A 287,373-nucleotide genomic window follows, 5' to 3' on the forward strand; every position below is an offset into this window, starting at 1 on the left:
TAAAAATCACTGCTGAAAACGAATAATAAAACTGGATACAATGTTAAAAGGTGGGCTAAAGCTGTTGGTTAAAAAGGCACATTGCAATTGGTCCCTACAATTTATAGTACTGTTTAAACAAATGTGTTTTAAGTTCACGCTTAAAAAGATCGATGTCAGTGGTTAACTTTAGTTGTCTGGGAATTGAGTTCCATAGTTTTGGCCCACAAATAGTGAGCGCTCTATTGTTGAGTGTATTAAATGAACGAGGTACAAGAAGATTGTGAATACTATCGTTACGTAAATTGTAACGTGTATTGCTGGTAGGTGTGAACAAATCCTGAATATACATGGGTGCTTTGCCATTCAAGGCCTTAAAACTAGCAAAATTACTTTAAAATCGACTCTCGCCTTTACAGGCATTTAGTGAAGCTCAATGAGAGATTGTGATATTCTGCCATTTTTTCTCAGACCTTTTACTAGTCGTGCAGCATTATTCTGTACTCGCTGCAATCGATCGAACAAGTACTGCGGCATTCCATACATATTGCATAATCAAGATGAGAACTGACGAGAGAATGGACCAAAGTTTCACAAGCTTTCTGATTCAAGTATTTACGAATACGACGTAGATTATATAAGTTATGGTTGACTTTCTTGGAAACTTGGTTAACGTGAAAAGACATCGATAGATTTGAGTCAAGCCAGCCTCCAAGATTGCGGACGTGGTCAACTAATTTGATCTGATTACCTCCGATATCAATATGCTTGCTTCTTATTTTAGCTAATTGTTGTTTTGTCCCTAAGAGCATAACTTCAGTTTTGTTCTCGTTTAACTTCAGTCTATATGTTGTATATCACGAACACACTTCTCTATACACTTTACAGCATCAGATTCATCTTCCATTCGAGGTTTAAACACTTTCAAAAGCTGCGTGTCATCAGCATAGCCATATGAAGTAATCATGTGGTTACTTATGACGCTAAACAGTGTACTCGAATAGGCGGTGAAAAGGACCGGGCCCAGGCATGACCCTTGTGGAACGCCAACTTAAGAGTAACACTATCAGATAAACTGTCAGATATGAGAACTTTCTGTGATCTATTGGTAAGGTAAGAGGCTAACCATGAGAGAGCTGCATTCTGTATGCCAAATTTATGTTCCATTGTTTTCAATAAGATTTTGTGGTCAACTGTATCAAAGGCTGCACTGAGATCAAGAAGAACCAGAAGAGCGACTTGTTTCTGACCCATACATTCAAAGATGTCCGTCATTACGTTACTGAGAACATTCTCTGTACTGCGATGTTGTCTGTATGCTGATTGATAAACTGGTAGCGGGGCGTTGATTTGCATGTGACTGGTCAGTTGATCGACAACAACCCGTTCAACTAGTTTGGAGATGAATGAAAGGTTACTAACTGGTCTGTAATTGGACAGGTCGGTACCGCCAGCTGCTTTTTTGACCAATGGTATGACGGTTGCCTCCTTCCAGACATCTGGAAATATGCCATCTTGAAGGGAACGATTGATCATGCAGGTGATGACAGGCAGTAAGATGTCAACGCATTGCTTCAGTAACCATGTTGGAAAAGGGTCACTTGCGCACTTTTTCGATGGTGCTTTCATTTTGCGCTTCTTAATTTCATCAGATGTTACGAGTTTGAAGTTATCGAATTTGTTGTCAATAATCCTGGTGTTGAATAAGTCTGTCTTACTATTCCCAGCTTGGGCATCCAATTTCTGTCGTATATTGGTGACTTTATCGTCAAAAAAAATCGTTGAATCTGTTTGTCAGTTCAGCTTTAGAGGCATGGTCTGGCAATGTTGATGATGATGTATTTGGTGGTTTCATGAGCGAGTTCACTATCCCATATAGCTTCCTCTGATCACCATTGCATTCAGCAACCTTGTTTGAGTAGTATTCAGTACAGGCCTGATTGAGTCTATTTGTCATTTTGTTTCGAAACTGTTTGAAAGTCAATCTACTGTTATAGTTTTGATGTTTTCTCCATTTCCGTTCCGCGCGTCTTCTAAGCCGTCTTGTGAGTCTTATTTGATCGTTGATCCAAGGGAGAGAAGGTCTTGTTGCTAGCCGCTTGGTAGTCAAAGGGGCGTGTTTATTTAGAAGTTGACTTAGCACAGAGTTATAGATCATGACCAATTTGTCTACATTACTGCTCGATAAAACGGCCTGATCACAAAGTGGTGAAAGATATATGTCATTTCTGAAGGCTGCTTTTTCAATCTTCTTGTATTTTCGAAAGGTTATAACCTTTTCTTCGATGTGACGCGAAATGCTCATAAGGTTTGCAAACACGAAGCAGTGATCTCAGATGTATTGATCAGCAACTGGTGATGCCTAACCTGTTATCGTCGCGTGTTATAATGAGATCAAGTGTGTTACCAGACTCGTGAGTCGGAACAGATACATGTTGTACTAAATCTCTCGACTGGCAAATGTCATTGAATTTACTTACTGACTGGTCGTCAATATTGTTCACATGAATATTGAAATCCCCACAGATCAGTACAGGTAGATTGCAATCTAATGTCTCATCGAGGTAGTTTTCAAAATCTTCCAAGAATGCATTGACGTGGACTGGGTGTAATCTTGAATAAGGAGGTCTATATATCGTCACAACTTAATCGTGGTATTGTTGTGATTGACTGTCCACTCTGCATATTCGAACGAGTTTTCCTCTCCTGCTCGTACCTTTCTCACTTCAAACAAGTCCTCGCGATAAACTATACCAACTCCTCCTCCAGTTCTGTTTTCTCTTGGATGATCACTGATGTTGTATGCAGATGGAAGACAAGCTGATCTTACTGCTGAATCACGTTCTTTCAAGCAGGTTTCTGTGATGACGCAAATGTCAAGAACGTTGTTTTCAACTAGGTGATCACGGAAAACTTGATATTTGTTTCTTATCGATCGTACATTCACCAATGCAAGTTTCAAGGCGGCTACGGTATTTCTCTGTTGATTTTTTATAACATCGGGATAAAGTAAATTTGCGACATGCACACCATTGTTTACATCCCAGGGTCGAATTTGGCGTTTTTTACCAGCTCGTTTACCCCTATTTCGTTTCAAAATACCAGTGTCTTTCAGTATGCATCGTAAAGGTCTTGATATTTCTGCAGATGTTCGAAGTGCATGAAGTGCCTCATTTGAATAACAAATTCTATCGGTCAAGTTCGCTCTATTGTCTTTGCTAGCAGTGATGTCCACCATGTTCATTTCCACAGATTGAAATACACAGTAATTCAGATATGGATTACTCACTGAGTATGCCACTACCGAGACGAAAACAACTTTCACCACATTCCTGGTACTTTCACTGACAACTACCATCGTACTTATTGGTCATCGTTCCATTAAATAACGCGTTAAAGTCAATAAAATCCAGAGCACACAGAAAGGCTGCCAACACACGGCGCACTACAGTAGCATTTGGGATGGGCGTAGATATTCCTGATATCAGAAGAGTCATTCATTGGGGAGCTAGTGATAGTCTGTTACAATATTGGCAAGAGGTTTGGAGGGCGGGTGGAGATGGATGTAGGTCAGAAGCTTACCTATATGCTCTTCCTCGTTCACTCAGATATTGTAGTGACGACATAAAGATGGTTTGTGAGAAGTCGCAGAAATCCGACGCCCATTGCTGTCGTGTAGAAATACTCAAGGCATTATTTGTCGAAGGCATGGAACAAACGTATTTTGAAAAACTCAACCAAAAGCAAATATGCCATTCAATTTGCGAAAGCTGTAAATGCGATTTGTGTTTATGCTGTTCCCTATGCAGGTCACGTTGCAAATGTAAAAATGTGAAAACAGACCATAAAAAAGCATGAATATGAAGCATCATCTTTGGAAAACATAATTTTGCAATGGCTACCTTGATTTATCGGCTGCTAGTATATCATAAATAAAAACAATGAAAAATAATCATTATAGATGGTGAACTCATTAGAAAAATTACAATTTACTCATTGTATGAAGGAAATAATGTGAACATGTTTATTTTTTCTTCAACCATTGATCTACATTTCTAGTTGTAAATTTTGATAATTTCAGCTACCTTTATTAATTTCAAAAATCGACATGCTATTGTTGGTATTACTCCGCATCGCAAGTTAAACAGCATACATTCAACTTGTCTATACTACATTCAGTCGATCGGCAAGACGTCTCTGAATCTGTCTAAAGTTCTGCTATATTTTTGAAATGGCTCTTTTAACTTTAGTTTATTTTTTACAACGATTTCGTTTCTGAAGCCGGGAAAGCCGGCATGGGCCCTACCCTGACATCTATCAAAGAGTGAATATACTTTATATTCTTTGACAAATTTATTTAAGTCGGTTTTATAATCTACCTTGTTGTAATTTGATTTTGGAAGGTATTTATCTATCACATTCACAGAGTACACAGATTCTACGGATTTTCGCAGTGTTCCGATGATCTGGCTGCACCTCGCAACTTGAAGATCAGTGTATTGCCCTCGACTGTGTTTTAGATTCTCTGAAAGAAAATAAACATAGTGTCTTTGTTACTGTTGAGTGATATTTTTGAGTGAATTTTTTGATATGTTGAATATGCTCTAAAATAAACTTAAAATGACACAACGTACTCAAAAAGAAAGCCATACATCCTCGGTAGAAAGTTAGCCAAAGAAAAATACGTGTGTTCGATAACCTACAATTGCTAGAGAAAACAGACGTACTCTAGATGTTTTCACAATTTCGAAAATTCCAAGTAAATTTTACTATATTTCATGGATATCGGGAACAAAAGAGTGCCTGGATAAAGAAGAGTTCAAACCAGTAAGTGTAGAAAATATCAGCCTTGCACTAAATAGTGGATATTTTTCGTTAATATGATGGGTTACGTGCTGATTCATAAATGCGCTCCTTTAAGGTTCTGTGTTAATACCGTTTGTTATATTGCAAAAAATTGGAAAGTTAAAGGGACAAAGTCGGCCATTTTTCATGAATTTTGTTTGATGCAAGATACTACTTACATTGTTTGACATTTTGAAAATTACTGAATGATTGGGTGACCATGCGTATATTTGACCCGGTTTCAGACACGATACATGAAACTATCGCGAAAATGAATTACTGGTCATGACCATTAATTCATTTTTGCCATGGTTTCATGCATCGTGTCTGAAACCGGAGTCGAATATATGTATGCTCACCCATTTATTCAGTATCTTTCAACATGTCAAACAATATAAGTAGTATCTTTCATCAAACAAAATTCATGAAAAATGGGCGACTTTAATATCTCTTTATTTTGTTTACTTTATTATTATTATTATTATTATTATTATCATTATTATTATTATTATTATTATTATTACAAGTTTAGGGGCTATAAGTATTATATAGAAATCTAATAACAGTTCATTGAAGCTGTGGGAATTCTGAAAAAGAGGTGTTCGAATGCAGGCCCATCGTGGCAGTCGTGGGCGCGCACAAAACAAGGCACAGCGACTGTGGAGAGTCTATGCCAATTGTCTTGTGACAGTGTATTTGCTGCAAATATACCTTCACGCATGCGCGCTACTTTGCCAGTGTAGTCTGCCAATATGAGCATGCGCAATTAAGTTTACCTGCTCGTGAATGTGTAGTCTGTACACTAAGTCTCGTGCTATAATCTTGTCGTTGAGCTTTGCATGTCACAAACTGGAATTACTGCTGAGAATACTTTTCAGGACGTCACAAGTGAGTCCCTAAGGTAACAAGTAGGACGTTTAGGAAATCCTTTCAGAAAGTTCACGCCGCCTGTGGCCATTTTGTGGAGTGTAAGCTTATACGTACCTGGAGCGACGGTATACAGTATTTCTACTGTACATATTGCCAGATAATATGCGATGGAATTTTGCCTTTTTACGTCGTTCAATCATTCAGATGGAAATGCCGGCCTTCTCCTAACTTTGAAAAAATTAGGGTGACAGACTTTGGAATGCTAACTCTTGTATAACAATGACGTAATTTAATGAGAAGACATTTGTATTCGAGCTCGGCAACATTTCTTGATTTGAGAACTCTCATCATGGCGGATTCACAGACACAGTGAGTATCCAACAACTTTTTCCTATGTCCATGTAGCACTTGTGCAAAAATAAGCGAGTCCACAGGCCTTTGGCGAATCAATAAATGCGTTTTTCACCTAGCTGAAAGGTTGAAAGATGCGTCCGTAACTTTGGAACGAGCTAGATAAATGCAGTCAAACCCAGCTTGGCATAGAAATTTGCCATAGTATGACTTTGTTCTGGAGACGACCGGCCGTGCGGTGGAACTTTGCAACAAAGTTTCCATATCTGAACTGACGTACTTGAATGACAGGCACAGGAAACGATGGCCAATAAAAACGCATTCTCGTTGCATTTTGATAATAATGTATCAATTACAATGACGAGGAAGTTATGCCTCCTCCCAACAGAAGGGCCATGGTCTATTTTTAGCCCTGCTACAGTATGTCTCAGTGCTGAAAAGGCCATATTGTTGTCATGTTGTCATGGCGACTTTAAAATTTGCATACAACTGTGAGAATGAAACGGGTTGTTTATAGGTCACAAAACGTTTGAGTCCCACTGTCGTCCATTACACCTGTTTCGTTGGGCATTATAGGTGTGCAAGTATACACATCAAAAGACTAGAAAATTCACTTCATGGGCAGAACCTTGTAAAATAGCCCTTTCTTGTCTGGTTAACGAAAAAAGATACCCCTGATCTAAGATATGCATGGGCTACCAGCCAGTGTCACCGGGCTACCAACTTCAGAATATGGTTGCCCAAGTGGACTACCAGGGGAAAAAAGTTAATTTCGAGCCCTGGGCAATATTAAACATGAAACATTTAACTTGTAACATTTCCCCTTGTCTTGGCCTGCGGGGTTTTAAAAAAATGTTTAAAGGTACACAGGGACCATGTTCAAATTTAGCCATTGCTACCATGGAAAGGGGAGATCTAGCTAATCATCAGAATCATAGAGTTTATGGGGTCACGCCAGGTCACACAAAAAATAATGCACCACTGCATGGCCATAATTTTACTTTAGTTAAACAATCAGAAATAATTTGTCTTCATTATTCTTCCTGGAATGAGGCAAAGAAATCAAAATAAATTATTATAAAATGAACATTATTATACGTCGTTAATTATAAATCCATAAAATAAATAAGTACCAGTGAATTATGTTTTCAATAAAACAAAAAAACTGTGCGCTACTGTTACTGCTTCTGATAAATAATGGTACATTGGGTAATAAGGAGAATTGGGTTCATAAAATTAATTTGAGATACAAGTAGAATTAATTTTAGCACATAAAATTAATTTGAAGGCATAATAAGTTGGTACTATACTCTATAACACTTATTTGGGATGACTGCATGAAACAAAATTAAAAATGCTTGAAAAATTATTTCTGGTCTATGTAAAATTAATTCAAACACACTAAAATAAACGGAAAATAATTTTGACAAGAATGGCCGCAATGTACATTATCTTGCCTAGAATGAAGGCAAAGAAATTACAATTATTATTATTATTTACTGTCTGTTCTGTGCTGTTTTGTGTCTATGTTTACAACTATTGCCTTGCATATTCTGACCTAGTGTTATTGGATTATGGATTGGTATTCTTGCGATTATTATAGAACAAACGTTAAAAGTTGTTACTTAGAAATCCATAAAATAAATAAAAAACAGTGAATTATACTTTAACGTAGACCCTCTCAAGGGTCTATTGTTTTAAATAAAATAAGCTGTGGTTCCCAAATAGGTTACCATGGCAACATAAAACAAAAATGAACATGGAGTTCATGCTGTGATAAATACACTTAGGAGAGCATTTGCATAGTTACTGGGATTACTTTTCATGTAATTTTGAAAAAAAAATGAAATTTTAAAACACAAATAGGTTGCTCTGGAAACACACGGCAGTAAAATAGATATCATATTTTGTCTTTCTAACCTAAAAAACCCTTTGGTATAATATTTCTGTTGATTAATGGATTTTTACACTGGATATTTGGTCTTTCTAACCCAAAATATCCCTTTGATATAACACATTCTGTTGATTACTGGATTTTAGGTGGAATCTTTGAAAAACTGGTAATTTTTACTCCTGAATGGTTGTCATGGAAATATCTCACATTAAACTGAGTGTGATTTTTTTTGCTGTGCTAACCAAAAAAACTTATTATCAATTTTTTACATCAATCAATAGTTCTTTAATAGGAAAAGTAACATTTTCAATCCCAAACTGGTTACCATGGCAACTCGAAACATTAAAATAAGTCTGGTTTTTTGTGTTGTCTGACCCGAACTCCCCCACTTGATAATTTTCATAACGATCAAAGTAACTTTTCATGGGATATTAGAAAAACTGGAATTTTCAACCCCTAAAATGGTTACCATGGAAACATGGGGCAGTGAAATCGATATCATTTTTGGTCTTTTTGACCCAAAATACCCTTAAGGTGAAATTTTCATGGAAATTGAACCTATTATTATTCGCGTTATTATTTCTATATAATACTTATATTAATTATTATTATTATTATTAGTAGTAGTAGTAGTAGTAGTAGTATAGTAGTAGTAGTAGTAGTATATATACAAGTTTAGGGCTATAAGTATTATATAGAAATCTAATAACTGTTCATTGAAACTGGGGGAATTCTGAAAAAGAGTTGTTGTTTATTTTAATTTTGTCAATAGGGGTGACTTCTAATTGCCGCTACGTATAGGACCCTTTTCATAAAGAGGGCCGTCCTTTAATTATGACGTCATTTACCGAACGAAAGCGTAATGAAAGCGAGGTCAGTAGGTCCTGTCAGCTGGAGAGGGTAAACAAAGCGCGCAGTTACGAACGATAGACGGTGTTACAGCAGAACTACCTGAGAAATTTTTCTAGAAAGGTAAGGTATTCAACATTTCTCTACCTTAACATTCCAAGATAGGGCTGTTATGCTGGTTTAACCGCACTTTTGCCACTGTGTGCAGAAAATGTTTGTCATCTCTCTCGCGACCGGTCGCGAGACGTTGTCGTCTGCAAAAAGTGCGCTGAACAGTCGCTCTTGATTTGTGCTGATACCCACGAAGGGACCGTGTGATACCCTACATCTATAAATGTGTCGTAGAGTTCAATAGACGTATGCATCGATGTGAAGTTGTTGGGTCGGCAAATTTCTTTAAACACCCCTGCATTGACGTTGTAGGTGTGTGTATACACATAACATCGGAGATACTCCGCAGGTGACACTTCCGACTTCCGTGCTTCGAACTATTGATTGCCAACCATGTCATCATAATCGTAGAGCATTGTGAAGCTTGTAACTTGAGATGAAACTTAGCTTGCAATATCAAATAGTTGCTTAAATGAACTTGGATTTCATGGCATACGACAAATGATGCCATAGTTTTAACCGGAATAGCATTCAAGTAGTGCATCTAATTGTATTTGTATTAGCTCTGCGCATCTTCGCTTGCTAAGGCCTGCTGTTCGAGCAGCTGGATGCTTCCCGTGTCTGGCTGACGAGCAGTGCGAGCGGACGATGTCTGGCAAACGAGCCGTGCGAGCGGACGATGGCTCTGCGTGGCAGCCTATGGCTGTGTGTTACCGGCAGTATATGGTCTCCCACCAGGCTATATATAACGCCGGTAACACACAGCTCTGCCACGCTGAGCTATATTTCTCTGTGACTCGTGATTGAGTCTGAGTTGATTTTATTATTTATTTAGTTCAATATGTTGATGTGTACATTGTAGATCTAATAATGGCGGTAGACACGAACTCTGTGAGTGAAACCAGTATATCCCTGACAGAAGATGACATACCAGGGGCAGCATTGAATGGAAGGGAGCAGCAAGGTTAAGCAATGACGAGCTGAGATTCTGGTTGAAGTGTAGAGGAGACAAACCCAGGCAGAGTATGACTAAAGCAGAACTTGTGGCAAGGTATTCCAGCAATGCAGTTTCTTGTTCAGTTTTCAATGAAATACAAACTCTGTATGTTGATACACTACTTGTTATTCACATGATGAAGTACAAGTAACTGTTAATTGTCTGCATGTATGTTATCTTGTTATTAAGTTGTATGCAATATTACTGAATTTCAACAAACATCAATCTGGTAATCTTCAAGGGAAGGGATCTTGTTTTATTCTTGTTTTCAAAGCCATGATTGAATAGGACTTGATTTAAGATGATGTCTACCAAACACACGTACATTTTTTTATAAAATGGAAACCCATTGTCATGGTGACTAAATCTCAATTTTCTTAAGACAAAACAATTCACTAGGTCCCATGTTCAAAGGTATACTAAATGGATTATACTATATTTATATTTTTCAGAGTGCATCACTTTATTGCCAACAAAATAGATACCATTGTTGATCCAGATCCAAACAACATATATACAGAGCTGAAAAGGAGAAGCCTGGGGTTAACAAGAAATAATAAATTAGCAACTACTCAACCATCTACATCTATTCAAAGCTGTTTCCCAGTGACAGGATGGGGCACATCTCTTGAGAAACTGCCATTGTTTTCCCGAGCCCAGATGGACCACTATGCAACACAGGGTGGTAAGGCCTTGCACAGACATAAAAGAGGAGAAGCAACTTCATTTCAGCGTGGTTCTGTATTTCATCATGAGAACTATATTTTTAGCCTACAGACAGCAGTTTCAGAATCCTTGTTTTTTTTTAAATCAAAATGTTTTCACAGCTACAGTAAAACCAAAGATCCTCATTCTCTAAAATTAGCTCTGCATTTAGTAAGTGGTGAGGTGTTGTATGGCCAGTGTACATGTGTTGCAGGTAAATCTGGTTTTTGTAACCACATGATTGGGCTTATGTTCCGAATTTGTGAATTTTCGCTATATGGATACAAAGATGTTAATGATGAAAATCTACAGAAAGATTTGAATGGTAATATTCCTGTGACATCAAAATTACAAAAGTGGAATCAAAGACGGACTGATGGAATTGAACCCACAGCAGCTATGGATGTAGCTGTTAAAAAGCTTAAAGTGGGCCAGAAAAATCAGGGGGATGCAGTGTGCTGTACTTTGTATCAAGCTGTAAGAGGTGATGTGATTAATGTTGACAATGAAGTAACATTAAAAAAGAATTGTGTTGACAGAAACCCCAAAAGTTGTGCAATGTTGATCACTCCTTTGAATGATACTACAAATATGATTGATACTAAAGCTGGTGAAATGCCAAGAGGTTCAGTGTTAAGTTATCAGTTAGCACCAAGTGAATCCAACTTTGCTGTTTATATTTCAACTAACCCTTCAGCAAGAGTTCCAGTAAATACTATGCCACTGATTAGTTACCCTAGATTTCCACTCTCTTCATTGCCAACTGAATCTACAGATAAGCAACTACCTGATTGTCTCAAAGCTTTATAAGTCAACTAACAATTGATGAAAACACTGCTTCAAGCATTGAGGTTGATACCAGGGGCCAGGCAGCTTGTGACAAATGGTGGGAATATCGCAAACCAAGGATAACTGCGTCAACATTTTTTGATGTTTGCACTAGAAAGCGTAATTTTGATACTCTTGCTGAGCGATTATTTAATCCAAAGCCATTTAGGTCAGTGAGCACAGAACACGGAAGGATGTTTGAAAAGAAAGCTTTGGAGGCTTACATCAAATTTATGCAAAATGGTGGTTACAGTATAACAGTATATAAATGTGGTTTAGTTATTGACACAACACAAGGTTTCCTTGCATGTTCCCCTGATGGTAAGGTTATAGACATGAGTGCTGATTCCCACTTTGGTATCTGTGAAGTAAAATGCCCTGAATCCAAAAAAACATTACACCATTAGATGCATGTTTTGACCCAAATTTCTGCAGTGAAAATATTGATAATAAACCAGTTTTGAAACAAACTCAAAGATATTATTATCAAGTACAAGGCCAGATGGCCATCACAGGTGCACAGTGGTGTGATTTCATCATCTACACCCACAGGGGTTTAAGTGTTGAAAGAATAGATTTTAACTATGCATTTTGGAGAATGATGTTTCTAAAATTGAATGATTTCTTTGTAAATTTTTATGGACCATGTGTTATTGCATCTCACAATGCAACACCACAGTGAATTATCAATTTCATATTGTCAGACTTTGAAATATTCTTAGATCCTGTATGTCTAATCTTTGTGAGACAAAAACGTTAAGCCAAGTTTTTACACTAGAGTGAAGTTTGCTTTAAAATACACTCAAAAAGACAGAAAATACATCATCCAATATAGATTTATTCAACATTTATTAAAATATTTATATCTGAACCATTGCTTTTATTTATATTTATATTGACTGATCAAATTTAATTATAGAGCACTGAAAATTCTACATTCTAAAAGTATTTTTATTGCTGAAATAAATAATTGATAAAACATGTAAATATTATTGTAAACTAAAGTCTCAGTTATTCTTTTGTAAATAATTTACTGAGAATATATGATCTCTTGGTGTAAATAATCCACAGGTTGTATAAATATTTAAAATACCAGTTTTATGATTACAGTATCAGAATATACATTTTGTCTTTTAAACACTTTTAACTATTTATATGTGTAATTTCACAGAATATATAATTGAAAGGCTTTGCCACTTTTAAAAATCAATGTTGACATACATATATTTATGATGACTTGTGACTATAAGATAACATTTACATAGGCCAACTCTGTTTAAAATTAATGTATTATTTACAGAGTTCACTATGTTCTCAAATGTTAAATATTTTGAAAGAAATACTGTTATGAAACGCACTTGACTTAACATTTAATAAAACTTTTTTGCAATGAACTAGAAAAGTGAGTAGACTGCTTGTGTACATTTCTCTTTCTACATACTTATAATTGGATCGTGAAAATTGCAAAGAAGTGCACATACCGTCCACATTTGGTTGATGCTGCCAAACATAGACAAAGGGAATACTTTGTCCCAAATATGAAATTTTTTTATTTTATTGATGGCTCTCTCAACATGTATTCGTTCTGCAGCTATTTCTTGAGTTTTAACAACTTCACCTGCATCAAATTGATTTCTCTTCTCAAGAAATGGGGGAGTGTTTAAAGAAACACTTTAGGCTTTAGAAGGTCTGATATGGTGAATCCCTTGTCTGCCATCACAGAGTCTCCAACATCAAAATACATATCCAGAAAACCGCTTCTTTTCACCATTTCACGGTCGCTTATTGAACCCGTATATAACTGGCTCACAAATGTGATACCACCCGATGGAGAAATTCCTATTAATCCTTTCATGGTCACGTGATTTTTGTAATGTGAAAACAATTCATTATGTAAAATAAGAGATGATGGAACCTCACATTTATTTCAGTGCAATCAATTATAACCCTGGTTGATGGATATTTTCTTTCATTGAGAGTGGCATTGATGCTGAGATAACATCTCTTGAAGGCCATATGTCAAGACTGCCTAGTTTCAAATACATATAGTTTACCCAAGTTACAACGATTCTGCTTACTGTTGACGATGAAATATTAAACAGGTTGGCCAAATGATGTTCAGGAAAACCTTGCCGTAATCTGCAAAGTATTAAAAAAAATTCATCAAGAGGTTCCAGAGACCTTGGTCGACCTAACTTATTTCTGTGGAAATTATTCCTGGTACCTGAATTATCCATGTTACATTTCTCATTTCCAGTATTCCAGTATCTGACATTCTCTCCATTTTCTCCTGTATCTAAAAATTCAAAAACATCTAGGAAAGTCTTGGTATCAGGAAAACCAGTATAGAAAGCTATATCATTGTCGGAATCTAAAAATCTGTGTACACTAAAAGCAATCTGACAGTGCTTTTCATCCACAGCTATTATTTCATTTTTTAGTTCAGTTATTTCATTTCTGACCTTCATTAATTCCTTTTCATAACTGTCTTTGAGAATTTCAATTTCACTCTTCAATTTTTCTATGTCTATGTCTTTCTGTAGATTATCTTGTTTCAACTTCTCTATGTTCAGTTTATGTTGCATGATCAGTTCCTCAGCATTTACTGTGTCACAGGTATTTTGACACTCCCCTAGGACTGTTTTTGTTGTCACTGTGTCTTTAACAGTTGAGTTTGTGGATTTAGCTCTCCATTCTACAGGCGTTTTCCTATTCTGAATCAGATTGGTCCACGCAAATTGTGATGGCACCGCACTGTTACACAGAGTCTCTTTCTTGTTGGTGTGTATCGGAAGTCATCTTCCTTGAAATGCAGGGAACAGACCTTGGTACTTGAAACAGCTGCATTGGGATCTCGCCTTATTGCATGACGCCATTTCTTCACGAGGTCTGTATCGCGTGGGAAATTAAAGAAAGATACCTTGTGACCAGACACTCTCCGGTAACCCTTACCAGTACAACCAGGAACACAGCAATTAAGGGGCATGTTTCAAACCTCCCTGTGGAAAAAAATTCCGAGTTAGCATGTTTTCACAGCGATTACATACCACCACAGTCCCTCTATCCACTGTCGCTTGATGGACATCAAGAAACAACGTCAAAATGATCTGAGCATAAATGAACATAAACGTGACAGTGTGGCTTAATCCCGGCTGTTTCTAACAGCATATTCATGTCATTGTTAGGCCTGAGTCTGTATTTACCTGATTTACGTAGTATAAACAAATCCATCTCTTCAAATGTATCAAGAACTGCAGTCGAGAAAGTCAGCAACTTATTGTACAATTTAATTCCGTACTTTCGTGTCCTCAACCATTGATGATTGACTGTGAGGATGATCGAGGCACCACCATCAACGATGCCTCAACGATGTTCAGATTTATCCGATTTAAGTTTACAAAACCGGGTATACAGGGGATGTAATTACACTAGAGAATATTTATGGTGTTTCACTTTCTATAAGCGTGCTCACATGTTGTTGTCAACCATATATGTCGTGATCCAACGCATGCATTCACGAGCTCCGACAGTGGTACAACGTCAACCATTTCAGCTGCAGACGACAACGTCTCGCGACCGGTCGCGAGAGAGATGACAAACATTTTCTGCACACAGTGGCAAAAGTGCGGTTAAACCAGCATGACAGCCCTATCTTGGAATGTTAAGGTAGAGAAATGTTGAATACCTTACCTTTCTACACAAATTTCTCAGGTAGTTCTGCTGTAACACCGTCTATCGTTCGTAACTGCGCGCTTTGTTTACCCTCTCCAGCTGACAGGACCTACGTACTGACCTCGCTTTCATTACGCTTTCGTTGGGTAAATGACGTCATAATTAAAGGACGCCCTCTTTATGAAAAGGGTCTATATTCTCCCCGCCCAGTGAGGTGTTCCTTTTGACATCACTACCCTTATGAATATTCATATACTTGCAAAAACTGACAGTTGCTGTGTCTGGCAGCGAATGCTCACAGCTGCTGAGCTGCACAGCGTAGCCTTCGAATGCAGGCCCATCGTGGCAGTCGTGGGCATGCACAAAACAAGGCACAGCGACTGTGGAGAGTCTATGCCAGTGTAATTGGCCTTGTAAGCGTATCTTCAGCATGGAATTTGTAGTTGTGGCGAAAACCATAAACCCTCTCCCTATGCTGAAGTTGTTGGTTTTATTTTGTTCATGTGCATTACTAGTAAATGTAAGCAATCAAGGAAGTTTTGGGATGGAAATAGAGCAAAGGCATGAGTTTCCGCGAGATCTGTGCTAAAAATATAACTTTACGCATGCGCACTCTTTTGCCAGTGTAGTCTGCCAATATGAGCATGCGCAATTGAGTGAACGTGCGAGTGAATGTGTAGTCTGTACACTACGTCTCGTGCTATAATCATGTCGTTCAGCTTTGCATGTTGACAGAAACTGGAATTACAGCAGAGAATACTTTTCAGGACATCACATGTGAGTCTCTAAGGTAACAAGTAGGACGTTTAGGAAATCCTTTCAGAAAGTTCACGCCGCCTGTGGCCATTTTGTGGAGTAGGCCCTATTTAGCTTATAGTTATACGTACCTGGAGCGTATATAGTATTTCTACTGTACAGTGTACATATTACCGGATAAGGGACGGACCATTAGATCTTGGGAGGGGGGTGGTCAAAAACAGAAAAAAAAAAATTTCAGAGCAGAAAGTTAGGAAAAAAAATCTTCAAACTAGTTTGCAAAATAAAAAAAAATAAGAAGACAAAGGCGTAAAAAAAAATCTGCAAAAGTCTTTAAAATTTTGAATTTTTTTAGATTTTACCGACAGTAAGCAACTTTCTGTATTTTTAATACATCCTCCCGGCACATTTTTAATTTTAATTTATACATTTAGAGTGACTGTATCCCTTATACTGGAAGTTGTGATTATCTTATCTTTTCAGGACTTTTGTATTCTGATCACTTGAAAATTATGAAATTATAATGCCTGTTTTCTACTTGTTTCCTGCGTACAAACCAAGCAGGTACACTAGGTAAAACATTGAAACTATGGTATGGTTGTCAAGACAGAAAGTTGTATTTGCCTTTTAAGATCAAGGTAAACAGATGCAGGCCACATCAGTTTCATTTTTTTCACAGCATTTATTACAATGATGAATGCAAGAATGGGTGAACAAGTAGAAACACGTCAATAATGATAAAACAACATATCAAGTCATTATGTATTATTTTGCTTTTAAAAGGCATTTTCAATTCTTTTTTCTCAAAAAACAGCCTCAAATAACAACAGCAACACATGTTTTAACATTCAACAATACACTACGTAGAATGCCATCTATCCAACAAATCCCAACACAAAAACACATAAAAGGGTTGAACTTTGAAAGTTTCTCGATAGCAAATACTGAATAAATCTGCATGGTTAATCGTTTTTGTGTAGCAAATTTCAAAGAAATTGGACAAGCCCTTTCAGAGAATACAGATTTTTTGACCATGAATGGCATAAATTGCCCAAAAAGACAAATATTGAAATTTCAACACATCTATACATATCCAATCAATTTGGACATGCTGCTACAGAGAAATAGATGTTTTGATCAAAAAGGGCAACAATTGCTCTAAAAAACACAAATATGCCAACAATTGCTCTAAAAACACAAATATGCAAATTTCACTATATTATTTAGCTTAATTTAGCTTCTAAGCTTGTCAAAATCAATTGTAAATCAAGAGATATGCATGATGTTTGGTGGGGTGAATGTTGACATTTCACCACGCAGTAGAAAGGGAAGCCAGGAAACCAAAATAGTCAATTTTCAAAACTATATAAAGCTACTGAGGTGCAAGAAGACCATGTTTCAGAGGAAGATGTGTAATCCGAAAAAAATGCTCCCAAAGTGCCACCAAATAACACCATTTTTATCTCTATTTTTCAAAAGCTCCAACAGCAGGAGGGGGACACCCCCTCCTGACCACCCCCCGCAAAAATACTCCCCAAGTGCCACCAAATAACACCATTTTAATCTCTATTTTTCAAAAGCTCCAACAGCAGCAGGGGGACACCCCTCTCCTGACCTCTTCCCAGTGACCGCTTGCGTGGCCGCTTGTGGTGCTTGGCACCACATGTTTGCCCTCTTTATCTTCAGACAGCGACGAACGAAAAAAAAATTATAAATCTGAAAATTTACTCTGAAAAAAAAAATTTGCACAGCTAATCTCAATTGGAGAAAAAAAATTTCAGAAATTTACAATAGTAAAAAAAATTTTTCACAATTTCATTATGACCACCCCCCTCCCAAGGTCTAATGGTCCATCCCTAATATGCGATGGAATCATTCAGATGGAAATGCCGCCCTTCTTCAAACTTTAAAAAAACTGGGTGACAGATTTGGAATGCTAACTATTGTATATCAAGAATGACGTAATTTAATGAGAAGACATTTGTATTTGAGCACGGCTTCAGTTTTTTATTCGAGAACTCTCATCATGGACCGTGGTGGTATTCAACAATCGAGAGGGCTAGGGTGAGTCGAAATTTTTTCCTATGTCCATGTAGCACTTGTGCAAAAATAAGCGAATCCGCCTTTGGCGAATCAATAAATGCGTTTTTCACCAAGCTGAAAGGTTGAAAGATCCGTCCGTCACTTTGGGACGAGGTAGATAAATGCAGTCAAACCCAGCTGGGCACATTATGTGACTTTGTTCTGGAAATTACGAAGATGACCGGCCGTGCGGTGGAACTTTGCAACAAAGTTTCAATATCTGAACTGACGCACTTGAATGACAGGCACAGGAAACGATGGCCAAGAAAAACGCATTCTCGTTGCATTTTGATGATAATGTATCAATCACAATGACACAGAAATTATGCCATCTCCCGGCAGGAGGGCCATGGCCAATTTTTAGCCCTGCTGCAGTATGTCTCAGTGCTGAAAAGGCCATGTTGTTGTCAGGTTGTCATAGCGACTTTTAAAATTTGCATACAACTCTGTGAGTGAAACGGGTTGTTTAATAGGTCACAAAACTTTTGAGTCCCACAGTCGTCCATTATACCTGTTACCTTGGGTATTAAAGGTGTGCTAGTATACACATCAAAAGACTAGAAAATTCACTTCATGGGCAGAATCTCGTAAAATAGCCTTTTCTTGTCTGGTTAACGAAAAAAGATACCCCTGATCTAAAATATGCATGGTTTTAAATAACAAAAACCTGTGGTTACCTAAATGGTTACCATGGCAACATGAAATTAAAATGAACATGGAGTTCATGCTGTGATAAATACACTTAGGAGAGCATTTGCATAGTAACTGGGATTACTTTTAATGGAATTTGGAAAAACTTTGAGATTTTAAAACGCAAATAGGTTACTGGAAACACAGGGTAGTAAAAATGCATATCATGTTTTTTCTTTCTAACCCAATATAACCCTTGGGTATAATATTTCTGTTGATTACTGGATTTTTACACTGGATATTTGGTCTTTCTAACCAAAAATATCCCTTTGATATAATATATTCTGTTGGTTACTGGATTCTAGGTAGAATCTTTGAAAAACTGGTAATTTTTACTCCTGAATGGTTACCATGGAAACATATCACATTAAAATGAGTGATTTTTTTTGGTGTGCTAACAAGAAAAACCCTTATTAGCATTTTCTTACATCAATCAATAGTTCTTTAATAGCAATTAGGGAAAAAGTAACATTTTCAATCCCAAAATAGTTACCATGGCAACTCAAAACATTAAGATAAGTTTGGTTTTTATGTTCTCTGACCCGAACTCCCCCACTGGGTAATTTTCATATCAATCAAAGTTACTTTTCATGGGATATTAGAAAAACTTTTAACCCCTAAAATGGTTACCATGGAAACATGGGGCAGTGAAATCGATATCATATTTGGTCTTTTCGACCCAAAATTTCTTTATGGTGAAATTTTCACGGAAATTGAACCTATTATTATTAGCGTTATTATTTCTATATAATACTTATATTAATTATTATTGTACTTGGGCCTCAGCCCAAGTACATTTGTTTTCATTCCGTGGGAAAAAACTCTGTAAGGTATAACCATTTCTGGCTGAGACCAGGGAGGGCAAAATGTACTTGGCTTCATCTTTCTGGCATAATAAATGGCGTAATGATGTTAACTGAATGGAAGTGCTGCTCTCAGCCAGTCTTGAATAAGTGAGATGTGAATATTAATGCTTCTCTATCTGAGTTTTTGCCACAAAATCTTCTGAATATAATCAAAATGTGCATCGAAATGCAACAATTAATGCACCCTCCGTTTCCTAGGCGATGGCACGACCCTTGCTACACCCACTGGACGAGCCAAAGTGGGAGGGGTAATTTCAGTTTGGTTGAACAGGAGGGCTCGAGACCAGAATTTAACATTTAAACTTGAAACATGTTTAATCGCTGACAAGATGTGGACTAGTCTTAATCAAAGTGAAAGAGTGAAAAGGAAAGGTTTTGTATCCCGGACACAATGAAAAACATTACGACTGGAAACTGTACCCCCAGTTGAGAATAGTAATGCCCACAGCGATGGAGAACACTTATCCTTGAGCTGAGAAAACCAGACCATCATTTCGAAATAGAGCTGCAGATTCGAGAAGCTCGTTCAAAATAGCTAGGTACACCCCATAAAGGGGTGGTTTCGAGTTTTGAGGGCAAATTTCGCCTCCTTCATATAGAAATCGTACGTTTTTTTTTTCCAGGAGAACACACCATTTGACACAAAATTTGCATGTAAAGGGGTCGCCAGTAAGCACGTGGTCAAATCTGGCATAAGAAACAATATGAAATGTTGGGTAAAGCCAGTCCAAAATAAACTGATTTGAACTTTTGTGTTTTGTAATTTATACCACTGCAGTAACATTACCTTTTTTTGACAACATCACACAATGTAATACGTTTTGAAACTGAATACTCCGACGTATTCTGTGTCTCCTTTGCTAAAAAATACGGTATGCCGATTACCATGTAAGGAGATGATGACGTCAAGACAGATTTGCAGTGCGTTTGGTCCTGGATGGTGCACGAAGTTTTGTCAAGGTGGCTTGTGTATTTATTTCCTAAATGGGAGAGATTAGGGTTGATCTAAACGAAGGCCGAAGAATGTTATGATACTCTAAGCGAGCTGAACTCTAACGCGAATGGTTGGATAATTTGGAGGATGTCTAGAATGATCTCGTCTCATTAAGATTATTTGGCGGTCAGTATTGAATTTCAACTGCGTCACAAGTTTGCGAAATGAGTATTCCGTCGAACGGTCAACGAACGATATTTAGAAATCTGGAGACATGGCACATCGCATTTTTATAATAGTATTTATATTTTACAAAAGATTTAAGAAGCAATGATTTTGTCGAAAATTCTGAAAAAAATATATGAAATTTGATCGCGAACACATTTTCACGTTGGGGTCAACTAGCCCTGCGTACGATGCTGTGTGTTCCGCTACAGCTAATCGCCCGCTCACCACAGCCCTGCAAAGACCCGTACGTAGGGTCGGTGACTTCAAATCCATTTTGGGACTTGACGTAAAAAAGCCAAATTACTGCCGAAATTCAGCGTTCTTTGGCCCAAGTCGTATCCCAGCCTACCTCAGCTACTCGATCGCTTCCAAAAATGACAGTCTTTTATTCACTTCTCGTAAATAACCGTCGATGTCGGCAACTCTCTCGCTAGCCCTGCGTACGATGCTGTGTGTTAGCTGTAGCACATAGCATCGTGCGCAGGGCTAGGGGTCGCAGCCATGTTGCCTCAAAACTTATTTCTGTCTGCACTCAAAACTCAAAAATGTCGGATATGAACCTGAAAAATCGATGCAGTTTTGTCAAACTTCGGCGAATTTCAGCCTATGGACAAAATTTCATCCAGGTAAGGTAAATTTACTGAAATTTGATCGACAAATAATCCTGAGCTTGAACGTGACAGCTCGCCTTCTCCGGGAAGTCAAGCATCCAGCTAGCTGCACATACACAGTTGCCATATGGCCAGGTTTATGAGATTGTTTTCAAGCGACGGCGGCAGACCGTACGGGGCTCTGGATATGAACCTACCGCCGGTGTAGCTGTAATAACTGTTGCGTTGTTTTTAGTGCCCATGGACGAAGTCCTGGGGGAGTTGTAGGTTTGGTCATGTCAGTCCGTCGGCCGTCCGTCCGTCCGTTCACGCAGATATCTCAGACATCCCTGGTCAATGTCTTTCAAACTTTGCACAAGAATAGTACCCAACCCCATACAGATGCACGTCGATTTGTTTCACAATGCGATCGAATTTGGCCGTGTTAGAGGACTTTTTAGTTTACACCTCCATAGACTCCCATGTATAAGGCCAAGAAAAATAAAAATTTAGTTTCTCATCGTATTCATATTGCCTAAAGGATGCAGTGACACAGTTTTTTGTCCCCACGGATAAAGTCCAGGGGGCTTATAGATTGGGTCATATCCGTCCGTGAGTCCATCAGTGAGTCCATCGGTTCACGCAGATATCTCAGACATTTTGACAAAATATCATGTGACCTTGGTGACCTTTGACCTCAAATATACATTATTGTCCATAACTCAGTAACCACAAGTGCTAAACCTTTCATATTTGGTATGATGGGACACCTTATGACGCCACATATTGTACCATTAATTATGCACATATCTTATTTTGAGCGAGCCAATAGAGCTAGAGGTCTGATTTTTGGTATATAGGGATAACTTAGCAATATAATTTGTTTGACAAAACGTCACGTGACCTCAATGACCTTTGACCTCAAATATACATATTTGTCCACAACTCAGTAACCACAAGTGCTACACCCTTCGTATTTGTTATGATGGGACACCTTATGACACCATATATTGTACCTCAGTAATTATGCGCATATCTAATTTTGAGCGAGCCAATAGAGCTAGAGGTCTGATTTTTGGTATATAGGAATAACTTAGCAATACAATTATTTTGACAAATGTGACGTGACCTCAATGACCTTTGACCTCAAATATATATTTGTCCACAACTCAGTAACCACAAGTGCTACACCCTTCATATTTGGTATGATGGGACACCTTATGACACCACATATTGTACCTCATTAATTATGCACATATCTAATTCTGAGCAAGCCAATAGAGCTGGATGTCCGATTTTTGGTATATAGGGATAACTATAGGGTAGAAATCTAAATATGCCCATCTAAATATTAGACATCTACCATCGAGAACAAAAGAAATTTGCTGTAATTTGAATATTTAAGGAGTTTAAGCAATTTCCACTATAAATAAAGAACCCCTGCCTCAAACTCCACAAAAGTTGCTAGACATATTTTGCCGTTGTCATGCCATTGCTTCGTTTAATAACCAGTTAATCAAATGCCTAATTGACAGGAGGAAATTCAAGACCATATTTGAATAGTAGTATATATTGTCCTCAAAATTACTCCATCATGGCCCAAGTACTCATTGCCTTCAGCAATACTGCCTTGTTATTATTATTATTATTATTATTATTATTATTATTATCTACTGAGATATAGATAGTTATATGTGTCATAATCTTGACATACTAACCTTTGAAATCGTTGTTCACAAACTCATTGACGAGGTCTAGGGCAATGTTATGACCCTCACTGCCCTGCATATTTGCAGTTGCATTCCAAACCATCTCGTGTGCTAGTCTTCCTGGTAAGTATCCGTCGACACCTTATAAAAATGAACATGAAGACACGGTAAACTTTCTGACGAATGAAAGAGTAAGAAAATCGGAAAGGAGAAAAATACTAACACTTACTGGCCAGTAATCTATGACCTAAGGTCAGGTACTTGTAGTGGTTGTTGGCCCAAAAGTCCAGCATGTCAATTTTCCAATGGTAAATCGTCGCCAAGCCGTCATTTTCTCTCTCCGCGTCCTTCTCCGCCATATGCAGCAATCCTCTCTATATTACTGCGCAGGAGTAATTACAAAGGTAGTCTTCCTCTTAGTCATTCTAATATGCATAGTGGGATGTCGATTTACATTAGCTGCAATACCATTTTCCCTCTGAAATTGATCATTATACGCTTTCGTTTGTATTGCTCTTAAAAACTGAAACAGTTAATGCTATCTTTTAATGACTTTCACACAAATGTTGTTTCGTTTAATAATCGCAACTTCTTGTTCTAATCCTTCAAGCCTGTTGAAACACCTAATATCCAGGGTTTTCAACACAACGTGCGATGTGCACGCTTTCAAAATTAATACTTGAAAAATCGTTAACCCATGCGCGCACATTTTCATTTGGATCCTTCCGTATTACTCGGTGTGCTGATCCAATAATCCCCTTTACAGTTCCGCGGACCAGCGTTCTATACCCGTGATGCTTTGCGAAAGCAGCGGCTTCGAGGTACCACTTTGAGCGTTTTGCCTATTCTCTAACACAGGCATACTATATTCATATTCACTTTTTGCATGTTTTTGACCCATTCTGCGAGGAAATGTGAGCTACGCAGTAATATTTTTTATTTCGATATATTTGTAACTGCCTGATGCAACAGTTTGCCAATTGCGTATCAATTTTATGGAAATCATGAAAATATTTGTGGGATTCGCAATCGTTTACATCTGTGTTCAGTGCGGATGTAGCAAGCATTCCTGATTTTGCAAAATTAGGTTTGTGACACCTTCAGGAAATGTCTCCTTCAACTAACGACGGACTAGTGGTTTTCTCTTCTCCGGTCCTATGATTGCCGCCGTGTCGTATCAACTGAGTTTTACGTGTTTGTTTACATGAGCGGGGGTTCCATTTGTCTCCCAGCTAAAAATTTTACTCAATAAATTTCGCCTGTAGTTAGATATTAAAAATCACCCGTACTTTCTGTATGTAAATATTTACATGTAGTGCAGTCTCTAAATTCAATTTCACGGCAGTAATGTTATTGTATACTTTTGAGTGAAATCCATTGTTAAAAGCAACGGTCAATTATTTTGATCAACATCTGCATGTGTAAATAAATTAGAGCGACACAAATTTCCTCCAGATTTCCATAAAACAGTAAATAATTGGCAAACTGTTATATTCAACAGCTTTCAAATAGATTGACATATACAAAATGACTAATGAGCTTACCTTTTTTCGACAGAATAATTCGGATAACAAGCCAAGCTATAGCAGACCTGTGTTAAAGAATAGGCGATATGCTCAAAATGGTCCCCTCGAAGCCTCTAGTTTCGCAAAGCATCATGGGTATAAAACGCTTGTCCGCGAAACTGTAAAGGGGCTTATTATGTCCTCATTAAATTCCTTTTAATTAGAACAAGTCATCGCTGATGACACAGTCCCCCCTTGTTGATGGGTACTTTGATTACAAGTCCTCATAGAGGATAGAGTCCTCTTCATTAATCAGGTCTGTGATAAAAATACTGCGATACAGATTGCGCTCAATGGACAAGAATGAGTTCCATGGTGGTGAAAACATAAAACAAATGTAGGCCACCATCCTAATTACAAAAGGTCATTAAATGAGTCAATTAGTAATTAATCGGCAGGATGTTGCCAAACATTTTTACATCCTATTCTAGCACTGACAGATTATCACCGGTACCATATTTCATGAAGTTTGATGCAGTATTTACAACACTATGAGATCAACATCTGTACCAAGTTTCATCAAATTTGACGCAGTATTTGTGGATATATCACTCTAATTAGGAAAGTTCAGTACATAAGCAATTACAAATTAATTAACATGATAATGTCTTTTTCATTGTTAAAGCAATGTGAATTTAACATCTGTATTAACAAGGACATTGAAATGTTTATTTTTAAGTTAATTCGATTCAGGGAGAAGGTAACAAATAAAACGACAAAACCAAAGATTGCAGATGTATGTATCAAGCAAAATACTACGCCTGGTGTAGTTGTTTGGCTGTGTGTTCAACCGGTATCTTGTCATTAAACATAAACATTTTTTTCCTTTGTCTTATTATGCAATTTACAGTTACATAATATAAATGCGACTGTCCAAAATTCACATACTAGGGATCTCCTCAAGACCGACGCAGTCTATGTGGTACCACTCTCCACTTTTACAGTGTGTGCGATTGTCACATCCGATGAGTTGCACGCTCCTGGCAACTTCCTACTACATGTCTGGCTACAATACCACTCATCATCAGGTTCATCACCTGGCTGGATATTAATGCACTCTATGTGAAACCAAATGCTACTAACACATTCAATCCCGGCCGAACATTCTATCATAATTCCGGATATCATCTCCTCTGAAAGTATAAATGTACAATTAGTCAGATACTGTATTTATTTACTCTTGTTAAACAGCTACACTGAGGATAACGATATCAAATTTCAAGCGCCAAATCACATGAAAGGAACGTCTAGAAATATCTATAAGATAAACAGTATTTTATGGTTATATATATATATATATATATATATATATATATATATATATATATATATATATATATATATATATATATATATATATATATATATATATATATATATATATATATTATCAGTGTTTTCTCTGCATGCTCACTGAAGGGGCAATTTCTGCCCCATTCATCAAAATTAGGGGGCAGACTTGACATTTTAGGGGGCAGCATTTTTAAAGCTTACTAATGATATTAAACAACATATCCTATTAAAACATGAACATACAATGGCACTGTAGTATCCATGGAGACTGAACTACAACTATGTCCTTGGCTGTTCTTTTTCGATGCGTACACTCCACGTTATGCACGTCACCAAAGTTGACTGACAGGCGATATATTGTCTTTTCCGAGGCAGTATTCTGGCCAAAAATAACAGGAAATTTACAGTTCACTACACTATTATATGCGCTTGGGTCACCATCATATGGGCGTATTTGCTTTCTGTGTTTTGTGCGCGATTTTCGCGCAGTCAGTAACTTTTAAAGGGCAGAAAATGACTCGAAATGCGCAATTTGCGCAATCGCGCAGTCGAGAGAAAACCCTGTATATATATATATATATATATATATATATATATATATATATATATATATATATATATATATATATATATATATATATATATATATATATATATATATATATAGAGAGAGAGAGAGAGAGAGAGAGAGAGAGAGATGAAAGTCCGGAGCTGGATCATTAGATTAAGGTGGAGGTCTACTCAAAATTAAAAGTATTGTCAATTTCCTGATTTTTGCATATGTTGTGGCCTGATCAATTATATTAACAAAAATAAACAGAAAGAGGGGGTTCCCGTGCTACTTTTTGAGTTAGGGGGTCCTAAAGTACCCCTAACCCATGCTATTTTAAGTGTTAAGGGACCTTTTCTCACATTTTGATACTTTGAGCAAAGAACATGCGCAAATCTTGTCAGGGAATATTGTCATTTTTCTGATTTTTTCATATATTGTGCTCTGATCAGTTATATCAACAAATATCAACAGAAAAAGGGGGTTCCCATGCTACTTTTTGAGTTAGGGGCTCGTAAGGCACCCTAACCCCATGCTTTTTTAAACTACTGACAGGCCTTTTGTTCGTATGTTTTGCTGGTTTCACTAAAGATCTGGCTAAAAACCTATCAGGGAATATTGTCATTTTTCTGATTTTTGAATATATTGTACTCTGAACAATTATGTCAACAAAATAAACAGAAAAAGGGGGGGGTCCCCGTGCTACTTTTTGAGTTAGGGGGTCCTATATTACCCCTTACCCATGCTTTTTCAACTACAAAGGGGGCCTTTTTCTCCCATTATGATAATTTCAGCAAGGATCATGCTCAAAACCTGTCAGGGAATATTGTCATTTTTCTGATTTTGAATATATTGTGCTCTGAACAATTATGTCAACAAAAATAAACAGAAAAAGGGGGGTCCCCGTGCTACTTTTTGAGTTAGGGGGTCCTATATTACCCCTTACCCATGCTTTTTCAACTACAAAGGGGCCTTTTCCTCCAAATTGGATACTTTCAGCAAAGAACATGCTCAAAACCTGACAGGGAATATTGTCATTTTTCTGATTTTTGAATATATTGTGCTCTGAACAATTATGTCAACAAAAATAAACAGAAAAAGGGGGGTCCCCGTGCTACTTTTTGAGTTAGGGGTCCCATATTACCGCTAACCATGCTTTTTCAACTACAAAGGGCCTTTTCCTCCAAATTGGATACTTTCAGGAAAGAACATGCTCAAAACCTGTCAGGGAATATTGTCATTTTTTTCTGATTTTTGAATATATTGTGCTCTGAACAATTATGTCAACAAAAATAAACAGAAAAAGGGGGGTTCCCATGCTACTTTTGAAGTTTGAGGGCCCCTAAAATACCCCTACCCCATGTTTTTTCCCATAGCTGAATGGTTATATGTCAACAAATATTGAGGAAGTTTCAAGTGTTATTTTTTAAGTTACAGGGTGTCCTTTACACAAGTGTAGAAAAAAAGAGCATAAGCAGGGTTTGACTGATTGATAATGTTGCTTTATTGCATACTTCATATATACTTACATCATAGTATGATATCTTCTTATATAATCAATATGATAAATATTTTATATCAATATTTTATAAATATTATGCTGTATTTACTTATTTGCTCTGGAGTGATTAAAAGATGAAGAATGAATCACCAAGCCAACTGTGCATACACACTAAGTATTTCAAGATACAATAGATTGTTTAGTAAGGCATAGTTAGATGCCATAATACCAAGCGTAGTATGTACACTAAATATTCTACAAAATCTTTCAGTATTGTCTCAACAGCTCTGCATGACCTGTAAATGACCTCCAAATGACTAGTTTATATTTAAAAAGATATTTCAATGTGTAAAATGATTTGAAGTTATAAGAAAAATTTGTAATTGGAATACCGGTATGACTACGTTAGTGAACAGAGTGTTGACATGAGTGACATTTCCAAACCAGCTGAGGAAAACATAGGGCCAAAGTCCCTGAATCTACTATAGACATGGATACAAAATTAAGTATTTCCTGACTGTATGAAATTATCTCACTAAGGTCATCCTAGGGACCTGTTAACCGAATATTTATACCAGCGGTTTTGAAAAAACAAGCGACCCAACAGTCGATACAGCTCTGCTGTGTTCTGTAGAGAATAACTATTTGTGACACATGTATTGATGGAGAAGGTTGATATCTTTGATAGCTCATTTCAGGATGGCCTGACAATAAATGGTAAAATTAGCTGCAAAAATACAAAATTGAAGATTTCATCATAATGTCAATATATTACATTAAGATAAATATCAAATCAGTAAGTACTGCGGTTCTCAAGATATTTGAGTGGACGGACGCATCACAAACGGACATACATACATACATACATACAGACTGACGCCTGACGGATACCCATCCCAATAGCTTCTATAGACTATAGTCTATAGTAGTTAAAAATGGGACAGCAATAACTTCTAAGTAAATATCACAGATTGACAGCAAATGACACCCTATAAGCCTGCAAGAGAAAGTAGCACATTAGACGAGCAAAATTTCATTTGAGGCTGCTTGCTCAGCCATTCTCGTGTATGGGTGATTTTTAGTGTTTTTCATTTTGCGAAGTTTTGCAAAAATATTCAACATGTTTTGTGTTTTGCCCCGCAAGGCAAATTCCTAACCATGAGAATGGCAGAAAGTATTTGAATCTTAGTACTATAGCTTTCACTGTTTCAGATCTGGTGCAGATTTGGAAGCAGCAGCCTCGAATGTATGATCACTGCATGCACAACACAAGTTGCGGGTACTGGATAGGTGTCCAGTTCTGCTTCAGGCACTGCATTTGCAAGCCAGATTTCAAATAATCCTGGGTCTTTGAAAACTGAAGTAATGAAACACAATCACTTGGAAACATTGAGCACTCTACTGCGATACATATACAGCAATTTGGCATGTCAGAACTTTTTGTACATGATAATCTTCCAAATTCTAGGGACGTCTACAGTCTTGGCTAGGCTCAGCGGTACTGTGTTTGTATTTGCGTCACTTCCGTATTTGTAAGATCACCAAAAGAGCACTTCAGGTCTTTTGGTGGGTTCTTTCAAATCGCTGTGATTGGGTGAAAAAGTGTTTATTCTAGGGTCAACAACACAGTTTTCAACAGTAATGAATTTATTTCACCTATTATTTATACTTAAGTTTGCTAATGCAATTGAGATGGGTTTGTCATGTCAGGAGAACTTTAACAGTTAAGGTTATCAAATATCTAACACAAGTCAGCATGGAGTTTTCCATAAATTTCAAATTATGATGCTAGACATACAGTATTGATTCTGTGAGAGAAAAATTTACAAATATTATTGATAACTTGTTTTGATTTTGTCACCCTTTCTTTTCTATTTTGATTTTTCACTTTCAACAACAATTCAATGCCTTCTTCACCTTTCCTGTGGAATGCAAGCTCTAAATGGCCCATAGCAAGGCCACTGCTTGCAATTTTCTTACACATACATTTACTTATACACCCTTTGAGTACAAGAGTATGCAAGGTTTGCATGTTTAGGCTTGTTGCCTTTGCATGCTCTACAGACTCCCTCACAAACTCCCATGTAAAATGTAAACTCATGAAAAGTTGGCTGTACCTTTTCAATAAGTTTTTTAAAGCTTTCACATCTGCTAAAGCATCATGTGCACTGTAACTTTCTCCTACAAATTTTGAAACAAGCTAAACTTGTGAGTACTTTTCACAATCAGGATATGAGGTCTTAAAGACTTTATACGAATCAACAAAGCCAGCAATGTGTGAAGACAATTGATCAACCATATCTGTTGCTACAGCAGCATTATATAAAACTCTACAATCAAATGACTTGATGTTATGTCCAACCAGAATACAAGGTTCTGGTCCAAGAAAGTCACACAATGTCAACAATGCTTGTTTTACAGGTACTGCACTGACAGGTTTTCCATTCTGTGTTAGGATTCCATTTTTCATTGCCAGACCGGTCACTCTTGATGCTGGTTCACTTATTGGAATCCTAGGTATCACATACACATTCAGACACCCTTTTGGTCCAACAGCTGTGTTATGTGTGATGTTCTTGCTGAAAGAGAAAAAAAATTCATGACAAATGGCAAGATAATTTGTTTATGTTATTTTAGATTACAGTAAATTTCAATGAAAATTTCATTTGCTGAGTCAGACTTTGCCCTGGGAGATAAGTAATAAACTGAAACTGACACTTGAGGCATTGATTGGCTTATTGTTGGTATGAAAATAATGTCATCTGCCTATTGTCTGTAAACCATTGCTGATTTTGATAAGCAAGTCATGATCATTAAAATAATGCTGTCAGAAATTTGAATCATGGATGAACTTGTTCTGTTTCCAGTAAAAATTTGCTTCAGTTTAATGATTGATCTGTGTGTGTACAGTTCAATAGCCTTTGTAGCCTCTAAAGGTATTAAGATGAAATAGTGAAATAATTGCAATATCAGATTAGTTTAAACAACACGTATTATCACATTGATAACAACAACACCTACCTAATCCAGTAGTCTCCAGGTCAAAATACACTACAGGTTGATCAGTCAATTCTATTGGTTGTGGAACAGGTTCTGTAGAGAGGGAAGGTATCTCCTGTATATCTTGGGTTTCTGAATAAAAAAAATAGAAGCAGATACAGATAAAATATATGGGAATGAATGATTCAGTTTTTACTTCTAATGAAACAGAATATTCACAAAATAGTACAACCTATGGTCCATGGCTCAATGTTTTAGGTATTTTGCAAATCACAGACTTTAAGCAGACATGAACTGAGTAACTAGTTCTACAATTATGCAAATAACAAAATTGCCATCCAGTAAATGATAGAGTACATCAGGTCACTCAATGACTATGTGCACACTTGCAGATGAACTGGTACATGTCATACTGTAAGCATTACGTTTTTGTGTGTTCATTTACAATATTACCACATCAATAAATGTCAAACTTACTACAGACCTTCATGCACATGTTTCATCAGTTTTATGCCAGTGAGTTGAAAGGTAAGTCAGTATATGCAGGGAGCCATATCAATACAAGCATTCAACTATTAGCAAATTAAGAGTCATTTTACATTGATTCTAAAATCATTCATCTACATCTATCTGAATCCAAACTTTCATTCGAATCAATTATAAACAAGATTAAACAAGTAATTACTTTGAACAAGTTCAATTCCTGTTGTGTATGTGTCACCTTCACAGAGTTCTTGGACACTCTGTTGTAAACACTTGTTTGCCTTCAGCTTGATACGACGTTTTTTGGCACACCGGGTCTGGCTCTTCATCCGTCTCTTTCTTTCTTGATTATCCAGATAGGACGCACGTGACACACAATACTTCCCTGGAGACATGACAATCCGTTCATTTACCTATGGCAAAACAATGACAAGTTTACAAAGACATCAGTATAAATTTTTGAAATATTTTTGTTGTGTTGTTGACTGAGGTGGGCTGTCTCAACTCCAGTTTGAAATTATTTATGGTCATAAGATACAATTTCTTGTATTTACCAAAAACTCACAGAATAGAAGTAATTATACTTCATGTCCAGGGAAAGTGTGAGAATACAACTCTAAAAGCCAACACTTCAGGGTATATTTGTGATAAGCAGAACCACATAAATAGCTTCCTGAACAGATCCAAATGATACTATGAAAGGAAGTAACGGTAGTCTCATTGTCCCTGAAAAATTCTATAAATATGTGCCATGACCATAAGCAATGTGTAGATTGATGCTAACTCGATCCACATCACATGATCACTGGGCTGGTTTGAAACAATGCTTGTAATTCTGGCATAAATATAACACTTGAGTCGCATTATGACCAGTCCAGTGTTACTGTCAGCTTATGGAAAACTAGCGTTTCTGTGCACTGAATATATCAAGCCATCCGTTCGCTTTGAGGTAAACGCGAGACTTGGCACTCGCGCGCGTGCATGAAACAAAAAAAAATGTAAAAAATTCGTACTTACCAATTGCAAGTTTGGTATTTACATCCCAAATCATTTTATTTGGTCCATGTCTCAGACCAAGGGGGATAACGTTGACAAAATTACAAATGGGGTTGCAACATCTGACAAGCAGCCAGCCACCCAGTTTTTACATCCATGCCCAGACCATGTCGAGTCTCGAGTGTCGGTTATCCGTAACTGCATGCTGCATTGCTTTCAGCCAGATAAACCATCTGCAAGGATACCAAGATCAACAATTCGCCTACCATCTCTCCTCGTGGCACTGTAGGTTGTTGGCCGCCAAGGATCGTAGACTTCATCATATTCACATATGACTACTTCATATGGGTTCCGGAACCGAGTTGCACGAGCCAACATAGCAATGGTCGTCAGCCGTTGTGGCTGCAGTAGACTCGACAAGAGAATCAGATTTTAAATTTTCATGACTAGAGGATTGCCATTTATCCTTGAGGGCCTCAGAAACTCTTCTGGCTCTGTTTTGTGTTGCTTTGGTAGTGAATCTACCTGTGACTTTCAGTCGACTGGCACGACCAAACGACATAGTTTCACCATGGAGGTACTCTCTACTACTCCATGGTTTCACTGATAGCGATAGCGCGACGTAGTTTGACGGCTAATGGCGGTATGATACGCAGGGTCCAGTCCATTTACGGTGCCTTCTTAAATCGATCACATCGATGTCAATATCATGAAAATTTACAATATTTTATCTTCAAATAATTAATTTGATCATTCATAACAAACCATCATCAAGTTAATTCGTTTACCTTCATTTATGCGTAACACAGCCTAAATTTAAGATGTCGCAAATAATCTCGTTTTGCGATATTTAGCTCACTCTGTTACGACATAAATATTGCGCAACACCTGCGCAGACGTCGATTTTCGTACATAGTCCCCGTCCTTAAACATTTATTCGCTACTCAGAGTTTCGTGCATCTTGCGATGCAGTCATCAGGCAACTGCCAAATACATTCTAGAGTAATGAGAAAATAGAACAAAGGCATTCTGAATGGAACATATCGTGATGCGCGTATTTACGCGCGCGTATACGTGTTTAATTTATGTGGGATAGCAGAAATCTTTTAGAGTGCCTGCAGCACGAAATTAGCTCATTTCTTTTGTTGAGCGTTGCCATGGTTGGTCTACATATGATAAAAAACTTTTCCCACAAACACAAGTTGCACTTCTTGTTGGTATTGGAGTATGGCTTAGCTTGTTTTACCTTTCTCCATTTGATTTCATACTCAATGTTCTGGTCTTTTAACTTCCAAATATATTTACTTAACTCAGTTGCATTTTATAGCGTTGGTTTTTGAACGAGCAAATATGGTTTCTATATCTAAATTTAAATGTTGTATCACATAGTCCGATGTAAGTTTGTTTTGTGTCCGATGTAATGACTTCCGCTTGGTATACTATGTGTTCATCATTGCAACTACCATTCATCGGGCATTTATTATTGCAGTTGCAGTTTGTCTTATTCTCTTCACTGGGGTTTAAGTTGTTTAATTTAGCCTTGTTGTTGTTTGTTATTATTGTACCAATATTACTCATGCAACTATAACTAATTTTTTAGTGTATTTTCTCGAAAAGATTTTGTGCAAAGGATTTGATTTGGTGAAATGCTTATCGATCAGACTAAGGAAGCATTTTCCGATATTAGTATCCACGCTTTTGCTGTAAGGGGACAAAGAATCTTTCGACAACACCAAATCTGCATACCAGGATGCCTTGGATAAGAGTGGATACCATTACAATCTCACATACAAAGAAGAACCACCTAAAATGAAAAGAAATAGACAAAGAAACATTACGTGGTACAACCCCCCTTACAGCAAAAGCGTGGATACTAATATCGAAAATGCTTCCTTAGTCTGATCGATAAGCATTTCACCAAATCAAATCCTTTGCACAAAATCTTTTCGAGAATACACTAAAAATTAGTTATAGTTGCATGAGTAATATTGGTACAATAATAACAAACAACAACAAGGCTAAATTAAACAACTTAAACCCCAGTGAAGAGAATAAGACAAACTGCAACTGCAATAATAAATGCCCGATGAATGGTAGTTGCAATGATGAACACATAGTATACCAAGCGGAAGTCATTACATCGGACACAAAACAAACTTACATCGGACTATGTGATACAACATTTAAATTTAGATATAGAAACCATATTTGCTCGTTCAAAACCAACACTATAAAAATGCAACTGAGTTAAGTAAATATATTTGGAACTTAAAAGACCAGAACATTGAGTATGAAATCAAATGGAGAAAGGTAAAACAAGCTAAGCCATACTCTAATACCAACAAGAAGTGCAACTTGTGTTTGTGGGAAAAGTTTTTTATCATATGTAGACCAACCATGGCAACGCTCAATAAAAGAAATGAGCTACTTTCGTGCTGCAGGCACTCTAAAAGATTTCTGCTATCCCACATAAATTAAACACGTATACGCGCGCGTAAATACGCGCATCACGATATGTTCCATTCAGAATGCCTTTGTTCTATTTTCTCATTACTCTAGAATGTATTGGTTTGTATTTGGCAGTTGCCTGATGACTGCATCGCAAGATGCACGAAACTCTGAGTAGCGAATAAATGTTTTAATCTAATAATCCAGCTCCGGACTTTCATCTACCTATAGCTCTAGTTCAACTATTGAGCACTCTGCCAGTCCGATGAAGACATCAATCTACGTCCTGCTCTTATATATATATATATATATATATATATATATATATATATATATATATATATATATATATATATATATATATATATATATATATATATATATATATATATATATATTAACTATATAGTTTTCTGAACGTTAAAGTGATGTACACAGATAACCAACAAAGAAACACGATGATACAGCAAAGTAACATCAAATTTTAAGTTAAACGAAATGAAAAACATGATGTTACCTTCTCCTTTGTAAAAGCAATAGTCAGACTCCATGGCATTATTGTCTGAAAGTGAATCCTCTGGCAGCTCTAAGTCATAGATATCGTCCATGTTGGGCCAAATATAACTGACGATACGTCTGGCCGTGTCTTCCAGCAGATCGGCGGGCTGTATTGTGTCGTCTCCTGGTAGCGGATCACTCAAACTCTGCAACCCGCAAAACTTTATGGGAAGGAGGCAAACCATTCCCTCCGTGCTGAAATTCAAGAAGTCTACGACGTGATTCACGTCAACAATTACTTTCTTCTTCACCGAACGGTGACCAAATTGTACCTTGATGTGAAAAAGAGTTCCTGGATCTGCGACGCTTTTCCCACAGAATAAGCTGTTCATGGTGTTCTGCATATCAAAGGTAAGTATAATTAATGTCAATTTTTTTGTTAAACCTGCTTTAAGTAATTAATATACAGCTGCTATATGATGATGTTTCCTATAATAAATATTTTTTATTGTTTCATTATAGGAAACATCATCAGGTAGCAGCTGCATTAATTAATTAAGAAAAAAAATAGAAAGTTGCCGGACCACTATTGTGCTACTTTGTCTTATTTGCAAGGAAAATGACTGGAGCGCTATATTGCAATCAATGGCAGAGTGTCATGATAGTGTCCTCTTTGTGTCAATTTTCATTCTCACAAGATTTCATTCTCACAAGATTATTGATAGTTGAAATCAATTGTCTATTTCCCATTACAAATCCGTAAAAATACATGAGTTTTTGAACAACCATTTTATTACCTGCAGTATCACACATTGCTCGTGAAACTCTTGTGGTCGTGGTATGAGGCAAAGTAATCTGTCAATTGAACTCTCACTGGCCGCCATTGATGTCTGGCAATCTAACATCCTTTCTACGGATAACTGATCCCCGTGGCATAATATCGACCATGGTTCACGTCAGAAGTATATATAATGTGTATAACTGTGATAAATTTTGTTTTATTTAACTACAGGAATTCCCCCTTACGCGTTTGCCTATTGTGCATGCGTGGAAGAGGGAATTCCCCACTGAATCAGATATAGTACAGAAGGGTAATCCCCAAAGGGTAATCCCCGAAGGGTAATCCCCGAAGGGGCGTTTGCCGATTGTGGGAATTCCCCCACTGACATGTCTATACACGCAGCCACGCTATTTATAAACACACAACATGTATAGACACGTATGTGAGGGAAATTCCATGTGCAAACTAGCCTATATAAAGGGGCTGTAGGAACCCCCTTTGGAACTAGTGTTGTCAGTCAGTCGATGGAAGCAAAACTGGAGTCCAGCTGATGTCACTAGTACAGAAATTCGCAAGAAATTTGCGAGAAATGGACACTTTCTCGCTGTATTGCGAGAAGTAAACGAGAAAACATACTTTCTTTGCAATCAACACTGCATGAAAACGCAATAATACAGATAAATTCACATTAATGAGTTGCCTGTATTATAGAATAATACACGTGAATTCACATGAATCCACATGAATACAGGCTTTCTGAATACAAGCAATGGATTATTAACTGTATTCACCTGTATATGCACTATTCAGCTAAAATACAGGCAATAATTCATGCTAATACAGTAAGTATTATAGCGTTTTTATGCAGTGCAAGCTGCGAGAACTGTGCTTTCTCGCGTGCATCTGCGAGAAACTGAATTCTCGATCGCAATCAATCAGCGAGAACTATGTTTTCTCGCTCTGCACCTGCGAGAAATTGTGAAATATGTGTGAAATGCTTACACAGAAGAATACAATTTCTCGCAGATGCAAAGCGAGAAAACAAATTTCTCGCTGACTGATTGCGAGAATTCAGTTTCTCGCAGATGCTGAGCGAGAAAACACAGTTCTCGCCAGCTGTTTGCGAGAAAATTAAATTCTCGCTAAGTTATTGCGAGAAAGTTATGTATTCTCGCTTACTTCTCGCAAAAAGCGAGAAAGTGTCCATTTCTCGTAAATTTCTCGCAAATTTCTGTACTAGTGTGTGAGTATGTGAATTTTTTTCCTACTGCATGACTGAGGTATATGTCGAGGGGCTTCCCGTTTCGATAGGCTTCGAGTGTTGCTTAGCAGCCTGTGATGTCATGACACAGGTCTGTCATTCTACAGTTTTTCGGAACCGTTTTCATGAAAATACTAGCAGAACGTTTCTACAGAATTTTTCTGAATTCAGAGTTCCTTCGGATTTCCATTAAAATAGTAAAGACTTTAATCTACAATTTTCAACAGAGACCTGGGCATCGCTAATAACATAAACATGAGCAAATATATTATCATCTCGAACGTCGTCGCCAGCCCTAACTGAAGTATCTTTTTTCAGAATTTCAAGTTGTATTCCATCCTTTGTATTCATTACTCTAAGACCATTTCCATGAAATTCAATATCTTTAAAACTACGCAGATCGATAAACAGACAGAATTTATTCTTCAAATAATCAACTTCATCTATATCAATTTCACATCAATCTTTATCTTCAGCAAAATACTGTCGTGTTTCTTTCCAAAATTGTCTTGGTAACATCTTCTGAGCATATATTTTATTTGCAATGCCTTCGATTGATACAGACACAGATTCAATGGATGGATTAAAGAAAAGTTCGCTATTAAGTTCTGACTGATTCTGATTTTTAGTGAAGAGTATCACGATACCTCTCATGCTACGTCGTGGTACATTTATATTTTCATTGATAACTGTGGTTGATTCTTTGAATGGGATTGTTCTAAAATAATGTAAATGCTCGTAAAGGTAACTTTTACCGTTGTTGTAATAACCAGCAGTTTGTCTCGCGAGGTCGGGATCAGAAATTGTTTCGTATTCCATTTGAATGTTTTTTAATTTATAATTGGGTGTAACAACATTATTACTGACAAGTAATTGGGAGGCAGGTGCAAGCGTAATTTCCCATTCAATATGACTCCCTAATGCTGATGGATATGCAACCCCATGACCTGTTATGAGGGGATGAGTCAAACGAATAGCATATTTTGTTTTATACGTGTCGAAAAGTAAAAGATCGTCCCATTTTGAAAGCCTGTCGGCATTTGCATCGGCCGCGCCACTTCTCAATTTTCTTAGATTTTCATTCTGAATTTCGTACAGTGTCATGTTTGTTCTCTCCTTTTTATGTTTGAAGAGATCGCGATAACATTCAATAAGATTATATTTATTCAAATTAAAAAGTGCCTGACCCTCAAATGTGAGAACCATACGCTCCACCAAATTTTTTGCAACATTTTGTACTACTCGGTTATCTTCATGTCCCGTTACTTCGAGATCAAAAACCAGGTCGAAAGTATCTGGAACTAGTACTACTCCGCTTTCTAACTTTGGACATCGTATGATAAGTGTCTGACCTGGATCTGCCTCACTTGGATTATGTGCAATCACATGATGAGTTCTTTCTGACTTCGTTCCCTGCGGTATTCGGTTGCTGAAAGTCGGTAATAATGATCTATTGTATCCCATTTTCGTGTAATGTATATAGTAACTAAGAAGAAAAACTTACTGTTAAAAAGAAAATTAATCACATCTTAAGTTTCACTTCGTGTATATAATAACTCAGAAGAAAAAAATTCAAAATTAAATCACATCTTAAGTTTCACTTCGTGTATATAATAACTCAGAAGAAAAAATTCACATCTTTACATAAATATTTCCGTCTGATTGAAAGATAAATCGATTACCTGTGTCGCGAATCAATCGAAGAACCCAATATTCTTGTAGATATATGACCTCCTGGTCATCATTATCTATCTCTTGGAATACGTTTATGAATTCTAGTCGCTTAAAGAAGTTAGTCTTTTGACATTCCTTCACGAAAGCTAATATGTTATGATATAGATTATCATCTTTGAGTCGAACAGTTGGATTTGCTCGAAGTATATGTTGATTTACTCGTCGGAGTTTGCACCAATTCGACAGAGAAACCAAACAGGTCTTTATTTTTAGAAAGAAACACTGCATGAAAACCCAATAATTCAGATAAATTCACATTAATGAGTTGCCTGTATTATAGTATAATACACGTGAATTCACATGAATCCACACGAATACAGGCTTGCTGAATACAAGAATGGATTCTTGACTGTATTCATCTGTATATGCACTATTCAGCAAAAATACAGGCAATAATCCATGCTAATACAGTAGGTATTATAGGATTTTTATGCAGTGAAACTTTGTAATATTCTTTTCACCAAACATGCTTGGTCATATATTAATATATAATTTTATTTATTATGACTAATGTTAAACCAGTTAAAAATATCCATAGCTGTTCTCCAACAAATCCGACAACTGATCCTGCTGTTTTTAATAGAAAACTAACAAGTGAACCGATTAAACCTGGTATTGCAGCAGCACTTTTTGCAGCCAATGTTTTTAACCATTCGCCAAATTGCTTTACAATTTCTTTCGCTTTTGTGTATACTTTGGGCGGACCTGAACCCCCTGTGTTTGCGCCAGTTCCTGCTGCTCCTCCTCCTCCTTTAGTCACAGCCAGGGCAATTGTTGACGCCAGTCTTTCACGTGCCCCACTGATCATATCATGTTGTACTTCAATTCGATTATTAATTTTAGCTAGTCTTGTTCTGAGTTCGGGTGTAAGTTCTGTCTGCTCTGACATAATTTTATCTCTTTCACTGTAAAGCTCATCAAGACGCATATTTGCCATCTTTAATTCATCAACAAAAGCTCTATATTCGGGGTTTAGATTGTTCCATTCATCGATTTTATTTTCAAAAGCTTGTATTTTATCTGCATTACCAGAAGCATCTTGTCGTAAGAATGTAAGTTCATCTTTGTATATACCCATGTCTTCTGGTGTCATCTTCTCAGCCGGTATTTTATCGTTTTTCACATCTTCAGAATACAATGTAGAACTTACAAATTCGGGCTCTGCGCTAGAGCGATATTCGACTCCACTCCATGAGCAAACTTTATTTACAAATTCAGCTCCTCCTGTCCTCTTTTTTAATGTGGATTTCTCTAAAAATCTACTTCCTTTATCTGTTGTAACTCTGGTGTTTTTATAATACAGATCATTACCCATAATCTTAGCATTTATAATCAATTCGTTTCGTGCATTCGGATTAGTAATATTATATTTGTCTAAGAGACGTTCAGCCATTTGCTTTGTAATTTCTACTCTCTGTTTAGTCAAACGACCCACCTGTGGGCTCCGCGCGCGTGAGCTAGCCTGGAAAGGATCGGCTTCTGCAAGGGCATTATCATCGTCTATAAAGAATGTTTCAGCAGTAGCATCATCATCATTCAAATTTGCATCATCGAAATCCTGGAGTGGTATATCTTCTCCTCCTTCTGCCATATTGTTTCTCTATATTACTACAATTATTTTTTATCATCCCTTACATATACAGTAAAAAGAAATGCACGTCTCAGTTGTTGAAAGTGTTGAACAATTGGCTGACTATATCGAAAGAACCAGCGCTGCATATCGCCGCAGTTATAAATTAATGGGTCGAATTGATATGGCTCTTAATGTGACTAAGGGAATTCTTGTAAGTTCAGCTGTCATAGCAGCAATTCCGACAGTTCCAGTTCTTTTAGCTTTAACTCCTATACCAGGTGTTATTATTGATGTAATAAAGGAAAAACAGGAGTATCAAGAAGGCGAGAGAAATATAAACATTATTACGTTCACATAGGCGTAGGAACCGGGGGGGCGGGGGCGGCGGCCCCCCCCCCAAATGCTGAAGTTGGGGGGGGGGGGGGGGGGCAAAGGTATACTTTTGCCCCCCCCCCAACTTTTACAAATACACATTGACTACGGCTAGCTGTCCCAACTATTGCTGAGTGCTATGTAGGGAGTTAAACAAACAACTGGAGTTAAGGCGCGGTAAAATAAATTCTTTGTTTGCCGTCCGCGTGCGGGTAGGTTTTTGGACGAAATCTGAAAAACAAACACAGATTGTATGATCGAAAATATGCCCTTCCTTTGTTCGAGATGTCGAAGTAATTTACTTTAATGTCGTAAAAACGCAAATGTCGTTCGATCGTTTCCATACAAATCAGATTACCTATCGTAAAGGGGTACATCGACCGCTGTACGTAAAGTGTACATGTGCACCTCCTGTTGTAGCGGACTGCAGTGTACCGTAAGTGAAGATCAATCGACCGTTTCACAAGTTGATTTCTCCCTCAAAGTTTTCAAATCGACGGAAGTGCGAAAAATCTTTTTGGTCTCCATACAAGACGGATCGAAAACAATTCTTGACTGGTTTAGCTTCGAATAAGGAACGGAACTGAATTTCCATCAACTTTTCCACGATCCGCGATTGATCACGATGTTTGATCTGCACCGTGGCAAGCAGGTACGCCGGTGAAATGTTCGTTGTTGAATGCTCCAAATATTCGTACGTGGGGGAAGTTGCCCTTACTTTGAACATTTTTTTCTGCTAAAAACGATTTGGACATTTTATAAGTCCGTATTAAAATTCAGTTTTCAAAATAGCAATGGCCATTCGGCATTGCTGTCTTGACAAGCAGAATATTTAGCATTTTAGTATGCAATAGCATCAGTTTTCTGTCATTAATATGCAAAAATAACTATTAGTCCGCATTTTCGGCAAGAACGATGATATCAAAACCTGCTAGTGTTATAATGAATACAAAAAGTCACACTAATTCCTATGAATTTATGGCTCAGACTACAACTGAGCTGCAACAACGACCGCGCATGAAAAAAAATTGTCCGAATTTCAGGCAGCGGTGTCTGAAGTCGCGCGTGCAGCTATATTTAGTAACAAACCTGACATCGCGATCAGCGCTATTGGAATTCGGCTAAAAAATAGTTGATACACAAAATTCAGAATAAATAGCCTTTAAAGTTACAGCTAATGGAGCATTTAACTCAACAGAAACAGTGATCAGGACTAGTATTTATTTGACACTTAAAAAGGAGGATTTGTACTCAAGGCTGTTATGATTTGTTCAGCTACCCACTCTTCTTACTGCAAAAATTCTAATTGTATGGAAGAGATAGTAGTTTCACCTTTTACCAAGATGTTTAGCATTTGTATTCTGAGTGACAACTACATACTTTGTTATACTCAGTAACTTTTTGCAGTTTTATATTTGGAATTTTCAGGTTTTGCAAGAACACTTTTTTGTTCTAAGCTTACCCCAACATGTTGAAATACATAGTGTACAGTTGTCAAAACAACTGTTACTACTCGTTTTTCACCTATTATCTCATTACCTCATCTTGGCCTGCTTTTACTCATGGACTCGTCTTAGCTTGCTGAGAGGTGCTGGTAATCTTCAATTGACTACACGAGATGTTCAGAGTTCGTTGGTACTACATAGACTTTATTTCTCGGTAGACAAGCTTGACAGCTGCCATCGCCCTAGATACGCTTCTCCAATTGTCTGTCCTCCTGCCCTGTCTGTTGTATTTTTCTCTCTTGTCCTTTGTATTCCCTTTCCCGTATTATTTTAGAATGGGATTTTAAACGTTATGTTTAAGGCTTGGTTTAGATCATATGATAGATATGAATTAAAGATGGAAATATACGTCCAATCGTAAACATCAATACAAATCTCGATCTTAAATGTACATGTCATAACTAATATACAAATGTCACTTAGACACGTTGCAAAATTGAAGCCATTGCGTAAATGGTGAAGTTCTTATGTTCCTTCATTAGGTGTTGATTCAAATATATTTTGTTTTCTTCAAAACTTCGTAAACATCGTCGTAATACGTAATTTGCGTCTTTTACATTTGTCGCAAATATGCTCTTTATTCATAATTGAGATCTTGTTATTTTAATAGTTTTACTCTTGCCTATGACTACCTAGTGCATAAACCTCCGTCAGAGACAAACTATAGATCTGCGTAACACAACCAGTTGATTACTATCACACTGTACATGTGGTACACTAGGGAATATGTACTGGTACAGTGTTTATTGCCATTGTTTATTATGGAATTTTTGTTCAGACTCACAGTCACCTAACTCTAAGTATGCTTGTTGTACTTATACAAATATAACCTTTGTTTCCAAGCATTGCTTTCAACGTGCTTAATCAAGAGCATAAGAAACACTGCATTGTAAATGTAACAGATGATTTTTCATACTTGTGGCCCATAAACCGATGGGAAAGTTAAAGTTTATGCGATTGATCTATGTTGTGTGTTTGTTTTTGTTGTTTTTTTTGCTGGCTGGCTTGTAGGTTTTTCAAAAATCCAAGGACAGCAAACAAAAGAATTTTCTTTACACGGCCTAATACATAAAAACACAAATATTGAGACATTGCCGTATGTGAAAGTAGTGGTGCTTTCATTACATTTTTTACTATTTAGATTGATTTTGGCCTGTTTTAATTATTTTAATTTATTCGTGTATGATTTAATATTTTAATTTATTCATATATGCAAATTTTAGATCGTAATTCATTCATCACCAGAATATTGGTTACCTTTGCCCCCCCAACTGTGAAGTGCTTCCTACGCCCCTGGTTCAATATAAACAGCTGCTTACACAAATACAAGAAAAAGGCGCAACAACAGAAACTGTGGCCTCAGAACTTATTCAAAACATATTTCATCAGGCACTAGAAATACAAAAACAAGAAGGATTTAGTCCACCTCTAGAAAGATACATACGTCATTATGGATTAAATGGATATATAATATAAAAGTTAACTCCGTTTCTATTCCGAAGGGCGTTTCTATTCCGAAGGGGAACCGTAACCGTAGGTCCGTCCTATCGGCCATGTTTCTGCCAACCATTCGCCCGTGTCTGGATTGTATAACTGCACACGTTTGATATCATTTGGCGCCATCATGATTTTACTGCGCTTTTCACTACGGATTTCTCCAGGTTTTTTCCGTACAAACTGCACAAAATGTGCCTGCTCAGGCTCCTTCCCAGTTTCAAACATATCCTTATAGTCTTCAAAGTTCAAATGTTTTCTAACACAAACATCTTTTATCCCTTTATTTTTTTTTCGTCTCGGAAGTTGGAGTTCGAAAAGCATACACTTTCGAGCGTATGCCGACAAAATCAAGAATAGGTTCTCCATTCAACTCATCTTTAAATTTACCTATCACCTTTTTATTAATCTTTGGAAATCCCGTCCCGTCTTTTATACCACTAGTATCATATATCGTTTCCTTACCATTCTTTTCCACATCTTCTCGGACTATATCATTGAAAGTTGTATCTGCAGAATGAAGAGGCACACTGTAAACAAAACTGTCAGTATCTATGTAGGCTAATCGTATTCCAGGGAACTGCTTTCGAAAGTAATTGTAATGCGTCTCATACATAAGCAGCTTAGAAAGTTCGAGTACTGCCGCGCCAATGAAAACTGGCTTTTTATATTCATATTGATCCCTTTTCAGTTCCAGTAGGACACTGTCGCAGGAATCACCATCCTCTTCGGAAGTTATAAGAGTTATATGTTTCATCTTTGGATTATACTTCTGAATCTTTTTACGGCCACTATCGGTACCGTTCCGACCCGAAACAAATTTAAAGTCTCTGTACTTTCGAACGTCTTCTATTGTCTTACCGAACATCGCGTTATTCATCAGCTTATAGAAATTCTTTTCAAAATCTGTCTTTCCCTTTGCCCTCATTTTAGTGTTAAAGTCAATATATTTCGCAAGACATGGCGCCTCTTCGAAGGCAAGCGCCCGATGAATCTTTTTCAGTCGCATTCCCATCCGAAGATAGAATTCAAGCAACTTATAATGTAAGACGTATCTCTCTCTGTCCATAAGACTTGTAATCAGTCGACTGCCCTGCCTCGGAAATTCATGGTGATGCGGCGCGAGTGGTAGATCGGAATGTTCTTCATGTAATTCAGTCGGATATTCTAAGTCTACTTCTAGAAAACTTGGAGGAAATCTAGCGCCGGGTCCCCAATCCAAGCCTGCTCCGTCTTCATATTCTAACAATTCTTCCATCGTCATCCAATGAAGTCCGCCCACCGGCATCGGTTGACTCATTGCCCAGCCATAAAGATTATTAGCATCGAGATATTTTATTTCGGACAGCGGCTTCTCCGGATCATAATTCCCGCCAGCTCCGCCAGGCTCGTCTGTTGCATAAGCCGGATGATTTGTCTGTAAATAATGAATATTACACTGGCTGATACCACCTCTAATTCCCCTCTGAATGAAATTCATCTGCTCAGCATCTTGAATGAGTTTAAATTTATTACCTGTATAAAGTAACATAGCATCCCATGTCAATCCGGGTGCTGACATATACCCTTACGGAAAACCTATGTCCACAGTAAATGAGAGTAGATCTACGGACCGTCTGCAGTAGACTTTATGTAGATCTACATCAGGGTTTTGTAGATGAACGGCCACAGCAGTTTGTCTACATGAAGCTTTGTCTACAGATATTGTCCACACCAGACATGACTATGTCTACATTTCGCACTAACTTCGTCTACGCTTGATCTACACTGATCTGCCATCCAATCTAAGGGAGTTTCATCTACAAAATTCACTTAGGCAAACAAAGACTCATCTACTTCTACTTCAAAAATCACCATCTTGTCTACATTTAATCTAATGTACTGTTTCTTGCTGTATACTATGTCCAACAATCCAATCCCTTCAAATTCTATGATTGGCAAACTGCAGGCTCCATGCGAGAAGGCATCAGTAAAAGACAAGACATTTTACCTTACATTTGAATATATACTGTACAACAATTGAGAGAAGAAATTAGTGAATTAATTTTCTTTTCATCTTAAGGCACTCCTGTTTAACTCGAGGAACACAAATGCAAAATATCACAGGGATCAAACTACAATTTTGTGGTAAAGTTAAAAATGTAAAGATTATCCAGTAATTAATTTTTGAAAAAGTGACTTTAAAGTGAATCACAATAAAAAGAATAAAAAAATCAATGTTTTCATTGATACTTTCTTCAGATGGGTCAATACAGTAGCATCTAACCACGGGCCGGACCCTGATCTAATTCGTAAGTTGTTTTTTTTGAGTTATGTGACTAATTACAAAACTTCATAAATATGCAAGTGAGCTATTTGTTAACTGATAACTTTATTTCCTCGGCTTCATATCCAACAAACAAGACCTGTTTGATATCCCAGCTGCTTTTAATTGTAAAAAATAAAATCAAAACTATCCTCGTATAAAACTTTCTGAGTATCATTAAGTCACTTCTGAATCATGTGAAAATCAGCAGCCATGGCCCTATCTCAGTCAACTTACAAATAATTGTATTGACATTGTTATCATTGCCACGTAACAGATAAGACTACAGTACAGTGTTATTATGGCAATGGCATGTCAGTACACATGCATAACACGAGTCAGCTTTAAAAATTACCAGTACTGCTTTAAGTAATTTCTTCACCTGAGCGACGTATTTTCTTGCATTTCGCGCATGGACTGATCTCCCCACCACCTTTCAGCCTCCACCTCTTGCTCTTTTAGAGCAAATGACCTTGTAACTGGCTTCGATTTCCGGGTCAACTGTGAGAGTTGACCTTATGCGCATGCGCAATCAGAAGGCGCCATGTTTTCAACGGTTCAGCATATCAATGCATATCGGGGAGAGAAGCCAGCCTGCTCACCATTCGTACTTCAACAAATCGTATTTTTCAAGCACATTTTCGTCATCTGTACACCTTGGAAACAATGTGACATCAATTCTGATGTGCATAGAAAGTGTTCCGATCGAGAATTACATCGGGTTGAGACATAGGTTGGCATCGATAACTTTACGATGGCAGTGCCTCTACACTGCCAGTATACAGCTGTACTGGTACTGTGGTAATTGTAATGCAACTTGTAAGGTAGGCCCGTGAGGTAGGCAAGGTTTGTTGATCGCCTGTTTTAATACCACGACTATATGAATTTTGATTGTGTAACATGTAGAATATTTCAGTTCAAAATTTAAAATATAGCGTCGTTGAATGTACTGAAATGCTTTGTATGCAGTTTGTTCTGTTAATCATGTATGTTCTGTTAATCATGTAATGATGTATGTACAGTTGAGAAAGATTTTGAAAAATTTGAGTAGGCCTAAGCATGCACAATGTTCTACTCTCTATTTCGACCTGAATACCACTCATGATCGGTCATTGAATGATTGATTTTCCAGCGTGAGATATCTCATGGTATGCAAAGGTCCATTGATACCACGGTGCTCAGTGAAGTTGCCACCAAATTACATCAAGAGGATGTCGTTGTGATATGCAATATTGTGATACTCATCATGAACTGCAGCCCTAGCCTGTGCTACACCATGGCCATCGGTCAATTTTAAAAGTCTAAAAATTGATTGACATGTTAACATACTTACATTTTCATTTTCAACACTTTTGCAAGATCTCCATGCCTCACTAATTTCTTGTTCTTTGTCTAAGCTACATCTTATACGTAATTTATTCCATCTACATCTTGTCTGCCTTTCATCTACATTTTATCTACTCTCTAAACTATGACCTGATGATTAATATGCACAAAAGTAGACGAAGCAATAGATCTACATCTTGTCTACATTTCATCTACCTGAGATCTAAATTTCGTCTAATTTTTCATCCACATTTTGTCTACATTTCATCTACTCTCTGAACTATGACCTCATTAGTATGCACAAAAGTAGATGAAGCAGTTCATCTACTGCCCAATTAAAATAAAGTCTACTGTAGATCTAATGTGGACTAGATGTAGATCTCAATTTTCCGTAAGGGTAGTGAACTGGATCTAACTTATATGCTTCTAAACATGTGTCACGGAATTTTCGAATATATTAGCAAGAAGGAGAACGTCCGTCTCACGATAGAATTCCATATAATCTTTAATCGTCCGACATCCAACTTCGTCCCACACCTTGAATGCATGTTCGTAATCAGACTCAGAAATCCCCTCTTCCGTTAATTCGCTATAAAATTTGTGTCGTGATGGGAGCTGGTCCTCTTCCAATCGCTCTGGAGAATCTAAATATTCATACGGAAAGAAACCTTTCGCCCGCTGAATGTCCGGGTACGAAAGTGGTACTGCCGTCCATCCATTCTCTGGCACAGTCTTTGCCAACTTCGCGAGCGCTGTGCCAGACATCAACTGAGCACTGTCCATAAACTTTATAGAAAAGAAACGTTTCTTTGTCTCCCTCCCCCCATCGACAACAATTGAGGCGTGAAAAATAAATGTTTTCATAAGACACATAATTCCACCATTGCCCGTCTTAGCTATGATATTTGGCTCTGGTTCGTCAACATCCCTGATTTCATGTATTTTTTGTAAAATAAAGAACCATTGTATCCCTTGAGGTTGTGAAAGTATATAGGAATCGTTCTTGATGGGCGGCACTTTTCACAATAAAAAGTCGTTCCGATAGGATCCTTCACTATTCGGTATCCGGCTTGATCTCCACATGCAATACAGTCTGGATCGTTGTAATTAGAAGTATCTTTCATCGGTTTTATTTTCCAATAATATGATTTCGAATAATTCTCAGCCCTTTTCTTCATATCCTTTAGAAATTCTGTAACACAATCTGTACCTGTGAATGTTCTTTTACTAAAAACTTTCGGCCCGCGGCCTGGCCATCGTTCAAGCATAACATACGAAATACAAATTGGAATGTGTCGGCCGGTATCCTTCTCAATAATTGCCTCAGTATCTGCGTAGATAACGTAGGGACAAGGAACCTTCTTCTTATGTCCTTCGAATTGACACACTTCCTTAGGAAAAACTGGCTGAGCAGTGTCTGTTCCACAGTACACCTGATGTATTTCTAATTCTTCTGTTGATGCAAAACCTTGCTTACAAACCATACAAATACACTTCTGCCTGCGCTCATTCTTTCGATTACTGTTAGAATTAAGAAGGCGATTTAACGCAGTAATTGGTACATAGTGACCCGCCTCTTCGCCGACTATCAGTAAAATATTTGCTATTTGATCCCTATCCGTTCCGATAGGGCCTTTCGGCTTCGCTCCGATAGGGGGCTCCGCTACAGCTACTATATAGCACAGTTATGTCGGACGGGGCGGGATCATTCTCGTAGATCTGAAATACTTGGAGTTTGATGCCTGGATTTTGCTGCTCGAAGCGCTTGAATACAGTCTCATCGGCGGGCGTAGGAAATGGTATTCCATCAAAACAGTAATCGGTCATAAATGGAGTGTACGTATTCCATTTTTTTCTAGTCTGTCCACATTTCTTTTCACGAAAGTGGGGGTCACCTAACTTTATACTTGCTACAACTGCGTATTGAAAACAATTCTCGCTGCCGAAAGGAAGAATAAGATCGCTCACACAATGCTTATTTTTTAACCATCCGGAAGTTGAATCCGTTCCGAAAGGGGCGGCCGGCCCCGAGTAAAACTTCTACTAGAATTACTTCAAAATTAAGTATCTCCTCGAGAACGAGACCAGAACCCTCAACATTTTCAATTGTATCAAGCATATGGTCGTAGCGATCTATTAATTGTTTTTTCACATCCGATCCAGCTGTGCCTCTTACATCTTTTGTGTATGTATCTTTTAATTTAACAGGCAATGTACGATTTTGTGTATTACCGTTTTTCGGATCCACTAATTTGACTTCCATTTCTGTATAAACAGAGTACATCTTTCTTATTTTGGTCATACCTTCGATATCCACCAGCGTTTTGATATCCTCGACTCGCTTGACTTCAGGAAATTCTTTTCGTAAAACTGCCCCGTCGAATACTTCGGTTACGGCTTTTCGTAAGCGGTGCCTAACATCAATATTCTCATCCATAATAATCTTTATAATATATACTATCCTAAAAATTTTTAAAAAGAAAAAATAATTATTCTATGATAGGTCATCAAAATCTACTATAATATTTTTGACAGCATTTATTTGTTTATATATCTCGCCTAATCTTTCTAAGTCGACTAGTTCTTCCGCATCTTGAATTTCTGGTTTATTAGCCGTGGCACAAAATAACCTCTCTATAGTGAAAGAAAGGGTACGCTTATTTAAGCGCGGTTTAAATGCTAAGAATTCTATCTTACTACCCCTTCGGATATTACGAGGTACAATAGCAGGATTTTCTCGGGCTGGCAATGGGCTCACTGCTTTAAAATCACAGTCGATTTCTTGAACTATATCAATACATGTAGTGAAATCGTGAATCCCTCTTTTAAACCGAAATTTAAAATACTTTGTCTGTGTGTCGCTCCCTTGCTTCTGACACACTTTAGATGGATTGTAAAAACCGATAGGATTCTTGGAGTGAGCAGCCAGGCTTGCAGCATAACTTTTAGCAGTGCTTGCATCGAAACTTTCACCTAAGGTACGGAATACTATCAGATCGGTAAACTTTTGAACACTCGGTAGCCTATGGACACACATTTCATCGCATGTAGCTGGATCTTTTGAACCATATTTAGGCCCGATTGGGAAAACCACTTCCTAGCTCACTGTCTACATATATAATAGGATCTACATATTCACCAAATATGAGTTTGCCGTCACAGATTTGAATATTGTTTTCTCCACTTTCAAGTATTTTTATTGCATCTGAAATAGAAAGGATTGCAATTGTCTTATCGTAATATATCTTTACGAAAAATATTTTTTTAAAAATTTCTATGATATAGATAGAACAAAAATGTCATACATATTTATAAATGGACCAACTGGAAGTGGTAAGAGTTACGATGCAGTAAATTTGGCGGGCGCCACCGACCACATTATTTGTGACTCTTCCATAATTCAACATCTGACTTTTTCTCGAATCCGTTCCCACGTTTCCGTGGCAGCGGAAGAAAAAAAGATTGTTTCTAGAGCATTTGACCATTTACATAGTTTCATTATCATATTCAAAGATATGCCTTTTGATTATTGCAGGCGGAATATTCTGACTCGAGCCAGACAATATGAAATAGCTACCTTAAAAGAACTAGAAGAGATTCATAAGCAGTTCAAACAGACTTTCTTAGAAATTTGCAACGACTACAGACTTCCATGTTTGATCATTAGTTATCCTCTTACGCCTGAAGTTCTCAAGAATATACTTAATCCAACAATTGATACCGAGACAGTCGGGCCAGTAGATTTTCCACGAGCTTTTGACTTTGGAATTGCATGGGGCGGCCCTTCGGCACGCGATAGCGGCAGCCAGGGATTTTTAATAGAGGGTTTCGACGAGGAGGAACTTGAAAAAGCTTATTATCCACCTAATCAAGAACAACTAGAACAACCTCGAGTCTCACTCAAGAACCTACACAAACTTCTTAATGCTTGTGAATCTGTGCACGCTTATAATGCTTCTTTTGACTTACAGGCACTTGACATGATGCCGAAGGAACCCTACGGTTACGGGCAAGACTTTGAAGTTACTTGTCTATGGCTCATGTCAGTTGTGTACATTATACTTCAACCAGAACTTATCGATAAAGCTGAACAAGGGGGACTCGAAAGAACGGACCATGGCAACATGAGAAGTCGCTTTGAAGATCTTGCAAACTTAATATGTGAAGGATCTGGGGTACCACCTCATCCACATACTGCCAAAAAGATGCAATAAGTGAACATTACTTACGACAATACATGATAAATACTTGGCCAGGTGGTTGGAAGCGGGCTGGTGGTAAACTGACACTTTTGGCTTTCAAGAAATTAAGGCTTGCTCCATGGTACTTATTGAATAACTTTCGTAATTACTTGCGTTAGTACCAGCACAGGAACTTGGTCGAGTACTTACGAAGTTCTAATAACATTTTCCTCTGGCTCCCAACTATTGAAACTTTCTGGATAACCTTTCCATTTTATCAGATAATATTTCTTTCCTCTAATTTTTTTCGTCTTCAAAATTCGTTCTACTCTGTACAGCTCGTCGGCACCAGCAGCACTCTGCAGTTCATCGGAATAGAAAGTGCCAAGTATTTCCTCTCCATTCAGATCTTTTATTTTGTAAACTGGCGGAGTACCCAGTCCAGCTGCGTACACCACTTTTGAAACTATGAAAATCTCCTCGGTCCAATTTGGTAAATATCCTTTCCTGAAAGTGGTCTTGGTATTTTGTAATTCGAACCTGTTCTCCCGGCTTGAACTCAGGGTTATATTCAAATTCCTTAAGTACGGGACGGTGAGGAGCATCCATCACATATTCTGTTTTGCCAGAATTTGTCGGCCCAGTTACAATCATGTTGAATGGCACGGTTGCATACATCGGATCTATATACTGTACATAAATGAATCTCTTCTAGTTCTTTCAGAATATTCCACCTACAATAGTAATGAATATGGCTAAAGATAACAAACCAATTTTGCCGTATTCGTGAATAGGATCTGCGCCGGCGAGTGGCACGGCTGCTGCCTTCCGTTCCGAAGTCGATAAGGGAATCTGACTTGTGTCAACAGCGTCTGCCGTATTAGGTGGCCCTCCGGAAGGCTCATCCTGCCATTTCACAGCATCCTCTTCCCCTTCCATCTCATGTTTAGCACTTTCTTTAATTTCTGTGTTTATATCTCCATTCACCCCGAAGACCATAGATTCTGTTGCGTATTGCAATTATTATAACCTGTGATTGCCGGGCCCGAAAGAATGACCATTTTAGACGGTAAGAGAAGTAAATTGGGCGAAACGGCCATATCAAGTTTGACACCAGTATTCATTATTGTGTCTTGATATCGCCTATAACTGATTACCTTATCATTATTACGAATTTCATCTTCGAGGAGAACGCTGAATTCTTTTCGGACTTGCTCTGCACTGCCAGTATCGCCCACAATGGTACTGCGAATATTAGCTTGTGCGCCAAGTATGCAATATACATAGGCTTCAAGGCTTTCATTGAGGCGGGCGAGACCGGCCTTTGTTAGTCCGGAGTCTCCCTTCAGAGGAATGAAACTATTATATTGCCCCTCTGTTCCATCATTTCGGAAGAAATAATAATGTGGTCTGTCTTTGTCAAAATGGTATGTGTATAGAAAACGCCTCCGTCGGCGAAGAGGAAAAAGTCATGACCATTGTATATTGCTTTTGGCTGTCGAACGGGGCCACGATTAGTGTAATATTCATAACCATAACCAAGACCTGAGTTTTGGCCTTTGCGATATCGAAAGTCGGACTTCGTTGGGCTTATATTTCCAAATTCTGTACATAGAAGTTCATATTGGACGAGATTGTATGGATTGTCGTTGGCTTTGAAGACAGAGGTATCGTCTGGAAGTGCAACGCCCATTTCATGAAGGATACGACGTATTGTAAAATATACATGAAAATGGCAGAATGATCGTATTTGTGGCGGATATTTCTTATCGAAGAGATGGGCGAATGATATACCACAACCAGTAGTGCTGCACCATATGGCGAAATTTAATTGCTGGTCCCAGTATTTCATGTGTGGGCCGCCCAGCCATATATTACTTTCTTTAGCTGATCGATGAGTGATTACGTTATCTTTGAACACATCCCGCAGATGAAAAGTAAATTTATCTGTTGGCATTACATATATTTCTAAGTCAATGAGAATAGGTTTTACTCCCCCGTTTGGTTTGGAAGGAATATCAGCATGCTGTACTGTCGGTATGTTCATCTTATTCAATTGAAAAGCAACTGGGAATGCGTCTGTACTCATTATTCGTGTTTCTATATACAGATAGATTTTAATGGAGGAGAATTTTCCATACTTCGGAATCGTACTGACATTCCAGACTATGTTAATACTATATTTTGGATTCAGGTTCCGAAGGATTTTTTATTTTTTTCTAAGAATAGATAACATACTGCAAACAATGGATAATTTAATAAAGTCATCGGCAGCAGCAAATACGACAGCGGCACTACCTTTGGTGCCTTCGGACGCTCGATCCATAATAGAGACAAAGCGTGAAAAAATACTCTGTGTCATCGCAAGTGGTCAAAGTAAGTTATTTTTTGGCAGGGAGATTTCAGTTGCGGACGTAGAAACTTGGAAAGATGAAACGGTAATTAAAGCCTTCAAAATGTATGAAGCGAAATACAGTTCTCTTATAAGTGATACCATCACTCAAAGTTTCATAGATCTAGGAGCCCGCGCAATAAGTCAGGTAGTTCCGATCGATGACCGAGATAACTATGCCACTGATCTTAAAAAGGATTTTATTCTAAACAGTGAAATAAAACGATTATCAGGACGGATAGCCTACACATGGGGGCCCATACTTGCTCTAGTTTCCACCGGTTTAATTACGGGTAAACATGTAGATTTTAAAAAAATCGGGTTAAATGTAAAACCCGAAATAAATGGATTCAACTTCGCAAGCACCGACTCAGCAAACGGTTCCAACACCGACTCAGCAAACGGCTCCGCCGACTCCGTCACCTCCAACAACTACCATTCGGAACCCTACCGCCTTCGGAACGGGAACGGAGCGCAACATAGAGAAAATTACATTACTGACGAAACATCAAGGGAGAGTTGCTGCGGGCAAGGGACTAGCGGAATGGAACAGGCAAAACAAGGAGAAGAAGCGTCAATCGATAGCAATGACTGAGGCAGACTGTGACAGCTTACCCAGCTTATCTTGTTTTAGGAATTATAGGAGTTTCATTGACTGCATTGGGGCTTATTGGGGGCGTGTTCGGCATATTTGTCCCGTTAAGCGACCGAGTCCAGATCGGAAAGATGAGCAAAATCAGAAAGCGAAAAAAACAGAGCCCGTAGCGGAAAGTAAGTTTTCTCCCTCCAGAACGGAACCAAGTCCCAGCTCCTCTACATTGTATGAGATGGATTAACTCGTAATTATTTTATTTTTCTATTTTATATACGTGTCAGCAATCATGGATACTAAAACAGTTGTAAACACAATGTACGATGGTATTGTAATCTCTGGACTTACGATGGGATATCTAATGATCTCCAGCAAATTTCTGAAAATGGATATTGGCGATCCAAGTCGCCCAAATTTGACTAGGTGGGTAAAATTAGGTGGTGCGACTGCTGCTGCGGTTGCAACCAAAGATCTCCTTGAACAGAAAAATATTATTCCTGCAGAACCTTATACTTTGTAATGTATATACAGTAAGTATGATCATTTGGATTGAAAGCAAAACAGGCAAACCGGTTACTGTTAATTTTGACCCTTGCATTGACATATCACAGTTTACGAAGATAAGACTTTTACAGTGTTCACTCTTTAATTCATGGTATAATATAACGAGGACAAATACTATAATAAAATATCAAGAAATGGGCAACCGAAGAAGACTAAATCAATACGTCCAGGTAACTACAATATTGATACACTCAATAAAGAAATCGGGTTGCAGCCGAAAATCAAATTTGAAAAACATCTTCCGACAAACCGCGTTCTTCTAACTTTGGCTAAAGATGTTAAAGTATTTTTTAATGCTACAGGTAACTTCGCTAACCTCGTCGGCTTTTCAGATAAAAATGAGGACAACCCCGTGGAAAAAAGTACTATGAGTCCGAAGACAGCAGATTTCTTAACAGTCACTAAATACATAGTTCATTCAGATGTCGTTGATGTTACTGGAAATTATGTTTCATTTGGCTCTGGCGAATACATACAGGGGAAAGTATTGGACTGTTTACAAATACTTCCCATCCGGGATACAAAACAAATAAGTGAAAAGGTCACCTATGACTTAAAAAACGAGGGCTCAATTTCCATGCCACTGAGAAAGGGTTCAGACTATATGAGTTCAATGCGTATTTGGATAACAGATCAGGATGGAAACATGATCAATTTCAATAACTGGCCAACTAGCTTTTGTATTGAATTATTGTAGCTAACGCAGCATAAACCATCCAACGACCAATCCTCCAGCAATATAAATCATTTCATATTTCTTTTGCTCAGGACTGGGCTGATAATAATCTGAGAATTGAACTGCTTGCGCTGGCTCTGACGTAGAGTTGGCTTGTGCTGCTGCTTCTTCCAGGATTTCTGCATCTGTATCTCTTAACTCAGCCGCAGCATGCGCGTCCTTTGCTTGATTTTCTCTTTCCCAATCAGCTTGGAGTAATCTTTTTTCTGACCAGACGGCACGATCATGTTCAAATTTTTCTAATGCTTTATCATGTCTAATTTTCTCTTCAATAAGAGCCTCACCATTCCCGGAAAGCTTTTGTCCGATAATATTTCCTCCTGTGAATGCCGTTGCATTTAATACAGCACCAAGAACTGTCATTCCTATAGCTGAAGCCATGATTGTATATTTATATTGTACGTAATAATGTTTATATTTCCTTGTTATTACAAGGTATTATTTATTTTCACTGTATATAGGATAATCATGTCTGGTCCAAGTAACTTCGGTCTAGGTACAATTCACGTACAAAATCTCGAGCTCGAAGATCTGAGTGATGTTAAAGTTAACAATAATACTAAGATAGCAGGTAATCATAATAAGGATTACGTCCTTCGTTATAAGGACCGTGAGAAACAATTCGTGTTATCGCCAGCAACAGCCCAGAAACACGAACATGCTGTAGAATTTTCCGAACTTAAAGACATTGATGAGTCCATAATAGACGCTACAAAGGCTTCAAATGATCCTACTCCTTTTGCTCTGACGTGGGATGGGGATAGTCAGAAATTCATGCCTTATAATGTACCGCGTAACATCTTAGATATATTGGATAGTGAAATTGCAGGAGGTGTTGCTGAACTGCCAGGAACTCCAAATGTGATTTATTTTGATAGCAATGTAAACAAATATAAATTGTCCGATTTTCGCCTTTATCTTAAGCCTAATAACCCATACATTACACTACTCGGTATACCGGTTCACCTTAAAATTAGTACTCTTAATACAATAATGAAGGCAGATAATACACTGCGAAGGTGGATAAATAATGGGGAGAATTATTGTTCATATACAGCTAGCAGGGTTCCAGTAAGATTATTTTGGGACACAATTTTAAAGAAACTGGGTCTGAAAAGTGTGGGGGAGGAGACAGCTGAATTAACTTTACAGACAGCCAATCAACAGATGACTGATAATATGAAAATAATTGAGCATGGTACAGTTGTTATCAAATGTATAAAATTAGGTACAGGAGACGAGTTTGATGATTTAGTTGGAAATATTGCTTTAAAAACAGATTCAAGAACACCTTGCACTATTTTCATAACTATTGATAAAGATCACAAAGATTTAGATATTTTTACTCATACTCAGGAAGAAAAAGTAGTTCCCAACAACATTTCATTTCACCTACGGCCCAAAAGTATGCCTCAGTGTACGGTATTTCCGCGAAGCATAATTTCTATCGAACAGCGCTCTTCAGCCGGTCGCTATTGACAACGGCGAACATTGTATCAATTTATTTTCAATAGATTATCGATCGAAAATCTGTTTGGGCGCCGCTTGTGCCGGGCGCTCGTGTGTTGAGGTCAGTCATAAAAATTTCCGCAATAACCCATATATTGACTTATACACTTTAACATCAAGTTATCCCTTGGTTTCCTGTACTGACAGTAAATATACAACACTTTTTTCAGTTTTGGTGATACTTTTATGTACGTTTCAGCACATTTTGGCGCACCTCTGCGTAGTTTGGCGCTATTGTGAAAGGGGGGGACTACTCGCGAGTGAGCGAGACAACAATGTATCAATTTCGGACAAAAGGATATCGATCGATAACGTTCACTGCACGATTACAGTGGAGACTCTACGCCCGTTCGCCTCTTTCTGTGTTATTTTTGCAGTTTACATGAATTTTCATAGTTTATATTCGCCAAAATTTGGTATAAATTACAACATCCTGACTGGTATTAGGTCTGTACAATTTAAGAGACGCTAACCAATTAAAATGGGTCAATATTAGACCCTGATTCTGCATATGCAAACGCCGTAAGATAGCCATTTTATTGAGGGCAAGAGCAAAAATTCAGCTATCGGAAAAATAAAATGCAACTAAAACAAGTTTCGTCGAGAAATTCAAAAAACTAAAACAATAGCCATTTTGCATATATATCAAGGAAACACCGTGCCACTTTTCACTATAATTGCTTCAGAATTGAGAAATTTGAACGAGCGAGAGTTGTACGGTCTGTTCAGTACATTAAACGCCATTGTTTTCTATGGGAAACGAGCAGATTAGACACATCGTAAAATGAAAAATACATTTGAAAAAAACGTTGGTTTAACTTTTTCATTTCGCTGTTATTTTTTATAATATTTGGTATGACACACATCATAAGGTAACTAAAACTCTATGGTTTTATTTTTTTGAGTTTCCCTCTTATTTTTATGAAATGACGAGTTGAAGATCGTTTTGCTGTTGACTGTGTTTTTACTTGATTTTGCATATGTCTGTTATCGCTTACGTATTTTTGGAATTCCCTCGTGAAATTCTTCCCAAAATATTATAATTGTAAGGGCAGCATATACGGGAAATAGGACCTGTTGCTCTTTCATTAATATTTAGATGTGCAGCAAGGAAATACGGCGAAATTTTCAACATGACGCGGGAGGTGAAATTGACTCTCTGAACGCGTACGCCACCTATGTGTGGCGTAAAATCGGGACGCTGTTACCGTACCAAATGGGGCGCCTTTGGGCCGTAGTGTTTGTTAAAAAAGATACAACTACTTACACTTTAGATATCAGTACCATTTATCTAAAACGTCTCATATTGTTTGAAGTAATGGTCTTCCGACATATTTTAAGTTCAGAGGAAAATTCTAAAATTTTATCTATCGTGTGAGAAAGTTCGTACCGATAGGATCTTCGAGTTCAGAAAAAAATTCTGTAGAAACGTTCCGATAGGATTTTCATGAAAACAGTAGAATGACAGACCTCTGTCATGACATCACAGGCTGCTAAGCAACACTTGAAGCCTATTGAAATGGGAATCTCCCTACTGGAAAGCCCCTGCTGGAAACCCTACGGTTACGGTTCCGATAGGGGTATTGCGCAATATTGTTCCCGTTCCGGTAAGTAGGGAAAAATCTAACATAAGTCGTTCCGATAGGGATGCTCCCATTCCGGTAGGGTAGGAAAAAATGAGAAACATTGTGAATAGGGACACAACACAGCCAGAAGATATTGATAAAATTCTATATACTTACATCCAGAAGACGAGAATCACCTCTGGAACGGGCACTGGAACCCTTATGGAACGGTACAGAGCTGCAGCACAGTCAGAATCTATCTAGCAAATGATCTCCCTTCCATCCGGTAATAGAATACTGTTCTGTTAGGGGGATTACCCAGTGAGTCATAGCTAGCGCTGAATGACATATATCTGACTCAGTGGGGAATTCCCTCTTCCACGCATGCGCAAACGCGTAAGGGGGATTACCCCTTCGGCGATTACCCTTCTGTACTATATCTGACTCAGTGGGGAATTCCCTCTTCCACGCATGCACAATAGGCAAACGCGTAAGGGGGAATTCCTGTAGTTAAATAAAACAAAATTTATCACAGTTATACACATTATATATACTACTCACGTCCATCTTTCAGTGACACATATGAGCTGAGTCGCCTCATGATTTCGATTACACCCTTTCCAGAGGATGGGTTTTCCTTAATTACTGCCAAATTCACCTGAAATCGTTGTACCGGAATTAAATGATTCATTACAGGTCTCAATGTAAACACTATGGCGATACTCAGATCTTACACCTGACAACGTCAGCAGGAAATTGTGTCTGGACTAAAAACAGACTCTGAGTTTGAGTCCGCACAATACGAAAATATGACTAATCTCTCGAATTTTTAAACACCGACTTGGGAACGTTACAAGTATTAGCATGATCCTCGAGGTTTTTCGTTTAATTGATTTCTTGAATCGCTCTATCGGTTATGACTTGGGTTGGAAAAATAGTTGTGAATGGTTACTCACCACTTGACTTTTCTGTTTAGACTCCTTAGCATACTTATGGGGAATGTGCCATGTAACAGCTTTCTTGGTATCTGAGAAGCAGTCAAATCTCTTCACCATAATGCGCTTGACAATAATTGTCATTCTGTTCCTTAGGGCATCCCAGTCCTTCGTTGTCGGAAGAAAAGTAGACAAGGGAAGGTGGGTCGCTTTGATCGTACCGCTCTGTTCTTCCAGATGTCTAGCAGAAACCCTGTTCCTGACTCCGTATGAGAGAGCCCAAAGCATCATTTTGTTCTTCATATTTTTCGATTGGTGCCTCGCTGTTGCCATTTTCTGAACATTGTCCCAGCAAAGGGTGAAGCCAGGTTCTGAAAAAGCAATTAATTAACACACATTCAATTTTTGTCCAGTCAATCAAGTCCACAAGACCTAGTTGAATTTGCTCAAGATTTATTCTTGATTTTACTAGTTTGTCTGAATAATTAAATCTGCGAACGCATTGTCGTATCATAGAAAGAAGTTGGAACTGACGACGGGTGATGATATATAACTTTAACTTGTTTATTGAATACGGACCTGTGCCTAGGCCTCACGGCCCAGCCATCGATACATCTGTCCGTGGTTCTGCCTGTGAGTGTGTGGGTGCGTGAGTGTGGCTGTTCGAGTCAGTGTCCGAGTTAGTGTGGGTCCATTTGGCTATGTCGCACGCCAACGCAATAAAGAATATAATATGATGACATACAATACTTTGCCTTCTTCCAATATCACAAAGGATACAAAAGTACAAATTTTGACTTGCCACGTGTGTGGCATACTACAATTCTTTTGTTTCAAACCCACGTCATGATTAAACTAAAACGATAAAAGCATCTCAATACTACAAGTGGTTGAAATACAATAGAACATGGGGCAGTACATGAGGAATAAGTTACTGGTTAATGTATAAACCAGTTTGACCATGTTGTTGATACCGTGCTGATATTTCTTGACATCAATATTGTTATAATCCAAATCGGGTGGAATTACAACTTTATTTATGGCGTCCAAAGATGCTGATGTCTTGAGAGTGTGATATATCATTTTTTCTTTGCGCCAATTTGGAAGAGTATGAGTGTTCCGCCCGTTTAAACTTGTTTCGTAAGGTTACTCTAACCATGGTTCTGAAAATGTACTATTGCTGAAGTAAAATACGGTTGCCACGCTGTGTCACGCCTTGTACACTTTGTATTGGAATCAATTCACGAAGAACAACAGTTCTGTGAGCAAATACCAGTCAAGTGTATAAATATCTTGAATGTAAAACAAAATTTCTGTTGTCGATCTCATTGAAAGAAATCTATATCCCTTTCTTTGACAAAACAGGTGCCAAAAGCCTTCTTACTCGCCATTAAATTATTCTTTATGACTGGCCACAATTAGTTTGACAATTCCACAAAATTGCTATCTCCTCTCTCAATCAAGTGTGATTTTTTCAAATTATTCAAACTGGACACTGAGAACAGCCATGCGCTCTAAAGTACATTTTCCAAATTAATATTACTAGTTTACATGGGAGACTTGTCACGCATCAGTGAGGAATCTCTGAGAATACACATCATAATGAATCATGGGATATTGCATCTCGGTGTGAATAGACAATGACAACAAACAGCGGACCAATCACTGCAAAAGAAGTGTTATTATTTCAACTATCTAATGATGCAGATTAAGAAGGGAGTCGCACATTAACAAGTGACGACCGTCCTGCAAATCTTTCCCGTCATCTTGTTACAATAATTCTGCCATAAAATTCGTCATTCAAACAGTGTTAGAAACGGCAGTCCGGTAGTCTAAGACTGTTTTTCCACCGAATTGCGACAATTAAAATAAGTTACCAGTCCGTCGGACAACTTGAATTTAGCATGGGGTCGACATTTTGGGCGATCATAGACGTGACACTGGCCATCCATATGCAATTAAAATACCATGTACAGTAAAACATTATTTTACAGTATGTAGGCCTAAATTAAAGCTGATTCCATCCCATCTTCGTTTGTTCACAAATACGGTGATAGCCTATTAGTGTATGCAACTCTTATATCAGGACTGGTAAGTTATTGGCAGGCCTGCCAACCTTTTTATAGTTACCAGTCCTGGTGACTGGTTGATATTTTCCATGAATTTCGAACACTGATTCAAAATTTGCAATTAAAAACTATATAACCTTGAAGACAACGGATACAAATGGAAAATAGAAATGGCACATCTGTTGATTTAAAAAAAAGGTGACTGTATGCGTTATGTTATCGGCAACACACGAGGGAATGGGGATAAAATCAAATTTATTTGTATGTATGTATGTATGTATGTATGTATGTATGTATGTATGTATGTATGTATGTATGTATGTATGTAAGTATGTATGTATGTATGTATGTATGTATATGTATGTACGTATATGGGGCTCGAAATTAACGGTTGTCTCATGGAACGGGACCACCAAACATTGCGTTGGGACATGGTTGTCCGACGGGACAACCACCAGCTCAAACATGTCATGGTGAGGCCTGCGTATGGCTGAACGGACTAATATGACGAAGATATCGGATCCCTTAGATTTCAAGCAAAATTGAGTAACTTTCAACCAATAATCTCTACCCCGGCAAAATTGTCAGAGAACTCTGTAAGGTTGATAGAAACCGACATTTTAAGTTTTTAATAAAATCAGTGCGCCTGGACATACAGGATATGTATCTCAAGAAGTACCGGACATCAGCGTTCGTTTCATGCTTAAAATAACAGTTACATTAAGCATCGCTATTTAACAAAGTATAAAATAAAGACTTTTAAAAAATGAATTGCAGTACAAGTGAAACAGTTTCTCATTGTTTCTCTATTTCAGTACTGAGCATCTACAGGTACAAAATACATTTCAAAGGTATCATGGATCTCTATTTCAATACTGCGCTTCTACAGGTACAAAATACATATCTTAAGAAGCACACAGTAATAGTATCAAGAAGGGATAATTTCTGCTTTAAAAAGGTGATCTTTCGCATCCTTGACTAAACAAGAGACAACCTAAAAGGTATTCGACAAAGCTGTAGTGAAATGATCAATTTTTCAAGCACTTTGTCATATCTTTCTATACTGTATTCTAGAGGTACAAAAAATGTATCTTAAGAAGCACACAGTGTCCTTACATCGCTTAGAATTAATTTCTTCAGGACTTTGACTGATATTTAACATCCGAGATGTAAAAGTAAGAAAATAAAATGTTTTCGACAAAGCTGTAGCGAAATGATCAACTTTTCAAGCATTTTGTCATCTTTTCCTATACTGTGCTTCTAGAGGTACAAAAATGTATCTTAAGAAGCACTGTGTCTTTAAATCAATAAGGAATAATTTCTTTCCGAACGTGGCCGATATTTAACATCCTTGTTTAAATGTTATAAAATAAACGTATTAGACAAAGCTGTAGTGAAATGATCAATTTTTCAAGCACTTTGTCATATCTTTCTATAGTGTGCTTCTAGAGGTACAAAAATGTATCTTAAGAAGCACAGTGTCCTTGCATCGATTAGGGTTAATTTTCTTCCAGACTTTGGCTGATATTTTACATCCTTGATTTAAAAAAGTAACAAAATAACATGTTTTCGACGAAGCTGTAGCGAAATGATCAACTTTGTCATCTCTCTCTATTCTGTGCTTCTAGAGGTACAAAAATGGTTCTTAAAAACATCCTTACATCAAGTAGGATTAATATCCTTCCAAAACTTAGACCGATATTTAACATCTTTAATTTAAAAAGAATTAAAAAGTTCTCATAAGAACTGTTGTAAAATGTCTAAATTTACCTAAACTTAAGCAGTTATTTAGCAGCATAAATATGAGAAATCTCATAACAGCACTCTCTTTCAAAACATTAGCCTATGTTTAGTTTTTTATGATACTTTATATTACAGTGACTGCAAATACAGACAGGATAATCGAAGTTCATTAATGGACAAATCAAAAAGAAATTAAACAAGACTCTTTTAAGGTTTCTTTATTAACATCATCATCATCTGCAATGGCCAAACTCTATTGTGTCTGTTAATTGCCCGAAATATGGTTCGTTTTTTGGGTGTAAGAAATTGATGTACACTGTACCAGCACACGAGTAAAATAGTCAACAACATTGCCTGGCTAATATGTTCTAAACGGTTGATGTAACATCCGTGGGAAATGAGTTCGGTAATTTTTCGTGTAACAAGTTAATCATTTATTTCAATTATATCCATGGCCTCAACACTCCATTTGATCTTGGTGCCATCATTGGATATTGACCTTAGAAATAACATAGACCAATATGACAAAAGAATGACAGATAAAACAGGAGAATGACAGCACAGTTTTCTTTTTATTTGCGAGTTTTTGCATTATAAAAACAGTTTCTCGAGGTGCCAGAGCCTTGAACATTAACAGCAGACCGTGTAAAAAATATATCTCTTTGTATTGATCCAATTTACACATGTTTTTTAAAAGTGTACAAACAGTGTTTCTATACTTTCAGGGTTTTTTTAAGTAGTAATAAGGAGATAAATTATTTACTTTCATGAAATGTTTTCCATGTCAACTATACAAGGCATGCACCATTTGAAAAATACAGCAATGAAAAATATCTAAAAATAGTGACAAGGACACAGTCAATGCCATGCTGTGTACAACATGCATTTAACAATTAGCTATTATAGCAGAAATTGTGAAATTAAAATCTGGTCATCCACTGAGTAGAATTCTTATCAACACATGCAAGAAATTATTTTTCAACAAATGATACACTGGTACTGGAACGTTCTAAAAAGTTAGTGTTGTTCACACTTCCTTTAAGTGTACAACACATATTTAAATATAAACTTATAACAATTTTAGCAAATTTAATCTAAAACTTTAAAGCTGCTGTTCCATACAAGAACATCCATTTTGGCAAAGGTCAGGTTTAAAATGGCACTAAATATAAAATTATGGCTTAGATAAGCTGCAAAATACTCTGTCAGTAGAACAAATCCTACACAAGTATGAAACAAGTCAATGTCAATGACATAGTCCCCACTCATAATTACGATATATCAGACTTGAAAGGGCAAGACTTGCGTTATTAAAAATTTTATAACAAATCGCTGACTAAGGGCCGTATTGGATTGTATTACAAAAAATCGACATGCATATGTATGACATAGGTCCTTGTCCTTGTACCAATTTTGAAAGAAATCAGTTGATACGTGTCCGGGTTATGGCTCACGACATGAAAAAATCATAATAACAAAGTGGCCGCCTGGTGGCCATATTGGATTGTATCACGACGAAAACCGACATGCATATGTATGACATAGGTCTATGTCCTTGCACCAATTTTAAAAGACATAAGTCGAGTCATGTCCAAGTTATGGCACAAGCCATGAAAAAATCGTAACAAAATGGCCGCCTGGCGGCCATTTTAGATCGTATCGCAAAAAGAACTGACGTGGATATGTACCCTCTAGGGTACTATCCTTGTGCAAAGTTTGAAAGTAATTGGCTCAGGCATGTCTGAGATATCTGCATGAACGCATGGACGCATGGACATGACAAAACCTATAAGGACTTCGTCTAAAGGACAGTACATCATATACTGCTAATGTCACCTACTGGCCCTAAAAAAATATTCAGCAGGGTTGTTCAGATTTCGCTTGTTGGTTTCTGTATGATAAGTAAAAGACACAGTGCTGCATAAAATGAGAGTGATTCATGAATGACACAGATGACTTTATTCGTTTCAGTGCAGAGTTTGATTGCTCGACATTCTGGCTGTTAATTGTCGTCCACTGTGGATAGAGATTCAGGCAATAACCTTCACTGCAACCTAAAGTAAACATCAGAGATGAAATGTACAGTCATCAGATTGTAATTAGATGTCACACTAAAATAACAATGAAAATATGATTAATATATACAATGTGTTTATAAGGATCCTTGATAGGAAATAGCCCCTTGCAAACTAACAATTCTCTGAAAAATACCAAGATAGAAATACCAATAAACATGTACTATTGGAAAGATGATATATTTAGCAAGCCAACAATGCTTACATGGCATCCATTGTTTACACAAGGATCATGTGACAGGAAATGCAAATAAACTTTCAAAAATCGGTTTTTCTCGCTTTCTATGACAACACTGTAGTAATTCTGGTCCAAATGTTCACCAAGGGTAGCTGTGACATTGTTCTCACAAAGTGCGTCTGCAATTTATTCTTTTTTGTTGTTGTTTTAAAGTTATGGGCGGGCGGTTAAAGATGTTCGACTACTATTTTGGTTGCTCGAAAACAGATATTCTGTAATAAAATGTGATTGAAGGCATGCAAAAAATCATCTCTGATTTACTATTCAAGCCCATGGCAAAATCTTTCCACCACATAAATTTCACGCCAAAATCTTACATTGTTAACACTGGAAGGAGGAAAGTCAGTGTTTGCAAGTGTTTTTTTACTTACGGTCACATGATCCTTGAGTGAAAGGGGTTAAACTTTTGTATTTCCTATTAAGGATCCTTAAATTATATTGATCAATAATGATAACAACCACCAAATTACACCCTGATTACTGTGTTTTTGGGAGTGGAGATTTAGCCGAGTGGTTCTGTCTCAGGCCTCTCAGCTAGGCGACTGATGCCGTATGTTGTGGGTTCGAATCCGATTGAAAACTATCCGTATACTCATTATCTGTGATTCTAACAATATTAAAGATCCATAAAGGGTCCCGGCTGGGGAACAGCCTCTTTCAAAGTTAGGTATGAATGGATACTTTAGTATATAGTGCTCTTAAAGAGAGCTTGTGATTTCTTTTATCTGTGTTAACTTTCAAGTTATAGGGTAACTACCATTTTATTTGCCATAGATATTCTGTCTTCAAAATTGATTGAAGGCCTGCCAAAAAGTGTTTGACAAACTTTCCAAGTATAATTAAGGCATCTTGCCACCACCTAAATGTCATTAAGACATTAAAAGGGTTTTAAAAGTCCTGTCACATCATTGTTTTGTAAACAATGACGACAAAATCATTCAAGATAGGTTGCAAAATATCTATAGGCTTTTCACTTGTAAATACATGTAATTTGTTTTGATTCTTATCAGAGCATTTGTCAGGGAATTCTTTGCTGTCAAGGTGTTATTTTCTCTCAAGGACCATTACAAGATGGAAGTAAACTGTTACTTGTGGGTCACTGTCATGTTGTAAATGAAACATTCACCAGTCACATCACAGTGCCTCAAATCGTTAAAGAAATGACATAAAATAGCAATAAAAAGTAAAAGTGCTTATGCTCACTTTACTTTTGAAACCTAATATTTGCGATTTGCATTCAGCTGGAACACGCGCGCGTCCTCCAGAGACGGGACACGAATCTCAGGGTATGGCCGTTCTTGCAAGCTACCAGTGGGATTTCTGCCTTATCCAGGAACTTTATAGAACTCTCATCGGTCAATCAAAAACGAATGATGTCACTTTAAACCAGTCACAGCAAAGAACGGTAATTCATTCATCATGTTCGTTTGTTCATCGTGCATACCAGACGTCTTCGTTATGCAAATCGTACGAATATTTATGAATCTGTTAACGTCACTATGACCTTGCAAGAATGAACAGTCGCTGTGTCAAACAGTGCGTGTTTGAATGCAGCGTGAAGGCCAAGCGCGCCGGTACGGTGTACACAACAAGGCACAGCGACTGTAGAGAGTCTAACATTTTAACACTTCCTACAGATACGCTTTTTTGTAAAACTACATTCTAATGTGGTAAATTTTACAGGTGTACTACCTGTATGATTAGACCAGTGGAACCTGTCAATGAGGAACCAAGTAGATCTGAAGAATGTTGCATCCCGTCTCATACAATATCGATGCAAGTTGCAGGCATTATCATGGGTGATAAGTGACGGTGCTATAAAAGTTAGATATTAAATTAGTTGTCAGAGTAAGTCATTGTACACATACACAAACATAGATATAATTTATTTGCAAGTCACATACCATAGCTTTGCAATATGGTTTACTCAATCTGAATTACAAATATGAATTAAAAATCTGAAATACAGTTATCATGTAGTGAACATTTGTGGTGCAATGTAGAAATAAAGTCAAATACCAAATCAAAATGTATACGAGTTATCATTGATAACATAGTCTGAATTAGTGGCCTGCCAAAGGGATGGTGATTCTCGCCTGTGGCTATATGAAGCTTCTGGCTTCATCATCAATATTTCTGTCAGAAGCACCAGCCCGAGGGAAAGCCACTTATCATGTATTGCCCGATCTTCATGTGTTATTAATTACATCTTATTACACTTAACATTCGAAATCACACATAACGGCCTATAATATGGCCAAATTGCATATGATGTATAGTGTTGCAGTTCAGGGTGAAATGTCATGTACTTGTCTGAATGACACAGTATAGGAAGAAAACCAGTTCCTAATAGCACCAACTAGTAACTGACAAATATAATAATGTATTTTTAAATCAAAATCTGTTACCTTGCTTAAATCGCGTCTTTAGAATGGTGAAGGGCAGATCTGGAGACTCAGGATTTTTCATAACCTGGAATCCATTGCATACTCCTGAAATGGTAAATAAATTACAAATAAGATAAAAAATGTGATTATGTCAACTAAATATACAAAAAACATTTCTCTCTTCCAACGTTATAATTAGAACCGTAACAAATGATTATGTCACAGTTCCATGCATGAAAGATTGATTGTGACGCCTTATTAACAACTAATTCTGGATCAAACAATGTATTATATCCAAGTCCTATATACCATCAAAAAGCTCTTTCAATGAATTTATTTTAATGTCGTTATATTTCCTCATACCTGAAATACTTGCTTTTTAGAGGTCTGTAAACACTGAGTGTAAGATATTTTGATGTTAAACAACTGACTTTGTATAATAATCCGTCTAACAGTGTGTTTGTGGCCTTACTTTGGTTTTTGAACCTCATTATCAACAGTTTGTCTTTAAATATCTACAGTGAGCAGTGAAAATCTGTCTAAAAACAATCAAGATACTAGCACATGCCATCTTTGCTAAAAGATTATATATGCGTCTGTATTGTCCGTAGGCTCAAGTTCTCCTTCACCTGAAGAAAGATCATGACTCTTAAATGGAAGGAGCACGATTCTGATTAATTCGCAAAAGACTGTTACCAGGGGTCTTGGGACAATGCCAAGGTTTCTCATTAAATCAAAGATGACTGGCACTTCTTCTCGCAACATTTTCAATGTTTCAAAGTCGCTGAAGATGTCTGATGATGGCTCCATGCTGCAGAGCTTTTCTGCAACTTTTTCACTGGGATGGATGAATCCACAAGCAGAGGTGCTTGCTGCCAAGTGTTTTTATGAACCGTCTCCACTCCCAAGAATTACCCATCTCCTAGAGTTTGTTCGAATATGCTCCACCATTAATATGTTCTCAAGCAATGGGGTCATTGCAGGTTGATGCTTTGCAATTTTCTTCTGTAATTCAGCCAGGTCGTTTTCAGTTAGTCCTATCTTCTCATTGGAGTATGCCTTTAACAGTTCCCTTGTCTGTTTATTACCAATGAAGACAAAGTCACTGTAATTGCTGGTATGTCTGCATTGTAAATTAGAAAAAATATGAAATATGACACTATGCTCTATTTAATTTTTATATACATAATTTCTTAAGTGACATTGTAATGATAAATCACTTTCATGCAACATGCAACTTGCACATTACTATGGGACTGGTTTAAACTGTGGCAAAACATTTGTATTCAATTAATACAATGGTAAAAACAAAAAGCAATCTTCCCAGTGCCCTCCAAGATAACAAAAAGATAGACATATAGACAGACATTTGGTACTTGTATGTTCAGCTTCTATTTTCATTTGCTTATGAAAAATTGAAGCAAAAGAAATCAACATCTCTTATAAGAAATCACTTGTTTGGTGTAAAACAAGAAAGTGATTTAATAATAGTGGTTGATAAAAAAGTGTGATGATAACAATATAAGAAGGAGATAAAATAGGTATAATCATTTGGGAAAGCTGGAAGACATGAAGAGCTTAATATACTGACACCATGGAGAATATAACAGACCTTTGGGAAAGCAGGTCTATGGAGAAAATTCACTCTTTTTCTTTTTACGCTAGAAACATCATTTGCAAAATAATGGTCAAACATTAAAGTAACTTACTTGACATGACATGTATGTCGATATCTTGCAAGAATTGTTTAAAAGAATTACAAAACATATATGAATCATATTGAATACATTTAGCACTAATATGAATCTCAAACTAAGAGTTTCATAGTCACACAGTATACATGCCTGTCGTGTTTTTCTTTGTTAGTCATTTTGTCAACACCACCAACTGAAAGATATTCGTTCCATGAGGACAAATTTCTTCGGAAAGCCAAGCTTGTTGCATCCATAATAACTTTATCTGGATACGGACCACAATGCTGACAAAAGAACTCCTTCATGTGGTTGACGTCTAACAATGACAGAAAACTGTACCACGCTGACTTGAAGTTCTAATTGGAGATTTTAGTGCCAAATATGAGTTCATTACTACAGTTCTTCAGTACACAATATTCTGTGTAGATGGTAGATCTGAAAGATAAATAGATAACATAAAGCATGGTTTTGTGTAATGTACTTGCAACATAATTTTTATGACATTTTAATGTATGTATGCGAAGAAAAACCAGCACACATTTTGCAACATAAAACTTCCCTGTGACTTAATTTATACATTAAGTGGTTAGTGGTCGTAGGGAGGGCATCAGCAATAATTGTTTTGATGCAATCACTGACAGGTAATTCCACTCAACTCATGTGAACAGTAACAGCTAGGCCATGATACATAATTTGGTGAGCCTGATATTTAATACATCCTTTGTTTAGACTAAAAATTAACCAAAATTGAAGAGCATAACCATGCAGTCAATGTTGGATGACACCAAGTCCCAACCACAATATTTGGAGTACCTTAGTTTAAGACATTCATACACTCTTGTGTATCTCTTGAAACAGTGTGGTAGGACACCTTCATTTTCAAGCTCCTTAGATGACGGGATTTGAATTATTATCTCATGGACATTGGGCATAAAATGTATCCAAGTTGTAAAAACAAGAGAAAAGTAACTCTCAGAAATTCCACAATTTTTTGCCACTTCTTTGTTTAACATACCCAGTCAAAGCTGTACTAGTACTGCACAAAATGACTTTCCAAGCACAGTCTTCTTTCCCCTTGAATATCATTTTTCGAGTACCATCGGTAGTAGTGTACTTCCCTCTCCATATTAAATTTTTTGTTGCATCGGGCGCGAAATATTCAAATTAACCTTTAAAATAGCATAATTTGGAAAAGATGTATGAAAATGAACTAATTTGTCACCTTCTTTGATGTTCTCAAGGGATAATATTTTTTCCCTATCTCTTTAAGTTTTTCTTTCACTGTATCAAGTTAAAGTTCTTTAATTTTCTAGATTGCTTCCTCCAAGGTTGAATTTGCTGTAAGACTTGTTGCTCCAATGCAGTAATCATCTAGGAGAGAAGCACTGATACTTGAGGTAGCTGGACACTCACTCCCAGTATAATCATTGAACATGAGGGCATTGAAGTTTTTTATGTTCTGTTGCTGGCTTTTTGTAGATTCTTCCATCATTTTCTCGATTCCTTCGTCTTTTCTCTCTACGAAATATATAGAAAAGTCTCTACATTTTACCTGCCTATGGTTAAAATATTTACAGCAACCTTAAAAAATATTGAAATATCTCTCAATATATTTCATTTCTGTTGAATGCTAAAGAATTAATAATTTTATGATTGATTTGAGATTGCGTCTACCTGCTCAAATATGGCTCAGAATTTTCCATTAAAAATTGCAGATGTTTACAAACTTAATACATTTTACATTTTGCAGATATCAGTGTGGGTTTTGACTATTGTCAGTATTACTTATTTTTACCTGGAGGTCAGAGTATTTGGACGAGTTATGCCTGCTCTAATATTATTTGATGCAAAAGAGACCATGTCATCCGATTTACAATGCTTCAAGTTTTGTCTGTAAGAGACGCATTTTAATTAATAACTATGTCAAACACACCGTGCACCGTTTTTCCACCACCAACATACCCCATTCTGTCCTGTACATTCATTTAAAGCCCCTTTAGCTGTATCTTTTCTACACTTTGCTTGCCAAAATAAATTGTCCAATTTATTACAAATACATTGCATATAAAAATGGTTTATGTAAACACTGTGTAATCTTTATCAAACATGGTAATTTCTGCTAGGGTATTGCGATACAAACTTTTCCTTGCATACCGTACGTCTGTAAAGATCGTTGACCAAGTCGATTTTATTGTTGATCTAATCAGGGCTTTCGTGCCACAAAAGTGAAAAAGGTATTAATTATCCACAGCCACTAAGATTGGTGATGTCTCAAAATGGAGGTCCCGCGGGTTTAGTTCCTGGGCTGACCACAAGAAATTCTCTCAGCGTAGTTAGAGTGAGGAATTGGTCTGTAACGATTCTCAGAGTACCACAAACACCAGCCTAGAGTTTGGAATTTTTTTATATGCAATGTATTTGTAAAATGTAACAAAATAATCACAACTGTGGTTACGTTCTACACTTCTATCGTAAAGTATAAAGGGCCGATTCTGCATAGACATTTTTCTAGAAACTTGCATTTTTTTCAGAAAATATAACAACATAAAGAAGAACGTGACGATGATATGACATTTCATTGTATAACTATGTTCACGCGACACAGTGATATGTTATGTAATGTTATGAAACAATGAAATATAAGGTTTTTAAAGCCCCAGTGATCAGCTATGTTTGGTGGTGTTTTCACTATTTTCATTTTGTGTGTCAATGCAAATTCTTATTCTACTCCTGAAAGTATTTTGAAACATTCAATGTTTAAGTTGTCAACATAGTGTCTATACGTGTAAACTGCAATGTCATTGTTGACATTTTAATTCCAGTCTGGAGTATAATTCACTTTTCGACAATAACAATGCAGTTTACACATTTACAGACCAAGTTTATAAGCCGAGTAAAGTGTGTTTCAACATGTTTTCAGGAGTAGAACAAGAAAATGCAGTTGACTCACAAAAAAAGTATACAGGGGCTTTAAAGAACGCCATGTAAATTTTATTTCATACTTAATTGCAAGAAACAAAATACATGAATAAAGTGTCTGTTATCACATCGATTCTGTAAATTTGTTTATAAGATTTTGTTTTTCTCTATACTTTTCATCATTATGAGTTCGTTAATCAAATATTTGTCTGTGTTACTTGTTAGTCTTAGAACATTGGGTTTATTTGACTGCATGGATGTGTAAAGTAAGAACTTTGATGTATGGTATGAGATCCAGTACTTAAGAACCTTGACAATGTAGGGAGCAAAACATAATATTAATTAATAATTAATGACGAGTAAATATGATAATATTGGATGGTTGTATAACATAGTCACTTAGAACATTGGGTTTATTTGACTGCGTGGATGTGAAAAGTAAGAACTTTGATGTATGGTATGTGATTCAGTACTTAAGTACCTTGACAATGTGAGGATAGAATATAATGACAATTAAAGGTGTACAGTCAACTGTCAACTTTGACTTTGAAGATCTGTAAAGTAAGAACCTTGATGTTTGGTATGAGAACCTTGATGTTTGGTATGAGAACCTTGATGTTTGGTATGAGAATCAGTAGAACCTTGCAATGAAGGGGTAAATAAGTGTAAGTATAGAGGGAGCGTGCCGTTTTGTGATCTGTAAAGACCAATCAACAGTAGAGTATCTTAGGAAAAATATAACGTGTCTCAGAACTTTTTAATTCATTTTAGTTTTTGTATAATGGGGAGTGAAAGTGATAACTCTTTGTTTTTTGCATAAATAATGATACTCTACTGTTGATTGCTGTTTACCGATCACTAATCGGAACACTCCCTCTATACTTACACTTTTTAAGCGAAAAAACTCAAAATGCGTACTTTTGACCAAAACAAACAACAGATAGATATTTTGAAAAATAAACACATTATCCATAATTTTCAGATATAATGCTTTCAGAAAAATATATTTTATTAGGCCAAAAACATCATCTTCACTGAGAAATACTGGTTTCAAAATACAAATTGTAAGTATCGTTAAACGTGTATCTCATCCTTAAAGTATTCACAGATACAGCTAGAATCAACTCCTCCAATGCAATTAATGCAGTTTGTGTTTGTGTATCCCCATACACGTGACATGTTCTAAAGGGGATACACCAAAGGTATATTATTATCATATCACATCTATAACCAGCATATGAGCAGGTGGTTATCTACTAAGTGCCACTCACCAGTTAGCCATGATTCATAACGCATAACTATGTGAATTACTTCCTTATATAGCGACACGGGTCACTGTAGTATCTTAAACTGATCAACATGACTTTAAAAGAATTGAAACGAGTGATTTGGGTCAAGTTTTAAAAATATTATGCATGACTTAGTACCATTTTGCCTTATCCTGCCTCAATTTTGAAAGTCTTGCTTTTGTCTGCAAAAACAACTAAGAACGATCAATATACACATTCTGTAGTATTAACACATCATGCATGCCTCTCGAGGCATTTCTGGATTATTTTTACCGAATTTATTTAAATCATCCTGTTCATATCACGCATCTGTGAAACATGGAAGTCTGTGTGTCATATTGTACGAGAGTTTGTCATGTTGTTGTCAAGCTGATAAACTATAATATTTAACAATTCTACGTCATAGGAGCAGAATTTGTTTGGATCCTTCACTCAGAAAACTTGAAACATTTCTCCCTTTTCAGTATCAGGCCTATTTAAGCTGACAACTTTAATTTTTACGAACTAATTTAATCGTGAGGACAACTGCAAAAAATGTATGCCACATATCAGTGCAAAAATTGTGAAATGTACAAGCTTTTTCCAGTAGATTAGCCATGTAAATCATATGGGGGAACTCGTACTTGTATGTAATATACACTCTAGGCCACATTGCATATAAAACAAGCGTGTTTAAAGGAACAAAGTAACTATTTCTTGACATTACCGGTAAAAATTTCAGGTAGGAAAGTTATGTTTTTCCAAACTGTTACTTACCAAGTCATTAGTCAGAGAGGAAAGCGCATAGTCTACAAATGGGTATATGTGTACATAACATGATGGTATAATTTATGGCAAATAGAATTGGTTATGAAGTAGATGCCACACACGTTTGTAATCAATGTTTCACGTGCTACCATTGAATTGGCAGGTTTGATATCTCTTTGAAATATACCATTGCAGTGCATATAAGACCTTGCTTGGCAAAGTTGGGTATTGGTCTCATGTTAACGTCACGAAATCTGTGCAAGACTCCGGGGAAATGTAGCACAAATTACATATTATTCTAGCGCCGTCTCCCGGGAGAGTTGCCTTGCTACATACAGTTTGTCATGTATTTTGAAATCTGCTCCAGTAAAGATGGCTTCTTCAAGATTGGCACCATCTACGTACTCTGAAATGATAAATAGTTGGTTCTTTCCTGTAGCAACAGGCATCAACTGAACAATATTGAGATGATGTATTCAGCTGAACAATATTGAGATGATGTATTCTGCTATCATATATATTTCTTTCTTTATACGATCTTTGAAAAGTTTTACATTTCTTACATTTATTTGCTTTACTGCTCCATTGGTTCCTGCCCAGCTACCCTTGTACACAACTCCAAATGTTCCCCTGCTGACCTCGTCTTTCTTACTGTATTTCACATTACTTATATGTAAAGTGGCTATGCCAGTACCACTCATGCCGCCTTGTTTCTCATCACTATCATGTGAACTATTAGCACCATCACTTGAGTATGTTGCTATTTGTCTGCACTCCCCGACCTTCCAGAGTATCTACTGACAACTCTGCAAGGTGAATTTTCCCCAAACCAGGAGCTTCTTCCTTTTGCGAGTCTTCAAAACCATGCATACTATTTAAGTCAACAGCAGATGCACTCATAACTTAGTTGCTTCTCTGTTGCTGTCTTTCCTCCACGGGGAAGTACTGCTTTGATTAACTGCACATGACTAGAGGAGCAGTTTTTCTTGTCGGGTAGTTTTTGAAAAGATCTAGGTTAACATTAACAACAATAACAGGCTCAGAATTTTCTACAAGGTCATCAAATGCCACTTAAACACTATACACACCAGGATCATTAACAGCAATACAGCACTGATCGATACTCTGCACAAACATTTTGTCATCCTTTTTCCAGGTGTAGTACGTTCCCTCTTGGCCATGACATGCTGCTACAACAGCAACCATGAGCTGATTACCGCCATACCCCCATCTTTCCCTTGGACCATGCAGGATTATTTTGTTGTTTTCCTGACCATTTGCAAGTGGGAATGTAAATTTCATTTCATCATGTTCATATTTGAAATCTAAATAAGGTATACCCCTTTTTGTGCTTTTTTGGTAATTATTGCTTTGATGTCTTCTTTTAATTGAAATGGTCTTGACATCATTTTGGCAGGTTTTTCACGTATTCAACAAGCTTGGTATTTGCATAGGTTTGACTAGGACAAATCTTTTGGCTGACGGACTTATTGAAGGATTTGTTAATGCAAGTTAATATTTTTCGCATATGATGAACGTGGGTAATTGCAATTTAATTTAATTGATAAATGTAGTAAAAGTTAATTAACACATGATGCATGATGGTAAATCCTTACCAGATTTAGTCTCCTCACTCATCTCTGATTCTTTCGTGACCCCAAGCAATTTTGACTCCTTTGGCCTGCAATGTAGCTGACTGCTCCTGCATAATACTCCTCAGAGGGCTGACAATGATGGAAATGTGAGGAGCTCCTTCAGCACCCAAAAGGTCCAACACCAATGATGGTAATAAATAGAGCTGTGACTTCCCAAAACCAGTTGGTAGAACAGCAATGATGTTGATCCCACTCACAATGCATTTGATGACAGCGACCTGTTCCTTTTTTAAATCGTACGTAATCCATAGTTGTGCTTTGACCTTCTCACAGGCTAAAAGGATGTCACTCTCACTGAACAATCTCACCGCCATTGTTAAAGTTAGGGTTTTTTGATTAATGGGGTAAATTAATATAAAAATATTTTACAATTTTACGAAGACGATTGGAAAATGACGGTTTTGACTTTTTTCTTCGGGAAAAACAGGCCCTTACGATAAAAATTAAAAATCTAAAAAAATATTCTTTCTAAATATTTCCCATCATGCCAATGAACTTAACCACTCGTGCAACATAAGCCTAAAAACCTGCAACACACCCTCTTGTTTTATATTTTACTGTTTCTGAAAACTGGATCATCCACAAATTAATAGCCGTAAAGATTCTAACACCAAATAAGATACATCTCACTCTAGTTCAATTTTACGATCTTTTTTACCTTTTCATTCTTTTGTGTTTTAATTTTTATTAATGTGAATGTAATTGCATTCAAAAAATAGTAATAAAACTTTCAATTGAATTTTCTGCCATTTTAATAATTTGATAATTATTATATATGACAGCATTTGTTCTTTTCCTGCGTAAACTCGCCAAAAAGTTTATGAAAAGTTTTTTTTCCGCGTCGCGAGGCCATTCGCTGGAGTCAGGTGACTTCGAGTTTGTCAAGTAGGTGTTTTGTTGCGAGATTTCGTCGAGTGAAGATGGCGGTGGAGTTTGAATTGACTTCGCCGCCGAGTCGTTTTACTGTTCTTTTTTCATCTGCAAGGTGTACAATTGACCATCGATATGGGGTTACAACGATAAACACGATTGGAACTAATTTAGGATAATTGGATTTTCATATTTCGCAAATTTCTCAAAAGTGTAAGGTTCCATATAGCTGAATGTTGTAATATTGCAAATTACTCATAAAAACAAGTGTGTAATGTAAAAACAAAAGCAGATGAGATAACATTTGTAGATTAAATCGACATTACTTCACCATCCAATTATTCCAAATTAGTTCCAATCGTATTGATTCTAAAATTATCGGGAGTAGGATTGAGCGTGCACTGAAGATCAGCAGTGCTGCTTTTACGTGGTCAGGTATTCGACTAAATTCTAGCCTTGGTTGGGGCAAGGCACGAGCAACACGACAGAAGCCCAAACCCCACGGCCAGCCAAGGCTACAATTATTGCAGCTGGAGTGTAATTCTAAACCTCAATTTTGTGCTCGGCAATATAACTCTAACGCTGAAAACATTGACAAAAGCCTTCACCTAAATCCATACCATCAGAAGGCGAGATTTTGCCAGCGACATCGATGGGACACAGACTGTACAGTGCACTGTACGTTCCATATATGGGATATTTAGCTTTTATAGCTTGTAACACGACCACTACCGTGCTTGAAGGTAGTAGCTGGTCTTTGCTTATACCAAACATTAAATGCATTGATATTTAGTTGTCTGTTTCTACAATGAAAAATTCTAGTCTGTCGAACGTTTCAGGTACAAATTTGCAGTAATAAAGTCTGCGAACGTCCTAGTTGCTTGTTTACGTGTACAGACGTACATTTCGTTCGAAACTGCATGCATTTTGGTTTCACTCGCAGAAAATACAGGGCAAGACAGACAAGTCTCTGTACTCCCTGGTAATGAAATAGTGAGCATTATGTTTCTATCAGCTGTGTTGATGCATATTTGCAGCAATAACCTTGTTTGCCGCAAACTTGCAGCAAATTAGTCGTTTATTGCAAATTTGCTGTCAACTGATTTAAGAGTTTGCGGGAGGGTCACAGCCAGCTGCAAACTTCTGCAACTCTTTCCTGCAAGCTTTATGCTTGCTGCGTATTTTCAGTAAACTTGCTGCAAATTTGCAGCAGAAATAATCGTCGGTAAGACTTTCTTGGAATCACTTGTTTTAAGACAACAACAAGGCAGCACATGAGCAGTTGTTTTTGATATATTGCAAGAACAGTTTTCAAGTAGTTTTACTGAAAATGCTTTTTTGTAGCATCTCTTGATAACATTGACATGTCAACCATATTTAGCTGTCATTCCAAACTTTGTTAATAGAGGCATCCATGCAACTTCAATTCTTATCAAGCTGTTAAGCCATAGCTACTGACAGTCAAAAATGCAGGTGATGATTTCATTCGTTGGAGTTCACGGTGCCGTATATTTTCAGAGTTGAAAGTGGTTTCTGTTTGTCAGGATGCAAGTTCTCTTTTTTCGAAGCATCAGTAGCTGTTGCTCTTGTAAACTTAGAAAGTGTAGTAGAGTAAATAATGGTTTGCCCACTGATAAGTCAGTGTTTTTTAAAGTGTTAGCTATCGACAACAATTGTTAAATTACTCAGCATTTTCGATGAACGGCTGGCATTACCACGAATTTTGTTATTTATAAACTTGTATAGGTGACACCCATCATCGTATGCCCAAAACATAGGAAAGTTACTAGCATTAGCTAATAGCCACAGGAGGAAGCAATACACTTGTGTCAACGATTCTGATCCGAATAGTTCGCATAGTCCAAAAATAATCCCACAATTATAAACAGCCGCACAGATTCCAGCTGTTCGGTGTTTTCTCCCTCTATGCTTCGATTTTTCCGTTGCACAAGACGGCGAGTTAAGTTCACGACATTCGTTTTCGGTCATAACGAAGAGAGGAGTACTTTCTTCCTGCTTTGTCCGTTTGACTGCGTCTCGTGGCGTTGTTGTTGGTGGTACTTTGAATTAAGGTAGTATGCACCTCGAAAGTGAAAGACTTAAAATTTTGCTCTAACTTTCCTCAAGGAATCCTTCAATCATTCTCTTTCAAAATCAGGAATAAAAATAGAGGGTCACCGTTTAAATTTTGGTACTAGAGAAAGAACTTTCCCAAGATTTACCGATATTTGAAATTCAAAATGGCCGCCATCCCTGTGTTAACTCTAAGCTGGTGAAAAGTTTTTCTGTCACCAAGAGCTGTAAAATGAACTCCCACCTGTGGTATATCAGAAGGGAATTGTAAAAGTTTGGGAGTCCGAATGTCTGTCCTCGAGGTGTGTTCTACCTTAAGAAAACAGTGGATATAGACAGTTTGAGTCTGAGTCAATATTATTTTATGGAATGTATTTCCAAGATGAATTCTAGTTCTGTCCACGAGATCAGTATATTTAAGTATGTTTCTGTTTTTTGTTATGTATACGGACATATTTGATGTCCAAAATAAAGGAATATAGATAAATAGATATCTAAGTTTTCCAATTGTATATGGTTTATAGGTTTTCTGATTAAATTATGTGCCAGAGAATTCTAAGCTTGAAAGGGGCTGTTTTCTATCAAGGACCCTTTCAAAGTTGGCTGACACAGAGAACAAAAGTTAACACTATTCTAGTCTGGATGGAACAAATCCAGTAAATTGACTGTAGGGGTCAGGATATCTGTCCTGAATAGCCCAGACACAACAACTGGGAATAACTACATGGTTCACTGTTCCAAGACGGTCATGTTGCCACATGACATATTGTCTGTAAACAGCATGTCTGTTGGCATTATTGTTGTCATCACTGTCTTCTTTGGCAAATATCTCTCTCCTGTAAATCCTCATCATGGCTAGTACTGCTTCGTTTAATATCACACACATATCAATTGCCACGTATGCGATCTTTAAAGCATGGTGTCTAAATAAGTAAAATGTACACAATTTAATTCAAATAGACCTCAAGGTTTGTATTCTTTGTGAAAGTTATATAAATGAGACAAAAGCTAAAGAAAAGTGGAAAAAAACTGTGTATGGATTACAAAAAAATGTTAAAAAGCAAGAAAATGATTTATTTACATAAAACTTTTGGTATCTCTAAAATGTGATTTTCGTCAGTAGCTGACATTTCATACTTAAGACTTTTACATGTTGTATTGATACCTACTTTAATAACTGTTAAATAAAGGGAAAAAACTCTATGGAGAGAAATAAAAATTTCGAATATCGAAAAGCGAAGCCATCAAAAGTTGTCTTTCACCAAGAGCTTTAAAATGAACCCCCACATGTGGTATATCAGAAGAGAATTGTAAAAGTTTGAAAGTCCAAATGTCTGTCCCCGAGGTGCGTTCTACCTTAAGGCAGGATTATTGTTGTCTCGCCGCAGCCAATCAGCGTTTTCATCTGTCGAGTTTTACCATACCACTTTGTATTCATACCTATCAGGCGTCACTCGTTCGCCGATTATTCTTTTAAGGGCATGGTTCAGGCGTCAGATTGTCTTGCCGGGAAATTTACTTATTATGGAAAACAAAAGGCTATGACACCTTCATAATCCTCTTACAGACTAGAACAAACTCGATCCCTGGGATCGATTCCCCTACCTTTAACAAGGTACTCGTCACTGTTTTCAACCTATGTGGTCTTATTCTTTGTTGGGTGGCTAATCTGTGAAAGAAGACAAAAAACAATTTGAAATTTAGCAACCCAATAGCAAGGCAAAGTCAACAATGTGTGCCTGATAATTTGTGAATCATTCTATTACATCTGAGTCTACTGTGATTTTTATCAGGGAATCTGGTTTGGAGTAGGTCGCCCAAATCTGAACACACATCATGTTTAATCAGCAATAACACTATCAAAATAACCATGAGTCGTGGGAAGCGTACATAAGACACCTTGCCTCATGAATTCGCTTTGCTGTCAAGTTAGCATGTTCATCACAGTAAAAGCTTCCAACTTGAGGTGTGTAGCCGCATCCGATTTGAACTTGACCTAATTCTTCAGTAAATATATATCCTTCCCGAGCATCACAGCAATTTCTCCTTGCTTTCATATGCCCCTCCAATACATCAAGTTTCATACAATCTATATTATGGATCACAGTCAAAAAATAAAATTCAATAAAGTTCTCTACCATCATTTCACATTCAATTAACTCTGATTTTTGAATGTTAACTTAAAATTTACGGTCAATTACAATTTTGTTTTATATTCGAACATGGAAGGAACGAGCGAGCAATGCTTATTGTTTAATCGTAGTGATACAAATGATACTGTCGTAATACAATAAATTATTGGTGGTGTGACTGTACCTTTATGTTAGCATACATTGCCATGGTGAGTACCGGACCACTTGGCCGTAAAGTAGCTCCTAATAGCGGATAGGTGTTTAATAAGGGACTGGTCAGTTTCTTCGGCCCGGGGCGGGGGGGGCGAGGGATGGATTTTTTGCCGACGTCAAAAAGTGGCTGACCCCCCTATTCGAAATTCGAAAACAGGTTGACCCCCTATTCGAAATTTCGAAAACAGGGTGACCCCCCTATTCGAAATTTCGAAAACAGGGTGACCCCCCCCCCTGCATGCGACAACTGTAAATCAAAAGGTGGACATAAATTATATATATATATATTATATATATATATATATATATATATATATATATATATATATATATATATATATTATATTATATATATATATATATTTATTTATTTATTTATTTATTTTTTATTTACACTTTTACTGAGCGGCCGAGTTACTGAAATAGTAATTTTCATCGGGGCTCATACAATTTCGAAAAAAGAAAAAAAAATACATCTGTCAATACAAAAAGCAAAAGTATACTAAAGGGGAACATTTCTTTTAACATATTCTTTCAGTTTACATTTGAATGTGTACAGACTAGTCAAATTTTTCACTTCACTCGGTAATGAATTCCAAACTTTCGTGGCACGGAAATGAAAACTACGTTGTCCAGTGCCTAAAACACATCTTGGATCTTGGATGTATATATATATATATATATATATATATATATATATATACATATATATATATTATTATATATATATATATATATATAATATATATATATATATACATATATATCTTGGATCTTGGATGTGTATATATTATATTATATACATAATATATATATATATATATATATATATATATATATATATATATATATATATATATATTTTAAATACATTTATATTTTAATAGCCATTCTGTGTTTTAATGAAATTGTTGACATGTCAGTTGTAAGATAGGAATTTCAAAGTGTCAATCTTAAAGTTTGAATACAGTACATTTTGAATGAGCTGTGAATTTATTTCACACTTTCTATGCTTAACCAGATGTCCTGAACTGTTGTACAGAAATGGATGTCAATCATTAATATCAAACAGGAAAAAGCAGTAAATCAAAAACTTTGATGGGTGTTAAGACTTGCCAGCCATCCGATTAAATCTCCTGAGGAGCCATAGAGAGGCATTTTAGCCAAATCTGATGTGTGCAGTGTCTGAGATGACCTTTTCTTGTAACAATGAAACCATCAAAGCACAGCTAATAATGACAAAAACTGCCCTTTTTACTGTTATTCTGGTCATAAAAAGCATCATTCTACAGAAAACCTGCGACACAAAGGAAAACAGTTGCATCAATGAGAACGAAAGATATCTTGTCATTTTTCTATCTCTAAAATAAGTCACTGTATCAAATATATATTGTGAAATACTCTTGCATGTTGCTTTCTCATACTGAATTCACATAGAGAAAAGAGAAAAGTATCAGAAATTTGTCATGATTTCATATGAACTGCAGATTTCATAATGTTACACTTTGCAAAACACAGACTTTCACTTTGCAAACATCAAGATATCTCTGCATATGTCTCTGATTTATTGAAGTATGGCGCCCAAAGGGCGCGGAGAAAAATATGAATCATCCTGATATCTCTGATATATATTTCTTGTATATTAAAGTCGTGCACAGGAAGGGCGTGCTGAAAAATGTCTGATATATTAAAGTAATGCGCTCGAAGAGCACGCTGAAAAATATTGAACATACAGATATCCCTGATATATGTATGCCCGATATGTTAAAGTTGGGCGTGCTGAAAAATATGTCTGATTATTAAAGTTACGCGCCCGGCCGAAAAATGCAACTGGATGAAATTTATGGCTGACACGATTCATTTTAGGCAATGATCATCGTCCGCTCGCACGGCTCGTTAGCCAGACAGGAGTCTTCCACTAACCACGCCGTGCGGGATACCCCCACTATTTTGCGTTAAGGAGTTTGATGGAATTAGAAAATCAGGCGGACCAATCAGAGCACGCGTTACACTCAAAGAGAAAACCACGCCTACCTTCCAAACGCCGACCACCGCACTGTTTGTGCACAGCTTTTCTCTCGATTTACTTACTGGTTTACTAGACTTGGTTCAAGTGCGTGTGTGAGCATGTGAGTTGTGTGAACGTCTGGAATGCAATGATCTGTGTTCTGTTTTCATGTGAAATGTGTGAGTAGGATTATGTGAAGGCGTTGAGCGGGGTGAACGCCATACAGGGGAGTTTACCCGGCACAAACTAACTCACTACTGCTGCTGCACAGACCAAATAAAAACGCGTTCGATCGCTACCAAATTTTACACGAGGAACTTTTACAAATCATTTTATTTTTGAAAATTCACCGACTTTAACCAAGTCTCTGGTTTACCTTCGTCCTGTGACACCCTAATGGCTCAAACGGAGATTTAGGAGTGGGAAGGCAATCTTGCCCGAGTTTAATACAGGATTTGATTGTCATGCATGGGGAAATCTTACTGCGTGGTGGGGATAAAGTTACGGGCGATTTCTCGTCATTCAGAGAGGTGGCGAAAAGTTCCGTTTCAGTGATCGTGGGTTACGAAATGTATGGCAACGCTTTGTATCGTGTAAAGCGTTAGATATCTCCCAAAGAAAAAAAATCGACGAATAAATATGGCGATAGTGCAGAAGATGACTTTGAAAAAACTGACGCTTGAAGTCTATGAAAAATTCACCGATGAGTAAGCTTATATTGCTTGCTGACGCTTGTAGTCAATGAAATATTCACCGATGAGTATATTGCTTGCTGTGATGAATAGGTCAATTTTTTTTTTGAACAACATCCAAACAAAATCCGGTTCTTTGATTTCCAGTCCAAGCATATTTCACAAAGTCCTAGTCCATGTTTTCGAGCCATGCTTCTAGTTGTTTCTCCCGCGGCGTGTCGATGTTCTGTTCTGGTAAATCCTGTTCATCGTCTCACAATGTTTACAATTTTCCAAAGATATGAACAACAGAATAGCTGCCGGCCGCGCCAGTTGACAGGACTACGGTTTATCGTGAAATTTTGAGGTCAAAATTGGAGGAGTGGTTTAACAGATTTACTTGGGCGGGTAGAACTTTTCTATTTCGCGCCGCGATCTTTTGAGTTTGGCGGGTTGATGTTTTCACCTTACAAGTTGAGCGACAGCTGGGAATATCTTGCGGTACCCTTTGTTTTGACGTTTTGAACACATCAGTTATTTCAGCAGTAGATTTCAGTAGCATGAAATGTAAACAGTGACCACGAATACTTGTAAATGTAACACCGAGAAAAAAGTGGGAAAAGACCTATACTACTACATTCGTAGTAACCGATTATCTGATTGGCTACTTACTGGTCACATACAGTCGTGTGGTGGCGCTTTAAAAAACACGATTTAGGGGGTCTATCAGCCAAGGTCTGATTTCGGGAAGCATCCAGCTGCCCGGAGCGGAGACCTTGGCAAGCGAAGATGGGCAATGATGAGCCTGTGTCGAAATTCAAAAACACACTGACCCCCTATTGGGCATTTCAAAATCATGGTGACCCCTATCACCAAAGTCAAAAACAGGGTGACACCCCCCTCATGAATTCACCGGCCTCCCGGCCAAAGAAACTGACCAGAAACTGACTAATTCGCCACCCATTTCAAATTCAGTTTCGTTGAGCGTTCCCATCTTATTAAACCACTTTATGGTACTCCACCTGTACCATATTTCGGCCAGTCGCTTTCTGTTCAGTGAACGCTCCTGGTAATCTGTGGAGTGCAAGTCATTAAAAGCCTCGGCAAAGCTTTCAAATGAGACACACTTACATTTTCTAAGAAAAGAAAATGCGCAAAATGTAAACGACGTTATTTAACTATGAAGTATATTTATTCACCCTGCGGCGCCCAATGTCAGTGGTATCATGGTCCCAGCAGAGGGACTGTGGTCACATTGATTTCTACTGTCTGCGGTGACATCTGAAAAGTGACGATCACTAAAAATAAATGAAGTATTTTCTTCATAACATGATTATTACTTACATGTCGACATCAAAGGCTCTCATCAACTTTGTTTCAAGGGCGGTAGAGCTTGTCGATTCGAAGTATTTATCAGAATCGCATACATTTTGGTAGTAGAATGTATCCGCGCCTGTATTGTTGTAACTGTTTAATACAAAACGAGTTTGAAAAGATTATTGAAGTACAACATATTTTCTCAAAATCACACTTTGTCTCTGGTTTTGAAGGCGTGAAAAATAAATAATGCTAAATTCTTAATCAAAGACTCATCATTTGTTTTCATTAATATGTTGAATTAATAATGTGGTGATCTACAAAGTTTCTTTGAGAGGTACTTTTCTCTTAAGTTATCCCATGCCGACCAAATGAAAAGAAAGTGATATTCATCTTCTATTTCTTTACAACATAATTTACAAAGCCTATATTCTTTTTCGATTCCTCTCTATGTCGTCCAGTTTCTGTTTCCAATGGATGACCAGAGCATCTGAATCTAGACAGTGCTCAACGATATTTATATAAATCAATACATTAAAGATACATTTCTAAATTAAGCTCCGTTTTAAAATTCCTGTAGTAACTGGTTTTCTCATTTACGCTAACTTCAGACCACCATTCTTGCCTTTTACATCTCTCACCCTTATAAGAAATTCTGACAAAAAACATTTATATTACTAACTCCTTGGTTTAGCCAGGCATGACCAAAACAACATAAGTATAAAAAAATTTTCGTAGCAGTGGCCCATGTGTATTTCCCTTGTTCATCCATATTACGTAACATACGGTTTGCTTTAGATGGTAAACGTGATTCAGGCATTTCTAAAAGGCGAAGCCAATACTTGACAAATCTCTTGACATAATAGCAAAACAATGGTAATCTGCCACATTCGCCCAAAACAGTACAACTAGAAGTACCCTTTGACATCCCAGGTATTGTCGGCAGTATAATAACTGCACTCTTTCCAGATGTTCATAAGCTTGAAAACCCCACACTTTTTATTTATTTATTTCGAACTCCAACACAGATATGATACAGTTAAAAACCATATACATCCGCACTTACAGGAGGATTTTAGTAAAAAGTACAAATAACATGATGTTACAGGACAAGAAAGCAAGTTAAAACAAATGACATGCACAACAAGGACAAAGTAAAAATTAAAAAACAAACGCTTTTAGCTTTTCTTTAAAACTCGAAACAGAAATGTTAAAAATTGGTAGACATTGATAAAAACTATTATATAGCTTTGGAATGCGATTAAAAAGTGAATTGCTAGTAAATTTAACTCTACCACCAGGTTCATGAAATGTCCGTTTCTGTCTAGTTGATCGCCCAGGAATGTGTAAATTAAAAATTGGTTGGCAATCAAGAAGGGCATTAATTGATTTGTGAAGAAAAACAAGATCAAAATAAGTGCGCCTTTTAGACAGCATTGGCAAATTAAACATAACACACAGATCATCATATGAATAATCATCAAACCTTACTTTTACTAGATAACACAAATATTTAACAAAGTTACGCTGTACAGCTTCTAGTTTGTCTGAGTACACTTTGTCAATGCTGTTCCAAACAACTGATGCAAACTCGAGTTAAGTTCTAATGACTGTTTTGTTACGTTTACCCGTAACTAAGTACGGGTAAAATAAGTACATCAAATAATTAAAATAAGTCTTTGGATGTAAACTTTTGACATTTTTAACACACTTTCCAAGTATGGCTATTTTCTTCCTCGCCTTCACAGACATATTTCTTGTAGTTAATGAAAATGATCCTTTACACGACAAAATTAGACCAGACACTCATAAGCACTTTCAACCTTTAACTCATTCTCCCATAAATACCATCGCCAATATTTACTAAGATATCCTCCTTTTCTGTAAACCACTATTCTAGTTTTAAACAAATTTACTTTCATTTTTCATTTCAATGTAAAATCGTATAAAATATCGATAAGCCTTTTTAATCCAATCACTGAACCACACGCTCATGTTGTATTATGTTATAGTTTTAAATGTGTTTTGATATATTGCACCGCATTTATCTATTGTGACAAGTTTACCTGGCGACATTTCTACAGCGGTGGTACATGGTACTACTTTCTTCAAAAAAATCCAAGCGACATCCTTAGTTGCACTTGAAACTTTTTCGTAGATGAGCTGCTCAAGTTCCTGCGCTGTTGGAATCGAAAATGTATCTGTTTTAGAGAGGCTCGTCGCTCATCCAGGGCCCACATCACGTTCTAGTCACCACAGGCGGACCAGACGTTATTAATATTATTAAGTTTTCTCACTGTTTTCTCTATCACTTTCTCTCCTGTTTGAAAATTACATCACCCCTTGCAATTTTCAAATTTAAGGCGACGCCAATCCCCCTGGAGTTTGCCGGCCCAACCCCGGCCGTTCACTGAAGAAAGAACAGCTACAATTCTCTTGATCATTCCAGGTTCAGTAATAGTTCATAGAAATTTTTTACCTAACGATGATTATTAAAACAAGAACGTAAGAAAACAATTTATAATTATTTTTCAAATTTCTCAAAAGTGTTAGGTGCCACCTAACTGAATGTTTGATGAGTTTACATTTGTAGGTTAAAACAAATTTACTTCACCATCCAATTATCCCAAATTTGTTCCAATCGTGTTAATGTTAATTGACATGACACAAAGATCGACAACAAAATGTTTCATCTAGGCGTTATAGTGTGCCTTCGCGGGGAATAGTAGAGTATAGGGCCATGTGTACATCTTTTTGAAGATTTGTTATCAATTTTTTGTCATAGAAACAAACAGGTGAGTTCTAACCTTGAGGTCATTTCTTTCAACATTTCTTTCAAGTTTCAAAACTAGATAACGACTGGTTGAAAATATCTAGGCATTGGTATTTGTATACCGTGTGGCCAAAATTACAATTGGATGTGAAGGCCAGGACGCATTCAATTTTAGATAGACGTCCTTAATTAAGGTAAAGTGCGACGAATTCGGACGCGGACACGCTTTAGAACGTTTCTGCGCAGATTTAACTCCAGCCTGCCGCAAATGGGTTATTTTGTTGCGCATGTATTTAATATCACCTGTCATTGTTGATATTGCGCCTTTACCTAATATTTTTACCCAGTCTCTTAGAAAAACATGTAACATATAACCTTGTCATATTTTGACCCCCTAGGAAGCTGGTTTTTATTCAAAATGAGCGACAAAATTAACATTTCTCTTCCGTTTACATGGCGCATGTTACCCGTTCACCTGGAGATATTGTAAAAAGTAGCGTGGTGACACCCTTTTATTACAAGTGTAAACAAAATGGTATTATGTTAGGATTTTGTTCGCCAAGTGTGGTCAAAATGACACCATTCAGAGCGACAGGAAAAAAGTTCGAAAATTATGTAGTGATATAATTTTGATATCGTCATTTTGTAATCGATACTTATGTTAAAATTTCTTTGCAAACATCATGAAAACTATACATTCGATAGATATGGAACTGAAGTCTTGGTATTTATTAAAATTAACTCATTTGCTAAGAGTTAAATCATTGCTTTCTTTAGTGTAAGTGAATTATATCATTTTTATTTATTTCTAACGACGCCATTTTAACGTCCGTTTCCATGGAAACGAGCGTGGTGACCCCCATTTTTTATTTCATTTTTGCACTTGCATAACTTCCAAGAATATTTGTGAAAAGTTTCAAGAAAATGACACCACAATTTAATTTTGATGTAATTCGCAGTACTCCACCTAGAGTCAACTAATTTGCAGAGTCTTAAAATCAGAATTGCCAGAAGGGAAGTCATCGAACCGTGCTTTAATGAGACTTTTGAGAAATCCGACTGTGACTGTTTTGACGTGACGTGGTAATTGTGTTTGACTATCGTATCAGTGGGAAACGAATGTGAATGTCTTGTACATGCACTATAGCTGCTAGCCAGTCAATACGTGATCACCAATGTGATCAGACATTAGACATGTCGCTTCTCTTTTAGACATCAGAATAAGTTCACCCGATGTTACTATTGTGTAATATCGTATTCCGTCAAAAAGAGGTAACAGAATGACTGAGAAGGGTGTTTAACTAAAATTTAGATCCCCTTGAATTCATTAAATTATATATTATCCGAAGTTTTCAGTTCATATTGGTCTCAAAGGAATAAATTTGGTGCATTATACAATGCCTGACTCTAATATCTAGTTAGTCACAAGCGAAAGAGTAACTAAAAAGGTCGATTTTTTGCTGTAGTTCCAGACATAGAGAAACATAGAGGAGTGGCAACACTTGCATGCCTTCTGTTCCATGGTCGTCTCGGTAGACTATTGGCTTTTCATATTAAAATGAGCTTCAAAGGTGTTAAACTTTTTGGAGGCTTTGTTTGTGGTTGATAATTACACGAGATTATGCGAAAAATACGACGAGATGGCATCGTACTGCCAGTCGCGTAGCAACCATAGTTACTTTGTGAGCTCTCAGGCCAGAAACACTGCTTCACGCCAATCAAAACATAACACGCCAGCAGTTTCACAAACGTGTCCTTCCTTGACGCACGTGTAAAAGACGGTATGGCTGACCGTAAACCATTGAGTAAAACCAGACAGTATCGATAAAAGACTTTCAAATTTGGTTCAAACACACTCATTATATATTCATAAAAATATGAGAGGAATTTTTAAAACGGTAAAACTCATTTTCCTGAAGCTCAAAACACTCCCGTTTTCGCCAGCACGTCAATTCTGCTCAGCACTACACGACAACAACAACACAAACTTTGCCGAACATACTTTCGCTTAACAATTAGCGAAAATCCGAAAATTACCGAAGGATTCATGGTCGGCACTCTCCGGAAAAGAGAGGCGAGAGCAACCTGAGGCGAGGCGAACATGGATGGGTTACGTAACCGCTTCACGCCTTAAACAATACCCGTTGCCACTCTATCTATGTTTCTCTATGTTCCAGATCAAAGTTTGCAACTCAACCTACAGCTGTTTATCCATACATCTTGCAGCTTAACAGCGTTCCATGCAAATGTCCTTCTCACACTATGTCCTAGAATCATGATAAAAGACGGCTATTGTTTAACACCACGGCTAATACACGTACCATATTTGACAATACAAGTTTCGTGACGAAGTAAATGACTATCTACAATCTACTGCCTTGAAAACATCCATATATGGAATAATCTTAACATAATTATATCTCACAGGTTATCATGACTTCTTATTTATTTCCTATACTTCCCATAAACAGTGTAACCACTTGGAAACGCCTAATCATTAATAGTGTTCCCTCCTCCGGGATCTGGACCAGTTTCTGCTGAAATTCAACAACTCCACCTTCACTTGCCCCATTGCCACCTATGCCTCAGATGGAGACACCCGAGCTACCAGCGCTAGCAACTCCCAGCACAACAGTTACAAACGGTGTTCCAGTGCAAGAAGGAAGAAGAGAACAGAGTGGATGCATTGCGACTGAAACAAACATAAAAACCTACATCTATATGAGAGATACAAAACGATTTACCTAAACACTAAACACAGAGAAAGATAGAGAGGCTATGAAAACACTACAACACTCTTTGCATCTAGAACCAACAAGGTTGCGCCCTCACATCTACAGCTAGGCCCGACTCCTCAGATGCAACAAACTTTCCGATTTCGCCACAACCACTGCTTCTTAAGCGACAACAAGAAGTTCTGGTCCCGCAAAATAATCCGCAACAAGGTTAACAAGCACTTCAAAACCAGCCTGCAATAGAGAACTGCCCCTATATCCTTCTATCACCACGCACCATCGACGGTCGGAAGAGAGGTGCGACCAAAAATAAAACTTTGCTACAAGACTTTTTTCAAGGTATGTTCAAAAGAAGAACTTCTAGGTTAAAAATGTGTATGGCAGGGCAGGAAGTGGTGCTGACCCGAAAAGAGTCATCTGTGAAGACAAAGTACAACAAAATTTAGACCATCGTGTTCAACTAATATCCACAGGATTCCGGGGACAAATAATTCAAAAGGAATGTGTAGAGGAGGTGAACAAAGCCCTAGAATTTTAACTGAAGCGTTCGTTGGGACAGAGACTCTTTTAAAATTATCAGCCTGTGAACTTTGACCCCCTGAAATAAACGTCATTACATTTTCAATATTTTCTGTCTGTGGAACGGTGGCAATTTAAGTTGCATTCACTAACGCTTCTGGAGGAGAGGGGGATTCAAAAAAGTTCTCAACCTTTCAAACACCCCGGCCCCCTAACAAACTCACAATGCCTTCAAGTCTCCGCTTCTGCTTTACTATAATTTTGAAGTCTTTGCACGCAAAGGGCGCCCCCGAAAATGACAATGACAGAAATGAAAGTGCCAGAAGAAAAATAAATTTGATATTCAATACATTTTCAAGTTACCCCTGGCATGTTTTCAAATCCCAACCTGAAATCTGCCACCCCCATTCAGAGGTGTTTGTGAATGCAACCTTATTGTAAGTAAAAAGAAATTCTTCTGTGTATGAGCAGTGAAATTGGTTAAAAAAAACAGGATTTTTTCATTAAATTTATCATGTTTGGTCGAGTCATTTTATGTTGAATTGCATTTTCTAATGATGTTTTAACTTACTTTTGTTCAACCAAATCACCAAATCCTAAGACAAACACGATAACTTATAAAAGTCTACGGAAAATCACCCTGTGATGATATTTTATTGTGCAAAATTGAGTCACTTTTAAACTTTCGCGTTAACGCTTGTGTTCATCGGAGATCTAGTGCATTGCATATTGTGCAACGTCTATTTTTCTCCGAGTTCTTGGCCTGACGTAATGCTGTATACAAATCCACTGTACTTATTCATTCATTCACTCAATAAAATACAATGACAATACAGCATTTAAAATGGACACAAAATGTGTTTATTAAGAAATATTTCTAACAAAAGATGTTTTTCGACACCAGAACTGCAATTGATGAATCAAATGTCCTTGAGATATCGAACGAACACTACGGAGACGAACGTTGGCATATTAATGACATGAACTTGGCCAAGCACTATGGAGACAAATACTTTACGTCAAAGAGAAACCTGAATCCGATAGCTAATGCAACTACAGCAATTTTCTACCGTCACGTATGTTTTAAAGGCACAGTAGCTGTAACTTTTGAAAACATTTCCAGTATTTTTCTTCTGTGTGTTACCTACAGTGTCTTCTACTCCCTACATGATGTTAATGTGCCAAGGATTCAGCTTGTCACCACAGTCAATATATGCATTACAAGCAATGTTATTGTTGACAACTAACTTTTAGTCCGTACTAAAAGTCAAATATCAACAATAACATGGCACTCTACAAGCATACATACTTTGTTGAGAACCTCTATACTTGGCACTTGGTCATGTTTTAGTGAATAAACCAAGAAATAGAAGTTGTTGAACAGGACAAAAAATAGTGAAATAATCATCAAAAGTTACAGTTACTGTGCCTTTAACCTCGTAAAAGCTAAGCAATAATGTCTTGTTCTAATGAAAATTTCACACCTTCCTCGAAAACCTTAAACGATCCTTGTGAATGGATGCGTGATAGATAATTTATTCCTGTTGCCTTTCAAGTTCACCTGACTTAAAGGTTATGACCTTGAAGTCCCCCCCCCCTCATAATTTGAGCTCGCGCCAAATGACACTTTCGATGTATCTTTTCAAAATGTTCTCGAACTAATCTGGGGTGCTGTAAAGTTACGATACTTTGAGTTGTAAATCTTATTATTCATATTCACGGGCATGTAAACAAACCATTACTGTGTAGTTGTGGTCAGTCACATGGTTCAGCTCGATCAAAGTGCGACGGGCAGGGCATGGTAATATAATAGAGCTTTATTTTGAAGTGACAGGACTGGTGTTCAGCATGTGGGTAAATCGGGCCGGTCACGGTCTTCCAAAAATCGAAAATTTTTTGCGACACAAATTGGCCAAAAAGGACAAATTCAAAGACAAATCTCGATGGACTCCACATACAACTAAAAACACAAATCGACAGGTTTGAATTCCTACATAAAACATCAGGCCACCTGATATCCACGCTTTAAAAGCCTGATCAAAGGCGAAACACTAAGATACATCAGAACTTGCAACACAAAAATGACTTTGTTTCAAAGGTCAATCAGCATGCGAAATTCACGCTAACCCGATGGCCCGAGACCAACAGTTTTCATGCCGGACCAGTAATTCTTGAAAGATGTCCTGCTGTTCTTAAAGACGCGGGCCAGTAACGTTCCCTATATGTACAGAAGTTCACCAGAATGCTTTGCTAAGCTAAATACCTGACAAAATTATTCAAAGATACGAAATTTATTCTGTCAAGAGATTTGCAAAACGTGAAATTCGCAAATGAAAAGTGAACAGACTGATAGGTACTGCATCAAAGCGAAAGACTTCACCTCAGGTTTCCTCGCGAGAGTAGTGGCACTATATATTCAATATGCTCCCCATTTGTTATTAAACATGTGTTAGGATAGAGATCTCGTCGTGGTCATAAAGGAGTAATAGTTTAGCGTATCGATCATGTTGCATGTGTCGAGGTAAAGTATATTTATATGATACCGGATATTTACAGCTACTGGAAAACACGGTATCGAAATTAGCTTGGCATTTTCCCTCATGTTAAGTAGCTCAATGTCTGCGTGAACAAACTTTGGACAAATATAACAAGTTCGGCAATTAATTGTTACATTGTAGCAAACCTAAGTAATTAAATGTGCGTACAGTTCATGTACTTTGGATAAAACACGCATACTTTAACACTGAAAGAGAAAAAAATATTTGAAAATGAAAACACAAAAACACCACATTTTCATGTTTTCTTTTCCTAGGCATAGACACTCGAACATTTTTGTTTGGAGTGTCTAGTGCTTTAAGTACATAACAGGCAGTCACGATGAAACGAAGGGACGCAATTAGACCCCCATTTGGTGAGAGGGGTACCCTAATTATGTTATAATTTTTTCCGGAATGAGTAACAACCTAATGAAAACGGGCTTAAGACCAATTATCTTTTGATGACCTTTTAATAAAAAACATAAAAAAGTGTCTTTATTCCTTTTTACATTTGAAAACGAGATCAAAGGAAAACCGTTGGACGCGTTTTGCCACGGATTAAGAACGTTGTCCTGAGACAAGACACCCCTACGCCTGCGGGCGGACTTTGGTGCAGTTCCCTATGCTAAGGAATGGATAAAGGGAGTACGCGCGTTTGGGAGTCCTGTCATCTGGTTGTAAATATGTCATGTGGTTGTTGGCTATGACACACCCATATTTGGTTATGTTTCGATGTCAAAGATCAGAGTTGAAAGTCAAAGCATGGGTAATTCCTTGCATTCTTGATACCTTGTGCTAGCTCTGGTTGTCAAAGCACGTTTTCATTTGTGCCATTTCGAAGCAAGTGAGTACAAGTATAGTAGTCTCTGGTGTTAGCATGCAGGCGGTTTTAAAATTCAAGGGTCTTTAAAATTCAGAGGTCAGACGAAACCAGGTCTACATGACAGTTCGCCTCTGACTGTGTCTACATACATCAGTCATCATGATCGACCTCGACAGATTCAGCACTTTAGTGTTTGATCGTTATAGTCCAAAGCCGTACAAAGCTACTGTGCTTGCTTTTGTATTCATGGCACTGCTTCAGTAACAACGGTCGAAAATGCTCAAAGCATTATAAACCTGGTTGCATGGACACTCCGGCGCATCTCTCTTAGTGTGCTATGGCTGTGACTTCTAAGTTTTCCCAGTGGTTTATCATCTTTCTATGCTATCGCCAACTAATTTAAGTTGTCTAATCAATATTTTTGCAGAATCTGCATTTGGAGTATGCTAGTCACCATGTGTCACCTGGTTGCACGGACACTCTGGTGCATCTCTCTTACTGTGCTAAGGCTGTGACTTCTATGTTTTCTCATTGGTTTTCATCTTTCTATGCTATCACTAATTGATTTAAGTTGTCTAATTAAATTATTTGCAGGAACTGCATTTTGAGTATGCTGAGTCACAATGTGTAACCCATCGTCGTACACCACGCCCTCTTCGGCGAGTCTTATCACCCAACGCCGAAAAGGCCGTGGTATCACTGGCCACGTTTAGCGTTCACGCATTGCTGCAAGGCTCTATGATAGTCGAGGAAAAACCTACGAGCCAATCAGATTGCCCGTTACAGAGCTGATCTTGGTGCTTACCACCACACAGCGTTCACTGTCGACGAAGAGCGCGCAATGTGTAAATGTTTAATGTTTTTGGACTCAACCGCTCTATTCACACCAAAAAGACGCCATTGATAATTATTTTACAAGGAAAAGATGGATTTCTTTGCACAAGGACCAGCGGTGGCAAGTCTGTATGCTACCAGGCATGGCAGGCCGTCCGGCCCATCGTGTTTCACGGGCGTTATATCGAAGGGTATCGCATAACTGGAGCAGCTGGCCCCACGCCTCGCTATGCACAGTGTCCGACCCAGACGTAGAACAACACCGCTGTGTAAAACCCGTTGGTCAAAACTATTGATCATAAATTTACTGTACCACAAGTTATGTATAAACGTTTATGTATCGATCTCTTCATTAAGGTTCACACTGAAAGCTTTCTTATCGTGCTGTGGGTATACATGGAGCTAGAAACGTTGAATGGTATATTGGCCCTTTCATTCGAGCTGGTGCTCCGCGATACAAATCACAAATGTACGCTAGGCTCCCGATCGTCTCAACACTGCCGAAATCACAGATCTCGGGAAATTGCGTAGTTGTTCAAGTCCGATTATGTTTCATTAATTCATCACAAAAGTTACGCTTACAACGGAATCAAACCAAGAGAGGTTTAGTCTGTTCCATGGGTTTGCAGTTCAGCGGGGTACGAACACGTATAAGCTTATGCGTACACTCGCTCAGTGTGACCTAGATGGTGACAATTTTCGGACAGGGTATAGTGAATTTCGCCCAAAGCCGTTTCACAAATAACGAGCAGTACGAAATCTTATTACCATACCCTTCGAAACTTTATTGTGTTTATCCTAAAACTGTTAACAGGACGGAAGTGGTATTTGGGGGGTCAAAGTTGCCAAATTGTTGACTCCATAGTGAGTGCGTAGTAATCGGACGTCGTATTTGGAATGTGATTATAGGGGCTAAATATTGATATTTTGAAACTTCAAACCCTCGATTTTCAATTTCGATGTGTTGAGAAAACTGTTTGTAAAAATTTTGTGATAAATTAGTTACGTTCAACCCATGGACGACGCAACTATATTTCGACGTGTATGGTGCTTACATCGGATATGGGCTGTCTCTGTGTGTTGCTTTAGATCGTACGGTGTGTTAACTTCGCGAAGTTTTATAGCGCCCGAAATACCTTCTACCGAAAAAAACTAATTATTCAAAACGGGATAGCAGCGTCACTTGACTTAATATGCGGTATCATGAATTGTAAAACGCTATCAATACGGAGCAAAGTGCAGCGTGTTCATTTTTAGCCGGATACCGGCCAAATTGACCGGCTACTTTCGTATTTTGGCCGGCTACTTTTCAGCACTGTTTCGCTCTCTGGCCCGGAAATTCTGGTTTTGATAACAATAATTAGATTTTTTGGTGGTCTTGCAAGCCGCAGATAATATTTCAGAAGTGCCGATGTGGCTATATGTAGTCTAGCAATTTACGCGGTGAACTTGTTGCTATCACTGTGGTACCGCGATCAGCGAACGTGTTGTACTGTACACCGTGACTGGGAATCGCTCTCGAGGTGAACCTCGCTCGCCCGATCACAGCCCGAATTATTCCGACGTTCACATCGGGTATAGCCGAAAATTGGACTAACATACAATTACGTTATGCCCGCGAATAGCCGACCATTTCCGAATGAAGCTGACTTTTGTTTCGCTCAACGCGGAAGAGAAAGTCGACGCTTGAGAGCTTTGGTTTTCTGCGTAAGAGTAGGGCCTAGCCTGATGGGTTTGGTAGGTTTTTGATCAAATCTAAAGCGACCACAAGTTACTGAGTCTCATTTTTCATACTTTCGAAACGCCACGTCAATCTATCCATGGTCGATCACGATGTCAACTCAAGTCGATCGACATCGCGTTTTGTGGAGGGGCCGTGTGGTTGTGTGCATCGCGGAAGAGAAAGTAGACGCTTGAAAACTTTGATTTTCTGACTTTGTCTGTTGGTTTTGGGAGGTTTAGATCAAATCTTAATAAACAAAATATTACTTGGTCACAGTGTCAAATTTCAGGTCGACCGATATCGCGTTGTGTGTACTGTGTTACAATTGACTACCGGTGCTTTGTACACACACGGTGTAGTACAGGCTGGCGTTCAGTGTCGTTAGTTTGAGGTTTTATCAAACATGAACACTGAAATTTAGCTCTCTTTTTCAATTATATTCAACATCAACAAAAAAATCAATAATCAGCTCGCGGATTCGTTTTATTGTGAAATTAGTACAGTGAATTAAAATCACTGAAAATTGTGTTCCTATAATTCATTGAATTGAATAAACTCTTTGATTTTACTGTATCTTCAATCAAGTTTATTTAAATCAGTAAAACACTCTGTACAGCCAGGCTGGTCAGGATTCTAGCGGATCGTTATCTGGGTTATGAAAACCCTAGGCCCCATTCTATGATGTATTTCAAAATGTTTGTTCAAGTCATGAGCTAAACATAATTCTACACAACAGTCTGGTGAAATTTTGCTATTATCCTTGTTAACTGAATGCAGTTGACAGGCCCGAGTGATATCAAATTAATTTTTCTGACTTTTTAAAACTTTATCCCTTGAAAACATGTTGTAATTGGCAATGATAATGATTATTCTGTATTCTGAAATGGTCTTTAATACTGTACAAGAATGCATAAAAACTACTCCAAAATGTCTTCAAAATTTAAAAATTTCTTGCCATTGCTCAGAAATGTCTTCAAATTTAAAAATAATCCTTAACACTCTCATGCTGAAATGGTTTTTCATACAGTACAATAATGCATGAAATTATTCCAAAATGTCTTCAAATTTTAAAATTTCTTGCACACAGGGAGGGGACCCCTCCCTTACACCCTCCCCCCTGTGTGTATGTTGGAATAGCCTTCATACACTGTATAAGAATGCATGAAATTGCTCAGAACTGTCTTTCCCCCCCCCCCCCCCCCGCCCAGGGAACCTGGTTGCACACAGAAGCTAACCGCCTACTTTTCTGAATTTTCCGCCTACTTCAAAAATTTTTGAGAACCCTGAAGTGAGTACAACGTACAGCATGTCTTTGAATGTCCGAACCGAGATCGTCCGAAAATAGTCACACTGAGTGTACGGGGACGACCTTGCAGTGGGACCGGGCCCGGGTAGGGTTCGTTGATGGCCGTAGTCTGTGTACCTATCGAAGCCATAGTATTCACATTGTGTCGCCGTTGCTCTCGATCATGACAGAAAAACAGTCAAAATTTTGAAAGCTGTCGGATTTAATGCAACATATATCGGAAGAGGTGCAACAGAACCAGAGGATCTCAGGCCATGAAAGCTCGATTGTGTACACACAGACGATGAGGAGCTTACGACCCGACATGACTTTGTAAAACGTATTCGTGATTGGCTAATTCTGATGATATGTTCTCATGAATAATTAATTAACCCCATTCATACTTCCGCAGTTTCCCGGCGTAATCTGCCAGAGCTTGATTTTTGCGGAGGTCAACGGAGCGGAAATAATTGCTCTGGCCTGCGAGAATGTGTGTAACCTGGTTGCATGGACACTCTGGCGCATCTCTCTTAGTGTGCTAAGGCTGTGGATGCTAATTTTTCTCATTGGTTTTCATCTTTCTATGCTATCGCCAACTGATTTACGTTGTCTAATCAATTTTTTTGCAGAATCTGCATTTGGAGTATGCTGAGTCACCATGTGTCACCTGGTTGCACGGACGCTCTGGTGCATCTCTCTTACTGTGCTAAGGCTGTGACCTCTAAGTTTTCTCATTGGTTTTCATCTTTCTATGCTATCGCTAACTGATGTAAGTTGTCTAATCTAAATATTTTGCAGGAACTGCATTTTAGTATGCTGAGTCACCATGTGTCACCTGGTTGCACGGACACTCTGGTGCATCTCTCTTACTGTGCTAAGGCTGTGACTTCTAAGTTTTCTCATTGGTTTCATCTTTCTATGCTATCGCCAACTGATTTAAGTTGTCTAATCTAAATATTTTGCAGGAACTGCATTTTTAGTATGCTGAGTCACCATGTGTCACCTGGTTGCACGGAACTCTGGTGCATCTCTCTTACTGTGCTAAGGCTGTGAATGCTAATTTTTCTCATTGGTTTTGCTCTTTTATACTATTACAAAGTGATTCAAAATCAAAATTTTATGCAGTCATCTGCTTTAGGAGTATGCTGAGTCACAATGTGTCACCTGGTTGCACGGAGTCATGTGGCACATCTCTCTTTCCCTTATAAGGCTTTGTCATCTAAGTTTCTCCTATGTTTTGCTCTTTTCATGCTATTAAAAAGTGATTCAAGTTTTCAAATCAAAATTTTATGCAGGAATCTGCTGTTAGATCATGCTTAGTCAGAATGTGTCACCTGGTTGCACAGAGACTTTGCAGTGGTATAAAACTTGCTAATTAAGGGGCGCTGCACCCAACACAGGGTATTTTGCACCAAAATCACTTTTTTGTAGACATTCATTTTATTTAATGAAATTGTTAACCCAAGATTAAAATATTATTATTTGGGTTCATCTTCAAGGCTGTCAAGCAGTCGTAGGTTGCTTGATAAAGAAGTGTTAATTTTGCAAATGTTTGCAAATCACCCAATTTCCTGGCTTCACTATTTTTCCAATTTCAAGATTTCCAAACAATTTAACTCCATACTGACCACTGCATGAAAACCCAATAATTCAGAAATTCACATTAATGAGTTGCCTGTATTATAGTATAATACACGTGAATTCACATGAATCCACGTGAATACAGGCTTGCTGAATACAAAAAATGGATTCTTGACTGTATTCATCTGTATATGCACTCTTCAGCTAAAATACAGGCAATAATCCATGTTAATACAGTAAGTATTATAGGGTTTTCATGCAGTGGACTTGGTCAAACTTTCTTAAATTTTCACATTATTTTCTTTAAATGTTGTTAAACAAAACGTTTTTTGATTGGCAATAAAGTTCTTACATTTTGAATAAGAGGCATTTTAATTTGTATGAGGATCATGTACTGTAAAATATGTTCAGATGTAACCTGCCAAAAGAAGGAAATGACGACCATGTTAAAAGTGATATTTTTAGCTCCGCTGTCAGCGACGCGGAGCTTATCAAATAGGTTGATTTTCCGTCGTCGTCCGTCGTCCGTCGTCGTCCGTCGTCCGTCAACAATTGCCTTCTCCTCTGAAACCGCAAGTCCAATTGCTTTGAAATTTCATATGCAGCTCACTTGGGATGACCTCACTTAAGTTTGTTCAAATTGTGGTGAAATTTGCATATTTGTATTTTTGGGGCATTTTTTGGTGTTTTTGGTAAAAAAATCTTCTTTGAAACCGCTTGTCTGATTGCTTTGAAATTTAATATGCAGTTTACTTAGGGTGACTTCAGTCAGATTTGTTCAAATCGTGGTGAAATTACCATATTTGTATTTTTAAGGCAATTTTTGTCATTTTTGGTAAAAAAATCTTTAAAAATCTTCTTCTTCAAAACTACCAGTCAGATAGCTTTGAAATTTGGTACATATGTCCCTAGGGATGATCTATTTCAGATTTATTCAAATTGTGAAGAAATATGCAAATTTGCATTTTTAAGGCAAGTTTTGCCATTTTTGGTCAAAAAATGTATTTCTCAAAAGGTACTGGTCTGATAGTTTTAAAATTTGGTATACAGGTTTCTATAGATGCACTAAGTAATATATATTGAATTTCTGATGAAATCTGTAATTTTGTATTTTTGGGGCAATTTTTGCCATTTTTGGTCAAAAAATGTGTATTTCCAAAACTACTCATTTGATAGCTTTGAAATTGGTATAGAGGTTCTACACATGAACTAAATGATATGTATTGAAATTATGATGAAATCTGCAATTTTGTATTTTTGGGGCAATTTTTGCCATTGTTGGTCAAAAAATGTGTATTTCCAAAAGTACTCATCTGATAGCTTTGCAATTTAGTATACAGGTTTCTACAGATCACCTTAATGATATTTATAGAAATTATGATGAAATCTGCAATTTTGTAATTTTGGGGCAATTTTTGCCATTGTTGGTCAAAAAACATGTTTCTCAAAAAGTACTGGTCTGATAGCTTTGAAATTTGGTATACAGGTTCCTACAGATGAGCTAAGTAATATATATTTAATTTCTCCTGAAATCTGTTGTTTTGTATTTTGGGGCAATTTTTGCAATTTTAGGTCAAAAAATGTGTATTTCAAAAACTGCTCATCTGATAGCTTTGAAATTTGGTATACAGGTTTCCATAGGTGAACTAAATGATATTTATTGAAATAATGATGAAATCTGCAATTTTGAATTTTGGGGCAATTTTTCCCATTTTTGGTCAAAATATGTTTCTCAAAAAGTACTGGTCTAACAGCTTTGAAATTTGGTATACAGGTTTCTATAGATAAACTAAATTTGATCTTTTGAAATTATGATGAAATCTGCAATTTTTATTTTGGGGGGCAATTGTTGCCATTTTTGGTCAGAAAATTTTATTCTCAAAACACTACTCATCAGATAGCTTTGGTTGACATGTTCCTAGGGATGATCCGATGTGATATATTCAAAGTATGATGAAATCTTCGATTGTGTATTTTTGCAGCTTATTTTAGCCACTTTTTTCTGGCCACTGCATTGAGCTATCAAAGATTTCCTCCTTCTTCATCAACATGTGTCAAAAATAGTTATTCTCTTCATAAACACAGCGGAGCTATATCGGCCGCTAGGTCGCTTGTATTCAAATCATATGTGTCACTGCCCATTTGGGGCAACTGTTGTCAGCTCCACTTATACATAACCATTGCAAGACTAATATCATTTTTATATGCAAAGTAAAACATAAACTTTGTCTTTTGAAGGTTTATGGCATGTCTGTTGAAAACAGAGAGTATTAAAACAAGAATACTTTTTAATATGAAACGTCTGTTAACAGTGTTTATTCATTCTGATGTAATAATGGATTTCTGTTTGTTTTGACAGTATCTTTGAATGATATGACACTGCCTTAACAACAGATGGAAGAGGAATGTGAAAGAAACGTCAATGTAAGTAGGGTATTATGTTCATATGTTGCTACTCACATTGGTGTACCATTTTGTTGTTACAACTTGAGCTGTATCCTGTGAATGGTTTTGGGATAATTGTGTAAGTTATTATATTACAACTCTCAAAAATTTAGAGGGCCTGTAATGCTTACTTTTGATATTATTTTCATTATTTATATTTGTCCACTGTAAGTTGTTATTTTACTACAAAAAGATTGCTAAAAAATCAATATTTAGCTTGTCAGCATAGCATTTGAAATATACAAAAATGTATTAATAGTATATCTATATTTCTATTTTTCTCACTCAGGTTTGTTGTAGACTACATCACAATTGTGTTGTTGGAGGAGGCTGAAGTTTACCTTATGTCAAGGAAAAGAATGGTTATGCTTGAAGAAGCAAATAAACTCTAATATTGCCACAGAAAGATACTGTTCTGCAGGGATAACCTTATTGACATTTGTTCATATTGTTATGAAATATTTAAAACTTAAATTTTAAGGCAATTATTGTCATATTTAACCAAAAATATCATTCAAAAGTTCTGGTCAGACACATTAATATTGATTATACATGTCCCTTAGGATGGCAGCAATAAGATTTTGTAAAATCGTGCCAAGATATGCAACTTTGTATTTTTGAGATTATTTTTGTAATTGTAGATCTATTTTTTTCTTCAAAACTCCTTGTCAGACTTTTTGATATTCAGTATACAGGTCCTTAGGATGACTTAAGTCAGATATTTTTATACAGTGAGAAAATGCAAAATTTGTATTTTGGAGCAATTTTGTCAATTTCGGTCAAAAAGTGCTTTTGCTCATTGGTGTTTATCTGATAGCTTTGCATTTTCTTATAAAAATCCCTGGAGACTACCTAAGCCAAATCATTTTTCAAACTGGGGGAACCAGTAAAATCAATTTTGAAGACACTGAAAATAATGTAGTTTTATTTGATGCCAATTTGTAGTGAAATATGATCTAGAAAAAAGTTGTGAGCTTATGTTTTATGTAGTGGATCAACTTTAGCAAATATTTCAATCCACAAGAAGGCATATGGCAAGATGCACCATACCAATAAAACAGACTCCAGTTTATTTGTATCAGTTCCAATCATTATGTTACATAAACAAAAAAACCTGTCATGGTATCACTTAATTAAGTAAATCTTCACAAAGATGCAAGGCAGCCGAGTGAAATCATGTGTAGATTGAATAAGATGAGTGATGAATGATAATATCAGGTAACTTCACCACACAAACTTACTTACACAAACAAACTTGTGTATAACTTGACTCTGAGTAAATCTTAACATTTCAAGCAAGGACCATCAAATTTTTATTGTTGATCTACAAAATTGAAAAGTGGCTGTTAAAACAGAATTCTGCCCATGAAAATTGAAAGTTTAAACTATTTGCAAACACAATAGTATTTTGAGTGAATAAGTGGAATAGGAATAACTCTTTTTGTTTGTCAGATAGGAGCAATACTGTGCCCTTGGTGGTATATTTTTAAATCACTTGCAGAAATTGATATTTATTACTGTTGTTATTATTGCTAACTGTTGTTTTGCCTGATTGAGGCACACACCTAGCTATCCTATGGATTCTCTTGAACATTATCACAGTACAGCTACATGAGATACCAGGCCGCTGCTAGTTGAAACGCCTATTTGTAGGGGTTTTAATGACTGCTAAGCTAGTACGAATTAGTAATGTAGATATTGTGAGTTCAAGCCTCATAAAATGCATCAGCAAGACTGCATCAAAGTTGACCACTTTTACTGTACATGTTGTTCACAAATTAAAGGCCATCAAGAATATTTTTATGGGTCTTTTAGAGTAATTAACATAAGGGCCTGGGGGGGTCAGAGGAATGTGAGGGTAGTCACTCAAAAAATTGAAAGCTACAAGGAGGTTGTTCAAAATTAGAAAGAAAGAAGGGGGTTGCTCAATTTTTGGTACAAAATGAATTGAAATACCTCTCAGATTGCACCATTTCATCAATTTCTCAAAATTCTTAATGCGACCCCCTGTCACTTCCTCTCCCCTGGGGTGTTCTGACAGTTTTACTTAGTAAAAAAACAATAGAAAACACCTAATATTGCACCAGACTGCATCATTGAACTCATTAATTTCTCAAAATTTCCGACGTGGCAGAGGGGACACGCCTCTCACACTTTTCCCTGTTGGGTGTTCTAACAGTTTTACACAAATTGATAACATCTCTTATATTGCACCAGACTGCATTATTGCACACATCAATCTCTCAAATTTTCAACACGAGAGGGTACAACTCCTCTGACACTGCCCCACCCCCCAGCCTCCTGACTGTTCTCCTGTACTTTCAAATTCTGCCCTGTCAGATATCTTAGTGGAAACCTTGTCATGATACCCATCCAAAATAAACAATACTGTATGGTAAACATACTATATGGTTGGATAGTGGTTACAGCATGAGCTTTTGTATCTACATTTTATTGTGACTTTGAATTTTCTTTTGCCGGTCACATCTTTTTCAACTGTCATGAGGTAACCGATGATATTCCAGCAGGATATGAAAGGTCTGTACTATTGCTGTAGTTTTGTAAATGTTACAAATACATGTCTTGGTATTTAACTGGTCTAAGTGGGGGGGGGGAGGGGAGGGATCAGTCAAAATTTCTGTGTTAGAGACTGGGTTACTCAAATGCATTTGGGTTGGCATGGGGTTTACTCGAAATTTCAGAATACTATGAAATTCCCCAGACTTCCCCCCCCCAGGTCGTAAATAATTACAACTCCCTAAGTAAGATTTTTACCACAGGAAAACGTTAATTTTATTCACTCTTCATCCTTTGTTAACCTTAGAAAGTTTGATTATGTAAAATTGTGTTGTTACTTGTTGTAATCTTGAATTGTTGAAATGAATAAAATCTTGGAAAGTAAAACATGATCCTGTGTCACTGTTGTTCCTGTCTTGTTTCACCATCAGAGAAAAAAAAAGATTCTAATAAATTCACACCCAATTGCTCTACCAAAACAGAAAAATTATTGAAATTTTTCAGGCAAAACACACGCCGTCTCACCAGTAATACTTGTAAGTTCAATGCAACTCTGCATAACATGTTCGGACGAGAGAGGTGACCATAGAGGGCTAACGTCCTACTGGTACTCGTGTGACAGGCTTGAAACCACATGACATACTCCGGGTGCGCGCGTACTGGTCTACAGAAGGAATGTCGTGTGAATAGTATTTGCGCCCTCCACGGTAACCCCTGCACGAACCGTTGACCTTGGACAACCGTTGACCTTGGACATGCAGAACGACTCTCTACCCTGAACCGATAATAGCTGCTTCTCTAGCCTTGGATTCTTGTATATTATAGTCGTTTATTGTGACTTTAAGTGACATTTGGACGTCCAAAAACTCGACAAGGTTCACAACTGTACTTGGCACATGCACAAGATGCCTCATCACACAAGCGGAGAACTTGTGTTCTTCGTTAACGGAAAGAAGGTAAAATGACCTCTTCTCAACGTCATTGTTTTTTTTCCTATTTGAAAGTAATACGTCATGAACTTACAGTTGGAACTACGGGCCCCTGGCTCGCCAACAAAGTACGTGCACCCTGAAACTTGCCGTTGTCAAGTTCCTGTTTCATTCAAGGTTCTCCCGATTGACCGAATCGAGCACCATGCATAGGCGCTCGTTAGCTGTCGTTAGCTGCGTAGTCTGCTAAATCGATCGATTTTCTGCTCGATCTATCCATGGATGTAAAAAATATATATTTTTTACATCCATGATCTGTCGATCCCGTACTTGATCTGCCTGCCACTGAAACCTAGATACTCTCAAGGCGTGCAACAGATTCACTAAAAAACACGCGATCCGGGTTTTAAACTGGACGTGCGCTCACACAAAACATTCAGAACTACACACGCGATTATGCAATACCCCACGGTCCAAGCTTAGTCAAAGCATGGATGTAAAAATAGATTTTTTACATCCATGGTCAAAGCATGGAGTAGAAAGAAAGAAGGAGTCACAGCCCGTTGAACCGTGAGCGTTATTGTTACCACCGTTTGCTCTCCCAGCGGGTGGTTCCGGACTAAAGGTAAAGGATTAGCATTATGCACAATGCATTTTGCTTGGCCGACTTTTTCCGATAGTACTTTGGGAACGTTCGAAATGTTTGGTCAAACAGTCAGGCCTGCAGTGATGAGTATGTTTATTTTAGAAAAACGATGTCATTTATTCACTACTTGCATCAATGGACTATAAACAAACAAGCATCATGGAGGCATCATGGGCCAGTGGCTAGAGCAGTGGACTCACGATCAAAGGATGGTGAGTTCGAGCCCCGGCATGGCTGTGGTGTTGTGTCCTTGGGCAAGGCACTTTATTCCTCATTGCTTCTCCCCACCCAGGAGTGATGGGTACCTGGTAGGACAGAGGTTGTTATGTGTGCGTTTAGCTCTGCTGCGCTTATTGGCTGCACATGTGAGCTGTTGTCTGCTCCCCAGGGAGTTGAGTGGTATAATATTAGGTCCAGTGACCAGGGGTAATAATAATTGTAAAGCGCCTTGATCACATCTACTTGTGGATATGTGCGCTATATAAGAACCAAATATTATTATTATTATTATATTACAAGCATGGAAGCACTTTGGAGGTATAATTTGCAGAAAACTAGTCACAAAAACAAACAAAGCCGTGCGTGTATGCAAGTAACATGGCAAGTAAAATCACCACAAGTTTGATGAGTTTTTAACCACCGGCCACTCAACAGCCACAAATGAGCCATATCTTGCATGAAAGAACAAATGCCAAACTTTCTTTTTAGTGAATAACAAACGTTTCAATTCTATTCTGAGTATATATAATCGTCGTTTAGAAATTGTATACACCTACATTTCTGTTTTCTGAACAATAGCCGAAACTTACCTTGAGGTGCACCGACATGTAAACATCCGGTGTCATTACAATGGTTGCGACCTCGAGAATCGAATGGATGTGAGTGCACTTGTACTTTCACTTTTGAACTCGACTGAGCAGCTGATTTCTCCTTAGGTCTTTCTTTCTACCTCCATGGTCAAAACTTTTCCTTGCACACCTTTGTTGAACCTTAGCAAAAAAGCTTAAACTTCCAAATCTTGTTCCTAGCTTGCGCACTAAACCTTAGGCCGGAACTTTACGGATAAGCTTTTTATCATCATCGTTTCTACTGTAGCTTTTGGGTCCCTTGAACCAGCATTTGACATAGGGTTAGTTTTTGCTCGGTATTAGAGAGTGTACGTAGCGAGAACGTAACGCGAAACGCGTTCCCCGTTACGTTCTCGCTACGTACACAACAAAGTGGTTAAGATGACTACGTGACCTTTGACACTTTAAAGTATAACAGTTTATGTGATTGGTGCGGAAGTTTCCTATCATCCAATCATAGCAAGTCTCACAACACCATTTCACTGGAAAAATGTAAACAAAGCAGAACATGGCAGCAGCGAGAAGGTATGTATGTAAGTTATCTTCGACACATTTTGAAGTAAATTATGACATTGAGGGTGCATTTTGCTCTGGAATACTTTTGTGACATGATTCTACTCGAGGGAAATGAAAATACACTGTCTATGAAGAGAAATACACAATTTTACGTCACTGTCTCGTAGATCTGAACACGACAAATTTCACGGTCTCTCCAGTGAGTTATAGTCAATACGTAAAATCCGTAAAATACAACTTATTGGCAGGTATATGCGTCAAATCCGGTATTCATTTTTAGCCCACATATTTACAGTATATAACTGATATGTTGTGTCATTTGATGCCTATTCTACTAGCCCTGCGTACCGTGCTGTGTGTTCCCGGCGTTATACGGCCTCGGAGGCCGTATACGGTATAACGCCCGGGACACACAGCACGGTACGCAGGGCTAATGGCGGTAATGCCTATTCCTACTGAATACGATTCATGTGCCCCAGCATTCTCGAGTACACTGCGCTCTGAGTCAACATAAATAGAGGGTATACTATGTGTTCTCTACTTTTGAACTGCCAGACATAGATGTGAAGAAATCATAGATGAACTGTTGGTGTTGGAGGAAGGCCAAGATGATGTGGAAATGTTTTTAATGGATACATTCTCCATTGGGAGAAATCTTCATAACGTACCAGTTGACCTCAATGTATTTTCAAATGAAGAGTGCTTGGAATTTTTTAGGTAAGGTTACAGTACAAGATGTAGAGCTATACTATTTCTATTCAATGATTTTTATCAGAATTATCTTGACATCATGTCAATGATATATAGTAGGTCAATTGTCTGGTTTTGATCATGCACTGTTTTAGGTTTTGTATGATGAGGTGTTTAAGAGATGAACAGTGAACTGTTAAGAATAAAACAACAACAGCTAGCAGCAGCAACAATTAACAACAATAATAACACTAATACTAATACACATCAATTGTAATACCTATTGTAATAATAGTTATTATTATACTTATCATTATTATTTTTGTTTTGTTATTCTTTGCTTTTGTTGTGTTGTTTTTCTTTAGTGTTACTCATTATATTGTGTATTTTTGTTAAATGTGTGTTGTACATCTGTGACATGAAAAGTGTGTGGTATGTCCTGAAATACAAACTTGAATGGCGACAATAAATAGATTGCGTGATTAAGACTGACTTTGCAAGCAAGGTGAACTTCTTGGTTGATTCTACATCAGTCATGCAGGAGGTTTATCATATACCTAGATTCACGTACCCATGTAAACCTATGGGAAAAGGCGCTCTTACAGGTGTGTAATAAGTTGCCGTATCACGCCCAGGCACACTTTGCCCAAATAAGGTAGTGTGCGCGCTTTTTCGAACTTTTTCGTTGTCGTTGCTACGCGCGTTGCTATCCACGTACATTCCATTCGAAAGCACGTCAGCGCGAGATTCGAACCCGTTTCTATGCGCTTCGCTCGTAGTTTTGAAGCAAATTGTAGACAGTTCGAATCTTATTCCGATCAAAATTGGTTTAAAACAAGTGCTTGATAGTCTCCTCTCAATGTTTTGCTGAGAAAGTGTATTTTAACGAGCAGGATCAACTACTCATCTGTGCTCATTCTGTAGTGACATTGGCGTTCGCATAGAACAAGCTCGTGACGCGTTCCACAACAGAACAAATGACAACATCGTACATATTAATCCGCAAAGTTGCGTGGCATATGTTTTTTTTTTAATTTACGCCCATAACTTTAACAAAATTTTATTGATAAATACTGAAACATATCACAACCGTTCAATAAGGTATATGATAAAACCTTTACGGCCCAGATACGGGTTTTGCGGACCTCGGTCGTACGGCGTACGGGCCCTCGCACGCTCGGGCCCATCCGCCGTACAACCTCGGTCCGCAAAACCGTATCAGGGCCGTAAAGATTAGTATTGTTCATCGAAGTGTTATCAATGTACAAAGTATTCTCAGACAGGATGTCAGTCTTGAGAATGTTTTCACATTGTTAGGGGTTTATTGGGAATGTACCACACACATGTTGAGATTCAGTTTTTTAGTAATCTCCTTATACTGTTAAGTTTGCATGTACTTATCATGACCAAAATACATGAAACCATAAATTAAGCAATAACCCCCGCCGCAGGAGGGTATACACGAGATTTTGGTACAATGCGCGACATATAGCACGAGCCGATAGGCGAGTGCTATATGGAGCGAATTGTACCAAAATCGAGTGTATACCCAACTGCGAAGGGGGTTATTGCTATTATATTATATCAATTTGTGTGTCTTTGTCGTCTTGGTCCGGCATTTTCGTCAGTTTCAGTCCAAAATGCAGAAAACTGACGTCTGAGAGATCGAACGTCGGAAAATCATCGCCCGAGACCGAGCATTTTTATAAGTTTGGATTACGTTGACAACACACGAACACAATATCCTACGATAACATACGCATTACGTTCATCAAAATTTTATTAATATTTACATGCAACACGAACTGCTTCAGACACAGAAATGGTTCAAGAGTTCAAAGCAAACGAAAAAGTAACAATTTTTTCGTAAATTTACATAAAAACAATAGCGCTGGCTTTTTTTTGCGTAGTACACTAAAAATAGATTTGTCTCATTCACTGTCAGTCCGGTGTGCGCCAACCGTCGTAACATTCAGACAGAGGAGGTGGTGCAGTGGGGTTACAGGTTCTATTTTTGATGGATATTTTGGATGGATAATTTGTGCCAGAAAACGTGCAGTTTTGAAATAATCCAGACATGGATTACGGCAACTGTATGAACAGTTGTAATATGCGAGCAGAGTGTGTTGCCCGATTCAGCGAGAGCTGGACGCTGACACAGCGATTTTCGTCGCAGTCGCCAGGAATGATCGCATTGTTATTTTGAACTTCTTCAAGTTCTTGGGCTACATCGTTAAAACACCCTGGTCTGTTACAGCCCAAACTCTAGGAAGGAATATCTGACGTACCGTTACAGTGAGGAAGTTTCAATTTACACGTATTTGTGTATGAACGAATACTAGTAGTAGCTTCGTTTTAAGAGCGGTATGTCGCCTCTCGACTCCTGCTGAATCGATCAAGCAAACTACACAGTGCGCTGTTACTCTATACAATTTTGTACATCATCATACCAAAATAAATGTGTTGCTTCGGAGATTTCTTTCATCATAGACCGCTTATTTTCACCAAGAGGTGGGTTACAGAACCATACTTTATCTCTGTATCGAAATTCGAACTCGGTCTTTGAAACAAACGGACTGTTTCGGATTAAGTTCAGAGCCACATCGTTCAAATGCACCGACCGGGCAATTTTCAAAAATGCTTGTTTAGGGGCCCGTTTTAACCACCGCTATCAGTGCTAAAACAATATTTTAGCATCGCTCTCGTCCAATCAGAATGGCGCATGGTAGCATGATATAATATAATGAGTATTTTGCCCTCTGATTTGATAAGCCTATTGACTTTGTTCTGTTTTTTGCTTACTCTTTTTTTCTTTGTCATTTGTTCTTATATTTTGTTCTTTTGCTCATTTTATCATTTTCAGTCTCTTTTTGTCAGATACTCAAAGTAATGTTCTCTTTGCAAATAATGTAAGGCGTAAACCCATTCTATAAGTCTATTATTTTACAAATTACAGATTTGCCAAACATGACTTGACAAGGTTACATTGTGCGCTGTCTCTACCAGAGAAAATAGTTGGATATAATGGAACCTCAGCTACAAGTATGCAGGCACTACTGATTCTTCTGCGCCGACTTTCCTTTCCTAATCGCTTGTGTGATTTGGTTCAATTTTTTCAGAGGGATGAACCACAACTAAGCATCATTTTCAATACGGTAAATCATCTTTCTTTCTTCTTGTTTTCTTTTACTATTTTCAAATGAACAAGCAATATACAAATGTACAATGTTGTTATATGATAGATAGCATAGCATAGCATAACTCACCCATTGGTGAGAATTTTATTTGCTTTCCAAGGCCTCCGGCCCATTTGCAAAGGGGGTACATCAGATACTAAATTACAAAAATGTACATACAGAGGTAAATGTCTTTAGTTTGCTAATCTTTTCTGCAAACAAAGAAAAATAATCAAAGGCAGACTGTTGTAATTAAGATATACAGGTAAATTCCTTTCTGACTTTAAAAGCATTGTATACAAAATAACAGATGTTCAAAGTCAATTCCGCATTAGTCGTCCTCATTACAGACTGGAATTTACAAAAATTCGGTTCTTGACTGAATGTGATAGGTAGGTATTTTTTCCGTAACTCTTCATACAGGGGGCACACTAAAAGAAAATGATATTCGTCTTCAACGTCACCTTTTTTACAAAAATTACATAGTCTGGCTGACGAATCAATGTTCCTACGTCTTCCTTCTTCTATAGCTAGAGGGAGTACAGAGCATCGAAAACGAGCAAACATTTGAATTACCCTCCAGTTACAGTTGAATAATAAATATTTTTCTGGTTCAAGTATACTCTTAAAACAACGGTATGTTCTTAATTTTGGTTTGTCAATAAGATTAGCTTTCCATTGTTGTTTAAGAATATCAGAGATTCTAAGTTTAAAAGCTGACATAAACATCTCCTTGCTACCTACTTCTTGGGATAACCACACGTGTCCAAATCCATACGAATAAAGAATATGCTTAATAGAAGTCGCCCAGGTATGTCGTCCAAGGTTATCTAGGTTGTACAGCATGATGTAAGCTTGTTTTGGCAGACGTTCATGTGGCATTTCTATAAGCTTAACCCAGTAACGTATACATCGCTGAAGTGTGTAAAAGAAAACAGGCAGGCGGCCACATTCTCCAACCACTGTTTCGTTTGATGTATGGCTTGGAACCCCAAGAAATTTTCTGCACCATTTTCTATGGACCTTTTCGATGATATCATAGTACTGGTAGCCCCAGATTTCAGAACCGTAACATAGCATAGGTAGAATTATTGAATCAAACAATTTAAAGTGACTCTGGTATGGGAGGAACTCGAGTTTCCACCTGGCAATTGACAGTATATTGAGTGCTTTGCTGGCTTGGGATGACAAATTAGAAACAGCTTTAGACCAAATGTTTCTCGACGAAAGCAATAGGCCTAAATATTTATAATAAGAGACAATGCTGATAGGATTGCTGCCAAAATGCCAGGTTTCATGTCGAGCTCTGTGACCGCCTTTACGAAAGGTGACAATTTTAGTCTTCTCTAGGTTAACTTGCATACGCCACTTAAGACAAAAACAATGTAGGACATCAATAAGGTTTTGAATATTTCTAACAGAATCTGCGAAGATGACAATATCATCAGCATAGAGTAAGGAAAAAATATCGTATAGCTCTTGAGTGAGCTGTATACCCATCTGCCCAGAAGCCATTAACATCAAGTTTAATTCTTCTATAAAAAAGCTGAACAAAATTGGGCTAAGGATACATCCTTGCCGTACGCCTGCTGGGCAGTGGAAATACTCAGAGAGTACATTCCTGCTCTAACACAGGCCTTAATATTTTTGTACATCGATCGTAAGATACAATACATTTTGCCTTTTACTCCTAAACCCATTAATTTGTACAGTAGAAGTGAATGGTTTACTTTGTCAAAAGCTTTGGCGAAATCTACGAAAAGGCAATAAAACTTTCCATGTCTCACACTCAAATATTTCTGTATAATGGCATGAAGAGTGAAAATGTTATCGACAGTACTATGTTGTTTCCTAAAACCAGCCTGACAGTCTGAAAGCACGTTGGCTTCATCAGACCACTGTGTTAAACGTGTATTTAAGATGGAAGTAAAAATCTTCCCTAGGACATTCAAAAGGGAAATGCCTCTATAATTACTGACATCATTTTTGTTGCCTTTTTTAAAAAGTGGTATTACAATTGCGATTGTCCATTCTGTTGGAAACTGTCCTGAGTCGAGGATGAAATTAAACATTTCTAATAAAAGTGGCAAGATTACATTCGCTGAGTATTTAAAGAATTCGTTTGGAAGACCGTCAGGACCAGGTGATTTTCCTGATTTGAGCTTCTGTAAGCTGTGTAAAATTTCTTCCTCGCTGATTCTTGCATTCAAAATGTTTGACGCATCTCCATTTACAAAGTGTTCTTCAGTTGAAATTTGAAAACGGTTTACCTCATGTTCTACAGAGTGTAGGAAGTCTATATCACCAGATTGAACATCATGACACTCATTATACAATGTACTAAAATATTCGTACCATGCGTCTGCTGTGATTTCATTAAAGGAATTTCCCTTACGATTTACAATTGTTCTCAAAATTGACCAGAATTCACCGAGTCATTGCAAGCAGCATCTCTAAAAAGAGTTCTTATTTTCTCTTGATACATTACTTTACTATCTCTACAGGTTTGTTTAAATTTACTTCTAGCAATTTTGTACTGGTTCAGTCTGTCATAATCTAAAGCGTTTTGCCTAAACAGTCTTAATTCACGATAAACTGCATTTTTGGCACTCTGACATGCTGCACTGAACCAGGGTGGCTGACTTGAATTCTTCCCACTGTTGGGTTTCTGAGCACCTCCACATGCTGCTATCAATGCCTCATTTAAATTTAAAATTGCAGTGTTAATATCTGGCAATGCTAATTTGGCCTTGTCTAACATATTCTGAACATGTGGAGATGTAAGATTGCGCTTGAAAGATTCGCTGCTTGCTTCACTCAGGTGGAATCTCACATACTTAGATGTGGCAGAAACATGATGATTATTGTTACTTTGTGGAGAAGTATTTACACAATTGACATTACAGCTGACAGGGAAATGGTCTGAATCAATCCTCGACAAAACTCTAAAATGATTTACATGACAAAAAAGTTCAGATGAAATGACACAATAGTCGACGACACTGCAACCATTTGGGGTCACGCAAGTTATATTCCCTTCCCTGTCACCTTCAAGCCGACCGTTGACAATGTGTAAATCGAAACTTTTACAAATATTTAGCAAAGCTTTACCTGCTTCGTTTACAATATCATCTTTCGAATTCCTCGGTATAACGAAGTCAGAAGGCTTATAATCATCATTATCGATAGGGAGATACTCAGTGGAATCATCTGCAATGAAATCATCCTCACATCCTGTTCTTGCGTTAAAGTCTCCACCAAGTATGAAATACTTATCAGAGTTTACACTCCGTAATTCAATGAGCTTATCTTCCAAGGAATCAAAATTGGCTAAGGAATTCTCTGGTCTGAAGTAACAACAACCCAGGATCACTTCTTTATTTAACTGAAATACAGATTTATCGAATTCTAGGAATACAGAGTTCTCGATATCATTGTACATTTTGTTATTTTACAAGCTATGAGTTTTTTCACGTAAATGCATGTCCCGCCACTAGGGCGACCCTTTTGACCGTGTCTTATGGCGGGAAAAGTGAAGGCTTTGTAGCTGGGAAAAAATCAATGAAATCATTCGCTAAACAGAAAGTTTCCAACAGCCCTATTACATCAAACTGTGAACAAAATGACAAAAAGTCACGGTCTTTCACCTTGGATTTGAGACCTCTGATGTTCCAAAACAGAATTGACAATATTGATTTCTTTGGGTCTTGGCCTTTCTCCTAGCTCGAACGTCGCATTTCTTTCACCTGTCCTGAATTCTCATCAACTTTGAATGTAGTTTTAGCCCCTTTATCATCGGTCACGATCAATTTGTCGTAGCGGATCTGGATCTTCTTGGCATTATTTTCTTCCAGTTGAGCTTTTCTGAAGGCAAACAGCTTGGCGCGTATGTTTCGCATTCTTCTAGAGAAGTCCTCACCTATACTGATATTCGTATCTTTCAATTTATTGGCGTTTGTCAGAACCTTGCTTCTGTCTTTGAACTTTGTAAATTTTGCAATAATCGGCTTTTCTCCTCGTATTGGAGGTGCATTTACAACACGATGAACTCGTTCAAATTCGATATCATCTTTTATTCCCAGTTTATCTCTTAACAAACGCTTTACCTTGTCTTCCGAAGAGTCCCAGCTCTCATTCGGACAATCCTGTTCTATGCCGTAGAAGACAAGATTATTCCTTCTCTCCCTATTTTCCAGGTCGTCATTTTCACGTCGTAGTTGGGCATTTTCTTGTTTTAGCTCATCCAATGACTGTTTGATTTCAGCAAATGATTCATGGTTTGAGTCTAATTCGGCCACTTTCGATGAATTCTCCTGTAATTGTTGCCGAAAATCCAACATGTCGTCCTCTATGTTGTCCATGCGTGTTTGAAGCTTGTCCAATTTTTCTCGGATACAGTAGGATTCGCCAATTAGTTTATCAAGCTTCTCATTCAGTCCTTTTATGTCTTCTTTTGACGCTAGTTCAGTTTCTGAGGTTGTGGAGCGTAGCTTTGGAGGTCCAGGGTTGCGTTCTACGTTGCCGGCAATGATGAGAAGACTGAACAGGCATAGTTTGAGGGAGAGTGACAGGTGGCAGTTGAATAATGGTATGACCAACGTGGCCATATTGCGTGTCTTCCGATTCCTGCCAGGATCTCCACCATAAAAACGGCCAATTTTAGCCCTATAATGCCCTAGATCATCACCCATTTTTCATAGTGTGAAGTGCAATCACAGTTGAAGGTTGTTATGCCACTCAGTGCCTTCCAGGCAACCTAAAGACGTGCTTTGGAGTAACTTTTTGCAGAGCGGATCATTCAGACGTGTCACCACTGTAAACGTTACGTAAGCTCCCCTATAGATGTATCCTATAGAAAAGTCAATGTAGCAGCAAAGATAACTAAAACATTGAACATGGAGTATCAAAATGTAATGCCAGCAAGTATGTTTTCTGTTTTTATAGCAAACAGCAGTTGAATTTTCACATATTTGCCAATGTGTATATATTAATGTCAATTGTCATGGGTTTGCATGTGCTCTTGTTTTCAGATTGTAGAACATATCCACAGAGAATTTGGCCATCTTCTCACATCATTAGATTTGGTGTGGCTTGACCCAGTGATGTTTGCTGCTGCAGTTCACAACAAGGGATCCTTGCTTGATAATTGCTGGGGATTCATTGATGGAACGACCAGATCAATTTCAAGACCACATACTGGTCAAAGGATTGTATTTTCTGGTCATAAAAGAACTCACTGTCTCAAATTCCAAGTAAGGAAATAACACTTTCAACTGAATTAGACTATTTCTGCCCAAATAATTGTACAATATTCACTGGGACTGTTTCCTGTGTAAATATGAGTGTTGTACTCTGATCCCTGAAGGATGAAGAAACACCCAGAATAGTCTAATACAGTTTATCAATTAACGTAATTTGTATATGTGCAAAACGCATTGTGTTGATTGGTAAGTTTGAGTTCAAATAGAAATTCAGAACGTATATTATAGAAATAACGGGCGACGCGCTGACCATAAACGTTTATTTATGGGCAAGGGAGAGAGGAAAGCCGAAAATTAACGAGTAAGGCTTGCCGAACCCGTTAATTTTGGCTTTCCTCTCGCCCGCGCCCATAAATAAACGTTAATGGTAAGCGCGAAGTCTGTTATTTCCATTATATTATCAACGAACCCCCAAAATCGTCAAAATTTAAGAAATTTCCCGTGCGACGACAATGGGGGCCCCGGAACTTGTCAGTGTGTAGTGCACGCACTGTAAAAATTTTGCAAAGTTACGATGTTTACAATATTATTCATACTCACGGGCACATAAACAGACCATTACTGTGTATTTGTGGTCAGGCACATGGTTCAGCTCAACCGATTAAAAAGCGACAGACATGGCATAGCAATATAATACTCATTTCCGAGCTCTGACAAGTGGAGTGATGGATATTCAGCATGCTACAGCAATTACAATAACAAGAAAATATACGTGGAATGTGAAGCGATAACTGTTTTGCAAAATTGTGTATTTAGCAACAGATCACTAGCGAAAATTTCTATCAGGCTCTAGGGAGACAATTTTTTCTACTCAATCATATATGGTGTTCCATGTTGAACCTTCATTTGATTACAATAGATGTTTGTTACCAACAATGTAAGAAATTTTGTAGTTAACTAATTTTGATATTGTAGGATCTAAATATCAAACGTTGCCCTGTCTTCATGTAGATCAAAGCATTATTCAAGAATAATGTCATGTTTTCTCTGTTTGATTTCAGTCTGTTCAAGCTCCTAATGGTCTAATTGCACACATGTTTGGCCCAATCGAAGGAAGTCGGCATGATGCATACATGCTTAGTGAAAGCCAGCTGCTACCAAAATTGGAACAAGTGCAAAATGGTGGGCAAGTCATGTGCGTATATGGGGATCCAGCCTATCCTCTTCGTCCTGAATTAATGGGCCCCTTCAAGGGAGCACACTTAACCCGTGAACAACATATTTTTAACCGTTCCATGTCAGAAGTTCGAGTCTGTGTAGAGTGGGGCTTTGGAAAGATAATATCTTTGTTTGCTTTTCTGGATTTCAAGAAAAACCAAAAGCTCTACCTACAACCTGTTGCAATGTACTTTCTTGTTGCAACAATTTTAACAAATTGTCACACTTGTCTGTATGGTAGTGAGACGTCGACATTTTTTTCTCGAGCCACCAACACTTGAAGTGTACCTTAGAAATGAATAAGTATTGTTGAAAATTATTCATGCATTGACATGGCTCATGCACGTTCACTTTATGCTGTTGTTCTGTGAAGTTATAATTATATGAATAAAAAATATTTCTTAAGATGTATTGCCTCGGTTGTATTTGTCAAAATCAAACCCTGAAGAAATTGTTTGTATCATTAATAGATATTTATTTTATTATAGCTAAAATGCAAAATAACAATAACAGTGTAAACAGTGTAAACTATTAAATACAAACTTTATATATTCCATTAGTGCAAATAAATTCTGAATCAATTTTTCTTGGCAAGCTGTTCTAACATCTTCATTTGCATTTCCAGTTGCTTTTCCTGTAATGCCAGCCGCCTCTTCTCCACCTCCAATGCATCCTGCTTATATTTCATTTCTGCCTCATGCTTTTGCTGCAAATATGTCAACAGATCAGCCCTTGATGCTCTGCTGCCCTTGAGTCTTTTCTCTGTATGAGGAATTAGAAAGAAATTAATGATGCAGACTCATCTGGTGCATCATCCGGTGCAGTACAAAGTATTTGGCTACAAGAGAAAGAAATCAAATCTCAGCAAATATATTGAAAATATGTAAATTTGACCCTGTTTTTGAAAACAGCATTCCTATGAAGAGATTGATAATACATAAATACATCTTGCCATGAGTCATCTTTATACCTGTGCCATGATTTCTAACATTAAAGAACTGTTTCTTTGCTTTAATATAGCCTCATTGTGCGGACTAAAAATGTTACATTTACAAAGGGTTTCAATGTTTTTGGCATCTCAAATTTTGACTAAAATTAAGTTCACATTTTTATTTTAGGCAATATTTATTTATGTTGTTGACTTGTAATCATTTCTTCTGATCTACAATCATACAGAAAGTATCATATTCAAAGCTTTTGACAGCTTTGCACAACTTTAGATTTTTAAATTTACCTTCTGGGTCATTATTTTCATTAGTTGCCATCCTCTTCATTGCACTTTCTCTGATTGCAAGTGCTTGTTGTCGCATCTCGTGCTTCTTCTTGGACGCCACAGTATCACTGGTTGCATTGGCTACTCGGCTTTCAACGTATGTCAAAACTTCCTGACACAGTTACTGCACCTCATTATACTGCTCTTCTGTACCTGATCTGAAATTTTCACATGTGAATTCATGGCCGTAGCCTGACCAAACCGCCAAGGGGGGCAGAGTTTCAATTTTGTCATGGTGCAATCATGCATTTAAAATTTCGAAAGATAGCTATAAATTAGCATTTAATTTACATGATAATATCCATTTAAGCGAATGCAATTACATAATAATATCACGTTTTGAATGAAGCTGTAGAAAAATGTCACACTCAAAGTAATGAGAAAGCAAATAGAAAAATGGATGATGCTTTGTGAAATATTAATAAGTCATAAGTATGATTTTAACTCCGTACAGTACCTAGTTTAACAGCTTTCTCCAGTTTGTTTTCCTCGAATACACTTCCTCTGGAGTTGGGATATAACGCGAATTTCTGTGCACTAACAGCATCCCAAGTGCACTGAGGCGATCTTCTGCCATACTTGCCCTTGTCCATAGCTTAAGGCGACGCAATGCGGAAAAGGAACGTTCGCGAGAAACACTGCCAACTGGGGTGGTCAGGAATATCACCAGAATTTTGTTAATTACAGGAAAGTATTCTGGATCACATGCCACCAATACTTCACTAACATTCTGTTGTCTGGACTCTATTTGGGTTTTCCTATGGAGTGTGATCCACCTGTCGATCTCCGTATCCAATGCCAAAGTATCCCCTCTGCTGAGAAACTTTCCATAGTATTCTCTGATGGATTTCACAGTTGTTGACGTCAGCTGGTCAATATTGCACGGAATCAGAGCCTGATCAGATACCAAATTAGAGTGCTGTTCATCAAATCTTGTCTCCAGTTCCTGGATGACATGATCAACAAATCTGAAATATACGTTCACTTTGTAATAGTCACTGTTACTTTGTTCTTGGCTATGGCCAGCATTTGATCGATGACGTTGTGTGCTTGCTGTTCTAGGTTTGTAAACAGTGATGTTTATGGAATCTGCTACGATGGTTATTCTATTCCAAAGTTTGTCCCAGTTGAATCACTGCGTCCATTTGTCATACACTCTTTACAAAGTTGGATGTCTTTGTAAGCTTTACCAAGGTCACAGTTAACTGCCTGTAGTGCCTTTGTCACGGGTGCACAGTAGCTTAGGACGAAATGGGCGACCACCAAAGACACTAAAAATTGTGGATCTGTAAGAAGCCTGGCATATGCACCCGCATCTCGTTTAGCATCCCCACCACTGTTGTCTCGTATTTGTTCAAGTGCTTCTAAAACTTGCCTGTATTTTGCAATCAAAGCTGATAAGGTATCTACTCTGGCAGACCACCGGGTCGGACATAGCTTTGGGAGATATTTCCTTTGCGACCCGTGCTTAATTTCCGTACTGGATCTCTTGAATTCATCCTCATCATTATCATCGTGTAGCAGTTCATCAAGATCACTGTCTACTCCTTTAGTGTTGACATTCTCGAAAATTGCCCTTCTCTTCGCACTGCCGCTCAAAAACCATGTTAGTTTTTCTACGTTATCAAACAAGTTACGAATTTCAGGAACTTGCTTGCAACCAGCTGCAAGGACAAGGGCAAGGACGTGTGAACGACAGTGGACATACGTTGCATTTGGGAACCGTTTCTGAATTATTGCTTGAACACCATTTTTATTTGAGCTCATCACTGCAGCGCCATCATAACCTTGTCCAACTAAGTTATCCAAATTCAAACCCCATCTGGTGAGTGACTCGATGATTGTTGCAGAAATCGTACTTGCATCCATTTGCCGTATTTGGACAAAGCCAAGGCAGGCTGATTTGTTCAGAAGTTGAGCAATCTTGTGTTTCATCTGCCATAACACTCCAGTATTGAGTTATTGAGCTGACAATCCTTTCCCTGATATGACTCTCACACAGTAACATTATTTCATTCTGGATCTGGGGTGAAGTATACTTTGCTATTCCACTGGCATGTCGGAGGTGATCAGCCAAGTCAGGATCAAATTTTGACTTCCAGTCAATGAAAATGCAAAGTTTCCATCTTCAGCTTGGTCTTCTTTCACCCAGTTACCTCGATATGGGATCCCCCTTTGACCCAAAGCGATAACAACGTCGATGATAGAAAGGATTCCTTTTTTATTCTGAATTGTTTGTTTTGTTCTACTTTGTTTATTTTCGCACGAATATCACTACCTGTATTTTTCCTACAATGCAGAAAGTTCATAACTTTTTCAGTTGATACAATGTGGTCAACGTTGTTAAGGTAACTCTCTTTAACACCTGTGGCTTTTTTCCAGTTCTTAAAACCTTGGTTTACGAAAGGTGAGTGTTGGACAGAACCAAAACAAAGGAAATAAGCACAATATGCACTGTCATTTTTTACGCTGTATCGAAGCCAGGGTCTATTTTCTTCCCAAGATGTATTGTACCTTCTACCTGCAATTACAGGAAAAGCATACATTTCGCTTGCTTATAGTTTGCTGGGTCGGTATATGGGTTACTTGAGTCAACAACGTCATCGGGCCATTCATTTTTACAGGTTTCTACTGGATCATCCGCATCCGTAGAGCTGAAGTCTTTGCTCTGGACAGTTTGCGTACTGGTGGATGGGGTCATCGAGTCAGGCTGATGATCAGTTTGGCTGAAATTGGAAATATTGTTTAAAAAAGTGAAACATTTTATTTGCAATTCTGCCACCGACTCCCACATGTAACGTAATCTTGTAGCTCTTGGATAATTTCGCCTAATTAAATGAACACCCACCCATCATTTCAAGAAGCAACAAAAACTTCATGTTAAAAAAAATACATTTCCGCAATATTTGTATCAAATTTAGTCTAACTTGAAGAAAATCTGGCAATTCATTGCATTTGTGAAAAACTGAAATACGAGTGTGAGAATGATTTTACGGATTGCGTAGAAGTGGATCAGTGAGTGTAATTTTCAAAGCTGACAACAATTTCATCGTTACTAGTGTGATTAGCATTCATGTGATGTCATACTTGTTGCCGTTATGTTTTGTGCAGTTGCAAGGGCTTTACTTTTGGGGCCAATGAAATAAAAGTTCACGAGAGTGATTTTTCACTTGCCTATAGTATAGTCGAAACCCAGAATTGGAAAGTAGGGGTAATTTATTCCATATGAAATATCGAAAATGTCATTATAAATGTTGTTTGGTACCGAACTGATAACGTGTGTTTGGCATTCAGTCTACAAACCAGTACATTTCACTAAGGCCAAAGCAATTAAATTATCTGCCCCCCCCCTCCCGGTGCGCGTGTTTTTGAAGTTTGACATGGAAACATACTGTGTTTTGAATAGGACTTTACCAGTCCACTAATCTCTCTTGTTCGCAAGTCTTTTGTTACGAATGTTGTATAATGTACTAGAAAAATTAATGTTTCTGTTATTTTATGACTGCATACCATTCGAAAGTTTGAGGACGCAATACTTATGAATTAATCCCTGTGGCGGCATTCATGACTGTTACAAAGTATTACAATTCGATGATGCGCCCAATGACGTATTTACTATTTCAGCTAATAGTGGCGCGAATTGTCACAGTTACTGTTCAGTCACTAAACCGTCGACTTCAACATGAGTTTATGTGATAACGTTAATGTGCCCTTCGTTTGGGATATTTGCGTTCCATTTCCCATCCACCGGCATTTGTTAGGTGCGCTTTCTTAGAACGCGTTCTGAATGACTGTACACTCAGGAACACCAGAATTCTGCAAGAGCTTCATGAACAGCTATTTCACCTCCAGTTAAACCACATGTTTGGGGAGATATTTGAAGATGTTTGGGGCACTATTGCTGCATTAACAGAAGCCTACTTCAAAAATGCAGAAACGTTTCAGTTTGCCGTACCGAACTTGAACACTTAGAAGAGAAGAGCTTCAAGCTCTGATTCAGAGTGATCATGTTGATCGCTCACAAAACGAACGGCCCTTTTCAGGGCCACCAAATATTCCAAAAAGAGATCTGCCTGCCATATTAAGATAAGATCGAACTCGTTCATAGTCACTGCGACGCATGCATGCGACCTGACGTCACGTTGAACGCCTTTGGCCCACTACAAAATGGTATGCTTACCCTGCCTGCTTCCTGACAAATGTCAAAATAGATTGCTGAACACGACGTCGTTTCGTCGGACTTTCACTATCTGTCATTTTTGGCAAATTGCGAGAGCTGACAGTGTGTGAAGGCGACTAGTCGAACTGCCGTGTTACTTGACTAAATACAGTGCATGTGCGTTCGCCCTTCTTTTTGTATTTTCCCGCACAAAGATGTTTTATTATTTCTTTAAACTGCAAAAGAGTTACATTTTATTCAGAGCGCTGGAAAAAGTAACACTTGATTCAATTAATCCAGCAGACAATAAACTACAGCAAAGATAGAAATAGCGAAGAGTCAGTAGTGAATAACGGAGACACTTGACGTTTGTAAATCATCAATTCAAGGCATGTGTGCTTGATCATCATTTCTGTGTATTCGAAAAATTTCACTTTTCACGAAAATTCCCCCCTCCCGCAGGCTACGGCTATGTGAATTGTATGAATCAAGAAATAAAGCGTTTAACAATAAATGTTCAATTTAAAATATAAACTAATCCCCAAGAGTATTTCTTTTGAAAGAAGTCAAATATCAATAGTCACCACATACTAATTTCAGAGGTCAAAATAAGACTGTGAGTTTGGTGAAATAAGGTCTACATGTAGTGAAAGCAGGTGTTTTTTGATCAAGATAAAAAAAACAAGCGATCTATCTATATCTCTATCATTTTGTTCACACTTACTTTTTCATTGCCTTCTTATCATTTTCTTTAAACTTCGTCAACAATAGGTCAGCATGCTCCCTGACAGATCTCGAGGTAACTTTTGGTTTGTCATCACTCCAGCCCCAGTGTGTCATCAAGGTGTTGGCTATGGCTTGCCACTCTGCTGTTGTTTCAGGCCTACCAGCAACAACTTCTCTCAGCAAATCAACATCTTGTTGAACAGACCAGCGCAATATATTCCTTTTCTGTGTTGTCATTTTGTTCCTAATCTATCTACAATTTATAGGGAAAGAATCAAAGTTCAAGTTTATGAATTATCATGTCATCATGACAGTTTGTTATAAAACATGAAAAAACAAGCATAAAACCATGGCATCGGTTATGATTTTAGAAACATGCATTGTTTCAAGTGCAACTTTCAGCAGGATAATTTTTCTTATTTTCCTTTGGTCGAATACATGTAGAAATTTTCAGCTGCAGCTTGATTGTTAAACCACAGTCACCTGTGGTCTATTTTACTCTGCGTCTATGCGCCCCATAGGCGTGTTTACATATGCCTGAGAAGCCTCTCAGTTATATGTAGGGGCGCATAGATACAGAGTGCAATAGCTCTGCATGGCAGGGCTGTGTGTTACCGGCGTTATACGGCCTCGCACCACAGCACAGCCGTATAACGCCGGTAACACACAGCCCTGCCATGCAGAGCTGAGAGTGCAATTGCCCTGCGTACGATGCTGTGTGTTCCGCTACAGCTAATCGCCCCGCTGTGAGCGGGGCGATCATTAGCTGTAGCGGAACACACAGCATCGTACGCAGGGCTAAGAGTGCAATAGACCACCAGTGACTGTGGTCCAACACTCTCTGTTGCAAAATGTCAAATGACTACATCAAAAACCCATTCACCAACAATACAATATTCTGTTGATATCCATAGCCGTGCCACAAAACAAAAGAATAAAAACGAAAGTGTAAAAATGAGACCACTGGCGTGGCAAGTGTAAGTGATCGCCCTGGAACGATATGCAAGGGTTATATTCCAAATGCACAACGGCGGGCCGGTGGTTGATAAGCCTTCGGCTGAGTCTCCGCCATATCAACCTGGGCTACATCATGTGTGTGACCGACCTTGTGTGTTGGACCACAAAGTTAATGCGTTTGTTCCCAACAAAACAAATGAGGATAATAGATGGAAAATTGGTCTAAAAAGATACCGTGCCATGTAAGCGGCACTGTTGCTAGAAAGATGGGCGTAACCAACATCGTTACGTCCATGGTAGAAACCACTCAGCTCGGCCACCGAGCCGAAAACAAGCCATCACACGGCCCTTATTTACAACGACAACAAGTGATAACTTTGTATTCTTTTTTGTGTAAAATGTATCAATATCAGTCAACTATCAAAAAGAAAACATAAAATATATTCAAGAGTAAGAGATACAACCATGAATATTTACATTACTGACAAACTAAACAAATGAAATGATCTCGGAATTGACTTACGAGCAACTTACCTGTTTCACGTAAAATACGACTGGCAGACGACAGGCGAACGTGTGACGTAATCAAATTACGGGAAAGGCGCGCAGAAAGTGGTGACGTATCCGTTCACGTTACGTTCTCGTATGCAATCTTAACCTCTCTATCACCGTGGACGAAAACGACAATCGCCGCGCTGTGTTAAAAAATCGCCGCGCTGTGTTAAAAAAATGTGGGCTGTATAAAAAACCGTCGCGCTGTGGTAAAAAAATATTCACGCTGTGTAAAAATCGCCGCCCTGTGTTAAGAAAATCTCTATAATATATGTATTGTACTTCAGGAAGAGGTAAAAGGGCGAGGGACTTTTTCCATTTAAAACTTATACCAAAAGGGGTTGTTGCATTGGTGCATTGGTGGTTGTTGACATTGACTGATTATGTGAATGTCGTGCATTCTCCTTTGCATTCTTCAATTTGCTTAGAGATAAAGTTGATAAAAAACCTGTACCTTTAACAAGTTCATATAAACAGCAATGCTAACAGCAAGCAATCCGAAAGGATTTTTCTGCATATTGTTTAAATATTCAACAAAGGCTGAGCTATTCTCAAATCAACACACTGTGTGACATTGATCTGCATGTTGAAGCATGTGAAACTCACGCAAAATCTCCACTGGCCAAGCGTGCCAGCAACTTTTAGGTGGTAGGTACATACTTAATTGTTATTGGACGTTTGCTAAAAGAAGTTAGCAATACAAAATGTGCCTTTGAGCAGAAAAAGTGTAAACGTGGTGAAAATCTCGATAAGCATTCATCGGATTGTCTTCAAAAATCTGCATTAATGTATGACAGGTAGACTTCATATGTGTTGGTTACTTTATAGTTGATGTCTCGAATGGTAACCATGAGAGAAAATGCCAAGAGAGTTTGACCGGTTGACCTCGCTGTTAATTTTATGCAGGAAATTACAATAACAATGCTTGTCGAATGACGCAGTGCCTTGAGGGTGGGATCACCAGTGGTATATGGGGGAGGAGTACCTTCCCGATGGTGATAAGTGGTGCACATTACCGTCGCCTAGGTGACTGGCGTATACGCGTGCCAAAGACACCTATGGTTGATTTCCTGTTGACCAGTCCACCGTCCCTCCACCTACGTGACCAGTCGGATGGCAGAGTTGCAAATACCTGGACTGAACCATTTGGTTTTTTGTGGGTGTCGGTGGTACTTTGACAATATAAGTAAAGATGCACATATATTGAGTTTATTGTCTTGTTTATGAGCGGCCAGTATTTCCAACAGCATAAATTATGTGCATTTGCCCTTGAAGGAATAAATAATTTTCGAATAAAACATCGCGAATGTAACTACATTCCTTAAGCTCGACGTACACTTAAGTGCCCCAAAGAACCATGAAATCGCCCGACTTTCGATTGAAGAGATGAGTTTTGCCAAACCGCGTATACAGTAAAAGTGGCAGATGACTTTATTTTTAGAATCATTGCCAGTATAGCGAGATGTAAAAAATGTGAAACAGGCTCCCCACCTAACTATCCTAAATGTTTTTGTGTCGAGTTTGTGTTTGATTCGTTTCGAAAATGTGTTCCTACATTCTTATCCGATTGTTTGTGTTAATGAAATGTTTGTTTCGCTTTGGATATTTGTAGAGAAGTTTGGATTAGTGTGTACGGTAATGTTTTGTTTGTGTGGGAAAGCTTATGGCGAGACGCAGCCGGACCTATGTTGTTACAAAAGTTGATAGAGTCGCCCTTTGACGCTTGCGTTTCGAAACCCGAGTACGAGTGTGGTTTCTCATCAGTCGCAGTGTAGATTCTTTCCTTAGTTTGTGTTTGTGAAAATTTATTTTAATGCATTTGAGTGGTCTTGCTTTCCGATTAGCGAGGCAAGTATATTAATTTTGGTCACGTTGTGAGTTCGTTTGGTGGTTCGGTTTGTTTGTTCTATATTTCTTTACTTCGGTAAATTTTGTTTTGACTGGTGTGTCTTTTAGATTTTTGTGGAGGTTTGTGAATTTTTAGGCAATAAGAACCACTGCGGGGTATGGATTTTATGTTTATTCGATCAAGATACTTACAAGTATCCTGGTTGATGTGCTTGTTCTCGTACATTTTAATTAATAGTTCGTTTACTTGTTTACTGTTTGATCTGGCTTGTTGTGTATAATACTGAGTGTTACGTAATTGCCTTTCGCATTCGAGTACGTAATCGTTTGTGTTGACAATAACGAAAAACCGACCCTTGTCGAAGGGTTATTTTCCCAAAATTTGTCCAATGTTTGCAAGCTGGTTTATCGTGATTCTTTTGGCACGCGACATGTTTTGTTTCCTTGTTTGAAAGGGTATCTCTAGAAGTGCGAGTTTAGAAGCTTCAGACTGCTTTCAAGTTTTGTTTTTTTGTTGTTCGTGGAGTCCAATTTGACTTTTCTTTGAATTGGTGTTGTTGCGATTGTTTGTGTCTCACGATGTAGCGTAGTCACATTATACGACTTTATTTGTTGAAATCCTGAGGTGATTTTATTCTGTTTGTGTTGTTGGTGTCCGAATGAATTTTAAGGCTTTTGCCTAGTACTATTTTTTGGAGTTTCATAGTTTGAGCGATGATAGGTTGTTGTTGAATTTCATGTTGTTGTCGGCTTTTCTTTGGAAATAGCTGATTTATTTCCACGGCCATGTTTTCTGTTACGTTACTGTGATTGTTTATTTTGTATTTAATGTTGTGTTTTCAGTTGTTTGATATGTGTACGATTTTTGTTATTTCTTTTAAGTGTTTGTGTGTTCTATGTCATTTTATCGTATTTTTTGGTAGTTCCCTTTTTGGAGTATTTGGTGGCCTCATGAAAAGGGCCGCTTGGTATGGGTTTTTGTTAGCGCTTGGCGCGTTTGTTTTGGCGATGAGCCTAGCTTTTTTTATGCTTCTTTTCGCCGATTCGATGTGCTTGGTGAGTAGGTGTTTGCCGCCTTCTTGTCACTGTGTGTGCGTACATGGACAGTCTGCATAGCCCTTGAATGTGGTCTCGATTTTGATCAAACTTACAATTTAGGAGTATATATCAAAACTGATAAATGATTTATGTGATTACTGTAGCTATAGATAGGCTACATTCAGGACGGGCAGCGACGGGCAGTAATTAGTAGGCAAAACAGGTGGTTTTCACCGTGGGCAGAACCATAGACTCTCGAGAGTCTATGGCAGAACTCGGTGCAATGATACTGAACATTAATAGTAAGCCTGTCACCTTGAAGGTAATGCTGTAGGTGAAACAAAGACTTCAAACACACGATGGTACAAACAACACCACAAGTGAAACGTACACATAGAAATACACGCGTTCCTACGTTGTGCCCACCCGGGCCACGCGATTAAAATATGACTGATACTGCTGGATAGTGTTAATTGGGTCGGTAAACAGTCAATTAATAGTTTAATTGACTACCTGGGTGATTGGCAGGTCGTGTCCAACGACGCATATGCAAAGCAGGCCAAAAGACAAAAGCCCCCAAAGTTATTGACAGCTGGCCAGGGGTCACCATGAATACGTAATGAAGCTTCACTACGCAGAAACTGCGTAGTCAAGCCCTTCTTAACCGGTCAAACTCTCTTGGCATTTTCCGGCATGGATTCGCTAAATAACATCCTACGCCAGCAGACTGTAGCTTACTACTTAACTGGTCTACATAAATAGCAAAACGTTTTGGTGAGAGAATACTTCCTTGTCGTACGCCATTAGAAACTTGAAAAGGATTGGAATCAGCTGATGCCCAGTGGACGTAAAACAGCTGATTACTATAATACCAGTACTGCAAAATACGAATAATAAACAATGGAATGTTGCGACTGATCAATTTTCTAAACAAAGTCCAGTGGTTGACCCTGTCAAATGCTTTCGTGGCATCCATGAAACACAGAAAAACTGGCGAATTTTGCCTTTTATAAAAATCAATAATTTCCTTAAGCTTATAATGCTTATAATGCGTTTATTGCGTTTAAAGGCCTCCATATGCAAGTGGAGAACCACATTAACATATATATACAGAGCATTCTTAAATTTTGAGTCGTAAATACAAAATTACAAAAATATAACAGTAACAATCTCTTACGATAAATTCGCAGTTGCGTTTCTCAGTGCCATTGCTTTGTGGACAAATTTGCACACATTTGTGAGAATTTCTGTATCTGATGAATCCATAAGTCTTTTGAATTTATAAAGGTTTGGGACAACATAACTCTCTGATAGTAAATATTCATTCCTCAATCTTGCGTAAAGTGGACATATTAGTAAAAAATGGTATTCATCTTCAATATCTTGTGTTTTACAAATACCGCATCGTCTATGAATGGGGTCAAATCCCAGATGTCGCCCTTCCTAAATTGCTAAAGAATGACATGAACTTCTAAGTCTTGCAAATGACTGAATATATTTACAGTGGCAGCTTAAGAGAAGATATTTCTCTGGTTCTAACAGACTCTTAAAGGTGTTATAAGTGCGTAACTTTGGTTTATTTGTTACGTTGGTAGACCAAATTTGTTTGCAAACATCTGTTACTCTAACGGTAAAATTTGACAGAAACACTTTCTTGTTGCCAACTTCTTGAAAATACCAAGCGTGACCAAACCCATACGAAAGAAGAATATTTTTGACGGATGTCGCCCAATTGTGTCTGCCAAAGTTGTCTAAATTGAAGAGCATATTGTAAGCTTGTCGAGGTAGTCTGGTAGGTGGCATTTCTACTAGTTTGAGCCAGTACGAAATACATCTGCGTAAGGTGGTAACAAAAATTGGTACACGCCCACATTCTCCAATGACAGCCTCATCACAAGTACTTGAAGATACAGAAAGCAAATGTCTGCACCATTTTCTTTGTACCTTTTCAATTTCGTCAAAATATTGGAAGCCCCATATTTCTGCTCCATAACTTAAAATTGGTAAAATCATAGAATCAAATACTTTAAAATGGGATTTGAATGAAAAATTACCAATTTTTCTGCTTGCCGCAATTAAGCTATACATAGCTTTGCTAGCTTGCCCAGCTAAAGTACAGACAGCTTTGGACCATATGTTTCTTGATGAGAATACTAACCCCAAATACTTATAATATGTTACCACTTCTATAATAGTGCTCCCAAAATACCATTTTTCTCCCTTTGCTCTTCTCCCACCTTTACGAAATATCATAATCTTGGTCTTATCTAAGTTCACTTCCATTTTCCACCTTTCACAAAACGTTTTCAATATATTTATAAGAAATTGTAAGTTTCCAATGGAATCCGCAAAAATTACAATGTCGTCTGCATATAACAGAGCAAATAAGTCAAAAATATCCTGTGTTAATTGAATGCCTATACGACTGGATTTGGAAAACACACAATTCAGTTCTTCAATGAAAAAAGAAAACAATAAAGGACTCAAAATACAGCCTTGTCGTACACCTGTAGGGCAGTTAAAATAATCTGATGTAACATTTTTTGCCCTTACACATGCTTTAACATTCCCATAAATAGAGTACAGAACACGATACATTTTCCCATCAATACCAAGTGATTTTAATTTGTACAGTAAAAGTGAATGATCCACCTTGTCGAAAGCCTTTGAGAAATCGACGAACAAAGCATAAAATTTCCCCCGACTGTAGCTTAGATATTTTTGAATCATGGCATGAAGTACGAAAATGTTATCAAAAGTACTATGTCCTTTACGGAAACCAGCTTGACAGTCTGAAATTACATTATTTGACTCTGACCATTTTGTAAGACGATTGTTTAAAACAGTGGTGAAAATTTTGCCTAATGAATTTAAGAGAGAAATCCCTCTGTAATTGTTTACATCACTTCTCAAACCCTTTTTAAAAAGTGGTATTATGATGGCGCTGGTCCATTCTGTTGGAAATGTACCCGAATCAAAAATATAATTAAAGATCTCAACCAAGAGTGGGAGTATTATACGTCCTGAGTACTTATAAAATTCATTTGGGATCCCATCCGGGCCCGGAGATTTCCCTTCTTTCAAGTTTTTTAGACTGTGCAATATTTCCTGTTCTGTAATTGGAGAATTAATATGTGTACTGTGATCACTGACGGGGGTTTCTTCCTCTACTTGCCTGTCAGTATTGGCAAGGAAAGCACTAATCTCCTCATCTATTGAGCTTGCATCATGGCTATTCGAAGCACAATCACAGGACCTATTAAATAAGTTACGAAAATGGTTGTACCCGTCTTGGATATCTATTTCGTTACTCACACTTTCACGTTTATGGACAACTTTTTTAAGTACTGACAGGAAGTCGTTAGGCCCTTTAGACGATGCTTCATTTAATAGGGCTCTAATACTTGTTTGATAATTTAGCTTACTTTCTCTACAGGTATTTCTAAATTCTTTCTTGGTCTGTTTATATTCCTGTAACGCCACACCTGTACCAACATTTCTGAAACACTTGAGTTTCTCATACATACAACGTTTAACTCCACGCACCGTTGCCCATACCATGGAGGTTGGCTACCTCTTTGATTGTAATCTCGGTTTTTACATTGACCGTCAGATCCAGCTAGTTTCAAGGCATCATTTAATCTGGAAATGGCAAGACTGACATTCGGCAATGCATCCTTTGCCTCAGAGATCAATATCTGAGGAGTTCTTGACAGCATATTCTGATTAAATGAATCTTTACAGCTGTCTGTCCAGAGGAAACGCGCAGCGCTTTCAGTTTTAGCGGAATGTGAAGATTGATTCTTATGCAAATTAGTAGAAGACGAAACCAGTTTGCAGGCGAGTGGAAATTGGTCTGATTCAGCTCTGGGAATGATATTGAAATACGTCATGTGCTTGAATAACTCAGATGACAAAATAACGTAATCAACAATACTGCAACCGTTAGCAGTTACACATGTAATGTTGCCAGCTGTGTCATCGAACAGTCTACCATTAGCAATATGTATATCAAAGCATTTACACAACTGCAAAAGAGCGCTCCCAGCTGCATTGACCTCATCATCTTTCGAATTCCTATCCATTTTAAAATCATCTGAAATGTATTGCAAGTTATCAAAGGGCAGATAGCACGTAGAATCATCAGCAATGTAGTCATCTTTTGTTCCTGTACGCGCATTAAAATCTCCATCCAACATAAATAGTGATTCTGGATACAAATTACAAAAATTGATTAATAACGACTCTAAGGCATCAAATTTATCTAACAAACTGTCGGGTCTGAAATAGCAGCATCCAAGGATCACATCCCTATGGTGTTTGAAAAGAGATTTGTCAAGTTGAACGAAAATACAATTTTCAAGGTCACTAGGCAATTTTTTAACCTTCGTTACAAGTTCATTTCTGAAATTTCCTTAAGCACAAAGATACACATGTCAGTAGAATGTTTGCTTTTAAAGCCGAATTGAAGAGCACTAGTTTCTATAAATGAATCAATCCTGTGTAAGATACATAATTCCAAAGTCTTCGAAATAGCTGTTACAATTGCAATGGGCCTATAGTTGTCAACGGATGTAAGATCTTTTGACTTATCTTTCACAATAGGGCATATCGTAGCATACATAAATGTGTCGGGTAAATAACCATGTATAAAGACACTAATAAAACACAAACTCAATAGAATGTATAAAATTGAGCTAGCATAAATCAAATGCTCTGCGGCAATGCCGTCTTTACCACTTGCTTTTCCCTTTTCAAGCATTTTAACACAACGAGTAATTTCGTCTACAGTAACCACCATATCTTTGTGAAAATCAATTTCTTTCAATGACGACAACACAAAATGCTTGTCATTGTAGTTAGAGACTGAGTTAAGCAGCTTATCATAGTGATTTTTCCACATGTCAGCAATGTTGTCGTGCCCACAGCAACCACCTACGTTAGTTGGAAGGGGACAGCTCCGAGTGGCGGTAACAGATTTCCAAAATTTGGCGAACCTCCCTGCGTCAAATTGTTAGGTAATGCATCCGCCTTAGCTTGACCTTCATCCCATTTACATGCCCTGAGTACAGACTTAAACTTAGCACGAGTTTTACGCATGAGATCAAACAGCGGACCAGTTCTTGGCCTACCATTAGCGGTCCATAATTTAAACGCATCGCGAGCGGCATTATGAAAGTTACGCACATGCTCATTCCACCCTGGAACTGTGTTGAAACCCGTTCCAGCAGGCGTAGTAGGAATACTATTGTGAGCTGCTGTGGTGAGACTAGTAACAATATTAGCGTACAAAGAGTGCAAACCGTCAATATGGTCGATATTCTTACAATTACAGTCACGACACTTTAAAGCATCTACTGGCATATCTATAACACGAAGTAACCGATCTGAAATGTGCTTGTAAGTGGACAAATTCTGTGGAGTCGCTTTGCTCCAATTAAAATTCTTCTTAACATTGTTGTTATCAAGACCAAGAGGATCAGTATGAACAAGATCTACAATGTCAATATTAACGGAAAGCGGAAAATGATCCGAGGAAACATAGTCGTACAGAATGCGAATACTAGAAATAGCCTTGTGCACTGCATGGGTACTCAAGATATGGTCTAACCAACAAGTGCTACCATGAGCTTCACTAATGAAAGTAAAATTATCACTGCTTCTACCCAGCTTTTCGACATCAGAAACATGCAAATTATTATCAATACAGAAGTCAAAAAGCTCATTTGCAAATAAAGTGCCTGGGTTTGCATTAAAATCGCCTAAAATAATCACATTTGCAGTATCAATCTCACAGACAATGTCATTGATTTTCGCCGGATAATGCATATAACTGTCAAAATTGTCATTCGAACAAGTGGGAAGATAAGTACATAAGACAAAAAGTTTCCCTGAGGAAGTTAATATCTCAGCGCCTAAGAGCCTTGTGTCATTTACAAATTTGATATTGACGAATTGACCAATGGACTTACGCCACATGATAGCAACCCCACCAAATGGACGCCCAATACGAATTCCACATGTATCATCGATGGCAGTAACTCCGACGGCATCGAAGTCCTCATGAATATTTGAAAGCATTGGAAGCTCTGCTTTGGTCAGCCAATGTTCTTGAACAAGAATAATATCATGATTACAACACAGAGAATTTAAATTTAGTAGATTCCGAAGTTACAGAGCGCCTGTGCTTGCGGGTCTGCACTGCGGTCGCTCCATCTAATTACAATGCTGCCGTATCTAACATGTTGACATCGCAAACGTTTACCGCTTCACACCTGTAGCGTCCTTTTTTGATTGACAGCTTGCAGACCTTTGTTATGGCCGCTTGCCACGCTAGTTGAAGACAAAGAGAAATACCTTCATCGATCAAAATCAGCCTTATTTATGCTCAAATCATAAAATTTTATCGATACATTAAATCATTAGACATTCGTAGTTAGGTATAGGTGCATGGACGCCTAAATTTCTTCGCCTGTGACCATTTTGGCATGGTTTTTACGGAGCGATCGTGCGTGACGCCACCCAAGCCACGCTTTGCATGAAATAACTCCAACGGGGGCAACTAGCTATTTATACCCGGCCCTGGCCTTTAAGCCGTTAATTCGGCAGTGCGGAATTTTTCCGCTCTCAGGGGATTAGTCTACCTACATGGTTTGTGCCGGCCAATCCCCTCATGATAGCTGAACACTATAGCTTTTCGTTTGCTTGAATATACACATACTCATGAACCTGCATGGGTTTTGTTAGAGTGCATACTGATGAATGCCCATTTTAACGTGTTACCTTTTTCTTCGATCGTTCAACCATAGACAGTTGAGGGATTAAAATATTAGTACTTAATCCATGCAATTCAAAATTACGAGAGAACATCTTTACTTTGGTAGGTAGATCGTAACACTAATTTAATGTACTAGGCAGCATGGTGTTGTCTACGTGTGTGTCCATTGCAACAGTTGCCAATCATTACATACTTCAATAGATGGTGCATCAAAATATGTTCAAATGCATTTAACATTATGAAAATTTCAAGCGAAGGCCCATAGATGCTATTAAATACCACACGTACACTCATCTGGCCTCCAAAATGTAACCAAATGTGAGTAAAGTGTAATTGACACTATTTTTCTGTCACTCATGTCATCAAAGCCTGTAATGACTACATGAACTGCATTGCATTCATTAACCTATTTATCCAATCTCAGTAGCAGGATCCTGACACATACAACATTGATATCAATAGCTTTTAGTAAAACTATAGTGGTGATAGGGTTAATTGTGTCCTATTTTGTTGCAGATTGTTGAGAGCAATCCTGACCCTGAGATGACCCTGCTGACTTATCTGAGGACAAAATGTATCCTTTGATCAATACTTTTTAGGGGAGAGGTTGCAATAGGAAGGGTATGTCATATATATGTACCTTGATTTTGAGCCCCTCCCCTCTTGCCTCGTGTTGACTTTTAACCAAGACAATTTTTTTATCCTATTATTTGACCGTGAATAAGCATTTTGACATATCCTTTTTCATATTATATGATAGGTTTTTGGTCTAAGAGTATAGGCGAAAAGTAGACGCTGACTTAGCCACTCGGATGGTAAACATTGACGTTCGATTTACTAATCTGTGTACACTGATTAGTCTAATCAAGATGCTCTGGGATATGAACTCGTGTTTGTGACTAGTCACTGAAATTTAAGCCTGCCCTTAGAACTATATACCCTGAGTTGGACAGAAAATCAGCCTGCAAAATATAAAAATTATACATCAGCTTTTCTAAAAATGTTTGTGCATTATTAATATATAGCAACTACTGAATAACCATGATAATTTTGTTGTCTGATAGTCTTCACTATTTCACGATCGACCTCTTCACTGCACACTGATTACGCATATGTGACTTTGACCATTGTAAGTAAGCTTGAAATACAACGCCAGTTATTCACGCACGCTCGCTGAAACTCTGTCTGGACATATCGTTTCGTCTCCCTTATAACGCATATCTTGCTGACGTTTTCGTTCATTATACCAGTATGGCCACTTTCACATAAACGAATTGAATACAATTTTTCAACAACTGCTCATAGGACTTACATAATTGAAAAAATATCTTACATTTTGCTTTTTTTCGCAAATGTCTGAGACGACATTATTTAAGGAGCGCAGAATGTTGGATGCCCAGTAAATTCACCAGTAACTTTTGAATATTCTTATGACTGATCAACTTGACCTGTTTGTTATTGATCCCTGAATGATTTAATGAAAATGGTTTGTGGAATAGTTTTTTTATAATTTTTAACAGAACTACAAACTTAGTAATCAAGTCCCTACGATGACTGCTGATGACTTGAAAATCATTGATATTTATCAGACAATACCGGAAACATGAAATAAGGCTGCATAAGTGAATTCTGCGTACTTTTTGACTGTTTGAAGTAGTGTATTAAAGGGCCTATGACATGTCCATACAACCAAACGTTAAATCACTCTTTGGGTCTTGAAGTTAGCTTACGTCACTGCCTTGCATTGCGTATCGGCCCCTTTGTCCACATAAAAGTCAAGTAAAAGTTACAGGTGGGCGTGTACGCCTAGCCCAACTCGTTCGACTTTTTCGGCTTTTCGAAGTTCAGCCGACGACTTATCTTAATACGGGCAAACAGTCTTTCACACCTTCGCAAATCTTATGTCCGTAAGGATGTGAGGAAAGGGCTTCCTCTGCTGCGAACGTACACCCAGGGCGCAGCGCACGCGAGAACATTGTAAGCTTAGTACATAAATATTTTAGTTTGCTATAGTGACATGGTCTTTTCACGAGATCACCAACGGTCACATGTCGCGGACGGCCGATCGCCGCGCCGATCGAGTAAATTGAAATGACTAGTCAGGCTATCTGATTAGGTGTACTATGCTTTCGTGCCAAATATGGGAAATAAACATTACAAGAAGGATGACAGTCGATGTCACATCCTCATTCATCGGGAAACATTTGTGCGGCAGAAAACTTCCCGTCATCTGCACAATCGTGAAAGACGGCGATTCAAAATGGCGACCCTACAATGCGACGACAAGCTTTCTTTGTTTTTTTCTATGTTCAAAACATGTACAAAAAGGGCCTAACACATCTCTTTCTGCAGGATTCGTTTGCTCTGAAAATGCACGGGAACATGGGTCGATTGCACCATTTGTCTCGTGCTCCAAGGAAATGATAGTTCTGTCAAAGGTCGACGTCCAACACAGCTACACTCACAGTGATAGTTTTCGGATAGGGTGGTGAATTTCGCCCAAAGCCGTTTCATAAATGACGAGCACTACAAAATCTTATAGTACAACGCCTTTTGAAGCTTTATTGTGTTTATCCTCAAACTGTTAACACGACGAAAGTGGTATTTAGGGGGTCAAAGTTGCCAAATTTTGACCCCTATTGAGTGCGTAGTAATCGCACTGCTGTTGCACTGAGTAATCTGACATCGTATTTGGAATGTGATTAGGGGCTAAATATTGATAATTTGAAAATTCAAAACCCCGATTTTCATTTTCTATGTGTTTAAAAAAATGTATGTAAATATTTCGTGATAATTAGTTACGTTTAATCCATAGACGACTCAACAATATTTCGACGTTTTTTAAAAGTTCATACCTTGAACCCCCTAATAGAGAAGAGACTCCGTGGCTAGATACTTTGTAAATGAGAGTAATTGTACAACCAGGGGACTTTATCCAAGTCGCTTCAAAAGAATAGCCATAACTTGGTCAAATATGCATCAATTTTCTCAGTCTTTGTTTTGTTTGAGTTTTGTTCAGTCTTGGTATTCAACGCAAGCAATTTCACAAGTTTGAAAGTTTTTTTATGATTTGGCGACAATATTTCAATGTACACAAAATTATAAGTGAAGTGGGTGTGTCTGAGCCGTCGTGACTGCGGAAACCAAATACTTGTTTAACAAATGGGGAGCATATTGAATAGCGCCACTACTCTCGCCAGAAAACATGAGGTAAGGTCTTTCGCCCAGATGCAGTACTGATCAGTCTGTTCAGTTTTTATTTGCGAATTTCACATTTTGCAAATCTCTTGAAAGAGTAAATTTCGTATCTTTGAATAATTTTGTAAGACATTTACAGTAGCAAAACGTTTGGGTACACTTTTCATACAGTGAAAGTTATTGGCCTTGGTTTTTAGGAACAGCAGGACATCTTTCAGGAGTTACTGGTCCGGCATGCAAATAGCTGGTCTCGGGCCATCAGGTTATCGTGAATTTCGCATGCTGCCCTCAGGTAATCCTGTACTTCATTAAGCATGCACATTTATAATTATAGGCTAGCCAACAGAGGTAGAGGTCTGAATTTGATGGACGGGGATGACTATATGAGCTTAGCTTCTACTAAAATGTCACATGATCAGGACGACCTTTGACCTCGATTTAACGAATTTCCTTTAAAATCAGTGACTACAAGTTCTACACAATAGATATTTATGGACAGGAGACAAGTAATGGCACCACTTCTGGCACCGATAATGATGCACATCTCTTAATTGGACTAGGCAATAGGGCTAGAGGTCTGCTATTTGGTGCGCAATCATTATGGAAGGAACGTGACAATGATGACCTTTGACCTCGATATAACAAGTATGCCTACAAATTAGTAACTACAACTACAAGTGCTACAGCTTTTATATTTGGTTGGATGAGGCGCCACATCCTTAACTTTCTTAATTCACGGTTGTGGAAGGACCATGATTGATTTTATGTCAGATAATACATTATTAATGTTGACTATGACAACTACAAGGACGGTTGATGTTTTTGGGCATACAAATTGAGGAGGGTCCCTTATTTCCTTGCAAACACTTTTGAAGGGTCACTTTTTTACCCGCAGCATTCTTTTAAAAAAACGCCGGCCCTCCCTCTCTGTAATTTTTTCCGTCCCTTACTGTCATGACTAGGCCCGTACATGTAGAATTCTTGACTTGATTCTAGTCTGTGATTAGTGAATGTTCTAGTGGCATGAACACGATGATTTGTGTTCGCGTGAGTGGAGTGAACGCTATACAGGGGAGTTTCACCCAAAATCTGGCAGAAACTAACTCGCTACTGCGCAGACTGAAAGGTAACATGTTAAATCACAAGGAAAACCTGGCTTGGGCTGCCGAATTCTGAATAGGTTTGTATGAAATAGGAGAGACACAAGAGAAACTATTACAAATGAGTTTATTTTTTTTTAATTTACCGACTTAAAACAAGTCTAGTAGAATTCGTGAACATAAATATCGCAGGTTTCCATTTCATGCGGTTTGAAGGCGCAAATCATGATTTATCAGTGTAGATGGATCGATAAAGTAAATTGGAATAAAAATTCATCTTTTCTAGCTTACACTGCAGAACGTGCATTGTGAAATTTGGTACGTGGCACGCGGCCCGTGGCGCTTGAATTAGGCTTACTCGTGTTAAAGGTTGGGAGTAAGTTTGTTCGCAAGATGATATGTCAACCTTGATTTAACAGTTTTGTTGAGCCATCAACCATCTATTTGAGTGTTGAAAGCTTTAGAAAATGGATGAAAGTTGACCGACGAGGTCTGAAGTCCTAACATTCTGCATAAGCTTATTATTAGCATACCATTACCAGTGTCGGCTACATGGACTGTCTGCCCCATTATGGGGATATGCTTGGGTCGTCGACACTATTAAATTTGCCGGAGTTGCTAGGATGACCGACCATGGACATGGGCAGACCATGGATGCAATTTACTTCCATGGACGGACGTCGCTGGAGAGGTTAGACCTTGCTGTGCGGCGTGAAGCTCGAGTAGGTTGATGTCCATGATCTTCAATGAGTTTTCTGACGACTGTACAGTGATACACCGGATGAAGACTTATTTGAGTGTTTTGCGAAGGCATTATGGACGTAGTTTAATATTGAAACAAAGACAAACGGCAGAAAGTTGTAATAGCGTGACAAGGGGTCCAGATGGCCTAGAACGAAAGAACCTGCCAGTGGAAAGAGGGGCCTGAAACAAAGGCTTGGTGACGTCAAGTGTCGTGTGCAATAGAAGGATGGGTAAATACCAATATATCTAAGTCAGCAATGCGTAAGTGGCTAAGGGGCAGCTGCATACTTAAAGGGGCCTAACTCTGTGGACTAACATATTCAATATGTGTTAGCACACAAGCCTTTATTTTTAGATAAGCCTAATTCATGATTCAAAATTCAAGATTTACGATTCAAAGTTCACGTGCTGCAGTTTAAGCTAGAAACAGATGCATTATCACACAAATTTACTTTATCGATCATTTTCACTGATATTTCACCATCAGAACTGCAACGGCGTCTTCAACATGCACGAAGTGATGGCCTGCAATACTTGTGTTTAAAAATTCTTCACGTAGAGGTCTATACGATAAGGAACTGAACAGAAATTATAGGGAAGGAGGGCGAGTGTTTTTCAAAATAGTGGCCCTTGAAAAGTGTTTGCATGAAAAAAGCAACCCTCCCAAATTTTCATGAGCAACAAACAGTGACCCTCCCCTATGAGTCACAATCCAATATTATTTAGATCCTTTCTCGTGGCCGTCTCGGATTTAACTAAAAAAATGACTTCATTCATATTAAATTTGTAGACCATAGGGCTAGGTTCCTATGTGTCAAGTTACAAGGTCACGGCCTTTTCAATTATGAAAAGAAGATTTTTAAAGTATTTTTTCAGAATTTTCTACGACCTTTGAACTGCCCTACACCTCAGCATCTAAGCTTTGGCTTTATCTTACCCTATACAAAACTGCTAGTGTCTATGGAAGAATTACCGGTATGGAACCAAATTGCACACCAAAATTTAGGATTGCCTCTGACCTCTGACTCTAACATCATCCTGTACCTCATTAATTATGCACACATCTAAATCTAGGTTAGCCAACAGAACTAGAAGTCTGACTTTTAGTGGAAAGGGATAAGTATTAGAGTGAAGTTTTTTGGCAATATGCCATGTTACCAGAGTGACCTTTGACCTTGATTTTAGTACTGGGCCGGTAGGTAAATCGGTAAACATTTTCAGTTTCGCATAAAAATCGGGGATGGTCACCATTTTTATTAAAAACACTCTTGAAGGGTCACTATTTTACGCAACGAGTCATTTTGAAAAACACCGTCCTTCCTCCCTGTAATTTCTATCGAGTCCCTTACTGTAATGACCTCGGTCTCCTCTGTGTGGAATTAGTAAATACATGTATCGCAGGCCACCACTTCATGCATATAAAAGACGCCGTTTATTTTCTTATGGTGATATTTCGGTGTACATGATCTATAAAATAATTTGTGTGAAAATGCATCAAAATCTGTTTCTATCTTAAACTGCAGCATATGGATCGCGAATCTTGAATCATGAATCTTTAATTGGGCCTACCCTTTATCTTTAACGATCCTGTAGGTATCTCAGAGAGGTAAAAGAATAATCATATGTGTGTGTTTCTGAATACATACATACACACACGCACACACACACACACACACACACCAGCACAACGAGAAGCCAACACACATATTGCATGGAAACACACACACACATATAAATGTCAATGCATATAGCTATGAATTATACCTACACATTTGCCAGACCCAAGTTGATAAGCTGATAAACCGCAAACTGAATCTGAATGAACAACAGAGAAACAGCAGTTGTGCTTCCTTAATTGTATCATCAGTGAGACTAACTGGTGCAAAACTAGGCTGCGCTGAGGGTGGTTGCGGAGCCTGTACTATAATGGTTTCCAAATTCGACAATCACACAAAAGAAGTATGGTAAGGGACAATTCTATCCGTTGTTGATTCAGGGAACGTTTGGACAAGTGATGTCCAAAAAATGCCAAAATGCACATAATGCACACGTTTTACACACAAAAACACACATACCCTAAACACACACACGCACACACATACAGGGTATTTGGTGCTCTTGGGTGGAAATTAGCATACTGCGCAGGGAATTGTCACTGATCGACGCGAAGTTATTAATTCACCCGAATAATTATGCTCTTTTTCAGCCAAGAGATCTTGTATCCGCAACTAATACCCGAGCTCACAGTTTATAACTTCATTATAATGTGGTCAGTTAAATAAATGTGGAGAATTTTGTTCTTTAGGACCAAAGTTGGAACGAGGGTTCAGACACTCGGTCCGGGTTCAACTCAAACTCTAAAAACAGCGTTTCAGAACGACCGCGCGCGTACTGTTGAATCCATACAATACAGTAACGCAAAGCATCGCTATCGCGATTACACATCGAACTTCAAAAATTATACTAAACATGCTAAAATAGAACTTGAAAAAATTATCCTGTTATTACATCGCCGTCCCTGCTTATAAAATTTTCATCTGTCGGTTCATGGAGCTGCAATAAAGTTTAACAATCAAAATAAATCTCTAGCCGTAGACTTGTTCGACATATATTTTAAAGGTTAACTTTAAAGTGTCATATAATATAATTCTAGAAAATGTCTCAGCCTGGTTTTCCTCTCCATTATAGTATGGGTATTTGACTGAATAGATGGCAGATATGGTATATTTATCTCTTTTCTTTGTTTGTCAGACATGCGATTAGGGTAGTATTTGCTCAATAATGTCCCCCCGGACTACAATGGACGAAAGTAAATCGTACACAAAATAATGGGGTATTAAAGTTTGCTTTAGTCCATTACGGGAAGGGAGGAGGTAAATTATTGCTATTATTTGAAAGTTTTGGCAATGCCAGTGAATTTGTAGTGATGTAGAATACATCTTGGCCAACTGTGAATACTGAAGATCAGATACATTATCAGTGATAATGAGGGGATGGCAGTTACAAAATTCACTGGCAATGACAAAGCTGTAGTATAATTAAGCAATAAAAAAGCTCACCCAGCGACGTTATACCACTCGATTTTGACGAGTTTACTTCAAATATGCTCTCGGTATCACTCGTGCATATATGAAGTGAACTGGTCAAAATCGAGTGGTATACCATCGCTGGGTGTGATTTATTGCTATTATATCATAACAGTATATTGAAGTTTTGGAATAGAATGGAATCTCAGAAAAGGATTTATGCTCTTGCCGAAAGCTGGCGTATGTGCCAACTGTTGTATATCGCCAATATACCACACTTCTTTGCACGTCTCGACCAATCAGATGACTACATTTGCGCCATCAATATACTGGTATGATATAATCTTGAGTTATTTATTGTTCAAATGGTGAGGTATTGATGTTACATGATTGACCTTTATATTGGGTAGGCCTTTATGGTCAGGACAAAATATATTATGAAAAGGCCATAAATGATTACAACAACAGAAAGGAAACATACATGTAGTGAAAACTTAAAATGACTAAACTGTCGTAAAAAGTAAAATTGGTGTAATTCAATTACAGAGGATGCATACTTCAAAGTGACTATACTAGAACTTTATTCAGGTATCGTATTCCCAAGTTTTGCTATCAAATATGTGACCATCGTGTGTATGATAATGAAAAATGTTTTTGTTGCACATTATATATTATAGCTTAAATCAATCTGACCCCAAAAATGATGATAATGCCATATTTCTTATCATTCATAACTTTGATGTGGTCAATGTGTCAACAGAAATGTTCAAAGGAAGAAAGTAGAAGCTATTAAATATAGAAATGTAATGAAATGGCAGTATGAAAATCAAATCAAAGTGTGAACATTTTAGATCTGTTTTGTGTATTATAAGTTTGAGTTGATGCCTTGTGTATTGTACCTGTTTCCTTTTTCCAGTCATTTCTCGGTAAATGCTTGCTTGGCACCAGTTTGCTCCATGCATGGACTAGCAGTAACCACAGTGGAAGGCATTGGCAGCACAAAGACCAAACTACACCCTGTACAGGTAAGTGAACGTTCTATGATAGTCAAATTTGCAAAGTACCATATGTAATTCTAAACCTGTTAACTGTGAAGGGGTATAACATTTGATATCCACTTGGAGGAGGTCTAGAAGATTGATGAGGTAGTGTCATTTTTTTACCTGATCCTTTGTACATTATTTTTCCTCACTCTCCCACCTTTTTTTGTCAAGCCTTCTCCAGCTGATTATTTATCGATATTTGCTTATGAATGTAGGATCTGCTTGTCCCATTGCTATAGAAGTTGTTATGAATGTCCCTAAAGTTGACCTCCTGTACCTAAGTTGCAGACCACTTTTGCTTTTTTCATTCTTGTTTTTCTGGTTTAAATAATTCTAGAATAGACCATTCGAACCGAATATGAGCACAGTGTCTTTGACGTTATTTTTTGATATTGTTGACAGTATGCAAATTAGCTCAAAAAAGCCTTTTTGGTAAAAATCTTCTTCTTCACAACCACTAGTCAGAAAGCTTTTGTATTTGGTATACAGGTCTCTAGGGATGACCTAACTTAGATTTCTTCAAATTGTACAGAAAGATGCAAATTTGAATTTTTAAGGTAACTTTTGTCACTTTTGGTCAACAATTTCTTTTCACAAAAACCGCTTGTCTTATAGCTTTGATATTTGGTATACAAGCTCATAGGGATTATCATATTATGATATTTTCAAATGAAGAAGAAATCTACAATTTTGTATTTTGCCATTTTGGTTAAAAAAATGTTTTCTCAAAAACTGCCCTCTGATACCTTAGAATTTTGTATACAGGTTTCAAGGGATTAATGTGACATATTGAAACTATGATGAGATCTGCAAATTTGTATTTTTGGGCAATTTTTGCGATTTTTGGTCAAAAAAGTTGTCTCTCAAAATCTGCTTATCTAACAACTTTGATATTTGGTATACAGGTTCGTAGGGTTTATTTTAGTATGATATATTGAAATCGTGATAAAAACTCGACCGCCTTACACTACTATGCAGATAAGAGTAAACAGTGAAATTGATCTCAATGTTATCATACATGTGTAATTGGTTTGTAAAGTTGTTTCAAAACTTGCATCAGAAGTTGCGGTGATTTGTTATAATTGCGGTGAAAATCAAAGAGCTTTTATGCACCAACAAAAACACACCAGGGAGTCTTGTTGCCTTCAGCATTGCAAGAAGTTCTCTGGCAAAAAACATGATCCGCGGGAAAAGGGGTATATACACCAGAAGCTGATTGTGAGAAAGTTATTGGAATGTACTGGGATGGAAAGTCAGGAAATCTGTACCCTACACATACAAACACTATCCAGTTCCTACTGGCAGACAAGCTTTATTGCTCTATCAACAATTACAGGGGAAGCCTACTGTGATACAACGCCACCATCCGTCTGTTGTTTGCCGCAACTTAACTACAACTACCTATACAGTAGTAAATTTTGAAACAACTTTGCAAACCAATTACACAAGTGTGATAACATTTAGATCAATGTCACTGTCCATTCTTATCTGCATAGCACCGTGATAAGTATGCACTTAGTGTGAGAGACAGATGGCCAAGACACTATAGACATAGATGGCAGTTTTCTATGCTTGCTATTGATGGATATCTGTGTATATAGGGGTCTTGAAACAATTCATCAGCCGTGAGAATACACCTTTATTGCCGATGGACCTCTGCATTCACTATATCTGGTATTATGCTGTGTGTCCTCTATACCATCGACGTCTATAGTAGCTTCAGGGACATTGGCTCTATGTTTTTGTAGAACTGAATCAGTCTTTCTATGGAAATGTCAGTTGCTTATGTTTTTTTTTAGTCTTAACAGAGTTCATGTTCTCAACATCAGAATTAAAATGTTACGTGTGAAACAATTTATGAACGATAATCGCGTATCATCTGACTTCATATAGATACAACGTCAACTAAACAGTGTATGAAATGAGTGCACTAAGCCATCGCAAAATCTTTATATTAGGCTGCCGGCTTGATCTTCTTTCTGGTTCTGGTGGGTCTGACTGGAACAAAGTTAGACTGTTTTGAAGGAGTAATCATCTGTTTCTTCGGAACATCTTTCCCTGCTTTGACTGTAACAGACTCAATTGGCTTGGTATTCATACTAACAGGCGCTGCTTGAGAAGTGATAGGTTGAGTTGGTTACATTTCAGGTATGGCATCTCTGTTGCATAATACTCAGTAGTTGGTTCTTGTACATTACGAATGAACTTCCTGTTACGTCTGTACAATCTCCCATCTTCTGTTTCCACCAAATAAGACCTAGGACCAAATTTGCCAACACAGGGTCCTTTCTTCCAGGAATCTTTGAGATTGGTCGGTTGTAGTCAAATATCCAACTGTTTCTGTACTTGATATCACTTTTGTTATAAAACCTCATGCATGCAGGAGAGAATTGCCAAGGCTCATGGTTCACAGTGTGGGTTTTGCACACCTGGTATCGTTATGTCGATGTACACACTACTGAGAAACAACCCACAGCCATCCTATGAAGATCTGACAAGTGCCTTTGAGGGTAATCTATGTCGCTGCACCGGGTATAGACCAATACTGGAAGGATATAAAACATTTACCAAGGTGATCATAAATTTCTCTTGTATATACATGTTGCTATATAGAGTGCAAAATTTTTACATATTCAAGTTTGCCATTCCTGTGGCCTGTCCACTTTGTTTATATGTGACACGTATTAGTTTGCCTATGAGGATTTTTCATAAAGTGTAATTTCATATAAACAATAGAAGTGAACTATTTTTAAAAGTTTAGGTAGTGAATATTCACTTGCTATTTTCTAGCATTGTTTATTTTATTGCAGTGTTTGTATAAGTTAATTGCTTGTTTCCTGAGCTTTATTGTGTTTGCGATAGGAAGTTATGTATTGAAGTGCTATAGGAATGAATTAAGTCGGCTTTTATGCAGGACCACATATACAAATACTAGTAAAAGCTTTGGTGATGTAAATGTTTATTTCCAACTCAACAGTAAAATGTGCTTCATACAAACTCAGTTTTCAAGAGAAAAACATTTTTATGCCAAGTTCTCAAGACATTATCTACATATTTTGTACATCACGTATGTTTACGTACCGTAGGCAACTTAATTTATGACATTAATTACTTAATTGACAGGAATACTGCTGCCTTTCAAATAATGGAAGTGGATGCTGTAGAAACGATATAGGTATTGTGCAGGAAGAAAGGGTAAGATTTAAAACAAAATTTCCGTAAATTTTCATTATTAGTTGCAAATTTTTATCACATTATTAGATGCCAATTTTAACAGCAAATCTGAAGAGGTTGGATGTGGAAGGTTCTTCTTTAAACGTCAGTCAACTCTGGCGTATGTTCTCAGTATTGTGAACGGAAGGTAAAAATGATTTTTGTTGAAATATAATTTTATTTCAATGAGCAGTTCACGCTCAAAGTCTTATAGGGTTCATGCAACAGGGAAAAGTATTTCTGTGTCGAATATATCATTACATCAAAATATACATCATGACCTTTATCATAACCAAATCGATCTAGAGTCCTCAAATATATCTCTTGGGTCATAGGCACAATTTATTGCCAATGTCTCTGTTATGGTATGCAATCTCTGAACAACCCTATTGCTGAAATGAAAATTCTTTAGGAATCAACAATGGTCTATTTTTATTCCTAAAATCCAGATGTCCAAAGAGCTGTTTGAATCAAGTGAATTTGTACCCCTGGACCCGTCACAAGAACCTATATTCCCTCCAGAACTCATGGTAAGTGTCAACTTTCAATTGTTAAGTATCTTTTCCTTTTGTTTCATCTCTTTGTTATGGCATGTTGCATAGGAGGCTGTTGGAGTCGTCACAATATCTCTTCTATATGGCTTCTATATGTGTAGATCTGTGTATGTCTGCATGCAGTTTCAAAAAAGTGTCCATCTAATGACTTGGGTATTACAGTTTGTAGGTTCCTTTTGATAATCTTCTGTACCGTGTTTGTAAAGATGACAAAACCAGCAAGATTAAGTTTTGATTATGTTTCATTGTCTTCGATAAAACCTTTTTCAGAACCCTTTGCTAGATTGCTTTTATACTTGGTATGTGGATTTTCTGTTCTTATTCAGATTTGTTTGAATTATGATGATATCAAGTATCTGTATTATTATCAATATTATTTATTATTATTATCACATTATTATTATTTTTATTGTTATTTATTGAAATTTTGCAACCTGATGCAATACCAAGTACAGATAGGCTGATTTTTACAATTGAAAATTCACGAGATTTAAAAAGTACCGTGCATTTAAAAAGGGTTCTGTTAAAAAGTGAAAAAGGTCATTCTGTGTGACAGAATGACTTGTAAGTTTGATTATTTGAATTTATTCGTTGACAAATAAACTGATGAGAAATGTGTTTTGTGTTAAAATGAAATAATTAAAAGGGAGTAAATGGTACAAGGATTGCATGTCAACTAAACTTGACATGGAGTATCTATCGTGTCACATTGAATTTTGTATATATTGTATAGCATAGTGTAGTACAGTATAATTTGTATATTTTCTGTCAATGTTGTCAATGAAGACAGTTTCATTTCACACTTTGTTTGTTTTTCTGTTAGAACACAGACAAGTACAACAAAAGTATACAGTTCTGTAGTGACAGAGTGAAGTGGCTACGACCAAGCACTCTCAGTGAGCTTTTAGATTGGAAAAGTCAATATCCTCATGCCAAAATTGTGAACGGCAATACTGAAGTAGGTAAGGCAATACCGAGATTTGGATTTAAGGAAGGCAATATACACCTGTACATCAATGGTGTTAACCAGGTTGAGAGTTACCGATGAGACAATTTTGACAAGTAAGAAGAGATAAGACCTGAAAGAGATGTATCTGGATATGAACATACCCATACATTTGTATCTGTAATTTTAGCCTCAATCATTCTGATCAGAATTATAGGTCATCAACATTAGAGGCACAAATATATATGTACCTTATGATCTATTAACCACCAGATTGGTAGTCAATGGTATGTGCCCTTACGTTCCAATAAATTTGTGCTATGGTAATTTATATGGACACCATATCTCCATATTTCAGGCGTTGAGGTGAAATTCAAGAATCAGTATTATCCAGTTTATATCGTACCATCCCGTATAACAGAGCTGAAGAAGGTAGAAATCAAGGATCATGGGGTTACTTTTGGTGCCTCGGTGTCACTGACCACAATTGATCAAGTCCTTAGGGACCAAATTAGACAGCTGCCAGGTAAGGATGTTTACGGCAGTACCCTTGCACCTCGAAAGTGAAAGACTTAAATGTATACTCAAAATTTCCTCAAAGAAACTTTCAACCATTCTGTAACCAAATCATGAATAAAATTCAGGATCATCGTACAAAGTTGGGTACTAGGGAAACGAATTATATAACAATTATCGATATTTGGAATTCAAAATGGCTTCCATGCCAATGTTAACTCTTTGGGGAAATATAAGATTTGGGTTTCCGATAAATTTTTAGATGTCACACGATTGGAACTAATTTGGGATAATTTGATGAAGAAAGTAATGCCGATTTAACCTACAAATGTAATCTCATCTGTTTTTTTACATTACACACGTGTTTGTATGAGTAATTTGTATTATTGCAACATTCAACTATCTGGCACCTAATACTTTTGAGAAATTTAAAAGATATCAAAATCCAATTACAATCGTGTTGATGTAAAAACGTTTCTTACTCCAAGATCATTAAACACCACTAGCTGTATCTTTTAGCATTCTTTTGTGATTTTACTTCCCAACTTAAACACATTGGTGGGAATGTACTCATTGAAGGGGTTTGTATACAGGTATTATTAACTTCCTAGTGGAACTGCATGTGCAATTTTGAACAAGATAAATAATAAACATGAAAAAGGTGTGCCCGAACGTACAATGGCGGCCTCATGCAAATATAGCAAAAACAGTGTACATCGTGCAAATATACATTGGAATCTTCACGGAAAGAACAGAATAGTCCAATATAATGCATAGTTTTCAACTGGGACATCATATACTTTGTTTTCTTTGTAATATTAGCATTTTTCAAAAAATGCTGGAAAATCAATTCAACGGTCAAAATTTGAATTGGTCTAATTTTTCACTAAAGAATGGTTTTGTGAAGTAGTAAAAGATTTCAAGAGTTACAGCTAGCGGTGCTTTAAACAAGAACTTCCCCTATAAATGCTAGATTATCGTAAATCTATGGAAGTGTAAAAACATCATGCTACTGATCGGACGGAATATGTGTGGTCCCAGAATCCCATACTTTTGTCGTGTTTCAGGTTGTCATTGAATCTTGCATATGATGTCTATGAATGTACAGCGATCAAACTTGAGTTCAAAATTAAACTGAAAAAATGTTACTTTTTTGTTGGAGAACGCATGTTTCAAAATGTGTTTCCTGTACGACCATTTGATACCTATTTGAATATGTCACCAACGTGGCCATATTGATTTCTCAAATTTGTCATACAGTCAAAGCGATGTTTGAAACAGCTTTTCGAAGCAAACATGGCGGATACAGATATCAGCCTGAAAGATTCCAACCAAGTTTTTTCAGTCATAACAAATGATGAAAAACAGATATCAGCCTGAAAGATTCCAACCAAGTTTTTTCAGTCATAACAAATGATGAAAATTAGGTACACCTTTAAGCAAAGGTACGCGTAAGCTATATACCCGTAACCCATGCATACCGACTTCGACGGATCAAAGAAAATCAGGCAGTGATCGTATCATCGATCGCGTCTGGTACTGCCAGAGAAAATCCTACAGTTATATATCTATTTCAGAGCCAAGCTGCGTTTTGTTTCACCAAAAGTGAACGGTATTGAGTCTGTTCGTGTATCCATCATAACACTGGCAATCGGCACATCTTAAACTCCTCTCAACAGCCAGTTGATTCACGACAAATATAAGTGGAGTGTAATAGGCATGTGATTTTTCCCTTATCACAGTGTCGAAAGCTAGACGATTGAGTAACTATTTTGTAACAAGATAAGCAAAGCCAAACAGCACAAACAGAAAACTTGAGTATAAAACTATTCTTGACAGAGGGGTTCGCATTACTCACGGCTTCTTGCCTCACAGCGACGTGATAACTAACTATCGAAGTTCGAATTTACAATCACCTCTCAAATAATTATAATTTCACTATCCATTAATGACACATCTCTCAGTTCTACTTTTTGTCCTCTCCTGTATCGCATGCATTCAAAGTTCACCTCGCTACGTACATGTCACCATGGCTGTAACATCTGTGGTGTTACTTCAATCATGTCACCCCGTGGCCAAGATTCTTTGCCATCGACGGCAACCTTTAGACTTGCTCCAAGTCTGTAGGCATATAAATATCAAAACAGAACAAATTGACGGAATGAATTTAAGTAGACTGTCAGTCTAGGTGATAGGCTGGTGCGTAGATCATGGGGTGAACGACCTGGCCCACAGTAACTGTTCTCAAAAGACAAGAAAAGCGACAAGGACTCAGTCCTGGTTACCCTGGCAAAGTCTGCCAACTCACGGCAGGCAGTTAGGGCAGGCTGTAGGACGCTGCCAGCACTGTCTTTGTTGCCAAAAAGAAGAAGAAAATGTTGTCTATGATTCAGTCATTCGATTTAGCAACTAAACTGGATATTATACTGCTATCATCCTGTAGTACTACAAAAATGTATTTCCATTCAGTGTTCACACTAACTGTTAGGCAGATGCGACGATGGAGGGGATTTATGGTTCTCCAAGCTACGGAATGTGGTCTTGTTCAGCAGAGACCTCGATTTTGATATTTAGAAAGGTGATAGTTGAATGATCCAAGTCCCACTAGTATGCAACAGATAGTGTTCACCCTCTGATAAACCATCGTATACATCAGAATGCAAAAACTCCCACCGAGCGTACGCAAATAGTCGCGTCATTTGTAATCTCCCTTTTGTGCGCCCATGGTCCTATAGTTTCCTATTCATAATTAACTCCCACTTGTGATAGACCAGATAAGAATTGTAAAAATTAAATAGTCTGCACATCTGTCCATGACGTGCATTCTATCTTAAGAGGACAGGTATTATATTTAAACCAGTTGACAAAAGATCAACTGGCCAAATACAGTATGTTTGCTTATTAATGTATTGATTTGATTTGATTGTCAAGATACATGCAATCTTGTTAAATGATGCTCAGAATTTCATACAAGTAGCCTCTACTGGGACGTGTCACACCATTGTATAAGAGTGTATCTTTTGCTTTTCTAGTTAAAAAAACTTCAAAACTGCCGACAAGTGCTTTGGAGGTCTGAGAGCTTAAGCTTTCAAAATAATTCAACTACTTACCATACCGGAAGACTGTTGTAAGATTAATTTTCTGTCCTTATCAACACCAAAACGTTAAAAAATTCGTTTCTGTCCAGTAAATTTTACGTTTTTGGTCCCAACGGGCATCGTCCTTTTAAACTACCGTCACCAAAACAAACCCCACATAAAGTATATTTAGAGAGTACATAAAGCATACTCACTAATCAAAGTGTGGGTAGGATTTGTGTAAAATGTGAGTAGGGTGTGAGTATAATTTATCCAGGAGTTGCTGCTTCATGAATTAGTCAATAAATTGAAGGCTGAATGTATACTCCATGCAGGGGTTTCATTAAGTTTTGAAGTCGGGGGCTGGAATGGAAAAGTAGGCGGCTTGAAGCTGCCATGACCACAAAGCGGTCGTCGTCGGGGGAGGGTCCGGGAGGGGTGTTCCCCCTCCTGCCGAAGGCCGGAAACCCTGAAAAATGAGCTAAAATTTACTTTTTACAGCTTACAGTCACTTGAATTTCTAGTATTTTCAGGAGAATTGTCAGCAGTGTTCCAGGGCAATTTGTGTTCATATCATAAAAGCCATTTTCCTAGGAGATTAGGCCTAAATATGATAATTCATAATTAAAAATGATAAAATGTGGTAATGTTGACGATAATTTGAACAAAGAAAACAAGTCTCTAGAGCCTCTATGCTTTTTGGAGGTAAACTATAATGATTCACTATTATTAATGATATAAATGTGATATGTAGATGATATTATTCAGTGTTACATCTAGACAGGGAGATAGGGGATTCCCCCTCTGTTGAAATGTTGGCACCCAAAATTAATTTGTCAACGACCACTCCCCCCCCCCCCCCCTCAATGAAATGGTGCCAGTCACACCTTAGAGGTACAAGTAGAACACATGAACTGGTGAAATGCCACCGAAATTTTCTGGAAAATGGGGAAAATCACCCTTGTTGATGCCATCCTGGATGAAACACTCATAATGTTATGCTTAAAATTAAGAACCCTGATGTTTGGTATGGAAATCTGTAGATGAAGAACTTTGATACCACTGGAGAGGTAAAAAAGATAATTTATATAACGAATAATGATAAAAAATGACAATCATTACCATATTTCGCAAATAGAATCAAAGATCCTCAAGGTTATTTGACTATATGGGTATGCAAAGTAAGAACCTTGATATAGGATATGAAAATTTGTACGTTCAGAAGCGCACATTTGGATTTAACCTGACGATCGCTTTTGAAGTGAATTTAGAGGTCTGATCGTATCGTAACCACTCTGGGCGACGTTCTTATTGGCGTCGATAGACCGAAGAGCAGTACATATCATACGTCCAGCTGGTTAAACTCCTTCATAATTACGCCTACCGCAGTGCAACGCACATCGGCTTACTAAAATTCCAACTGTAATCGGAAAGTTTTTCGTGAGAAAAAAATCAGGTCATTGCCTTCGAAAACAGTTTAAATCCACGTAATTATCCTTCTCTTTTCTTGCCTTGGTCCACTTCAAAACCGAGGATCGTACAGCGAAGCTTGACCTTGCGATCGCTTCCGTCTTCATTTGTTCATCGACCATTTTTAGTTGAGCTAACGACGGCCGACAGGTGTAGTATGCACGTTTTCATTAGCGTATATAAAGGTCACCAAATAGGAATCAGCAATTCAGGTAGCCAATAGAATCGTCAATTGCAATTCCGATTTTTATTGAGGCAGTATACGCAAGACCGTGCTGCATCGTAGTACAAGGTGATCGTAGTAGTCGCTCGTCTTCTAAATTTTGTTTCACATAAAAGCCGTTGAAAAGTTTGATTACACAGCTTGTGAAACTTGTCCGTATCATTTCAGAAGGTAAAAAATATTTTAGCTATGAAAGAGTCCAATTTTCCAAAAAAGTAGCCGGCGAAATCGTGAGAGTAACCGGTCAATTTCGCCGGCTGCCGGCTCTTAATGAAACCCCTGTCCATGTATACGTACAGACATTAAAGAGAGTACATTTCATGTACATACAAATGTACATACAAAATGCACTTGAACATACAAAGAATTGGTAGGATCTTTGTACATTTTACGCATCAATTACATATCACAAATTATACTCCCCGTACAATTTGATGCTACTTAAAGTATACATAACACTTCACTCCGGTATTCCTTATTAAAACCTTAGAGTTTTAATCCCCTTCTTCAGGCACTAACCATGGAAATTTCCCAGTTTCTGCAAGTGTAGTAAGAGCAACAGCATACTCACCATCCTGAAGGTTGAAAGGACAACATAACTTTTCGAAAACATGAACATATATGCTATTAATAAGGACATACCAGTACTTGGTACATAGTTCCTACCCTAATACATACCAAAATGCATATATGTAAAACAACTGTCAGATATCAAAACCTTTCACCATAGTGTGTGTTGATGTCAGCTTTAGTTTAGAAGGTAACGAAAACAGAGTGATTTTTTTGAAGGTGTAACTCAAAACGATTTCTTGACCTTGCAAGCTCTTTTGTAAGTACTTTTTGTAAATATGCCAGTTTCGATTAGTACACAGGTAGTCGATACTAGAGATCAGTTATTTTCAAAATGCCATAGCATCCATGTCAATGAAAACATCTAAACATCTAATACAGGTGCATATTGAAACTATAGTGCTGTACACTCAAAACAGTCCAAAATGTGGGGTTGCCTGATTAGTGAATATGGCGTGTAGTGTATCTAAGCTTCAAATCAATCAGATTTATGTGTAAAAGTACTCATTTTCATCTGGTAGATAGGCTTCTTTGAAGTAAAATGCAGATCGTGCAAGCGTGTTTCCAATCTGCTGACAAAAGTAGTTTAATTTCCATGCCTGCACTTCTAATGAAAGATAGAAGAGCTTCATGTGATCAAGTAATTTGAAAATGAAATTTCTCAGGAATGTGTTTTCTTATGTCGACATCTGATGATCGAAAACCTGTATGAAATTTTATGTGTACAAGAGAAAGTGAAAAACTAGGATTGCTTGGCCCTAGGATACTTAATCCCTGGAAATTGACCCACTCAGCATTACCTACCCCTACCTCTAGATCCAATCCACGAGTTGTAATTTTCTAGTGGAAATAATTGCGTTAGCGACTGCTCTACTTGTACAGCTTTCAAAACACAGGTTTTGTGAAACAGAGGTGAGCAGTTTAGGAATCAGAATTTACCAACAACTTTTAACTTTAGAATTAATGGTACATCACATCATATGTGTTGTATATACTCATGCAAATATTGGTTCAGAAGGTTTTAATGAACATACTGTTAATAGAAGCATAATTAACAAGATAAATAAAACAACACTTCATTTGTTATTTGGCCTCAACACAAGGTAGCCTAAGCCTTTGGGCAGGTAATACATATTTTCACATAACCTTTGAAATGTATATGATCTATTACAGAATACAAAGGTCGAATGTTTTCTGCTGTGATTGAATGTTGAGATGGTTCGCTGGTCATCAAATTCGAAATGTTTCAGTAAGAATCTGCAATTTTAACTTTGTGGTATTCATAAAAAGCTTATCCAACTGATGAGTGTTAGCGTGTTTTCAAAGGAAAATACAGGAATTTATGGGAAAGATTCCTTTTATCAAGCCCTTCTCAACATATATTAATTTCTGCCTAGTAAACGTAGACCTCCAAATCGAATATCAAGATTCAATCAAATAATATGTTTATCACTTTCAAAATGCACATTTACACACTGTGTTTATTATAATACTCTCTTATATGTTGTATTTGATTTGTAGTCTGTTGGTGGCAATATCATGACAGCCAGTCCCATATCTGATCTCAATCCGCTTTTTCTAGCAGCTGGTTGTAAAGTCACACTAATTTCCAGAAGTAAGTTATCAGAATGTCTGCTGTTTCTTTACAATGCTCATTTTTGTTTTCATTAATTCATGATTTACCTCTGATCACGTGGAAAGTATCTTAAGGTGGCAAGTTCACTGTACATACATACACGTGTTTGAAATTTCTCCTGCCAAAGTGTCAAGGAAATAAACTGAAACATTGAAGTTGGGTCCCGGTGTATACTGTATTCTAAAGCAATGATGGTTTTCGCAGCAGTATTTTCAAACTTAATCTGGAAAGTGATCCTCCATTATTTATGAAAGCCCGTAAGTGATATTCTGAGAAGCAAAAAATCTAATATTTCTCGTGCGCGAGGAATAACATCTCATGCGCACGAGATGTTTTTTTTTTCTGTGCGCACGAGATATTATTCCCTGCGCACGAGATGTTATTCCCTGCGCACGAGAAACTTTCTTGTGCGCACAAGATTTTTTCCGTGCGCACGAGATGTTTTTTTCCGTGTGCACGAGGTATTTTTCCGTGCGCACGGAATACTTTAAACTAATATTTCAGCGCAAACATAAGGAGTCGGAATTACTGACCCAACAATTCCTTGGTGGCCACGTCAGTTACCTATTATGTATCGAGTATGTATGAGCATAAGTCGAGGTAAATAATTGTGAAATACTGGTGTATCAACTTAGTTATTCAGTATCCAACTGAGAGAGATCTATAAACTAACAGACAGCCTAAATTTCCTACACAGGACAAAGCCAGTACACCTAGAAAACACTATGGACCACAAGCCTAACTTGAATAATTACTATCACACTGAAAACATAAGTAACTTTTTGAAACTCACACGTCATATACAATAAATTATTTCCGTTCAATGTTGATGATTTACTCTCATGTAATCACTGTTACGACCTTGTCTAAAAATGAAGCAGTGAATAAAGACGGGATATTAATTCACACATTTTTAAATATGAAAAGGTAGCATTTTTCAGTAAATTCTTGCGTGGCCAAGCAATGTTGAAAGTAGAGGTAATATGACCAATGCAATCTTAATATCCATATCTGCCTTTTTGTTACATCAGATCTCTTGGTCCGAAATCAGTCGTGAAATCTTATACATTTTCGACAGAATATTCGACGGAATATCATGACAGTAACATGAATGACAACTTATAAGATCAAAAATTATAGAATAATAACTGGTCCGGCAATTTCGGACAGCTGGCGTATTTTAAATCTGCATATTGACGTTGATGCCATCTAAATGCCATTTCCAAATAGATATGATTAAGAAAAATTGTCACTATATAAGAAATATATCGATTAATAGATAAGATACATAATAGGTAAATTATGTGGCCACCAAGGAATTGTCAGGTCAGTAATTCTGACTCCTAATGATGGCGCTGAAATATTACTCTAAAAGTATTCCGTGCGCACGGAATAACATCTCGCCCGCACGGAAAAACATTTGAAGCGCACAGAAAAAATCTTGTACGGAAAAGCATTTAGCGCACGAAAAACATCTCGTGCCCACGGAATAACATCTCGTGCGCACGGAATATTATCTCGTGCGCACGGAATAATATCTCGTGAGCACGGAAAAACATCTCGTGCGCACGGAATATTATCTCGTGTGCACGGAATAACATCTCATGCGCACAGAAAAACATCTCGTGCGGAAAAGCATTTCGTACGCACGAGATAAAATATAATATAATATTTTGCTTTACAGAATGTCTCTTACGGGCTTTCATAATTATTTCAACAATGTCAGCACTATTTGCACAGGAAAACTGATGCAACAAAAAGAATGTAGTGTTTTCTTTAGAGGTGCAGCATTCCAAATATATGGCAATTCAGCATGCTTTCTTATATGTCATATACACAGCACCATGATGCAAAGTGTATTAGGTACTTTTGTATCTGTGCTATGGCTGAAATTAATTTTAAATATTCGTTATTACAACTGTCTTGCACTTTTCAGATGGAACTAGACAAGTCACGATGGATAACAATTTTTTCATTGGCTACAGGAAGACTGTAGTTGATCAAGAGGAATTGCTGCTGTCTATTCATATGCCACATACAAAAGAGGTAATAAATTTTGAAGAAAAATACTTCAAAAGGTCTTTCATCTAAAGTTTTATATAGTGAAAACTGAAATTGCCACTGTCAGTACACACAGATATAACATGCCAACCGTGCCAAGGTAGCTGTCAGGTGTTATTTTGGTAAAAGGAAGTATAATTATTGTAACTCCCAAAAAATAGGGTCTTGAAAGCAGTACTGTGATCAACGCAATTAAATCGGTGAGGTTCAGTAACAATTAAGCTTTCAGTTGTATTGATAGGTTTGTCAATATTTGCAAGTCAATACACTAATTGGATCGATGGAATTCGGTTACAACCAAATAAATACGCTTTGAATTCTGTTAATAAGATTGTCAATATTTACAAGTATTTGATTTTATCTCTCTCTCTCTCTCTCTCTCTCTCTCTCTCTCTCTCTCAATAACAGAATGAGTATTTTTATGGGTATAAACAATCTCCAAGGCGTGAAGATGATATTGCCATTGTGAATGCTGGTATGAGAGTAGCCTTTGAGAATGGTACAAACATCATATCAGACTTAGCTATCAGTTACGGTGGGATGGCGCCAACAACTGTCATGGCAAAGAAAACCATGACAGCCCTCATAGGAAGGTAAGAAAATATGCATTGTAAAATGTGAATGTCATCACATTTGCACAGTAAGTCAAAGGTTGAAAGGAGAACCACTGGGAAATTACATAATAGTGATATGCCAAGTTTAGTTCACGTTCCAAAATTGTTTTGAATTGAGCAGGATTTATTAAAGAAGCATATTTTTTCTTTTCATACTACACACATGGAACAAGCCAAATTTATGAATCAGCAGCTGACCTCTATGCTTAGTTGGATTTTCTCTTTTAATTTTTTTTCACCTCACCCTAATATAAAATTCCACTCTTCATTTTGAATAAACGTAAAATATCAACGGCTTGGATCGCCTGATGCCAACAAATAGATGGACCTTTAATAAATAGCCATTTGTGGGCAACTGTGAGCCCGGGTTATTGATTATTGATAGAGCCTAATTATTTTCAGTCTTGGAAGTCACTTTTATACTATAAAGAAAAAATTTCATTACTGAAAATTGATTATATATATATATATATATATATATATATATATATATATATATATATATATATATATATATATATATATATATATATATATAAGACGCAGTTGTGCCAGCTGGACTTTACGTAGCTCTGCGTGGCAGGGCTGTGTGTAACCGGCGTTTGGCCGTGTAACACCGGTAACACACAGCCCTGCCACGCAGAGCTAGACGGTACAGAGACTGCAGGAGGCTAGGCGGTAGAGGCGTTTAGGGCGCCAGCCGGGAACGTTGGCTCCCGTAGTAGAGAAAGGCAGAGTCTAGAGCAAGAACTTGTCTTCTTGGACCCTTAGGGCAGGAGTATGCCGAGCGAACGGTGATAGTCGGAGGCCCGGCGGGAGAGGTACGTCGGCTCCCGGCCGGCGCCCGACGCAGGTTGCCAATATTTTCACCTTTAATTGTGATTCATGCCAAGACTATATTGTATATATAAGAGGGCTGTCTCGGCTTTGTCGGCGGAATGGTTATCTGGCCCGGTAGGCCAATTTTGGCGTCCCGTACGTGTTAGTACACCCTTGCAAAAATTTCGCCGTCCAACCTGGTTTATGCCGAGATTATATATAGAGAAGGTGCCGTCTCGGCTTTGCCGGCGGAAGGGTAACCGGCCCGATGGGCCGATTTTGGTGTCCCTTACCTGTAAAAATTTCGCCGTCCAACCTGGTTCACGCCGAGACTATATATGGGGGACTACCCTTGCTCGAAAAGGGTAGGAGGGAAAGCGAGAGAAAGTACTCGCTTTTGCTGTGCTTTGGCGGCTTTAGCTTCGGCATTGCCGGTACTGCACACCTTAGCCCGGAAGCCGTCGTTGCCCCCGCGACGGAATCTTGCAGTACGTGCATGCTGTGAAGGCTGTTCCCGTGGCTTGCAGTGACGTACGGCACACGGACGGTAAGGGAAAAATGCGATCGTGTCCCGTCCGGGGACACTGCTGCGGCATCCGGTTTGGCTGGCCGGGTCGAGAGTTAGAACATCACTTTTCACTTATACGGTGCGACAAGAAGCGGGGCCTCGGGTCCCGGTTCTGGCGTCAACCGCTCTTTTCGCTCTTTTCGCGGGAGAGGCGCGACGTGCTCAGTCGACAGTGTAGGGCGGTACAGCTGTCAAACGGTTCCGCAAAAGGCGAGCTCGGCAGGGACGGTAACCCCGCGTGGGACAAAAGGGCAAAAGCTCGCAGACTGTAGGTTGACGTATTCAAGAGGTGTTCAAAGTTACCACAGGGATAACGGGCTTGTGGCGGCCAAGCGTTCATAGCGACGTCGCTTTTTGAACCTTCGATGTCGGCTCTTCCTATCATTGTGAAGCAGAATTTGCCAAGCGTTGGAACGCGAGCTTGGTTTAGACCGTTGGCGAAGCAGAATTCGCCAAGCGTCGGATTGTCGTCCACTTACAGGGAACGCGAGCTGGGTTTAGACAGTCGGCTTTTCCTATCATTGCGCAGCAGAATTCGCCAAGCGTTGGAACGCGAGCTGCGTTTAGACCGTTGTGAGACAGGTTAGTTTACCCTACTGATGAGACCGTCGCAGACACTTGGTCTACGCGCTTGGCCAATAGGCCAATGGTGCGAGGCTATCCTCTGGGGGCTTACGACTTACGCCTCAAAGTCGGAAACCCGCCTGGTGCGCGACGCTCCGGTGAAACAGAGTTCACCAAGCGTCGGATTGTTCAACCACTAACAGGGAACGTGAGCTGGGTTTAAACCGTCGTGAGACAGGTTAGTTTTACCCTACTGATGAGACCGTCGTTGCTACAGTAATTCTGCTCAGTACGAGAGGAACCGCAGGCCGATAGGCCAATGGTGGTGCGAGGCTACCTTCTTGGGGCTTAACGACTTACGCCCCAAAGTTGGAAACCCGCCTTGTGCGCGACGACTCCATGGCGCCGCTCTCGGGGAAGAACTGTATAACGTCAGCGGCCGCCCAGGCCTTCCCTTTCGAACCCTGCCGGCGAAGACTGGAAACATTCTACCATCGCCCGAGGCAATGTATGCCCAACATGGGACGCATCCTAGATTCGGTGATTTTGTCGGGCATGCCTCTGTAGAAAATCGGTTAAATGTGCATGAAGCTGATCGATTCTAAAAATTTGCCCCAGTTTTAGACTGAGAAATAGCCGGAGTATTCAACCAATTTTATTTTGCCTTGTGTTGGATATACACAGGGCCGAAAGGTATAATCGTGGCCAGTAAATGTGGTAACTTTTTGTTTTTATAACTTTTTATTCAGTTTGATAGCTTGTTTCGTCCCACTTAAGTTTGACATCGCAAATTAATGTGGGATGTAAACATATAAGATAATATAAGCATATCACGTCTGTGATTGTTGACAACTATTATATTGTTGCTCTTTACATTATGAATAAGCCTGATAAACAAGAATTCTATAATTTAGGCTACTTTCATTGGTACGTAAAATTGGCAATACTCAGGACAAAGAAACAGTAATTGTTTGACATATGCTCGCTCAAGTATATAGTTTAGGGCAACGGACAATGACAAATATTTGATTTTAACTGAATGAACTTTAATAACTTAAACCCGGACCGCGGGTATAAAAGAAATGCAGCTAACACGTGCATAAACGTGATGTTTATTTCATTTGAATAAGGTTAACAGCATCATGCAGACAGATCTGCAAAATATCCACGCAAAGCACTAACAGAGGAAAATTTTCGACACTTTTCATGTTTCAGGAACCCATGAATATCCATCAAATTTTGCTTTAACAAAGCGCTAGACATTTCGGTCATAGTATATAGGCAAAATTAATAGCACCTTGCGCCAAAAAGAGATAGGCAGACCGCGGGACCCACTTCCGGCCGTTGGATTCAAAATTACGGGTTTACCGACTGAATGAATTTTAATAACTTTTGCACCTGGACGAAGTTTAATAACTTATATAACTTTCCAAATGTAAAACTTCACTATTCACAGTATGTAAATCATTTTATCAGATACAGTCAAAAATACACAATCATAGCCGGTGGTAAAAGCTGGCTCTAAATCTCAGTCGCATAGATGTGTGTCACCACAACATATCTCATAATGAATGCAAACCTATAACGCGTTTGCATGCAATGATAAGAAGTAAACCCTTTAATATGTGATGGAAGTTATTTTCCAGAGAGAGAGAGAGAGAGAGAGAGAGAGAGAGAGAGAGAGAGAGAGAGAGAATTTAATATTTATTTATTTTATTTATTTATTCAGCTTTGACATAAAGTCAGGATGAGTCGCACAGGTGACTACACCTATAAAAAAGCAACCCTCCACAACAGCACACATTTAACAAGTTACGCATACAAAATTAAAAACAGAAAAGACAGACGCAGAATATAACAACAATAAAAATATACAAATTTCAAAACTGAACAAAACAAAACAAAACAGAGAAATTAATAGAGACGGCAATTTTTACAATGGCACTTTCCCACCCAAGTACAAGTGTTATCAGGATAATTTTTTTTGTTTAACAGACCCGTGTAATGTTTTAATAAAATAGACTTGTATGACCTAGCACTTGTTGAAGATTTGCCATGAAAGGGCATTACACTACACGAGTAAAACGTTCTGTTAAAAAACGAGTGACGAAAACATTCATTTTTAAAAAGTGGCATCTTCATAGAGGTGTCATCAGGAGATTTAAATGTGACAGACTGGCTTAAATTTAAATCATACATACCAATAATACATTTAGCTAAAAAGACACAGTCATTTAATTCTCTCCTGTAGCTCAACGAAAGCAAATTCAATTTAATCATACGCTCTTTGTAATTCATCTCCTGGGAATATCCCAGAATATATTGTGTGGCTCTCCTTTGGACACCTTCAAGATGAAGCAATGATTGCTTAGTCGTGACAGCCCATGACTGGGATGAATAATCAAGAATACTACGAACAAGGGATAAATACAGTTGGAGTTTCATTTTAGTGGAACAGGTGTGGCCACATGTACGTTTAATCAGTCCTAGCATGCGGTTTGCTTTTGTAACAGATATATTGATATGCTTATCCCAAGACATATTGGAAGAAACTTCAACTCCAAGATCACGGATGCTGTCAACTTTTTCTAGGGAAACACCACGCATTGAATCAGTATAGGTAATGGGGTTGCGTTCTCTACTAATGGTAAGGAGCTTGCATTTTTCAGCATTGATAAACATGCTCCATTTCTGACTCCATGAAACTAAATTGTTGATTTTACTTTGCAGTTTTAGACAGTCAGAAATGTCGTTGATTTCATTGATTCATTGGGAGTCATCTGCAAAAAGTGCAACCATTGTGTTTGAACTAACATGGTAACAGGAACAATATTTGCCCCAGTATTGAACCCTGGGGTACTCCGGACGATACATTACACCACTGTGAATTTAAGCCCTCTACAACAGCTCTTTGTTTTCTATTTGACAAATATGCAGTGAACCACCGCAGTAGAGTGCCATGAACGCCGAAAGATTTGATTTTGTGGATAAGAAGGTCATATGGAACGGAATCAAAGGCCTTTGAAAAATCGAGATACATAGACCTGCCCTGACCAATCGAGGATTTTCCCTACATGATGAAATATTTGTACAAGTTGTGTAGTCGTGGAACGTCTTTTAGTAAAACCATGTTGCATGTGATGGAGAAATGGTTCAATATGTGGATAAATGGAGTTAAAAATACATCCTCGAAAACTTTGCTACAAATACACAACAAGGAAACAGGCCCAGCCTGTAGTTAATGACGTTTGATTTGTCAGACCTTTTGTGCACCGGAATAACATTAGCTGACAGCCATTCATCGGGTAGTGCACCTGTTTCTATCGATGTGATAGATAATGAACGAGTTTGGTAGATTAGGCCAAAGTAATTAAATTCTTTGTTTTGCGTCCCAACCCGCTTAGGTTTTTAAGGTTTTCATAAAAAACACACACAGTGTATTTGAATAGGAAATTTTAGGACATGGCCGCTTAGCTTTTCTGAACTAAAATTTTGTTACAATTTTTCATTTGCTGCAATCAAATTACATTGTGTTAATTTTCTTGTGTGTGTTTTTCAGCCGCTTAGACGCGTACCTTTTCCCATTTAGAGTGGACGCAAAACAAAGAATTTACTTACTTTGCCTTATGCGTTATAACACGAGGGGGCGTAGCCCCCTCGTGTTATAACGCATAATCTACCAAACTCGTTCATATCTATCACTTATCACATGGCCTTGACAATAGACGGTCGAATTGTATTCTAATTTCCTGGCAGGGATGACATTGACAAAGACAGCCGAATTTTATGCTAATTTTCTTGCCAGGTGATAACCTTGACTGTATATATTCGATTTTGTCTACAAGCATTCACAGAGTTCGCGTTTACGCAAAAATCGTGCGTATTTACGCATTGAAATTGACTCTCTACGCATTTTTTTCATCGTTATGCGTTTTCTATACGCAAAGGATAACACCGAAAGCACTCCCCACGACTGAGCTTAGGCGACAACCAGACGAAATTTGTTGCCACACATTTCTGTCAATCACTCATTTTGTGTGGAAAGTTTCGGATTCTCTGGGCGTTGTCTGAAAAATCGGCATCGTAGTCCACACGTTATCACGTTAGGCACGTTATCATGTCAGCTGTGCCTATGAATTACGTTGCTAATTTTCAGGCGAGCGATAGTTTCTGAAAGTGAGTGATTGACAGAAATGTTGCGACAAATTATATAAATGCCAACCGTGCACGATCATCGCGTCTCGCTGTTCCCAAATTTTGATCAAGCACACATGCAGCATGGCGTCGAAGCAGACAAATCTGTTTTCTTTCAACTTTGCTCTACGAGTCCGTGAAAAAAATGATTCATTGGTAGAGCTCGTCGGAATCCCGATAAATTTTGAACACTGCAGAAGTGTCTGGATGGTAACTGGTCGTTCAGGCACCAAGTCGTTTCGGCCCAAGTCGTTTCGGCCTCTCAATTTCCGGTCCCAAGTCACTTCGGCACCGCAACCCAAGACGTTTCGGCATCTGTGTTTCGATTTTTTTTCAAACTATTTAGTAATTGACTGATCCGTCATATTCGTAAGCGTGACCTTTGCGTTCTGACCAGTACTTTATGTGCATTTTGTGTGAATTTTGCCGTGCTGTTTCCTCACCGCTTTCAAACTTTTCCGTGTCGGCGGCTATTGATATCGATAAACTTGTGTCACAGATTTGAAAATGATATGAAGTTTTTTCTTACGGTCTCTTCCCATGTTCTCACAAAGATTAAGCATGTAGCTACGTGAATGTTAGTTGACACTATACTTTTTAGTACTTTGATTTGTAACATTACGCTCCAGCACTAGTTCCCACAGGTAGCCTTCAGCGGTGTCGAAACGTCTTGGGTTGCGGTGCCGAAACGACTCGGACTTGGGGCCTGAAATTGGAAGGCCGAAACGTCTTTGGCCGAAACGACTTGGTGCCGAAACGTCCAGAAACCGTCTGGATAAGCTGCCATAACTCTAACTTTTGGGTTGCCCGATGTGTTGTGACGGTTGCATGTATACCCTTCGCTGTTACGTTTCAACATTGTTCAAGTTGTTCGTTAAACTGTTTTCATTAAAATAATGTTACATCGTACAATCCGAATATGTAGTGTAGGTTTATTCAACGGCACATTGTATTTTGCTGTCAGTTTTTTCATCAATCGAGTGCGGAAGTGAAATTACGCACTCAAATCCAGCCATTACGCAATTTTAGCAGACTAATGCGTATGCCGTACGCGAGGAGAAAAAAGTCACCGCGAACACTGATTCAGTTGTAGAAATAAACAACTGAATGCACGACGCTGAAATCTGTACATAGTCATGGACTACGTAACGTCTTTTGATCTTGGTTTACAGTGGGACGAAGTTTCACTGACGCAACTGGATGCGGATACCAACTCAGGAGTTATGTCATGTGAGTGGACAGAGCAATGAAAAACGATTTTCGACTCCCTTGACGGACTCACAGGCGCTTGGCACATTGCTGGGATAATAATCGTATTTAATATGTAGAATGTCTATATACGACTTGATTATTCAATAAAAGAATCACCGTACGTGATATTAGTGTAGGCCTATAGGCCTACATGTTGACTGGCATTATACACGAATGGCTATGGCTGCCTGGCTCGGGCCCGGCGAACGCACTGCATAATCATCAATGTGTAGAATGTCTACATGACTTGATTATTTAATAAAGAATAACGGTACGTGATATTACTGTACATGTGAGCTAGCTTAACCGAGCGGCTGTAGAGCTCTGCAGGGCTTTGGTCTGGCTTGGGCCCGTTGTCCACCGCTGCACAGACAGATGGAAAGGTAAGAAAGCTTTTCACCGCCCGATTTCATAAATCAGCGAAATTCACAAACTCTGAGCGTTTCCGGTGATAAAAACTGGTCAACGGTCAGATGGTTGCATAAGCAATCGATCGACTGACCTCTTTTGCCTAAAATCATACCTTACCCTATGCTACTGGCGAGAAATCGTCCTGAAATCAGCTGGGCACACCAACCCAGCGCCGGCCATTTTGAATCAGCTGCATGCAATGTACGCGTCCAATGAGAGAAGAGCGACAATACGTCATCTGCCAAGGGTTGTATGCAGTCATACAGCTCATTCAAAATGGCCGGCGCTGGGTTGGTGTGCCCAGCCGATTTCAGGACGATTTCTCGCCAGTAGCATAGGGTAAGGTATGATTTTAGGCAAAAGAGGTCAGTCGATCGATTGCTTATGCAACCATCTGACCGTTGACCAGTTTTTATCACCGGAAACGCTCAGAGTTCGTGAATTTCGCTGATTTATGAAATCGGGCGGTGAAAAGCTTTCTTACCTTTCATCTTGTCTGTGCAGCGGTGGACAACGGGCCCAAGCCAGACCAAGCCCTGCAGAGCTCTACAGCCGCTCGGTTAAGCTAGCTCACATATACAGTAATATCACATACCGTTATTCTTTATTAAATAATCAAGTCATGTAGACATTCTACACATTGATGATTATGCAGTGCGTTCGCCGGGCCCGAGCCAGGCAGCCATAGCCATTCGTGTATAATGCCAGTCAACATGTAGGCCTATAGGCCTACACTAATATCACGTACAGTGATTCTTTTATTGAATAATCAAGTCGTATATAGACATTCTGCATATTAAATACGATTATTATCCCAGCAATGTGCCAAACGCCTGTGGACGGACTCGCAATTTAAGCAAACTCTGAATGACAGAATACCGGTGCGAACCAGGCACCAACAGTTGGGCAGTATCACTCTATAATGAATGGGCCATGTGGAGGAAAATTCAACCTCATACTGTCACAGACCAGAATTGGCCGATACCTGCTTTGGAAATTGGCTCCTTGAAATCCCTCGATTACTGGTTTGCAAGATTTATCTACGAAATCAAACGAAAGGATGGTAAACCATATCCCCCAATACATTGACAAATATAGCTGCAGGATTGCAACGCTATTTAGTCGACGTCTGTGATCGTAGAGACGTGCATTTGTTTAAAAAGGACGATGGGACCTTCAAAACATTTCAACATGCACTCGAAAAACGTAAAAAAGAGCTTATCGCTGAGGGTGTAGGCATCGCCGTGAAAAAGGCAGATCCTGTGACCGAGAAGGATGAGGAGAGATTGTGGGAACGCGGTGTGTTCAATTCTGACACAGCAAGAGGTTTGTCATACATAGTTTACTTTTATAACTGCAAAATGTTCGGACTAAGAGCTATGGATGAACATACCAACCTCGAGGCCAACCAGTTTCGCACAGGATTTGATGAAAACGGGCGAAAATTTCTACAGTATGAAGGACGCCTGTCTAAGACTTGCACTGGAAACATTGATTGCAAATCAAAACCAAAGGTAATCAGACAATATTCTGATCCTTCGAATGAGCAATGTGTTGTGTCAATTTATGAACGATATCTTTCCCTCATTGGTTTTTCTGGCCGGTTTTATCGCAGATCAATGCCAAATCGCGATAATGGGACTATAATGTTTTCACAGCAAGCGATTGGTGTTAATACACTCAGGAAGTACCTAAAGAATATGTACAGGGATGCCGGTATTGACTACGAAGCTGAAAACAGAAACATCACAAATCACAGCGGTAAAGTTACATGTTGTACCAGATTATATTACAAGGGATTTGATGAACAATCAATAACAGGAAGAAGCGGTCATCGCTCGACTGCAGTGAGGAGCTATTAACGGCCGTCCGAAGACTTGTTACAAAACATATCCAATGCCCTGCAGCAAACCTAAACAGGAAAAAGTGTGTTCGGAAACAGAAAACAAGGAACCTGAAGACAAGCCTTTAACTCATGATCGAGTCTTACATTGTTGTTCCTGACGGAATTGACTCTGTCTGCTTAGAGCGATCTGGAAAGAAAATGACAATTACATTTGATTTCTAAAGACTTGCATTTGTGCTCTGTAAATTGCAAGTTTGTGTTGGAAGAAAATTGAACTAGTTTTGCAAGTTTGCGTTGGAATAAAATTGACCTTGTTCATTGCTGAAAACTGTATTATCTCGTGCATACCATCTTGTCAGGTGGTTTGTTCATGTCGACCAATCAGAGACAAAGAATCGTGCCGTGGATTATGGCCATAATGCACGAGTGAAGAGTGGGTTATGGCTTATAATCCACGGCAATACCTGTCTCTTATTGGTTGACAGGGTCTGGCCGTGTGATAAATGATTATAGCGAACACAATTCATGTGAGCACTCTTTGAGAATTCGGGCTGGCAATTCATCAGGCCCGCTAGCTTTGTTTGTATCCAGATGTTTTAAAATATGTTCGACCTCACCGATCGAAATGCTAATACTGCCAAGACCAGCATGTTGGAAAACTGAAATTGCAGGATAAGTCTGATTCATGGGTTGAGAAGTAAAAATGGATTTGAAGTGATAATTGAAAAGATCTGCTTTCTCGTTTGACTGGGTGGCTGTCTTGGCATTGAGTTTTACTTGATTCGGTATATTTTTAGATTTCGTTTTACTTTTGAAGAAACCCCAAAATCTCTTGGGGTTTTCTTTAACTGAGTTACTGAGGACTTGTAGGTAATCATTATATTTATGAGTGCACATATTTTTAAGTTTATTTCTTAATTTGCGGAAGTTAGACCAAGCTGATGGTGAGTCAGAGCGGTGTGCCTTTCTCCGTGCTGTTTGAACCTTTTTGCTAAAGTGTTTAATTTCACTGTCTACCCAGGGAGGTCTGTTGACACCCTTAATTACAGTGGTTGGTACAAACTCCTTTACTGCTAAGAATACTAGATCTTTCCAACATTGCCAATTAACATTAATGTCAGAGTCAAGCAGTGCACTATGGAGAGGGACTTTATCTAGTAATGATCGCAGGCCATCAAAATCCGCCTTTTTGAAATTAAAAGCTGTGCGTGGAACTTTGCTTAATCTAGTAATATGTGTTTGAAACACAAATTCAATGACAGTATGATCGCTGTCAAACAGCTCAAAGGTAACCGTTGGTACAGAACAAAGTTCTGGCTCTTTAACAAAAATTAAGTCCATTATTTTACCTTTCATGTGAGTTGGTTGGTTGACAATTTGTGATAAAGAAAAGTTGTCGCTTACATCATCTAAAGAATTGTTGATGGGAATCACCAAAAGCAATTATGTCTGTATAGGCATGGCTGCATTTTTCAAGAGTTTCTTCGAGCATGTTGTTAAACACGTCACTATTTGTGTCCGGTGGACGATATCATAGCACAATACACAGTTTCTTCATTTTACAGGGGTTTATTTCGCAGACAATAATTTCAGCATCCGAAGGTTCGAGATCATTTCTACGTCTGGAGATAATGTTATTACGAATACCGATGTACACATCGCCACCGCGACGGCCGCATCTATCTCGGCGATATTGTGAGAAGCCATTCGGCAGGATTTCGTTGTCGTCGATTGTCTCATCTAGCCAGGTTTCAGTCAGAGCAATTACGTCAGGCATACTCGAGTATACAATCCCCTGTAACTGAGCCAGTTTGTTGCGAGCTTTACTTACGGATTTCACACTTCTTGTATTTAAAAGGGTGAATTTTAACCCGCCTGGACCTGGATAGTCATGCTCCGGCAGAGATGAGTCATTACTCATCGACGAATTCTGGTCGAAAAAGGAATTGCGGTAAGGTGCCTTTATGACAGAACCAATTTACATCCGATTGTCCAAGTTGGCTGTATTCATCGGTCGCCATGTATATGCAGGACAGATGAAACCACCTGTTGCAATCGTCACAGCAGATTCCCTTTTGGTTATTTCTGACAGATTTATTGCACTCACCACAAACACTCTTTGGTACCGGTGGTCCTTGATTTTGGGCTACATCCCCGGCCAACAATATACAGATAATAATCTGGTATGTACATAATGAGGTTGATGACGTTGGCATCTTCGAATGTCGTTGTTGGTTGCGTGTCAGCATAGAGTGACCGGGTAGTAAGCGTTCAAGTGCCAGGTCCGAATTTGTGAATTGGAGCTACGCTAGTCCATAAATAAACTGCCATCCATTTTAACAATATTTTATCACTGTATAAAGTCAAGCATTATTAAGCTTATAGGCGATCAATGTTTTAAATTATTTCACTGCATTTGGTAATGATTATCGACAACAAGCTTCATTTCTATTTAATCTTCAATGTCACTCGCCTTGCTCTAAATGACAAAACATGAAGAATCTTTACCTAGAGGACATGTTTAACGTTTGTGTTGATGTGATGACCCTATCAAAATGGAAACAGTCAACATTGCAATTGTAACAAACAAAAACGTCGCTGTAGATAGTCAAATAGATGATTCACGCATTAAATTAGCCCCACTCATATCTACCCTTTGGAATGAAATGATGGTTGATAGAATTCCGGTAAAATTATAGTGGATTTCAAAATAGCTTGGAATTACAACGTGCCTGGTTGATAAGAAAAACGTTTCGGGCGATAAAAAAAACGCCAACTGCATTCATTTCAAGCACTCTCTTTCGATAGATTTTGCAACAATTTACCCACTTGGCGTTCACTCTGCCACGCCAGTCAACATAGTACCCGTACACTTCACTGACGTTTACAACAAAACATATCACGTTTATTTCATATTCAGACACTGAAGAGTTATTTCGTTATAGAACCTGGCGTGGCAATATACTAATCCCTATACACATGCACATGCAATTATCTGAAAATCTCGAAATACTGAGTTGACGCGATAAAGAATGCGGGATGGTGAACAGACTACACTAATTTCCATGTTTCATTAGGCGAGTAGAGAAAGCGAGCTTAGAGTTTGTCTTTAAAGTTAACGCTTTTGAAAACTTGAAAACGATCGCTAACATTAATCTAAAAATGAAAAAATAGTAATTGGTGAACAATATAATGTAAAACTCGGAGATAAACACCAATCTGGGATCCACAGAATTCGAAAACACACTGTGAGCTGTACATGAGTACACTCATTTCCGACGGTCGGCGAATGGACTGCCGCCATAGCAACGCGTTGGGTAATAAAAGGGGCATCGTTTATGGGATAGTGTTGGATATTTACGTACGAATATGCCGTGATTGATGACTGGTGTTAGCACTCCTGGTTGCTGTACTACGGCCATTACATAGTACAGTGAAAACTCCGCCCGGGAAACATTTGGGTCAGGATATTCATTACGTTGTTGAATGCTGACACTGCTAGTAATGGTCTTCCGTTAGTGAGAACAGTGTACGACGTGTAGTGTTCAAGTTTTGCAAATCTATCATGGATTGTAATGAATGCAGTTGGCGTTATTTTCATCGCCTGAAACGTTTTTCGTACAACCTAAGCAAGTTGAAATTCCAAGCCATTTTGAAATCCACGTGGATTTCAAAATAGCTTGGATTTTAAGTTGCCTAGGTGATAAGTAAAAACGTCTCAGGCGATAAAAATAATGCCGGTCGACTGCATATATTATAAAAACCTTCCCTTTGTTAGATTTTCAAAACTTTAGCCCAATACGACGTTTACTGTTCTCATTTACGGAACACGTTCAGTGACGGGAACATCAACGTTGTACACACTGTACCGAAAACCTGTCCTTAGCGTTCTGTGCAGTTTCATCAACGGGAAATGTATAATAAGCGCAATACAAGACTGATACTCAAGCAAAATCACGAATTTCACGTATTCACAGATCTGTACAATATTTTAAAGATACTCTAAACAGAAAATCACAATATACTTGAAAACGTTCATGATTTAATCAATATTGAAACACAGATATACTTTTTTTGATTCTTGAATTACAAAATTGGCATTTTGGTTATATGAAGACTGAAAACCAAAGGCATTCCGTCCTCAACAGGCAGCATCATATCAATGCATATGGTTAAATTTTCAAGTGTTGAGATAGCCAAGTTGCCTGTAAAATCCATAACACTGAGCAGCAGTAACAGCATCGGTAGCTCTCAAGATCGCATAAGCTTTGTTTTCCTCCGCAAGTCTTCTGTATAGAGGCTGCTTGAAAATAATCTTGAGATGTTCAAATACATATTCTGCCGCATTAAAATCCGGAGAATATGTTGGTGTAAAAATATACTCTACACCCATATTGTCTAAGAATTCAGATAGAATCCGACCGCCGTTATTATGATGCACAGGGCAATTGTCAACGACAACAATATCACCTGCAACCAACCCTGGAGACCCATCTTCCATGACGGTGTTTGCTGCTTCGTTAAAAAATTGTAAATATGTATCAGTATTTGACGGGCCATGGACAACATTGGCATGGCATATGCCATGTGCGCTAACGAGCAAATTTAGAGTATAATTCGGCTCTTTCGCATACCGCTGAACTTGAACTGCAGGGCTTCCACTGGGGGCATGCCCGTAATTCCTGTTGCTCACGCTTGGAAAGCTGAAGCCGCTTTCGTCCATAAATTTGACGCGAAACGCGTCGACTTGGTGCAGAGCACTAATGTACATTTGGGTGTACACTATATTTCGTTCAGTGAGACGCTCTGTAGCAACTCTTGTCATCTTCTTCCAAGTCCATTTACGTTTCGATAAACGATTTCTGACTGTCCGACAGATAGTTGACAATGAAACCTCTGCTTGCGAAAATTCAATCAGTTTCTGCTGAATTTCTTCGTGGGAAATTGACGGTATTTCTCGCTCAATACTCAATTATTACTCAATCGGGGTAAGTTTCCGTTGCCGACCGACGGCTCCCTTTCTCCTGTCGGTCGACAAACTTTCGCAGTACCTAATCCATACGTTTGTTACTGAAGAGGGCGAAACACGAAACTTTCGAGCAATATTTGATATTAGGCCACGCGGAATATTTCTGTTTTCTTCATTGGCTCCACTTTCCACGAGTTCTAAAATTATCAGTCTTCTTAGATCTTTACTAAGGGCTTTCCCAATTTCCCACTCTCTACCTGCTCTGTTCACTCTTGTGGCTTCCATGTTTACCGATGGACTGACAATTTTATTTTGGAATTGTATGTTTGGTTATTTTCTACGAAGGACGTTGCATGTCTCATGGGATTTGGCGGGTGAGTTTATCTTGAATGGACGATTATGAAAAAACGGATGGAAGCCCAAATCGACAGAGTTCTGAGATTAATGTTCTTTCAGATTAAAATAAAAGTTACACGATATTCCTTGGAGGAGTGATCCGCCAGACTTTTACAATATTTAGAAATCTGAAATGGAACAAACTTGCAGAAGCATCATTTGTATAGACCAGTTCATGTATAAGACGCAACCCCACCGATATACAAAATAAATTGGAATGGCAAAATGTTGCAAATTTGGCAAATTGCGCACTGGGGCGAGGCGGGAAAAATATCAGTACTCCCTTCCGACGCTTGGCAATGGCGCTATTAAAAGTGTCGAGCTCGTCACCATTTGAGCTTGTAGATGTGAAGATTCACTATGATTATTACACCAAGGACGATGTACAGTAACAGAGATTCGGTACAACGATTTGCATGAAATGGATTATATTGCTTTCACCAAGTTTATCCAGCAGGAGGTACCGTATCTAACCCGACTTTCTGTACTGCGCATCAGCTACAAGGATATCGAAGGTACCTTTGTCGATTTGTGTAATCGGAGCTTCCATCGTTTTCTGCGTCATTGTTCCTGTTCTCGACATGGTAACGTCCCCACCATCAATGTACGGGTTGAAGAGGGAACATCACCCTCGGTAAGACTTGCAAGACAAAAGAATTCTAGCGCAGAGTCTTTGACTGAAGACGTAAGTAGTGTCACTCCGACGAGACGTACCCTGACATACAGCGCTGGTACGGGTGACCTGAGTCAGCCTGAAAACAAACGTCCAAAGGTGTATCAAAGTCCAATCGATCTGGACCTTCGACGGAAAAGACTTCAGGTAGAAGAAAAAGCAAGAGCAGTAAAAGCTTTGAGCGATAAATACCGTGCCAAGGAAAAATTGTTTATTCCTGATGTTTTCAAGGATACAACGTTGAAACTGTGCCACAACTGTCATATGAGAGCGGGTCACACAAAGGCGAAGTGTCCGAAAAAATCGCCATGTGACAGTGTAGTAGTTTGTGGCGAAATTGATCTCCATGCGGATAGCAAAAGGGAGCTTTCAAGTCTAGCACAGCTGAAGCAAAAAGCTGAAGGTGAACTGAAATGTTTACAAACAGAACTGGAAGTGAAAGAGAAGACAGCAGAGTCAATGAGAAACAGTTTCGAAAGCAAAATATCGTCACACTTGATCAACAGCGACCCAGAAAAATATCTAAAATACGGCCGTGTAAGACAGGTGATTGTCAATGCGGAACAGAATCCTCGCAAGTACTATAATGGTAAAGTCCCCGACAACCTTGACGATCGAAAGTGAAATATGGCCATCAATCATCGCTTCTTTGACAGAAAAACGTGAAACACGTCGCGAGCAAAACACGCCGTATACTCGTAATCCAACTGAACGTCTGTTGGAACTGCATGGAGTCACTTTTCCCAACAAACCACGTGAAACTACACACAGTGAGAATTCCACTAATGAATTGCCATTAGCAAGCAATGTCAGCAGTCAGCAACACAGTCAATATCCTGGCCAACCGTTTCCTGCACATCACTACGGGCAGTGGTTTTTACCGTACTACATGCCCGTAATGCAGCAACCATGCAGGGAGTGCAAACACTGGTCACCCACCATCGCAGCAGCCATATCCGTACGTAATAGCCATCGATATCCCCAAACGATGCCCCTCGTATACCGCAGGCGTTGCTGTCGCCGTCAAGTGCACCTCTATCGTCGACTGATGAATATGAGTCATACGGACAATGAACGTTCACTCAGACCGCGTAATACGCCTCACGTCCAGCCTACAGTTAACTTTGTCCTATTAGACTAAGTCAGTTTATGAATTCTGTTGATTACAGATCGATTGGATACGATTACGACATTCATTTCTTAGTTGTCGAAAACTATTTACTCCACATCTTTTTTTGCATTTGCTGTCCGAAAGTTAGTAAACATTGGTTTAGTCATCGTTCTATATCGCGTTTTGGTAAGTTTTCAACTCAGTACTCCGAGGTTTCAGATATCTTCTAGTGCATGTGCATGAACATTAGTCTATTACCTTGCTTTGTTCAGAAACAAAACAGCTGTTCAGTGTTCAAACATGAAATAAAAATAATGTTTTGTTGTAGACATCGTTGTACGAGTGAGTCTTTCAGCGGGGAGCGCGGACAATTCGCTCTCACTGACGAGATTGACTGTGGCATAGTGAACGTCGTATTGAGTTAAATTGTTGCAAAATCTATCGAAACGGAGTGTTTTAATGAATGCAGTTGGCGTTTTTTATCATCGCCCGAAACGTTTTTCTTATCACCAAGGGACGTTGTAATTCCAAGCTATTTTGAAATCCACTATAGTTATTTTCGGCTTATAGTAAGACAAGATGAGGCTTGCATCGAACTACAGAGGCACTGACCGACCATGATAGGTGAGGTAAATATAGATGAAAGCTTGTAGTAATTCATAAGAATAATTTATTGATTTTTGAAGTCCTTAGGTCTGTATCATATCTAGGAAAGTCAATAGGAGGTAGAGATTAAGCCTTACCACGGCCTTACTGTAGTCAAATCATAGCTATTACAGCAAAAAATAGGATGGTTGGACAGTCTCATATACATTACGTTATTTTTTGTACGTCTCACACAGGTTTGTAGATACATTGTAGATAAAAAGAACCGACTCATTTGAGTGAAATACTAATCATGTAACTCTCCACTCCACTGTTTATCTTTGTGTGTCTAGACAGATTGGCATCAGTTACGTATACATTGTATTATGGTTTGTTTAGCCAGAGTGCTGTCCTAATTAACTTCGGTCTCTACTATCAACTCGATAACTAATTTAGCAATTCCCTTGTGTGTTCTATCCAGACACTCAAATGACTCTGTTCTTTTTATCTACAATGTTATCTACAAAACTTGTGTGCCACATACAAAAAAATAAACGTAATGTATATGAGACTGTTCAACCATCCTGTTTTTTGCTGTATTATCACTTGTGAGCAAATCCAAACGTGGTAATATTAAATACAAATAAACTGCAATTTGTTCGTGGAAAATTCCCGGAGTAAATAACTGTATTTGCGTTCATGCCAAGATTCCAGGCATAAATGATGTAGGTTCGAAATCATTTCCATATCCATATAAAGATACCTTACTTGAGGTGTGAACTGACTGTCAATCGGTGATTGCTCTACAAATGTCACGGATGATGTCATATTCATAACATTGTGATATTTTGTTCTCCTTGATCGGTAGTTTATTTACTCTCCGGGTAGCCATAATCCATTAACTCGGTAACGCGAAAATTTCCGCTTTCAGGGGATTACCCTACATACATGGTTTGTGCGGCCATCCCCTCATGTTCTCATTCATCTTTAAAGAAATACAGGCTATCTTTTAAAATATTTTGAACACGATTGGAACTAATTTGGGATAATTGGATGGTGAAGTAATGTTTTAATATCTGCAAATGTAACCTAATCTGCCTTCTTATCACGTTACACACTTATTTTTATGAGTAATTTGTAATATTGAGACATTCAGCTATAGGGCACCTAATAGTTTTGAGAAATTTGAAAATTATAAAGATCCAATTATCCCAAAATAGTTCCAATACGTGCAAATATGGCGATGCAGTGATGCGAAATTCAGTGATAAATGTATAAATGAAGAAGAGAAGTGATTTATAAATTCAGTTAATAACTATTTTCTCTTCATTAATCTTGAATAAAACGGCTCAATGTCCCATGCATGTAGAAAGCAAACTACTGACTTTGTACACATCATAATTGTTTGCGTTTGCTTTTAATACTCTCTGAGATGATAATAAGCTATCGTATTACATATTATTCGAGATCTCCTGTCAATTTTGGATTGCAAAGATCATTTCAACTCTTTACAGATAAGTGCTTCAGTGAAACCAACATGGCGAAATCAGACATTTCAAGTGTACTAGCTAGGTACACTCCGAAAAAGGAGAGGTACACAAACTAGAAAATTGATCCCACCGAGAAAACATTGACGTCCAATGTTTGGTCAAAAGGGCACATTTAGAATACTTTTCGGTATAAATGAAGATAAATAAAAATATTTCGAGGAGTTCGCATTGGCAGAGTTATTATTTCATCTGACGAATTATGAGGAATTTCTTTTCAATGACAGTCCCCCGTTTCAGCATGATCTTCTTTGTTTGTTTGTACACTGTCTGTTTGTGTTGTCTGTTTACTATCCCAGGCTGTTTTCAGAATCATTGCACACGCAGTTAGTAAAATAACCAAGCCTCCGACAAGTTCAAGTGCGATTGGTGGATTTTCTTCCAGAAAGCATACTGCAAGCTGTAGGCCACTTGAATGTCGATGTTTATTATATAGATAAGCGAGACCAAGGCTGCTCTCCCGTTTTAAGAACTTTTGATTTGCGTCGTCATGGCAATAGCATAGCCGAGGCATTTAGCCAGGAGCATAACTGCAACGCCTTCGCTCATCCTCCATACAGGGTTTTCTATGGTTAGCATAAGTACCATAGAAATTGATGTGAAACATCCTCCTGAAGCGCACTGTAAACTATGACGACAAGAGTCGCATACCGCATCAAGGAGCGTGCAAGAATAACGATTATCAAATCATATTTGCTTCTTTCGGCCTCATCTGCGCTCTGCGCTGTCGTCTTTTGCTTGTCACCAAAAATGAATGTCTGGTGAAGAAACAGTAACACGCCGATGACGGTAAAGACGCTCCAAACTACATCGGATATCTACAACGATTCCGTGAGGAAAAGGATTCCGCCATCGATGCTACAAGTGGGAACAGTGCGGCCTTTAAACCGGTGACAGTTCCTACATATATTTGCAATAGTGATGTATGGAATGTTACATTATTGAAACACATTGCCAATCCAAAACTCACCATCAACTAGGTTGTACGGACATCCCAGAGTAATCTCTCATTTTACCACAAGGCAAGTGTCATGGATATGCGTGCACCGACACCGAACATGAGAAATATCTGTTGGTAAGGGAAAATTCCAACGACCATCAAAATGGTTGAAATGAATCCGGCAATGCCAAGGAGAAAGCGAGCAAGACGGGCTAAAGTGGCTCTAAGCATTGGATATCGGCAGCTTGTCTTGTCTTTGGTAGTTTCATTTCCAGAAGAGAAGAGATACTTTCGTTCACTAGATTGCCCCATCTCAATGTCTTTAGTATTTCCAACGGTAACAGCTCATGTTACAGCAGGTCCGATTATAAAAAGATGAAGCGAGGGACGTTTTTTCTTGCTAGTTTGTATTTTCATGTACGAGAATATCGGTGGCTCATAAATATTACAAATTTGCATGCGGTCTCGTTTATGTGGGTCTGACTGGCGATGGCAAGCACTGCACAATAATGTATGTGGACATGTACAGTCGTCCACAGCGACGTTGTGAACAAGGGATAATAGAGAAATATGTAAGATGCCATGTGGTTGGGAGAGTAAAAGAACTTTTTCTTGTAACTTTTTCACAGACTGACTAGACATTATTTGTGTTGATTTTTCCAGTTATGATAACAAATAAATTATGAATATTGATAAATTATTAATGTGAATATTAAAGAATTAAAAAATTTTGCTTTTTTATAAACAATGTCTATTTGTTCAAATACCCTCTCGAAACCCCGTTGCTGTTATAATTATGATTATTAATAAATTATGATTATGATTAATAAAATCATATTTTACACATTGTAATTCTGCTAATGTTAACAACTCTCTGGAAACCCGTATTTAGTTCACAATGTATGCAAAAATATACGAATGACACCATTACCCATGTTCAGTCTACGGCCAATCTGATTAAAATCAGATGTAGAGTACGGCGACGTTTATATGCTTACGCGGTATTCTCTCGCTGTCGCCGTAGTGAGAGGCGACAGCGAGAGAATACCGCGTACGCATATAGACGTCGCCGTACTCTACATCTGATTTTAATCAGATTGAGTCTACGGCGAAAGTTACTACAGAGTGTATACACTGTATAGTCGTGTAGATAAATCGATTCTCAAGTTCGTTTCGAGACCGTCAATTTTCTGTCACCGTCTCGATATGATACACAGTGCGTACCCCCCTCCCCACACCATGCCCCTCGTTATCATTAAATGAAAAGATGCCAACCCGTAAATGCATTTTATGAAGAAAACTACAGATAGGTCCGTTAACACTTCCGGGAAGGTTGCGAGTTATATTCTGTTTAAAGATCCTCTTTCAAGCATATAATACAACTATTGTTTTCGAAGTATCACCCTGTCTCAGTTAGCTATAGAAGCTGACTCTTTTCTGATTGAATTAAATATGAGCCTCGTCTAATAAGACACACAACAAAAGTACTGTTTCAGTCTCAGCTAAATGTTCAATGAATTAGTCAAAGGTCACCTCAGATTCCACCAGAGAACACCATTTCCTCTCCAAAATTTCATATTTCGCCTTGCGAGAGAGGGGAGCATTACCTGGCTACTTTTAAATATAAGGACAACGTAACACTGGGCTTGGGACTACCTAGAAAGGAAGCAATGAAATTAGTACCTTACACCTTTGCAGTTAAGTTGAATTGGGTTTCAAGAGATAACTTAGCAAGAATCATCTTATGAAATTTAGTTGCATTTTGATTAGTTTCTTTGATTTGTATTGCTGCTTCAACTTTATTTCCACAAATTATACTTGAGCTAGATAAAGCCGAGTGTTAAAAAGGTTCTGTTTGCATCAAATGAGCAAGCCTCGTCAATACTTTTTATATGTTGTGCTACAGATGTAGTTGTTATGTAATGTTGTGATGCTTTTTAATTTTGACAACTGTGAAAATAAGTTCATGCAGTTATATGTTCTGTTGAAATCTTGCATGTTTACCATTAACTTTTACGCATGTTTACGTTTTGTTTATGTTTGTACCGTTAGAAAATGGGACAATTGTTTAATTGGTGAAGTGTGTCAACTGCTGAGTGAAGATCTGCCTCTTTCACCGTCTGCCCCTGGTGGTATGATTGAATATAGAAAAACCCTGACTACCAGTTTCTTCTTCAAATTTTACTTGCGTGTGCTGGATGAACTAAATGCTAAAGAGGTATTTACAATAAAACATCAGTTATTTCGATATGAAAAAGTTAACCGATATGGCAGGATCAATCAGGCAGGGAATCTCGATGATGTTCAACGCACATTGAAAAGATTGGAAGAACCGTGGCTCTGGAGCGATGAGTGAGTGCGCCCTCTAGAGATGGGTCTTCGTGTCTTTTGCCTGATGTAATTTTACGGCAGACTAATGTTGACCATTGTTTGGTTTTATATTTAAAATGCTAGCCAAACTCTGCATATTACACCATGTGTCCCAGGGTCAATAGGATTGCATGGCTATGAGTCTGTGTTCCAGTGGCAGGGTACTTTTGAAGAAGTACTGTCATCTTGCTGTCATGTATGTGACAGTAAAGCTATAATACCTATCCAGCAATGGACTACAACTAAAATCTTTGTGGCTTTATATTCCTACTTAAAAATAAAAGCACATGTTACACGCCTCACACGGGTGTCGATTATATTGGTATGAACTGGGTTTACTGCTAGGAATATCGAGACACATTACAATAAATCCTCTTCAGGATTACAGTTCTGGTCATCTCCTGTACTTAAAGCGCAGTGGTCGTCGCGCTGCGCGTGCGTGATTTTTTTGTTGATAAACATAAATTTTTGTAAACATAAGTCTTCTCAACATTAATAGGAGTGAGATGGGAGCAGTCTCCCACTTTGTTAAGGCCTTTGTAAGACTCAACATCATGCAATAGTAAAATATTAAGATCGAAAACGAACTTCAGTGGTGTATAAACTCGTGTAGAGCTACGAACATTGGGACACTACACTCAGCACAGTATGTCGCTGAGTTTACTGCACGCAGACACAGTGAACAAAAAGGTTTGATCGCGCGCGATCACGTTGGTTGTACACAATGCTATGTACAGTACAGTGAAAATACATAACTAAAATGATCAACATTGCCTATATATGTAGACCAGCAACAAGCACAATGCCTAACACAAAAATTACACTCAAGACCATGATCGGCAAGCCAGAGCAGGACACGGGAGATGTTGGAGACGGTCACCGCATTGACGTACACGGATATAGAGAATCCGGTCCCACAACGTACCGGCCAGCGACGACTTGGCCACAACCAACTGTTGATCACCATGTCTTACTGCTCCTAGTATTACGTGGTAAGAAATAGTAAAATGACAGGAAACAATAGACAAAACGAGCGGGTTTTCGCGGCATTTGGCAGGAAAATTGCACGGCTACACCGTGCATAGACGTATCGAGAGATCCTGTGCCCCGGCCTGTGCACGGTCATGGCAGTGATCCAACCGCTAGCTGGTGTAGGCCTACCGTTGCTGGGCAAACTTCGTTGTTGTACCTCCTGATTGCCGGGTAGGTCTGAATCCTCTTTCAAGTGAGATAACCCCCACATAACAAGAAGACCTATGAAAGGTCCTTCGCTTGACTTGATACCTGTACTCGGAATTCTCGTTTGCACCCCAAAACGGGGTAAACTTTGTAGTTGAGTTGGATTCTCCACAGCCGAGTGTAAGCGCGCCATATACCCGGTTTGACACGGACGTTCATACAGACCACGGAACGGAACAGATGCAGAGATGCTTCTTGCTGCAGCGGGCATTGCTCTGCGAGCTGTAGATTTCTGTAGTTTGGGTGTTGTCTTTGTACTCCTGTCGGGCCTCTTGAAATGAAAGCTCTCGTCCTTGCTAGCGATGTCGAAAACTAGAGCCCGGTCGTTGATAGTCTGTTGGCGTATACATGCGTACATGCGTACGTCTAGCTCTATGGCTCGAGCGATAACAGTAGCCGAGCCCCATTCAACTGATTCAAGAAAATCATGAGCAAATGTGATCTCAATCCAGCGTGCAATTATTGTTCAATATTCAGCAGATATTTAACTTAGATTAATTGACCTTTTATCGCGTGTTACATTTGGTTAGTTGGTATGCTTGTGACAGATCAGCCGCCATTTTAACAAGCGGCAATATCGCAAACATTACAATCAACCCGTAACATGTGCGGCGTTCTTGGATTTGTTTACAACCGAGGGGGGACCCCTTCAGGAGGATGCGCAGCGCGACGACCACTGCGCTTTAACTGAGCGTCCTGTCGAGTATACAGTTCTGTCTTTGTTTAGTGATTATCCAGGTGCAGCCAACGAACAATGCAGTTTTAAAAAGGTCCTTACTATGATAAGATACATTGTGCATGACAAATAATGTGAACTGACTAAATTTAAGTCAAGAGGGTAATTAATTAGCTGTTCATAATTTGCCCTCCCACAGAAAATTTTCGACTTACTCTCCACTCTCAACTTCATTTTACCCACTCCCCACTTATTTTTGCCTGTTTCCCTCCCACTGTGAATTTTAAAGCTCCCTCGCCCTGTGGCGAAAAAAATTGCCAATTTCCCCTGCCCTGGAAACAATTCCCCTCAAAAAATTTTTCGCCAAGCCCTGTCCCCAGGACAATCAACCGATATCCGCCCTGCCCTACAAAACAAACTAAAATTTGCTCCCCTACCACCAAAAAAAATGTTCCCTGCCCTAGCAAAATTAAAATTTCCCCTGCCCTCAAAAATTGCTCCTGAATAGCTTTTTCGATGAATAGCTCCGTTGGCTGCCCCTGATTATCACATGAAGTCTGCAAACGTTGCGTAACATCTCCTTGCAAAAATTGTCTAGTCAATAAATTAGATCGGTCAGGGTACAATTGTCTTATTACCCTTCATAACAGCCCAAAAGAGTGCAATAATCCATGTTTTACAGTCTTATTTCATGTATCAAGTATAGTCTGATAAATATCGATAAATGTAGAGTCATCAGCAGTCATTGTCGTTGCTTGTTTACTAAGTTTGTAATCCTGTCACAACTTAAAAGCTATCACTTGTTATGTAGGTCATTTACTCCACACATGACCTGAGTGTAATTAGTCAAGAAAATTTATAAGGTCACTGTCCTTCAAGATCTTGAATTCAACACACTCAAGTCATTTACATATAACACATCAGTCAGTCAGTGATTCAAAGGTCAATAGCATGTCAACTTGATCTGTTGTGAAAATACTGAAAAAAGTCTAATGACTTTACTGGGTATTCAACACTCTCCCCTCCTTAAATAAATTTAATCACAGACATTTGCTAAAAAAGAGAAAAATGTAAGATACTTTAAGGGAATTTCAACTTTTTGCAGTTTCTCACCTTTCCAGGTGGTGTCCCATTCACTCTGCTTCTTCTAATAATCGAAGAAGTTAAATAGGATAATCAGCCGGTGAACCGTAGTTAAGTCCATAATTTCTGACAGTTGTCCATGAATGTTTAAATGTTTTCAAATGAGAAACATCACTCTGAATTCATTCTTCATGTTGTGTTATTTGTGATACGAAAGTTTATACTTTATGTCTGTTAGGTCTTTTCAGGCCTTAAATTCCAAAGAAGTATAGTTTCAGATGGTAGTTCTTACTGCACTTTGCATTGCACTTAAAGTACTCCTGTTTTTAAACATGCGTAGTGAATGCCAGTAACGTACAACATTATGAAAGTCTTTTTTTTCAAAAAAGTTCTAAAATATTTGCAGAAATCTGATATTTTAGTACAGTTTATTCAATCATTGATTATCAAGTAAATTAGAAGTGAAGTCGGAGCCAATGGTTTGCCTGTCAGCCAACATTCTATATACCTTAGTTATTAGATAAAAGATAGCATACTGCCATCACAACATGGATAACTATTTGATGTCATTTACTTTCAGGTGGTCGAGACTTCTGTTCCATCACTCTTCAAGAGCAGCCTTTCATCTTTTGAAAAAGGCGTCATTGAAAGTACTCAGCTGTACCAGGTTAGCTTTCTGAACTTTATTTACACATGACTCTCACTTCAGAAGCTTTCAGCTTGGGCGATGCAGAGAAATGTTGACATAGTCTATTTTTTAATCTTTGCAGAATGTAAATTGGTATCTATATTGTGTTTATTGAAACACATATGTGTCTTTGTCAACAGACGTAAAATCGACTCTGTCTGTATATTTATAGAATGAACAAAATATAGTTCAAAATATTTTAGAGGAAGTTTAGAAAGGGCTTGCTGCCGTTTTCTGTGGCAAATATGATCGATATAAATACATCTATTATATACAGCCTGATCCGTAGTATTTGCCAGGTTTTCTTCTCGATATATCTAACTTCACAGTAGAATTGTAAAATGAGTCTGTCCAGGGCACCCTCGGCCTCAGGAAAAGAGCTGCAGTGTCCTTCATAAAGAGGTGTCTTTAATGGACTGGTGAAAGTCAAGGTTAAGATTGGTGTATAAAGCATGCCTTTCTTATCAGTCATTAATAATCTAGGGCGTCAGTAGATTAGAACTGAGAGTTATGTATAATATAGAAAACATACTAAGAGGCACCAGGAAAACCCTTCAAGTTTATATCAAAACGTTTATATCTATTGATCTTCACCAGTACCTAAATTCATTCAATTTGAAGTCATTACTTAAGGAATCTGTATTGTCGAGAGCTTACTGTGAACGCACAGATACTAAGACAGAATATGTTATTTACCAGTAGCATTATCATCAACATTTTAATGCATTTTTAAAAGATAAGTTGGAATTTTAAATCTATGAAACAATTACAAGTGGTTTGCAATGTTCAATACTTTCATGGTGGAGTTTATGAAGGGCAAATAAATTAAAACTGCATAAGTCTGATTTAATTAGGAAGTCAAGTCAGGACAGTCCATCGAAGATGCAGTTGGGAGACCCATGGTCCATTTGTCGGCTTACAAACAAGGAACAGGAGAAGCCATGTATTGCGATGATATTCTTCCAATACAAGGTAAGAATGTCATAGAGAACACAATTCAGATTTGGCAAAAGAAGCATTCCAATGATCCTCTATCAAATGATATAGTAGTTTTCAATCTCTTTGAATATATACATGTATGGCGTTCTCGCTACCAGACACCAATAACACTAGGTGTTCTGTCTACCATATTTTTGAATCATCAAATACAAATTATTGAAGTGAAGTATGACATACGTTCAAACACAATTACAATTTTATTGAAGTATTACACAAATTCAAAGAATTGTCACGGGAAAAAGCCCACATTCACAAGAAAGTCAAACTCGTTAATGTGTGCCCATGAATTTAGGAGGAAAATGTTATGTCTAAATGTAAAATCTGACATAAGAATAATTTTCAGCTAGTCTTTTTCAAGCAAATGATTAGTATATCTTTCATTGATACAGGTGAACTGTATTTAGCACTGGTGACAAGTACTAAGGCCCACGCAAATATCAGGTTTGTTGAAGCGCCATCATGCTGCACTTACGGTGTAAATGGTCTTGTTCATTGAAAGACTTGGTAAATGACATGAAAGAGTAGATTACAAAGTTTTCTTTCGATTGCTTCATTCTCCCTGCTTCATTCTCCCTCTCGAAACTGCACGAATTCCAATAGGTACAGTTGCCTTAGGTACAGGTACAGTTTCTCTACCTACCTACCCTGTTTTAAAAAAGCATGTTATCAGAACTACACATTTTCGGGGGAGGGGGAGGCAGGCCTTACTTACCTACCGTGCATGCATTACACAATCTTTCTTTTTAAAAATGCCAAGAATCTTACAAGTATGTCACGAAGAACCTTCAGGATAGTACTTTTACTTGTAAAAGGCCTGCAAAGTGTGTATAAGAAAATCACTCTATTTCATTTGTGACAAACTATTTAAATCATATAAATAACGGCGAAAACGTTATATGCTGGTAAATATCAAATAAGTAAGCTTATTACATCATAAGGTTAGATATCGGTCAATAAATGTTTTTTGAAGTATTACATATCAATAAGTGATTTATTGTACGTCTGTTCACAATGATATTCTTAGTTTTTTACTATAGGTATTGAAATGCGAATACAATATAGAATACAAGGACATTTTTGTCATGCATGATTCATTTCTTAAGATTTTTCCAGTAATGTTTATGTGGTATTTGATTTCTGCCATTGACAGGTCTATCAATGCAGAGGAGGCTATGGCTGTGAATGGTGTCCATGCATTTGTTACTCATAATGATGTACCTGGAGAAAATTTTATACCGATATATGAGGAAGAAATTTATGCATCAGACAAAGTGAGCTATCATGTTTATGGACAAACAGAATAATGGTCTGAAAGTTTCACCAAGCACCTCAAAGTCTTAATTAACCTTTTTATGACTACATTTTGTATACATTATACTCTATGTTTAACAAAGACCAAGTCTTAGCTTAGGACCAAATACAAAGGAAATGCAAAAGCGTTATTGATGATAAATGTTTAGTGCCAAATGACTGTCTTATTAAAAATCAGATTTAGAACATTGATTGAACACCGATTTTACTGTTCGAAATAAATATGCCATGAAATTAGAGGGATTCGGAACTGAGGTAGTAAATATTGATCACTGTATATCCTTATAGAAGATAGGGCAGATATTACTTTTAACTTTGGCACTTGAGCCACACGTAACAACGTTGATTACTGGGGACCAAGGCTGGAAAGAGAGTAGTAAGCATAGCGTATCCCTGCACCGTGAAAATTCATTTTTTATGTCAGACAACAAGGGTCGACTGCATAGATATTTTAAACACTATGCTTTTTCCCGGTTCCATGTTTGGAGAAAATTTCCTGATCGAGGGGTCATTTTTTCTCCAATCAAGAGAAATCTTCTTACAGGGAGAATTTCCCCATTTGCTCCATATAGCTAGAGTGTCTTCTTTAAAAACCTAAACCACTTTCATAAGTCACTGGTTTGGACAACATGCCTTCACCTTTACATCCATCAGGTCTACCACGTTGGTCAAGTAATCGCTGCTATTGTGGCCGAGAACAAGGAAATAGCACAGAGAGCTGCCAAGCTTGTCTCGGTGCAGTATGATGAACTTGAATCAGTAATCACAACAGAGGTAAGGCTTGCCCTACCAAGCTTGCCAATCATAATTTTCAACAATACAATAGTTTTCTAAAGTCCTCTGTTTTGAACAATATCGGGATAGAAAACACTAACCTTAACACTGAAAAATGAATTTAAAAAACAAAATGAAAGAATTATGAATATCAATATCATTGTTTAAAAGCTAAAGTGCTTTTCATGACAAAATATCAATCGTCGCAAATGTTACATATGAGCTGTATGACAATATCTTATAATATCTGCATTAATGATCTGTAGAAAACATGCGGTTTTTGAATTGTAGGAAGCCATCAAAAATGAATCCTTCCACCATCCAATAAAGACAATTAACAAAGGGAACATACAAGAGGGCTTTGAACAGTCTGACCAAATCATTGAAGGAGAAGTACGAATCGGTGGTCAGGAACACTTCTATTTGGAGACCCAAGCATCCATTGCTATTCCAAAGAATGAAGACGGCGAGATGGAAATCATCGCATCAACTCAAAATCCTACAGGAACACAGGTATTGTATGGTGAATAGTGTACACTGATGGGATAAAGTACAAATACCTGCTCAAAATCAACCATGAACAGATGATCGGTCATGCGTGAAATGACGTGAAACCTTAATGTATAGAAGAGTGAATCATTAGGTTTGACCTCAAACTCCCCAACCTTCCCATAAACGAAATTTTAGAAGTGCAAATGCTCTGAAACGCAACCATTTGAACTTTCTCCACACAATATTCATTTCTGAATACGATGTTTGAGGATAAAAATGCTGACATTTAATCATTAGGGGTTCATACACGTGGTCATGTTCTTTTCTAATACTCAATTCAATTAATAAAAAAACATTACCTTAAGCAAATAAGAATCTGCTATCTGTCCAACTTTCTTTGCTTTTCCTCACGTTACTATACTCATTTCGTTTCACTTCATTAACAGAAATGGGTCGCAACGGCCTTGGGAGTTCCAGCCAACAGAATTGTATGTAAAGTCAAAAGGATGGGTGGCGGCTTTGGAGGGAAAGAAACAAGAAGCTGTCCACTCTCAACAGCATTGGCCATAGCTGCAAACAAGTACGTGAAAATCATTTTAAAATGTTCTGAAGTGTTGACAGATCAGTTCGAAAAGTTCAGAAAGTCTAATGCTCAGGGACTGGACATAAATTACAGGGGGGCGGTATTTTTCGAAAGACCGCTGCGTCAAAAATAGTGACCCTTCAAAAGTTCTTGCACAAAAATTAGTGAACCTCCCCCTTATCCGTGCATGAAAATAAGTGACCCTCCCCCTGTTACTCAATACCCCCAACAAACCTGCAATGTGTTCCAGACCCCCTTCTGACTTGCTATACTTTTTCAGTCACCCTCCCGAAAGGAAGGCAAAATGTGGGCGATAAACGCGTTGTCCAAAAAATATCAAATCATATGTGTGTGATAATTCATGTAAATGTACTTTGCTTGAAGTGGCAGGTAAAAAGTGCATGCCTGTACAAAAAATGTAACTTTTAGATTTCATCAATAATGCTGATTCACTACATAGTAGTCGACTATAAGAAAACTACGAATGTGTATTTTCCACTATAAAACTAGCAATATCTGTTCATCTATAGATGTTTAATAACTGATATAGATATACTTGATTAGCATGGGTTGTTTACAAGTGCACATGTGCACAAGATATTTGATTTTGGAATTTCGCTCAAAATGTTTTCGTCCAAAAAGCTACCCGCACGTCACGTGGACGGCAAACGAAGAATTTATTTTACGGCGCCTAATCTTAGCAAATCACTTGCTTCTCTGCTCTCTAGTTGTCTCATTGGTGACTTCAAAATCAATCATCTGATATATATACGCAGACGACCTTGTTATTTTTTCCAGTAATTCTTAAAAGCAGCAATGCTAATTAACGCCTGTGGTCACCATTGCAATGAATACTCAATGCTCTGTTAATACAAACAAATGCAAGGAAGCTGCGACAGGCTCCGATATATTTAAATAATATAATTCTCTGCTATGTTTAAGTTTTGAAATATCTTGAACACCTTACAACTTCAGACATAGAGGACAAAGATGGCATTCAAGCACAGACTCCCCTGTTTTATGCGAAAGGCAATGCAGATATTCGAGATTTTAAATTTGCATCTCTTTCCCTTAAAAAGTACATCTTTACCGTTGCTGCACACCTTGGCCCAATTTTTCTGTGAATGATTTCATCCAATGAGAAAGGCATTTTATCAGGTTTACCGGAAATTGACAGGTTTTTACAAAGGCTTTTGTGCAAAGCAACAGCCTAATGTTTGTTAACTTATAGCTTATAATATTTGACGAACTGTGTAGAAAAAAGTCATTGGGTTGTCTCATTAGATTGAATATTTCTGACAACCCACTTATTACAGCAGTTCCGAATGTTTAGGTTTACACATACAGTTAGTTACGGAAAAACTGGTGTAGGTGGATTTTGACTACTATTCTGCTGTATATTTAGCTCACATTTGGTATAGGTATATATACCAAAGAGAGCTTATATTGTACGTCGGCGGCATATGTATGTCTGTATGCAAGCATGCATGCCTGAATGAATGAATGAATGGATGAATGAATGAATGAAATAAATGAATGAATGTATGTATGTATGTATGTATGTATGTATGTATGTATGTATGTATGTATGTATGTATGTATGTATGTATGTATGTATGTATGCATGTATGTATGCATGCATGCATGCATGTATGCATGCATGCATGCATGCGTGTATGTATGTGCGGATGTATGTCCGTCTACATCAAAAACTCCTATACAGCAGCACCTACTTAAAACTTGGTGTACAGGTGCACCCAGAAGTGGAGATGTGAATTTGTTCAAATGGACATGTCGGTGTTAAAAATACGCAAATGATGTAAAAAAGGGAATATCCGGCAAATTGCTACAACTCTGTAACAACTGGCTAGATTTGGTTGAAACTTTGAATGCATGTTCTGTATATTGACTTTTGTTACATTTTTTCAAATTGTTGTGAAATTTTCATATTTGTGTTTTTGGGGTAATTTTTCCCAATTTTGGTCAAAATATCATTTTCTCCCAAATTATTGTTGGATTGCTTTGAAACTTCAAATATTTATCCTAAGGTTGTCTTTTTTCAGATGTGTAAAAATTGTGGTGAAATTTTTGTATTTGTGTATTTGGGGCAATATTTTGCATTTTTGGTCAAAAATCATTTTCTCAGAATTAACATTGCTGATTGCATCGACATCGAAACTTGGTTTGTATGTACTTAGAGGCATATTTAGTTGAGTGTCTTTAAATTGTGGTGTAATTTTCATATATGTATTTTTGGGTAATTTGCCCCATTTTTGATGAAATTTTTCTCTGAAATCGCTCTTCCGATTGCTTTGAAACTTGGTATGCATGTTCACAGGGGTAAACGTAGTTAAGTATACTCACTCAGGCCTGCCACATGATAAATGTTAACCCAGTGTCATTGACGCTATTTTTTATATTTTATTTTTCTTTTTATGGATAATTATATCAGAAAGAAACATTAATTAAATGAAACTTTAATTGAAGGTTCGTTTCGGAAAATGTGAGAAACGGTTCAGATCTTTTAATTCTGATGCCAGTAGTACAAAAGTGTTTTTATTTTCCAATTTGCAGAGTTGGCAGGCCAGTACGAATCATGCTGGATCGTGATGAAGACATGTGTACCACAGGAACTCGACACCCAATGTTGGCTAGATACAAAATTGGCTTTACAAACACTGGGCATATTCAAGCCCTTGAGGTCAATTGTTACAGCAATGCCGGTTTTTCAAAGGATCATTCATTACCAGTAAGTGGATGTTTCAATATGCACTTCATGTGCTTTTTCATTTGACTTGCTGTTATCACATGCAGAAGCTAAGTTTTCATCTCTTGTAATTGGGTTTATTCTCTAGTTCACCTACCTCACGAGAACCTGCGCCTATGTCATAAATTTTGTCCCAATTTTTGATATGTTTGCCAATGTAAACAAACAACATCATGGTTATCCATATAATCCAAATATGAAAATATGTTTCTGATACGAAAAATTTATAAAAAATCAGTCATAAATATCAGAGTCTGACAAAATAAATCCACGTGGCAATGTTTTTTTCTTCAGCGCGTTGTTAGCGCGTTGTTAGGTATTTTGGGGGGTTTTTTTGCCAATATGGTGGTTTATAGTACAGTCTGGTACAACCAGCTTGACCGATGTTACACCGCTGTGTGCACACAAGATGCAGTCGATTTTTGTTTTTGAAAAATTAATACGTTTGTCTTAGGTAAATTTCTAAGCCTATGCTATCATTGAAATCATGAATAATTGTGCGGTAGGTACTATTAGGCCTAGTGATTGTCTTGCATTTGTGCAGCACACGAACCACGAGGGCTGTGTTTCTTGCTCACCCAACTGAGAACTAGAAATTATTGACAATAATTTGCCACAGCATATTAAAGTTTCATGACATGCCCAAAACAACATTCTTTAAAAACTTTCCTCCGGGGTTGTTATATCACTATATCATACATGCTGAATTATATTTTCACTGTAACCGAACTACTTACAGCGACGCGTACGCGTGACCTTCGCTGGTATGCATGACCTCTGTTGGTATATGTACATATAAAACAGCTGAGCGAATAAGACAAATGACAATCCGAAACGTCATTGTGATTATGGTCAAAATTATGTTGTTTGCAATCACTTCATGGGCATTGCACTTAGGCACAAGTACAGTTGTACCAAAAACATACAAACAAACGTATTGAAAATTTGTATAATTTGCCGACACCTGTCGGTCCCGTGGCGGTGCACGGTGCAGTGTTTTCGTGTCGTCTACGCTGCTGAAGATTACACCATGGATGTAGGATTACACGCAATGATATCGGTTGACAGAGCATTATGATAGAATCGCTTTACGACAAGTTTCCTGATGATGAGCTTAAAGTATCTGGGCGGTGAATTACATCGTTTGCAGTCGTAAATGAGCCATGAAAATCCAACCGCACTGAAAATACTCGCGACAGACAAGGTTGAAGGTGCACATTATATTTCCGATTTGTATCTGTCATGATCGTGTCTGGTGACACCGATGCGGTGCGGGTTTCAGATACAATGTACCATCTAGGGAAAGTCAAACTTTCGCTTAGGTTGTTAAAGGAAGTTTAGTTCTATTTAGGCAAGTCAGGAACGAAAATATACGAGCAGACGACGGAAATACCTTTGAAATGTTTTATTTGTACAGCAACAAAATCACGAACGATACGACACTACAGCTTACAGTGTACTCACTTCATGTTTTCACTAATCCGCTTACTGAGATGGTAAATTCGGCATATTTGACGATTGGTAACATGTATAATTCTTCGAGATAAACTGACAGGTACGGGTATTATATCCACTGCATGTGCATTCATAGATGTCGCATGAGCTGCTCGCTCTCTGTGCTCTCAGCTGTTCATACTCGATAGAGTTTGAGCGTGGCGCGAGTATTTTGACCCGATTTTGGCGGCCTTATAACTTTCACGCAGGGATGAGGTTATGTATCAAAACACGAAAACACACCCATTTTACAAACTCCCGCCTATGTTTTACATCCACCGTCATTTTAAACTAAAAATAAACCTTCTTCAAATTGTGAAAACCTGTGTCGACATCGTAGTATATAAATTGTTTGCTTTAAAAGTGCTCCATAAACCCTCCTTTGAAGTGGAATGGCCCAATAGCGGAATAATATCAAGAAGTGATACGGTTGTCATCACTCCTTAGCAACCAACTTTTTATAAGTACAGCCTGGAGGAAGCAAGGTCGATTTCAAGTTGATTTCGTCGCTAATTTCGGAGTGTCTGTAGGAAAACAGTCATAACCAAAGCATGCATGTATGATAAAGGGGTTATTACACGAAGTTAGGGCGATACCGCGTCGTATTCTCGTGATGTGTCCGTATTTTGACTAGTTCAACTCGTCAAATACGGACACATCACTCGAATACGACGCGGTATCGCCCAAACTTCGTGTAATAACCCTAAATATGCATCGTATCAATGTGAAATGTGAAAAATATGCGAAATTTTCTACTCCTGCAGGACGCCTGCAGGCACCTTGCTGGGCTGGTATTGAGCCTCTGAAGTCAGCTGAGGTATTTCATACTGTTGACCGGGTACAAATGACGGCAATTGTTGTCATTAATATGCATGATATGTAAATCAAACATAGCTTTACTGTTGAAATCGAATTAACAAATAAAGCTATCAGAACAGTCTGGTGGACTCGACGCTCAGGACAAGCAACAAAGTACCAGCAACTAGCATCATACTAAAATATATGCAGTTATCGCCATGAATGTAAGCAACAGTAAATCTTCAGCATTCTAGCCAGGGCATGCTTGCCGATCAGCGGACCTAGGCAATAGTCTTACGGATAGCGCCAAACTATATTAAAACCTCGATTTGAGCATTTAATTTTATAATTCGGCGATGCTGCCTATTTTGTGCGAGAAAAGTACTAGTTGCATATCTGACTCTTCAAGACTGACAAAATCTCCAATCGCAGACGATTACACTTCGACCTAAGAAGTGCGTGGCTTGTAGCTCAAAACTCTATCACAAGCAAACCAACTGGACATAGTCCGACAAAGCTGCGTTTCAACAGCAGATTTCCTTTTTCGTGTTCATGCAGCCGTGAAAATGTTACTCGGGGCAAACCTCAAATCCCAGGTCTTGTCGAGCCTAGCTTAGCCTAGTCTAGCCTACCTGAACCATTTAGCTTAGCGATCGAAAACGTCCGAATGAGAAGTACGGTTATATATATAATGTAGATAGATTGGTTTTGCGTCTAATCTGTATGTTATATGTACGTTCGTTTTTTCATTATATTAGTAAGCAAAGCTTCATCGCATACGTTTGTACACGTTAATATGGTGTGACCTTTGTCCACAGACAGTACTGACTGAACAAGAACATTTTACACCCATTTAAACATGTTATTTAAAGTTTGTGAACATCAAAATTAAACGTACTGACGTATTACAATGAAACACTCCATTTCTCCATGGATTGACAAAATAAATTGAGATCACTGTCTTCTACGCTGCAAACACATTCGTGTTCCGGAAAAATGTCAACAGAACCACTCGCTAAGGACCTGTGAACACGGACTCAAAAGTGGGAACTGAGCAGTAACTGTTTCACAACCGTCTTCTCGTCTGATGTGTTGGCGCAATTTCTTGCGGACGTAAACACAGACTAATTCACATTTGTTAATTGTTTGCCTTGCGGTTGCCATGAAGTACATGTAGAACATTATCTCGGTGTATACTAGCTGTTTGACTTATTCATTAATTGATGTTCATGAAAGTTGAATGAAGTGAACACAAAATTTGTAATACCAAGATGCTCATTCTTTGTCATTGACAGGTCATGGGAAGGGCATTGCTTCACATTGACAACTGTTACCGCCTTCCAAACGTACGTGTCACTGGCTATGTCTGCAAGACCAATATCCCCTCCAATACAGCATTCCGTGGCTTTGGAGCACCTCAGGCTGTCTTCTTTGCTGAGCATTGGGTTTCGGACATTGCTGTGAGGTGTGGAATAACTCAACAACAGGTAAAACGTCTTCTGTAAAGCATCAGCATCTCTGGGATACACGGTATTAAATTTTGTAAGAATGTGTGAATCTTCTCCACCAGCTTAGGACCAAAGTCGACAGTCTGGTACGATTTATGAAATAAAAGCCACTTCGAAGGCTGAAAATATACATAGTGGATATGCAAGTGCAATTAGTTTTATGAACATACACCGAATGGCAACCATTCATAATGGAAGCTGAATGGAAGTACATTTTAGTACCATAATTAATACAAGGTTATGGATTTATGGATTTGCAAACAACCAAAAAAACTAAAATACAGTGAAAGAAGGAATTAATGACAAGCTTCCTTTTCACACAAGCCATCGTACCTCTCACTATTAATAATTGCATGACTTAAATTTCTATTGGTCACAGGTTCGTGAAATCAACATGTACAGGGAAGGCGACCTGACTCATTTTAACCAGCCACTTATCTGCAACAATACACTACAACAATGCTGGAGAGAGTGTATCTTGAAAAGTGACCTACAAAAAAGATGGTGTCAGGTTGATATGTTCAACAGGTGAACTCAAATTCTACTTACGATAGCAGTCTTTCTGCGTACACAATACTGATCATGAGTTGGTTAAGTTTTTCACTATTATCAAAGGTTTTGTCAAACTGGAAAAGGTGCACTTAGCTTATCATAACCCGTTTTATAGTGCAGTCCAAAAAGTTAGGAACTTAAAGTTTCACTAAAATTACTAATTCTAGGCCATACTGCTTCTTAAAGTTGCATTAGCCTTGGTGAACAGCAAAACATACAGTATTTGAATCGCATATGTTCCCACTTTCATAACAATATATGACGATTTTCACGGGACTTTCAGCAGAAGCAGGAATAGATATGAAAAGTGTTATGAATATATTTACCAGCATTTCATCATTATTGTTAAAGCCCTGATAGCTGCGAATATGTAATAAACCGATCTCAAAATATCCTCACTTTCCCAAGAGTTTTGTTTGACTAAGACCCATTAAACACTGAAAAAGTGTATAAGACTGTCATAGGTTTCGAAAGTAGCATGTAAATTCAAACGTTGTAACAAAATTTTAAATTTCCCGCCATTTTCAAAAGCTAATTATGTGTCAGAGAAAATAAAGATTACAACATCAAAATGTTGGCCATCGTGTGCTGTCCATTCAAGTAAATGGCATCTTGCTTGTTTCCTTATGATCACGATGCCTTTATGCAGGAAATACTGCATTCTTTGTACTTTTCCTTGAGGGCGCCATTTTTCGAGTGCGGCACCCTGTTAAAACTGCTAGGCATGGTCCCAATCAGCGAGCTATGATACTTCTATGCATGTCCTTCGTTAGCACATGTACACGAACCAAAATTGGCTTGAAAATAAAATCATGAAAACAATGCATAAAATTAGCAGCTATTGTTGCTTTAAGCAATTTTTCTCTTTGATATAGTGAAAATCGGTGGAAGAAAAGAGGAATAGCTCTGACTCCAGTCAAATATGGAATTTCCTTCATGTTTAAGCCCATGAATCAAGTAAGTATACACCGTTGCCCACCACTGTCCATGCATAGCTATTTAAGGAGTCAGGCTAGGCTATATCTAGCTAGCCGGCTAGATATGATGTGATGTAATTTTATATATGATATCATGTGATATGATATCTCACATGTTGCAATTCCAGTCATGGTATTGCAGTAAATCTGACCTTCCTATTGCAGTTTGTCAGAAACCTTTTAGTACGCATAATTACAAATAAGCTTAGTACATCCACACCAATAAGGAAAGTCGACAAATTGTTACAGCTCTGACAAGTACTTAATCTCCCAATTGTTCTAGAATTGTCCTGGTCAGCTCCAGTTGGACTGTTTTATTAACAATAATTATATTTTAATATGTTTTATTATAGTCATGATCATAATAATTTATTTCAATGTCCACACAAGAATGTCATCAACGACACTCACAGAATATAATTGGCACATAAGGAAACTATAAACCTCAAATGTTACAGTTGAAAAAGTACACTAGATTTAAAAACTGTAGCGCAATAAGAACACCTGATATTTAATGGATGACCGTGCCGGAGTACAGGAGCTACTTATCCTGCTAACCGATTCCCTCGCTTGCACTTCGCTGTTAAGTTTCCACTTCACTTAAAGAACAATCTCCGTATTCCTCTGTGTGTGATAGTATCGGACAAGTTTAAACTGACTTTTTGATCTCAAATTACGTGACATAGGAAGTGAGATCATGTTTTAAATATCAATTTGAGCCAGCCCATGAATGCACTGAAAGGTCATAACAAAAATCATAAAAACAATTTACATTCAAAACAATTATATTCACAAAGAGGCCGCATAGTGTGTTGTCTTAAAATATAATTGTGTTGCATTGATGAGCGAAATCGATAGTTGAAGTCCTGACAACCACAGTCGGGGTTGATTTGTACTTTTTAGTCCCTGTGTGCCTGAGGCACACTTGGTGCCAATGTCATCACTTTGTCAGTCATTGTGTGTGTCTATCTGTCTGTTCATTTGTTCAAATAAGCATAACATTTGCATGTTTTACTTTGAGAATCTGTCAGCCATTTTTGCCAATAGTTTTTTTCTCCAGGAACGCCTTGTATGACTTGTCGAATAGATTTTGATTTGGATTGAAGGTTTTTAGGATAAGCTGATGAAGAAATTTTTATATGCAAATATTGGGCCTAATTTCGTCATTGTTTGTCAAAATATCATATTTTTTTAAAACTGCAGTTGTAATAGCTTTCAAAAGTATTGATAGCTTCCTCAGAGTGATTTAATTTTGACTTGTAAAAATTATTATGACGTTTGTACATGAACAGTTCAGGGTAATTTTCTCTTTCTTATGTCAGAGCACCATATTTTTATGAAATGCAGTTCCAACAGCTTTCAAACATACTTAACAGGTAACTAGCGATATCTGCTTTTTGTTTTGTGCAAATGAGGATGAAATTTGCACAATGCTTTCTTAATTTTTGTTCCATATTTGATTTTTTAGGTGCCACTGACTGGTTATGTTCCACAAAAAGATGTTTATCGACAACATTGTATTTTTCCATCATCACAGCCATATGACTCAGTGGCCATGAAAGTCAAACATTGATTTTTTTTTGCACGTACATGTAAAAATCCCGACAGTGGCTACCAGTATTTTGCATTGCATGATTCAATCAATGGAAACTTGGAGCTATATTCATCATCCAGAGTCGTACTTATATGTACATCGCTTCTTTTTCAGATTTAGTCCATACAGGTGTTCCAAATAGAGACTTTCTAGTAAAAAACATAGCAATAGTACCTACACAGCCAATGCTGTTTTAAGGATGATGATCTTTTGTCAAAGGAAACTTGCCTCAGATAAAAATCAATATTTCCTCAAGTGGACGGAGTGTATTTGTAATTTTACCAAAAACTAGCCAAGTAGCAACCACATCACTCTCTGCACTCATACTTCTTGTGTCTTGTTGTTTTCTTTGCAAAGCAATCTCTGGCCAATTCAAGAACGAAGGAAAGTTTACCAAGGGTCCTGTTTATATGGGCACAGTAATAAACACAGAAAATGTGCCCTCTAATTTCTAATGAATATTTTAAACTAAGATATAATTAAGGAAAGAATGTCAAAAAAGACAGCACAATTTTTCTGAATGTATATTTTTCACAATACTAGTAATATGCGATTTTCATAGTCAAAGCAGAAACAGCGTAGCATATTTCAAAAAGTTTGGAAGTATTGATCACGGTTTCTCATCATATACATTGACAAAAGATGACAGGGGCTGAGTTATTGACAATGACATAAAATCAATATTGACCTACAGGTATATGTACTATACTCAAAAACCCCTATGCACTTAATGATGGGACTTATAGTCAACTACACAATGATGTCAAAATTATGATCCACAGAATAATGTATTGTATTGTGCTACATTATTATAGCATGCATGTGTTTCATATAGTGGGTACAAGAGAATCTATTGTATCATTCTATTTCTTCCTCTTACTGCACAGGCTGGAGCCCTGGTTCACGTATATGATGATGGCTCTGTACTAATTACTCACGGCGGCACGGAGATGGGCCAGGGTCTGCACACCAAGATGATCCAGGTGGCAAGCAGAGCTCTGAAGATACCTACAAGTAAGATCTTTATTAGTGAGACCAGCACCAACACTGTGCCAAACACGTCTTCTACAGGTGCCAGTGTCTCATCCGATTTGTATGGTGAAGCAGTCAAGGTAATTTATGCTTGATTGGTTTCAGATAGAATGCACCTCTGGGACAGATAATTGGACTCTAAAAAATCTACAATACGTTTTAATCAACCACTTGTGGGGCCTCACTTTTAAACTCCTTGAGTGAATAAAGTTCTCAAAAGCTTATTTTTCTGAAATTCAAAAAATTGTATTTTTCCAGATGGGGTTTAAACAGGCACAGATGGCGGTCATTTTGAATTTACAAATAATAATTGTAGAAATACCTTACGTCCCCTAGAGATACTCGCTTATGTTTAAAAAGGTCAAATCTACAAAGAATGACCAAAGTAAAATTATGTAAAGAGAACAGATGAAGAGCTCTGCTTGGTTTCAAAATTAGTTTCTTGCTCCCTCCAATTGATGCTATATTTATTTGTGTACAAGTACTGCAGTCTCAAATGTGCTGCCACCATATTGCTGACCTTTGAACTTAACAACTGTTTTTACCTCACCATAAAGGTAGCAAGGTAACTTTAGTGCCAGAGGTACTTTGCTATAGTAAAGCCTGTCATGATATACAGGCATGGTTTCACGTTACCTTTGTACCATACTTGCCCATTCATCACACAAATTTGTACAGAAAGGAGAAAACAGAGAGACTGTCTGAAATGAAGCTCCTGATACATTGCTGGCTGGCATTATGTATATAGGTTGCAATTGTGTGTGTCCCCTGAGCTGATGCCCATGTAGTAATGGTTCGCAGTTCATACTCTAAAGCAAGGAAGTGTGAAGCAAGGGTGGACTGTTGATAGTGCGGCCAGCATCTCCCTTGTTACATTATGTGCAGGTTAACCCAACTTGATTGCTAATATTTATGTTTTTAGACATTGCAAGATCCTCATGGTATAATGTTGAAAGGTTTTATTCCTAGTACATTCTGTGAGAAAAGTACTTCTTCATTGAACTGTTCTTCCCAGAAGAACAGCACTTTGCAAATTTATTGCAAATTGTTATGACTTTATGATAAGTAGACTTACATTTTTGTGATGTTCTCATGGTCCACAAGTTATCAGCTCAGAGAAGAGAAGTATACAAATTACAAATACATTGCTTGAATACATCATTAGGAGATGAGACCTTTCACGAATTTAGAATTTTAGATACCAACAACGCACGGGTAGATGAACAGGGAACCTGGTCACATTGAGCCGATGGCTCTACCAGCCTGAAAACCTACAAAAATTTATGTGGCTTCTCACATAATTTGGTCACTTCTACAATGCTATATACCAAATTGGGACAGTGTTTATGGCCATTTAACAATTATAACAAGAAAACTCACGGGGGTAAACGTTTCATATATCATCAACTAATTCTATACAAAAAATCAGATTGTCTCACTGTCTTGCCATCTTTTAAAGTCAAGTAAAGATCAAGATTATATATTTTTATAGTTTTTGTATATTGGTGTTTATTAAGCAAACTTTCAACAATGTACCTCAGCTGGCCCGTAATTCATCAAATGCTTTTGTCCTACAGATTGCATGTGAAACTATCAGAGAGAGATTGGAACCATACACTATTTCCAACCCAAAAGGATCATGGGAAGACTGGGTAAGCTCTTTGTTTCAGTTGTTTTTTTACACTAGCATGCCATATTCAATAAAATAATGAAATGTACTGTTGAAAATTTCAAAAAGCAATAAAGGAAAACATACATTGTTTTTCTTGGCCGAGTAAGAAGTCATCTGCAAACTGGCCTAACTGTGGTGTTTATACTTAAAATGTTCCATTTAAGCTAGTGTGTTCATAACCTGCGCATGCTTTTAAAGAAATACCATAGACTGATTTAAAGGTACGAATTGTAGAGATATTTACAAAATGAGATTCGATAATGTTACTGTTCATGATGTTGTTCATAACACCTTCAATGACGTTACAAACATGTGGCAAAATTTTAAATTTACAGACTACTACAATTTATCACATGAACTGGCCCGAATTCCCACCTGTGTGACGTAGAACAGGACGGATAAGAAATCCGAATTACCCCTGTTGTACGTCATCAACCGGAACTTTTTTCTTGCATGGTACCTTTCATACATGCGGGTCGCGACATGAACATTGACCGATTTGTCGTGATCGATGCCGTGCTCTCATGACACTTTTTCAAAAAAAGGTGACCCGATAAATCCACACATGGAAATATAGAAGGCATGTCCAGCGAAATTTCGAGTCGCTAAAACTATAGCTGTTCCCGAGAATCGAATAGGGATACCGCCGATCCAGTCGAGTCGCCTCGTAGGCCTAAGGCTCAATGTGGACGTCGTACCTGGCGATCCCGGTTGGCGATAAACCTGAAATCTTCACCTCAACGGAAGTTCAACTGAATAAATGAGTACAGTATAATCTTCGGGAAAGCGACATACAGGCACAAGCATAAAGTCATTCGACTAACAACGATAAATTTCCTTCATCATACAAACAATTCCGTAAATAGGGCCGTTCACAGTTTACGTCACTGTTCTCTCATTAATATGCAAAAATAAATATTTGTCCGCATTTTCAGATAACGCTTTTGAAAATTACGCATGCAAGAACGACGAAAATACATCTCAGTGGGTGACTGCTAGTGTAACAATGAATATTAAAAAACATATTCACGACTCAGAGTACAAGCTACAAAAACAGCCACGCATGCAACATTGATAAATTTCTCCGCATTTCAAGCTGCGTGTCCGATGTCGCGCGCGCGTACAGCTATATTTAGTAACAAACCTGTAACCGTGAACAGCGCTATTCTTGCTCGGAATCAAACCTGTAGCGCGGCGTAAGGCTGTAGCGCTAGCGAAGACATCAACTGTTGAGCTGTATATGCATTGCAGCGCTGTGGAATCCGATGTACTTCGAAAGTTGACTCAGACAACACTCAAAACAGAGTTTCCGTCAAGTAAAATTAGGATGTATCTACGGGTGAGATATATGTCACTGCAAACATCAAAGTCAAACATTGACGATCGGGATTAACGAGTTGACACCGGCATGGCAGAGACCGGCGCGGTACGCGGTGACGGCAGCGTTGTGGGCATAAACATGCAATGAGGTACACTCTATGTGTCATCGAACAGAATCTTTCGCGCTCGCTACGGTCGTAAACTTGTGTGATATTTTGAAAAGCCATGGAATCTCTGAGAATGAGAATTACTGTTTCGATCGTGTCGTTGCATTTACTTCATAAATCTATTTGTAAATATTCTGAATAACTCTGAATACTATGGCTATCCGTCGCTAGCACGATGAAAGTTATGTCCACCGTACCGATGGCCGACTTGCCTTGGCATCGGTACAGCGCGAGACAATGATTGACAGGTTCACGTGACAGAATCCGTATGTCTGGTTGGTGGAGATACCATTTAATGTAGCAAATTTCAGCTTGATGGGATTTATGAATGGAAGTATCTCCTGGGTGACGGGCAACTTTACTCTTTAAATGAAAGTAATCCGCATAAGTAAAACACAAATCGCGACGAAATTCGTGCAATTTGTTACCATAATTTTGATCCATTCACGTCAAAAGAAAAATAAGAAGACTGTTCATGTGATAAATATATAATCCCATGGTATTTTTCTCTGTTTGACGTCATCGTATACTCGTGTTTTTCGCGGAGCCGCACAACTTCTCGCCTTCGGCTCGAAGTTGTACGGCTCCGCAAAAAACACTCGTATACGATGACGTCAAACAGAGAAAAATACCATGGGATTATATATATATGTACAAAAATTTCAGTTCATATCTGGTATTTAGATAAATCTGCCATTATTGGTTGCCCATCATGTCCCTTCACTTGTCTATTGACATTTCAGGTCAGGACTGCACATATGGACAGAGTCAGTCTATCATCTACAGGTTTTTACAAGTGAGTAAAGTGGTTTTAAATTCACTTTAACATCAGGAATACACAGGCATTGTGTAAATCTTCAAGTTCCCTACTTTTGCATCACTGTTGAAGAATGTACAATCTCAATGCTCAATAATTCGTTTCGTTAATTGTTTTTCTCCTACATATGATACCGTTTATGAATTTAGTAACTTTTAGCTCACGTGTTTACACACGTGAGCTAATGATGCAGCAATGTCTGTCTGTCTGTTTCTCCATCTTTCAGCTGTTTGCGCGATATCTCACAAATGGCTTACCAGGTCAGAATCAAATCTAGTACAGAAATGCTGTTTGAGAATGGCAAGAACTAATTAGATTTTGGCGGGGCTTGCATATTTCGTGCTCGTTTCCATAATTAATGAGTTAAGATAAAACATGTACAATGAGAACGGCCGCGCAGAATATGATCATGATTTTTGCTCAAAATATTGATGAAGTTATTAAGGGGTCACATGAAAGTTAATGGCTTATTTGCAAATTTGATGAACTTTCCTAATTAGGGATATATATCTTAACTGCCCTGATGAAAATTGACAAAACTTGGTATATATGTTGAGATACTATGTTACTATGTTGAAAGTAATTAAGCATTTTTACTACAGCCAATTCCTAATTTGCATATTTAATGAACTTCTCTAATTAGGGGTATATATCTTGATTGACTAGACCAAGTTGATGAAACTTCACATGTAAATTGAAGATAATATGACACACTATTCGCCTCTTTCCACTTATCAGATGTATACTCAGCTTCATTGGATGCCGATTAACTTGAAACTTCGTTTCAACCGTAAGACCCAAATTTACAGAGCAACTCACAATCTAACCCCTGACTATATAATTAGTATGTTCAATAATTATATCCCTTCCAGATCACTGCGTTCTTCCAATCAGAACCTCCTTAAAGTTCCCAAAGCATGTACAATTCTTTATCAAAACACCTTGTCTGTTGCGGGTGTGGGTGAATATAACAATCTCCCCAAATCCATCAGGGACTCCGAGTCACTGACTAGTTTTAAGAAATCTTGTAATAATTTTCTGTATTCTATTTACTTGTCTGATGCCTCTTCGTAGTTTTATTTCTTGCTATTTGTACTCTGTATTTTTTGTGTTTTCAATTTTTCTGTACTGTAATATAATTTTCTTTTATCTATTCGACCTCCATGAAAAGAGGTGTTTTAGCTATAGATTTATTGACTTTGAAATAATAATAATAATAATAATAATAATAATAATAATAATAATAATAATAATAATAATGACATTATTGAAAATCATTTAGCATTTTACTTCGGCCAATTCTTAATTTGCATATTTAATGAACGCTCCTAATTACGGATATACAATTAGATTCGTTTGATCAAAGTTGCTGAAACAAGCTATGTACATTGATGATACTAGGTTAAAACTATATAGAAAGTGATTAAGCATTTTTACTTCAACTAAACAGTAATTTTTTATATTGAACGATCTATGAGGGATATATATCTTGATTGGCAGGATCAAAATTGATGAAACTTGCTACGAATATTCGAGATACACTGATATAATCATGAAAGTTGTGTTAGCAGTTTTAGATAAACATATCACTAATTTGCACATTTAAATAACTTTCCTTATTCGGTACTTGTGTAAGAAATTTATTGCCAAACAAAAGAGTTTTTTTGTTATGTAGCATGTAAAGAACAAAATGTGAAAATTTCAGAAACTTTGACCCAGCCAGAGTGGAACTAATTTCTTTAGAAATTTTGAAATTGGGAGGAAAAAGAAACCAGGAAATTATGTGATTTGTATACATTAGTATAAATTAACACTTCTGTGTTACACCAACTTACAACTGCTTGACAAGATTAAAGGTGAACCCAACCAATATTTTGATCTTAGGTAAACAAATAAATCAAAATTGAATGAATATTTGCGAAAAAGTGATTTTGAGCAAAATACGCTGTGTTAAGTGCAGCGCCCCCTTAAGCACAATTATTGAACACCTCTCCAACTTTTAATCATTTTCCTAAATTGACTTACACCCGACGAAATTGTAAAGGAAGAAAAAATACAGAAAAGATTTTCAATCTCTCGATCTCCATGAAAAGGCATTCCTTGATCACATGTATACTGATAGACAATCATCAAAGGCAGCAAAACTCAGCGACGATTCCGAAACAAACTGACATAGTTTTTTATATTGCTGCATCAAATCAAACTGAATACACAATCTTGATGACATTTTGGTGTAATTCCCGCATAAATCATATCTTTAAATGAAAAATGAACGTGAAGGAAGTACATCATATATTTTGCAAAGTGTGAACTGTGAACTGGCATGTGTAATGCCTATACGTGAAACAAACTCAACATTCCAATACCAAATTGGCTGCATCTTGTGAAAAGAACAACTAATAGTGAAAGTTGTAATAGTCACCGGTAAAAAATCTTCATAGATGAAAGGGTAGTTGCTTCAGACAAATGAAACTGCAGGTTGTAGAGGATGACAATTAAGTGACTTCAATGAAAAATAAACAATGGCGGATGTGCGGAGCGGCACTATTCTATTTAAGTAACGGAGACGGATGGTCATAGAATCATAAACGTGCTTGTGCCCCATTCATCAAAAATAGGGACAGACTTGACATTTTAGACATTTTCCTCACGATGCTGTCACGGGAACTTCAATGTCCCATTGTTTTAACATCTTTTAATAGTTTTTTTTCTGCTTCAAAAAGCAATTTTACACAACAAGTACGCTATCATTCAACTCTCTCCAAACGTACTCTCTCTTCATATGTGTAAGTATATAAAGAGATGCGCTTGGGTCACCCTCCATGTGGACGTCTTTGTTTGTTGTGTTTTGTGCGCGAGTTCCACGCCATCAGTAACTTTTTCAGGGCAGACAATGGCTTGAACTGCGCAATTTGCGAATTTATGCAGTCTGGAGAAATCCCTGACTCATTAGATACACATTCTGTATCCCATGGAGCATCAATGCAGTCAGATCAAGTATCAAATTTTGAGGTGATGAATTATACATTGACAAGTACTTTGGCAATTACCCATCAAAGTCTCAATATCATCGGCGAACTTGCTGGGTAATTAGTAAGTTTGGTGTCCGGATTACTCGTAAAACCACAGTAACGAACTTTCCTAATTAGATATATATCTTGATTGACTTGATGAAAGTTGAAACAACTTGCAATGAACATAAAGATATTAAGTTAAAACACAATTGAAAGCCATTTAGCATTTTCACTTCATGTAGTTACTAATTTGCCTATTTAACAAACTTATCTAATTAGAGATACATATCTGTATCTGAATTGACTTAATCAAGATTTACGAAACTTGCTCTGTAAATTGCAGAAGCTATGATACTCAAAAATCTGTTTAGAATTTGTAGAACATCTAATTACTAATTTGCATATTAAACGTTCCCTAATTAGAGAAAGATACTGGATTGGCTTAATGAAAGTAAAAAAACGGGCTCTGTTACATTGAAGATACTGCGACAAAACATTATTGGAGTAATTTACAATTTTTACTTTAGCTAATGACTATTCTGCATGTTTAACGAACTTTCCTTATTAGAGATATATATCTTGATTGACTTGACCAAAATTGACGGATTGTGCTATGTACATTGTAGAAACTATCATTAAAAATTACCAAAGTTGATGTTGATTTTTTAGAACATCCAGTTACCAATCTGCATATTTAACGAACTTTACTAATTAGGAATATACCTTGACTACCATTATAGAAGTCGATGAAACTTGGTATGTACATTGTAGAAACCGTGATCAAATATTAATGAAAGTTGTCTAGCATTTTTATATCAGCAACTTAATAATTTGCATATTTTACTAACTTTCCCAATGAGGGACATGAGACTGGAGGACTCGTAAATGTTTATTAAACTTACTATGTATATTCATGAGACAGTTATGTTGTATAAGTGAAATATATTTTGCATTTTCATGTCATCTTATTTATAATTTGCATATCTAATGAGCTTTCACAGTTTGGCATATACAGCTTGAAGGACTTGACCAAAAGCAATTACGCTTGCTATATAAAGTGGTGATACAATGACAGCAGTCAATAAAGTTTAGCATTTATTTTCAGCTAATTACATATATGTGTACTTAATGACCTTTGAAATTAATCTGTGGCGAATGATGTTCATGATGTTGATCATAGCACATTCATTGAAATTGCAAACATGAGGCAGAAGTTTAAATTTAGAGACAAATGCAATATATAGTGAAAACGTGAGCATTTTCAGTGCATACCTGGTATTTGTCGGAGCCTCAGGTACAAAACGTATTTTATTTTTAACAATTATTCCCTATCATGAAACAAACTCGCGAAAGACATAACACATAGCAAAGACAAATTGTGAGCTTTCATATGGTATTTACAATTTGTCCTTCGTTGTACATCGGTCCATAGGTTCTGAATTATTTCATGTAAGCTCTTGTTTTTCTTTTCGTTAAAGTACAACAGTACAAAAGAGACAATTTTAGGTACTCCATTTCTGTCTGTTAAACTACTTAATTAAAAACTCTGGTTGGCTGTTGTCTATCCAACCACAACTCAAGGGCCATATATTGTAGCATTGCCTTAGTTTTTTTATACACAGGGCGTAGAGAGCGGTTTCAGTAAACTGATCATGAACCATTGGCTACAATGTCTTAATCTTTGATATGGAGAAAATTTCCCGAAAGCAAATTTTTGCAATTTTTTACAATGCTTCTTTAAAGTTAAAGTTTTCTTTTTTTGAGCAAAAACAAACAATTCAAGGAAACAAAATAACAGTACAATAGAATTTCCTGTCAATTAATATTGCCTTTATACACATGTAAACGAATATGTTTTCATTGAAGAAGCTTTTCAGTCATTGATATTAGTATTTTCCTATGACTATTGAGTATTTCATACAAAATGACCAAAATGTATTGTGTAATTCAGCTTCATCAAACAAAGCGAAAATGCATACACTATTACGTAGACTTCAAACTTCATCGGCTGTATTGTGTATTGGATATTTACAGGACACCAGATCTGGGATATGATTGGGAGACCAATTCTGGAAATGCATTCAATTATTTCACAGTGGGTGCTGCATGCTCTGAAGTGGAAATTGATTGCCTCACAGGTGATCATCGTGTCCTTCGAGCAGATATTGTAATGGACCTTGGTGAAAGTCTCAACCCGGCCATTGACATTGGACAGGTAGTGATGTATAAACAGATTGCTGACAGGGAGGAACATCCAAGTTTGCACACTTGCCGATATGTCACGTTTACTTTTTTGTTTTTTGTGCAGCGCATACAAGTTGTGGAGATTACATAGAAACTGACTCATTTGAGTGTTTTGATAGATCACACAACAGAATCGCTAAATTACTTCACAAGTTGATGACAAGATTCACTATTTTTGCAAAAATAAATATCTAACGATAACTGAGTCATCCAGTGGTCAATGGTCTGTCTGAAAGCTTTGAATTTATGTAGAATAATCCTGCCGAACTATAATGTCTTCATTGGCGTTGTACTGTATTGCATATGTAAATTTTTGTTTTCTACGCTGTCAAGCTAACACACTGAACGTATTCTTTGTCGTTATATGATCGTGCGATGCATGGAAAGACAGGGCATTCAGAAAATGCTATACTTTCAACTTTTTTCATAACGTATGGCAGAAATGATGTAATAAAATTAAGTTGTTTATAAAATATCAGGGTGTATGTCCAAGTTCATTGTAAAGCTACAAATGTAGGTATATTCTAAGATGCGACCTCTGCTGTACGATGAACTTGGACGTAAATCCTGATATTTTGTTGAGAATGACCATATACAATATTATACAAACAGTGAAAGGGCGAACATGTACTGTACTTAAGGTTCCAAGACAAGAAACTGACCTTTTTAAGCTAACAATTCTCTAGCGGTTAATAAGCTCAGAACCCCCGTAAATTATATATTTTCGGAAAGCCTAGATATAGAGGAACATTTTGGTTACCATAGTGTCACCATTGTTTGCATAACTATCACGTGACAGGTAATTTGCATAACCTTTCAAAAATCGGTTTTCCCTATGTTTTGTTTCAATGCTTTGAGATATGTGGCTGAAATTTGTGTGAGTGCAAGCTTTCCTTAGGATCTTTCAAAGTGTGTCTCAGAATTTTTTTACACCTCAAACAAATTTAATGCCAGAAAAACTTCCAGAGTGGTGGCTTTAACCCTAGTTGATTTCTTTAAAATTGTGCTCAAAAAAAAACTAAACAGGATATAAAAAATTTGAGACACACTTTTGAAGAGCGTTGTGAAAGCTTGCATTCCAGCAAGTGTGAGTGAGATATTTTGAAGTATTGAGACAAAACATAGGGAAAAACAGATTTTTGAAAGGTTATGCAAATTGCCTGTCACGTGATAGTTATTTAAACAATGGTAACACTAACGTTACCAAAATGTTCCCCTATATCTTGGCTTTCAGAAAATATACAATTTACGGGGATTGTGAGCTTATTAACCACTAGACAATTGTTAGCTTAAAAAGGTCAATTTCTTGTCTTGGAACCTTAAACTGGCATTCAAATACACAAAAGCACACTCAAGCTCTATATATCAAAGTTTTGTTTAATGATGGCGCATTGTCAATTCTTCTCATTTACTGAAGCTCATTCTTATATTTCTGAAACTGGAAATTATTATTTCAATCCAAAGACAAAGAACAAATGTGTTAATTCAACTTCATCTCCATGACTCTTGATGTTTCATCACCAGATTGAAGGAGCATTTATGCAAGGATATGGAATGCTTACAATCGAGGATCATCGCTGGACCCCCAATGGTATGTTGCTGACCAGAGGTCCCGGTATGTACAAAATCCCAGGATTTGGAGATGTACCAACAGTGTTTAATGTATCTTTGCTGAGTAATGCTCCCAATAAGAGAGCTATCTACTCTTCTAAGGTGAGTTCCAAACATCAGATGGTTTACAATCAGTTACGTCAGCCATGCCGTTGACTGCCAATAGTATATTTGCCAATGTTATGTTCTTATTATTGTGTGTTTATATTATGTGTATGTGACATTAATAGCAATAGCTCTGATGCTCACAATAAAACAGATTTCAAAAATAATCTTACATGTAAAATAAAAAAACAATGATGAAGATAACATATTCCTTAGGTGTGCATTAACCTTGTTTTTGTTTTCTACACAGGCTGTTGGAGAGCCTCCACTCATGCTGGCGACATCAGTTTTCTTTGCCATCAAGGATGCAATAGCTTCTGCTCGGACTGATTCTGGCATCACCGGGACATTCAGGCTGGACAGTCCAGCCACTGCAGAAGCTATTCGCATGGCTTGCAAAGATCAGTTTACAGAAAAGGTAAAAATTGTACAAATGTGGATAGTTTGTATTATGTTTTGTGTTGATTAATTAGTTTTATATTAGTTAATTACACCATGGTCTAGTTAGCACATGTAACTGCCATTAATACATGTACGCACATTTCTTCATGTCTCGTTCATGTCGCTGTGCCAGTCTGGGTAAATTTCCAGCTGTTTCTCAGGCTTGTCAGGGCCAATTTTAATAAGGATCAGAGTATTTCCAATATTGTACTGTACTCTGCCGTGATAGGTCTGCATAGCTCAATAAAAATAATTTGACCAATGTACATTGACCCCATGGAGACTGCATTGCTTGAAATTTATCTCGTCATCGTAATGGCAATGCATCAGTCCTAAAAACATGTAATGGCACTGGACTTCAATACACTGGATCTACTCGCCCCAAATTATATGCATTTTAAGCTAACTGTACCGTTATATCATTTGACATGCCACTGCCTTAAAGGGGAGGCTGCACCCAACACAGCGTATTTTGCTCAAAATCATTTTGTGCAAATATTTATTCAATTTCAATTAATTTGTTAACCTAAGATTAAAATATTGGTTGGGTTCACCTTTAAGCTTGCCAAGCAGTCGTAAGTTGTGTGATAGTGAAGTGTTCATTTATGCAAATGAATGCAAACCATCCGATTCCTGGCTTGTCTCTTCAAGATTTCAAAGAAATTGAACTCCAGTCTGGCTTGGTCAAATTTTCTGAAATATTCACATTTTCTTTACACGCTATTTAACAAAACGACTATTTTGTTTGGCAGTAAAGTTCTTACACTTTGAATAATAGGCATTTTAATTTTGCTAATCATGTTTTAAAATACATTTTCAGTGTTAGTCTTTCAATCCATGCCATTTTAGAATGAGGATAGATAATGCAAAATAACTGTAATGTTACGTTTCTGAAAATAGTATGAAGTTTTTCACTTAACTTAATTGTTAGCATTAAAACCAAAATTGAGATTTTCTTACCCCAAAAATACACCTCCTTCATTCTTCGAGTAAACTATTGCAACCATACTAAACTTTAGGTTTTCTTTTTTTTGCAAATATATAGTATGAAGGGTTTTCTTTTCATCTTTGATGAGGGATATTCCTTTGAAAAAACTGTGTTGGCAACGTGCAGCTCCACCTTAAATGGGTAACTAACCTCAGATATATATTTCACATAAACATTCGGTGATGATGCAAGAAGATCATATACTGTGGAATACTCAACTCTGCTCCCCTGCCCCCACTCCACATCACTTTACTTCACGGAGACAGATAATAAATCATTTAAATCTAAAAGCTCTTTTTTTCATTTTTCCTCCAGTTTCCACCAGCAGAACCAGGAACATTCACACCTTGGTTTGTTAGAATTTGAGTATCTACCGAAACAGCGTACACGGCATGAAAGGATAGGTTAACACAGGCACGTAAAGTCCAAGAGAGAAAGTATGATGATGAATTTAATTCGCTTGCATCTGTTCTTGCCTAAACCAATCTGGAATACTTTCACAGATTTAAAAATCAAAGCAAAATACAGACCTACATTTCAAGTAACCACATGAACGAAGTTGCTCCGAGTTTTACCCGTCTACGTGATATGATTTGGTCAAACTTTATTGGCCGTACCTGTTTACAGGGAAATGGGATGGAGGGCCCACGGTTGACCAATTAAATTTGCTGCAAAGTGTAGTACAATTAACCTGTTAATGAAATAGTTTTTTCGCTCTTTATATCACTGTTACTGCCTCAAAGCAGCAGCCAACATTGATTTTTGTATGTTTACAGCAGGCACGCTTTCAAAATCATGAAAATTCTTTCAAAACAGTCAAATTCAGTCATGGTTGTCTTCCAGTGGTAAGACACAAGGATTTTCAGAATGTTTCTAAATCTTATTGTTCAGGATCTAATATGACTTTCTGTCCAGTTGATTTTTCAGGTATATTTCTATGAAATAGCATTAATACCTGAAGAAGATAGTGTTGGAATGTCTTAAAAATTAAAATGCATGGCCTTGGGATTTCTTGTATCAGCTTTTGATAAAACATTTTAAGTCACTCCCAATCAACAATGCGAAACTTAGAGAATTGTTAATCCCCTCTTCTCCGTCTTCTTGTAAACCATCAGGCGATTTGCTGTCTGTAATCTCTTGCACAACTTACAGATCATGTTTAGAATTGTTTAAATTCTAATGATATTGGCAATGTAGATTTGCAATAGATTTGCCAACAAATTTTCTCAGTAAGTCATCTCGGGTTGGAAGTTTTGAGGACCTATGAGTCTCCGATATTGTTGTCATATGTGACCATGTGCAACGTAATAATGTTACTAAATGAGCACATATTCACAGTTGTGTTTAAGCAGATCTGTATTTGCAGTTTAAATTCAGATCATGTAGATGTTTTAGTGCAAGCTCGTATCTACTACACAAAAATGTACGGCACTATATACAGGTAAAAAGCAATATTGAAATATAGAATAGTAGATTATTTATCCAGGGTGTTTGTTGTAAAATTTGGTTTCACATTCAGAAACTTTTGCTGTAACCAACATTGACATTTAGTTTGTCAATTAAATAAATATCTATGATGGGTGATAATCTTTACTGTTGTAGCAAAGGCACAAAAATTTGTCATGGAAATTTAGCTATCCGGCCAAAAATTAATCACATATAAAGATAATGAAATTTTTCTGATATTATACTTTCATATTTTAATCTTTCTAATCCACAAAAGTGTAAAATTTTGAAGTAAGTCAAAGTGTTACACATTTTGGGAAATTCGCATATGAATCGGGAAAACTGCAAAAATCGGTGAGATGCATTAGTTTTGTTGTATTCTATTGGCAAGACTGTCATATTAATATAAATAAACTCAAAAGAGCAAAGGTAATAACATTATTTTAATAATTGTTGCAGGACTTTTTAGCTTATGTGAATGAGTTTGATATCAATAAAACCATTAGTCATTCAAATTATAAATTAGCTGATATGAAAATGCGAAATGTTTTCAATATTGTTTTAACCTGGTATCATCAATGTGCATAGCATGTTTTGTCAACTTTGATCAAGTAAATCCGAGTATATATCCTTAATTAGGAAAGTTCATTTAATATGTAAATCAGGAATTGGCTGAAAAAATGCTTAATGACTTTGAAAAATGTTGTATCGAAGTATCTCCGATGTAAACAGCAAGCTTAATTAGGAAAGTTCATTGAATATGCAAATCAAGCATTGGCTGAAGTAAGAATGTTCAATGACTTTCAAGAATGTTGTATCTTAGTTTCTTCAATATATGAAGCAAGTTTAGTCAACTTTGGTCAATTCAGATATATCTCTGTAGTTAGGAGAGTTCATCAAATATGCAAATTAGGAATTGGCTGAAGTGAAAATACTTAATGAATTTCAATAATGTTATATTACAGTAGCTCTACATAGAAAGTTGCATCAGGTTTGGTCAATCAAATTCAGATATATTTCTCTATAATAAGGAAAGTTCATTAAATATGCAAATTAGGAATTGGCTGAAGTGAAAATGCTTAATGACTTTCAATAATGATATATCACAGTATCTTCAATATACATATTAATTTTCGTCAACTTTGATCGAGTCAATTCAGATAAATAACCCTAATTAGGAGCGTTCATTAAATATGAAAATTAGCAGTTATCTTCTATGTCATCGCCTAATACTTTTCAGGGCTGATATAGCTTGGTGTGATCACCATATTCATAATTCATACCCATGAATGATGAACTAATAATGTCTTCAATTAAGTCGGTACGTCTTCCATGAAAGTTTAAAGAAATTCAATGTGCGCCTTATGAATGTTTCATTTCAACTGGCCAGGGATATTTTACTTGAATTTGAAAGCACTCCTTGAAATGCATGTGTAATTATGTAATTTGGAGGTTAATTTGAATGAAATAAAATTCAAAAAGTGTAGAAAAACTTGTCATTCTTAAAGAGAGCTTTTGCTCTAAGTCATTCAGTGATGTGATGACTGTCTTTATTTTGTATGGGTTGACTTTGATTCAATATGACATATGCATGACATATGCATATTTCATATGCTGATAGATTGTATTGTTTTAATTCAAAGTACCTAAATTCATTCCAAATGGTAAATAGACTGAAATTCAAGGGTGTTTTTTTATTTGATTTTGAGCAAACGTAGGATTATCTCTTGTGATCTGTAGGTAATATAAACAGCATGTATCATTTCGAGAGTTCTTTTGGAAGAGTGACACCACCACTTTCTTGTAAACAAACCTTTCTTTATCTATTTACCACTGTTGTTATGAGCAGGCTCTTCTCAAGGAATCATTTAAGAAATGTAAGCATAATAGTGTTTGGCATTTTTTAGAATCGAACATCTTTTCTGTTACCGTATGTGTGAAAGGCAAGGTTTGTCCTCACATCCTTTCATGCTCATCAAAAAGTTGAATTGCAGTGATGTAGTTACCAATGTGTAGTTGACAAAACAATAAGGCAACTTTTTTTATCTTTCATTTCAATATATTTTGATCAAATTCATTATCACCAAATGATTTACCTCTGTTTTCTCTTTCCGTGGTCTTTTTCTAATATTCTTCCTTCCTGTGAGTAGGCCACATTGCCAGATCATTGACAAAGTATTAATGTGCCTTAATGTAATATGAACTTCGATGGAAAATGGAATTTGGTCCAATAATATTATTATTTGCTGCCATGTATCAATTGTAGATGAACTGGGATGAATTAAAGGTTGGTGATATATCATTTTTGTGATTTTTTATGTTGCAGTGTGATGTCAATATGTTTATTTGTTCCTTCTATAGCCAATGACGCAAATTATTCAATCAGCCATGAAAAGCGCTAACGTTAATCGGAAAGCTGAGTTGAACGTTTCGGGAATATGATATATTAGGGACTGGTCGGTTTCTTCGGCCTGGGGCCAGTGGATTCATTGGAGATGTTTCACCTTGTTTTTTACTTTGGTGATGGGGGTCACCATGTTTTTGAAATGCCAAATAAGGATCGGAGGGGGTGTCAGTATGTTTTGAATTTCGACACAGGCTCATACTTGCCTAAAATGAATTTCTTTAAAAAGGGTACTTTTTCTTGAATGAAATAATAGTTAACAAAAGGCACATTTTATCATAAGCTGTGCTTTCATGGTTCCAATGTTGAAAGAAAAGGTCTTCTCAGACACTGTGCACATTAGATTTGGCTATTACTTATAAAAATAGCTCTCTATGGCTTCTCAGGACATGTAATTGGATGGCTTAGGCCTACAAGTCTACACACCCATTGATTTACTGCATTTGTCTCTTTGATATTGATTGACATCCATTTATGTACAACATTTCTGGACATCTTCTTATGCAGAAAGTGTGGAATACATTAACAGCTCATTCAAAATACGGTATTAAAACTTTAAAATTGCCATTTTGAAATTCCTATCTTACAACTATCATGACAACAATTTCAAGAATTAAAGCACAGAATGACTGAATGTTTAAAATATACCCCAAAAATATTAGTTATATAATCGCCGGTTGAAATCAAACACCAATCCTTCCTTTTACCCTTAATGATCGGCTTTTACAGAGAATTATAAAAAGTTACATATGAAAATATGATTTCCGCTTCAATTAAGGGCGAATCTATAACGCGAACTTGCCTCGGTAACTAACTTCGGCATACGAAAGCTTCACTTAGAAGTCAGATAATGATATGATCTAATTGTCCAATCAAGTCGATTGACATTGATGCGTCGCGTCATCTGATTGGTTTATGTCTACAATCGGCAAATGTCGGGTCCTATTGTGTACTAGTGGTACACCTTATACCAACCATTTCAAGCGGCCGGCGACGACTTTGTTTGACTTACGGAGGGTCGGGAAAGAAATTTTTAATTGTTTCAATTTTTTTGAAAACCAAGAATTTATGCCACGATAATGATTTACAATAGAATACGGACGTTTACGTAGTTGCAATCTCGGATTTACGAAGTCAACCGTATAATGCCATGAGGCTAGTATATGGTGGAGAACGTATGTAGTCATTTCTGGCGATCGAGCAGCGAGAGAAACGATCAATCACCAAGGATAAAGCTAATTTGCTAAACGACATTTTATCTTGAATAGTGAGTCGAATGAGTCATAAAATATTCATATTTTAACGTTCAATACGAGGTTGAAAAAATGCTGGACTTTTTTCCCGTTTCTAATTTGTTTAATGCCGTACTCATGGTGACTGTGACTGCACAGTCTCCACTTTCAAGCGTGGCCTCAGCGTCTCGACTCTACGTTTGGTTCAACAAATTTTACTCCGGTGTTGTTGTATTCTTTACTAATCACATGAGATAATTTTTAATGTTCGATTCATATTATTTTTGTTAAATGCAATAAAGGAAAAGTGGCTCCACACATCGTTTATACTTTTTGTGTTGTTGTCTGTTTTATGATGGTTTTTTTGTGTGTGGCTCTTGATGAAGATATAAGCCATAGCGAGACGTAGCCGTAACCTGGCTGACAAATTGCAGCGTGATCCTTTGACGCTACGTTTCGAAACCAGTGTGCGGCCTCTTCCTCAGTCGCTGTTTGGTACTTGCTCTCCTTGGAATTTGTTTCACTGTTTGTGTTTTAATGATTTTACACAAAAACAGTTATCAAACTTGATAAAATACTGAATAAATTTAGCTCTTAAAATGCATAGAAAAGCGTCTGCAAAGCCACAAAATAGCTGTAAAAAAGCCATAAAATCTCAAAATTTTCTAGGGGGAGACCCCTATATCCCCCTAGAGCGGGGGCACATCCCCCTCGAGATCTACCCCCTGCCGATAACCTTCGATCATCGGCAGCAACGACCTTCGGTCACTGCCTTAACTAGCCACCTGATAAATTCATGTTTTCAGCATGTTGATAGAAAACTTAATGAAAGCCCTGCTGTTTGCGAAAGTTGGAATAGGGGGTGAGCCACTTTTTGAACAAAAAAAATAATCCCCAGCCCCCGGCCGAAGAAACTGACCAGTCCCTTAGACGGCAGGGTTTTGATGGCATGTTTAATATAAACAGTGTTGTAGTGTTTTGGAAGGTCGCCAGAATATATCATGAGAGTCTGCAACATCACAATACACTGTCAATGACGATTGTGTGTGCGTTCTGTTGCAAAATGATCATTGTTTTTGAAAGACGGTATGTAGTCCAGGCATGCGAACTACTGGCGGTTTCTCCAATATCAAAAGTGCGACGTCCCGGAAAAAATTGGCGCTGTTGTAGGTGGCCGCCGTTCCATGCGTTCAGATCCTTGCAACCTTTATGCGATATAGGCAGTACGTGAATCGAAAATGAAAGACTTCAACTGCATTTTTAAAATTTTTCTCGATGAAACTCAACCATTATACCGAATCAAAAAATCCGGGTCACTGTGCAAAATTTGGCACTAGTGAAACGATTTACCTCATATCGATACTTGAAATTCAAAAGAGCCAACATCCCTATGCTAAATCTCTGGGGAAAATTTTTCGATTATCGCTAAACTAAGACAGTGAAAATGTTTCCTAACAATGTGTAGATCAGAAATGAAAGGCAAAATCTTAAGAGTCCAATATCTGTCCCAAGGCGCAGTCTCGCACCTTAAAATAGCTAGAATAGATTGTATGCAATTAACTTGTCTTCGGATCGTACATGATACACGAAAAACAAGTCACTTTTGATGACACAGTCCCCACTGGTTAGTTGGTACTTTGATTTCAAGTCCTCCAAGAGCGAGGAAAGAGTCATGTTTATTACTTGGGGCTGTGATTAAAAATACTGCGATACAGATGGGACTTTAATGAGTTCCATGGTGGTGAAAACGTAAAACCAGTTTCGGTTCCACCCTAATTACAAAAGGTCATTAAATAAGTCCAGTAAAAATAAATCGACCGGATTTGTCCAAACATTTTTTTTCATCCTGTTATTATACTGACGGATAATCACCTGTACCACATTTCATAAAATTTGAGGCAGAGCTTCTAAACATTCATCCCCAAAATCAGTAGTTATTTGACATGATACTGCTACATATCATTGCATGTCAATACACTACTGGAAGATCACCTGCATCAGATTTGATGCAGTATATCTGGGCATATCACTTTCATTTGTAAAGTTCATCTGATTTGCAAATTAAAAATTTATTAACATGACATGGATAAAGATCTTAATTCACTGACAAAGCAATGTTACCTCAACGTCTGTTCAAAGTTTCTTGAAATTCGTTGAGCTATTTCTTGACACATCAGCCAAATTGCGAAAATTCACTAAATATGCAAACAAGCAGATAATGACAATATACTGCTACATATCTTTGCATGCCAATACATTACTTGAAAATCATCATCATACCATGTTTCACCAAATGTGATGCAGCATTTTTAGACATATCACACTAATTATGAAAGTTCATCAAGTATGCAAATTAGCAATTTATTGACATGACACATCGTAATGTCTTCACACAGTATTACAGCTCGGACAGTTTAACATCTGTACCAAGTTTCCATAAAATTTAATGCAGTGTTTCTGGATATAGCCCACTAATTAGGTAATTTCATTAAATATGCAAATTTGGAATTAATTAACATGATACTGCTAAGTGTCTTTGTACACTGTAGGGGACTGTGTGCTGAAAATCTCTACCATGTTTCATTAAATGGATGTGTTGCAGTATTTCAAGACATCTCCCTTATTGCCAACATTCATCAAAATATGAAAATTAGCAATTAATTAAAACAATACTGACATGTCATTGTGTGCTATTAGAACTCTGTCTGACCAACATCTGTACAAAGTTTCATCAAAGTTTTCCTGGTCGCACTAGAAACAGCGCACTAATTCCTAATTATGCAAATTCGCTAATTACGCATGCCAAATCAAATTAAATCGATGTGCCAATGTATGCCATAGTGTATTCTCCTTGTACCAAGTTTGAAAAGACTTGCCCCATGCATGTCTGCGATATTTGTATGAACGGATCCTGAAGCTCCTGTGGATGGATCCTGGAGCCCCTTTGGATGGACACCAAATATAGGAAACAAAATGGCCGTCACACGCTCATTTTTGATCCGATCTCTAAACAAATCAAGGTGCATTTGTATGATATTAGTATTTCGGAGAATATTCTTTGGGTGCATCTTATTTCTGAAATCGAACATTGTAGTGGTTATGTTATTGCTGTCGTTTATAAATCCCCATGTGGTTCATCTATACACTCAAATGAATTATTATTCGATATCATAGAAGATGAACTAGTTAGATATCAAAAATTGTATCCGTTATGTAAATTTATGATTTGCGGAGACTTAAATGCTCGCACAAGTGACAGATCTGATTTCATTGAATATGACGATAATTGTCATATCCCGGTTGGTGACGACTACGATACCGATAATAACTTGCCAGTTCGCACGAGTATAGGTAATACTGTAAATTCCTATGGAAGGCTTGTACTTCGTTTCTGTATTTCTACGGGATTTAGAATTGTGAATGGTCGAAAAGGCGACTCAAGTAATTTCTATACATGTATTACCCCTAATGGCTGTAGCATTGTAGACTATCTTCTTGTACACCAAAATGACTTTTCCTGTGTAACGAATTTCGAAATTGGTAGTCGTACAGAGTCTGATCACATGCCACTAATTTTCACATTACCTGGTGTACAGAAAGATAAATCAGAAGAGAACGATGAAAATATAGTCGGAACTGACAGCCTAGGAAAAGTTATAATCAACAGAACATACTGGGATAACAGTAAACTAGAACCCTATCTCAACCTTTGGGAGTCAAACTTAGTGCGAGACTATGTGGTCAACATAAACCGTCACATTGCAAACGGTGATATCGATTCTGCTATTGTTTGTTTAAATGACATCTTTGCTGCCGTTTCATGTGAATTTCGTAAAAATACTTGTACCCGTGGAAAGAATATTAAAACGGGCAAGACTTGGTTTGATTATGATTGTAAACAAGCAAAACGTAATGTCCAAAATGCCTTAAACAACTTTCGTAGATACCGCAACCACGAAAATCTTGAGATCTATCACGAAACCAAGAAATCATATCAGAAATTAATTGATTATAAAAAGAAAGAATATAAGCAAAGTAAAATGGACGCTTTTTTGGCGGATGCATTAAATAAAAACTCCCGTAACTTTTGGATGAGGTTCAAAGATTTTTCACCTGGTCCGTCAAAAAATATCAATATTACTTCATGGTTTGAATACTTTTCTGAACTTTTTAATCCAGCTATTATATCTGATAGAGGTTTTGACGAATTTCATGCGATGGCAAAATCTTTTGTTGACAATTTAGAATTAGACGGTGAAGTTGATCAAAACATTGATTGTAGTTTACTAGATAAACCTATTACAATTGATGAAGTAGTTTCTAGTATAAACAAACTTAAAAATAATAAGTCACCAGGGTTTGATGGCATTGTGGGAGAAATATATAAAAATGCACCTCCAGTCTTACCAAATATATTGTGTAAACTTTTTAATTTACTCCTCTCCTCTGGTTTATTTCCAACGGAGTGGATCAAAGGTATGATTTCACCAATATATAAAAAGGGGGAGCGTGATAATCCTGGAAACTATAGAGGTATAAATCTTCTCCCCGTTATAGGTAAGATTTATTGTTCAATTTTGTGTAGCAGACTTGACAATTGGTTTCAACATTACTGTGAAATTTCAGATATTCAATCAGCCTTTAAAAAAAACAGAAGTACTATTGACAATATCTTTATTTTAAACACCATTGTAAACTATTATTTATCACAACCAAAAGGCAAAGTGTTTTGTGCCTTCATAGATTTTGAAAAGGCATTTGATAGAATCCAGCATTATTTGTTATTTTATAAACTAATGAAAGTTGGCATGAAAGGAAATTTTTTTCGTTGTTTGAAGTCAATGTATACAAACGTTCAAGCATGTGTCCGTTCGCCACACGGTGTAACTGATTTTTTCCATTGTAAGTGTGGTCTACAACAAGGTTCCGTAATTTCGCCTCTTTTGTTCTGTTTCTTTGTAAATGACATGGAAACTGAGTTAAAAACGGAGTATTCATCCGGTGTTTATATCTCGGGGATAAATTTAATTTTACTCCTTTTTGCTGATGATCTTGTTTTGATGAGCTGTACAATGATAGGTTTACAGAGATTGTTAAATAAGTTATCTGAATACTGTAAAAAATGGCAATTGAAAGTAAATCATAGTAAATCCAAAATTGTTGTTTTTAGGCGTGGGGGGACACTTAAAAAATCATTTAAGTGGTATCTTGATGGACACAAAATTGAAATTGTGCCCTTCTACAAATACCTTGGTTTAATTATGTCAAGCAGTGGTGAATGGTATCTTGCACAGAAAACACTGGCTAACCAAGCGAGTAAAGCTGTGTTTGCATTGAAACGCCAGCTTTCAAATATAGGAGATATATCCCTTGAATATGCACTTAAAATATACGATTGTAAAATATTGCCGATTTTAAATTATGCTGCTGAAATATGGGGATTCTATAATGCCGAAGATGTTGAGCGTATCGAAAATAAATTTTTGCGCCATATTTTATGTTTGAAACGTAGTACCCCAAATAGCGCCGTAAAAGCTGAAACTGGCCGACATGGTCTTACTTTCTTCGTCAACTTAAAAATACTGAAATACTGGCTGAAACTGTTGCAAAGTAAAACAGGCAGTATTCTGACAGTTTGCAACAAACTACTAAATGAAAGGGCAGAAAAGAATATTCATTGTTGGGCACTGCAAGTTAAGCATATGGGTTACCAGCAAGTAGAAATCAGATATTAGGTTGAAAAATCACATTTTCAGTTTTATGAATTTTTTTGAAGGGGGACATGTGAATTTTATCCTTGTGAAGTTTCACAACTGAATTCCAGCTGGAAATTGGAGAAAAGTGTTTACAAACATACATACGCATGTATTGCCTATCAGGCTGCCCTGAAAATACAGGCAATTCTATTGAGAATTACCATCACTTAGCATTGACAAAATGAACACTAAATTGGATGCACATTGATTCTATTTTATTCAAATATATTTAAAATACTCTTGACACAATATTTAAAAATAAAAAGACCATCAAAATGCACAAAATTAACTGCTCCTGTAACATCGAGAGATTTGTCTTGAAAGACAACTTTGAAATAGAAAAAAGTGAGTTATAGCTTTGTCGCTTTGTCAGTATTCATTAATAAATATCACTTTGGAGTACATATAATGAGTAAAAATCTCATATCGGTCTCCTATCTAATGCAAGATTGAGGGAGATTAGTATTTATTTATTCAAATGACATGAATGAGTATTTTTGAAATATTAAAATCTGATGATAATGAGTCATTTTGAAGACCACCATTCAAGTATTGTTCAAATGTTTGTAAGACCAATAGGACAAATGAAGATGAATGTAAAATATATGAGAGAGATAAACACCATACTAATTACATCTCCATATCATTATGTAAATTTTGATTAGCTGTACAAAATTGTACAAATTCTGACACTTTTTCAATGACCTTTGCCCTTTAAAATTCTTATGAAAATTGGTGGTTCACTGGGGTTATTTGTGGAAAGATACATTACAGAAAGTATTACTTATATTTGGATTTGTTAGCTAATAAATAATAATTAACAGTTAGGGAAATTTGTTTAGTTGCTGAAAATGTCACCAGGATGGAAAACAATACCTGCACAATTCCTAAAGATTTTGAAAAATGAAAAGCCACAAAACATTCACCTGCAATCTTATTTACCGTGTGATATTTGTCCATACAAGCACTATGAATCAAAGAAGGTACATATTACACTAGCTCAAATATGAAAACACCAACTTAACTTTTTGCTTTTGGACACGCACTTGTAAAGGCCAAAATATAAAGCGAAAATATTTGTCTGGTAAAAAAACAGTATAATTTTTCAAATTTAAAGCTAGTACATATTTCACAGATATACATATATTTTTCTGTTTGTCAAACAAGAGTCCAGATTAATGTCTCCGAGACTTTTTCAATGACTTCATGTGTTGCTTCCCAATGGCAGCAGATGATGATCCATGCTGATCAGTAATAGCTGGTGAAATATCACACTCTGTATTCTCTGGTAAGGCTGGAAGAAAGTCAATGCGGTGTTCATTTGGTACAAACCGATCATACATTTCTGTGAGTTGCTTCAGCTTATCTGCACTGATCAGTCTTGGTGTGATGTTCTGAATAGCTGCTTGCTCAAACACTACCTACACATTGGTAAAAAACACAATATTTCTTTTAAAAATACAAACTAAGACAAAACGTTATATGCATCAGTGTCCAGCAGATAATGGCAACTGGTTGATGACACTTTGTGCATTAAACTATTGAAATATATTACAGTGTACTCCCCAGGATTTTTTTTGGCAGAGCAATGGATAATTTGCATAACAATAGACATAATTGCTCTATTGTTTACCAAAAATTACAGAGCGATGGCGCCACTATGCTAATGCTCTGGGAGAACACTGTAACATGAACAATTATTACTTCTGATCACTTTCCAGCCTACACTAGTCATACCGTAGTTGTCATGTTAGCAAGTTTTGACCTGCTATCATGATAATTAAAAGACAGAGCAGTAACACTGATACGACATAACACAATGTACAACTTATGAATCATACACCTCTTTGTTGGAGGTTTTGCTGTCTAACCCAAGCAGCAAAGGCAATAACAAACCAGGAAAATTAGATTATTTGATATTATTTTGGTTATTTTAGTTTCTTATGAAATATTCATACTCACTGAAAAGGGATCAATCTCTGTACATGGCTATAAAGCATGCATGTTTACATCAATCATTTAAATTTTGATATGTACCAAAAGACCGTATAATGGTAGCGTTCACATGCTATGGCCATTTGTAGAGCGAGAGTTGAATTTATAATATACCTCATGCTCATGCTCTGTTATGATTTACTAGAATCAGTCACATGATAGGAAAATAGAATGACTATTTCCCTAGGGAAATAGTCACATCATCTATTACCCGGTCATGTGACCAACGTGAGTTCACAGCAGGTCATGTTGTTCAGTGTCGTCTGACAAAATGGCAGCTTCTGTCATTGTCATTTCCCAACCTCAAGAGAAGTTATAGTAGAGTTGGTTAGACAAGGCGAGAGAAATTAGCCATACACTTTCCAGTTTATTAAAGGAAGTTCATCAACAAATGAACAGATACCAGGCCACAGTCATTGCTAGCCTCAATGATGCCGTCGCCGATGCAATGGATGTCAACTTTGCACGAACTGAATATGAAACTTCTTCAACACTGCAACAGCATAAGCATGAGGTTTATCATAATACACATACTACCTGGCCAATATTTTTGCTAAAGCACCAATTCATTACTCCTTCATGCTCTCGAGTTACCAGAATCACATTCTATTTCCCTTGGCCTACCGCCTCTGGAAAGAGCATGTGATTCTGGTAACTAACAAAAATGGGTGCTATAGCCATCATGACCAGGCAATATATGTTCAGTAAAAACTAGTGATTTAGAGTATTTCAATGAGCACACCATACATAACCTACAAAACATCTAAAATGACTCAAATATTGTAATAAGTGAGTGACTTTGTTCCTTTAAAGCTGCACTACCTGTAACTTTTATCTATTTGCTCACTAGTTTTGTTCTGCACATTCATAAAATTTTCTTGTTCAACTTGCCAAAAGTGTATAATGAAAGGCAGAGTTACTGTGACGTTGTATGATAATTAAGATGCACAAACTTTGATACCTCTGGTGTAATATCCTGCCATGTGCCACTGTCTAACTCCTCCCTTGCCATGACAACTACTTGGCCATGCTGTCTCTCTCCTCTGATGTCATGGTATGCACCAATACCATGTACAACCTTATTTCCATACTTGTCATGCAGGAACTTTCTCCAATCATTGAAATCAGTATCACACAGAATCTATTATTGAAATAAAATAAACAAACAATCTATTGTCATTAATATGAAAGAACTTGATGACCTGATACAAGGTGAGTGATATCATTTTATTACAACTCGCGTATTATTCTGAACTTGTTATTGGCTGAGATTGTGCCAAATGGTATAGTGGAAATATTGACATTAAAAGTAATATTGCCAGCTGGGGACTGATTTGAGGAAGTGCGCATCTTTTCTGCATACAATAAATCATCATGCATCAGTTGTGTGTGTCAGACGATGGCTTCATAATATGTTAGTTATCGCAAGCTCATTTAGATGCATCTTACAAATTTATAGTAAAGCACACTAGAACAGCTATGAAGACCATTATTTTGGAATTCAATCAGTATTTGACTTTGATGCTGTTTGACTTGGAGGTATGGGAGCAGAAGGGAAAAGTAGACCAAAATGGTCAATGTAGTTACTCTGCCATGAATTAAGATTAAGTTGTAATTTGTATATTTGTCAAGTAAGATTCAAATCATTAGTGACCAGGCTTCTTGTGGTAGATATGCATGTATAGTATAATACAGACAAAGTTACCTTAGCTTCACTATATGGTGAAGATATATCTTGCACATCTCTGACAGTGAACATGTCTTGTTTCTTCATTGTTGATGATATGCTGGCAAACACCCAATCTGGCATTGATTTAGAATGTCCGGCTTGCAGGAAACCAATCCGAAGATACTGAAGTGTTTCATGTCTGAAACCAAAAATTCCATGGGTTAATTTATTATACTGACGATTAAGCTTAACTATCTTGAAGTAAAGCTTTAACATCACTGTAAACTTTACCAGCAAGACATTTCCTAATAATTTGCATCCAAGGTAGATTTCATGTACAAGAAAAGTTTGGTGCAATTTCGCAATTGCAATTTGCATATTCAGTCTAATGAACAAAACTTCAAAGTTTCAAAAAAATATTGGCGTATTTTTTTATCATTCAGCAAAACATTCTGTATTTTATTATCCTTTACTGTGTGAGTATGATCACAGTCATCTGCATTATCTAGATTATTAAATGTGGGTGTTTTCGCACAAATCTCATCTAACTTTTTGTCAATCTGTCCTGTAAAATGAGTTTTACCAATCAAGAGTGAATTCAATATGTGTACATGTAACTTACTTGAGCATCATTTCTTTAATCCAACACACAAGCCATGTGTTCTTGTTGGTACTTGGAGCATTGTCCATGAATACCATGACTTTGGTAATCCAGGAAGTGTCTAGGTTGTTGATGTGGTGACTTAAAATTGACAGAGTATGACTGCTGTTCTTTGGTCCAAATCTTTCATCAAAGATGTATGTGTAGGCCTTGCCAGTGTTATGTTGGATAACAGCAGCTTCATCTACACACAATTTCATTTTATAGTATGACATGGCTGGTTGGGGTGTTAAATGCCACTGTGGAAGTGTGATCACCATTTTGTAATCAAAGCTATAGCAAGCAATATAGTCTGTCTTCATCTCTAACAGCTGAATTTCTTCTTCATGCGTTCCCATTGTCTCTTCACGTTCTTCGATTTTCTTTTGGTGATCAAAGGCATGCTGACATGATTTCTTGTAGAAGTGCTGTGCTGCTGATGCTTCTTTTTTGTGTTCTGCCAAATGTTTCTTTAGACTTTCCACAACTAGTTTCACTCTTTCCAGTTCACTGTCTTCCGCATCTCCAGATTCTCTCATTCTTTGTACTGTTGTGGATTTTGTTAAGATTTCTTTACTGACCTCTTTGCAGGTGTTACAATAGTCAGACTTGTGTGGCTGAATTGAATGGCGTGGTCTGTGTTGTGATAACCAGCTCTCTGCTGCTCTGCTGCTCACTGTCTCTCTTCCTAAGTGTTGTTGAGTTTGGTTAAATACACTCACAACAGACTGCATCAATTTTGTGTTGTAATTATTTTCTGACACTTTGGGGATAGACACACGTGTAAAAACAGGAAGAAAATAATATAACGGTCCACTGCTAGCACTGTATTCTGAACGTCCTGTTGGGTAGGTATTTGCATCAACAAATTCAAGGAACTGTTCCTTTACATCGTTTTTGCTATTGTTGGAGACTTTTCCTTCCAGACCATGACGAGCTGCAAATTGCCTCACTTCCACTTCATCATCACTGGAAAGACTAGCCCACCATTCATCCCACTGCAGGGAATTGTCTGGAATGAGGACATATTTTTCCAGTTTCTCGTTTGTCACATGTCTTTTGGTTAACAGTACAACAGGATTGAGGAATTCTTGTCGTTTGATGTCTCTCTGACTGGCTAGCCGCTGACGAGACACATCCAAAACAGCAATAATACACTGCTGGCAAAATAAATAATTACCCGCTGGATCAAACAGGTTTCCCCGGATCCATCTATTTTCTTCGACAATGTTCCTCCACTGCCTATTTGAACCCTTTACAGGTTCCTGATGAGCACTCTGTCGTTTCTTTAACACATTACCCCAGTGTTGGATGGTAAAAAAACTGACAGCTGCCTGTGTTAAAACAGGTTCACATATGGAACACACATCAGAGGTTGATGCTTTACTCTTACAATTACCTGTAAAAGAGAACACAAGGAAAAAAATTAGATATTATTCTGTACCAGAAATGTTATCAATGTGGGGTCATTTATTGAGTTAAAAGTGCCCTTCTCAATCCCTGGTCCGCTCACATCAATGGACGTGTGAACTGCCCATTTACAGTTTGTCATTCTATTGTTTTCCATTGCAATTCTTATCGAATAAATATTTTTGTTAGATAAACCTGACAATTGACTGGGGGCTTCAAGTTAATACTGAACAATGCCACCGGTTCAGGAAATTCATAATTTGTATTATACAAGTGTTAATATATTTTATAGAGTACTACACGTGAGAAAGAGGAAAGGGGAGAGGGGGGAAGAATTGAACGTAAAACACCCACACACAAAGGTGATTGTTCAAAACAGTGTAACGCGGAAGTAATGCTGGTCCGCGCTTGATAAACACAATCATGCAAAACCTACCACCAAAAGTACAATTTAAGCAAAATTGAATGATGCATAAAACTCTAATAATAAATAATTGCAATTTTGTTCGCAATATATGTGACTCAATGGTGAAATAATGGCCCATGCCGTGTGATACCTTGACCAATTAAGTCATTACTCACCATCGAACTCGCAGTCACGTCGGGTCAATTGACGGGTAAGGTCAAGACGAAGGGTGTAACTCGAACGAGAAACTCCTTGGAAATAGGTACCAATGCGATCAGGGGAGTCACACTCCTCAGGAACATACTCTGGATCTTGACTGGATGTCTGTGACGACGCCAGACTAGTTGAAGGGTCCAGATTTTCCATTGCTGTAGGCAACGAACGTGAACAAGATCCATTGTGATCGACGCCATATTGAGGTCATGAGTTGAGGTCATTGTACTGACCCGTAAACAAACAACAGGTCAAATCATTCAGGACTTCCGGGCAAAACCTCGGTTAATTTCGGTGTAAGTGCCTAATTATCAGATAGGTTTGCTTTTTGCTCCCGACAATTGTTTTATATTGACATAATCTTCTTGGAAGGTCAGGGTTGACAATCCGACGAACATTATGGTCCCTGTCGCCGTAAATCCACCATGTCAATAACGAAACCCATTTACTTTTTAATCGGAAGACGGCACAAAACCTTCCAAAGGTGATACAATTCGTTTGTTAAAGAATGTATTAAAAGTTTAATTAACGTTTGAGTAAAAAATCGCAGTCTTTTCTGAAGTTCTGCATAATGACCGCGGTAAAATTCATACGGCGGGAAATCTGTAGCGCGTAGCCTGTTTTACCGCACAGTAGGCAATCTTACTATGTGGATTTTTCGTTGAAATTTTCCTAAAAATTCGATCATAAAACTATTAAAATAAAGCCGAAGTCAAAATTTAGTTACTTACCTGGAATATTCTTCTATGATTCTACTTGTTTCAGCGGAAATAACTTTGTTTATTGAGCTATGTAAATGGCAGTCCTCGGGTCAGTCACCGATAAAATATTCTAATTTCGCGCGTACTCTGTTCGTGCACGTTATTTGCATAACAATAGTTATCGATTATATCTGATTTCTACTTGCGTGCGACCCATATGTATATGTAACCTGGGCTTTGCAGAAGTGTGGTTGCTACAAGGTGTTTCAAATGAGAACGTTTTTTTACAAATATTTAAAGAGCGCTGTCAAGATGTACAGATGCAGAATATCATGTCCGACTTACAATCTGTTAGGAAGCTAAATACATATCGTTGTTTTAAATCTATAGTCCGGCAGCCAGTGGGGTAAACCTTGCTTTGTGGTCTTAAGTTTTTTTCTTGGTGGATTTCGTTTGTCAAGACCACCAAAACAAAGAATTTAATTACTGGCCCTCTGTCAGCATTGAGCAATTTGAGAAAATTAGCATAATCAAAATGGCCGCCAGCTTATTGCACTTGTATGAGAAAGAAGACTCAAATGGCTTTATACATGTTGTAACTTTGTTTTTCTCGTTTAATCACCAATCAGTTGCTGACGGAAAATTGGAACATAAATATTTGCATATATTATTTGAATGACATGCTAATTTGCATAATATCAAGATGGCGGCCAGCTGTAAACATGTCCGGCAGCCAGCTGCCAGTGGGGTAAACCTTGCTTTGTGATCTTAAGTTTTTTCTTGGTTGATTTCGTTTGCCAAGACCACCACAAAAAGAAGTATAACTACTGGCCTTATGTCAGCATTGAGCAATTTGAGAATAGCATAATCAAAATGGCCGCCAGCTTATTGCACTTTGTATGAGAAAGAAGAATCAAATTGCTTTATACATACTGTAACTTTGTTTTTCTCGTTTAATCACCAAGCAGTTGCTAACGCAAACTGGAACATAAATGTTGGCATATATTATTTGAATGACATGCTAATTTGCATAATTTCAAGATGGCGGCCAGCTGTAAACAATTCGTTGTTAAGCGTAACTCTACATTATTATCATTTACTGTACTTTGTGCTGTTATTTTAACACAGTAGCTTTTACATCAGTTTTAATAGTTGCACGTACATAAACTTCTTTTTCTGTTGCAAATTTAATGTTGATAATCAGACATATAAGCAACCGACTAGTTTAGCCTTCGCCCATTGTCGAGTACTTGTCTGTTTACTGGTAAAAAGATATAAACTGATGCGGACAGTGTTCTGGTAATTGTGTTTCACTCTCCCAAGAGACTCTGTTATGTTTCTAAGTAAGTTAGTGATCGTTATGCCTGGCTAAAACCAACCTGAGTTGTGATTTTCTAACCGAAACAATGATTAAGTAAGGTGGGAACTTTTTCCTAGCTCGACTATCAATGCATTTGATGTACATTTAAGAAGAAACGTTGTGATTTACACTACTTTCGAGGTTGATATGGAATCTGCTGACGTCACATTGAATCCATGATTAGTCATACTTTGTGTATCAGAAAAAGACTATGGGTTGGAGTACAATAATTTATAGAAGATATTTCCAAAGTTACTCGGGTTCTCTAAAGGTAAAAAAGGGGAAGGCGGCTCAACACACCATACTATATTTGAGGATGTTCAATTTTTTCGTATGTTACTCTTAATATGTGTATTGGGAGGGGGGGGTTTAATTATTTTTTGATGTACTATGACGATTCGTCGTTCGGTCTGTGGTGTCAAAAATCATTTGTGATTAACGTGCATTTCGAAACTCTGAAATGTGAGTTCTTCTTCAGTCTCTTAATATTGTTATCCTTATTTTGTTCGTGTATGACCTCCAGAATTACATTTGTTCCTTTAGTTACGAAACTATTACTGATATATTTGGATCTGAATCCCATCCAGTGTGAGATTGTATTGTCTGTGTATGGCCTGTTTTCCTTTGGATGTTGTTGAACTCTCTTGTTCTTTACTTATGTGTTCATTCGGTTTTTTTCTCTTTTTCGTTGATCCTTTGCGTTGATTTTGGCTCTTACTACAAGTAATTCATCTTTTAAGTTTTGTTTCTCTTGTATGCTATTATTGGTTTTTTCATGGAGCAAAAGCTGAAGACGTTCATCGCTTTTAATTTTCCATTTCATCGTTAGTGCTATTATATCGATTGTTCTAATTTGTGGACTGTATTTGGTTGCGTATGTATATTAGTTTTGTTATTATTGATTTCCTAGTTTGAGGTACGATTCGCACTTTGTGTGTCCAACTTCCTTTTCTGATTGTGCGATTTACGTGGTCTTATAACCTTGTTTTGTTTTGTTTTTGTTTTTTGTTGAAAATTCAACTTTCTTGTCAAAGTCTTTGTTATTATTATATGTTGTTACACGGGCATATCTCAGCAATTTACCTTAATTAAACCAGTAAATACCTTTTTGGGTCGCACGAGTTTTTGGCTAGATATTGAAATGGTCAGTTATTTTGATGTGAGTTTTTGTGTCGAGAATTCTCCCTTTATTGTATCGTTGACTTTATAAATTATTAATGACACTTTGAGGAGAATACTCTATTGTAAATTTGAAAGTTCAGTGTAACTTCTTGATGTTAGCCATAAATTCACATTCAGCTCAGTTTCTGTTCCCGTATAGATCATGAAAACATCATCTCTGAATCGTTTCCAAAAGGAAAGTCTGCTTTTGTGTAGTTTAATGTCATCAGTTTCAAGGTTGTAGAATGTTGTATCAGCGCTTTCCGGCGAAACTGGTGAACCCAGGCTACAGCCACAAATCTGTTGATAGACGTTTCTGTTAAATTCAACCGTGTTATGTTGCAGAAATATTGTTAGTCATGTCATTCTTAGTGGAACGCTTCGATCTTTTCTTTATATTTTACAGCTGTAATTGATAGTTGAAACTGAATCAAGTGCGTTTGTGACAGCTTGCTTCAGTTTATGGAGTATTTGTGTACATCGAGATTACATCCAGAGTGACTAGTAATGCGTTATATTGTATTGTTATCTTGCTTAGTTTGTTGGTAAAGTCCGATGCGTCTTTAATGTACATTGGCTGGTTTTGTACAATCAGTTTTAAGAAATAGTCTTATGTATTCCGATATTTTGTGTGTTGGGCTAGAGCAGCCATAAATAATTTGGACCATGACGACAAATGAATTTTGCTGATGCTGGTGACTTTTTTGAATTTTTGGAGTGGATACTGCGTTGGTGTGCATATTATGTGTATTCAAGGGATCATGATATTTGAACGTATCATTTGTCTATTTGTTTATTTTAGTACATGTCCGTGTAGTTTTCTGGTTGTGTTGTCGCTGTCATTTACATGCGCTTTTGTATCGTAATCTCGTTTGGCTTAAAAGTCTGTGACTTTCTTCAATGTAATCTGTTTAATTTGATATTTCTATTCCATTTCCCTTGTCTTTATCGAATGGTTTATGGTAATGTTATGGTTCAATTTGATAGTGTTTTAATGCATTTTTTCTGCCTATATTAGGTTAGATTTGGTTGTATTGAAATGAATTTAGGAATTTTCCAGGAATAAATTTTAAGCTGCTATTCAATATTATTTCAGGAGTTATCACAATTTGAACTAATTTGGGATAATTGGATGGTGACGTAATGTCGATTGAATCTTTAAATGTAATCTAATCTGTTTTTCTTTTATATTACACACTTGTTTTAATGAGTAATTTGCGATACTACAACATTCAGCTATATGGCACCGAACATGTACACTTTTCAGAAATTCGCAAAATATGAAAATCCAATTATCCCAAATTAGTTCCAATCGTGCTGTTTATATTCCGAGAGATATTTTAATACATTTAGTGTTCTTAGGGATTTGTATCTGGTACGCCTGTTTGCGTCTTATTTTTTGTTTGTTTATTTAATTAATTCTTTTCTTTTGCTTCCATTATCAGAGAAGATTTCCTCAAACTATTAAATTTTCTCTGTGTGTATTTTGAATATGATGGCGGCCTGGCCATCGTATTTCAATGGTAGTTCTTTGGCTGAAAAATTTGGTGGCCCTGAAAAAGAGCCCTTTGGTTTGGTTTGGGGAAGTAGTTTTTTGTACGTAACAACTTATATTTTGAGTTTATGTGTAAGTTGTTATTTGACTTCTTCTTCGAAACGTCCGAGGAGCTTCTTTGCTTGTTGTATTTGGTCTCTTTCTGTTAGAGATTGTATTCCTTGTAAGACTGTTGTGGTATTTTCGTTTGCCAGTTATTAGACCGGTTATATTTGTGTTCGGTCACGTGTATAATGTTGAGAGAGCTGTATGAAACACGGAGCCTACTTTTACCTCGTTGTAAACTTTTTGCTTCGCCATAGTGTCCCAACACTGTGTCCAAAATTATAGAAGACGAAAATATAAAACATATTACGAGTAACATAGGAAAACACTGAATATCCGCAAAAGTAGTATGGTGTGTGGAGCTGCTTTCCCCTTTTCCGCACCAATTCATTTAGCATTCATTGTAGCATTGTTTATAATCTACTTTGGTACAGTTCAAGCTTTCCTATAAAATTTGGTTTATGTGTTAATTTATGCAAATGAGTATTTAAAAATGAGTATTTAAATTTATTCATCTATGATTACTAACCTTTTTTTAGTTGAAGCACTAATATAAATGTGCTTTTACTAGCAGACTTTAACAATATAAAGCCTACTTCTACTGCTTCCAATGGTAATTTGTGATAATTTTGTGTTAATTTATGCAAATTAGTATTTAAATTTATTCATCTATGGTTTCTAACCTTTTTTTAGTTGAAGCACTAATAGAAATGTGCTTTTACTAGCAGACTTTAACAATATAAAGCCTACTTCTACTGCTTCCAATGGTAATTTGCGATAATTTTGTGTTAATTTATGCAAATTAGTATTTAAATTTATCAATCTATGATTACTAACCTTTTTTTAGTTGAAGCACTAATATAAATGTGCTTTTACTTGCAGACTTTAACAATATAAAGCCTACTTCTACTGCTTCCTATGGTAATTTGTGATAATTTGGCGGCCATTTTGTTTATGCTAATTATCTAAAATTGCTCAATACTGACAGAGATCCAGTAACTATTTTTTTCACTTTGGTTATCTTGACTAGCAAAATCCGGTTAAAAAAAAACTTAAGACCCTAACACAAGGTTCGGGACAAAAAGTGGATTTGGCTGCCGGACTACTAGCCCAAATTTAGAAAAATATTTGTGTGTAATATCGAAGAAGATTTACAGAAGTGCTCTGACTCGCTTTAGACTATCCAGTCATGTACTGCGCATTGAACAATGTAGATGGGAAAGGGTAAAACCCCCTAGAACTGAAAGAAAATGCTTAGTATGTAATTGTGGGCAAGTCGAGGATGAATACCACATTTGTCTTATTTGTCCTGTATATAGAGAACTGCGAGCTAAATTCATCCCTAGTTATTTCTTTGACCCCCCCCCTATAGAATATAAGTTTTATCAACTTATGTCAACAAAAAACGTTTATTTATTGAATCAGCTGAGTAAATATATATTTTTTGCGTTTCAAAAAAGGGAAAATTTATAATAAACCTAGTTAAATTCCTCCCCAAATACCAAGATGGTCAAATGCAGACTTGTATTTTGTTTTGTATTTAAAAGGCCATTGGCCTTATATATACGGAATAAATGATTATTCATTCATATTCATTTGTATGATATATGGAGTAATATCCTTGTACCAAGTTTGAAAGAAATCGCTTCAGGCATTTCTGAGATATCTGCATAAACGGTCGGACGCACGCACTGACATGACAAAACCTATAAGTCCCCTCGGACGGTGTCCGTGGGGACTAAAACGCAATCATTTCATCTCAAGCAAAACGAAAACACCGTCGCCCGACCGTCCTGCATGTTTGCAATAGTTATTCTATTCATTTATCTAAATTGAGAATTTACTTTTACAAGATTACGTCCACCTTGCTCGGGAGCCACCTAGTCTGCTACTTATGGCTCACCCATGGATGAGTTCATATCGGATGAAAGGTCACACCGATCCCCATCAAAGCATTGATGAATGATGTCGTGTGTTCATCAGCAGCATACAAGTTATGCAGTTTACATGACGGGGCAGGGTTTTTATTTAATGCCCATTGTTTTCGGCAAACCAGTGCTACGATCTGTATGACATTTACGAAAAAAGGATAGGGACCTGTGCTAAAGAGCACCCCAAACAGCGGCAAACGTACTTGTGAAACTCCATAACATACTGAACTCTGTCTTCCCATGCATCGGTTTCCACCGTGACAGTGATTAATTACAGATTGTCTGAGTCTGCCCAGGTGATGGGTCTGAATTCATTCAATGTACACAATCGGGGTGTTAAGGTGACACGTACTTTGACTTGTGGTTTCACTACAATAATGAAGAAACTGCTCCTTAATCATCGATCTATTGATTTAACCCCGCTGTGTGGAGTATTTCCCTCGCAAATGTAACTTACATACACTGGCGTGGCTGAGGGTAGAATTTTAGGCGAAGTTCTGATCTCACTGAGCTATTCGAAACAAGTCAAGACTTGAATTCGGCTATTGAGACGTTTCGTACTATGTTTCAGAAAGACATACATACAGACAGACAGAGAGAGAGAAGGGAAGAAAGAGGGAGGGAGGATGAGAGAGTAACTTTCTGACAGGTGTGGAAAACAAAATTTGATTTTGACGAAACGATGTTGTATTAGTTTTCGTAATATGACTCTAAAGATGTTGTTGTTTCGTGTCCCTAGCTTTTATTTTCTTTGCTAGTCTCGCCAAAAGTTTTGGCAATACATGTACAGAAGTCTTAAATTTCATGTCTGAAATTCTGTCATGGAAATGTACGAATAGGCAGGGCAGAAAGGGACGAACTCTAACACTTGATTTGTCTGAAACTGCAAAAGATCATGAGTTCACCAGATGCACTCTCCTAAAACCGCTACGAAAAAAATAAGGGTTGGAAATCTTCACAACTCAATTGTTTTAGTAAGTACACACGCTCATTGCTGCCATCAATGAATTGTGATTAAAAAGCCGCAGGCAAAGAAATAGCACCAATACATAAACCCGCAGTGTACCATGATATCATAGATTAAGCCTGTCGTTGTGTACTATCAGTTCATATCGGAATATTTCAAAACTGCACAGGATGTGTTGGCTTCTTAAACTGTTGAAATAACTGTCATAATTATTTTTCAATAATTTTCCTGTATATGCAAGCATTCGACTTATTCTTTTCGAGATCACATTTTTGCTCCACCACGTAGACAGAGGCAGTACAAGTGAGGTCACGACTTCAAATCAACGTGAAGTTTCTGTCACGAACGACTAAAAGAAGACGGCTAAAATATTTTGCAAGTCCTTTTTAGAAACATTTGCTCTACTAAGTTGCAAAGTTTGTCAACTTCCGAAAACAATCGAATTCTACTGACTGTCGGTCAATCGGACTTTTCCTGGATTGGCTCACTTTCCCCGATCACCGGTGCGACGGAACATGCCAAACCCGAATGTTGAACGAACCGGAGGGGAAGGGGAGGATTTGCACTGGAATCTTTTATATTCATCACAGGCTCACAACATGTGATCGATTACATGGCGCCATTACTTTATTTAAAGTTCGTCAACTTTCTGCTCCTGGCCCTCCGGCGATTTGGGGCAGGTTACGACCCTGGTGGAGAATTTTGTTATAGGGGTGTATCATTTGATCCTTAGAAGATTCTGGAAATAAGAATCGAAAAAATCCTTTCCCTTAGAAAAATAGTCCTGCCACAGTTGACATGAAGACTCATAGGGCAATGAATTAACGCCATTGTAAGAGTTTCCATCGACTTTTTAGGAAACAGAAACTATTTTCCAGAGATTCTGATTACACTACCTGCCATAAATCGCTTTGTCGCCTCTTAACAACTGTATCATTACCTATACCGTGCGTGGAGCAGCAAGCTAGCTTGTTTTTGAAAGACGTTAGGAAAGGGTCGTTCTATTTTGTGTTGCGCCGTACCATCCATGCTCGCTCTAACATGGTCACGTCGCAATATTCTAACGGTTTGCATTTTATTTCATCAGTTCGTGAGCTAATTTATGGCGTAATAATTATTTCTATTCTTTTCTCACGACTTTCTGTGAGATAAATTATTTTCGTTTATTTAATAACCGTTTCCTCATCTCGCTGTCCTTAAAATACATTTCTTGCATAGTGAGATATAAGATCAAAATAAGTAAACTTTTTAAAAGATGATGTATGCATGAATTTTTCGAGGGACGGTATATTTCCTTATGATACCAATTTCACTATTTTTGTCCCAGAAAACGTTCTTCCATTTATTACACACATACATGCTGAGTTGACAAGCTGATCTAGGCCATTTGATGTGCCATCTCGAGTTGAGCAAGATAATGTATAGTACAAGCATGCAGGAGAAAAAATCAGAAGTACCGGTAAATGAAGCTTGAAAGGTAAAAAAATGCGGAGATTTTACCAAGCATTCCATAAAGTTTTTACGGTCGTTTTGAAATTAAAAATGATTCTTAAGACTTCAACATGCCAACTTTATTTGCAGATACACAATTTTTCCCTCAAGCTTAACACACGATATAGCGTAGTAACACTGAAAATGTCTTTCAAGAACACTTGTTTTCTAGGAATTGCCTCACTGTTTTTTTTATGGATTTTGAATAATTAATCCGGTGGAATGGCAACGACATCCCCCGCATTTCGTCTCAAACCCCTCCCCAAAAGAAAGTTTGGAAGGACGACGTTGGTATGATTTGAACTTCCTGTAAACACAATAAATTGCTGAAATACGTAGTTGGAAGTTTACTAGTTTGTGAAAAACAAAATATGAACGGTGAAGGAGAATCACTTATATACATGTACGTGGTTTCTGTGGCGAAGACGGAATTCGTATTAAAGTGCCCATTTGCTTAAGAGATCAGGTTTTATTAATTTTACTTTTACCCTCATAAAAAGCAGGTCCCATTACAGGATCTTTTACAAGGCTCAGTTCGTGGATAATGACAACGAACTGACAAAGAGAGAACTCCTCCGCTAGACATTATGACTTTTGTTGAACTGCTCATGTGAACATCCATGGCCCCTAATGCAATGAAACGTGCGTCTCTTTCGAAAGACATTGGAAGATCTGACTTAACCGCACTGACAATGAAGCGAAAGCACCAAGGGACATTTGAGAAACAGAAAAAAGAAGCCTTTCGGGTATATTTTATGCGCGGAAGACAAACTGAATTGTCACAAATTGAAAAGAGCCAAAAAGTCTGATACCGAATATATTCCAAAAACTAAAACGTTTTTTTTTTCAAGTTCTTTTCTTTTTTTACAAAATCCTTTTCGACTTATTTTATTGTTTTCTCATGGTTCCCTCGATACATATGGAAGTATAGTACCATTCCTCTTTCAAATTTGAATTGTGGGTAATTTTCGACCGCCTTGTTGTAGTTATTCTTGCATGCTAATCATAGAACTGTGACGTTTTTAGGAATCAGCTCGATCATGATTCTGTTAAATTCGAACACCCTCGCACTTGCTCTGGTATTGCACAGGGCACCTTGAAATAGTATTTTCTCTCTAAAAGAAAAGAAACAGGGATATATGACGTGATGCGCTACTTAACATATTTGGTATCCACACTTTGGTAAGAAACGTGTAATATGTTGTAACTTCACGTCACAGAGATGTTCAACGAATCCCTTGACTTCTCACCACGCCCCCTCCCTTTGTAAAGTATGGTATGTACTCAGTAGAAGTAGCATCAATGATGGAAAGAGAAGAAACTTTTTCATGAATATTTTCTCATTTCTTTATGCCCATTGTGTTTTCAGAGCGTTCGTGTATTTAGGCAATAAACAATCCCAATGAGGTAATCAGTTTATGACATATAGGCACAAGCGATAGCGAGTGTGTACATATGAACTGCACTTGTTAACATCATCGAGTTGCGTACCCGTTGTCAAAGTGGTTTATTGCTACTATACTATGACAACATATTGACATTCTGGTATGAAACGTTAGAAGGCATTTTTATGTAACTGATAACTTGTGGGTGTTCAACTGTATCGCAAATATTGCTCTGTTGTTTTCAGGTCTCGACCAATCACATCACTGTAATATCGCCATCAATACATTGGTATGATATGATACTCGAGAACGCTATATATATTTCCCTGGCGATTTTCCTTATTAGAATAACTTTGAGTAGCAAATGGACTGGAGGAACCAACCGTGGATCCCAATAAATCTACTAAATGGGTACTTTTTAGACATGTATAACCTGCTGAATAAAAACACACGTTGAAATTGGGTATTTTGGGGATTCTCTGCCTCTCTCGAGCTAATTTTGACTTGCGAGTGTTTCTATAAATGATGGGAAACAGGTCGGGTAGCGGTAATTTATATTCTTCTAATTATAAATGAACACTAGAGGGATATTTTGCGAGACTGGAGCTAGAAAGTGACACTATAACGCATTCGGTGAGAATCTCTTATTGTTCTCACCGTTCTCAGTGAGAATTTTTGATTCTGACCGGTGAGAAGTAAGAAATGCACTTAGTGAGAATCTATATGATAACATAATATCTAATATGATAACATATCCTCACCGGTAAGACTGGAAATCTCACCGAGCACAGTGAGAAGGGTTATTTTCACGGTGAGAATGTATCATCGTCATCATTCACTGGTTAGAATCAACCGGACTCACCGTGGCGTTGGTGAGAATCTGAGTTAGACTTGTTGTTGACTGGTGAGAATAAATCTGGTTAATTGTCACTAGTCAATAATGAGTCTAGCCGATCCTCACCAATGAACGGTGAGTCTGGTTGAATCTCACATGTAAAATTTCCATTCTGACTAGGCTTGGTGAGAATTTCCAGTCTCACAGGTGAAAATCTGTTACTATCCTTGATTCTCACCAAGGAGTGCATTTCTCACTGCCCACCGATGAGAATTTAAAATGTCTCACTGACAGCAGTGAGAATAACAAGAGATTCTCACCAATTGCGAGAAAGCGTCACTGTGTCGCTCCAGTCTCGCTATATATTCCTATACGAGTTTGAAATATTGTAAAACTAGAAAGCCAGAAAAATAGTTTTTACTCGAAACTATGACTAGTGTTCGAAGAGAGAAGCATATCCGGATCAAGCGGATTTTGAGAAGTCCTGTTGTAACCTTGCAACGTTTCGTCGGAATTAGTTAGATAATTAGGATTTCTTTCTTATTAAGCAAAACTGTGACTAGATTAAGTGTTTGTTTTCCTATACACACTTTGAGAAAGACAAACAATAGTCAACATACAGTAATGAAATTTGCTTGATTTCGACAGAGACTTCTTTAAAGATCCATAAGCTGTAACTTTGGTCATTTTTTAAATAATGTTTGTTCTGTGTATCATCTGCAGTTTCTGGTTTGAATCCTTGATCCGTGGAGAAATTCCTTATATTTAGCTCATAAATATACCCTATATGAGTATAATCTGCATTGTTGTTTAAATTTTGTATTCCGGTCCGGACTAGAATACATTTATCAACAATGACAATGGTCATTTCAAATATACAGGCCGTGTTGGCAAGCAAGACACCGGGCATTGGTCATGATGATCGGATTATAGTAAAATTCTGTAGTTGATACATTGAAACAGAGGGTAGTGAAATATTAGTCAAAAGTTACAGCTAATGTCCCTTTAAGCTAATTGATAGAACGCAAATTTGGGACCCATCTTGTTTGTAAACTATTGGGGTAGGGTACCTGTCTATTTTTGTTTGTTTGTTTTTGTATTTTGGTATTTCTCACTTCTGTAGTTTTTGTAATATTTAATATCCTCTCAATTTATAATTACCAGTAAGAACTGCGCGTATATTAGCGGAATACTGATTTCCATTGTTCCTTATCGATGACGTACTGCGGGGGGGGGGCGCATTAAATATTTACGTCAAAAGTAAGTTTTTACGAATCCTCATTCACTACATTCGGTGCATTCTTTAGATGATCTTGATCATCCAACTCGAACAATAGCCGATTTTTAAAAAATTATTGTGCATATTAAAAGTTACAGGAATTTCAATCATATTTCTCTCTTTCAAACTGCAGGTTTCATCCCTCTTAGAGAGAGGGGATCGTCGGAGCTGTGCTTAAAGGTCGTATGTGGCCCATACGACCAATGGACGTAAACACCGTATCCGAGGTACGATGGCGATTGATGAAAGTTAAACAATGTTTGTCATAATGTACGTCGTAAAATGTGAATGATAAGGTTAAGGAAACGTGATTTGAAATTGATATGGACTGAGTCTCTTTCAATTATTTAACGTGTTGACTTTACTTATTCAGTCCTCAGACTTGTCCTCCTACTTGTTCCAAGCGCGTTATATAGAATTGTGAGTTGTTATCACGTCTCGGCCAATCACAACGCCTTATTTTTGCAATCAATACACTGGCAAGATACGATACACAATCATAACGACAATTAAGTCTTTATTTTAACGCAAAGAAACGATTAAAATGATCTCGTAAAGGTGTCACAATTCACTTTACAACGAGGGCCAATAATCCTCGCAAAGGGAGGCAGTCGTCGGAACTGCGCTTGTGCGGATTTCTTGTTTACAAACAATGGTTTTCATACATGATATCTAGATGCGTCAAGTCAACATAGCGGCAACATTTAAATTTTACGACATTCATTGTTAACAAACATGTTTTAATTTCCATCAATCGCTAATGTATCCTAGATACAGTGTTTACATCGGACGTTAGGGTCTCTGGCAACCTTTGAGCAGAGTTCCGACGACTGCCTCCCTTTAAAGAGCGAAAAAATCAAAATTCCTCTGTTCCAGATGTCATGCATTCTCCGACAAGAACTTGTCGTTTATGTATGAAATTGGAAGAAAATATCAGTTTCATCACAATTCATTTTATATATATATATATATATATATATATATATATATATATATATATATATATATATATATATATATATATATATATATATATATACATATATATATATATATATATATAAACAGATTACTTCAAGTACAAAGTAATTGCATTGAGCACTGTAATTTCCCACGAGGACATCTGTATACTTCGAGATATATATATATATATATATATATATATATATATATATATATATATATATATATATATATATATATATATATATATATATATATATATAATTGACCACAGAGAGGCAACAAGTATCAAAATGCCTAATGTTAACATCTTTTTTCTTGTTGAGCTCCTAAAAGTCAATACATTAAAAACTTTATAAATCCGATGACAGTTTTGCTTAAAAGGAAAGAATTTATTATTTTCTGATGTTACTTCCGGCGAATAATTAAGAAATACTGCAGAAATTGTTTTCAAATCCACTTGTCCTAGATGCCCTAATTTCTTCGGATACTAACTGGCCTTGGTATAATGGATATCCACTCGGATCTCTAAACTTGTAATGCTTTTTTTTTTCATTTACAGGGGTCATTGTACTCCCTACCTCGACCTATTTTTTACAATTTAGAGCTATACAGAAGATATAAAGTTAGTCCGGAGAGGCAGAGCACTGAAAAATAACCAATGCCAACATCTGTTTTCTTGTCCTGCAGGTTATAGAGAATTATAAACACTTGTGTAGTAGATTTATGGGGTTGTACAATGGTCCGCTTCAGCTTAGGAACTAAAGTGCTTTGATACAGACTTTCACTGACGGCGCTGACACGGACCATGCAAATGACATGTTTCCCAGGGTCACCTATTCCTCACTTCTTTTCATACAACATACCGGGGACGAGACGCCATTAAGCCACTGTGCTTACCGAAGCAGGGTAGCAAGTGACAGGCGATCGCTTTCGCCAAGAGTGAAAGCAAGACCAGGGCGAACTCCTCTGATCAGGATATTGACGTCGAAAAATGGAAGTCTCCAAATTTGCTGTCGGCGTCGTCCTGATTTTTTCTGTCGTCGGTAAGTGATTTCTTCTGTATGTGTCTTTCGCTGCCTAGTCTCTCTGTAAAAATATGGCCGTTCTGAGACACTCTGGGCGCAAGGCTGCATTGACATTCAAAAATCAAGTGTTGCCTGTGGGATTGCTGCTACTGAAAACGACACCGGATTCTGAATAACAACAGCTCGTACACACAAATCTTGGCAAATCCTGGCATTGAAGGAGATACGAGTTCTCATCGAGTCAATAGTCTTTATTCCGCTATACGTCAGGTTTCAAAGAGCGACTAACCAAACTATGCAAATATGTGATATTTCTCCAACCGGGGCCCAGGGCCAATGCAATACCCTCTAAACCAAGCAAATGTGTTCGCCACGTCTTCCCATTTCAGTAACTCTGACCAGGTGAATTCGTAAACATGTATGAACAAATGCAGCAGAAGGCGGGAACAACACTTCTCGGCATTGAGTGTGACTTAGTGAAAAGCGCTGGCATAAAGTTACGTTGTGATTTGTTCTTGGAGTTTTTAACTTAAAGACAGAAATCGATCCTAAAGTCCCTGTGAAAGGAATAGTCTTAGATAAGGTAAAATATCGAACGGGATCTTCAAGTATGTCGGCCAACGGCAATATTCATGGGGTAATAATTTCCCTTCAGCCAAACCGCCTCAATAACTATGTCGGCGTCAGTTTCTTTCCGTTGGCGACAGAGTTTGAAATTGTACTGAACTTTACTCGACGAAAATAGTACTCTTAATGTAAAAAGTGGGTATCTGGATGCGATGTATCATTCATTCTCTCGCTCTTTTTAAAGACAGGCGAAAGGGCAAGCTAACCTTGCTTTGTCAGAGTGTTAAAGGGGTCAACACATTGTACTAGTCGGAGAGCTGTGCATTCAGGCCAACAAATAAAGGTATTGATGGAATTTTCTTGAAAGTGAATGGATGACATCACTGAGGGTGTTTACAAACGCGGTGATACCAGCCTTATACAATTACGTTCAACTCGGGCCACATATACAGTAAATGTGTCTCCAACAAAGTGGTTAAAAGGGGTGCCTCGATGCATTCAAGTCATGTTTTAAACGTATCGTTGGTCCGTGAAGTGAATATTGCCTATTTTCAGAGGCCCCGTACATTAAGGATCACCAAAGTGACCCAGGAACCGATTTAGACTCAAAAGACTACCAAAGCAGGCGATTGTAACGATTGAAGCCTAAAACGCCCCAGATAGGTGTTCGTATGAATTCTTTTCTCGTTATTCACTGAACCGTATGTCGCCTGCATGCTCACTGTGCGGTCCGTATCTAACAACATGTCAAAGTCAGGGTTGAATCTTAAAGGTCAACGTTTCGTTAAACTTGAAGAAGATACGTTGCCGAATCAAGCTCACGCTCCGGCAATATGCCGTTGCCGAATCAAGCTCACGCTCTAGCAATATGCCGTAAAAGTTTTTCGTCGTTCCCTCTTTGGAACGTCGAATTTTTTCAATCATACTAAACTAGTTTTCGACATCACAACATTGGTGACGGTGCTCGCAAAAACTAGAACAACTATGAATACCGTGTAAGTCTTACCCTTGATGCCAAACCGAACTGTGCTGGACTGAAGGTTCGCATCACTTGAAGACGATACAATGTTATCTTTCATGACTGTAACTTACATTTGTAATTTGGCAGTACTGATTAACGAACTAATTACAACAACGGAATTACCAAAACATGCACCTTTTAATACATTTCATATGAGCAAAATGTTAAGTTATAAATATTCAAAAAGGTCAAAGACAGTAGCTCTTTCATCAGGGGGATGAAGTAGTGTACCTGAAAATACCCCGTTATGTTAACGAAACACAAACTTGACTAAACGCCTTTAACAATAAAGCATTATCTTGTTTGCCGTTACTGCTGAGTGCAAAGGACGACAAGAAACGCGCCGTCGACGAGTACATACTGAAACAAAGGTCCACGTAGCGTAACCGTGAGTAGTAAATACGAGTTCCGTTATGTAACTTGTTTGCAAACCACTAGCTCCTGTCTGGAAAGTTCTATTCATATCACGATAAACGTGAGGAATAGTAAATACAATATTGGCAAAAAACTCTGCTTTTATATAAGCTTATTTGTTTCTAAATCTACCCGTCGATGGCTCGTTTCATACCATACTTTTCATAATTCTATGAGACGCATTCAGCGTTAATCACTAACAAGGAAATGCTATGCTCTCATAGTATTTTCAGGTACAACAAACTTTTCTCTCATGAAAATAACTATACTTTCTTATTTTTCTCGCTATGTTATGCTGAACTTATAAATTATTAGCCTTGCAAACACCTTGCATAATCTACAATAGGCAATATTATTGTTGACTTTGAATTCGAGTCCGGGCTGAAATTCAGTTGTTGACGAGTTGAACTAAATGCACATAACATGGCTTTGGGAGTAGAACAAGAAGCAGTATTTAAATAAAACGAAGGAAAACACGGGAAAGCACATTAAAAGTTACAGTTTACGAAGCTTAAGCGAAATGACACAGGTACCTTTTTTCAGACGAAGGTCATTGCTTTTTGCACCGGCGAAGAGGGCAGTTCAGTACCGACTTTGGACTTGGAGGTCAATACCTCAACCTTTACCAACGAGAGGGTATTTAATTATACCATTGTCAAATTCCCCTAAGCCGATCAGCAAATCTTCATTCTCCTTCGTTTGTTCATTTTTTTAATTGGAAAGCAGTGGGCAAGGTTGTCTTGTTGTCAGGCTGTGATGAAATCTTGGTTGTACAGGCCTGGTTGATATTTATATGTCTGCAAAGCCGAATGTATTGGAGAATGTTATTCCCATTTGCTTCATCGTGACGTAACATACGTAATATTAGTCTCCCTTGTTATCCAAAGTGCGACGAATTCATCAAGATTGTTTATTTTTCATCACATATTAAAGAATATTTTGTCGTTCAGACCAATGTCGTTTTCGCCTCATATGTTATCGCCCAGGAAACAAATTTATCATTCCCTTCGTTTCGAGTTAGGGTCTCAAGCAGTAACCGTACAAAGATTTATTTTCATTGTCATAATATTATATCAATTCATATTATTATTGCCGGGGGGTCTGTCGGCCGTTTGGTCACATGTCTGATGCTGTCTCCTCCCGTTCCATCGTTTTTGTCGAAAGACTGACACGCGGTAGATGTATCCTTGCAGAAAGGCCGGCTGTTGACCCACGTCTCTAATAGTGGAGCCGAATGCACTGCGTAATTACAACAGTATAGCTAAGCGACATCAATTATTAATGGAGGCTATTACGAACACGGATAATAGAGCAGAGGTACCAAACTGATGGAAAAATTTTAAGACGATCGTTATGTACCGGAGAAAATTATCTTGTGCATTATTGAAAGAGAAATTGGCCATCTAAAAGGACAATATGTATACCATTTTTATAGTATTTTTATTCCTAAAACACATCTGTATCATTATACTTCTCCCCAAAGTGTGTTTAAATACGAAATATGTAACGTCCTGTCGGTAAAATTTCAGAATAAAATTTCTTCTTTCAAATAAGTTTTAGTGAAACACAAAGGCAACGCCTAATTCCGTGAAATCTGAGAAATCATTACAGACAGGTGAATGAAAACGACTCAGCAGCGGATAAAACATCTGTTCATTCAGTGTAGTCAGCTTAAGTGTGCCGTCCGGAGTTTGACGCCACTCCCTATTCAGCTAAACTATCACTGTGTAGTTAATTGTGTTAATGCACTCTGATGACAGAACGTACATACGTCACAGTTCGAAAAACTTCGTCGACATATCACCGCCTGAACAGTAGACGGATAGTTCTGCAAGTTGTTTACTTTCTGACCTGGTTGATCAAAGACGCTTTCGGTAGGTATAGACTGGCCTCCAGTCGCCTGGCTTTTTCCTCGGCAGCTGATTTACTAGCTAGCCAAGCGTTCATCCAACGATCTACGCAATAGCCTACCATTAGCCTACCGGTCTGCTAGTGTTTAGTCCTTCAATTTATTGTATTTTTTACTACTTATATGCCCATAGACTTGGAGCAAGTCTGGGTAGGTACTGTCATGGCCTTATCACTGGCTTAGAAAAGACCCGTGTCTCCAACCGGATAGTGTATTCACGACAAAACACCCACTGAGTCAGTCGAGACGTAACTGAACTTCCCAACGGAACTTTCGGCTGCATGAACAATTGCTGAAATCCATAGAATCGATGTTCAACTGTCTAAATACAGGAAAAATTGCCTCTCATTTCCATTAATTATTACGAAAATCCGTACGAAATGAAGCGTGGTAACTTAGTAAGTCACGTATTGGCTTTAGGGTTTGGATAATGAGGGACCCGCCGACAGACAAGGGGTAGCTTAATTAGGTCTGCAGGCAGAATGTCTGCAACATCGTTTTGTCAGAAAGCTGAAAAACAGTCTGTGCTCAAATAAATGGCTCGCAATTCATGCCTCTTGCTCTCTCGCAGAAAATGTACTTGAATAGCCACTAATTTACCTAGAAAAATCCTGACTACTACTACTTCCGAGAAACAAAATATACGAAGAGAAAATGAATGACAGTAAATTGTAAAAGAGGTTCTGTGCGATTGGTATCCCAGTTGACACCCCGTGCACGTAATCCACGTCCGTACGCGCAATTCTCTGGCGTGCAATGTTATGCGTGACCAGTGGATAACCTTGAAGGCATGCACAATAGCTGTGTCTGAGCGCCATTTACATTTACACTGCAGCTGACGTTTTTTGATAATGACAGAGAAAGGTTTTCCCATCAAGAAACATAACTTTTCAAAATAGACATATGCTTTTTGAGTTGTTGAGGAAGGTTCCCGTGAAACATAAGGCTTAAGGTCAATTATTTAAGCAATAAAGCACACTCAACGACGGTATACCACGAGATTTTGATCAATTCACGACAAATTTGCACGAGCGATAGCGAGTGCATATATGAAACGAACTGGTAAAAACCGAGTGGTGTACCGTCGCTTGGTGTATTGCTATAATATAGTAACAGTATACTGAAATTCTGGCGTGGAACGTCCGAAAAAGAGTTTGCTCTTGTCGAGAGCGCGCGTGTATGCCAACCGTGGTATATCGCGAATGTACCACGGTTCTTTTCACGCCTCGCCCTATCAGATCGCTGTATTTGCGCCATCAATATACTGGTATTGTGGATATACCGACGACTAACACAGTTTCTATTGCAAACGACTCACAATCCCCGAACATCAGGTATCTTTACAAAAGGAACACTATACAATACTCTCCCTTCATTTTTAATCACAAGCATGCAGTTGACAGTACACAGACCAAGAGAGTTATTAAATTTTATGACCTACATAAGGTCTGTCAATTCCTCGGCCAACCAAAGGACAAAAAAGCAAGTACAAAGGAAGTCAAAGATACTGGCGATGCTTGAATGGTGATTCGGTTTTTGTAATGGCAAGATACATAATTACTTGAACCATGTCAAAGAGAGAGGACAAACACGTTTAAAAGAAGACTAATACTAGTAAAATCATGAACATGAATAAGTTTCTGGTCAAAACAAACGCAGAAAAAATACATTTCTACACTGAAATCTGGCTTACAGTTGTATGCCCTGCAGCATGTTCTGCAACATCTCTCAGCGATCGCTCACGCATCAAACAAGATCGTCTTCTCCTGAGAAGTATGGCCGGCATGAAAGCGCTCCCCGACCCTGTGTGCATTTTTAGCTCACGTGTTCACACACGTGAGCTAAAATGCACACAATGTGTGCAACAAGCAACACACAGTTACGATGTAGAAAATGGATCAACAAACAGACAAGTAAACGACAGAAGGTCACTCTTCAAAGTCTAACCAGCCTCAGAATATGCATAAAAGTGGTAGGGTTGAAAATTAAAGAATATGAATCCATTAATATGGATGGATGGTGACGTGGATTGACGAGTATTTTGTACATTTCCACGAGTTCCTTGTCAGCTCTAAAGGCTCTTAAAGGAAATCCACTAAAATCTTTGATTATCCCGTAAAGTCAACGAAGTAAATATCGTGTTCACCTCAGCACGGTACGAACTTAAAATCAGGCGTAGGTTTGATGTTGGCTCTCCTCGTTCAAGTGTTGTCCTTTGTGCATAGAGGACGCAGTGTGAGATAGAACATAGAAACAAACTTACAGAAGAAAAAACATCAAGTTGAAGTTATATGGAATAATAATCATAACCTTAGGTAAATGTATACAATAATAAACCGGTGCATCGTTTGTTGTTGTTGTTGTTATCATCATCATTGTCACCATCACCGCCATCACCAGCATCACCAGCATCACCATCATCATCATCATCATCATCATCATCATCATCATCATCGTCGTCGTCGTCGTCGTCGTCGTCGCTATCATCATCGTCTTCATCATCAGCATCGCCGTCGTCGTCATCTACATCATCATCAACAACAACATCATCATTATCATCATCATCACCATAATAATCATCATCATCATCATCATCGCCATCGTCACCATAGTCGTCGTCGTCGTCGTCGTCGCCACCACCACCGCCGTTTTGTGTTGTTGTTTCTTATATCACATGAATAATTTTAGCTCACGTGTTCATACATGTGAGCTAATGTCGCAGTGATGCCTGTCTGTCTGTGTGTCTGTGTTTGTCTGAATGCCTGTCTATCTGTTGGCCCTAAAAAGCGTATCATCAGATCACAATCAAATCTGATAGATAGATTCAGTTTGCAATGGCAAGATCTGATTAGTTTTTGGTTGGTGTGGTGTGCTTACTTTTTGCTTATTTGCAAAATTAATGATTTTAGAAAAGATGGATATACATTGAGATGCACACAATTTAATAACATTTGCTACAAATGTTGATCACACAAAGATATATCATGATTCAGCCATGAAAATTAATAAGGGGTGACATGAAAGATAATTGCTAATTTGCATATTTAATGAACTTTCCCAATTAGGGATACAGATCTGAATTTACTAGATCAAAATCGAAAAAACTTGGTAGAATATTGAAGTTACTGTATAAATGCTTAGTAACTTTCAATAGTGTTGTATCTTAGTAACTTCAATGTACATAGTAAGTTTCGTCACCTTTGATCATGTCAAATAAGATGAAAATACCTCATAAGGACAGTTCATAGTTCATTAAATATGCAAATCAGGAATTAGCTGAAGTAAAAATGCTTACTGACTTTCAATAATATTAAATCACTTCAGCAAATTCCTAATTTGCATATTTAATGAACTTTCTTATCAGGGATATATGTCTTGATTGACACGACCAAAGTTGGCAAACTTTCTATGTACATTAAAGATATTATGATGCAACATTATTGAAAGTCATTAAGCATTGTTACTTCGGCCAATTCCTAATTTGCATATTTAACGAACTTTCCTAATGAAGGATATATCTTGATCGACTTGACCAAAGTTGACGAAACTTCGATACAACACTATTCACAGTCATTAAGCATTTTTTATTTCAGCTAATTTATAATTTGCATATTTAATGAACTTTCCTTAATAGGGATCTATACCGGGATTTTCTTCATCAAAATTGGCAAAACATGCCATGTACATTGATGATACCATGTTAAAACAATATCGAAAGTAATTTGGATTCCAAATTTCATGTCAGCTAATTTATAATGTGCATATCTAATGAGCATATATTGCTTGAAGAACCTGACCAAAGGCAATTACACTAGCTATATAAAGTGGTGATACAATGAAAGCAGTCAAGAAATTTAGTATTTTTGTTTCAGCTATTTACATATTTCTATTCTTAGTGACCTTTAGAATTAATCTGTTTTGAATATTGTTCATGATGTTGATCATAACAATTTTAATGAAGTTGCAAACATGTGGCAAAAGTTTAAATTTATACACAACTGCAATATATTATGAAACAAATGAGCATTTTCAGTTCACATCTGGTTTTATTATTGGTATATTCACTGTCGTCGCCAATGATTTTTGAAAATGTTGACATTACATGATGAATACATTTACATCTTCATGAATTTAAGTGTAAATTTAGCGACCTGTTTGTTAGTATATCGATTTACCAAACTCAGTATCCGTCAACGAAACGACACATTGGTTTATAAATATATCGGAACATTCGTCATCTGAAATGCGTATGTGCGACTTTCTTGTTTATAAAAAATGTATTTCATGCACTATATATCGATGCATCATGTTATCATAGCTGCAACATCTAAATTTTACGATGTACATTATGGCAAACATGTTTTAACTTTCATTAATCGTCAACGTACCTTGGAAACAATATTTACATCGGTCGTCACGGTAGGGTCCCTTAATTTGATCGCAATGCCGACGACTGCCTCCCTTTAACTATTGCTTACCGAAAGAATGTGAGTATATTTGTGAATTAATGAACCCGACATTTGAGTTCATTTTTAGAAGTCTTCTTCAATCTTTCCACAGGGGCGCTCGGCAAGTCTATCGAGAAAATCCAGATTGAAGAACAAAGCAGAATTTACGAAGACGTGTTCAGATATTATCATCGTTTGGTAGCTCCGGTGAGAGCTCATCCTCATAACACCGAGGCAACGGCACCTGTTACCGTCGATTTGAGACTAGTCATCCAAAAAATACTTGACGTGGTAAGCTATGATATTTATGTGTAAAATATATATATATATATATATATATATATATATATATATATATATATATATATATATATATATATATAATATATATATATATACAGCATTAGAGGTGCCACAAACTAATAATGCGCACTTGCGGGGAGGGGGTGAGGGCGGGGAGACACGGTAATTTGAAAACGATTTTTGAACAATTTTGTTTATATTTGCTATCACCAACTCAGAACAAAACACACGGTATTACTGCAAACACGCTCCAGGATGTCAGCTGCTATGTAGTGTGGGTAGCAAATGGCCAGCAAACCATAAAGGAGAAAAAATGTATTCTCTGAGTCTTCACAACGAGGGGATTTATATTTTCAGAATAGCATGAGGCCCAGGAGACTTACGTTGTGAATAAATTAGTGGGGAACAGTATTTTAGGGTTCTATTATATGATATATGATAAATATATGCGTTGACCTGACCTTCAATGTTCTATTGATTGAGAGAGAAATATAATGTTCAAATTGTAATTATAAAGTGACTACTTCCTCGGTAATCTTTCTAATGAAATCCTGGCAACATTTTTCTCCATGGCATAGGTCTCATCCTGCACAAATCCCTGAGAATAAAATAAACGTCAGCAACATTATCTGTAGTCTATATGTAGAAACTTTACTTTGTAGTTGATGTTTACGTTTCTCTTTCAAAAAACCTCCATTACTTTGATCACATACCTGGATAAAAATCTTTATACAGAACAAAAACAAAACAAAAGACAGATTTGCTGACATATCATTTCTCCATTGGTCTAATGCACCGAAAGATAACAGAACAGGTTTGATCAACACGGTTGAAACTAATTTGGGATAACTGGGTGGTGAAGTAAGGTCGTTTTAGCTTACATGCTTTTCTTTTTAAGTTACACACTTGTTTTATGAGTAATTTGTAATATTGCAACATTCAGCTATATGGCACCTAACACTTTTGAGAAATTTGAAAAAAATTGAAGATCCAGTTATCCCAAATTAGTTCCAATCGTGTTGATCATAAACAAATACAGTGCGATCCTGTTCGTGGCAATGAGAAACTACATTTTCACTGTAGCAAAACTTGTTCACATTAAAAATAGACATTAAAACTAAACTTGAAAATGACAATGGCTGTAAATTTTGATAATATCTCATGACATGAAATTAAGCAGATGTTTTTATTCGTCGCCCAATAAGTTTGTTGAAATTTGGATTACTAGCCCTGTAGACACAACCTATTGTGTGGAATATGCAACATTCATTGTTAACAAACGGATCCGAGTCCGACTAGACTAAAATTCAGTTGTCAACAATAAAATTTCACATAACACACATACAGGTTATATGTTAAAAAAGGTGAACGCTAGGCATTTCTATACGAAAGTGAGGGCGAAGTGAAAGTCCTAAGAATTGAACTAAATTCAGAAGACCATCTCCCAATCACCTATGTATTTAAAGTTCCATTAGCTGTATCTTTTGGCGATTTTTCCGTTAGTTTTGATTGAAATGATCACTGGCTCATGTTGAATAGCCTGTCAAATAACAGAGAATCGCATATTATTCGGAAACATTACGTGCCCTACAACTAAATAACATGTGATTTTACAACGAAAATTTCAATTTTTGTCCGGACAGAAATACAAACTCTGTTGACACGCGGATTGCAACGTAGGCATTCTTCTGCACCTGCGCGAGCCATTTACAGCAATTTCAAAATAAATATTCATTACTTATGCCCGGTAGTTACGTCGTAGTCCATTGTCTGAGCTCGTAGTCCATTGTCCAAGCACGTTGCGTAGCCAGATGTCTGGCAATCCACGACGCAAAAAACGTAAACTTGTACATCTCGCGTGATCGCGGCGTCACCACATCTGCGTTGTCCCCAGCACGCTGAGCATGCCAGACGTCAACAAACGAGCTCGGAAGGGCAACACGTTTGAACAAAAATTAGCAGTTTTATGTGGCTATAACATCACTAATCATGCTTGTTCCTTCGTAAAATAACATTTTGCAACAAATATGAGCCTCAAACATGGAATTTTCCGAGGTAAAAAATGGTCAAAAGTTACAAATAATGGCCCTTTAAGCGAATTGACGGCGTTTGCAGCGTTTTCATCGTGAACATACCTAATGTCATAACATGTTTTTATTGCCTGTGACGTGGCCGCTGAGACATTAAAGCTCTCTTTAGATGACTATTTGAATTTATTCGAAAGTGCGTGCGCACTCTCTGTGTCTGTACATTTCACATTGGCCTTATATTTCCGTTGCAATTGATGTCAAAATACTTTTATATCTTTCGTCAAGAGTGGTATGTAAGGTGGTTGTTATCAAAGTGCCACCTGCGTAACATTGGTCACAAATAAAATAGCTCTGTTTTAAAGATAGCTTTCTTCACATGATTCTAAATAGCGTTTGATCGTTGTTTCGTAACTTTAAATTTAGAATACCCAGATTGGCTCCGTTACTGCCCGGATTTGGCTGTTTCAGGTGAGTCTCGTATAGAATGATATAAATTCAAGAAGCTCGTGTTCATTTATATATATATATATATATATATATATATATATATATATATATATATATATATATATATATATATATATATATATATGTGTGTGTGTGTGTGTGTGTGTGTGTGTGGTGTGTGTGTGTGTGTGTGTGTGTGTGTGTGATCTTTACTCGGCATAGTCCAGTGTACGACTATATTTTTGATATATGCCGTTTAGGGCTGGTTGGAATAGATTTACGCCCTTTACTGAACAAAAGCATTAGTACAGGCTAAAACAAATATAATAAAACATAAGAAAATATAAGTAGTATGATTATTTCATGAGTATGAGTATATATATATATCATATTATATATATTTATATATATATCATATCATATATCATATCATGTCATATTATATATATATATTATATTATATTATATTATATTATATTATATTATATTATATTATATTATATTATATTATATTTAGATATTATTCCCTAATATTTTTCTTCGTTCAGCGAAGGAAAATACGAGTGACGTAATGACCGTGTCACCACGAGTCGAAGACGAGTGGTGACACGGTCATTACGTCACGAGTATTTTCCGAGCTGAACGAAGAAAAATATTAGGGAATAATATACTTATCACATGCACAAGCCAAGAATTCGTTATTTTTTGCAAAAAAAATAAGTTTTTCATGACGAGTCCGCGTTTAAACTTTTGAACTACTTTAGGAATAAATATCAGTACGCCGTGCACAAGTTGTCAATCATTTCCAGTCGTCCGTCGTGTGCGTTAGAGCTCACGTTCGTTCGTGTGTGGAGCAAAATGACAGCTCTCGGTCTACGCGTACGCTACCTTCCATAAAGTTATACTCTATTTCAAAGATAGCATAGTCCTAGAAATTTATCACAGACGAAGATACGCTATTTTTCGGGAACAAATATCGACTGAATCTCGACGGCGCGAACACTGTAAACGTCGCGCCTGACCCTGTTTGCAATGCGTACGGAACCCACGGTATACGCGACCAGCTTCGAGTTCGTTGTTTCCGCAAATTATTCACGTAATTCCTTCGGAATATACAGGCGGTACACTCTTGTGTTTACATTGTTCGGATTATTAATGTCGTAGTCTGTGAAAATATCGATTTCATAATTACATGACTTTTGATCGTGGGAGAAACATCGGCCGCCATGTTGTTTGTTTACATATTTACGAGCACACCGAAGATCGACAAAAAAGGTCCGACGCACCAAAATTGATGACATAGACGCGGGTTGTCGTGACGTAGAACGACCAGAGAATAAATCCCGTATTTTTTGTTCGGAGACGACAAACTTGGCTTGTGCATGTGATAATATATTATATTATATTATATTATATTATATTATATTATATTATATTATATTATATTATATTATATTATATTATATTATATTATATTATATTATATTATATTTATTATATTATATTGTACTGTATTATATTACATTTAATATATTTTATGGTATTCATTCCCAATATGTAGTCATGGACCGACCATCGTCTGGTATTCAACTCTAGTTCCGGCATAAAAATGTTACATACAGCTCCTTCCTTGCTCTGGGTACCAGACATTGCCTTGTACAATGGGTAAGTACGTACTGTCAAATTTTGATACTCGTGTACCTGGAAAGGATAGAGCAAACGATAGTACATCGTTAATTTCATTTCCAAAAGTCCTTTGTAGCCACTGCAGAACGCGCCCAATGTTTTAATCACCGAAACTAATGTTTCGTTGACTGTTAAAATTTGCCGTTTGCCCTTCTTAGCTCACGTGTTCACACATGTGAGCTAATGTCGCAGCGATATCTGTCTGTGTGTCTGTGTGCCTGTGTCTGCCTGTCTGTCTGTTAGCCCGGTATCTCAAAAACGACTTATCAGATCAAAATCAAATCTGGTACATAGATTCAGTCTGCAAGTGGCAAAAACTGATTGGTTTTGGTGGGTGTGGCTTGCATACTTTTTGCCCATTTGCGTAATAAATGATTTTAGAAAAAACGAGTATACATTCAGAACGACTGCACAAAATTTGATGAATTTCGTAAAAATGTGGATCACACGACGATATGTCAACCGTTTAAATTATTAAGGGATGACATGAAAGATAATAGCTAATTTGCATATTTAATGAACTTTCCTAACTAGGGACATATATCTGAATTGACTTGACCAAAGTTAATGAAACTTGCTATGTACATTAAAGATATTATAATACAACATTATTGAAAGTCATTAAACATTCTTACTTCAGCCAATTCCTAATTTGCATATTTAATGAACTTTCCTAATTAGGGATATATATCTTGATTGACTTGGCCAAAGTTGGCCAAACATGCTATGTACATGGAAGATACTTCGATACAACATTATTCGAAAGTCATTAAGCATTTTCATTTCAGTCAACTCCTAATTTGCATATTGAAGAAACTTTCCAAATCAGGGATATATACCGGAATTTACTTCATCAAAGTTGGCGAAACATGCTATATATCTTAAAGCAGTATTACATAAGTTGCATTTGATTTCAAACCTGATCTTATCGGGAAAATGCAAAATTATACAGCTGATAGCTGTATGGGTTTCAATTTAGGGGCGCGTACTACCTTAAGATGTTAAGTAGGTCGCCTCATTATTGCATTCTCTCATGTCGGCACCTTTAGCACCTGAAGAACATGTCTTAATCAGTGCTTGTCTTATTGTGGTCATCGCAATGAATAACAACTTCAGCTCAGCATAGCCATACATTCTTCTGTTTTGCAACAACATTTTGTCATCTATGTGAGTCCACTTTTGATCGTAATGACTGTTGTTTTCGCCGACAGGGAACTTCGTGTTGATGAACCTGTTCGTAACGCAATAGTATACCCGAGTGGCTATGTATACCATAGCCCCGTGTACGTCGCTACCACAACATGTGAAAAGTTCGAGCGCTTCTTCCCCCATGATCGACTCACATGCTCCTTTAACTTCGGATCATGGGCTATGGACGCATCATACATTGACTTCACATCACAAAACAGAACTTTGCTGGAGTTTCATCACGAACACCCCGAGTGGAAAGTTACCGATGAGGCGCCTGTGAGACGAAGTCAAAAATATGAATGCTGTCCGGAAGAGTACGTAGACATCACGTACGTCGTACACCTTGACCGCGAACCGTCCTTCATCATGTCAACAATGAGCATACCCGTCATGCTCATTTCCCTGACTTTGGTCTTCACATTCGCACTCCCGCCAGCTTCTCGCGAGAAGATGACCCTGGCAGTCGGTATTCTGATCTCGTTAGCTGTCTACAATTCGATGCTATTGAAGGTGACTACCTCAGTAACGGCGTTGAGTAGCGTGGTGTTGTTTGCCATCGTCATGGATCTGCTGCTTCTGGCTGAGACGGCCCTGGTGTACAACGTATACTACCGTATCACCCGCACTCGCCATATCCCGGAGTGGATCAGGACTGTCTTTATTGACATGTTGTCTCGACCTCTGTGTCTTACAAAGCCAAGCATGAGAAAGTATGACGGGGTTTTGAAGTTTTCTCACAGCGAAGGTGACGGTAAGATGGGAGATGTTGAACAGCTTGAAAATACTACTGAGGTTCGTACACATAATGTTTACATAAAGCGACAATTGATGTAATTTTTGATAACATTTCATACATCCATTTGTCAAATATAGAACTACATATTGAGCATGTTTATATATCATTTTTAAAAGACTAGTATTTTGTATAGTACTATATATTTCAACAAATAAACCTTAAAAGGAGAAAAATTGATTCAAGTCAGAGGTAAAAATCAGCTTTCAATATAGTCTAGACAATGTATTCTATTCACAAGTATAAGAACAGGTATTTCCACATGATTTGAGAGTAGAAAAAAAGTGTTTCACAACCAGAATAAAAACACGTGAAACAAGCATCGACAATTTACCTTACGAAACTCCGAGAGCACATTATTGAGTTATACAGGATGATTCTGTTAAGGAGTCAGATGCCACTATTATTATTCCTATATGAAAATAATATTGAACACGATTGGAACTAATTTTGGATAATTGGATTTTCATATTTTTCAAATTTCTCTAAAGTGTTAGGTGCCCTATAGCTGAATGTTGCAATATTGCAAATAACTTATAAAACAAGTAGATGAGATTACATTTGTAGATTAAATCGACATAACTTCACCATCCAATTATCCCAAATTAAATCCAATCGTGTTATTGGTAATTTGACGATGCTTCAAAACCAAAATAAAGAAATCGTATAATTCCTTTGCTGCAGCATTGTTGACAAGTGAGTTCTATTAGTCCGAACTAAGATTTCATTATCAGTCATACACCATTAACATGTAAATGAATATATTCATCAAGTTGGGTGTTTGCTCTTTGAAGATGATCAAAATTAATAATTGATTATATTAAAGGACAGGCAGTGTTGAACAAGTTAACCACTAGACAGTTTGATATGAAATTAGACAAGAAAAATAATCGAATGCACAGATAAAGGAGATTTTTCAATTTTTAGAAATGTAGATTTACAGTGTCTAGTTTATTAGTTATCTGCTCTATCGGGAAAGCCCAGACGTCGCTGCTCTTTTTTGAACTCAAAACCTGATCAAGGCCATTGCCAATACCACTCGTGGCATTGTAATGTTTACCATTCACCATGATTTATATTCTCGTTACTTTTTAATAATGTTCTCTTTTATTCGCTTGACAGTTGCAGGACTTTGGCGAAGAATGGCGGTTCGTGGCACGGGTGATTGATCGCTTCTTCTTCTGGTTATTTGTGTTGGTGTTCAGTATCGGCATGGCCTGTATCCTGGCCCCTACTTCTTGAATGGTTCTCGGGTGAAGAAAATGAAGCATTGATGTTATGGGAAATCACGTTAGTTTGAAACGCTGTTCACGCAGTTGCCGCTGAGACTCTACCTAACACAGATTTGTAAATTAGTTTAACTTAGTAATCAAATAAGTCTATATTTCATCAAGATACTGGACACCGTTAAGATTTTTACAGTGTTTGACTTACTTTCTTTTGAAATATTATTGTCATAGTTGACATCGTAAAGCAGAGCTATTCTAATAATTAATGGTGTACAATCGCCAGAACTAGCGTATTATCTGCAGCTAAGCAACTACTCTTGTTTTGTAGGCTACGTGATTGCAGCAGTGGCAGAAGGTCATCGAAAACTTGACACTTTTAAAAGAACTCAACTATCTGTATTTCCAATATCAACCAATAATCTTTAGTAGGATAGCCTTGCAAAAAACCAAAAAGTTGCGCCATTAAACCTGTGTAGTGATATTATTACCAACGTTCTATAAGCAAACATTGCTGACACATGTTGTTTGCCATACTTATATGGACGTATGTAAATTTGCAGTGATACGGTAACTTTAAGGGTAGAAAAATACTAGGCAACAATACTAGCAATGGAGATGAGAAGTGAGGGAGGGAGGGAGAAATAAGAAGTTTACTTGTCTGTAAGTTGTATAGCGTTTTACGAATATTCGAGTGTACACTTGACCAGTCTTATTTTAAATTACTATAGTTTTCGACTTGATATCCTTTCACTCACTTGTATTAGTCAAAATTAACTAGGAGATTCGTGTGCCATTGTTTGTTGTGATAGAATTTGGATGGAATTTAACACGATTGAAACCAATCAAATGCAGTATGGTGGTGATCTGTGGAGATGTACAAAGTTTATATGGATGTACGAGGATTCAAGCTTGCACAGAATGGAAATAAAATGCAAATCTTTGAATATCTCCGGGTCCTTTGCATGCTATGACCCTTTCTGTAAGTCAGTCTTCCTCTTCGCCTCTCTGTCTACGCTTGTCACAATAATCTATTCGGTTATCATGGAAACGGGCTGGCAAACCTAGAGGGACACTCAAATGTTTATTTGAAAGTAGAGAGATGTGTCAGCCCTATTTCACAAGTTTCTGAAGGCAGTGTAGGCTCTTAACGAGCAATGTGTACATAACACGATTGGAACTGATTTGGGATAATTGAATTTTCATATTTTTCAAATTTCTCTAAAGTGTTAGGTGCCCTATAGCTGAATGTTGCAATATTGCAAATAACTTATAAAACCAAGTGTGTAACGTAAAAAGAAAAGTAGATGAGATTACATTTGTAGATTAAATCGACATAACTTCACCATCAAATTATCCCAAATTAGTTCCAATCGTGTTACATATATAATGAAGCTTCGACCAGATTTGAAAGTTCTGATAAAATCAAATCTTCCTAGATTTGCAAGCGCATACTTCTTTTAATTATAAATGTTTTTTTAATATTTCATAACAAGTCTATTATGTTATTATGACGTGAATGTAGTTCGTTGCGATGGAAATAGTATTAACTCCATGTATATTGCAAATAGTTTTGTTATGCATTTACTGTTTCTAACTAATTTGTGGTCAATCCAACGATATAATACCATCGGCAATATCCATATCGAGGTCAAGAACTACAATCTATATCCATCACATCCTCAAGCAGACGCTAAAAGAACATCTTTATCGATAATTTCAAATAGAACTAGTGACCCAACGTTATGTATTTCACCTATTTGTACACCACATTATAATCTCCGAGGCTGCAAAACAATAGTTCAGTAAGTACAAATTAAAGCGACAGAAATATGAGCGTGGATAGTGACATTCAACTGATTATACAACTGTACAGCAATTACTATAATCCTTTCAAAGCCCATATTAAACAGTTTTGATGAAAGCGTGTTTCCTTTGTTTAAAAAGTATGAGACAAGAATAAAATCAGATGATAAAGTGTTTCTCATTCATCATCAGTAACATTTGGTTGTTACGGCCCGATAAAAACTATTTCAGTGCATATCCAAAAGTTTGTGTTCATCATCAGTCATCGTCAAACATGACAAGCGAGTGGCCGGATTTACAGCAGAAAGCATTGTTGAGGTCTACACATCGCGAAAGTTTTGACTGCATGAAGTCGACTTCGCCCCTACATCAAGCCACTAAAACAGCCATTCAAAATGTTACGATATGATCGGTTTCTAGCATTGCATTGCTCAGTGTTTGACAGCCAAAGATGGGTGATCAGTTTGCCCCTCTGTTTAGCATTACAGAAGAGCAAAGGTGTAATATTTACATTGCAACACAATACACCTTCATTGTTTTGACATTCACAAAAATTACCCAAAAAGAGAGTCTTCCCTTTAAGCATCTCTAACCCTCTCAATATTTCAGTAAAGTCAGGCTATTGCAGCTAAATATTTAAATACCCGCAAATCTTCCTGAAGATTGTAAAGGGCAGATGCCACGGTCTTCACGTAAATTTGCTTTTGACATAGTTTCCACTGCTAGATTTTAAGACTGTTTTTCGGATTGTAAGTTTTTTATATGGAAGTTTCACATTTCTAAATGTGACAATAGCCGATCAAATTTTTCTAGTATGTACTAAAGAACATGTGATGGCGCATGATACATTGCAGCACAATTCATGATTATATCAGAGGTTATCTATGCAGTTCTCCATCCATTAAGGCCAGCACTGAAATGTCCAATGAGGCTCCCCAGGCCAGCACAGAAATGTTCAATGAGAAGTATGTGGTCCCATGTTCTTCGTTAACATGTGCCCTTCAACATTACTGAAACAAGTTTGTTCCCTCACCTACAAGCCTTAGGAGATTCAAATGTTGAATTCACCAACTTAAAAGGGAGGAAAGGGGAGAGAAAAGACTGCTTTGATCAAGTGAAGAGTTTTGGAAATCAGAAAAGGTTATGGAGTTGCAATTGTATAATTTCAGGCGATTTTCTAGTTTACTGAAGGCACATTTAGCTAATGCAGTTTAAAGCATGGTTTCAAGTTACATGGCAGCATGATGTATATCTAACTTTGCATATTCATCTTATGAGCGTATCTAGCGATCATGTGATTATACTTTTTTCAATTTCTTGGAAGGTTCAAGTGAAACTTACTCGGAAAAAAGCCAACAGTACCAAATGGCCTAGAAGCCAAGCAAGCAGCTACAAGATTCTTTTTGGCATCGCATCCGTTGTCTTTTCACTAGTCTAACTATGAGTTTTAAAATATCGATATTACATCTAAAGGAATTGTGTCAAACTTGGATACGTGACATTTTGGACACGTTTCTGGCAAAGGCAAGGCCAAACGAAGATACAAATGTTACTTTTAACAACCAGTTACTGGTATGTATTTTACTGTAGATGTTTCCAATACTTGCCTCACTCTATTTTAGGTACAGGGTCTTTGTAATGCGTGTAATATCTTGTGTATTGTAGATAATGTTCATCTCAAGAAAGGACACACGTCGCCCCTTAGCATTGAGGATGAGTTTCACCGAATAGGCAATCATTGCAGATTGCATTATTCAGTGATATTTCCAATCTCAATTAACATTGGCATTACTACACGGTACGCATTACGAAATAAAAACAGTATGAATATTTCAGTATACCGACTTATATTTACGAACGTCTGAAACCTTTTACGATTTATACCATGAAAAGGACTTGCATTCATACAAAACGCAAACAGCTCTCATAACTAAAGCTTTTCTGCATTGCTAAATTTTCATGTGGCATTGAAGTCGTTTGACGGGTGAGGGTATCATTGCATCTTGGCTGTAACGAAATTACCTCGGAGACAGATATTCGAACTTTCAATTTTTTGCAATTCTTTTGTGATCTATCATTTGTTGGGGCTCATTTTATAGCTCCTGGCGTAAGAAACAAATTTTCCGTCATAGTTTTTTGAAAATCGAAAATTTTATTTTTTCCTATAGAATTATCTCAGGAATGGTGGCCATTTTGAACTTAAAATGTCTGTAAATGTCAAGTAATTTAATTTGTTTCTCTAGTACCAAAATTTGCATGGTGACCCCTGATTTTTAATCTTAATTTGGTAAGAAAGTTTTAAAAAAAATTTGAGCAAAAGTTCAAGTCTTTCATTTTCGGAGCGTGTGCTACCTTAAAGCATATATGAGCAATGTGCAAATCACAACGAGCATTCTGTTTACTCTTGAAAATTTCTCTTAAATTTATTCCCCCTGAATATGAATAGTATGCCTTTGAAACTTTATGTTGTACAGTCTCGTGTATATTCAGTTTAATTTCGAGAACTCTACTGGAAATTTTGACCATGCGCTGCAGAATTATTGTACTTTCTCTCGATTTTATGAAATGTTTAACCCGCAGACTTCAGAAAAAAAAATATCGCCAGTAAAATATCAATTTGCTAAACCTGCTTTTGTTCTAATGGTGGGTTGCAGAAGTGGTTGAGTCTGAAGAATCATCAAAAACTTGAAACACCGCCGATCTGATGATCTCATCCATCAAACATTGTCGTCAAATCAGAGCGATGAGCTCTATGGTCCACACACTGGGAGTTAAGGTCTGACACGCTATTTCTCTCGACTGTATAACGCCCAAAGTCTAATTTTTTATTCTACGTGGTACGTATTTGGCTAGATTTACGGTCACTATAAGATAGCTTGACTCATTTCCGTTATTTTGTTCTGGTTGTAAAAATAGAATATTGCTGTACTCTCAAAATCACTCTATAAAACGCACGGTGTCCTATTTATCATCAACATGGTCTATGTTTAATGTCCGATGCTAGCCGTTGACAACTGAAGTTTAGTTCGAACTAGAATTTCTTTGTCAACAGTACTGTTACTGTAATTTCAAATTAACCTCAGACCAAAAAGTCATTTGAGATTATACACAAGGTATTTTTGCACGGTTGATACTCTCTATTCCAACACACTGGAGGGAGATGAATGTAAACATAGGTTTCTTTCGTAGAATATATATAACGACTGGTGTTTTATCAAGTTCACAGCTATCGTCAATTCCTTCATTACATTTGTTCAGGAAAACAATTACGTATACTTTCCCTTCTTCTCCCCGATGTCGAAATACTAAGTATTAGTCTGACAAACACATAATATTTTGTACAATTCAAATGACCTTTTTTTTCCAAACGATTTCAGCTGTTAATATTAAAATTTGATATTACACTCTCAGCCCTAAGTTGGCGAGTTACATTTGCATATTTTCTTGAGAAAAAAACCAAAACAAACAACATCCACTAATGAAGCTTCAGAGGTTGACCTTTAAGCTCAGATTTGAGGACCAAGGCTCTGAAGCCGTCGTCGGCAAGTAAAACAATCCAGTCTTGCAACCAAATATTCTGTCAGCGTAATAACCCATTTGCGCTTGATTTGGTAAGAGTAGATTGAAAGGCCAGAACAAGGACTTGCAGTACATAGTCGATGAATTAGTCACCGGTTTGTTATAAGCCGGGATATCGTCGAGTTGCAAATTCGTCTTAAATGCTTCGGGGTGGGAGATACTCCAAATGAAAAGTTCGATAGCTCTGCTATGACCAAGACTCTCTACAGGCCATCGCTTGGAGAATCTGCCCCCTGGTGACATAGGCTGATCGAAACCGTAATTGGGATAGAAGTCGATATCTCCCAGGGGAATGAGTGTCCCGAAATGACCCAGCAAATCAGGAAGCAGAGTGTTGTGATAGCCATCAGTGTGGATGACGTCAACAAACGTGGCGTCAGTCTTTCTCAAACTGATGTATTGATTGTCGTTCTCGATGTACGGCCCGGCGGGGTCCAAACCGGTGATTCGGGTGAACGCTCCGCTCTCTCGCCCTGCTTTTGCCAAGACATGGGCCCCTAAGCTGTGACCAATGCCCCATATTTCAACCTTACTCTGCCTCAGTGTGACGGCCTTTGCCACAATGCCAAGCCATTCTCCGACGACTTGGGTGTTCGCAACCTGCCTGCTGTAAATGTTCCGGAAATCACTGAAGCAGAGGGCGGCCCCACGCCCCCAGTCGACGAGAATCACAGTGGTGCGATGGTTGACCTTGAGAATTTCATCCTTGGTGATGTGCATCCACTGGCTCGTGACATCGCCGGTAAATCCGTGTACGATGAAGACGAGGCGGTCAGTTTCGATGAAATCAATCAGCTGAGAAAACGTCGCTGACGTCATTGAATCGGAGTAAATTTGATGCATAGATATGTTCTGGCAATCAGGCTCTATCAAATTGAAGAACCAACCTTTGCAGTGCTTCCTGAAGGCTATAAGCTCCGGCTTTATGTCGGACAGTTCCCATGGTTTCGGAAGGGTCGAAGATTCGGGAATCGTCCAGGTTTCGTAGGATGCTCGGAACGGCGTGTCGTGAGGCTGGTTGGCGTGAATGTTACAAAGCCACGATGAAATGCAGAGAATTCTGAACAGCGCCATGCCCTCCATGACGACCCGGTCAGCGAACCATCCAGTTCATGATGATCGTAACTTACGATATTTTAAGGATTTTTATACATTACATTTTGCGGAGACTTTGAACTCGTTCCCTTGCAAGCAGATAAGCACATGTTTCCGGAAGCGTTTGAAATGAAGTATTGCATCCCTCTGATGCTCTCATATTAAATATTCATGCCAAAGCGTACAATATTACATATTCATGGCAATGTGTCAAGGGTCGTGAAGTTACACTCAGAATATTGACTCATTCCGAACGTTGCTAAGCTGTTTACGATGAAATCAAGGCACATATAAAGATAATAATAATAATAATAATAATAAGGTGAATACTATCTCATCAAAACTGTTTTGTTAATCAACTCTATGGCAACAGTTCAAGTGTTTTGATATAGTATGTGAGGAGATGCTTGAAACGATTTTGACGCTGGGTCACAGCTGACAGGTGTATTTGTTAGTCACTTGATCAGGTTTAGAACTTTGTTTTTAAATTTACGCGTTTAGTCTTAAACATTAATCAGGCTACTTTGAGGCAACACCTAAAATTCTAAGACAACAAACTGATAGCTGCTAATCTAGTAATTAACAATTAATTATACAGCTATACCCTAGCGTCAAAGTCTTTCCTAGCAGCATTGTAAATGTGACAAACATAATGAGGACTGGGTCGGAGTCAGGTGTGGACCGTTTGATATCCTGAGGAGAGCTGGAAGATTCGGGTTGTCGTCGAAAAAATGTCCAGCCAAGGATGGCAGATTAAAAGATTGCCAGCAGACATGAAGTGAAAAATAAGACACCGAGAGTTACTTTCAGTTATGGGTTTGTTTTTTTTTTCATTTTCCGGCGGCACGTCCTTCCAGCGCCCTATTTTCATACCATCTTTCATTTTAGGGGATCCTTTGGACGCTCTTATATATATATATAATTATATATATATATTATATATATATATATATATATATATATATATATATATATATATATATATGTTTGGAGAAAACAAATTCATGATGAAATCCATCGTTGTGTTTTTGAATCTATCTTGAGTGATTCAGTATATGTTTGATCCTAACATATCCGATTACTTCACTGTTTCACTGACTAATTATAAATTGATATTTCCCCTTACTTTTGGATGATTTTCGATAGTGTAATACGTTTTCAAACCGAAGGTCTACCAATTTGAAACAATCACCTTTTTCGACAGGTTTACAGCCCGATGTGGCTAACTTCCTACATTTCGTTTTTAGCCCGACCAATGCTTTTCTTCACTTTGAATTTGAAATTGATTCTTCAGGTTGGCCGTCTCATCCCATGACTGTAAGATATGTTTTGCCATATAGAAGACAGTCAAGGAGGATATGACTGTTTTGTTTTGTTGTATATAGGTGGTTTGGAATAGAAGATGTGACACCACTTAAACTCTGTGGCTACACAGACAGTAGAAACGTTTCCAAACTGTCTCTGGTCGCTAGTTATCCCTGAAGCGTCATACTAGCTTGCAGACAATCCAATGTGGCGGATACCACACAACCATAGTCTACTCCCTCACCTGAGTCTTTTTGCCTTCGGGGATTTTTGGCTTATGGGCGAAGGTCAAAAATGTTCGAAGGCAAAACTACTCCGACGAGAGACTAGACTAACAACCACCATGAAATCACTGAAATCAGGCAAAATCGGAACGTACCCCACTAAGTTCTCTTTAAAACGTGTCACGAGAAACACGGTTGTTCTTTTGTATTTATCTCAGGTTACTTGACAGTTTTCAATCACTCAAAACCAGAATTTATCCCTCGTATAGTAAAAGAGAACAAGTCTCTTTCCCACCACATAAGTATGTGACGCTTGTCTTACCGCAGAATCCAGTTGAATCATTAGTTTTTAGAATCATTAGTATTTAGTTGTTGAGAATAAGGGGGTAGATAAAACTGATCCAATCACCATCGTAATCGATAGATAATTGTAAAAGAGTGTCAGTTTCTGAATTCTGCTGGAAATGTTTTCTTTTGGATGCCAAAAAAAATAAAATCTCGGTGTATAATACAGCCCTGTTATGTTTGATACTCATATTTGTCCTGAGCATATATTCAGAACTCAAGATATTTACTCAAGAATAAGTATTGAACTCGCCAGCAGATAAATTTCAACTTAACGAGGCTCTCGATATATCTTACGAGAACCTAGTGTCTCTACAATTTTTTACTGAGCATACTTTTGCTCAATATCGACTTTCTCTTTAGAGATATGGCTAATATTCTGGCCATAAAATTTTGAACGATTGGTTTAATGGTCTTAATCGTTGTATTGATTGGCACCTATGTACTCCGTTTTGCTGCTGACAGTAATGGTCCAACATCAACCTCTTCTGTTTACCTTAAGTACTACATGTTATCGACCAGATGATCCGTCGCCCGAGGCAGGCCAGTCCCTTTCTTGAGACGAAAGCAGCTTTAGTGCGGTGGACATTTCAGTTTATACAGTCCTATTGTCTATGCGTTTATCCATTCCTGCTTGGCGTTGGACATGCATCCGTCGTACTGCAAATGTATGACAAAAGCATCTTTGTGTAAGTTTATACTTTTTGTAGCTCGAAGCATACGTAATAAAGTTTGCATAGCTTGCTGATATACCCCACCACACCCCCCCCCCCACACACACACACACACAATGAAGAAAATCAAATGTCGAATTGATACCAGACATTGTCATATTGATTGTAGTCACTCAACACAGAGGGCGCTATCATGTGACCTCAAGTCACATGTATTTTGTGTTCTTTGCTTGGTGCGTTTCATAGACTAGTTTTTTGAAGACAGGTCTCGATTCATGATATAAAGTTAAACGAAATTTATGATACGTGGCCAAATGTTTTTCTGAAATAATTTACTGACGTACTACTAAGAACACTATTTTGATTTTTATTGATATGAATAAAGAGTAGGGATTGCTTTATGGAAGGAAAAATATCTCGAAAACTCGGAAGTTTGATAAAAACCAGAATTTTTATGGACGAATATCACAGATCCCTAAAGATTTGCATAAATGTGTATATGAATTTGTTGTCTTTACTTTGTTCTCTTATAATTAAACTACTTCGGTTGTGATTTCCTCAGAATGTTTGTATCTAGCGTCAAGTTTATAATATTAAAATTCAAGACTAAAATTACTTTTAAAGTTCTGTTTACATTTAAATGAAATAAAATACCAATTTTTATTTTTCGCTTTTCGGAAAAAAAGTTTGAATTAACCATTCTTTGCGTTAGGTATTCGTGGCCAAACCAAAAGCCTAATTTCGAAGATTTAAAATCAGACTAACAAAAAATATTAAAACCATTTCGAATAAAGGTTCAATCATTTTATTAAAACATAATTATGTTCTAATTGTTTTGGACTTGTAGTCTCGCTACGTCCGATGGGGTAGACGTTCCACAGTCCTTTGAGGGTTAACATCGCCTGTCGCCCATCGGCCACTAACTAGAGGGACGGGCAGGGCAAAGCAATTGAAATTAGCAGTCTTTCGACCATTAAAGAATGAAAATAGTGTAACTTCGCCTTTTTTATTTTTCAACTGACAAAAAATAATTGTGGGTACTGATTCAAATCGGGTAGTAATGCATTTTGGTTACCATTCATTTGAATTTCCCTGGAATGTTACGATTTGCATCGTTTTTTTTAGAAAAGTGACGCTTTGTGTTATATAAGAATGAATAATATTTGAATTTTTGTAATGATTCTTGTATTTTTAGAATTATAAGGCTATTTATTTTGCAATAAAACAAAAAATAAAAGAAGTATTATAATCAAAATAAATCATATCATGTGATTTGAAATTTATTTACCGAAGGAAATTTCCGATTAAAGCATATTTTGTTATGGCTATGAATACGTTAGCGATGTCGTGTCTAAAATACGCTGAATAAAATGGGTTTTTATTCATTGGAATGAAAATAGAATCGTGAAGGTTATTTCACTTTTCAAATGTTCATATATAGGTTAGATACTGGATATACAATACCAGATTCTTTCTAAACAATCGACTTGCTTTTGGATTTACATACCAACCTTCCCACCGATTCGACCTCATTGTCATTGTGACATGAATAATAGAGTGCTCCTGTTACCTAGTTCAAACACTGTTAATAACAAGACTAAGAGATTTCCCTATTGAACTGAAAATTCGTCAGTTGTTAATGAGCTCGGGAATTCGAAAAACATTTCGTCACAATTTTAAGAAAATGATATACCTTGCGCATACTTTATATTATTTCGTATGTTTGAGTTCTTTTGAGTCTATCACAATATTTAGAGTTTTTTATATAAGTGTCGTCTGCTCTCTGACAGATTCCCAGGATGCACCAGTCGCCATGGTGACGACGAGTAAATGTCATCATCTGCTGCTCCTTACTACAACACCCCGCAGCCACCGCCCTACACTACCTATGACGCTTGTCAGGACGGCAATGTCACTGCGATCAAGTATTAGATCACTGATAAGACTCCTGCAACCCTCTTGACATCCATGTTTTGTTTTCGTTCAAATTACTAATGAATTATTCAAATTTTATGCGCCGTATACTGATCATTTATCAAATCCAATCAGCTGCTTGTGATATCGAATCCATGTTCTACTTATAGCAATCCCATCAAAATTCACGTACTTGTTCATTCGACATACGAATTTTCCCTCGGAATGTCAACGTTGCGCACATTTGAAGTTTTACAATAACGCCCATTCATATTGTTGTCATGCATTGTAATGCTATAGTTGTTTTACCTCCATACCATAGACCCATTTCAGTAATGGAAAATATCTTCTGTTTATGATAGACTGGACAAAATCTACCGTCGTGGTTTCCCAAGTTACTTATTAATTATTGGAAGAGTAAATACTCATTTAAAAATTATTCTTCTCTCTAGGATAATTCGACTGGCAATTTGATGACTGGTCGCCTTTTTTACTTCTTGAATGTAGCAGTGGTGTTTTACAAACCTGCAGTTCTTTCTTTCTAGTTTCTGTGGCAGCTATAAAGCATACTTGACAATCATCCCTTTACGTTTTCACGCCTCATAAAGGTGTCATCATTCAATATCTTTGCATCGTTTAGCGACATAGTTTTATTTTGTTTTGTTTTGTTTTTTGTTTTGTATTAAGGAAGGTTTATGTGTTTGCCGTAAGGTTGTTTGAGTACTCTTCTCATTTAACAATATAATTTTGGTCTCAAGTTTATCTCTCTCCTTCTAGTTATTTCTCATTCGAGGTGACAGTTTTAAATTGGACATGAAGCAACTATATTTCTGAAACTACTTTGTTGTCATCTTCACAGTGACTGTGGGTTTATCGTTGATAATAAGAGCTTTGATGATCAGTTAGGGTGTATTTCTGATTTCGTTGAAAATTCTCTTCTTATATATTGTATCGCCATACACTCAAACGTCATGTACGTGATCAACCCTGGGACTTAACTTTGTCGTAATAGTCATGGCAGGAAGCGAACGCAAATACGTCATTTGTAAAGACTCCATTTAAAATTTTGAACAACCAATCACCATGATGAAGGCGAACAATTATTGTGAGCTGCTGCTACTTTCTCCGGGTAATTGCAGTTCGAACTTCTGAAGTGCAGATTGTACCAGACCCTGAGGGACGTTCAACGACGGCGTCTACGATTTCTGTCGCTCAGGTTACAAAATCACAAGTGTCGTCACTGGTTGAAAAATGTATAATGAAAAAATGCTTTGCAAGGACAACAAGGTGGCTTTACACAAGTGATTTATGTTGAATAAATTGTTACAGGTAAAAAGGCTGTAGAATCATCAGTTGGGATGGTATTTCTGGATAGCAGTCGTTTTGTGGACCCTGTTCACTGAGTCATTGGTCACGTTTCAGTGCCTTGCCTGAAATTAAGCTGATTATTCACCACTTTGTCAATGTTTATGATGTACTCGATAAATGCTGATTGTTTTCACACTATGCCTACTCTTTTCAAGTACAACAGAAACATCGGATAAAGGTATTGTCATGGATAGGTATAAATATTGACACTCTTTAACAATCGGCATAATTTGCTCACAATAGATAAATAGGTATGACAAAGCTGGAAATACTGTAATAACGTTCTTCACTTTCCTTTATATATTATTCATCATGAAATGCTACCTGGCATTAATGACATGGCACTAGAGAATATGGACATGTATACTTCCTTACAGTGCAAACAAATGAAAAAAGAAGTTCGTTGGTGTTTATTTTGATTGCAACCCTTTGGGATATAATGATGTTTTCTTTGTGAGTGGTATAAAAACGATTCGGTTCAAATAGTCTCCAACATTGAAGTGATGTTTATTAAAATCGTGTTTTTACACCATTCATTAATTTCCCATTTTTACACAGTCGGTTATTGTAGAGGTTTTACAATACCTATTCAAATAAAAAGGGAAAATACAGACCCTCCTGTGTAGTTAACGAACTGCATGCTCTATAATAAGACCAATGATACGGGACTCAGATTTTCAATTTTCGCCATATTTAACGGTTCAAAAGTTCCTGTTTCGTATGCATACCACATTTTGTATTTTTAAGATTGTTCTCATAAGGTAAACTTTTATTGTGACTTAAAACGTTATCGTGAGGGCAATCGACCTTGAAGCAGTTTATAAAGTGATGAAATATAGTATCCAATGATTTATTTTATGTATTTTGTCAAGTTAAGAGTGAGGTGGTGTTTTATATGCAGAACCTCGATAATTAATCTTCGACGAAAACACAAATATGCATCAAAATTGTAACAGAATACTTGAAAACAGAAATCGCCAATTTTATGTACTCCACTCCCCCTAGGGGAAATCAATAAAAGTCCCAGATGTTTAAACAAAGGGTCACGCCCATTTACAGTAAGGATAACTATCTGTCAAATATGAAGCTCTCCCCTGATTCGAAAATGAGGATACGACAGCTATTATGCCATAACAAAGCATGAAAGCGGTAGCTAAACATGATAATGATATTAATGACGAAGAGTGGAAGTGACGAAAATTATTATTAGGTAATTGATTAAGCACCTCGCCATCGCCATGTAACATGTGACGAAAGCTGAATGTCATGTTCAATGCTCGGAAACACGACGAATAAGCTTTCGTACTCGTTCGTGCAGTGGAACATCGCCAGGACAACGAAGCAATCTACGTTCACAACATGGACACCATTTTGAAAATGTGTATTCTCTCGGTATCGCTTTTAATGCTGTATGCAGGTATGAGAAATGTCGTATTGATAGTCTCTTACAATTTTGTCAAAACCTTTCACCTGAATCTGGGAACCTCTCTCGTCTCACGTGACAACGCGACGAGTGTGTTTTCACGACTTTCCAACTTAACTTTCACTTTGTCGAATCGATTAAACTCGATCCCGAAGAGGTTGTGCAAAATCGCGAATGGCATGCCGTGTATTATTTTATGCTTTCATACAAATAGCGGGACAAACATATTTAAAAGGGGTTTGCAACATCGTTCGCAACACATGCTGTTTGTAATCTTCCTTTTCATACTCAAGAACTATTGTAAATTTTCGGACAAAAACGACAATGAGAGTCAAGAGTCGGTGTTTGTGAACACAGCTTTCTTGTATGCTTTTCTATGTTTGCTTGTATGTTTTGCTGTGTTTACTTGTATGCTTGTATGGAAAACTTGTAAATAGGGGTTTTGTTATGGTAGTTGCCAGACGACCCCTGAAACACTATTCCGTTTACAACCAGAGGTTTATCGCCTCTCATCCCTTTTCATAGCCGATACAAGTCGCTTGAAACTGGATAGATATATGAAAACATGAATATCAAATAAAACACACTAACATATTTGCATATCCGAAGCAATACCAGAGAACTCAGATGAACTCAAGGCTGAGTCTTATCAAATGATATCAATAACTGTACAGAAAGTGCACAATGACAATCTGACCGATTCGTTGACTCCAACGTTATGGTAGTTAACCGTTAGTGTCGGTAGTGATGTGAGAGTTTTGTGTGATTGACACTGTCTCTGTAATCATTTTTAATGTTTAGCTTGCTTGTAAAGTGTCTGTAATACTTAATAAATCTGCCTTAATATCGTTACTTCTCCATAAACGTGTGTTCTTGAATCATTTTCCTTCTATAGCTGCAAGAAGCCAAGGCATATAGTGACAAGCATTTATGATCGAAGTTTCATTATCGTTTTATTTCAGAGTCACGGGATTATCCATGTCATACTGATTTTGATTGCCTGTCTGATTTTGACATTGACGGAGACTACTGCTGCAGAGACAATTTTTGTTGTAACTTAACTACTTGGTTTTCAGATGATGATGATGATAATTGGTTATCAGATGATGATGATGATGATGATGATAATGATGATACTGAGTGAGTATTTTAAAAAGAAAACTTGTTAACTGTTATTTCCACGTCACTCATGCGCGTACTCAATCCTGGTCCCTGGACACACTTGAGCTGGGACGACTTTGAAATGTTTTACCTGCAACAACCTTTACCGAATGGTGTTTATTTTGCTCGGGTGGTACTCCGTTTTCCCTTCATCAACAAAAGGAATCTGGCAGAATTCCGAAACCGATAATTACAGTCCAAAAATACTAAAACAATTGTCACCAAAAGCGAATGGACGCGGCCAAACGTATTCATTTATGTATTTCACTTCGATGTGATTGAGATCTGCGTTCTTAACATTAGATGTGATATGTGGACACTCTAATTAATAAAGACTGGATCGAAGTAGTAATATGACCTCAAAATGGGTCTGATAATAGTATCATTCAAGGTAGATTAATTATATAAGGCGTCCATGGGGAAAAAAGGAGAAAAAGACAACAATAATATGGTCCTCTTGAACCTCTGTTTAGTGGTAGAACTAGATGTCAGTACTAGAGATAAGCACATCCTGCTAGCATGCTACACCCGTCAAGATTGCTCCAGAGTGACACATTTCCTGTAGTTAGACAAAGCAACCAAGTGGCTGTTATAAGTCAAAGCAAGGAATGTTGTAACTCATCATTTGAGCAGCAAAGATACCATGTTTCAAAACAACATCTCCGAATCTACCGGAGAACATCTGATATTTTCTTCTCAATATCCTTGTAGCTAAATACTTTGTACTGCACCGAAGAATTATTTCTCTATCCACAGCTTTCGACAACTATCCAGTCGTCACGGTCTTTATCACTGGTGCTGATTAGCATCACTACGCATGCGTGACCTTAAAATATTATCCCGGATTCGAGGCAGCTGATACCGTCCACCACCATGTATATAGCTTCCATAACACTTCTCTTAGACCAGTCCGGCTCGCTATCCAATCAAATCTAACTTTGCTGAAAGAGGATGTCAGCTCTAAAGACATCTAATTACAATGCTTGTCGATGAAAACGATGTTGCTTGCACTGCATGGTACGATCTTTCCGGCTGTGAGCGCAATAATGATAATCATAGCATAACTCCATTTCCCCGTCGCTAAATATGTTGCTCTGCACCATGGCACTATAGAATTATTTCTCTTTCTAGAGTTTCGATAGTATTCAGTTGTCTTTTGCGAATGTGTTGATTCACACCACTGCTCGTGCGTGCTCATAAAATAATATCCCACATTAGAAGCAGTTGAGACCGTCCATCATTCTGGTCAATCAACGTAGATTAATTTGTTCTTATGTATATAGCTTCCATAACACCCTTCTTAGGCCAGTCCAGCTCTCGATCCAAGATTTTCACATTTTCTACCATGAAATTATGACCGGGGGAATCATTGTGAATATGTTTAGAAACCTCCGAAGTGACGACTTGAACGCCGATGTTCTTTCACTCGGGCTTGTAAGGGTCGTTCCGTTTCTCCGATATATATATAGTCCATTTCACATTCATTATCCCCACAAAGATTCTTTGTTTCTCCGATATAGTCCATTTTGCATATATTATCTTCACAACCCTCAAACCGGATGTGATAAATGAGACCACATACGTCTTTCGATGATGTGGGGTCCGGCTAATAGTTGTCGAAAGCTCATATTAAGCAGGACAATGCAGTATGTCTGCACAGATGAGTCTGTATCATTGCATATCATTCTAACGGTAGCCTAACTGTAGTCCGTAGTGGATGTGTTAAAAGTAAAAGTTCCTAAAGCTTCAGAAGTCTTTCCTACATTCCAGATATTATGGGGTCATTTTGAAAATTAAAATAAAATATTTCATGCTTCTCGTCGATGGAAAATTAAATGCTATAATTTCTCGTTGATTTGATAATGATGACTGAATCTCTAGTATAATAATGTTGCTTTCGGCCATGCAAGGTCAGCAGAAAGTAGACATTGGAATGTACAGTGTCTCAGCGATGGGATAACAGTGACAGGAAAGATCCAACACTATAAATTTGGCATGCGCTTGTTGAAGTTCATAGCCTCCCGCTTTATTGTTTGAAATCTTAGATTTCATAGACTATGGAATCGAACTCACTGCAAAGAGCTTTTTGAATCGAACAACTCAATCGCAACATGTCACCACTACTTTTGGACTGATTCAGTTCATTTCATCAGGAAAGCGTAACAACCCATTACGACATGTACGATTTTCAAAGCTCAGAATTTGAAGAGGATCTGTAGAACATTGAAACGTTTGATTTATTAATTTAGAGTGGGCTACACTTACGCATTTTTGTTCAAAGTTTGATTAAAATTTTACAAGACCGTAGTATATCAGATCCATCAAAGCATTCAAACTTTGACACATTTTTTTCAATTTCTGGGGGAAAAACCGCAAAAGTTTACGTTCAAAATGTCAGCAAATCGTATCATCAAGCAGAAATGATATCAACAAGCAAACAATCAGTCGGTGATTTTGTAAATAAAAATATCCTCCATGCGCAGTTGTATGTACACAAAAGCACAAGCCGACGGAAGAACTATCGCCGAAGTTTAACGACTGCTTTCCTTATCCTTACCATTAAAATTTCTATGTGCCAGTATCCTGGGCCTTCCAAAACTATAATTTCATTGTGAAATTGGTCTCCTCAATACAACGAAATGTCCAGTGAAAATTACTTGGGTATCGTTGTTTTCACTCGACGTGTCAAGATTGTCCTACTTTTGTCCTGTCCTGTATCTGAAATTTAAAACATTCAAATGTACCGCATTTCTAACCACTATGATGCGTGAAACCACTTACAAGGCTGTGTGTGTAATGGTAAGCAATATAGTTATACGGTTATGTTGGACTCTAAATTTATTCTGGGGTGAGATTCAGAACTCGAAATATTTGTTGTAATGGCGATTTTTTCTAAAAATACACTCGACATTAAGATTATGATGATTCAGTTGATGAATTTTAACTCAACGAGGTTTGAGCACCTCCTGTAAGACGAAAATTTGGCAATGTAGTTATTCACTACCAACTTTCTCTGCAGATTTTCTGATGCTGCTGCAGACAAGTTGAAATCGGTTGCCGTAGCAGTTGCAGTGAGCGGTATCATCGTCATAATCGCTGTAATCGTAATCAAATGTGTATGCTGTCGACGCCGTGCTGCTGCCGGTAACCGCCGAACAACTACATAACTCATTGTTTATCGTAAGTACCACATGTTGTAGCCCAGATGACCCGTCGTTCGGGGCAGGGCAGTCTCTTCCATGAGACGAAACGAGCTTTTCTTGGCGGTGGGAACACAGGCGTTTGGCACATTGCTGGGATAATAATCGTATTTAATATGCAGAATGTCTATATACGACTTGATTATTCAATAAAAGAATCACTGTACGTGATATTAGTGTAGGCCTATAGGCCTACATGTTGACTGGCATTATACACGAATGGCTATGGCTGCCTGGCTCGGGCCCGGCGAACGCACTGCATAATCATCAATGTGTAGAATGTCTACATGACTTGATTATTTAATAAAGAATAACGGTATGTGATATTACTGTATATGTGAGCTAGCTTAACCGAGCGGCTGTAGAGCTCTGCAGGGCTTTGGTCTGGCTTGGGCCCGTTGTCCACCGCTGCACAGACAAGATGGAAAGGTAAGAAAGCTTTTCACCGCCCGATTTCATAAATCAGCGAAATTCACGAACTCTGAGCGTTTCCGGTGATTAAAAACTGGTCAACGGTCAGATGGTTGCATAAGCAATCGATCGACTGACCTCTTTTGCCTAAAATCATACCTTACCCTATGCTACTGGCGAGAAATCGTCCTGAAATCGGCTGGGCACACCAACCCAGCGCCGGCCATTTTGAATGAGCTGTATGACTGCATACAACCCTTGGCAGATGACGTATTGTCGCTCTTCTCTCATTGGACGCGTACATTGCATGCAGCTGATTCAAAATGGCCGGCGCTGGGTTGGTGTGCCCAGCTGATTTCAGGACGATTTCTCGCCAGTAGCATAGGGTAAGGTATGATTTTAGGCAAAAGAGGTCAGTCGATCGATTGCTTATGCAACCATCTGACCGTTGACCAGTTTTTATCACCGGAAACGCTCAGAGTTTGTGAATTTCGCTGATTTATGAAATCGGGCGGTGAAAAGCTTTCTTACCTTTCCATCTTGTCTGTGCAGCGGTGGACAACGGGCCCAAGCCGGACCAAAGCCCTGCAGAGCTCTACAGCCGCTCGGTTAAGCTAGCTCACATGTACAGTAATATCACGTACCGTTATTCTTTACTAAAAATCAAGTCATGTAGACATTCTACACATTGATGATTATGCAGTGCGTTCGCCGGGCCCGAGCCAGGCAGCCATAGCCATTCGTGTATAATGCCAGTCAACATGTAGGCCTATAGGCCTACACTAATATCACGTACGGTGATTCTTTTATTGAATAATCAAGTCGTATATAGACATTCTACATATTAAATACGATTATTATCCCAGCAATGTGCCAAACGCCTGTGGGTGGGAATGCATTTCGTTGTACCGCCGACATTGGTTCCGCAGTTAATCAGTAAGAGAGTGAAAGCGTAAACACTTCGTAGGAAGCACTCGGAGATTGTAGGAAGCACTCGGACATTCAATGGCGCATTGACCTCCACTTTGCGTCGAGCCATACGCTGCGTCAATGTCCTTTGCTGTATTTTCCTAATAACCTCATATTATGAGTTAAGTTTACCGATGATTACATGGCGTTCACGGCCTGTTTGTTTGAAATTTGTCTTTTGACCTTGCTCTGATAAATGTGAAACCACAGGAAAAGCAGTCAGTCCTCAGGGTTTGGGAGGGGTGGGGCTCTTTATGCAACGGGCTATTTTATTTATATAATTTTGACTATGATATTTCAAATATATATTTCGATTCCAAAATATCTGACTTCTTTCCTCATTACCTAAAAGTTCTTATCTCCTCTCCAACCTGTGTATAGCCACTTTACTTGCTCCACAAACATTGCCAACTGGCTAATCGGCTGTCCGTATCAGCGAATTAATAAAATCAACACCACAGTTAATATCGAAGTCAAAATTAATAAAATTACTTGTAGTAATAAAAAAGCAGCCAGGCGGTTTGGAAATTAAACGCCACAGTCAAAATTAATAAAATAAAATAAACCTTTGCACAAAGAACCCCAACCAGCCCTCCCCAACTCTACGGGACTGACTGCTTTTCCCTGTGCATTCAACGTATGCCTTTATGCTTAGCTCGATGCAGTGCTTTCTGAAACAACAGAGTTGCCAGATGATGTTGATAACATAGTCACCTGTGTTCTATTCCGCTCTGAGTCTATGCGCCCCATAGACTTGTGTACACACATCTATGGAGCGCATAGACCCATAGCGGAATAGACCACAGGTGACTGTGATAATAGGAAGCTAGTATCGTATTATTGCCTAGGCGAATGTACCCTATCATTGTTGTCCACATGACAAATCTGATCACCTGATTCAAATCTTTAATTCTGGCTCCGCCACTGTAACACCTTCTTACTTTCAAAATAAATGATAGGCATCTTCGAAGTGAATTCATGATTGAATTTTGATTATACTCACCGACTTTCCAGCCTGGCTACTTACGTTGATCGGGAACAGCCCGCGTAAAATTGTTATATTATTTTATGTCATTCCGGTGCCATCATGTTTGTGCACATTTGCGAGAGGTACAATCTTACAAGGAAGCGGATCAACGTTTTTGGAATGCACGAATTTTTGTACTTCAATATTGTTTATGTCATCAGCATTGGGTCACTACATTCGTACTTCAAAACGTTACTTTTGGAAAATGACGTATGATCATGATATAAACTTTTTTGTCCGACCCTGAAGGTGAAACAGACTACAATCCCGCCGTACACTATGTGTGTGGAGGGACCATGGACAGACGAACTCAGTCTATAGTCCGTCCGCGCACATAGGTGGTGGAGGGACTGTGGACAGCTGAACTAAGCCACACGCCCCTACGGTCACATAAAAAGCGCTTTCTTGAGATGTTGCTTTCCAGGACGGCACCCGATTCGTGATACCTACACCTATCCTGCGGTTTGCAGTTTTCGATTTCTTTCATATATGGAGACAGCGATAACGCGACGTTACAGAAAGACTCCTCAGTCTTTGAATAGCCGAAGTAGCTACTAATCAGAAACAATGAACTTTTAACAACTCTTAAAAAGCAGTGACTCTGCTCGGCCTTGTTACATGTAACAAAACAATATCATTGTGTTCTTATTTAATTTATTCGAATATCATTTCCGAGAATTGGACGTAGGATACTGTATATTTGACTGTTTTGACTATCGCAATATTGTAAATTCATGAAAATAACAATCGTCTGCTCTCTGACAGATTCCCAGGCTGCACCAGTCGCCACGGTAATATCGGGTAATGTGTCATCAACTGCTGCTCCGTATTACAACACTCAGCAGCCACCAGCCTACACTACCCACAACGCTGGTCAGGTCGGCAATGTCACTGCGATGAAAATACTGGATCACCGAAAAGATTGTATCTTATATAATATCCTATCAGAGCTAAAACGAAACCTTCATTATTCAAATTATCATGCAGAGTGTAGAGATGAGTTTCATAAAATTTCTGATAAAATATTATACTAATCGAAATCCCACCAATGTACACGTGTACTTTCTTATTCTTCGTTTACCGACATTTTTTGTCACAAGTTTCATCTCTCCTTTCACAAATTTCGTATTCGAGTGGCAGTTTAAAGGTATACTGCCACCTGTTCCAATTTTGCCACAGTTACTATGGAAAGAGAAAATCTAACCTATGACAGACTTTAAGCGGGTGGCCGCTTTTTAAAAACAGCGCCCTCACATGGGCATTTTGAATACAAAGGAATGCCCCTTTGACCATATATGAGCATATGTAGATTACAGGTGACTGTATACCTTTAACATGGAAGCTTTTACATTCATAAAATAGTTTGTTGCAATCTCCACAGTCATAACTCATATGCACGTTTATCCTTAATAAACACAAGTTTATGAATTCATGGACAATTTCATTAGACCATTGCATTTCCACGCACTCCAATGTCGTTTACGCGACTAAACACGGGGATTGAACTTGGTCAGAGTAATCATGGCAGGACCCGAACGAGAGCGAATTGCGTCATTGTTCCATGACTCGGCTTCATCATTTGTCAAGAACAAATCACGATTGTACGTATTCATACAATATATTGATGCCATCGTGCACAAAATAAAGTATTAACAAAAATGAAAAATGGCGGGACACGGTGTCTCCCCTAAATCATAAATTCGTTGGCGCATAACTTCTCAGTTAAGTCTGCTTTTATTTTGAAGGTAGATGCTATTTTAAGTTATTATTGAGTTGTGAGGTATTGCACCATGTACGATGTAATTTTTATGATCATATGATGTTTATCCACCTTTTAAAACACAAATATTGAAAATAGATATTAAATGTAATGCCATCGGATAATTTAGAAGCAGTTATCACGTGGATACTACAAGCGATGGTTGTGAACTGAATAAAATCTCATTTCAACGTGTTTATCACTGCGCATGTCCACAATTCATTGAGAGCGACCGACAAATATAAACGGGTGGGCTGACCGGGAAATTTGATTGTTTCCGAGCCACTGGGAAAAAAGCTCAAAGGCATGAAGGGATTAGGACTTTGTTGTTCGCAAGCCGTTCTCTGTGAAGGGTGCGTAGAGTTTGTAGGCGTCGTGGACATTGAGGAAAGAGGTCAAAGAAACCTCGAAGAAATATTATAGAATATTACATTTTCTAGTAAAAAATCTAGGGTTCAAAATCGGCTTGTTGGCTGCTCCTGATCTATCTTTACTCAGTGTCATTCTGTTTACCTATACATGTCTGTGGCAATAGTGAAACAGCGTGTCTTTTAATGACACTGTACAGTAAGTTTTGTTCATTTAAGGAAAATCTATGAACATACACGATAAGAAATGCATGTAGAAAGATCTTTTGTTTGTGCAAAGTATTCTTGCTTGTAATTGCATCTCGTGAATTCAACTACAGAAAAATAAATAAAACCTCGTCATTTCTGTAATAGGATGAGAAAAACCTGTGTCTTAGCCTGGACTATACATAAAACAAGCGAAAGTCAATGACATGCTTTAAGTTTTATGTGAGGTTTAAATTTAATTTCAATCGTATCTCAAATGACCCAAAATGTTATCAGGAAGAATGCAATTGTGATAGAACACGACACATTAACTTGTTACAGAGACCTTGAATATCATTCCGTTATTCCTGCGCCTCGGAAGTGAACAACTTAAACTTTTACTCAAACTTTTCTCAGGAATATTTCAAACATTTTCTTTAAAAATCAAAAATAAAAATAGGGTCGAATCTCGGTACTAGAGAAACAATTTTTCGATGTTTGAAATTCAACATGGCACCGTCCCTGAGTTAACTGTATGGAGAAAAATAATATTTTCGATTATATTGAAAAGTTTTCATACACCAAGAGCTTAAAAGAAACCCCCAACAAGTGGTAGTTCAGAAAAAAAATTGTAAAAGTTAGAGAGTCCGAGTATCTGTCCCCGAGGCGCGTCAATGGACGGGTTGGAATTATGAACAATTTACGTCAGCGATACGGACGTATCGTCAGAAATCAAACACATAAATAAGTATTTTAGTGTTTATAGCGTTCACCATTAATAGGAACGCTTGATTACAAACATTTCATGACCAGGGACAAATTATGAGATGGTGAAGTCTTGCGTCATCAACACTTATGTTACATGAGATGACGAAGTGACTGTATATTAATGCAGATAACCACATGCATATTGTAGGAAACTTTTATATTTGATTCACATCTATTGCACAATGGTATTGAAGCCACGCCTTTAAGGCATTCTCAAAACCCATGGCTTAGATAATTCATGAGACGGACAACACACAGAAACGGACAATACGACAGACAAACGACAATCCACCACTCGTTGTGTACTAAGACATACCAAGACAGGGGAGAAGCTTACGCGACGGCTATTGTAAGATTGTCTTCTACGAAATAAATACTACATGTTGCACAAACGAACTTTGACTGTCTCGTGTAGTCAATACTTTGAAGATCGAGTACCTCTGAGAGAGCAAAACGACTAATCCCCGTAGCGTGATTTACAAACTAAGCGAGGTATGTTATTTACAGAAATACGTTCCAACTTAAGTTCCTGTGTACTCGTTGACGTGTGGCTGTGTCATCGATATCTCAGGAAGCGCTACTATGAGTCAGTGACATCCTGTATAGAACGATGTGACCTGTGCACCGATACACCTAACTGCATCATTGAGAGTGAAATCTGCATAATAATGCCTTATTTTTTCCAATGAAGTTTGTCGACTCTGACTTCATAACCAGAATCCTAGTTAAACTAATGCAGCATTTAGACTGATAAATTGGGTAACAAGGTTGAAATTGTCGAAATCAAAATTTCACAAATGCAAATCTTGGAATATAATTCGTTAAACTTGATCATTTACATTTAGAATCAGTGATTCAAGTCAAATGACGTACCACAAGTCAAACAAGATGATACGTCAAATCTGATAAAATTTTATATCGGTCTGCCAGAGCAAAATATATAAGTAGATCGATCACTGACAACTGGTAACGCTTCTTGCGAGCTGCAGGCAGCCTCACAAACGTTGTCTGTTGATATGACTTTGTTCAAAGTGGAGTTGAAATTTCAGCTGATTGAAGTGTTTCTTTTATACGGTCGCAAACAAAGGTCTATGTGTTTGTACACGTCTTGTGAATCTAGGTGAAGCGCCTTTGTTGAGCTTACCCCAGCACGGCCCGATCGCAGAAAACCTTGGTTTGATCATAAAATTGTCTTACCTTTGTCATTGCTACATAAATGTGCGCTTTATGTGTTGTTTGTCTCATTTTAAAACTTGAAACAAGGCATTCATGACAAAATTTGTTGAAGCAATAAAAGTGCAAGTGCTCCGACAATGTTCATTGCTTGGTTGAAGGTCATACGACGTCGTGTTCGTTGAAGGTTCGCTGAACAGCTAATCACGTGAGTGCCAAGCTTTCAGTCATTTGATGGACTATTAAATCAAGGCTGTGTTTACATATACCTCTGGGGTGGGGGTATTATGGGAGACTTGAAAATTTTGGAGGTAAATTTGGGGACTTGAAAATACTGTGGAACTGAAAGGGGGTTACAAGAAATGCCGCTGATTGGAAGCCCCATGATGGACCGATATTGAACAAAGAATAGAGTTTAACAAAAACGTCCGCAGTTGTGTACTTATTGAGCATATACATTAAAATTAAGAAGTGTCATATACCTATGAAAGGTTAGCACAAATAACTGTTCCAGTCGCCTTGTTATGTCGAGAGAGCGTTGTTTGTTTATGAATAGTATGAACAAAACGTGGTCTACATTGCAGTGACTATGAATGGCGTTCTTGTCAAGAGCAGAATATTTTGAAACGTTTGGCTTACAGTCTACGCATGATAATTGACAGTGTTCTCCAGCAGAGACACGAAATAAGGAAGGAGTATTAAGTTGCCAGACTGACTACCTGTTGATTCTGGCGGACCATGACGGACCCCCCGTTCTATACATCTACAATTGAGGTCAGAGTAACTCTAGGTGGAACAGTACGCACACGTTGACTGGCAACGAGGAGTTAAACAGCCCCAAAAACAATGTTCCGACTATTTCTCAAACAATGGACATTTTAAACCTCGCATTGACAGGCCAGGGGCGAATAAGACGTTATATTGTTGAACCCATAAGCAGAGAATATGTGTGTCACTCACATGACATCTTTGCATGTCTCTTTCGAGC

At 37.6% G+C, this 287,373-nt stretch overlaps 6 protein-coding genes, 4 long non-coding RNA genes and 1 pseudogene across 13 annotated transcripts; 6 read left to right on the forward strand and 5 right to left on the reverse strand.

Annotated features, from left to right (window-relative positions):
• The first annotated feature begins 8,761 nt into the window (after positions 1 to 8,761).
• LOC139150296 (uncharacterized) lies at positions 8,762 to 12,821 on the forward strand. Of its 2 annotated transcripts, XR_011556218.1 has the most exons (3): positions 8,762 to 8,911; positions 9,762 to 9,950; positions 10,349 to 12,821. XR_011556218.1 is itself a non-coding variant. In XM_070722585.1 (2 exons), exons 1-2 carry the CDS (start codon positions 9,925 to 9,927, stop codon positions 11,409 to 11,411), a joined length of 1,089 nt encoding a protein of 362 aa, XP_070578686.1. In that variant the 5' UTR covers positions 9,792 to 9,924; the 3' UTR covers positions 11,412 to 12,821. The 2 variants fall into 2 exon arrangements, 1 of the variants encoding a protein (XP_070578686.1); XM_070722585.1 differs by lacking the exon at positions 8,762 to 8,911 and having other exon boundaries at positions 9,792 to 9,950.
• A 16,673-nt stretch (positions 12,822 to 29,494) lies between these two features.
• On the reverse strand, positions 29,495 to 33,249 carry LOC139150297 (uncharacterized). Of its 2 annotated transcripts, none has more exons than XM_070722587.1 (4): positions 32,366 to 33,249; positions 31,551 to 31,761; positions 30,887 to 30,997; positions 29,495 to 30,444 (listed from the first exon to the last, which is right to left on the reverse strand). In XM_070722587.1, the coding sequence occupies exons 2-4, from the start codon at positions 31,741 to 31,743 to the stop codon at positions 30,398 to 30,400; spliced, it is 351 nt and encodes a 116-aa protein (XP_070578688.1). In that variant the 5' UTR covers positions 31,744 to 31,761; positions 32,366 to 33,249; the 3' UTR covers positions 29,495 to 30,397. The 2 variants fall into 2 exon arrangements, with proteins under 2 accessions (XP_070578688.1, XP_070578687.1); XM_070722586.1 differs by having other exon boundaries at positions 32,611 to 32,908.
• Positions 33,250 to 70,682: 37,433 nt separating this feature from the next.
• On the reverse strand, positions 70,683 to 72,421 carry LOC139150342 (uncharacterized). Its single transcript, XR_011556222.1, has 3 exons — positions 72,117 to 72,421; positions 71,544 to 71,839; positions 70,683 to 70,756 (listed from the first exon to the last, which is right to left on the reverse strand). It is a non-coding gene; the product is annotated as an uncharacterized lncRNA (long non-coding RNA).
• A 13,272-nt stretch (positions 72,422 to 85,693) lies between these two features.
• LOC139150341 (uncharacterized) lies at positions 85,694 to 108,511 on the reverse strand. The gene is made up of 3 exons (XR_011556221.1): positions 108,372 to 108,511; positions 86,243 to 86,365; positions 85,694 to 85,972 (listed from the first exon to the last, which is right to left on the reverse strand). It is a non-coding gene; the product is annotated as an uncharacterized lncRNA (long non-coding RNA).
• Positions 95,536 to 103,864, forward strand: LOC139150711 (uncharacterized). Its single transcript, XR_011556268.1, has 3 exons — positions 95,536 to 95,623; positions 103,385 to 103,449; positions 103,760 to 103,864. It is a non-coding gene; the product is annotated as an uncharacterized lncRNA (long non-coding RNA).
• Positions 106,718 to 217,471, forward strand: LOC139150339 (xanthine dehydrogenase/oxidase-like; annotated as a pseudogene).
• On the forward strand, positions 108,746 to 119,618 carry LOC139150340 (uncharacterized). Its single transcript, XM_070722640.1, has 5 exons — positions 108,746 to 108,935; positions 109,482 to 109,643; positions 112,573 to 112,771; positions 117,823 to 118,044; positions 119,055 to 119,618. Exons 1-5 carry the CDS (start codon positions 108,919 to 108,921, stop codon positions 119,490 to 119,492), a joined length of 1,038 nt encoding a protein of 345 aa, XP_070578741.1. The 5' UTR covers positions 108,746 to 108,918; the 3' UTR covers positions 119,493 to 119,618.
• A 7,293-nt stretch (positions 217,472 to 224,764) lies between the features above and the next one.
• Positions 224,765 to 231,821, reverse strand: LOC139150298 (uncharacterized). Of its 2 annotated transcripts, XM_070722588.1 has the most exons (6): positions 231,626 to 231,821; positions 230,858 to 231,049; positions 228,848 to 230,264; positions 228,262 to 228,424; positions 227,518 to 227,697; positions 224,765 to 225,982 (listed from the first exon to the last, which is right to left on the reverse strand). In XM_070722588.1, the coding sequence occupies exons 2-6, from the start codon at positions 231,045 to 231,047 to the stop codon at positions 225,737 to 225,739; spliced, it is 2,196 nt and encodes a 731-aa protein (XP_070578689.1). In that variant the 5' UTR covers positions 231,048 to 231,049; positions 231,626 to 231,821; the 3' UTR covers positions 224,765 to 225,736. The 2 variants fall into 2 exon arrangements, with proteins under 2 accessions (XP_070578689.1, XP_070578690.1); XM_070722589.1 differs by lacking the exon at positions 231,626 to 231,821 and having other exon boundaries at positions 225,907 to 225,982; positions 227,510 to 227,697; positions 230,858 to 231,148.
• A 13,574-nt stretch (positions 231,822 to 245,395) lies between these two features.
• On the forward strand, positions 245,396 to 265,271 carry LOC139150299 (neuronal acetylcholine receptor subunit alpha-3-like). Its single transcript, XM_070722590.1, has 6 exons — positions 245,396 to 245,613; positions 254,067 to 254,245; positions 256,711 to 256,755; positions 258,296 to 258,399; positions 259,632 to 260,403; positions 261,527 to 265,271. Exons 1-6 carry the CDS (start codon positions 245,562 to 245,564, stop codon positions 261,644 to 261,646), a joined length of 1,272 nt encoding a protein of 423 aa, XP_070578691.1. The 5' UTR covers positions 245,396 to 245,561; the 3' UTR covers positions 261,647 to 265,271.
• A 5-nt stretch (positions 265,272 to 265,276) lies between these two features.
• LOC139150300 (phospholipase A1-like) lies at positions 265,277 to 268,285 on the reverse strand. The gene has a single exon (XM_070722591.1). The coding sequence runs from the start codon at positions 268,096 to 268,098 to the stop codon at positions 266,923 to 266,925; it is 1,176 nt and encodes a 391-aa protein (XP_070578692.1). The 5' UTR covers positions 268,099 to 268,285; the 3' UTR covers positions 265,277 to 266,922.
• Positions 268,286 to 275,142: 6,857 nt separating this feature from the next.
• LOC139150343 (uncharacterized) lies at positions 275,143 to 284,085 on the forward strand. The gene is made up of 4 exons (XR_011556223.1): positions 275,143 to 275,357; positions 276,326 to 276,503; positions 279,544 to 279,704; positions 282,897 to 284,085. It is a non-coding gene; the product is annotated as an uncharacterized lncRNA (long non-coding RNA).
• The last annotated feature ends 3,288 nt before the right edge of the window (positions 284,086 to 287,373 follow it).

The sequence above is a fragment of the Ptychodera flava genome, chromosome 14, assembly GCF_041260155.1.
Source record: "Ptychodera flava strain L36383 chromosome 14, AS_Pfla_20210202, whole genome shotgun sequence".
In the NCBI taxonomy this organism is placed as follows: Eukaryota; Metazoa; Hemichordata; class Enteropneusta; family Ptychoderidae; genus Ptychodera; species Ptychodera flava.

Bases quoted from the DNA above. Each gene is read 5' to 3' on its own strand.
- LOC139150296 (XM_070722585.1), top strand. From the start codon at position 9,925: ATGACTAAAGCAGAACTTGTGGCAAG. The intron at 9,951-10,348 runs GTATTCCAGCAA...TATATTTTTCAG, and splicing joins AAAGCAGAACTTGTGGCAAG to AGTGCATCACTTTATTGCCA.
- LOC139150297 (XM_070722586.1), bottom strand. From the start codon at position 32,667: ATGATGAAGTCTACGATCCTTGGCGGCCAACAACCTACAGTGCCACGA. The intron at 30,998-31,550 runs GTAATTACTTGT...TTTTTTATTCAG, and splicing joins AGGAATTGAACTTGTTCAAA to AAACCCAAGATATACAGGAG. The intron at 30,445-30,886 runs GTAGGTGTTGTT...TTTCTCTTTCAG, and splicing joins CCTGGAGACTACTGGATTAG to CAAGAACATCACACATAACA.
- LOC139150340 (XM_070722640.1), top strand. The intron at 109,644-112,572 runs GTAAGGTTACAG...TACAAATTACAG, and splicing joins GAGTGCTTGGAATTTTTTAG to ATTTGCCAAACATGACTTGA. The intron at 112,772-117,822 runs GTAAATCATCTT...TCTTGTTTTCAG, and splicing joins TAAGCATCATTTTCAATACG to ATTGTAGAACATATCCACAG.
- LOC139150298 (XM_070722588.1), bottom strand. From the start codon at position 231,047: ATGGAAAATCTGGACCCTTCAACTAGTCTGGCGTCGTCACAGACATCC. The intron at 230,265-230,857 runs GTGAGTAATGAC...TCTCTTTTACAG, and splicing joins ACGTGACTGCGAGTTCGATG to GTAATTGTAAGAGTAAAGCA. The intron at 225,983-227,517 runs GTATCAAAGTTT...ACCAATGTGTAG, and splicing joins GGCAGGATATTACACCAGAG to GTAGTGTTTGAGCAAGCAGC.
- LOC139150299 (XM_070722590.1), top strand. From the start codon at position 245,562: ATGGAAGTCTCCAAATTTGCTGTCGGCGTCGTCCTGATTTTTTCTGTC. The intron at 245,614-254,066 runs GTAAGTGATTTC...ATCTTTCCACAG, and splicing joins CCTGATTTTTTCTGTCGTCG to GGGCGCTCGGCAAGTCTATC. The intron at 258,400-259,631 runs GTAAGTACGTAC...TTTCGCCGACAG, and splicing joins GACATTGCCTTGTACAATGG to GGAACTTCGTGTTGATGAAC.
- LOC139150300 (XM_070722591.1), bottom strand. From the start codon at position 268,098: ATGGAGGGCATGGCGCTGTTCAGAATTCTCTGCATTTCATCGTGGCTT.